This window comes from Equus caballus, chromosome 13 (assembly GCF_041296265.1).
Source record: "Equus caballus isolate H_3958 breed thoroughbred chromosome 13, TB-T2T, whole genome shotgun sequence".
NCBI lineage: Eukaryota > Metazoa > Chordata > Mammalia > Perissodactyla > Equidae > Equus > Equus caballus.
The window spans coordinates 42579789-42865220 of NC_091696.1; the positions used below are offsets into that span (position 1 = coordinate 42579789).

General features: G+C 41.7%; 3 long non-coding RNA genes across 3 annotated transcripts; all 3 read left to right on the forward strand.

Moving 5' to 3' along the window:
- Positions 1 to 2911: 2911 nt before the first annotated feature.
- LOC111767643 (uncharacterized) lies at positions 2912 to 7487 on the forward strand. The gene is made up of 3 exons (XR_002799455.2): positions 2912 to 3116; positions 4134 to 4193; positions 4696 to 7487. It is a non-coding gene; the product is annotated as an uncharacterized lncRNA (long non-coding RNA).
- Positions 7488 to 14306: 6819 nt separating this feature from the next.
- Positions 14307 to 107796, forward strand: LOC111767558 (uncharacterized). Its single transcript, XR_002799333.2, has 5 exons — positions 14307 to 14534; positions 29997 to 30135; positions 45589 to 45679; positions 106685 to 106852; positions 107208 to 107796. It is a non-coding gene; the product is annotated as an uncharacterized lncRNA (long non-coding RNA).
- Positions 107797 to 240763: 132967 nt separating this feature from the next.
- On the forward strand, positions 240764 to 283689 carry LOC111767644 (uncharacterized). The gene is made up of 4 exons (XR_002799457.2): positions 240764 to 240884; positions 267822 to 267992; positions 282033 to 282244; positions 283162 to 283689. It is a non-coding gene; the product is annotated as an uncharacterized lncRNA (long non-coding RNA).
- The last annotated feature ends 1743 nt before the right edge of the window (positions 283690 to 285432 follow it).

Below are 285432 nucleotides of genomic sequence, written 5' to 3' on the forward strand. Positions count from 1 at the left end.
CAAAGATAGCCACAGCAATATTTCTCATCCCACATGCTCCTCTTTCAATGTGATCTTCACACTTCTCCCATAACATGGCAAGGTCTATGTCCCTTAAACTGGGCATTCTTTTGTGATTGCCTTGACCATTAGCATATGGCAGATGTGATGCCATGTGAGTTCTGAGGTTGCATCGTAAAATTCCACATATTTCTCTGTCTTGCTTTCTTGGGATGCTCACTCTTGATACCCAGCCACCATGCCGTGAACATGTCAAGCACAGGTATGGAGAGATACCCTTGGAGAGGAACTGAAGTCCTGGTCCACATCCTCAGCTGAATTTCAAGCTCATAGCCAGCATCCACTTGCCAGCCCTCTTGGAAGTGGATTCTCCAGCCCCCAGCCAAGCTATTCTAACTAATGCCATGTGGAACAGAAATGACCATCCCATTATGCCCTGCCCAATTTGCAGATTCATGAGCCAAGTCAATGACCATTGTTGTTTTAAGCTACTGTGTTTTGGAGTGTGTTATGCAGGAATAGATAATCAGAACAGATGGGCAAATAAAATCCTCAGGTGATTGAAAATAAGACTCGTGAGTTATCTTACCTTCTTTTCTATTTTGTGCCACAAGTCTTCTGACGCTGGAGTTTCTTACAATGAGTGGGAATTGACTGAAAGGGACAGAGCCACATTTGGAAGCGAGTAACCACAAGGATCTTAAAAATTATAGTTCAATTAATGTATTAATCAATCAATTAACTAATTCAGCAATTATTTGAGTACCTGTTGTGGTCTAAGCTCCTGGCTAAGTGGTGGGATATGTTGGTGAATGAGCTAGACATGGTGCTCTTTCTTCATGTAGTTTAACATTCTAGTGAGAACACTAAATAAACCATCTCATAATTATTTTAAATTAAGAATTCAATCTAAGTGGTTGAAAGAACTGAAGGATACTTATTCTAGAGAAGAGCTTCCTGAAGTATCTAAGGTTTATGCCACAGTTCATTCACATGGCTTGGGCTTCCTCATAGTATGGTGGCTGGGAGGCTGCTCAGTCCACAATTTGCTCTTCTGTGGGATGCTTTTCTACTCCCCAATACATGGACGGGTTCCCAGCACCAAGATCTGCAGCGGGTGACTCTGCCCCCTGGCCAGAGTTGATTGATCCAGGGATAGGCACCTGACTCAGGCTGAGCCAATCACTTTCTTGGAACTGTGAGTAAGGCTTGTTAATGATAGTGCTGGAGGTGAAAGTTTGCTGACTCCTGATGCGGTTGGTCATCAACTTGCACTGGTCTCTCTATTCCCTGTGGCTGATATCCTCTTCCTTTTCCTTCTCTTGTCCCCTCCTCTTCCTCTTCCTCCTCCTCCTCCTCCTTCTCCTCTTTCCTCTTCCTGTTCTCTCTCTTCTCCTTCTTCTTCCTGATTAATCAGATGTCTCAGGATCTTTCAAATTAATTTCCTTTAATGCTAAAGCTTTCTAGAGTTGATTTTCATTACTTACAATCAAACCAAACCTTCACTAATACAAAGTACAAGAGGGATTACCCCTGCCCTTCAAGACTCCCAAGGGAGAGAACTATGACTAAGGAGCAGCAGCCACAGGGGGAGAAATTTCAGCTGAATACATGAAAGAACTTTCTAAGAGCCAGAGATATTCATTGATGTAGATAATGAGCTTTCCATCCATGGAGGTTTTCAAAGACTGGTCAACCACTTACATGTGATGTCCTCAAGAGGATTGAAGCATTAACTCCAGGATTGGGCTGGATAATAATAATAACAATAATGGCAGCTAACAGTTTTGTGCCCTTACTGTTTTCCAAGCACCAGGATAAGTGCTGTCTCATTGAATCCTCACAATAACCCCATGGGGACATACTATTACTCTCATCACATGGCGAGTGAGGAAGTTAGGTAACTCACGCAAGGTCATTTATCTGATGAGCCAGATTTCAAGTCAGACTGTGTGAACCTGGGAACGATGCTCTTTAGCCTTAGGTGAAACTCAAAGTCCTCAAAGCTCATATGATTTCACCTCCTTTTCCTCATTCCACATTACGGAAACGGCCCCAAAATAAAAAAGATAAAGCAAAAATCTTGGGTAGTTGGACTCTGAATAATAGAGAATACTTTATACGAAAATATTCAGGCATACCAGACACAGTAGGTTCAGAAGATGCTGAAAAAAAAAAATGGTCCTCAGAGCACAGTGAGTCCTCCACAGGTGGAGCAGCTCACTAAATATACCTGCCCGTGTTGCTGGGTGTGTGTTTTTCTTCTTTGTTCCAATTTGTACACTTACCTTAATCATTTCACTCTCTTTTTCTGGGCTAAATTAGCTTTATAATAATAATTATCATTGTTGTTTTGTTTATCTTTGAAATGCAGAGCCTGCCTCCCAGTTCTGAATGATTCATTCCGTGATGGATATTGCCGCTGACAAAGAGTGTGTTTATGTGGGGGAGACGATTTGAATTGCCAATAGTGTGTTTGATGACTATTTCCCAGAAGCAGGCATGATTAAATTCAGCAGAAGTTCCTTTTAGAAATGTGCCTTAAAAAAACCCCCAAACTCTACCTGATCATTTACCATTATTTTAAATCATAGAGCAAATTGAAGGTTCCTATTATTTCCTTAATTGAATAAGGGAGACAGAGGTGGAATGATCCTACTGAAGGCTGAACAGACTCCGAGCTCCTAATTAGAGTGTTTCCCACAGAGTTCCCTTTGCAGAGGCGACTCGGAGCCCTGCTTCTCTCCCCACCTGTTTCTGATGTGTTTCTGCATGCCTAGCAGGTTAATGCCAGGGCCAACCTGATGCATGCTTCTGTAATAGAATACTTAAGCCATTCCTGTTGTGGAGTGAACAGTCCATCTTCTGAGAATCTTCCGAGCTTTTGTTAAGCCTATTATGATGTTTCCAAGGAGATGGAGTCCAGCAGAAGGCAAAGGGTGGTTGTGTGTGGTTGGGAGCTTGTTTACAGAACTGGGTTTGGAAGCTCATTTCTTGATTATTCATCTCCAGTTCCCAGACCAGGTGATGCTTGCATTTAAGCAGGAATTGTGTGCCTGCCATGTACCATATATCTCAAACTCCCAGCTTCATGGTCCTCAAAAATGCTATTTCAGGTAAATAAAGAGAAGCGTGTTAAATTGTCCAGACTTGAGAGTTCTGCTGCCTTGACATAGCGGACACTGGCCTCTTAAACCTGGGGTGGAATTTGAGTCCCATGCAGGGGATGGTGAATATAACTGGGGGCCCCTGGCTGATCTGGCAATAACAGCTAAAGTTCATTGAGAGCTTAATTGTATGCCTGGCACTGTGTTGGGAAGGGGGAGCACAGGTTAATATCGTGCTTCTTTTGTTAACAGAGAAAGCAAAACTTGGGGGTCTCTCCATCCCTGGGCCATCAGGAATCTGCCTTAACTACAGAGAATAAAGCCGTGAATACCATAAGCCAGTAACATTTCCTGCAACCACAAGGCAGCTGTTTTTAGGAATGTGGGAAAGCTGTAGGCAAAAAATGACAAATTTCATGACACTGTGGATGTATCTTTTCTGCTTTGGCTCACTGTTGATTTCTATTAGCTAACCTAGAGCCTCTCACACAGCACAGGAGTTAGCAAACTTTCTCTGGCTCAGACATATAGCAAATACATTAGACTTTGTGGGCCATGTGGTCTCTCTTGCAACCATCCAGTTCTGCTCTTGTAGTGCAAAAGCAGTCATGGGCAATAAGGGAAACCAAGGGACATTGCTGTGTTTCAAGAAAACTTTATTTATAAAAGGAGGGTGTGGCCCGAGAACTATAGTTTGCTGACCCAGACATAGTGGATGCTTCATAAATATTTGTTGAAAAAATAAATTTAAAATAGAAAGATCAGATCAATGGAATTTAAAACACAAAACCAAGCTTTATAAAAAATATGTAACACTAAATACCTGCTTATTGTAGAAATTTTGAAAAAAATTAAAAAGTATGTTAGGAAGAAAGCAAAATTCATGACCGAAAGATAACCCCAGTTGATAGTTTGGTGTCTTTATTTCCTTTGAGTCCTTTTTCTATCAGTGTTTTTTTAAAAAACAAGGTAAACAACTAGAATTTTTGAATATTGTAATATGTGTTTGTTCTATTTTTATGGAAGGTGATGGATGAAACCAGCTTCCTTCGGACCATATCAGAAGGAGTACGTCTTCTGTCCAAGGTGATGAAAAGGTCCGCCCCAAGTCAGCCCCAGCACCTCTATTCTTTGACATCCCAAATCAGATTTCTGCCCATGACCCAAATTCTGAAAAACCTTGAAGTGCCTTTTAGATCCCAAAGGAGAATTTTCTCAGTGAGTGCTGCATTGCTTGTGTGTGGGGTAACTCATTTAACCAAAATGTGGCATTTCCTCTCTAGTTCTGGATGTTTTGGAATGCCTGGAATGCTGCTTGCCAGGGCCAGGACATTTCAAGAATGTGTTACCCTAAAGTAAACCAAGAAGGGCCAAGAAGGGCTGTGATGAATGGTCGAGCCATCAGAGTTGATAACCTGGTATGAGAGAGAGAGCCATCAGGAGTTTTTTATTTCTTTGACACGGAGAGCAATAATACTTCAGTCCTCCTCTGTTGTCTTATGCAACCATTTGCCCTCCTCACCCATCTCTTTCCACCACTTTCCTTCCCCTGCACACACATAACGAGCCCTGTATTGCTCATTTTTAGAAACCAGCAAGTGCATGGTCATCTGAAACAATTCCAAAGGATGCTGAGAAGCATCTAGTGCTCAGAAGACCTCTAAAGCTGCCGGACAAGCGATGACTACCTGTTCCCAAATTTGGGAATGGAAAATCAGCAGCCAACTTTTATATTTTAAAGCTTTTAAGTGATGGCTATTTGGCTTGGTGAGAAGGAAGGTGGCCGAATCACGTGCATGAGGAACATTTGATATGCGTCCATCTGGGTTCTTGCTATTCTTGAAGATGCCTGCACAGAATTCCACCCCCTACCCCGAACACCTCCTCTGTTCTCCTCAAAGGCCCATGATGGCCATTTACCAAATATATTGTACCGTGTCCCCTTTGAGTGGCTGGATGCTCAATATGGAAGACGTCCTTCCACACTAGGAGAGATGAGCACAGTGGGAAAAAGGGGAAGGGGTGATGGGCCCATCCTGTGCCTGGTACTTTCTGTTCACGCTTTGATTTATTCCACCCAACAATGCTGTTCATACGTGGAGTATCTATATTTTACAGACAGGGATAGACTCTTTTTGTTGATGAGGACCACATTTCCCCCTCTTTCATCTGCCCCTTTTAAAGCACTTAAAACAGTGCCTGGTACAAAGTAAGTGCGATATACTTGTTAGCTACTATTATTCTTGTTGCTGCAGTTGTTTCTTTGCTCAGCCGGGCTGTGGGAGCAGCAGAGTGATGATGAGCATCTGCTTGGGCCTGGGACAGACTTACATTTGAGTCTCAGCTCTGTCTTTTGCAAGTTGAGTTCTTTGGGCATGTTATTTTCTGATTCTTAGTTTCTTTACCTGAGAAGTGGGATGATGATAGAATTTCTATCATGGAGCTGTTGTGAGTGTGGCCATGGGAGTGTGGAATAACTGGTAGGTCATTCTACAAGATCCTGGGCTGGCATGGAGACCTTTCACCAGCCAGAGGTGTTTGCCAGCTAGCTCTGCCAACTGTGGAAAACGTCTGGTCCATCATCCTTGACATAAATGTCCATGGAGTGTCTACAGTGTCCCTGCTTGTGTTCTAGGCACTGGGGAAGAAATTGAGAACTTACATCCCCATTAGGAAGAGAGTAACAATAAACAAGCAAGAAAGCAAATAGATAATTTTAGATAGATATGAGCATTATGAAGAAAATAAAACACAATGATATGATTGTGATAGGAGGCAGGCAGAGGAGGGCATCATTGACAGGGTAACCAGGAAAGAGATCTATGAGCGATGTCATTTGAGCTGAGGGTGATGAGAAGCAGCCAACCGAGGAAAGGTTCGGGACATGAGGACAGACGGAACAGCAGGTGCCGATCTTAAAGGATTTTCTGGCCAAAATTCCAATTAACTTCTGATCCACACATTTCCTCTCTAAAGAATAACAACCTATTAATTCTGGGTTGCCTAACAGCACAACACTATGCATCAGGTCGGTCTAGGGACACCCAAGATCTAACCAAGGACTTGGGAGCAAATCCAACTTGAGGACAAACAGAATGGTGACCTTCACGATGACTGTTTGGGAGTGTTGTTTGGCTTGCTGCTCAATTTTGGAAAATCTCTAAGCCCTTGATGGGCTTCTATTGAAAACCAGAGCCTCGTGTCTCCCCCGGAAACAGTCCCAGACCTGTATGAGCACAGATAGGTCTGGGGGCTGCTGGCTTCCTGCAGGCGAGATGAAAGATCTGTTAAATCCTTCTGCAGGCTCAACCCGGGGAGGGTCCAAGCCCCTGGGCCTGGTGTGGTGTGGTTAGTCATCCAGGAATAGATGACAGAGGCATTTATTCACTTGATAAGCATTTGTTGAGCACCCACTATGTGTTAGGCGATCTTCTGGGTAATGAGAATGGAAAGATGAATAAGACATATTGTCTGTTCTCCAGGAGCTCGTTGTCTTATGTGGAATTGAGTCGTGGCTTTGTAGCTACTGACTGTTTGCTTTTGGCTACACTGCTTCTTGTCTCTGGGCCTTATTTTTCACATCTACAAATTGGCAGGACTTAACCCAGTGACTGGTGGGGTCTTTCCAGTACTGCAGGATCCCAAGTTTAGCAAGGGAAGCCAAAACAGGGCTGCGTGACCGGAGCAAGAAGATAATGCTAATGGAGAAAGGCAAGTCCTTCAGGAATGGGATTCAGCAGAATCTTATGTTGTTTATGCACCTGCCTGTGTGTTGAAATAGGTTTGATTTCTTAATTAAGAAAAAAGCCTTCGGTAATGCTGCCTGAGATGAATTCTAGGGTATTTATTATTTTCTTTTAAAAAAGACATATCCTTAGAACTAGTGACTACAAAACTCATGAGTCAGTTTCTAGTCAAGTTTAAGATGGATGGGGCCGGCCCGTGGTTAAGTTAGTGGTTAAGTTCGTGCACTCTGCTTCAGTGGCCCGGGTTTGCAGGTTCAGATCCCAGGCATGGATGTACACACCACCATCAAGCCATGCTGTGGTGGTGTCCCACATACAAAATAGAGGAAGACTGACACCATGTAAGCTCGGGGACAATCTTCCTCAAGCTAAAAAAAGAGGGAGTTTGGCAACACATGCTAGCTCAGGGCCAATCTTCCTCACTCCAAAAAACAAAAATTTCAGACGATATTTGGAAACATGGTTTTTAAGTAAATGGAAAGAAAAGTGGTGATCCTTAGGAACCAGTGTGGATCCACCAATTCCTGAAAAAGCTATTCACTAATTCAGTCAACAAAGATTTATTTTTTTGAGCATGTTTTATGTATATGTTCTGGGTACCATTTTAGGCAGTGAATAAAACAGTTAAAACTTTTTTTCTTCTCTCATGGTATTCATATTCTAGAGGGGACAGGAAAGTATAAGATAATACCAAGATAAAGAAGTAAAACTATATAGTGTGCAAGATGACAATAATTCATAGGGAGAAAAATAGAGCAGGGAAGGGAATGGGGTGCTGTGGTTTCTTATTTTTATTTTTGTCAAGGGGCATCATGTGGGAATGAGGGGTGACTGCTTAATGATTATGGAGTCTCCTTTTGGGAGGATGACAATGTTTTGGAACAAAGTAGAAGTGATGGTTGTACGACACTGTGAATATACTAAATGCCAATGAACTGTACAAATAAAATGGGTAATTTTATGTTATGTGAATTTTGCCTTGATAATCATAAAAGGGTCATTAGGGAAGCACTCTTTGAAAAAGTGACATTTGATAAGGAACTGAAAAGTGAAGGAGTGAGTCTTTTTTTTTTTAAGATTCCATATATAAGTGAGATCATATTTTTGTTGGAAATATCTGGTGATCCACATCTGATGGGTTACCCATGTCTCAGGACCAGTGTTACCTGGCCAGGGCTATTTCCACCTGGCTCCACTGTCATGGTCAAGATTGAGATAATCCCTAAGGGGAAGGAGGTGGTGGACTGCCAGACAGAGACTCAGAGGGGTCTTCCAGGTAGAAGCTGAGAAATCTGAGAGGAAGTAATCACCGGAAGGAACGATTTAAATTGTTGCATCCAAGTGGACTAAAATTTACTTTTTTGTGTTGTTTTACCTAGAAGGCAAGGCCTCATGAGAAAGACCACATCAGTCATAAAATTAACTGCATTTTATCTGCTTACCTGAGGGGTAATGTGTGTGAACCTGAGACCCCAAATTTGCTGTATGTTCATTTTTTCAGAGTGGCTGGGGAGCAATGAGAGTCCTCAGCTCTTACAAGGTTCTCTAGCAGGTATACGATCTCAAAAAATTAAGAATCTCCAAGCTACCAACAAGTGCAAATAAAATTTTTTGCTTGTCATAAATGGCAATAGGCATGTTGGGACTATGACAATCAAAGTTGGCTCCTTCGAGAGTTGTAGGGAGAAGACTGGAGGGAAAAGATTCAAGAAGTAATTGAAAATTACTTAATCTTCATCTACCACTGATAGAGATGTTTCTTTTGGAAGGATTTATACTCACTGAACTTCTGGAATGTACCAACATGCTGTACTGTTTGAGCCAGGACCACTGCCAGCAAGTTAAGGTGCATAGGAACCGTCTAGTATGAGGGTGTTTTTACTCTACTATACTATTGTGGAACGTATTAACTCACGGGGCAATAACAAATCATCCTGTACTCTAAATGTGAACTGTAAAAAAATCTTTGCACAAAGACCCATATGCAGGTATATTGATATAACATGGTTTGTAATGGGAAAATATTAAATACAATCTCTTTGACCATCAGTAGAAGACTGCTGAAAAAATTATGGTTCATCCAAATAGTGAAATAATAATACATATAATAATAAAACAGAAATTAAAAGGATGAAACAGGTCCATGCAAACTGAAACAAAATAATCTTTAGGATAGAGCATGAAGAACTCTGTAGATAGTGTGCTTCCGTTAGTGTAAAAACGAGTCTATACATCTATATTTATATCTATATCTATATTTGTATCTGCATCTATATCTATACCTATATCTACACCTATACCTGTCTAAAACCATGTTTTATATCTGTTTTGTTTACTTTTCTATAAATAGAATATTTCTGGCAGACTTTATTGGAATCTAATACCCTTTGTTACCTTGACGGGGAAGAAGTGGGGGTTGGGGTGGGCGGGAAGTCAGAAACAAGAGGAAAATTACTCTTCATTTGAAATCAGTTCATTCTATTTGATTTAAAAATAAATAACGATTTGCTTATATGACTTAAATTTTTTTTAAATTAGAAACTATTGGATCAAAACATGTATTTTCCTGATTGGAAATAAAAGCCAGCCACACGCAAACATATAGCACCTGTGGCTGGAAGTTAAAGCTAATTTGCCAGGCAAAATCTAGTTTTCACTAAAGCGCAGATTAAAAGTTTTAATCTTCTTTTCTAAGCCTCCAGATCAAAACAGCGACCCCAAATGGTTCAGTCTAAATTCAGTTATTCTGGACTGAACCAAAATGGCGGGGAGGGGTCCCAGGGGAGGGGGAGGGGCTAGTCTTCTGATTCCTCTGCCAGGTTAATTGGGCAGTGGGCCATTTTCCCATGGTGTAGACCAAAGCTTGCTGAGAAAGCTTGAAGTAGCCTGGAGGATGTGAAAGGTGGGGAAAGGGAGCAGCATTTATTACTTTTTAGGTCTTGGGAACTTTACAAAGGTATTTTCCTTAGTTCTTACAACACCCCATTTTGCGTGTGAGGAAACTGAGGCTCAAAGAGGTAAAGGAATTTGCTCAAGGTCCTCCAGCTAGTGAGCGGGAGAGCTGGGATGTAAGCCTGGGTCTGTATGGCGCATTCATCTTATGATCTTTTCATTCCACCATGTTTTGCAGGTTGAGGTTTGTCTAGGGTAGAAGGGATGAGAACAGCTTCCAGGCAGAATGAGAAACCACAAGATAAATGAGACCCATCATCCTAGAGCATCGTTTGCTCCTGATGAAAAGTAATAAAAAAAAAATCAGGCTTCTATTAAAGTAAAGACAGATGTAACATAAGTCATATGCAAAAGTCACATGAGTTTTAAAGATGAAATGGAACATGTCAGAGGAATTCTTTGCTTGTTTAAAAATCGTTTCCCCACAACCTCTAAGCATTTGTTTTTTGTGGGCAAAAAGCGTCAGAGCACCACATAGTACCATGTTCTGAAAATCGGTGGAGTGTATTTGGCAACATGTCCATTCTTCCAAATGGTACTGTGGATCATTAGTCCACCTTGAGAGCAGTCTAGGAAAGCCAGGGGTGTTGGCATGGGGACACACCTGAGTGGTTTAGGTATAGAAGTCAAGGGGGCAGGGAGGGTGGGACAGCGCTTTCTATGTGCAAATATGCCATGTGAATTCCTGGGTAGAGCTTCTGTAAAGGCATATATTTTATCCAACCTGGAAACCTGGAGGGGGCTCCTTTTAGAATCAGACAGTACCTGGAAGCAATGTGGTGAAGATAAGACAGAGAAGCAAGCCATGAGCTGTAACCAGGCCACCGCTCCTAAGCCCAGTACCATGGCAGACACTGCTAATCCATCACAGCACCCTTTCTCCACTGATCATGGACTCAGTCTCACAGTTTCTCTCAGCGTAATCTCTCAGATCTCTACTCTTGGGCAGATGGAATTGGCATTGCAATGAAACCTATATGCCATGCAAAAATTAAATGAGGTGGCTAGAGCACAACTTTAGGAGCAGACTCTCTAGGTATGAATCCTGGCTTTCACGCTTAGTAGCTGGGGGCCATGGTCAATGTATTGAGCCTCTAGGAACCTCAGTTTTCTGCTGTATAAAATAAGGATAAAAATAGAACCTAGTTCACAAAGCCCTAGACCCATTTCTGACACAATAAGCACTCTCTGCATGTTTATATCATTGGCATAATTTAGTAAGGCAGCTCGATGTTACAGATAAAGAGACTGAGGTTCAGGAAGATTGGCTAACTTGCCCAAGTCCTTCAGGTAGGAAGCAGAGTAGCTGAGGAATTGAATTCAGGTCTGTGGGCATCACTGCTACACTCTCTACCCTGTGTGATCGTCTGCATCATGAATTCCCTCCCACTGTGGTCAGTTTTCTTTGCATTTCCAGTCATCTGTGTGTGTTGGGCTGACATGTAGAAGGTGGGACAAGCTGCACTGCCAGGAAAGCCAGAATGTGAGGTTGGATGAGGGGTGTGTTGTGAGAGGGGGAGGTTGAGGGAAGACTGGGGAGCTGTGGGCCTGGCCTTTGATGAAAGAAGGGGGTTGCTTCTTACTCTTATGGGGGGTGGCAGGAAGCAGATGAGGCAGAGGTCTGTGCTGTGCTTCATATGGGGTGTGTTGGGAGGGAAGGGAGGCTTGGGAACCCAGTTCCATAATCTTCCAGACCTTGCCCATGGATAACAGATAAGTCATTAGCCCACCATGCAACTGGAACTTCCAAAATAAACTCCTTTCCTTCCCACCGCATCTGGCAAGGGTCTCTGTGTCTCTGCAGTAGGTTGTAACACTGCCCAGATGCTCCTCTCATCCAGCAGTGGAGCCTGTCTACCCTCTGAATCAGGGATGTCTGTGCAATTTGTTTTGACCAGTAGAAAGTGGTATAAGTGACAGACCCAGTGCTGAGCCTCCTTGCAGCTTCCTTGTGATGTTTTTAGAAACCCCCACCATGTGAACAAGCCCGGGATAGCATAATGGATGAGGAGAGACATATGGTCAGAGACCCCTGCTGCCCCTCCTACAGCCTGTCAACTACCAGCCACGTGGGCGAAGCCATCCCCAGGCAACCCCAAGCAATCATCAGCTGATCGCAGACACACACAGGAACCTCACTCAAGATCAGCTGAGCCAGCCCAGGCCAGAAGAACCTCCCAGCTGAGCCCAGCCCAAATTGCTGGTCCCCAGAATGGTGAAAATAAAGGATTGCCTCGAACCACTAAATTTTGGGGTGATTTGTTATGCAGCAATGGATAACCAATACACTGAACATGTAGGGATGGGTGGCAAAGCTCAATGAGTCAAGACAGCCAGGAGATCCAGGGCCTAGTTTTGAAAATTGTGATTTTGCATCTCTGACGTTGTCAAGATTTTTCTGGATAAGGAGCACTTTTATTTTAGACTCCTATCATCTCTCATCATTGATTCTTCAAATATGGGAGACTTTAGATGCAGGAAAATCCTGGACCCAAGCCTCTTCCAGCATGGCAGGAAAGGGAGCAGGGTGGATGGTTTGGCTCAGCTCAGTGTTTTCAATCTATGATTGGCTGCTTATAAGAGGTGACAGAGCTGGGGCAAGGACCTGGAGTTCTGGAACCCACCTCCATGCTGACTTTAATCAGACCAGCTCTACTTTTGTTTATATATACATTCACTTAAAAAATACATTTCTGTGTACTCACTTTGTTCCAGTCAAATACTTTTTAGGAACTCTGATTGCAGACCCTTAAATGATGCTCCTGTTTGATCATTGACAGAAAGATTTGTCTGCTTTAAAAGAGTTTGAAATCCTCTGCCTTGTACACTATTTTCTCAGTGTCCTTTTCAGAAGGTGGAAGCATTTTCCTGGAAAGGTAATTTTGGCTGTAAAGTCAGGGCCATATCTGCACGTCTGCCAGGATGTGCCGGAGGAAGGGTGACGGCTGGCTTTCTTGAGGTCTGGGTGGGTGGGGGAGTGGAGGACAGAGATTTGAGGGGTCTGACTGGCTTATACGGTCACTCTGGGGCTCCCTCCTCAAGCGCCCTCCTGGGTGGCGGGGGGAGTCCTGAGCCCCGGCTCCTGGGCACCCCTCAGCTGCCTCCTGGCACTGCTCCTCCTTCCCCTCCTCCCACACACCCAGAGCATTCCTGCTGCCAGTGGCTTCAGCCAGAGCTGAGCAGGCTTCCCTGCCAGCAGGCAGTTTGACTGCTTCATTTTTCCTTCTGCTCCCTCACATTCTTCTGAATTCTCTCCAAGGCCTGGGGCTCAGCAGCCTGGCCAGAGAAGGAAACATCCATCTCCTGCCCCTTTCACTTTCTCTTCTCTCGTCCTTTTAGTGATGGATGGTCTGTTTTCTCCCCTGTTATTTCTTGGGCACTTTCACACACATGAGGCAGACGCTGGAGTAGGGCTCAGGAGATGGGGTTCGGGAGACCAGCTCTCTGGGCCTCTGTTTCCTCAACTGGGAAGAGAGGGAGTTGGCCCCAGTCTCCCCAAATCAGTCATCTGGAGGCCCCTGCATTGTTTGGCCACAAACATCCCATCTAGATGGACTCCGCCCAAGATCTAGCCTGAGGTCTGCTCTCTGCTTGTTAAAAAGGAGATCAGCAAGTGTTAGCCAGGTGTTAAAGACAGACCAACACGAAGCAGAGACTGTGTTTTCCATAATAAGAAGAATTGCAGAGAACCGAAAGGGAGACGAGCTCCCCATTTTGTGAATCTGTTTTAACGCCCTGTTTGTGTCCCACCTAAAATAATTACCGTCGTAGGGACCCAAGGGGAAACTGGAATAGAGACCCTATAAGACCTGTTTAAGCTCTAAACTTCTGTAATTACCTAACGTCTGCGCTCCATACTTCTTCTAAATCATTTAAATCCCCTTTATCTTCTTGGCGCTGTGTCCATCCCAGGCAGATGCCACTGCAAGTGCTACATGAACTTGGGAGTTGGTTGTTGGAGGGTTCTAAAGGTTCCACATGAAATTTCTCTTCCCCCTCCTGTCGACCTTTGCTCATCTGACTTCTATCTGGTCCTGAGTACATGCGCGTCAAAATACTAGCACATTTATGTTATACGAAAAGGATTTCTTGAGATGAATCGCTCCTAGACCCTGCAGCGAATATGCAGAAGATGTCCATTAGCATCACAGCAATACTTGTTGGGTACTTACTTTGAAAGCAGCACTGCTCTTGATGCTGGGGAAAGAGCTTGGGGAGGGGCAAACGGTTTCTGCCCTCACGGAGCCAATGGGGAGGCAGACCTTAAGAAAATGAATCAGTTCTGGGGCAGTTGGCAGAATAATGGCCCCTAAAGATGTCCATGTCCCAATCATCAGAACCTGTGTTTATGTTACGTTACATGACAGTTGGGAATTATGGTAGCAGATGGAATGAAGGTGGCTAACCACTGACCTTGAAACAGGAGATTGTCCTGGATTATGCAAATGAGGCCAATGTCATCATAAAGACCCTTAAATGAGGCAAAGGGAGGCAGAAATTCAGAATCAGAGAGACAGCACAATGAGAAATACTCGACCCTCGACCGGCCACTACTGACTTTGAAGATGAAGGGGAATCATGGGCTGGGGAGCGCAGGCAGCTTCTAAAAGCTGGAAAGCAAGAAAAGGGAATCTCCTCCAGAGGCCCTGGAAAGGAACACAGCCTTGCTGACACCTTGGTCTTAGCCCATTTGGACACATTTTGGACTTCTGACCTCCAGGACTGTAAGGTAATAAATTTGTGTTGTTTAAGCCACTAAGTTTGCGGCACTAAGTTTAAGCCACTAAGTTTGCGGTTTCTTACAGCAGCCACAGGAAACTCAGGCAGATCATGGCTCTTCCTTCTCCAATTCAGTTTTCTCTTTTTCTGCTTGTAAGAGCAGTGTCCTGGGGTCTTTAGAAGTCCCCTCCATTCCTGGGGAGAGACTGGTGGACGGGTCACTAAAGGAAACAGGAAGCAAACCTTGCCGTGGCTTCTAAAAATCAAAAGAAGCCCAAAGCCCCCCAAACCAAAAATGGATGCGATCTTAAGTGGCACTTGAATCTCATTTTCTTTCTCAGCGCCTCAGGCTCCCCCACTTAAGAGTCTTGCCATATGGCAGTGTTTTTCTGGGCTCCTGTGATGCACACAGCCGTTTGACAAAAGCCATCCCACTGAGGATGCAGGAGGCTGGGGTGTGCTTCGAGCTCTGACTGAAAAGGTCTGGAACTATAGCATCCATAGCTTTGCCTGGTGCCTGCAGCTTGCGGAGCGGCGTGGAACTGCTGAGTGACCCGTGGGACTGGCCATGGCACGGTACCAGCTGAAAAGGAAGAGCTGAAATTCCTTTAAAAATGTTTAGATGTCCCTCCTGCTTTTGCTTATTTGTAAAGTAACATTTTAGTGCATTTTTATTGTGACGTATAATACACATTCAGAAAAGTCAAAATAACCAGACATGCACAGCTTAATGAAATACCACACAGCAAACGTGTGTGAAGCCATGACCCTGGCTAATGAAACAGAACATGTCTGGTATCCAGAAGCCCCCTCGTGCTCCTTCCCAACAGCCACTCCCCCCTTCCTTCCCAGACATGACCACTATTCTGCCCTCTTACGTCTTTTTTTTAAAAATTTCAAAAGTAACATTGTGAAAATTCAGACAATATCAAAGCTAAAGAAGAACGATTGATTACATATAAGCATTTCTTATTAGTAATTCCTCTCTATATTAAAATTGTTATGAAATAGTCCAAGCATAATAGTGTATTTAATAATACAAGGGACGCTGGTACCCACCACAGTGTTTAAGAAATAAATTATAATCAATAAGATTGAATCTTCATCTGTTCCTTGTCTTGATCCATCCCTTCTTTTCCAAGTTTGGTATTTATTAACTCTACGCATTTTGTGATATTTTTGCTCTCTCTGTGTACCTAAATAATATATTTGTACCTAAATATATTGTACCTAAATAATATATTTGTGTACCTAAATAACATATCATCTGGTTTTGCATATTTTCACACCATATCATCCTGTGCATATTCTGTTTTGCTCAACACTATTTGAGATTCACCCAGGTTGATACGTGGAGTTCTTGCTCATCCATTTTAAAACGTCCTCAGCCTTTTGGATCTAAGAAGAAAGATTACAAGCTCTCTCCCATCTCTGCCCTTTTCCCAGTCACTGTCGTCAGAGGTAAAGGTGGATAGGGGTTAGGCACACATGACACCCAGCTTTCTCCATGCATGCATGCCCGTATGCACATACGCACATACATATGGAGTTTTAAAAAGTTAATTAGAAAAAATTGGATCCTTAGAGCAGATGTGAGTCCAAGCTCTGCATGTGAATGCCAGCTCCATCACTTAGCAGCTCTGTGGCAAGTTATTTCATCTCTCCACGTCCCATTTTACTCATCTATAAACTGTAATAATAAAAACACTACGTCAAAGTGTTGGTGAGTGGATCCAGTGAGATGATATATATAAAGTGCTTAACTTAGTTTTCGGCCTGTAGCAACTGTTCAACAAATGTCAGCTACTATTGTTGCACGTTGTTCTGTAAAGTGCTTTTTCCATTTAATAATTTATCATGCAGTCTTTCCATGTCTAAATACAGGAATATCTTATAATGGGACAACACACATACACATGCATGCACACATGTACACATATGTATGCACATGCATATGCACACACATGCGCGCAATACCTATTTACAAGCCAGACCATTCGTGATCAGTTTCCACCTATTTTATGGGTCACTATGTGCACCCCCACTTTTCCATCCTATAACCAGAGGGCTGGGCAGGTTGGAATATTCATCATATACTTCCAGAATTCTTAGCCAGGGATGACAATCTCAGTTCCTGCAGGTCTGTGGGCAGAATATAAAGGATTACTTTAGTTGGAAAGGAAATTTTTTTTTCGCTAAACTCTCACTGATTTTTAGCATTTCTTCCATTATGAAGGTAGGCAACAAACCACGGTGGAATTAACAATTCCTGTGACTTTGTCATCATTGGAAATCACAGATATTTTCATATCTCTTTACAATTGTTACAGAATCCTCAAGTATCCTTTAGGCTCATCACTTCTTTGAAATTGTAGTAGTTGTTAGACCCACTGCTCGATTTTTTTCCTAATGTGCTAATAAAGAATAATGTGTATTGCGTATGTATTGCTATATCACTAGTTTGTTTTACTGTTTCTGTAAGTACATTTCAATGTAACTAGTTTCCTTTGTAATCCAATGCATTCTATTTTATTCACTTCAAAATTGTTATCCTGAGAAAGAGTCCACAGTCTTCATCAAATTGCCAAAGTGATCCACACCACTAAGGAGATTAAGAACCCCTTGGCAGTAAAGGGGAGTCTGGAGCCAAGAGGAAAAGTCTTGCCTTTGTTATTTACTTCTTATGTCACCTTAGGCAATTCCGTTCACTTCTCAGGACCTCAATTTCCTCGTCTGTAAAATGAGGGCTTTGCACTTCCTAGACGTTGTCTTAAGACCTTTTCCAGTTTAGGGAGACATGCTCTGTTTTCTAACTGACCAAATTTTGTAGCTGTAGTTAATATTTGCCATACTTTTTGACTGCTCAGAATCTGAAGTCCTTATGTTTGGGAGAATCTTCCAAATGGTGAGGCATGGATTGCCTCCTTGCATAGAAGCTAAAAATGGTGGGCACCTGCTTTCCTAGTGCCCCTGGCAGCTGGGGCACAGACCCATCAAACGAACCATCAGATCATCTGCCAGTCAAATGTACCTGCCCTAGACTTTGAATCAGAAACAGGTAAAGAAGGAGGACCATGCCGGAATTTACTCTGGCAAGGAGGAGCAGCCACTTCCTCATCCTAGAGGCACCGGTAACTGCAGATCTAGTGGCTGCGTTGGTGTCCAGCATTGGCAGTGCTGGGCATACAAGCTGTGATGTCTTCACTCCCCGTCGAACATTCTCTGAGCTACCCAACATCTTTTAAATGAAACCTCTTCCTTCTTAAAAGAACCAGAGGCTTTCTTTTGCTTGTTATATGAATCTTGGGCTTATGGGGTATCAGAAGGCATAAACCCCATAGTTTTGGGAATCCATCTCTGAGATTTCAGACTCTGAGTTTCTCTCTCCTTTTCAAAAGTACCATTCAGTATGGGTGCATTTCCATAGCAAGCGAATAGTGGAGAATCATAATGGCAAGACCCACAGTGTAGTACCCATTTTCCAAAATGGCATCCGATGGTCCCCACCTCCTGGTATTCACACCCTTGGGTAATACTCTCCCACATTGTACCAGGGTTGGTCTGTGTGACCAGGAGCAAATAGCAGAAGCAATGGGACGTCGTTTCTGATATTAGGTTATAAAAGTTGTGGCTTCCGTCTTGGATGCTCTCACTCTCACTCTCTCGGATCACTCACTCAAAGGGGAGCCAGCTGCCCTTTTATGAGCAACCCTATGGAACAGCCCATGTAACGAAAAACTGAAGACTGTGGCCAAAATCCAGTGAAAAACTGAGGGCTGCCAACAAACGTGAGTGAGCTTGGAAGTGGATTTTCTACCTCATTCGAGTCTTGAGACAACTGCAGCCTGGCTCACAGTTTGACTCACACCTCATGAGAGATCTTAAGCCAGAACTGCCCATCTAAGCTTCTCTTAAATCCCTTACCCTTAGAATAAGTGTGACATAACAGATGTTTGAGATTTAAGGTGTTAATTTTTTTTGTGGGGAGAGAGGGATAATTTGTTACATAGTAATAGATAACTAAGACACAGGTTAAATAAAATATTCTTGCTAGTTCGTATGTGTAGCTCAGTAGATAGAAAGCATGATACAAGGATAGTTGGAGGCAACATGGCAAGTGTTTCCTCTGTTAGGCAGACAGTAGAATATATATCATGCAAGTGGATAATAGCCATTAGATATAAAGAGTTCCTACAAATCAATATGCTAAAGATCTACTATCCAACAGAAAAAAGGGTGTGTGATCTTGGATAAGCCACTTAATCAGTTTCCTCATTTGTTAAATTGAGATAAGCAAGTGCCTCTTTCACAGAGTTGTTGGAGTCGTGCTTGGCACAGAGTAAGTACTGTGTAAGTGTTTGTTACATAAAACAAATAGGCAATTTCCATAAAGAAATACTGCATGATGTCACTTATATGTGGAATCTAAAATAGTCAAACTCGGAAGTAGAGTTACCTGGGGTGGGGTGAGGAGGTGAGGGAAATGGGAAATGTTGGTTAAAGGGTACAAAGTTTCAGTTACATAGGATGAATAAGTTCTGGAGATCTAACGTCACAGCATGGTGATGATAGTTAACAATACTGTAGTGTATACTTGAAATTTGCAAAAAGGATAGATCTTAAATTAAATGTTCTTAATACACACACACACACACACACACACAATGGTAACTACATAGAGGTAGTGGATATGTTAATTAGCTCAATTATGATATGTGTATACACAATGTGTATATATGTCAAAATATCAAGTTGTACATTTTAAATATGGACAATTTTATATATAAAAGATAGCTCAATGAAGCTGTTAAAAAAAGATTAAATTGTTCTGTTGTAAATAAAAAAGCCAAAAATATTCAAAAAATAGCTATAAAATAGCCAATAAGTTTATGAAAAGATGCTCCATCTCAGGAATGATCAGAGAAATACTGTGTCCAACCATTTGTGCCTAGGACAGTGTCTGGCACATCATAGGTGCTCAATAAATGTTCGTTGAATGACTAAGACTTCAAGGATGTGAGGGAGAGCATCCACAGGGTGTACAAGTGGTGAAAGAGATTCCAGGCAGAGGGAAGGGCAAGGCAAATACCACAAGGAAGGAATATGCCTGGCTTGTCTGAGGATAGTTGGGAATGCTGTGTGGCTGGGGTGGAATGAGCGAGGGAGAGAGTCAAAGATAAGCCTGGGGATGTGAGCTGACTTGTCAGTCATTTAAGGATTTTGGCTTCTACTCTGGGGAGAATGAAGTGCCAGTGGAGGGCTTTGAGCAGAGGAGGGACGTCATCTGACTTGCTCTGTCTGTTAAGCTGCACATCAACTAAAGCGACAAAGGGAAGAGTCAGGCCAGGTGGTTAGCAGTGGAGATGGTGACAAGTGGTCAGATTTTAGATATGTTTTTGCAGGTAGAACCAGGGCTGGCTTCATGGGCATGTGACCTGCGATGTCACACAGGGTCCCTTGCCCAGAAAGACCCCATGCCTGGTTTTATGTTCCGCTGTCGCCATCTTGAAATTCTTAAGAACCTTCGGACAGGGGCCCTGCATTTCCATTTTGCACGGTACCCAGTCCTGGATAGAATGGACAGGATTTGTTGACAGATTGGATGTTGGGTACAAGAAAGAGAGAGAACGAGAGAGAGAGGTGTTAGAGATAACGCCAAGGCTTTTGGCCTCAGCAATTGATGCTGGAGTTGCCTTGTGTGAGGTGAGGAAAAATGCAGGACTAAGGAAATGAGGGGCTTTCAGAGAGAGGGACTTTTCTAGAACCTGGGGTCGCTTGGGAACTATACTGGGGCCCTCTTTGGGGAGAATTTTGTCCCCTCAGGTTTCCAGCAGGGAGATGTCGCCATCCCAGTCTGACTCTGGCATAACAGCAGCAGCCACAACAGCTGTGTCCTCCTTGGGGACAATGGTCTGACCTCAGAGGGACCGCGCATGCAAACTGACTTATTTTTAGAATTTCCCATTTCTCCTCAACAGCAACTGGAATGTCTGGATGAAAAATTCTGCGGCTGGAAGTGAAGGGCTGAATAAAAACCTTTAATTAAGAGTTAAAGACTTTAATCTGCCTCTAACTTGGTTTTCTTCCTAAATCCTACAATTTTCAAAAGAAAGAGAAATCCAGAGAACACAAAATGCCATCCAACACAAAGCCACGAAGATGTTGAGCCAAAACAATTGTGGTCTCTTTGGCGATGAAACGCTCTACTCTTCAGATCGTTGCAGAGAAAACGTGTTTCTTCTCCCCATCTGAACCGCGAGTTTTTCTCCAAGCTTGCCAGTTTTGCCGAGTCAGCACGAACATAGTCCTTCTCTCTCTCCACCAACACTCCCACGGGCTGCTCCCTCATCCACTTCTATCCTCCTCTGCCCCCTTCCTCCCGGGTGTCCCGGATGACCGTCTGACTAAAATGAGGCTTCACTTCTTTTTTCGGCCAGTGAAAAACAAAGAGGAAAAAAAAAAAAAAAAGCGCGCGCACACTTCTTTTTTAAAGATGCAAATTTCCTACAATTTTTTGCAAGGAGGCGGGCCCTCCTGACAGGAAGGAAGAGGGTTGCGCTGGAGACGCCCGAAGCCCGCCGTGATTGAAAGGGAGAAAAAGCCCTTGAGTTTCTCAGATGTAAATAATTTAAGGTTTGGAAGTGCTCACCTTTGGATCCATTGGAGCTTTGGGGAACTTGTGCAGTGGGGGAAAAAAATTGCTGAGACAAGCGGGAGTGAAGCGAGCTGACTGGCCTGGACTGGATTCAGCCGGGGGAGCAGCTGAGGAGCGCTTGGGGAGGAAACCAGCCAATGGAGGGGAGGATTGGGGCCCCCCAGGCACACAGAGCTGCCTGTGGATGGGGACATCCTCTCTCACGTGAGCTGAAAATTCTCCTTGCTACAAAAAGGATTGCAGAGGTAGATAACTTCTACCATGCTAAAAGATAAGGAAAAAAATATAGTAATAAGCAATATTAATATAGTTCTTACTACATAGTAGGTAACCTAGGTTGGTAGTTGGCAAATGTTTTCTGTAAAGGGCCAGACAGTAGATATTTCAGGCCTTGTGCCCATATGGTCTCTGTAGGAACTGCAACCACTCCACTGCTCCTGGAGTGTAAAAATAACCAGAGACAGGATGTAAATGGATGGGCGTGGCTGAGTTCCAATAAAACTTTATTTACGGACCCGGAAATTCGAATTTAAATTTTTTTTGTGTCATAGAATCTTCTTCTTTTGATTTTTTTCAACTCTTTAAAAATATAGAAACTATTCTTAGCTTTCTGGTGGTGCAAAAACAGGTGGCAGGCTGTATCTGGCCCTTGGGTGATGGTTCGCTGACCCCTGTTCTAGATACTTTGTATACCTTAATTCTTTTACTCTTTCCAACCCTGTAAGAGTCAGTTTGACAGATGAATAAGCACAGAGAGGAAAAGGAATTGCCAATGGTTGCTGTTATGGGTTGAATTGTGTCCGTCCCCGCCCCCACCCCCCCCCACCCCCTCCTCCCGCCAAATTCATACATTGAAGTCCTAAAATCGAGTACTTCAGAACGTGACTTTCTTTGGAAATAGAGTTGTTGTGGATATAATTAGTTAAGATGAGGTCATTAGGGTGGGTCCTAATCCAATATGCTGATGTCCTTATAAAAAGGGGAAATTTGGACCCAGAGATGCATGCTGGGGAAACTGCATGTGGCGGAGATCAGAGTGAAGCAACAATCAGCTGAGGAATGCCAAAGACTGCCAGGTATCACTAGAAATTAGGCAAGACATGGAACAGATTTGTCCCTCACAGCCCCCAGAATGAACCAGCTCAGCCATCACATCTTCATTTTGCAACTTTAGAACAGTGAGACATTAAATGTCTGTTGTTTATAATCCACCCAGTCTGCGGTACTTTGTTATGGCCGCCCCAGCAAACTAATACAGTTGCACAGCCAATATGTGGCATGAGTGGGGTTTGAAGACAGCATGACTTCAGAGGCTGGGTGCTTAAGCACTGAGCTATTCACTCTGTCTATAACTTTATAATAAAAATTAAATAAAGTGTGGCTTTAGAGCCTGACAGAACCGGGTCCGACTCTTGACTACAATTTCTATATGCTGTGTGACCTTGGGCAAGTTACCCCATCTCTCTGCGCCTTGCTTTCCTTGTCTGTAAAGTGGGCGTTACAAGATACCCATTTCATAAGGCTTTGTGAGGATGAGTATGATGTATAAGTAAAAGATGATCTCCATACAAATGATGAAAAAGCACATGGCATACAGTGGGTGCTCAATGGCTGCTGGTTGTTTTTGTTCCTTGCTGACACGTTCTCAGACTGTTTTATGACAACTTTTCCAGTCTCACAAGTTGCCATTTTGCGACTATTCTCCAGGCAGGCTCTTAGAGCCTCTCCTCTACCTTGCCCTTCCTGTCCCCAGCACAGCACGGTGGGCTCGACACTCTGGCCTTATATATATGAGGACACTAGTCACATTGGATTAGGACCCACCCTAATGACCTCATCTTAACTAATTATATCGCTTGGCTCTTCGGTTCTTGATGATATTGTTGGAGGAGGTCATCCAGAGGATGGCACCGCCACTTGACCCTGAGCTGGCGGCTCCTCATCCCCTCCCCTGTCCTTGGGATGTGTGTCCCACACACTGTTCCCATAGCCAGAGCCTTGAGAGAGCAACGTGTTGTTGAGCGCCTCTGGACAGAACATGTGACTGAACCCCCTTAAGCCCTCTCTGGAAAGTTCTAAGATCCTGGCAGGCAGGCACGGAGATCCACTCGTCTTGCGGTACCCCAGACAAGCCTCGTAGGCGAGTTCCCTTGCTGGTTACACCTGCCACCTCCCAATCTGGAGCGCTCTGCCTCTTCCTTTGGTCTCTCCTTGCCCTCTGGGTACGGGACCAGGTTCTTATTTCACCTGGGAACCTCCCTGTTCCCAACCAACAGATACCCCTGGGGCCATGTCCAGTAGAAGATTCTCAGCTGCTCACACGTAAGGCACAATGAAAACTTCTCACTGATGTGGTCTGCTCTGTTCATTGCTTAGGGTTTGTCATCCAGAGAGGAGGTGAGGGGACTCCAGTGGAGAACTTTAGAGACCCTCCTTCTGGTTGTGTGTAGGGAGGCCCCAGAGAGAGAGAGAGAAGATGACTCTTTGAAGAATTGGATGAGCGAACGCTTTGGTTGCAGAGAGAACTCTTGGCTGTTCCATAAAAGCTCTTTCAGGAGAGAGCACTCTCTTCCATGCCTTGTCTGTTGTTTATGGTCAAATCAGGGTTCTCGAATATTCCAGTTTCCACTGAGGTTCTAATTTGGATTCTTGGGACTAGATAGAAATCCATTCGTTTGGGTTAAGACAAAGTTCTATCCCCCATCCCCAATCACTAATTCCTGGCTGCAATTCTATCAATGAAGTCTTTTCCAACTGGACAACCAGCAGAGAGCAGGGCATTGGCAGGACCACGCCTGGGACCCAGGAGGGCGAGCTTGGATAGGGGCCCAGAGTGTGGACAGAGGAAACTGCTAATGGAATTACGGCCATATGCATCGGCAGCAGGAAGAACCTTGGTACCTAATGGCGGGAATGTGCCAGAGAAAAGGAAGAGAGATGCATAGAGGAAGAAAAACAAACAGCAACAAACTTGGCAGAGGCCAGATAGACCCTGGTTCAAATCCCACTTAATGGCGGTGTGATCTTGAGGAAGTTACTTAACCTCTCTGAGCCTTAGTGTTCTAATCTTTAAAATGGAATTAGTAATAGCTACCTCATAGAATTGTCAGGGTTAAACAAGAACATGGGAGTAACAGAACAGCCTTTCAGGGTTGTAGAGCTTAGCATGACATCGGGTTTAAAGCAGAGGCTCAGTAAATAGGAATGAGGAATGTGGTTGGTACTCTGCCCAGATCCACTTGGGTCACATTTCTGCGTGACCTCTGGCTTTGGTTTGCTTCACTTTGGCAATTCACTCCTCCAGCTCCCTTTTGGAGGACCACTCTTGGGTTATTGGAGGTTGGGAATGTACATCCCTGTAGGGTTTGGTATTAGTATAATGCCTGCTTCAAGAATAAGTTGAAGTCTTTCTTTCTGTCCTATTTTCTGGAAAAGTCTGTGTAAAGCAGTACGTAGAAGAATATGGTCTATCTTGGGGAACGTTCCATGTGCGCTTGGAGAAAGAGGTGTATTCTGCTGTTGGATGAAGTGTTTTATAAACGTCGGTTAGGTCAGCTTGGTTGATAGGATTGTCTGAATCTTCTATATCTCTGCTTGTTTTCTTCCTACTTGTTCCATCAAGCAGCGCCAAGAGAGGAGGGCTTCCGTCTCTACCTGTGTTTGTGAATTTATCTATTTCTCCTTTCAGTTTTATCAGGTTTTCCTTCATAGGTTTTGAAACTCTTTTTAATGTGTATACACATTTGCGATTGTTGTGTCTTATTGGTAAATGGATCCCTTTATTATTCTAGAACTGTTATACGCCCCGCCCCTGAGGGTTGAGGATACCTTTTTTCACCCTTGCTCCTGCTGCAGTGGGTCTCCCCTGGTGCCCTGGATTTGCTGCCTCGTTCCCATTGTCTTGAGGTTTTAGTTCTGTTGGGGACAAGGATCTGAGTGAGGGCTTTTCCATTTACCCAGAAACGCTGTGGGATGTACCACCAAGGAAGGCTCTTTCCAGTACCCCACCTTGCTTCTGGTCTTTCTCCCAAGCACCCATTGGAGGGCTATGGAGAAGAGATGTTGGATGGATGCAAGCTTCCCTTACGTCAGGGGTTCTCTAATCTCATGCTAGCCCACGCTTGGCCTTTAGCAATTTGTTAAAAATTTTAGCTGCATTCTTCTTACCCACTTGTCTCTTCATCTCCTGTGCCGCCACAGATGATCCTGGGAGGAGCCTGTGTTTCATTGGAGTTGAGGCTTCTTGGTTGCTCTGTGGCCTCAGCTTCTGGGTGCATTTAAAAAAAGTTAAGATTTTGATGCTTATTTGCATTTTTCTTGTGCTTATGGTGGGAGCGAAGCTCCTTCCAGCTTTCTACATCCTAGGTGGAAGTGAAACTCTACATGATTGATAATTTAATATCATTTTTTTCCTAACAGTGTTCTTGCAAATTCCCAATATGGAAGAGGTCACTTCAGTATTATATGAAAAGTAAAGTTACTTTAATTAAAAATGGAAAGGATTTTAGTTTGGTGAATGCTAGGAAGGATTGACTGGTGCTCTTAAAGGATGCATAATTTAAAGACAATATTTTGCAAACCAGGTTTTAATTCAAAGAAAAATTTTTTGAGCTAACTTCATAAGCCACTGGAAAGCAGGTTTATGCAAAAAAGTGCTGATGTATCATTCCCTGGCACGGTATAATTTGCAATTTTGCCATAATCCTATAGCTTTAGCAAAAGGTATTGTCCTCCTAGGTGGTATCTGTCTGTCCTTTGCTTTGGCAAATCCTCAGGGGTAACTTTTTACCTAGCACGCTCTCTTTCAATAATTAAACCTCATGCTCGGTGTGTTGTAATTTCTAAGGGCACAAAGATCACAGGGAAAGAAAATTACCACTCAGGCAAGGCTCAGGACCTGGAGACATAGGAGTTACAGAGAAGTGCGTATTGCTTAACAAGGATAAAAAAGAAGCCTCTACTTTATCCAGAATTGTTAACTAGAGTCAAGAGACATGGAGAGCAGACAGTGTTTCTAGGAAAGGGTTTCTATTTCTGAGACTTCCTGCCCACCCAGGTCTCAGTGGTGGCACCAATGCCACTGATTAGTTAATTTAATTTTTCTTAAAGAACTCTGGCTCTGGGAGAGTTAAGTGGGGTATACTGGAAGGAGCTTGTGGGCCATCTCCAGGGTCACCAGTTCCATCATAGACTAGGTGAATGGTGTCCCTGAGATGGTTCCGGATTTTAATGCCAATTTTTCTTCTGAGTGACCTTGGACAAGTCACTTAACGTCTCTGATTCTCAGTTTACTCACCTGTGAAGTGGGGCTCATAATCCTTATGTCTTAGTGTTATTTGGTGGATGAAGTGATAAGATCTGTAAACCGTGTGACACAAGGCCTGACAGTAGGTGCTCCATCAGTGGGAGTTCACTTCCCCTTGTCACCTTCTTCAGAGCTGTGCAATGAAGGGGATGTGAATGTGGCAGTCCACCAAACCCCATCTCCTAGGATCTTGATTTTGTGGAAAATACACAACTTTACATTTGCAATTTTAGGAATCTGGAGGCCTTTTTGTTGAGTGGGTTGAATTTTGTACTTGTGTCCTACGTGATTTGGTTGTATGGGGTGTGATTTTATTAATTTTTAATCGTTGTCTCTGGTTTGCAACTTGGAGGTCCGTGTACTTCTTCCTTTGACTCAGTGGTGTGGCTGAATCTCTCCCTTGGTGAGGATGGTGTAACTGGGGTCAGGGATTACAAAGGGCTTGGGTCTTTTGCATTGACAGTTTATTAAATTCACTAAGGTCGTCTGGGTCAGACTGACCTCCATTTGAATCATGGCTTTTCCAATTCCCAGCTGTAGGATCCAAAGCAAATTCCCTGTCCTCTCTAAGTCTCAGTCTACTTGCTGACAAAATGGAGGAGGGATGCAATACTTACTTCATAAGATTGTGATATTCAATGAGATGGTGCATATCATGCACCCAAAAATGTTTATGTAAATAATTTATTGAATACTTATATAAGGACTAAGCACCTTATATGGGTTATATAGTTTAATGCTCATTAAAACTCTGTAAGGTGGGTGATATTATTATTCCCATTTTTTAGGGGAGGGGGCTGAGCTTTGGAGAAGTAAGAAATTCAACATAGCCAGGATGTGGTGGCGATGGGATGTGAACTCAGGTCCATGATCTTAACCCCCTTACTATACTCCCTTCCATTAAAATTTGGTTTCTGCTTCTCCCCAAACCACAGTGGAACTTTAGAAATAAGTTTTGGTATTTGGTGACATATTGGTAGATTTCATTCCTAGTATTGCCTTCTAAGAACATGCTTCTTTTTAGCTGCTTTCAAAGCGGTGAAATGAGAAGAAGATATTTTGGGGGAAAACTTCCTGATATGGTCACTCTTAACTTCCTGTTGTCTTAGGCATTTGAAACCTTAGGTCTGTAAGTTCTACTCATGCATGGGGCAAGGACTCTGGGAGCTAAGCAGACTGTGGGCAGCTAATGGTGCCATGTTTCCCATAGGTCAGAGGAAAGGTTGATCCTTCAGGGGAGCAGAATGACCAGCAGGAACTCTGTCTGAGGCCTATCTCTTTAAAAACATGTCTGAAGTTCATCCTTTAGATCAAGCTTGATAAATGGAGGGGTGTGCCCTAGATGGGAAAATATCACCATGTGCTGAGTCAGAAGCTTCTGCTCTTGGTATATAGTCTACCATGAAGAGAGGATGTTTTGTCCTAGTTTTTCTTACCCTTTTCCATCAGGTCCTAATTAACACATAGCTGGAACTATGAAGTGCAATGGATGGTTATTCCTTCAGGCTCCAAAGGACTGTTTCTTAGAGAAGTTACCCCGGGAGGGATTTATATGCACGGGAATATTTCCAGGAGTTGTAATCTACAAATGTATTTTTGACAGTCTCCAGATTTTCTCCAAAACTGTGTTAATGAACAGGAGTACTTGAAGTCAATGAGCTGAGCATTGAATACGATGATAGTACCTGATCCATAATTAGAAAGATTTTTTTTTTCCCAGACAGAATCATTGATAGTCTTTCTTGAATCACACTTTGGTAACCCTATGTTACCCACATTACACAGCCATATTAATGATGTAGAGGTAACATCAGAATTTCTCTAGATGAAATTCCCTTCTTTGTAAGAAAATTGAGTTGATGACTAAGACTGTAAGATCTTACATAATTGATCCACCATACAAAGGAATGTCATAGAGTCCTCTCAGAGAACTGGGCCTCCCAAGATAAAGCACTAAGTCCTTACTGCTTGTTATCAATATACACTCATGACTCTTACAGATTGTTGGTGATAGATGAGCAGAAATAATAACATCTGCTTGCAGTCCTCTCAGATTCATAGCCATAAACATGATGATCTGTTTATTGCACATATATTTTAATCCAGCCATCTATATACATCCTCTAGAATATTTACAACTCTGAAAAATTGAAATCGTTTACTGCATTTTTTAAATTAGGCAAAGGAGGCTCAGAAGGGTTAAGTAAATCGCTTAATATCGTGCAGGTAGTGTGTTGTGGAAGCAGGATTTGGACTCAGTCTCCATTACTTCAAAGCTTCTGCCCATCCTATTACTCTGTAGCCAATAGAGGGTATCATGAAGGAAACAATTCAGTTCCTTTGTTCCAATACCTTACATATGGTTAAGGATCCAAGACACAACCATCATAATAAAAGGCTAAATTTGCTGAGACCTTTCTATGTGTCAGGAACTCTGCTAAGCTCTTATATATTTTTTCTCATTTAATTCTCTCAACAACCGCATGAAGTACCTAGTAGTACTTTCCAAAATTGACAGGTGACATTAAGTAGCTTCCTTCATATGGTGAATCTGAGCTTCAAACCCAAACAGTCTGACTCTAGAGTCCATTCTTTTAACTACCTTTGCTTGTCAAGACTGCTGATCTGGGACACAGATTGTTCAGAAGACATTTTAGCTGAAGTCAGGCTAAATAAGGGGTCAGGCCACGTGAACAGAATCAATGGTAGTTGCAGTTAGGGAGTTAAGGGTGAAAGCAATGTAGGTGATAAGTTGCCCATGGCAGCAGAACTTTCAGAACCATGGACAGCTACCCTGAGACTTGTTTTTATGGCTTATCGGGTAAAGCTGTTATCCTCACGCAAGGTTAATGACATCTATTCACTGTCTTTATTATTAATTGGCCTTCATTCCTTTTCTGCTTGGCTTGGCTCCTCAAAATTCATGGAATTATTTTCAATATCCTCAAGAGCTCTTGATGTCTGTAGTTGATGTGAGCAATTATTTGGAGCTTCCATAGATACATAGCATATCCAACAGTGTGGTTGAGGAATGAGTGGTGGTTGGAGGGAGTGGCAGGGGAGGAAAAGAGAATTCCCAGCCTTCTTAATTAATTGGTTTGCCCACTAACAACCCATTTTCCTTTAGGTCAGAGTAAGGTTAAAACGAGGAGCAGAGTCCTGACAATAAACGTGAACAGTTAAAGCAGTTTAGTTGAAGAATACAGGCCATACCACAAGGAAGCTCATGATTAATTGCCACATGGAAGGTACATTCAAATGCTACTGGAGGGTGAAATCATTGCAAGCTAGAGTGGTCTCAGAAGACAATTGAAGGATGTATTTGGATACATGGAGATAAAGAGAGGGGTATTTCAGAAAAAAATAAAGAGCACATAAAAATTACAGAGATAAGAAGCTATAAAATGTCTGGTGGAGAATAAATAGGCTGATTTTTTCTTTTCTGGAAATTCACATTTTTGTGTGATCAAATTTTATTCTTATTTTTATGTATGTATGCAAAATGTCATCAGAATGAAGAAACACCAGATATGATTTCAAGCCATTGGGGTGCTGATGTGGATACCGATGGGCTCCTGCACCTCTTTAGCCAGACAGATCTGTTAACACCGGATTTCTGCTACAATTATAAAACATCATTGGAGACAAGCTGTGAGTAACATTTCTTCCCAAGCAACTAGGGGGCCCGGAGAAGCTGAACTGTCATTTGCAGGAGACAAATGACAATGATCCCCTGAGATGTAACATGCAGAAAAAATACAATCCTATTAGGAGACTGTCATTGTAAAGGTTTCTTCTGGTTCCCAGCTCAGACAGAGGAGGGAGACAAGGTACCATGTTAACAACAGGACTGAGCTTTCACCCAGAGTACAGAAAGATCAGCCGATCCCTGCCATTTCTGAAAAACAAACCTTTGGGGTTGAATCAAATTAAATGCTTTAGGGGAAAATGTTTTGATGTTCAAAAAAAAAAAAAAAAAAAGATTACAGGTTAACAATGGAAGTTCCACTTCTGCTGGACCTGGGGAGCTATGATAATGACATCTAATTTCCACATTCTTTGAAGAGACCACAGTTTCCATTGTGCAGTGGAGAGGGTTCTCAAGTGGAATTCTGGAGTTCTGACCATTTTTAGAGATCCATTGGCTAATAAGGGACATAGTCTTTAATTTTAATGAGGAAAAAGAAGAATACATTCTACTTTGGCTGTGTGTCCTGTGTGATGGGAGATAGAGGGTTATGTCCATTCACTTCATGCCATTGGGAAATGTGTGTGAGTATATCTGTGCACATGAATGTGCAGATTTGGTACCCAGCATGGTGACAATTAAGACACCCACCAAGTGGTCATCCAGATTTTTTCATGCCTGATGCCTTCTACTCAGTAAGCGCCAGCATGGTATACAGGGAAGGATAGGAGCTTTGGTGCTGGAGAGATTTAGGTTCAAGTCCCAGCTCAACCACTTTCTAACAGTGTGACCTTGGGCCAGGTACTTAACCTGTCTAAGCCTCATTTTTCTCATCTGTGCAATGGGGATACTAACACTTTTTTCAAAAACACTTAGAATAGGGGCCGGCCTGGTGGTGCAACGGTTAAGTTTGCATGTTCCACTTTGGTGGCCTGGGAATCGCTGGCTCCGATCCCAGGTGTGGACCTACGCACTGCTTGTCAAACTATGTGGCAGGCGTCCCACATACAAAGTAGAGGAAGATGGGCACGGATGTTAGCTCAGGGCCAGTCTTCCTCAGCAAAAATAAGAGAAGAGGATTGGCGGCAGATGTTAACTCAGGGCTAATCTTCCTCAAAAAAACAAAAACAAAATCAAAACACTTAGACTAGTACCTGACATATATTAAGTGCTCAAAAAGTGTTCATCACATATTCCCACAGTACAATCAAAAGAAGTTATTCCATTGCTTCTTTGGTAAGGTGGACACTTCTTGTTTTTGCCTTCCAGTATCTTTTCCCTCCTTTTCCGTTAACACCACTTTAATTTTCCTTTGAAAAAACCACCTATTCCCCATCTTCGGTCCATGTGCTTTGGGTAGAGAGCTTTCCTTACTGCAGAAGGAGACACATCTTCATCGATCATGGTATCCATTTTCCTGCCCACAATGATCTGTTCAGGGATGGCCATGTGATCCAAGATGGGCCAATGAGACTTGATCCCAGTGACTTTTCTGGATCCTTCTGGAAGGAGAAACTCTGTTCCTCTGGTTGTTAAGAATGTATTAAGTGGTTCCTCAAACAGTTAAACATAGGATGACAACATGACCCCATCACTTTCATTCCAAGGTAAATGCCAAAAAGAATTAAACAGATGTTCAAAGAAAAACTTATACAAGAATGTTCATAGCAGCATTGCTCATAACAGCCAAAAGGGGGAAAAACTCAAATGTCCATTAACTGATGAATGGAAAAACAAAATGGGTAAAAACTCCATATGGTAGAATGTTGTTCAACCATAAAAAGGAATGAGGTACTGATGCAAGCTATACTGTGGATAAACCTTGAAAATATTATTTAGTGACAGCTTTGGAGGTACCCACCTCCTGATGAGAGAAAAAATCTGATAATACTCTTAACACAAATGGAAGGGAAATAATTCCAGGGCCAGGCAGCTCCCCTGTGCCCACAAAAGGAAAGGCAGGGTACTCTGGATCCCAGCCTCCATCGTTCTCATCTCACGAGCTTGTGGAACAACACGAGCTCAATGCTGCTTTCTCCAGGAAGACTTCGAAGTTGAACTTAGTCATTCCTTGCCTTCTGGAGAAATATTTTTATTTTTGCACATGTCTGTTTCCCCCATAGAATAGGGGGCTTTTGGAGGTAGCAACTGTGTCTTGTTCTTATTTCTATCCCTCCCCTCTAGTGCGTACTCCTGTGCCCAGGACATAGTGTTTGCTCAGGGAACACTTAATCTGAAGTGAGAGTTGGTCATAATTGTGCATGAGAGGTACACGTAACTGTACTCTAGATCTAGTTTTGTTTAGCATTTGGTGTGATTCTTTAAAGTATGCACTTTATGTCAAGTGTAGCCATATGTATATCTGCCTACACCTACATGTACACCTACATTTACGTCTACACCTACGCTTACATCTATACCTACGCTTACATCTACACCTACGCCTGTACCTATATCTACATCTACACCTACACCTATGTCTACACGTACACCTATATCTACACCTACATCTACACCTCTACTTACACCTACATCTACACCTACACCTATATCTACATCTACGCCTACGCCTGTACCTATATCTACATCTACACCTACACCTACGTCTACACGTACACCTATATCTACACCTACATCTACACCTCTACTTACACCTACATCTACACCTACACCTATATCTACATCTACACCTACGCCTGTACCTATATCTACATCTACACCTACACCTACGTCTACACGTACACCTATATCTACACCTACATCTACACCTCTACTTACACCTACATCTACACCTACACCTATATCTACATCTACGCCTACACCTGTACCTATATCTACATCTACACCTACACCTACGTCTACACGTACACCTATATCTACACCTACATCTACACCTCTACTTACACCTACATCTACACCTACACCTATATCTACATCTACACCTACGCCTGTACCTATATCTACATCTACGTCTACACCTACACCTATACCTACATCTACACGTATATCTACACTTACATCTACACCTCTACTTACATCTACATCTACACCTACATGTACATCTACACCTATCTCTACACCTACACCTACATCTATACCTATGTCTGCATCTACTCCTCCATCCATGTCCACATCCATATCTATGTCTATGTCTGTGTCTTTGTCTGAGTGATACCACCTGAGGGAAACTGAAATCTTTCCTTATTGATGAAACCCACTATACCACTGAACTTGGGCCATGAGTTCAAAAATCACTGAATACACTATCCTGCATATCCCTGAGGCCACTAAACTATTGTAATACCTCCTGTAGTATAAACCTTCATCTTTGTCTTCAATTCTAACAACAACAACAACAATAATAAAGCTAGTATCAGTTGCCAGTTATGGAGTATTTGGTCTGAGCCAGGATCTCTAAGTTCTTCACGTACGTAATTTTGTTCAATTCGCACAACCGCCCTTTGAGCCAGGTTCCGTGATTACCCTCATTCTGCTGATGCACCATGGCTGAGGGAGGTTCAGCCGCTTGCCCAAGGTCACACATTCTAGCTGAGGGCAGAACCAAGATTCAAACCTGTCTGACCTCCATCCGCACATTCCTGACCAGTGCTCTCCACGTTGCACCCATTTCCAATTTTACTTTTTCTCCTCCCCACTTGTATCCCACCCTGGTTCCCTGATCCTGTGGCAACTGCCAGATGGGAAATTCTGCTCTAGCTGGATAATTCCCTTCTCTCCAACTTCCTGCCCCTCACCACCTTTCTGATAACTGAGGGTCCTGAGAACAAGCATCCAAGAAGTCTGCATCCTCTCGGCACATCTTCTCTTCACGCATATGTCTCTGCAGTTTCCTATAGTTCTAAAAGGATCTCCATTTTGGGCAGTTCTGAGGTAACTTCATGAACCCTGAAAGACTGGGAGTGGTCATATATTCTTGTCCTTGTCACTACCCATTATGCCTGGAGATGTACATGCAGCACCCCCACCCCCATTATGTGGAGAATGACGTAGGAGATGACATAGGTGGAACAAAATCTTGCTTCCTTTGGAATCCATTGCCCAGCATCACCATCCGTCATCATCTTGGTGGTAGTCTCAAATACATAAGGCCATTTTCCTCTAGTAGTCAGGCTCAGGCAGACATCGTTCTCACATTTCTGAGCCTTTAGGTGGGAGAGGAACTGAGTGAAGTGCCTGGGCCATCTTGGGCCTATTTGGCCTCAGATCCATCCCTTGCCTTCTTCTTGTAGACCATGGCTTCCAGGCTCCCATATCAGCAGAATGACAGCTGAGTTTGGCCAATGGGAGGCACTGATGGGAGACTGGAAGGCGGGAGGAAGGGATAAGCCAAGGTATTTCTTCCTCTCTTTGTCTCCTGTGGCATCTCTGCAGCAGCTTTGTCTCCTGTATGATTCTAGATCCTGTGGGATAGCCCCAGCTTTTGTTCTGGGCTCCAGTAACACCCCTCTTCCCTTTGTCCCTTGTCCTAGGGGTTGTAGTAGATTCCTGCTGTTTATTCATCCCTGGCAGGGCCAGGATTATAAAAAGAAAAGGGAGGCTGAGTTATACAAGTGTGGGGTCCTATCCTGTCTTTAAGATTTTGATGTTTTCTTCATCATGGATTTTTTTTCCTGCATCAGTTCAGACTTTTAAAAGTATTACATTAAAGTAGGACTTTTTCATTGTCCCATTTAGCACCTTGATCCTTCATCACCCATACAGCTAATTCCCTGTATAAAATCCTGTTTGAAATACTCAAGTGGTTTCTCTCCCCTAGTTAGCCATTGATGTATAGAATGCCTCACACAGATTTCGACTTACACATCTCTATGAGGTACGGATTATTATTATATTCATTTAACATATGAGGAAAGATGCTCAGAAACCTTCATAAACTGCCAAGTATCTCTGAGCTGTGATGGAGCAGAAATGGACCTCGAACTCAGGTCTTTGGGACTACAGAATCCTCACTCTTTAAGCTTAACCATTAACCTCTGTGGTTTTGTTACATGTATTTTCAAAGGACTCAACTAAGAGCAGAAATCCCTTTTGACAAGGAGGAAACCTTTTGATTGTGGAGAAGTCTCTTAAAAGGGTCTGTATCGGGGCTCTTTCAAACTTGACATTTATATACAGAGCAAACAACTATGTCAGGATGGGTGATATTGGGATGAACCTAGGCAGGTTCATCTTCTTCTCTGAGCTGATTTGTTTCAGTAAATCCTCAGAAAATATCACTTGTCTCATTTTCCTTCAATCCTTTTGTCTGAGTTGGAGCTGAGAATGGTTTTTTTTCTTTCTTTGTAAATTCTCTTGATTTTGGTTATGTAACAGGGCCAGACAATTTCCTTTGCTGAACAAAAGTCTCAAATGAATAGATATCGATGGTAATACCAGTAATTAACAGTTTCTCTCAGTGGTGCATGTCTGAAACTGCTTTTATTGATTTATTTTGACTCTGTTCCATATAGGATATTTTTTCAGCTCGCACAAACATGTGCTTATTTCCTTTTGGTCCTGACCATTCTGAGCTCTGTTTTTTAAAGATTGTAATTCCTCAGGACAGCTCTGACAGGGCAGCAGATGAAACGGGACTAAGATGCCTTCAGCAAATTGTAACCTTGAAGGGTTATCAATGAGTGTGAAGGATGGAGAACCTCTTAGTTTTGGGTTTGATGTTCTGGGTTTCCTTTTGGGTTTGATTGGACTGGAACTTGGAGTTGCATGGAATTGTGTGTGGGGAAAGGAAAGGAGGATGTGAGAGGGGTCATCCAGGCAAAGATAGAAGTCAAGGAGGAGAAAATTGGGAGAGACAGAACCAGTTGCCCAGTGTCCCCTGACTCAGGCAGCTCTGCTTCCCTGTGAATCCCAGTTATGCTTTTTTCTTTCCCTCAATCAAGGGAAAAATGCAGAGTGTTAAAAGGGCAATTTGTTTGGATGGTTAGGTATGTCAAAATTATTATTTTTTCCCCAGAATTGAGACCTTTTGTTAAGTTTGTTATAGAAAACTTAGATGATACCGAAGCAAAGGAGGAAGAGGAGGAGAGGAGAGGAAACTAGTTTTAAATATTTCCAAACATTTTGTGGTCCTACATGCAGACACATTCTACACCCCCACCTCCCTCTCTCTCTCCCTCTCTCTCTCACACACACAATACATTTGAGATCCCACTGAACATACCTTCAGAACATAATTATACTGAACATACTATTCTGTGACCTGTGTTTCAAATTAGTGATATGTCATGAACCCATTATCATGTCAATAATTATACCTATGTATCATCATTTTTAATGGCTGAATCGTATTCCATTTGATGGACATACAACATGTTTAACCGATCACCTAGTGTTGGATATTTAGTTTGTTTCTTTTCTTTCTTTGTCTCTTTCACTTTTCCTCCCTCCTTCCCTCCCTCACTCTACCTTCCCTATATAACTATTCTAAAATATATACCCTTGATCTTTTTGCGTGAATCTGAAGCATTTGCTTAGAACAAATTCTTAGCTGCAGAGTGTTGGGTCAAAGAGTGTCCCCATTTCTCAGGCTTCTGATGCATTCTCTACTCTGTCCTCTGAGAAGATTGTACTGATGTCTATAGAGAATATGGCAATTCTAACCGCAGAATTACACCATCTAGTAAGGCTTCTCTGAAGGTGGAATGTTTGCACTGAGAAATCTAGGATGGAGATGAGTTAAGGCAAGGGAGAGGGATGGTGATAATGGTGGCGGTGGTCATGGCAAACATTCCTGGCAGAGGAACACACATGTGCAAAGAACACTTGGCAGGAGGGAATAAGGGACCCTCAAAGAGGCAGATTGAGCACAAAGAATAAGGGAGGCTATTTTATTCAGGGTTCTTTAGTTATAGGAATTGGCTCATATGAATAAGGAGGCTGGCAAGTCCCAAGATTGCAGCCAGCAGGCTGGAGACCCAGGAAGAGCCAATGTTTCCGTTTGAGTCCAAAGGTAGGAAAAATCCCCAGCTCAAGGCAGTGAGGCAGGAGGAGTTCACTCTTCCTTGAGAGAGGATCAGCCTTTCGGTTCTATTCAGGCCTTTAACTGATTAGATGAGGCCCACCCACACTAGAGAAGGCAATCTGCTTTACTCAGTCTACTGATTCAAAAATTAATCTCATCTAAAAACTTCTTCACAGACACACCCAGAATAACATTTGACCAAATATTTGCACATCTGGTGGCCCAGTCAAATTGACACATAACATTAACTATCACAGGAGAAACAGGAGAGGAGGTTCAAGGAGTGGACAATGGGAGAGGGAATGAGGATGGAAAGAGAATGAGACCATACAGGGCCTTATGGACCACACAAAGGCTTTTGGTTTTACTATTAAGAGATATTGGAAGTCACTAAGTAGTTTCAGCAAGGCTGGAGGTGCGGTGGCGTAACCACATTCATGGTAACCCTATGAAATGTGTAGGGAGGGCATTGCTTTCCCTTTTCACAGATGAAAAGACTGGGCTAGAACATTTAGGTAGCTGCCCTAGGTCCTCTCTTTTTCCACAGTGCAAATTAAGGTTCTTTTGGCCATACTAAACCACTATTTGTGGGTCAACATATGCATAGAGAACTTTGACAAAGGATTCCCCAAATACACTGATGGGGGCTATAGTACACGCTCTCAGTACTCCACCAACATGCTCTTGTTTCAACTTGGAAGCACCAAGCAGTTAACGTCCCCAGAAGCCACCCAACGGCAGATGGAGAGCTAGTGGATAAATACCACTTCCTGGAAGTCCCGGGTTGTGGAATAATTGTGAGGCATTGTGCTCCACAGCGCTCTCCCAGTGGGACTGGAGCTCCCAACGGGACTCTGCTCCAGTTGCCCTGGGCAATTGTCTTTTTGATAACACCATCTGTATTGACTGCCTTCCCATTCCTGTCTTGCTTCCCTGCTACCCTGATGGGGTGTTTCCCGAGACCACTTTCCCAAATAAATAACTTACGCTTAAGCCATTGTCTCAGGATCTGCTTCTAGGGTTGCCGAGCCAAAGGCAAAGATGCGCCTTCCATCAGATTCCTGCTTCTGTGCAGTTTTACTGTGGTCCCTTGGAGCTTGACAGGCACTTGGGCTCTGTAGCTGGAGGTTTTAGTGATAAGCATGGGGCCAAGACTCTCAACATTCATTCCTTTCTTCCTCTCATGACTACAGAGCTGGTGTCAGGAAGGGACCTCCGTGGGCAGTATGCGTAAATCTTGGCTGCAATGCATTTCTGCTTAAGGCAGGATTTGACAGTGTGTACCCGCCAGCATGCCAGCAACGGTGTTGACACCATACACGAGGCTGAAGGATTAATCATCGGCCCTTGCCAATTCCAGGATAACACTCCTGCCATCTTCTCACCTCTCACACCTCTGCTATCCAATGGGTCCCTGAGGCTGCATCAGTAATTTATATGAGAACCCACAATATCAGGACTCTGGCATGCTTTCCAACAGTCCACCAGATTTTGGCTTTTATCCTCCCTTCTGGGTCAGGGTTGGCACTTTGTTTTCCCAAACCGCAAGTGGCATCAGGTGAAGCATTATCTCCAGGCTGGACACTTGCCGTCATTTTCTAAGGACACCGGTCCTGGGGATGTGAATTAAATGCTCATAATTAGAAGGTGCCTTTCTGCCAGGCTTCTTTAGGGAAAATTTCCTCCTCACTCTATCTGATACTCCCATGGAGATGAGGGGGGAAAATTCATATCTGGCAGCAGGCAGTGGTATCAGAAATAATGGCTTGAGGCACCCGAAAAATGTAATCAATATTTACCTGCTGAGAGGTCCCTTGATGGGAAGGAAATTGACTCTCTTCCCCACTGCATATGTCGCATTTTGATATCCTCCCTCCTTTGTGTCTTTGGCAGAGGGGGAAGTGCATAATCTTGGTTCTTCAACAGGAAAAAACTCTAGGAAACCATTATATGGTCAGTCTGTATAAGATAATCCATTACTGAGGGAGGAGCTGCTTAAAATATTCAAGCTGTTCCCCTGGTTCTCTGCCTGGTTTCTGTTTCTTTGTGCCCAAACTGTTGCAGTCAGGGATATAAATTTCCTTTCTCTCCTTCACCCCTTGCCTAGAACAAATAATAATTGATGACAGTTGTTTCATTTTCTGTGTCACCTCCTAAGAGAAGTCTCCTGGAGAAAAAAAAAAACTGATGTGGGTTGATAATGTTTCTTTGGGCTGTTTTATCATGGGTCTGGAGGTGTGAGTACAGAATATCCCTATAAGACTCCAATGCATATCATCTAGATGATTTTTTCCCCAGCAGAAGTGTACTGGTCTGAGTTTCTGGTTGCAAACAAAACAACAGAACGGATGCTAGTGAAATTAAATAGAAAAGGATCTATGGTTTGGAAAATAAGTAGGAAGTAAGGGAGGCAAAACCTGGCCAGGACTTGTCCTCAGGACCAGCCAGCCTGGAGTGTCCCTGCTGGTGTGGTCGCCCCTGGAGACTTGCCATTCTGCAACTGCTCTATAAACCAGCCTCAGACACATAAGTGTCTCTGAAGATTGCTGTCTTTGCACTCTCTGTTCATATTCCAAGTCCTGGAGAGAGGCATCTCCCGGCTGAGCTTCAGTCACAGCTAGCTACCTAGCTTCCAGGTGTCAGGGACAAGACCCCATCCCTTCTGCCTCTGTAGAGGAGTCTTTGAAAATCCAGCCTTTTCCATTACTCACCCATTCTCTTCCCTCCAGGCACGCCCTGTCTTTCTTCCCTCTTAATTTTCTCCCATCGCTCTTGTATCATCCAACATATAATTTACTTATCTATAGTGTTTATGGTCTACATTCCTCCACTAGAATCAGAGTGCCATGAGAGCAGGGATTTTGGTCTTCTTGGTTCATGCCTAAATCCACAGTCCCTAGAATAGTGCCTGACACATGGCAGGCACTTAATAAATGTAAGTTGCGTAAATTAATTAATCAAGTAGGAGGGATGGTGTGGATGCCGGGCTGCTCCAAAGGATAAATATCTATTGCAAGAAATATTTCTCATTCTTGATCAAAGAAATGGTCACTTTCAGAAAGAGCTCTTTGTTTTTAGCAAGATGAGATGGTCAGCAACTCATGCACTACAGAGAAAAATACTGCCTTGTGAGATTTTTTTCCTTCAGATTTTCTTCTACACAAAGTTGACATTTTTGGTTAGTATCCATTGGTGTCTGTTTGTCTCTAAAATGAATCATAGAGGCCTCAGCAAGGATCCTGGAACATGGCAGAGTTATGGACAGGCTCATCTCTTCCTACTTTGGGCAGAGAATAAAGGGAGAGTCTGGTTCCTCTGCTCAAGTCTTTGGACAAATGGTGCCACTTGGCATGGGCATTCAGGGTGGCAGCTTTGTGGGAGAGGAAATGTAGACCTCATTGTTTAAGTTCCCCAACCCTGATCACATGCTTAAAGACCAGCATTTATTGAGCACCCACTGTATGCCAGGCACTCTTCTAAGCACATTGTATGTTCTGGATTCTTTAGTCCACCACACTATTATCCCCACATTGCAGCTGGAATGCTGGGACACACTTGGGATTTATGTGAGCCATGCCAAGTTGCATGAGGACTTTCCCTCTTCCAGAGTCATGGAGAGGAACCTGGCTGCAACACCAAGCCAGGCGAGCCTCTTCTGAGAATGAGAGAGGAGAGTGCCTACCTGAGAGGCCCAATTTTTCTCAACACCCATTTCCTCTAAGGGGATTATGTTAACTGAGATTTGGCCCAAAGGGCTATCTGCGTTTGATGGTATGGAGCCATGCAAGAATAAGACGTATAGAAGAAAGTTGTGAAAACAAAGTGTTAGAACATTCTAGGAATACCTATAGCTACCCTATAAAGAGAATTTTTTGCTGCATTGGGGTAAGGTTATTGAAATTCACATCCTACTTCTGACCCTTATTCATGGACACAAAGGAAGCACGTTAGCTATCATTATCCTTAACACGCGGGATTTGGGGAAATCCATTTTTTCTTATGACATAATGCTAATGAACCACAACTGACTTTCTCCACAGCAATGTAGTCACTGCAATCAAATGAACACAAACTCAAAATGTGCTTTTCTTTATTCTGGGGCCAGGGAATTAATTAGGTGTGAGTTGGAGAAGGATTAAGATACAAGATGCCAGATAAGACATAAGATATCCAATTAAATTTGAATTTTAGATAGATAATGAATATTTTTAAAAATATAAGTATGTCTCATGCAACATTTGGAATATACTTACACTAAAAAATTATTCATTGTTTGTCTGAAATTCAAATTTCACTGGGCATCCTATAATTTTGTTTGGTAAATCTTGCAATCCTAAGAAGAACATGGGTATTGCTTCATCTATGGCCATTCCTGGCCTCACATTCGTCTCCTGCTCCCCACCTTCCTGCTTAAATGTGAAATCAAAAGTCATAGAAGGCTTGACAAAATGACAAGAATTTTAATGGCCTAAGGCATTAATTCATCCTTAACAGGAGACATGTCCAATCCATTTAGGTTTAGTGACTTGAAATGGCAGCATTTTCATATTTCCCATCCTTACTCCATGTCTCATCAAGAACCAGGATGGACTGGGGAGCAATTATTTCCATTCTGGGGGTGTTTGAGGGAAAATTTCTTCTTACGTAGAGGGTGAAGATTCAAGGCTTACAGGTAGATGTCAGAGGCCCTTGGGCAGGTGTTAATTCCACTCTCCTTTTACTCTGATGCTAATTTCTTAACAGTCACGAGCATACAGGTGCAGCTAGCAATGTTGAGGAGAGCTGCGTCCCAAATCTGGGTGATTAAGTCACGCTTTCTCATTTCCACGCTGTAATTTGAGATGTTCTTGATTTTCATTTCTTCTGATCATCAACTAGCGGTGGTACCAAACATTTTAATGTTTAAAACCTCTGCCCCCCACCTCCCAGACTGGTGTCAGGATATGTGCTTGATCATCCAAAAGGAGATATCTGTTAAGAGAGCCCTGTAGTGTATCCTTACACACAAGTGAAAATTCCTTTTATAATGCAAATTTCCCATCTTCCCTGTTTTACCGGTTCTGTAAATTTTGAGGCTTTTGAACATTGAGTTTTTTAAAAAACAAGGTATTCTTCTATGCCTCTGGTGTCTTGACCTCAATTCCTCTTCCTTCCTTTCTTCCTTCCCTGTCATTCTCATCTTCATCCTCCTCATCTTTTTTTTTTTTGTGTGTTAAACCCACAATTAAACATTACAGCTCAGAAAACCGGTCTTCAACCTTGGCTACATTTTAGAATTGTAGGAGTAATTACAAAATATATGGATGCTCCGGGCATACCCCCAGAGAAACTGACTTAAATGGTCCGAGGTGGGGTACTGTCATCGATATTATTTACAGGCTCCTCGAGTGATTCTAATTGCAGCCAGGGTTGAGGACCACCAGCCTAGAGGTAAGCATCAGAGAAACTGAACTGAGGGAGTCTGGATTCTCATCCCAGCTCTGCCATTTATGATGTGTCCTTTGGCAAGTTACCACTTTTCTGAGGCTCGGTTTCCTCATCAGTAGAATAGGGATATTAATATGTGCCATGGAGGAGGTTGTGGTGAGGATTAAATGAGATATTCCGAATCAAGTTCTTAGCATATGGTGATCCCTTATTAGCGTTGGTTGTTATCTATCCCAGGGGTCAGCAAACTGTGGTCCATAGTCCAAATGTAGCCCACTCCCTATTCTTGTTAATGATGCTTTATTGGGCCATAGCCACACCCGTTGACTTACATATTGTTTATGACTGCTTTTGTGTGACAGCAGCAGGGTTGAGTGGTTGTGATGAGACTCTGTGGCCAACAAATTCTAAAATATTTATTCTGAACCTTGACAGAAAATGTTTGCTGTAAGTTAAAACTGTAACATCAACCTCATTTATGCCCCATGGAGCGCCCAGTCTATTAGGGGTAGCCACCTCAAATATCTCCCATACATTGCAGCAGGGAGGCAGTGTGGTGTCCCGAAGACAGTCTGGGATTGGGTTCTTTCCTCAAGTCCTCCCTAAACCATGCATTTGACCTTAAGTAACCTGCTTTTCCTCTCTGAGCCTCAGTTTTCTCGTTTCTAAGGTAGAAGGGTGGGGCTAGATGATCTCCAAAAGTTCTTTCAGCTCTAGAATTTTCTGATTCTGTCCCTGGCATTCTGTGGAGCTCTCAAAGCACAGATCCATCTATTCTATGGGAACTGGGCCAGGAGAACTTTTAAATTGGGGATGATGAAATAGCAGGCTTTCTCTTGTCCGCACTACAGCTGTTTAACAGCAAGTCCATGCAATTCACAGTTGCTCTTCCTTCTTCAGAGGTTCAGAGAAAGGTTTATAAATCCTCTGTTGTGGGATGAATAATGACCCCCCAAGATATCCAGGTCTGAATCCCTGGAACTGGTGAATGTCATCTTGTATGGCAAAAGAAATGTGCAGGTATAGTTAAGAATTTCGAAATAGGGAGATAATTCTGGATAACCTGAGTGTGCCCTAAATGCTATCACCGGTATCCTTATAAGAGGGAGGCAGAAGGCAGAGGGTGATTTTACTACAGAGAAGGCGATATGACAACCTCACCTGAGAGAGATTTGAAGATGCTAAGCTGCTGGCTTTGAAGATGGAAGAGGCCGTGAGCCAAGGAATGCAGCTCCAGAAGCTGGAAAAGGCGACAGTGGATTCTCCACTCTGTAGCTGCTCTGGAGGGAGCATGTCTCTTTCACATTTTGATTTCACTCCAGTGAAACTGATTTGAGACTTCTGACCTCTGGAACTATACGAGGGTAAACATGTGTTATTTTAAGCCCCCAAGTTTGTGGTAATTTTTGTGTGGAAGCCATAGGAAACTATGATACCCTCCTTACATTGGTAGGTAACCTATGGATCCCAAGGGGAATTAGCAGTGGGCATGTAGAGGAAGTCTCATAGAGAGAGAATTAATAGAGAGATTTGTGGCAGTTAGCCATGTGGAAAGACTGGAATGGAGTAGAGAGGGAGGGAAAAATAGAGGAAGAGTTGAATGGATTGAGAGAGAAAATATGGAAGGCTTGAGGTCTTCCCTACTTCTTCATTTCCATTCTTTGCTGTAGTGGACAGAATTCTAAGATAGCCTCCATGACCTCCACTCCCTGCTGTTACACCTTGGTGTAATCCCCTCCCTTGAGTGGCGTTAGGATCTGTGACTGGCTTCTAACAAACAGAATATGGCAGAGGTGATGGGATGTCACTCACATGATTGCATTTTATTATATAAGACTAGATAACGCTATGTATAACATTATATAACTAGAGAGAGACTTTCCTGTTGGCCTTGAAGAAGCCAACAGCCATGTTATGAACTATCTATGGAGGGAGCCATGTGTCAGAGAACTGTGACCAGGTCTCTAGGATTGGGGGCAGCCTCTATAGCTAGTGAGAAACAGGGCCTTCAGTCATACAGCAACAAGAAAATGAATTCTGCCAACAACCAAAATGAGCTTGGAAGCAGATCCTTCTCCAGCCAACATTCAAGATGAGAACACAGCCCACCCAAGAACCTGAATGGAGCCTTGCGAGATCTGCAGCTGAAGACCCAGTTAAGCTGTTCCTGAATGCCTGACACACAGAAACTGGGAGATAATAATTGTATATCCTTTAGCTGCTAAGTTTGTGGTAATTTGTTCCCCACCAATAGAAAATGAATATAATCACTGCCAATAAAATACATTCCAGAATGGATGGAGTAGATGGCCATCTAGGAAGTGTGGTTTTGGGGTAACTCAAATCTTTAGCTTTCACAAGGATTTCCCCCTCTGTGAGTACCCACGATGCCCAACCTAGCGACTCTTTATAATTGAAGATGTCTAAGATCTATTTAAAATAAAAATGTTACCAAGGAGGTTTAGAATATGGAATAACTATTAGTTTTAAACTTAGATCAGTTCAAGTATTTGATAAATTCAATAGTCAGTAGCATAGAGGGGGTACACAGGATAGACAAGTTTTGATTGGGGCAAAATGGAGGACCAGGAGCGATCCAGCATAAGAATGTTGTTTAATGTTTACCATTATGTAACTTGGTCAAAGTCACACAGCTAATAAGTGGTGATAGCTAGGAGGGACCATGTGTTGGGATTCTTGAATAGACAGGGGATTGAAGAATGACTGTGGGTCTGCAAGAAATGGGATGGGGTCCTGAGGAAGGAGGAAGGTTCTCCAAAGAGGAATGTAATCCAAGGCAGCTCCAACTGAAGGCAAACTAAGAAGAGACTTGTGAAAAAGATGTTAACCGGGTTTATTGGTAAGGAATGCCTGAGGGACTTGCCTGAGAGCGACTCTGAGACCATGTCCAGGTTCAGTGGGGAAGATTTATTAGTGATGTCTACCTTGGGCTTAGTGGGGAGGGAGTGAAGACACATGTGCTATTGATTTGTCATCTTTAACTTAGGGATGGGAAAGAACCTCTCCAAATCATTCCTGAGTGATAATATGAGAACATCCAGCCCGAAAGAAAAATTTGGACCACTCAGTAATTGCAGGTAAAGACATTTCTGTTTCACTTATAAAAGTTTGTACAAATGAAACAACAAAAAATTGCATAAATTTGTGGCTGCTCCGGTGGCGCAACGGTTAAGTTCATACACTCCGCTTCAGTGTCCTGGGGTTCGCCAGTTCAGATCCCAGGTGTGGATCTATGGACTGCTTGTCAAGCCATACTGTGGTAGACATCCCACATATAAAGTAGAGGAAGATGGGCATGGATGTTAGCTCAGGGCCAGTCTTCCTCAGCAAAAAAGAGGAAGATCAGCAGCAGATGTTAACTCAGGGCTAACCTTCCTCAAAAAAGAAAATGCATAAATTTAAATACATATATTTTAGCCCTTTTAATGAGGATGGAATAAACAAAAGTTGGAATATCTTCTTGACTCTCAATGATTCCTTTTCTTGGCTGTGCTCAAGCCTTGATCCCTTCTGGAAACAGACCCAACTCCTGACTCCAGGGGTGAGTGATGTCTCAAACTGGGCCAACCATCTCTCTCCTTCCGCTGGCCCCAGTGATTGGTCTGAGGGATGAGCACATGACAAGAGCTGACCATTCAGAGTCTTTCTTTGGCCTTTTTCAAATTAGAGCTGGGAAAGGGAAGACATTTTTCTTCTTTGATAACTGGGCTCTAGGTTATCGCAAAGCTGCCATCCATTGTGTGCAGTAAGTTGGAAGCCAGCTTGTAGGGACACCCAGATGTGAGAGGAGAGTTGAGAAAGTATGTTGGTTTTAGAATCTCTGGTTCTACTTATCACTGATTTTGCCTGCTCTTTGAAATAAAGTGTATGGTTCTGTGATCTGCATTGTTTTTCCCCCCAGCTTTAATTTACATATAATAACCTGTACATATTTTAATTGTACTATTTGGTGAATGGATACATATATATACACCCATCAAGTCATCACCGCAATCAAGATAATGAACATATCCATCACACTCCAAAGTTTCCTCAAGCATCTTTGTAATCCTTCCCTTTACCCCCAACCTCAGGCAACCACTGATCTGCTCATGTCACTATAGGTTAGTGTATATTTTCTAGAATTTTATGTAAATGCAGTCATACAGTATGTACTCTTTTTTTTTGGTCTAGATTCTTTCACTCAGCATGATTATTTGGGGATCCTTTCATGGAGTTGCATGTATTAATAGTTCATTCTTTTTTTCTTGCTGAGTAAATATTCCATTGTTTATCCATTTATCTGTTGATGGACATTTTCTTTTCAGTTTTTGACTATTATGAGTGATCATGCTATGAATATTTGAGTTCAAGTCTTTGGACATACGCTTATACTTCTCTTGGGTAAATACTCAGAAGTGGAAAAATGAGCTTGTATCATAAGTATATGCTTAACTTTTAGAGAAACTGCCAGAAGCTTTCCTGCTTTCAGTAATGGTGTACCATTTATTGATGAGGGTTCCAGTTGCTCCACATCCTCACCAACTTTTGGTATGGTCAGTCTTTCCCTCCTCTGCTTTGGCCTAAGTTAGTTCTTGCTGAGTTTCTGTCACTTGCGACCAAAGAATCTTGATTAATACGGGCGAGGTACTCTGTTTCAGAGAACTTTATCTATAGGACTTGTGAATTTGGATATTGAAAAATATTTACTGAGAACAAATAACCCCCAGTAGAATCTATGTGAAAGCTTAAAACATGCAAAGCATGACTTAATTGCATTAACTCAAGACTGGGCATGACTGAATGATATTGATCCTTCAGACTGGGAGAAATTCCACACCATAAGTAGTAGTGTTCATTGTCCTGATCACATGGCTTATTATTTCAGCCAGCAGACAGAGCTCAGAGACTGAAGGAGTAAGGGTTGATGTGGTTAATTTAAGCAATATAGTTTTTAAAAATCCCATAATGAATTAATAAGAATTTGATAATAGGCTTCTAATGGTTGCCAACGTGCCTGTGATGGGGATGAATGTTCTAACAATGGCAGAGCACTTGAATCCAGTGATGTAAAAAGACAAAAGTGGCAGCTTGCCAATGTTTGCTGGGAGGCTTGCCAAGTCGAGAGCCACCTCTGGCCGGAGAGTGGATGAAGGAAAATAGCAGAGTGACTAAGAGTGATGGCTCTTAACTCAGACAGCTTTTTGCATCCGGACTCAGTCACATACCAGCTATGTAACCTTGGGTAAGTTATTACACTTGCTCTGTGTCTCGTTTCCTCATCTATAAAATGGACCTATAGGATGTATCTACTTATAGGGTTGTTATGAAGATAAATTGAGTTAATCTATGTGAAGTGCTTAGAACACTGACACTCAGTACACACTCAACAGATGTTATTATCAATACTGTTATGTTGATGGATAGATCTGGGTTTTTTTTTGCCACATTCTTGATGAAGCAAACTGATTTTTCATGTTATTCTACCTACATGTTCCAGGCACTCTGCTTTATAACACTGATCTCATTTCTCCCCGGAATTTATCATTGTTCCTGTTTTCTGTGTGAGAATCCTGGAGCTCAGCAAGATTAAGAAGCAGTTACTGGTGGAGCCGGCATTCCAACCAGAATGCTGAGACCCTAACACAGATGCTCATTCTGTTATTTTAAGGTGCTCTCATGAGAAGAGGCGATCCTCCCTAAAGTTTAATGGGCATGGTTAGCCTTCCTAATCAGGCACTTTGTGATTCAAAGAAAACCACAGAGGCACAGGGAGTCCAAAAGACATTTAGCAAAGCCATCTCCGTAAACACGGGGAATGAGATCTTTGGGAAAATGAGAAAGGAAGAGAACGAAGCAAATTGTTGAGGAGGGACAAAAATCCCAAATAAAACAAGAAGAAAACTTGTGTCTTGCTAAATAGGTCCGAAGTAAATGACACGTATTAGGAACAAGACAGCCATGAAGGTTAAACTCCGTGAGAGACCAGGAGTGGGAAGGTGGCGAATACTGCTGTGTGTTTGCTGGAGCAAGATGGATGACAGCTGTGAAGGCAGCCAAATGGGAAATATGATAAACTCTTAAGTGCAAGCGGGAGAGACTCAAGTAACGAGAACCTCAGATAAACACAAGACATAAAACCCATTTCAGACCAAGCCTGATGGGCCGCACGGAATGGACAGCCAATGAGGGCCCAGTGAGGGGATATGAAGCATGAAGGAGACAAATCCAAAGAGAAAGACAATGTCTCAGCTGCTCTGGCTGTCAAATGGCTTTCACAAGGGAGGCAAAGAGGGACAATGAGGGGCTGAGGCTGACAGACAAATCCCCCAGCCCCGAGTCACATAGCATTAGAAGGATTTGCTTTGTGGTCCGTGACCATCGCCACTCTGGGATGCACACGAGCGCGCATTCAGAACCGATGACGCTGGTTCTTTTTCTGTTTGGGATTAGCTCTGAGGTGGAAAAATCTAGAAAGCAGCTGTAAAGTCTCAGAAGTCACGCTGTGTTTCCAAACTCATAGTGTCCAAAAGGAAGGCTCTCTATTTTAACAATGAAGCCTATGGCGTTTTTCTGCTAAGGGCTGTCCGTTTGATTTTAAGTCATAGTTTTTTGATTTTGTCCCAAACCCTCGCTGAATATAGCTTGCTGGATAGGGATGCAAATCTTGGCTGTCAGTAGACTGGGTTAGAATCTTAGCTCCAACACTTACTGGCCTCAGCTTTCTTGCATAGGATAGAGATGGCCATGGGCTGGCTGTGGGGACCAACTGAGATAAACTGAGTTAAGTTCTCAGCATCGTGACAAGACTGTGCTAGATGCTGGGATATGGAACAAGACATGGCCCAGATCTGTGTGGCCTCTAGGCTACGAAGCGAGGTCAGCATGCTACGTATGCCTTAATAAAGTATGAGAAATGCAGCCCTGGAATCATACTCAAGGCCTGGAGGAGGGCTGTGCTCAACTCATGCAGTGTGTGTTTGAAGCCATGGAGGAGCTTTGAACTTGTAACCCAGAGTTTACTGGTAGGAGAAGGACACTTCAGGAGCAGAGAACATTATAAAAAAAGGCATGGACGTAGGGGTGCATATATGTTTTCGAATTAGTGTTTTTATGTTCTTTGGATAAATACCCAGAAATTATATAGCTGGATCACACACTATAGCATTATTTACAATAGCCAAGACTTGGGAGCAACACAAGTGCCCGTCAGTGGATGAATGGATAAAGAAGATGTGTATTTATACAATGGAATACCACTCAACCATAAAAAGAAGAAATCGTGCCATTTGTGACAACATGGATGGACCTTGAGGGTATTATGCTAAGCAGAATAAGTCAGACAGAGAAAGACAAACATGGCGTGATTTCACTCATATGTGGAAGATAAACGAACTCATGGGTAAGGAGAACCAATTAGTGGTTACCAGAGGGGAAGGGGATGGTGGGAGGGAGAAAAGGGTAAAGGGGCACGTATGTATGGTGACAGATAAAAACTAGACTACTGGCGGTGAACACAATGCAGTCTGTACAGAAGCCAAAATATAACGATGTACACCTGAAATTACACAATGTTGTAAACCAATGTGACTTCAATAAAATAAAAAAAGAGAAAAGAAAAGGCAAGGAGTGGTGAAATAGTATGGTAGGTTTGGGAACCCACACATAGTTTTGTTTTTAAAAGCGCTTTTCACAGGAGGTTATAGATTAGGTTAATAGGTATAAAGAAAAGAGAAGGCTCTACGTTTAAATGAATTTTAGAAATTTTAGGTTAGAAAAACAAACTGGTTTCTTTCTTGGAAGCCTTAAAAAAGTCTTGCATCTCCCTATATATAGAATGGATCTCCAAGAGGGACATTTAGAACACAGTATCTTCTAAACTTATTAGAGCACAGAAACTCTTTTTAAGAGCATCTTGCAGATCTGGTATTCCACCCCTCCTCCCCCCATAAATAACAAGAAGAAATAAATTATAAAAAAAAGAACATTTCATGAGACGCTGACCTCAAGAGCGAGGAACACCATTGAGATGACTGGGGGTAGCTTATTTACTTACTTGAAAAGCAGTGTTGAAGTAATGTTAGACATCTAAGATAAAAAGCATCGCCACCTTTGGATAACATTAAGCATATGAAGTTGCTCCTCTCCAATCCAGGTTGGCGGGTAGCCCTGGACTCCACTGCCTCATGGGACGGATGTGGCAGCACACAAAACGGGAGTCATCAGCAAGTCTTCCTGGGTTTTGTTTTCAAAAAGTCTAAGTCGTGGAGAATTTAGACTTGTGGTGGAGGATGTTTGAGGCAGGGAGAAGGAGATTCATAGGTATAGAGAAAAGTATCTTAGCCATGCGAGGAGATAGTGGAGCTCCCTCCATCCCCAGAGAGAGACTGCTAGCAAGACAGAAGTCAGTCTTTTGTAATCAAATCTTGCAAGTGACATCCTATCACTTTTGCCACATTTTATTTATTAGAGCAAGTCACTAGGTTGAGTCAACACTCGAGGGGAGAGGATTATACAAGGGTGTGAATACCCTTGTATAATCCTAGTGGGGTCTAGGAGGTGGGGTCTAGGAGGTGGGGACCATTGGGGGCCATGTCAAAAGCTGCCTACCACAAAGGGCTACAATCATTCTTACAAGAGCCCTATATAAGCCTGGCTTGGAGGCAGCAGAGAGCAAGTTAACCGAGGGTAAGACAATGGGGAAGTCACTGGTTGTCTGTGTGGATAGGTGGCCAATCACAGAGGAGGTCTACCCTCTCTCGTGACACTACGTCAGATTCTAGAATCATGATACAGATACAAGAGAGTTATGGAGAAAGTCTCAAGAAAGTGTTGAGGGGAGACATAATTTACAATTTCAGTAGATACTGGCAAATTGCCATCCAAAAAGGATGTGCCAATTTTCATATACAGAAATCGCAATCCTTCGGTATTTTCTTTCTTTTTACTGGAAACATGGTATTCAGCTAACTCCTGAGTATGGTAGCGTAGAAGAGAGAAGAGTAAAATGCTCGTGTGCAGTCCAAGTCAATGAAAGATGAATCACAGACGTTATTGTACAATAAAAGAACAGTTCTGAGATGAGATTTAGTGAAGCTCAAGGAGGGAGAGTGGCTTGTCAAATAGTAAATGAAAGTCAGGCTGGGAACTGTTGAAGAAGAGAAAGGAGCAAAATTGACTAGAGGAAGGACTTTGAGTCCAGTATGGAGAAAAATTCCAACTTGGCAGCCCAACCTCATCCAAACATTAGCCTAAACTGACTGTGAGGTCATTCATGCATTTATTGGTTCACCCAGTGACTATTTGGTTCACTTGCTGTGTGACAGGTGTTGTGCAAGACTCTGAGGATCTGACAATGGTCTACACTAGTGGTCAGAAAGCTACAGCCAGTGGGCCAAATCCCGCCTGTCACATGATCTTGTAAATAGGTTTTATTAGAACACAGCCACACTCATTAACTTATGAATGGTCCATGACTGGTTTTTGCACTATGGAAGTAGAGTCGAGCCATTGTGGCAGACACTGTATAGCCTGCAAAGCCTAAAATATTTATTATTTGATCCCATACAGAAAAAATTTGCCAATGCCTAGGCTAGAAATTCACAGCCCCTACTCTTACGGAGATTACCATCTATCAGGGAAGATGGACATTAATCAAATCATTTTCCTAAATGTAGAATCACAAACTATGAATAGTGTTCTAGAAAAGTACACGATGCTGTGATAGAACACAGATGGGGCACTGTTGATGCGGTGGTCAGGCGATATTTCCCGAGGACGTGGGTTTTTTAAGAGACTCGATGGATGAGAAGGAGCCAGCCTGCAAAGAATTGGGAAAGAGATTTTCAAGCAGGGGAAAGAGAATGTGTCAAAAATCTGTGTTGGGAAAGAGCTTATCCCTCCAGGGAAGAAAGAGGGGACCAGCATGGCAGGAGCATGGAGAGTGAGATAAGACTGAATTGAGATCAGATCCTCAAGGCCCCCTAGGCTGTGGTCAGACACCTGGATTTTGCTTAAAGTACAATGTGAAGATGCTGAAGACTTTTATGATTGGTTTTGCAAATCTGAGACCACTCTTTCTTATTTAATGAGCTGATTTGAAGAGAGTTGAGACTGGAGAAATATTTAGTACCCAGACCCTCTGTCTTCCCTGCCTTGATGTAACGGTTCAGGACACGTGTACAGAAGCAGAATGGTTTATTCACTGATTGGAGAGGCACGTCAGATTAACCACAGGGGCTAGAAGCCCACAGAAGCTGCCAGAGAAGTGGCGCCGTGCAGCCTGGCTCTGGTGGCAGTTTTGACAAGTGTACCTTCTAGTGGAGAAGTCACATTTTTGGGGTCACACAGTCCATAGAAAGGTCTGAACCACAGAATGGTCCCAGGACATACTCATCGTAGGACTTTTGCAGTGAAGGAAGAGACTGACGATCTTTAAAACCACTAAGGCTATACTTTTTATCACATACAAATGAACTAAGCGTCACAGACAACTCATAATCTCCATGATAAACCCTCTTCCTCCAACTCTTGCCATCCTTTCTGGTGCAGTGACCTCTCATGGGTGCTCAAGGTGGCCCTAGTTTGGCTTTACAGTTATTGCTGAAATTGTTCAGGCTCGGAAAGAAACAGCTCAACAAAACAACTCCATACACCTCTCCCTGACATTGAGAAAGGAATTCATTCACTTTTTCCAGATTTTGCCTTATCTTTATGCCTTCTTAATCTCCAAGAAGAAACATACTACGGTGCGGAGTTTGGAAACTCTAACTAACAATTTCCTTCAGTAGATAGCTGTGTTAGCGAATAAGTTCTCAAGATATTGTCTAGTTTTATTAAAAAGCCAATATTTAAACCACTTAAAATGGTGTCACTTTTTAAAAACATCACCCCATTGAGCAATGAGAAGACCAAGGGGCAAGCTGCTTAGGACCAACTGTTATTAACGAATAATGTAGTCGTTGCGGATGTCTTCAAGGTGTGTGATTATAAAAATGAAGCCGTGGATCTCCAAATGCAAACTTTTTTTTCCCCATGGGTTATCATGTATCATGTTTGATAAAAAAATAATAACATATAAGCAAATGTTGTGGAAAAATTCTGTACAGTTGTTTTATGATCAAGAACAATATAAATTAACACCTAATATAATTAAAGACCTATAAGACAATAGCATTATAATTAGAGAAAGTAAAGACAAATAAAATGACCAGACCATTAGTGGACATTTTTCATTTATCTGTGGGTTGGGGATCTGGTTTCATCCCTGAGGAGCTGAAAAGTCAGAGGTGGGATTCCCAGGGTCTAGAAGCTCAGGCAGGAAGGGCTGCAGGGCTGGTGTTGGGAGTGTTGAAAGAAACTGAAGATTGAAGCTGGAAGGATCCTGATAGCAGAAGGAAAACAGAAGGAAACTCTCTTATCCCTTCCTCATCTACTATCTCTTATATGCAAAACCTAATGGGAAGCCAGCTGGCAAGGGACTCTGTGAAATTTTGTTTGCAGCGTGCCAATTAGCATCACATATAGAATACAAAAGGATGGACTTTTAGAGTTGAGAGGTAATAGATAAATAACTGGCACAATAATCCCCTTTTGTGTGAATAAAGCATCTTAGACCAATAGGAGCCCCTTCACACTGGGCTAGCCTCTGGATCCTCTTGAATTGATCCTGTTAAATTCTGATAGCTTTCTTTCTTTCTGGTATAAAACATCCCAGGCATATCTTATACGTTTCATGCCCTAGAATTCAAGTCAGCTATTTCTGCAAAAAGCCTGGGTTCTTTTGTGCAGGGGATGGTATTTAGAGACCAAAATCTAGGAATTGGTGGTGCTCATCTAAAACCCCTCATTTTAAGGAGGCATTTGGCTACAATCCATATTGTCTAGGTTTATAATTGTAAGCTACCGCCGCCTCAGGAGTTTTGACAAGGAGGACTGTGTTTGTTTTTGCTGTCAACCTTTTGTGGAAAGAGATAATTAAATGGTAGAAGCCTATTTTAAATTTCTCTCATCACTGTGCTTGTTTTCACTGGTTTCATGCTTAGTCTTCAAGCTTCTGTTTTTAAGCCCTAAGGCACATTTCAAGCTGACAATATAATTTATAAGTTATTATTCTGTAAGAAGGTAAATGAGGAGTGACACTAAAATCAATCAAACAGACAAAAAAGTAAGTTTTGGTACATTTGTGTTATCAGGAAGGATCTCACTATTGTGGGAAATGTATGAAAGCTGAGGAGGTAAAATATTAAGCAAAATTGTGGCAGGAATCTGAAGTGTTGAAGAGCTGTGGATTTTCTGGATAATTAAATGGTAGAAAAACTGGTGCATACAGTGGAAACCTCCTTAAAAATCTAGGTGTGCAAAGATCCTCAGAATCACTCAGAGAAATCCTTGCCCAAGCTCATCAACTCTTTTGGACACCACCGGCCATGCTGAAACCAGTAACGTTATCATAATCTTTGCTCCCACTTGGACCCCTATTCACTTTAATGCATCTTCAGAATATACCGTAATTGTCCAATTGCTTCCCTGCATATAAAATTATATGCTTTATAATTTCAAATGGGAAAAACTCCATGAGATTGGTTAACCTTGAAAAATGATATTTTGATAATTGTTCTTAGGTGTTCCTGTGACAGAACCTTTTAAGAGCTCGAAAATTTGAAAATATAATTCCCGAATATTTGAGTAAAGGGAATGCTTCAGGAAGATGCGCCATATTTATTTGTGGCTTTAAGAAGCCCCCAACCTCACTAAGAAACCTATTTTGAGACCTACTGGAGGATAGAGAATCTGAATCTTGCTCCCTGCTACCGGCTTGGTTCTAATCGGAGGGGAGCTAGGTAGAGAAATGAAGTATCATATTTATTACTAAGGCCTCTGAAATCCCCAAGAGTGGGGTTCCCTGGTAAAATCAGACTTGCAAACACAGCTTGGATCTGATGTCTTCTGTTACCTTCAATATCTAGATCTCAAGCCATCCACTGACAGCATTGGGCAGCAAGACAGCTTCTGAATATTCTCACTCAGTCAGTTCAGTGGAGGAGCCCTGTCTGCTTCAGCGTCTCCAAGTCTTCACAGGAGGAGGCCAGAGAGGACCCTGGGGCCTGATCCGAGGATTCTGACTGCTAGGCAGCAGAGAGGAATCTTGGCTTTCTTACCACAGAGATCTGCGGAGGCCATTGAATAAGAGACTGACTGGAGCCTTTTCCTTGCTTTTGAGGCAAACTGAGTCCACCCATTGGAAGGCAAATCCTCAGGAATCTGGCCAATCAGATTAGTTACTCTTGTTTTGTAGGGAGGAGCAAGGAAAAGTTAGAGGTTGAAACTGTCTCTTTGGGGGCCTCCCCAAGAGGGTGGACATTTTGGTAGACACTCTCTTCTTTGGAAATCCGAGGACAGGAGAATAAGGAATCTTCTCCTTTGAGAAGCAGCGATTCAAATTCAAATGCCTTCAGGGCCTGAGAAGGGGTTATAAATAAGTGAATGGAGCCGGGTAGGAAATAAGGGAGCTGGAGACACATAACTTGTCCAAAACCCACGGGGCCCATTCAGGTCCGGCTGATGTTGGCATAAGAGAATATTGGTTTGTTGGTGCCAGACCTTGTAATTTTTGAAGGGAAGCTAGAAATTAGGTTTTTTTTTAATATGATATTTTCCAATTTAAAAATTTTGGCAAGTAATTCAACTTTTTAAAAAATGCCGTGCAGGCCAAACACAACATATCCATGTGTTGGACTTCCCCCAGGAGTCACCAGTCTGTGATGTCTGGTTTGCACCTTCATCACTTGAAACAATGAAGCATCATTTTTTTTTTTTTTTTTTTTACCCCTAGTTAGGCTGGGGAAATGAGCCACACTGCCAAGCATTAGAATAAGAAAAAGGAAAATCTGGAACATATTGTGTTTGGTATTTGCATTTTCTGGAATCTTCTTTCATCTCCCTGCCCTCCCTCTGACTCAAGATGAACAGTCTTGGCCTTTTTCTCTTGCTCTGCTGCTCCCCTTGGCAGCTCCTTCTTTTGTAAGTCGTGTGGTCTTGGCACCACAGCATCAACACACTGACTCTGGCTGAAGTTTGCTGTCAGTCCGATTAGCAGATGGAGGAGCCAGGAGCTGCCGTCCTCGACAGATGAGACATGGAGCCCCATTTTCAGACCAAAAGGCCAAGCCTTCATCCTGCGTCAGTCCCGATGTCACTCTGCATTCTGCAAGGGCTAGAGTCAAGTGCCTGGGACAGCTTTGGACAGAGCCCATCTTTAGAGTGTCAGTGCCTCTGTGTGGCTGGTGATGGCCTTGAAATGCTAAGTGCCATTAGAGGTCTCCTCCTTAAATTCGGCTGACAGTTCGCATCCGGCTCAGATGCTTTCTGGGCAGAGAAACGTCAGGCATTTATTCACCTTTCAACAAACATTTATGGAATAGTTCCTGCGTTTAGCCAGGGAGTGTTAAGGCATTGGGAATCCAGCATTAAACAAGATAAACTTGATCCCTGTCTTCACGAAGCTTTACATTTTAGTCAGGGGAGACAGGTAGGCAAACACACAAATAAAAGATGCTTCAGCTGGTGATGATGCCAGGAAGAAACCAAAGCAAGGTGATATAGTAGTGACTGAGGATAAGCCCTCCTTTGATTGGTGGGGCTGAGGGGTCCTCTCTAGGGAGATGATGTCTGAGCTGATACTTGAATAATATGTACTTTTTTTTTTTTGGTGAGGAAGATTTGCGCTGAGCTAACATCCGTTGCCAGTCCTCCTCTTTTTTTGCTTGAGGAAGATTAGCCCTGAGCTAACATCTGTGCCAGTCTTCCTCTACTTTGTATGTGGGATGCCTCCATAGCATGGCTGATGGGTGGAGCAGGTCCACACCCGGGATCCAGACCCGCGAACCCCAGGCCACTGAAGTGGAGCATGTGAAACTTTAGCTACACAGCCACAAGGCTGCCCTCTCATATGTACTTTTTAAGTGTCCATGTACTTTTATTTTTACTAGGTCTTTAGTCCCAGAGTTAATGAAGGAACAAGATTATTACAATTAAATATGACTAAGATCTAGAAATGGCATACACCGAAGTATTAACAATGATTGTCTCTTAGTGGTGGGGTTCATGTATCCATTTAACTTAAGAAGCATTTACTGTATCTAATATGACCCTGTACTGTACTAAGTGCAGGGAATGTAGTTCTGAACAAAACGGGTGATGTTATTTGGTTAAAATGTGAAGAGTTTTATGAGGGAAATAGTGTGCTGTGGTAAATTATAAAAAAGGGAAGCACCTGATTTATAATGGTGGGTCAGGTCACCTTAAACTGAGACTGAGAAATGAGATGGTTCAGTCATGTGAAGCATATTGATGGTGGGGGCTTGGAGGAGTATTCCAGGTAATGAGAGCAGCATGTGCAAAGGTCCTGGGGCTGGACAGAATTTGTGATATTTGGGTAACTGAAAGAAAATTTGCTAGGGTGGAGCAGAGAGGTCAAGAGATAAGATTGGAGAGATTTAGAGGAGCCAGATCAGGCAAACCCTGGAGTCAAGGAGAGGAGTGCAGATTTTATGTCAAGAGCAGTGAGACACCATTGAATGGTTTTAAGATGGAGAGTGATATGATTTGACACACATCTTTAAAAAAGGTCACTCTTGTTTGTTGGGTGGAGAATGAGTTGTTAGGGACAGAGTGGAAGCAGGGAACCTGTTAGGAAGTTGTTGCATTTATTCTGGCTTGGACTAGGGAATCAGCACGAATGTCCTGTAATCGGTTGCTAATGTCCTGTAAATTAATCATTGCACAACTCTGGGAGGTACCATTCACTTGTGCAGCAATGTAAACGATGCTTCCTGGAGTGTAGCCCCAAGTCTGGGGCAGTAGTAGCAGCAGAGAGAGATAGAGAGAAGCTGTAGATTTAGAATGTGCTAATAGATTAGATTGGGGAGAAGGGAAGGAAGGACAGGACACTTAAGGATGACTCCTAGGTTTAGGAGTTGGATAGCTTCAGGGATGTTGGTGGTGTTTTCTTAAATGGGGAAAGACTGGATTTGAAACAATTTGGGGGAGAAAAAGCAAGAGATTTTTCTTAAATTTGTTAAATGTAAGATGTTGGGAGACATCCAAGGGAAGATGTCAAGTAAATAGATGGATCTACAAATCTGGAATTCAGAGTGGAAGTCTAGACCAGATAGGAAATGTTGGAGTCGTCAGGGTCAAGGTGGTATTTAAAGCCGTGGGTGAAGAGAGAGAAAAGATGAGGTCGTGAGTCTGTGACTTGAGCAACTTGATAAGTGGGGTAAGAAGAAGAGGAAGAGATGGCTAAGAAGATGGAGGAGGAGCTGCCACAAACCAGGAGGAAATCAACCGAGTGCAGCATCAGAGAAGGAACGTGGACGGTTTCTGCCCTAAGGAGTTGTTTCTAATGAAAATAATAAATACAAACACATGCATTTTTGTCTCTAGTGATGCAATTGCATGTCCATTATTTTTTTACGTGTGGTGAGGGTTGAGCTGATTTCCCTCCGCAAGGTGACCAGTTGTCCCCGTGAATGGTGATGGGTGTGAGGGAGATGTGATTCGGGGTGCCAGGAATTCTACTAAACATCCTGCAATGCAGAGGACAGCCTCTCACAACAAATGATTGTCCAGCCCAAAATGTCAGTAGTGCTGAGGTTGAGAAATGCCATGTATTGAGTGCAGAGTCAAGTTACTCGTTGAGATTTCATTGTTCCTTCCTCAAAGACTTCTTTGAGGGGAAAAAAAAAACTCCTTCCAAGCCAAAGGTTTAGTTGCCCCATTTCCTAGGAGCATCTATGCCCAGACACAGGGAGCTGACTGAAAGATTTCTTGGCTGATGCTTCACACATAGGCATCCCCAGGCTGTCAGGGATGTAATTCGTAGAATAATTTCTGTGGCTTAGATATGCAGAATATTTTTTGGTTTTTGTTTTTTTTCTGGAGAGAGAAAGGGATGGAATCTTTGTTTTGGGAGAGTCAAAAGCACCAATATTGCATTTTATTTCAATTATTCACTTATGTTAAAAAGGGTTTGGTGTCTGATGGGAAAGAAGGTGACCAGACTAATCTTGGTCTCACAAATGGATTCAAAACAATATGGCATTTCTATGTGGCCCAAGATTTTCCCTTAATGGGAAGTGTGTCTGTGGGTGGAAGGTGAAGGGCTTTTGGAGAAGGGAGAGAATTATGTAGAACTCTGAATTTCAGATCCTTAAGGAACTTTAGAAATCATCTAACCTGACCTCTTATTACCAAATACTTTAAACTTTAAGGGAGCCACATCTAGCCTCATACTGTCCTTCCTTAACTTTGGGAGAGTACAAAAGACTGCATGGAAATCTTGAGCAGTGATATAAAATTGGCCTGACATTTCCAGGTCTGGAGGAGGTCAACTTATAGGTGTTTATTATGGAGGCAGGAGGAGGAGGAAGAATGTATGACTTAAGAAAGACTAGTGTAGATTATTAAAGACTATATTAGCATCTAGATTCATATAAAAACTAAGGTAAGGGTACACGGGGGAATTTTGGTCACCAGTGAAAACTTAATCCTTTAACAATTCTGCACATAATAGGCACTCTCTGTGGCATAGTAGGCAAGGAAAATGGTGCAAAGGCAATTTGATTTGTAGGGGTGGGGCAGGGTAGCTCACTGAGGAAGATGACATTACCTTTCATGTTTTTTGTCTAATAACGTGATCCCGAGAAATAGATGGTTAAGAGGGATAGTAATAAAAAATATCAGATAAGATTTATATTCAGTTTCATGGAACAAGTTACATAAATACAGTGGCTTAAATAAGGGAAAGGTTTATTTTCTTCATGGAATGAAAAGTTTGGAGAGTTGCAGGAAGTCCAGAGCTGGCGTGGGGATGCAGAGATGTTATCAGGGACCTGGGCTCCTTCTGTGTTTATTCTTCACCCAGCCTTCTTTGCACACATCGCTGTCAAAATGGACACAAGATAGCTCTTCTGTGTTCAGGCATTGTGACCTCCTTCCAGCAAGAAAGAAAATGGACAGCAACAGTCAACGAGTCAATTCCAAATTTATAAAGAAAATGATAGCTTTTAGAAGCCCCACCCAGTAGACTTCTACTTATGTCTCATTGGCCAGAACCGGGTCATGTGCTCATTCCTAACTGCAAGGGACTCTGGGAAAGATGTTTGTCAGCCATCCTGGACAAAATATGGGTTCTGTTGGTAAAGAAGAGGTTCTGTGAGTAAAGAGGAGCATGGAACACATTCCTGATTCCACAAGTGAAGGGAGAAAGGCCCTCGTTAGGGAGTTGACTAGCTGGGCCTTTCTAGTGAATTCAAGTCAATGTGGAAGCCTCGTTCCAGTCGTACGACTTGGCTCAAATTAGGATGCAGAGCAGCAAGGAGCTTTAGTAAGACAACATCTGTTTATCACCACCTGCGAACTGGGCTTTGGTCTCTGCTAAAGGTCACATGGTAGGGGGCACTGAGTCCTCAGGAGTCTGGGAGATATTAGTGCCAACTGAGACAAAATCAATACAGCAATGGCTGCTTTTTGTCACTGTGAGCCCAGTACTGACCGCAGGCATCACATTTGGCCAAAGGAAAATAAACCTGAGCATCATGCTGAGCCCAGTGGAGCAATTCCAAACATGACTGAATTTTCCTAAGTTCTCGAATGCAGCCGACCAAGTAAGAGAAATGGTTTGCACACCCTAAACACTCAGCAAATGGCAAGTGTGGTTATTATCATTTAATGGGTAATATTGACCAAAAGGGAAATCCAATGCATTGTAGGATGGAATTACATTAAGGCCACTAATCAGGACATAAAATATGTGTGGTTAGGAGGTTGGCGAAAGTATAATTACAATTTTGTGTGCAACTGGAGAGAGTGAAAGGGAAGAACTGTGATTGGAGAGGATTTAGGATTCGTTCTCTAAGTGTGAAGGGAAGCCATTGGGGCGAGGAGAGGAGGATGCTGAGCAGGGGAGTGACATGATCAGATTTATGTTTTGGAAAGATCGCTGTGTGGTACTGAGAATAGATGGTAGGGTGCAAGGGTGAGTGCAGGGAGACAGGGGCTGTGTCAGTACTGCAGGTGAGAAATGATGGTGGCTAGGATCACAGTGCTTGTAGTGGAAGGAGTAAAGAGTCGTCAGATTCAGGACGTACATTTTGAGGGTAGAACAGACAGGACCAACTGATGTATTTTATTTGGGACTCAAGACAGAGAGGAGGCAAAGATTACTTTTGAACAAATAGAATGATGGAGTTGCCATCGACTGAAGGCAAGGGGCACCTCCAAGAGGAACAGGTTTGAGGGTAAATGGTGAGATCAATAGTTTTTGGTGTGTTAAATCTGAGATGCCTGTTAGACACCCAAGGAAAGACTTAATTAGGTAATTGGAAATTTGAGTCTGAAGTTCAGGATTGAAGTTAGGGCTGAAAAATCACATTTTAAAGTCATTATTGTATAGATGGGATTTAAAGCCACAGTGCTGGATGGGCTCCTTGAGGGAATAAGTGTAAATAGACATGAGAAGAGATTCAGGATTGCATCCTGGAATGGAGAGAAGGAGCAGCCCGTGAGCAAGGGGGATATGAGATGTGGCATCTGGGAACCAAAGCGGAGAAAAAGCCCAACAAAGAAAGGATGATCAGCTGTGTCAAATGACCCTGAAAGTTTGAGTGCAGTGAGAACAAGAGTTGACCATGGTGTTGGCGTTGTGGAGTCACTGGGGACATTGACAAGAGCAGTTCCATTGGTGTGCAGGGGATGACAGCCTGATTGAAGAATAGAGTTCTAGTGACTTCTCCAAGGTTCAGTGGGAAGATTCATGACATGATTTGTTTGCTGTGTGAAGGAATTTGAACTTCGTCATAATGGCAGCAGGGTTTTAGCAAGAAGAGTGACATAGTCGGATTTGCATTATAGAAAGATCATCCTGGCTGGAGTACGGTAGAAGGGAGGTCAATGCGAAAACTGTTGTTGGATGATGATGGCCAGAGCCAGGCTGGTGGCAGTGGAAATGGAGAGAATAACTCAATCTGAAAGAAATTAAAGAGATAGAACCCATAGAACTTGAGGATGGGTTGGAGGTGGGAGGTGGGAGAGAAGGAGGTGGGATCAAATCCTGGTTCTGCCACTTGGTAGCTCTGTGACCTTGAGCAAGTCTCTTGATGTCTCTGTGCCTCAGTTCCCTCATCTGTAAAATGAGGCTAATAACCATATCTACTTCATAAGGCTGTTCTAGGATTAAATGAGATAATGCATGACAGGGTCTGACATACGGCAGCTATTGAGAACCATGAATAGAACCTTTGAACATTTTAGATATGTGTAACCCTTTGTTAGGCATCCTCTTCCTGGGGGCTGATAGCTCCTTCTTTAGCGATAAGAGCTGACTTATCCCCTTTGAGGAAGGCAGTATTAACCATTGGTAAGAATCCACAGCTCAGGAAGCTCTCATTTTGGCCAGGAAGATGACATGATTCATATTTAATACTGAGTATCATGTGAGCTATACATTATTATTTTGTATCATTAGAGAGACCCAAATATCAAGAGTCACTTTGGCTAAAAGGATTCACTTGGAAAAAGGTGGATGTGATTTGTTGTCCCTGTGATTGTCATGCAGTGACAGTTAGATTTAATGGGACAAAAATTACACATGCAGCTTGATTTGTATATATCATGCCTTCAATTTGCCTATACAAATTGGGCACTTAGGTACACAATTACCCAATTAGTGGGTGTCATTTCCTAATTGCAGGGGCGAACCTGATAATTGAGCCCTCAAATGGCTAAGCACTCACGATTTGCTTCCTTTTAGGAAAGGTGGCACTTTTGAGTTTCATAGTAGAATTAAAAGCCTCTGAAGCTAAGCATTCCTTTCCTAACTGGATGATGGTGTCGTTTCTGCAGGGCTGGGCATGGTGGTTAAGAAAATTAAGGAGCTATTAGATCTAGAGTTTCTACATGGACGTTGCTGATGTTTTACTGGACATGATGTTGGAATTCCTTTTCTGGGATGCACCACTGGAGCATAAAGGAATTTTGGCTGTAGATGCTGATGTCTCTGCCTACTTTGGGAATCACCTTTGCCTGGGTGAGGGTAGTAACACCTTCCCTCCAGCTTATGCTTCTCCATTAATTGGGATGCTCTTGCCTCAAAGGCAGGGGTGTTCTCTTTGTCCATCTGGAATGCCCTTGTATATCACTCCACTGTTCCTGGCATTAAGATAGACCTAGGAAGGTTTCTATTTCTGTCCAACATAAAAGGTGCTCCTTGATGGACCAGGATGTAATACTGAACTTGGGAGTTTGAATCTGTCCCAGATCCCAGTTGGGTGGGAAGTCACTGGAGATCCTTGTGGAGTTGCTTGATGAAAGAATTCTTCTTCTTTCTTTCCTTCCTTCTCTCCTTTCTCCCTCCCTCCCTTCCTTCTTTCCTTCCTTCCTTTTTATTACAAGAAACCCAATAAGATTGAGCATAAGACTTAACAGATACTACACAAAGGAAGATACACAAATGGCCAACAAACATAGGAAAAAATTCTGAGCATCACTAACCGTCAGGTAAATGTAAATCAAAATCACAGTGAGATACCACTATACCCTCTAGAATGATCAACAACCCCAAATGCTGGTGAGAATGTGAGGTAACCTGGAATTCTCTTGCATTGCTAGTGTGAGTGTACTAAGGTATATCTACTTTAAAAAATGGTTTGACAGTTTCTCAAAATTTGAACATATACCTAGCTTATGACCTGGCAGTTCCATTTCTAGGTTTTACCTGAGACGATGAAAACATATATGGACAAAAAGGCATGTACAAGAATGTTCATAGAAGCTTTATTCATAATAGGCCCAAACTGGGACCAACCCAAATGTCCATCAACAGGTAGACAGATAAACAAAATAAGGTATATCCATATATTGGGATACTATGCAGCAACAAAAAGAAATGAACAACTGCTCCATGCAACAACATAGAAATACTGAATGGTTCTATTTCTCTGAAATTCTAAAAGAGGGAAAACTAGCCAATTGTGAAAAATCAGAACAATAGCTGCTTCTAGGGGAGGGGATGGAATTGAAAGTGAGGGAGCACAAGGAAGCTTTACGGGGTGTGTGTACCTTCTCCACCTCTTTTCCCCCTCAGCCAACAGAAGAGAGAATTCTGAGGCCCAAGAAGAGAGCAGAGCTACGAGATGGAAGGAGTCTGGGTCCCAGAGTAACTTCATGGAATGCTGTCCATTTACAAAGGTCTTTTCATGAGCAAGAAATAAATTTCTAGTGAGTGAAGCCTCTGCTCCACTCTGGGGTGCTCCAGTGGTGCATCCCAGAACAAGGAATCCCAACATGATGTCCAGTAAAACATCAGCAATCTCCATATAGTAAATATTCTATATCTTGCTAGAGGTGTGGGTTACATGGGTGTAGACATTTGTTAAAACTGATTAAAATGTTAAGATCTTTGCATTTCATTGTAAGCAAATTATGCCTTAATAAAAACAAACACACACAAAAGGGAGTTTATTGAGCGTATAGAAATGATACATATGAATTGTTTAAAAATAAACACTATTGAGAGATGAGATAAAAAATATTTCTATGCATGTTCATACACATGGAGAGGTCTTGACACAGACAGATTTGGGTTCGAATTTCAGTTCTACTCCTTGTAAGCTATACGTCCTTGGGTATTGTATTTAACTTCTCAGAACCTCAGTTTCTTTATATCTGGAATGATGATAGTAATAGTGACCTTACAGGGTCTTGGGGGAGGGAGTAAATAAGAGAATGTAAAGTGCTTGGAATATAGTAAGCATTCAATAATTTTTAGTATGATTTATCCATTTATTAGTATTTACTGAATGCTAAATATATGTTAGGCATCGGTGAGAAAATGGTGAGCAAAACCTAGGCACAGTTCTGCCTTCATCTAGAGTTGGAGAGATGAAATTAATCAAATAATCACACAAATAAAAATAAAATTATTTTTGTGACAAGTGCTAACTAGAAAAACCTAGAGCTATGAAAGCTTATAATGATGGGATCTGACTTCATCTGGATAGTCAAGAAAGGGTTCCCTGAAGAAGTGAGGTTGAGCTGAGATCATAATATGGGTGAAGGATCATGCAATTCAGCTGGGATTTTGAAGGCACTAAGGAAGACAGCAGAAGATGAGGTGAAGGGGACGTGGTTAGCTATATGCAGAACATGTTAGAAATGATGAAGCAGCATCCTGGGAACACGAGGATAAAGAAGACGGTGATTTTAAAAATGTGAAAAGGATACAGGTTTGTCCTGAATTACCATGGCCAAGCCAGGATCATTATAATGCCTTCTAGTTTTCACCTCCTTTCTTTCAAAGTGCTTTGATTTGTGTACTAATCAAGGTAACATTAGCTCCTAAAGCTGATAGTCCCTGAAACCCCAGAGGCTTCACTCAGTAGAAGTTTATTTCTTGCTCATGAAAAGGCCTTTGTAAATGGACTACCTTCCATGAAGTTACTCAGGGACCCAGGCTCCTTCCATCTTGTAGCTCTGCTCTCTTCTTGGGCCTCAGAATTCTCTCTTCTGTTGGCTGATGGGGAAAAAGAGGTGGAGAATGTACACATGCTTCTTACCCACTTTGTTTTGGAGGAAGTGCATGTCCCTTCTACTCACATTCAATTGGTGAGAACAAGTCACATGACCTTACCCAGAGGCAAGGGATGCTGGGATATGTAGTCTTTAGATGGGCAGATACTTCTCAGCAGTAATTCTGCACTCTGCAAGGGAAGAATTGATCTTTGGTGGTCAGCTAGCATTTATGTCACAATTCACATCTTTCAGTGAGCATCACCCTCCTTGCCCAATTTCCTATTCAACTGGAGCTCACTGCATTATGCTTTATCCAGAGCCTTGTGTGCCCAGAAGTTTTGCCAACTGAAACAGAAGTGCTGAGTTTTCTGGCCAGACAGGCTCACCGTGGGAACTCTGAGGTTCATAAATCATAATGCAGAGGCAGTTCACCATTTGAAAAATGAGGAGGAAGGGCTGCCAGAGCGCAGCTCATAAAACAGATGTTCTTTTGGTGAAGAAGAGCAAAGGGACGCAAGGCTACAGAAATGGAAAACCCAGGAGACTAGCCATCCTATTTTAAATAAAGCAAGCACATCATTCCTAAAGTAATTCACTTTCTTTCTCTTACTATACCTGCCACTCTAGGAAAAAAAAAAAAGTCATTTTTTCCTTGTTCAATTATGTTCCACTGTAAGCTGAGATGGTAGCTGTTTTTCCTGTGTTTCCAAACCCAGAAAGGACGGGTGTTAATTTTTCCCAGTGCATGACAAATGCAATGATGCTCCGCTAACGATCACAGGTGTGATAGATTTCACGCTACACGCTGCTTTGCCATCCTTCTCATTAAATCCCACTCAGGGTAAACAAGCCTCGTTTCAGCTGTAGCTATTTGTGCTTGTTAGGAAGCCACCAGGATGGCATGAAATATTAAATGACAAGGGTTAATTCTGTTCTCAGCGAAGAGCTCCTGTCTAATTTCCCATAAGATTGCATGGTAGGTCAGTGTGTCAGGCTTGAAATGATAGCCTGTGCTGGCCTTCCCCAGGAAAGTTTTGTACCATGGCTGTATTGATGATTCTGGATTTTGCAATGGGAAAACAAAGATGATTTCTGCTGTTGCCAGGAGGAAGGAGGGGCATGGTTGTTCCCAGGCTATGCTGCGATGGCTTTGAGAATTTGCGTCCATTGACTGATCCTTTGTCATTTTCTGCTGGCTCCCTTGCGACTAGTGGGGATTTCTGGGATCTCTATACTTTGGACATTGGTCTCTCATGCTTACTTACTGTTTCTTATCCAGAGATTATTTGTGTCAAGTGAAAGGGTTGTTGCTTTAAGTTACGTTGATGCTTTATTAATATATTAAATGATCATACTCAAACTATATTCACTTATTACAGTGTATTACGCAATGTATTAGTAATGAAGGGCTGCACTTTACTTAAAGATCTGCCTATAAATCAGTTGAACATGGGGAAAAAGCGTCATTGTTTATTTATGAGGTCTGGGAAAGGAATTATAGAGAGCGGAGCTTACATAGCCTCCTATTCTAAAAACATTATGAAACATTGATTATATGTTCGCCATCAAGTTTACGCTCCTGTTGCCTTCATGTTCCTGATATATTATTAATCTTTCTTAAGAATTAAGCCTCTGAAATCTGCTTTAGATATAAGAGTAGAAAGCTTTGGAGGTTGGCAGTGAAGTTTGCTTTGGCAGGAATTGGGTGTTCTTTCTCTTGCTGTGTTGAAGGTGTGCAGGAAGTGTCTTCAAAATGTGTTGTCCTCATGGGAGTGTGTTAACACTATCCAGGGTCCACTAAAGGTCTGCTTTATAGTAAACGCAAATTAATAGACATTCATTGGGTGTCTAGGCTTAGAGCCAATGATGAGACCAGGGTCCTGTTAGAACACAAAAGATAAAAGGCGTTACAACCAGCCATTCTGGAAATTCTTCCTCACACCATGATAGTCCCTTTTCACAAGATTTCTGGAGTGAAATACAAAAAATTTTAGCAAACAGGAAACAAGGCACCATCTCATTGTTTGGCTGAGATTCTAAAATTTGCTAGTAAAGTGGGCTGAAGTATGTGGCCTTATATAAGAATCTGTTGGGACCTCTATTAACTTCTAAACCCCAAAATGTCACTATAACAATCAGAGGAAGTGATGGCATGTCCTAGGATTGTATGAGGAGAAAGGAAAAGGGCTCAAGATGACCTGACTTGCTGCTCTGTAGGATCTGGATGCTTGGATAGACCAGGGGAAGAGTGACCCTGCCCACTGGTAACCGTGGCCCAATCATTGACCTGCAACCCAGACTACTATAAGGTTAATAGTCCCTTCTCTTGAGGATGAGGAAGGAGGGATTGAATAAAGAGCCGTTCTGAACCTTCCGTTCTTGCTATACCTACTCTCTGCTGGATTTTGTACTAAGGTGATGAACATGCAGAGGTAAATAATAATCAGTTCCCACTTTTTTTTTTGCTGGGAAAGATTCACCTTGAGCTAATGTCTGTCGCCAATCTTCCTCTTTTTCGTTTGAGGAAGATTCGCCCTGAGCTAACATCTGTGACCAACCTTCCTCTATTTTGTATGTGGGTCACCACCACAGCATGGCTGATGAGGGTGTAGATCTGAATTTGGGAACTGAACCCAGGGTGTCAAAGCAGAGCACGCTCAACTTAACCACTATGCCACTGGGCCAGCCCCAGTCCCCACTTTTAAAGTACTCAGTGTTGCAGTAGAGGTGAACTTGTAAACAAATATGTTACAACACTCTACAATGAAATAATAATAATGCTAACAAATGATTCAGTACTTAGGATGCAATGGGCACTATGATAAGTACTTTATAAGTTTATACAAGTTGTGAAGGAAGTACAGAGAGGGGAATGATTACTTTTGGCAGGACAGTCTTTCTGGAGGAGGTGACGTTTATGCTGCAGTGTAAGAAGGAATAGAAGCTCTCCAGGTGGAAAGGAAGTGAACAACGTTCCAGACAAGACAAACAGTGTGCGTGTGGAATGACATAGGCCTGAAACACCCATTGTGTTGGAGAGAACCGTATGTTTCTAGAGAGTTCTAGAACAGATAGGACAAGAGCTCCGTCCTCCCAAGGACAGAGCTGGTGAGAAAAGAATTTGAAAATGGAGGCAGAATGAAATTATATTTTTTATGCTGGGACAGGAAACTTGAATTTTGTTGTATAGATAGTAGTCAGTCCTTTAAGGGATATATAAATAAAGGGGAGAAAGGATTGAACTGGGTCTTCGTAAAGGTCATTTTGGCCACAGTTGGGAAGATGGTTTGGAGGAAATAATAAGTGAGATGGGAGCCAGACAAGAGTCATGAAGGGTCTGAATTAAGTAGAAGTGATTATTTAGAGTGGAGAACGATTTGAAAAATATGTGAGAAGTAGAACTGACGACATGGTGGCTAATTGGATGTGAGGACTGAGGGACATGAAAGAGTCAAGGATGACTTCATGTTTTATTCATTAGGTGGCAGACAGTGCAAAGAGCTGGTGTCAAAAGTAAATTGCACACCTGATGCTAGTTTCTACTAGTTAGAGTTCTTTGGTTGAAATCAAAACCAATTCATTTTCTGAATTATTTTTATTGTGGTAAAATACACCTAACATAAAATTTATTATCTTAACTACTGTAACTGTACTGTTCGGTGATATTGTGTGTTCATATTGTTGTGCAACCGTCACCACCATCCATCTCCGTAACTCTTTCCATCTTGTAAAACTGGAACTTGGTACCCATTAAACAATTACTCTGCATTTCTCCCTCCCCCCAGCCCCTGGCAACCACCATTCTATTTTCTGTCCTTCTGAATCTGACAATGCTAAGTGTCTCATGTAAGTGGAATCATATATTATTTGTCTTTTTGTAACTGGCTTATTTCACTTAGCATAATGACCTCAAGGTTCATCCATGTTGTAGCATGTGTCAGAATTTCCTCCCTTTTTAAGGCTGAATAATATCCCATTGCATGGATATAACACATTTTGCTTATCCAGTCATTCATACATGGACACTTGGGTTTCTTCCATGGTTTAGCTATTGTGAATAATGCTGCAATGAACATGGGTGTACAAATATCTCTTTGAAATTCTGCTTTTAATTCTTTTGGGTATATGCTCAGAAGTGGAATTACTGGATCATATGGTAGTTCTATTTTTAATTTTTGAGGAACCATCATACTGTTTTCCACGGTACCACCAACAGTGCACAAGGGTTCCAATTTCTCTACATCCTCGCCTACACTTGTTATTTTCTATTTTTTTTGATAGTAGTCATCCTAATGGGTGTGAGGCAGGGACAATTTTTTTTTTTTTTCAAAGATTTTATTTTTTTCCTTTTTCTCCCCAAAGCCCCCCAGTACATAGTTGTATATTCTTCATTGTGGGTCCTCCTAGTTGTGGCATGTGGGACGCTGCCTCAGCGTGGTCTGATGAGCAGTGCCATGTCCGCGCCCAGGATTCGAACCAACGAAACACTGGGCTGCCTGCAGCGGAGCGCACGACCTTAACCACTCGGCCACGGGGCCAGCCCCTAGGCAGGGACAATTTTTACATGCCTGCATTTCCCCCTGTGCTACTATGAGGCCATTCATTCACGGTCTCTGGAAGTTGCATGCAGGAGTTGTCTTTATTCCCATCCTCCATTCTCCTGTGCCACCATGTGGGATCTCAGTTTTTTTCTTGAAAAAGATTGGACTTCCACTCTTTTATCCTAGGGTGAACATTAATGATAACACTTAATAGTTCACAACCCAATGAGAACTGTGTGTTTACGGGGCCCAAAGTGTGGAGTTTGGGTTCTTGGTTCAAATCCTGGTTCAGCCGTTTACTATCTATGTAGCTTTGAGCAAATCAGATCACCTGAACTTCCTCATTTTGCAAAATGGGGATTAAAAGTACCCATTGCTGAGTGGTTTTAAGAATTAGAGGAACGTCGGACATGTAATAAAAGTTGAACTAGCATTCACTTTTGTTCTACTAAGTAAATAAAGTTCTTAGTGGTGGGCCTTCAGAAAGGGAGATGGGCGAAGATTGTTGTGGTTTTAAGATCTGACCACTGGCTCTGAGATTTGATATTCTATGGTGGTCACAACTCAGTTTATACGATGGTGTCTTAGTTCAGGTTGCTATTAAAAAAATACCATAGACTGAGTGGATTAAACAATAAGCATTTACTTCTCATAGTTCTGGAGGCTGGAAGTCCAAGTTCAAGTGCCCCAGATCTGGTGTCAGGTGAGGGCCCATTTCCCGATTTATAGACAACATTCCCACTGTGTCCTCATAAGCCAGAGAGAACTCTGGGCTCTTTGTCTCCTTATAAGGTCACAAATCTCATTACGGCGCCTCCATCCCCATGACCTCATCTAAACCTAATTACTTCCCAAAGGCGTCACCTCCAAATACCATCATGTCGGAGGTGAGGCTTCAGCATATGAATTTGAGAGGGATGTAAACATTCGGCCCATAGCAGATGCCCTGTGCTGACTCTTCTCTTTCACCGAAACTTCTGCTAAGAACAAGTGCAAATTCTGACCTTGTATGCCCTGAACACATTGGGCATGAGTTTTTACTTCACCTTTTCGACAGGAGATTTCATAAAGGACAGTTCTTAGTCAATTGCAAGATGGAGAGATTAGGTTGCAGCCAAAGAGGCCGTGACAAGAGCAGAATCACCTGGCCCAGGCGGCCAGAAGCACCTGGAAAAAGAGAACAATCAGCGTTGTGTTAACCCCGAGGTGCTCCGAGTGATTATCCTTCTGAAACACTTGCAAGGCACGTAATGAAATGAGTGTTGCAGATACCGACAAATTTCCCAGGAAGAGGAGACAGAAAATCTTTCTGGCACAGAGGTTTTCATTTACTTCCACGGAAGGGGAGATGATATAGGTTCACTTTGTGATTTTTTTCTGACCCCATATAAGGCAGGGCTCAGAAATCAAATCAGGAAATCTGGATAATTCCTATTCTTTGTGTAATGACAGGGGAAGATGTTACGGTGGTCTGCCATAAATGGTTTGAAAATTGAATGATGGACAGCAAAGATGCTTAAGCATGATCTTCCTTTGGATGTCCAGTGGATTCTGAGAAGCTTAGCTTTTGAAACTGGCATGATAAGTCCATGAGACGGCTCCTTTTAGTTGTGTTCTCTGACAATAACGCTTAATACAGTACTCACTCACTCCAGGAATTAAGGTTATCTTTTATTTTTAGCAGTGATAGGAAGGTCATGGTTTGGCCTTTAGTAGGTTTTCCATGTATTTCTATATAATAGAAATTCCCATTGGTTCCTGCAGTAACCTGAGAGATTTCAATCTTTCTAAACTTACTTGGGCTTTGGAGTCAGACAAACTGGGTTCATATCTCAGCTTTATCACTTATTGGCCATGTAACCTTTGTCAATAATCTGAGCCACAGTTTTCCTACCTATAAAGTGGGGATAATATCTAGCTCATAAAGCTTACATAGGATAATGTAAATTGCTTGGTATGGTACATAGCACATAGTACATACTCAATAGATGTTAACTATTATAAACCTGACTTTGACACTGGGATCTTTAAAAAAGAAGATAGACATCTATGTTGGATGTAGGGGTTAAAGAAGACATAGTGAAAGAAGGATACAGTGGTGTCTACTTTCCGTCCCCACCTCAATCTTCATCCTTGGGCCCAGGTCAGGATACTGCAATGGTCTGAGTAGTCTTCCTTGAGATGGATAGGAACTGTGTTGGACCATGGCTTTGAATACTACAAGGCTCCCATCTTCAAGTATCTCCCCAAAAATGGAGAATCAAGGCATCAAGAATCAACTTGGATCTCAATGGATTATCTGAACAAGAGGCACACCCTTGTGGCCCCATCCAAGACTATGACTCAATCCAAAGCACCCCTCTCAGGCTCCTCCTATCAGAATCCATTCTTCTCACCTGCCCATGTCCCCCAAAGCCATTACTGAAGAGCTAGAGGTTATTTTGTATGAGCTTAATCCCTCCTAAGACCACTCATTATAAGCTCAATGTCCAATTTTCTGTTGGTTCAACTGTTTTTTTCTTGTTTAGGGACCAAGTTCATTAGCATCTGGAACTAAAGCCATACAGACTGTGGCCAGTATAGCATTGTTACTTTTCCTTTATTGCCATAGGGCTTGTAATTGATAATGAAACTTAACTCTTGCTCTTCTATCTCCGTCTTCCATGGGACAATAATTACAAACAGAACTTTAAGAAATTCTTTCTTTGGGAGCTGTTCACACAAAGTTAGAGGACTGTGCAGATGAACCTGGACCTGTTCTTCTTTTAAAGGCTCTTCTCCTTCCCTTCCTACTGTAACGGCTGAATTGTGGGACTCTGGGGTCGGCGGTGGACTTTGAAAATGAATGAGACTAAAGCTGCATTTGTTCAATTTAAATTTGATTTTAACTTCTATGAAACTATCATGACATGACTATTTAAATAACATTGGAAGTCATGAAAATTCAATCCAGCAAATATTTATTGAGAACTACAATGTGTAAGACTCCACAGAAGACACAATTGAGGATAGAAAGTTGAATGAGACAGAGTCTCTGACCTCAAGTATATTAAAAGGTATTGGGAGAAGAGATGTAATTAAGAAACAGATCCAAGTCTAGGGTTTAGAGCAATGAAATCCCAAGCAGAGTTGGACACCCTTTGACTCTAGTATGCAGTGGAATTCTAAGAAAGCTTGTAAACTGGCTCAGAGTTCTAATTGGAGGCATATTTGCTTCTGTAAAGAGCTCATTGAGATATCATTTACGTAGAATAAAATGCGCAAATCTTAAATGTATAACTTGGTTAATTTTTACATATGTACATATCTGTACAAGCGCCATATAGATATAATCTTTATCTTCAGATCAAGATGTAGTATATTTCCCTCATTCCAGAAAGTTCCTTTATGCACCTTTCCTATCAATTTCCCTCCCCAGAGGTAATCCCCATTCTGACTTCTATCATTACAGATTAGACTATTCCTCAACTTTATATAAACGGAATATTACAGTACATCCTCTTTTGTGTAAGACTTCTTTTTTTTCACTCAGCATAATGTTTTTGAAACTCATCCATGTTGTTGCCTGTGTCCGTAGCTGGTTCCTTTTTATTACTGAGTAGTATTCTATTTGTTTATCCGGTTACCCTTTGGAGGACATTTAAATTGTTTGCAGTTTCTGTCTATCATGGATTTAGCTACTACAGACATTGTGTACAAGTCTTTGGGTGGACATATCCACTCATTTCTCTTGAGTAGGGTGTGCAACTGCTGAGTCATAGGGTATGCATGTGTATATCTTTAGCAAATAGTCGAATTGCGTTCCAAAGTGGTTGTTCTGTCTTATACCATCGCCACCAATGGTAGATGAGAATCCCAGCTGTTCCTCTTTAGACTTTCTAATATTCTTGGAAGCCAGAGAGAACCTGTTTTAGATTCAGGATCTGCCACTTAGTGACGTTGTAATCTTGAGACTAAATTTCTACCTCAGTTTTCTCATCTATAAAATGGGGATGACAATCACCTTTTGCAGTGTTTGTGAAGACTGTAGTATTTGTGAAGATTAGAGACCGTGTATATAAAACTGCTATAGTAAATACCTCAATATATGGTAACTGCTATTATTATTATTATCTACATATCTTATGCAGCGACTTTAAGGCAATGTTTCCAAGATGTGCAAGATGGTGGTACTTGACATTTATTTTACTTTAAGTATTACATAGACACAGATTACATTATAAAATACTGAATCACAGAGTGAAAATTTATTTCTATTTCAATTTTCTTTAATCCCAATTATATCAAATGAAGTGTCTCAGTATGATGTTCGTCTGATTTAACACCTCTCCACCACATGCTAATCTTCCTTTTTAATAAAGAGAGACCAGGCCACAGACGCTTAGACTTTAGCAGGCAACAGTATCTAGAAAAAGAATTCAATGTTGTTTTGTCTTCATTGTTTTTAAATTTTTACTGTTGGTAGAATTAATGGCAAGTGATACTAGTAGTATTTATGGTATTTTAATATTTTAGTATTTTAATAAATTATTTAAATCTAAAAATTGAGTTATCTGAAAGTAAAAAATGTTAAGAAAATAATATTACAGGAAGAACACAGATGTGGCCACAAATGCTGTCCTCGTCAGCCCAGCAGCACAGGTGGCCAGGAGCAGTTGGAGCAGGAGCTGCTCTGGGCTAAGCTGATCCCCTCCTGTGGGTCCCATGTTCAGTTTCATACTCACCTCCCCAACACACAGAGACACAAGCATAGCAGTGTGCAGGGACAGCATTCTTCGTCCTTGGGGTCCAGGTCACACAAAAGACACACTACGCGTGGGTTACTGGGGATAGAGTTTTGGTGAACTAGATTGGGGCTAGCCAAGCAAGACCAGAGTGGGGACAACTTCTACATTCTGGAGAAAGGATAAAGGGATGCTTGAATAAACTTCCATGTTGTACACTGCATTCACCAAGAGATGTTAGAGACACTGTCAAAGGGTTTTAGAGTCAAGTAGAGTTGGGTTCAGATTGTGGTTTTGCGAATTACTAGCTGTGTGACATTGGGAAAATTACCTCTCATGGCTGAACCTTCCTTTTCTGTAAAATATGGATTCTAATGCCCACCCATTTGAGTTGTGGGCATTAATTGAGGGAACACATGTGAACAGGCTTTATAAATACTTCCTATTGTTTTGGAGATCCGGGGCAGAAATTTGAGGTAGGATAGCGTCTTCCTTTGCCTTCTCTCTACTGGGAATCAAGTATGACAAACTCTCCTTGGCTGATTAGGATCTGCTGCCTTGAAAGCTTCTTGTACTCCCAGTGCTACCAATGTTTTCCCCTGAAATTTATCCCCAAAACTTGTGGGTGCTGTGTCCCATCCCCTCAGGCCTCTGCTTTCCTACTAGACAGAGTTATGAATTAATCCTTGTGAATGGAATAGCATATCAGAGTCCAGAGTGTTGATCTAGATGTTTCTGTTTGAGCTCTGAGAGGTATTTGGTACTTACATCTATCACAGCTCCTATCACATTGTGCACAGAAGTCAGCTAAACTAGATATGGTCAGCTTCTTGAAGAAAGGGACCATGTCTTGTTCATCTCTGAATGTGGAGCACCCAGCACAATATGGCTGCTCAGTGAACACCAAACCCAGTGATGCCCTGTGCTTTATTTATTTTCTTAGTAGAATGTAAGGTCCTGGAAGGCAGGACTGTGTCTGCTGGTTTGGTGTTGGATCTCTAGTGCTTGTAGGCTCTCAATGGCTACAGGTTGAATGAATGAATGAGAAAAGGAGGGAGAGATGGTTTCACATTCCGGTGTTTGAGAACAGGAGATGAGCAGGTGGCCAGATCCACACAAAGGAGGCACTAGTCACTGGCCAGATCTGTTAGCAGCCTGTCTGATCTTCTCCTTTTGTTGTCAAACACTCTGCAACAGGTCCCACTCGAGTGCTCCTGCCTTAATTGATCGTCTTCTTTGCGATAAACAGGAAGGAAAATCATTATGGCACAAGCGCCTTGTCATTCCACATGCCTCTCCCCATGATGGATGCTCTCCATTTACGAAGTCGTCAGTGGAAACCCAGAGGAAATGATTGCTATCCGGGCTCAACCTGGAGCAAGTTCATCATTAAACAACTCCCGTGATTTCCACTGCTCGGCATTCATCTTTTTCTCGCGGGGCTGAGAAAGAAGAGGGTTTTGACTTCAAGACAGAGAAAGCTGCCACCTAATTGCTCTTTTTGTCGTCTGTACCTTGTTGTGAAGAGGTAGACAAGAGGGATCACCATTAAATGGACAGGCACTTGTAGCTACAGGAACTTTTAAACGCTCTGGCTGGGAGCATTTGGCATGATCCAGCAAAGTGGGTAATATATATATTTAAAACCCCGGCAATTGGAGTCCTAAGTATTTACCCTGGAGAGTTGAGTGCATTTGTGCGTTGGGATACACATAGAGGAAAAGGTCAGAATAGCGTTGTTTGTAATAGCCCAAACTATAAACAAGATTAATATCCATCAACCTAATGGTATATTTTTACAATGTGGTATATTTATACAGGAGAATATTATACAAAAATGAATGTGAACGAGCCACAGCATGAATTACATATATAACGTTGAGTAAAGAATCAATACACAAAAGGGAATCCGTAGTATGATCCCATCCATATAAAATAAAAAACAGGCAAAAGTGAGTACATTGTTTAGGTAGGCATACGAAAGGAGATGAGCATATAAAGACAAGCAAATAAATGTTGACCATAAAGGTTAAGATCAAGGTTACTTCTAGCGGGAGAGACACTGATAGGAGAGGGACCCAGGGATGGCTTTTGTGATGTTGTCCACATTCTATTTCTTCTCCTGGGTGATTGTTTCAAAGATGTTCACTTTACAAGTATTTGCTAAACTGTGCCTTTGTGCGATTTTCTGCACATGTGTTATATTTTACAATAAAGTACATTTAAAAAGTTCAGCTTCCTAAAGACAACCCATAGATATTGAGCTGTAATTTATCCTAGTGTTTAGGCCAGTGCTTCCCATTCTTTCAAGATCTTAAAAACGACCTAGGGCTTTTGTTAAATGTGCAGGTTCTTAGGTCTCTGGCGATTCTGATTTTGTAGGCGTGGGACTGATGTCATTGTTTGGGGAGAGGAATTTTTGAGAAATTGGTTTAGAGCAAATTTTTTTGCATTAGAATCACCTGAGGAACTTCAAAGATGGCTAATGTCTAGATTCTATCCCAGAGCATCTGATTTACTGGGCCTGGGCATCCAGACTTTTTAAAGCTCTCCAGCTGATTCAAACGTCTGACACAGTGGAGATTAAACTTAAGCTGTCGTGCATTTGGGTTACTTGAGGATTCTATTAAAATGCAGGTTCTGGTTCAATGGGTCTGGAGTGGGCCTGAGAGTCTGCATTTTTCATAGGTTTCCAGGTGATGCAGATGCTGCGGGCATACAGACCACACTTGGAGCAGCAAAAATTTAGAGCCTTGGGAGTCAGACTGGAGTTTGAGTCCCAGCCCTGACACTAAGTTGCTGTGTTACCTGGGGCAAGGATGGAACCATATTGAGCCTCAGTTTATTCATCTATAAAATGGGGGCAATAATAATAATCCCCACCTTCTGGGGTGGCTTTGTGGATCAAGGGAAGCAAGCCAGGCAATGCTCTAGGAGAGCATCAGGCATAGAGCAAGTGCCCAGTAAAGGCTGCTTTGCTGGTCCTAGTGTGATCCCTACCACTTCAAAGGGCTCCTGGAGGCTGTTGAGGTGGGCATGGCATCCTAGCATTTTCTCTGCTTCTTCATTGCCCTGCACCCTGAAGCCTGATACAGAGTCCACCCAAAGAAGGCCAGATAGAGCATCAGCTGCACGGTCCCACCAGTTTAGGAGAAAACCGTAGTGAAGGCTGCTGCAGAGGAGAGGGTTGGAGGATGATGTGGAGACTTTGACCAACCCTGCTGGGAACTGAAGAAAACAGAAGACAAGCCAGGAACCCTGAGGACAGAACCCCTGATAGTGGGTTTCTTTGGATCTGCCAATTATTTTATATGTGTGTGGGTACGCACGTATATATGTGTACACATATACACACATATATGGTAGGTGCTCAGCAAAGATTGGTTGAATCGTGAGTGAATTATAGTTGGGGAGACAGACAACAAATAGGTGAATATATATGTTTATGTGTATGTATGTGTGTGTATCTATATGTTTGCCTGTGTGTGTATACGTATCCATATGCATATACATATATATACAAATATTTGCCCATTTGTTTTCTGTCTCCCCAGCTATGAATACCTGCACTTATAATATCTTTATAATATATGCATATATAATACATAATATTTTGCAGTATATATGTGTATATATGTACATATTTGCTGTTTGTCTGTCTCCCTAGCTATGAATCAATACACACACACGTATGTATATGGTGTGTGTATATATATGTGTTTGTGTATATATGTTTGCCTCTTCTTGTGTGTGTTACATATACATGCACGTGCACACACACACACACACACACACACACATATTTGCTTGTTTGTTGTCTGTCTCCCCAACTATGAATGAATATATGCACATAGGGTACATTTATAATATATGTATATCTGGTCTATAATGTGTTGTAATATATATGTGTATACACACATATTTGCTTGTTTGTTGTTTGTCTCCCCAGCTCTCATCCATCCATTAATTCAGCTAATCTTTGCTGAGCACCTGCCATACATCTAGCACTCCTCTAGGCCCTGGGGACTCATCAGGGGACAGACAGACAACAATCCTTGCCCCTGGGGAGCTGACATTGGGCACTGGGGCAGGGGCAGGGGCCAGACAGTAAACAAATAACATCATATAGAAATCATGTGGTCTGTAAGTGCTAGGAAAACACCAGAGCAGGGTACGGGGCATGGGGCAGGGCTGTGTGTGCAGTCTTAAATAGGATAGCTGGGGAGGCCTCACTGAGAAGATGACATCTCAGCAAGGACTTGAATGGGCGAGGGAGGGGGTCTGGTATCTTGGGAAGGGGCACTTCTGGCAGAGGGAAGAGGGAAGAGGGCCCGAGGCAGGACAATGCTTGGCAAGGAGATGGGGTGGCTGGAGGAGGGCGGCTTGGGGGGGTGAAGGGGTGGGGTGGGGGAGCAGGAGATGAAGTCAAGACTTTTTCTTGGAGCTAGTTGGTGCGACTGGAGGGTATGAGCAGAGGTGTGACAGGCTCTAACTTATGCTTTTAACAGAATGGATCTGCTGTGTTGAGAAGACTTTCAGGGCGCAGGGTAGGATTAGGGATGCCAGTTAGGAAAGTCCAACAACCATTCCCGCTGGGAAATGACAATGGTTTTGCAAGGATAGGAGCAGCGCAGGAGACTCAGGGCCGCTGTGTACAACTGAGCAAGTTGGGCACTGCACATCTTGGGGACCCATTCCCATGGCTGTGATGGGAAGGGCAGCCCTAGAATTTTGCCGCGAAGGCAAGGATTTTCCTTTGCTCCGTCTTCTATCCCTCGTGCTTAGACAGTATCTGGCACAGAGGAGGTGCTCGATAAAAATGTGTTGCATAAATGAGCTGTATGCTTCCATCTCCTGCGTTCTTGGAAACACAGCAGCTGCAGGTGAATCAGTGCAGGCTGAAGCGAATTCGGGCAGATTTTGTAAACAACTCCATTTTACTTTGATGGCCACTTTGAGTGCCCTGGTATGAAAGCTCCTTTGCACTTCAAAACCATCTCATTTGATGTCATCAGGTGCAAACTAGCTTTTAACGGCATTATTTGCAGAGAAGAAGGAAAAAATAAACTTTATTATACTTTGTCCCCCGCCTCTCCCGGGCATCGTGTCTGCGTCACCTCTCACTCGCCGATCTGTTCTGGCTGCAATTAAAGTTAAATCACCTTTGGGACCTCAGCAGTCTCATCTTTATTTACAGCACCTGCAAATCAAGCAGTTCCTGCTCATTTTAACAGCTCCTTCAGTGGCAAACATCTCTTTTCCAAAGGAGCAGGTGGGGAAGCGATAAAGAAAGGTTCCCTAACATTTTCCCCTGCGGGTGGAATGGAGACGGGGCCAGGGAAGGAGACCCGATTGTGCTGGGGCAGTAGATGCCCCATATGCTCTGGGTTCAAGTGTGGGTGCTGCCTTTTCTCAGCTGAATGGCCTTGAACAGGTCAGGGAAGCCTGCTGAACCTCCATCACCTTATCAACAACGTGAGGGAGGAGAACGACGCCTGTCAACCCGTCCAAAGGACTGTGCGAACCCAAGGAGATCACATTATGGGGAAGTCCTTATATTCTGAGAAGCAGCGAGAGGGAGCGTAGGGTGGGAAATCTGGAATAAATCTATTATTTTATTTATTAGGTGCATTGCATCGTTTGTTTGAAACTCTTCTCATTATATATCATTGTGCTAAAGCATCCTTATTTCCATGTCTGTCTCCCTATGCCTTTTTCTTTCCCTCCCATCAAATTCGTTCAGCAATTATTTATTAAACACCGTGTGCTAGGCCCTGAGTGTCCAGCAAGGAACAAGACAGATGTGGTTCCTGCCTGTCAGTAGCTTACAAGCTAGTGGAAGAGAAGCCTGGAAGAAAAAGATGGTGTACATCACCTTGTGATTACCATTGTGCTACATTCTAGAAAGGGCAAATGTTGGGAGTTGTGAGAACACAAAACAGGGGGACTAAATTAGACTAGAACATAAAACAGGGGGACTAAATTAAATTAGACTAAATTAGAGTCAGGGAGGCCTCTCCGTAGAAGTGGTATATAGGCAGAGACATGAAGGATGGCGGGGAGTTAGCCAGATGGAAGGAGGGAATAGTCTTCTAGGCAGATGGAACAGCATGTGCAAAGATCTGGTGACGGGGTGAAAGAGAAGGCTGGTGTGGCTGGAATAAAGAAAGTGAAAGGAGAGGGGAGTCGTGAGGGTGGAGAGGTAGGCAGGTTAATTTGTCGGCGCAGTGGTGTATTAACATAGCTCTTCAGCAGAGACGCTGGTGCAGTGTCCTGGCAGTGATGATGCAGAACCAAACCAAACCAAAAGAAAACAAGCAAGCAGACAAAATGATGATAAACAACTCTGGTTCCGCTTCACCTGGATCCTTTGCAACATTTTCTCTAAAAGGTGCTGGCTGGTACGTTTCTTCAATCAAATCATCAACTTGGCACTTTGAGTATGTGCAAGCGGCTCCTTCGTAGAGGCTAGCGAACGGAGTCATTCCTTGACTTCTGGCTCCAGAAGAAGGTTGCGGGGAATAGAAGAGGCAAAGACAGTTTCCAATTCGGTACCCTGTTAAGCTCTTCATGTGGGTGAACAGAACTCCCAGGCCCAGAACCTGGCGCTGTAGTTCCCCCATTTAATAAGATTCCTTGGATGACAGTGCTCTTTGGAAGTTTGTATCAATCACCCTGTGACATTGTTCTAATAAACAACATCCCCCTTGCTGGAAGCCAGCAGACAGACAGCTTATCCTCCCAGGGGGCCAATGGCCTCCCCACGTTACCATGAAAACCTGCTTATCAAGCCGAGGCAATCACATTTACATTTCTAATTGAAGAAGAAAGCTACAGTGAGCTGGAGAGGGAGAATTATTGGGGAATATCAAGGAAAACTTCCTGACTTCCCCCGGGGGTGTCAGTGTCAGCAACCACTACAGGCCAATGTGCCTGATGCTCATAAAAGAAGCTTACAATGGACACCGAAGAAAATCAGCTGACTCCAGAGATTCTCAAGGGTTGCCTCTGATGCGGCATTTTGAGATATTTCAAAGCAATGGGACTTACTTGAAGTGGAGCACGGTGACAAACAGGACTCATTTCTTGGGTGGGTTCTCATAGGACCAACGGGGATATCTAACTTGGCTGGTTCCACCATTATTCAAATGGCTGGTTTGGCTTAGGAAAATACCTCTGTTCCCCGTTAGCTGATCCTACACTTTCACTATGGCCATCACTCGACCTGTGACTCTGTGGGAGGGTCTAATTCTTCACTTACACGACATGAAGGATAAAAGAAGATAACACGAAGGAACAACAGGTTCTCCCTTCCACTATGGAGGGTACAACGAAAGGGAAAGCTACCCCTCTTTCCCCAAATGACCTGACCACAAACTCTGACCCTCTGAATATAGGGGATGTGTGTGACACATGCTCTTTGCACTCACTGATGGGCCCGAAACAGTCTTCAATATGGAGGTGGCTGAAAAATATTAGTTGGTTGTCATCGTGGGAGTGTGGCCAAATAGAACCAATCTTGCTGTCAGAACCAGGCTTTTATGTTTTCAGCAAGATAGGTTTTGATGACCTTTTCCTTAATTATTTAAATTAAGTTGTGCTTCAGAGGGCTAGGGGTGAGTTGGAATAGCCCAGATGGGACTACTGGAGAGAGGGGAACACTTGAGTAGACCTGTGGCCTTCCAGCTCCATTTTAACTTGAGGGATCTCTTTTCATTCTTTTTGAAAAAGGCTTTAATTATGGAAAATCTCAAACATAAACAAAAATATCAAGAAAGTATCATGAAGGCAAGTGATACCTGCAAGATGGCGGAATAAGAGTTTGTACGTCATCCCCCTGACAGAACATTGATCCTGACCGTCACCCCTGGACCAGAGGACCTGTGTGGGAATCTGGGAGTCCAGTGGAGAAGTTCCAGCACATCACTGAAGCAAAAAACCCAAGAACAGACACACTGAAGAGGATAAGAACAATTTCACTTTACCCATGTCATCTTCCGCTCCGTGGCGGCACAGCTCAGTGTCAACAGAGACCCCTTCAGTTCATAATTTCTCCAGTGGGGGAAAGTCAGAGAATGTGATTGAGGGCCTGGCTTCCACAACCACATTGCCCAAAGGCCCACTTCTATCTCACCCCATCCAGAACACTGAGATGAGCTGTGCGACTAAAGGGCTGGGAGAGGCTGGGAGCACAGCAACCAGGGCTCTGAACTTATCAGAGGGATGCAGATCCTGCTAACATCTTCATGGACTCCATCAGGAAGCCTGCCCATGAGCTACTGGGGATGCTTCACTTGTAGACACCCTCAAGTGGACCAGGGGCACCCCCAAAGTTCTCATAACCCCAACGCCCCTCCTCTTGTGGCCAGGTCCCAGCATGTGCTCGCATGGATGGTGAGTGTGAACCTTTGCAGACAGCCAGCGAGCATATGCAGAAAGCCTGCCGGCCTCTGCAGGATGGGGACAAAGCACAGAAAGGAGCATTTCAGGGCACCGCCCCGGGGAGAACAAATGAGAGGCTCTCAGCACCTGGCCTGGCTTTGTGAGATCAAGAGAGGCAAACAATCTCAAGAATTCTCTTCTCTACGATGTCCCTAATGCTTTCCGGCTCCCATAGCCCTCTTCTGCCCTTCCTGGCTCTTCTGACCAGAAATCCAATCCGGGGCTGTGTTTTCCCCTCTTGTCTGTACTTCCCATGACTGTGTTTGAGTCTGGGGCCAAGAAGTGGGAGGAGAGAGAGAGTAAGAAAACAATGGAGCTCTTCTCTTCTCTCAAGTTTTACGTAATACCCAGCTGCTGCTGCCCCCACCATTGCCACTGCTGTCTGTCATCAGATTGCTTGGGGGCTGGGACAGAGGATAATAGGAAAAGCATAAATATGGGAAATTACCCCCCTCCCCGGACCCTTAGGGGCATCCTTTCTCATTAGACTGAAATGAAGGTTCTCTTGCAGCTTTTACTGTCTGCACCCTGTGCCTAATTCTGGGTTTCGGCATTCCTTGGGGTCCAGGCTGGGGATACTAGTGGAAAAAAAAATTCCAGAAAGTCACTGCTGGATGGTCTTGCTTTGAGTCCTGATTTTTTTTTTTTCCAATCAGCCTGCTACAATTTCTTTTTCAGAGTCCCCAGATGCTGTCCCATGCATTCTCAGCAAGGTTGTTAGTTGCATTCTGTGGGAGAAACAAGATGGGCCATATTTCCTCCATCTTACCCAGAACTGGAACTCGATGATTTGCTTTTTAAAAATCTATTTTATTTTTTGGGCTTAAGTTCTGCTTTATAACAAGTCAGTTTTATTGAAGCGCAATTTACATACCATCAAAAGCATACATATTAAGTATACATTCATTGGATTTTGACAAATCCTTATGCCCATACAGACAGCACCCCAGTGGAGATATAGAGCATCTCCATTCCCTTGGGAAATTCTCTCATCTCGCTGCTGCTTAAAAAAAAAAATTTGAAAACTTCTGGAATTGAAGATGTTATTTGCTCTTGATTTTTGAAGGAGAGTCAAATCCCCTGCTCCTTCCGATTTCCTCAAATCCACATGAGAGGCAAAGGGCCCGGTGCACCCCCAAATGAGGCAGCACCAAGGGTGATTCTGGACAGAGGGCAGGGAAGGCGAGAAGACAAGAAAGCAGCCCATTGTGGGAAGAAATGTGCTTCTCTTGGCTCGGGCAGGCGGGTCTCCCGGCGGAACCCCGCGGCCACTCATCCAGACTGCAGCTCGCCGGGAGCCTTGGCATTCTCCGGGCCTGCCAACAAAACAAACACAGTCAGAGACAGCAAGCATATTTCTTAAAAGTCAGCTTGATCTGCCTCCTGGAGGGGAGGCTGCATGTCCATGTGCCAGTCACGTTAGAGCAGTCAATTTCCTGCCAGCAGTCGGTGGGGAATGGAACCCACGTGGGTCACGAGGGCACCCTACCTGCAGGCATGACAAGGGAAAAGCATGCTACCCTGCCTAAAATGCACATAGCCCGAATCTTCCTTGAAAACAACCCCTCTCTTACTTGCCCAAGACAAAGTGAATTCAGGAGAATGTGCTATTGGCGTAATTCATCTTTAGATGGCTGGAACTTCTCCAGGTGCCATCAGGTTGGGAATACATATGTGGGCTGGTGGATCTTTGAGATGCATAGCTGGTCTCATGTCTCTTGGCCAGTTTAGAAGCAAATTGTTGCCCCTGGAAACAGCTATCAGATTGAAAATAGTAAGTTATGAATATCCTCAATCCTTCTTTGTGTTTGAGTTCGTGGAAACTCTCACTTGCCTTTAATAATGGTAGATAATTCATGGCTGCTAGGGCTGTAGGGTGTTAATAAAACCCCATAACTACATCCTTAAGGGTGGAAGGAATTGATGGTACAGTCCGTTGTTAAACAATCTCAGTATTAACCTGTTACACACATATAGTCCAGAAGAATGTAAAAAACACATACCGTTTTCAGGTCAAGTTCTATTTCAAACCATACAGAGGCCACTGACAACTGGTGTTGGTGGTGGGTAGCTCCTCTCTCCCACTCAGCTTGTCCCCACCAGTGCCTTCTCTTCATGATCGCTGTAGAGCCTAATGCCTCACTTTTAACTCTTTCATCTTCAGGATCTTACACACCCCCAACTCTGCTCCCCTCATGACCCTGTCTCTTCTGTTTAGTATTTAAAAATAGGATGTCAGTTACTCAGTCAAGTCTGGATCCACTGAGGATAAGTGCAGGGATGGGAGTCTAGGTTAAAGGTAGATGGTGACTTTGGCCCTTGTGGGTAAGACATCGACTATATTGGACAATTACACTACCAAGGTGGCCCTCTTCCTGGCTCAGTGCTTGGCATTATTATGTTAGAAGATTTTTAATCTATGTTTTCCCCCACTTTAGTTCCATTATTAAATGGGCCCTGCCTCCATTTGTTAAATTACCTTTGGAATGTTCAGGCCTCAGGAGAAAGGGGAGAAGGAAGGAAAACTTACCCTTGCAAGCTATGTTAACATCAGTCAAAAATAGGAAATCAACTTTTTGGCAAGTGTATCCTTTTGAACATATCAAAACCACAAGAAGGTTTAAATGCAGCAGTTTCTTCAACAACCTCATCTTTAAGAAAATTTGGATTTGGGTCTCTTCCCTCAGTCTGCCACATTAGGGTGTCTGGGAGCAAGGCCCGGGTACTACATGTCTAATGAGTTCACCAGGTGATTGTTATAGGATTCAGGAGCCGCAGTTTTAGAGAGCTTATCTGCTTCCCACATGGGAAAAAAGAAATCAAACAACTCCAGCTAAGGAATGGGTAGGTAAGAAGGCGTGTGCCGCTTGAGCTATGGATGGAAGTAATTCTGTCTCCCATAGACTTGGTGGGAACAGAGAAGCGGGTTATAATGGGTGAAGTGAGGAATGTCGCATTAGTAACAAAGTGTGGATAATTAATTAGTTATTTAGGAAAATGGGATTGTTTAATGTTGGATTAAGAATTTTTAGAGGCAAGGGAAGCCACATGGATTTACAAAATGAAAAGCTACGGAAACAAGATGTATTCATAGCATTGAAGATTTCCCAAAGGGGCACAAATAACAAAGCGTTTTCTAGTGAGCTGAAGCAGGACATAATATATATTGTTTCTAGTAGCAGGGACACTTTTCTGCTGATTTGGAGCCTTAATTCTTCCAAAGTTTAGGCTCTGTGCAGACTGAAATCTTGGTGATTATTGCAAGATAGACAGACTTCTAGTACTCTCTCGTGCACTAGAAAAGGGAAAACTCTTTCATTGCTCCAAAGTCGGAGATGATCATTTAGTCAATCAATCATTCATTTACTCCACAAATATTTGTTGAATATCTACCACATGTTAGGTATAATGCTAGGCCCTAGTGACACACTGATGGACAATCCTAATTATGTGGCGTCTGTATTCGAAGACTGGCCCCTGTATTTGTTATCTATTTCTATGTCACAAGTTATCCACAAACTTAGCTTAAAACACTGAATGTTTTTTATCTCATAGTTTCTGTGGGTCGGGAATTCAGGAATATCTTAGCTGGGTGGTTCAGACTCAGGTTCTTACAAGAGATTGAGGCCAAAATGTTGGCTGAGAATGTGGTCATCTGAAGGCTTGACCGGGTTTGGGGAATCCACCTTCAAGATGGCATGCTTACATGGTTGTTGGCAGGAGGCCTCAGTTTCTTGCCACATGGGCCTCTCCATAGGGCAGCTTGAGTGTCCTTACAGCATGGTAGCTGGCTTTCTCCAGAGTGGGTGATCCAAGAGAGAGCAAGGAGGAAGCTGCAATGTTTTTTATGACCTAATCTTGGAAATTACATACTGTGACTTCTGCCACATTCTGTTCCTTAGAAATGAGTCACTAAGTCTATCCCACACCCAAGAGGAGGAGAATTAGGCTCCATTCTTTTAATGGAAGAGTATCAAAGAACTTGTGGACATCTTTTTATATCATACCCCACTTTATCTAAAAGACTTTGTTACTTGTATTTTTGCTAGGTTCAAATGTAGGCTTGATGGGGCCGGCCCTGTGGCCTAGTGGTTAAGTTCGTGCACTCCACTTTGGCAGCCCAGGGGTTCGATGGTTTGAATCCTGGGCATGGGCATGGCACCACTCCTCTTGCCATACTGAGGCGGCTTCACACATGGGACAACCAGGGGCACTCACAACTAGAATACACAACGATGTACTGGGGGGCTTTGGGGAGAAAAAGAAGAAAAAAAGAGAGAAGATTGGCAGTAGTTATTAGCTCAGGTGCCAATCTTTAAAAAAAAAATATCGACTTGAAGGTCATGTATAAGCAAGCTGACTTAACCATCTAACCACTCTCAGATACTAACTATGTACTGATTGTTGACCATGACCACACATTAGAATAACTGGGGAGTGTAGCTTTTCAAAAATATTGATACTTGGGTTCCACCACCAGAAATTCTGACTCAAATGATATGGAATGGGGTCTGGGTATTGGTGATTTTTGAAAGCTCCCCAGGTGATAAATCTCTGCCCAAATAAACTGAAAAATTACTAATTAATAAACCTTTAAGCCACTAGCTATTCAATGCCATCTTCGTCTTTGTGTAATTGCATGATTTGGTGAGCTTTCTAAATGTTTTCATGGCCTTTGTTACTATTTATCCACTTGTATTCATTTTATCCACGTTCTGATTTGGTTTTCTTGTTTATTTTGGATCCATTTCCCAATTATATTAGAGTTCGACATAATGATTTTTCCTTACAGCTTCATCATGCATTCGCACATTTAAAGGAAAAATCTTAACTCCAGCAAAATTGGCTTGAAGCATGTGTGTACTATGTAAAAATGTCAGGAATGCTATAATTATATTTTATCAGGTGAAGCTTAACATTTTAATGGGCGATATCTAAGACTGATCTGACAGGGTGTTTTTGGATGGTGAAATGGATGCTCAAAATAAGAAAACACCACTCAGAAACTAAATGAATCACTTCTGCCAGACAAGTAGAATCAGAGTTTATTCTGAAGGGCCTGTATAATTTTTCTGAAGTGCTGTCCTCTTTTAATGTCTGTTCATTAAATCTGATTTGGAAGGTTGGGAAAATAACCCCTCTGTGACTTGTTAATCATTAACAAAGAGGAGTGAACATTGGCAAAGTTCCAGGAGAAGCCCTTAGCTGGGTATTTATTTCATCTCACCCTGGGTATAATTCACCAAAATATCAAGAGTTTAAGCAACTTCATCAGCTCCACAGCTCCATCCATTCCTTTGTGTGTCAAGACATAATATCAACCAAATTGGACGAATGGGCTCATTATAGCTACACTATTTATTATCATTATTCTCTCCTGGGAGTGAGTTTAATTTACTTGGGTTATTCTGCTGATGTGTGTGTTGTCTTTGTTTTGTTTATCAACAGGACAGTCATGAGTCCCTTGGCTTGAGTTATGTCCCTGATTAGAAGCATAATTTTGCACATTAGCTGGAAAATGGATGAGCTCTGCATATTGCATATGAGTGAAGCACTGCCAACTCTTTTAGGAAATGTTGATTTTTATCTCTAAGAAAGATCGCTCTTTTCCCTGGAGTGTCAAAAAATCCCCCTTTCAATAGGAGGGTGATCAGGTTGCAGCATCTACCATCCCAGGACTGCCAGGTTTGACTCAGATGATCTGACTGCCAGCTTCCTTCCTTCTTTACAAGGCTTTCTGTAGGGAATATGGGTTAAGGATGTGAAACTGGAAGTTAGATCTGGATTTGAGTCCCATCTTGACTGCTCACTGTATGACCTTGAGCAAACTATTTTTCTGTCTTCCACAGAAAGTTGTTATGAGGATTGAATCAGTGCATGGCTCAATCACTCTTGTTTATGTTTGCCTTGCATTTTTCTGCCCTGTCCCACTGACTGGTTACAGCCTCTCTTTCCTGTGGAAAACTTTTGGTTCAGGGTGCCCAACCCTCCAGAGGGCTGGGCATTTGGTCAAAGAAAATTCAAACAGAATTTTATCAATGGAAATTCATTCTGAGCACTTTGAAGGTATTATTCCATTGTCTTCTGGCATCCATTGTTACAGCTGAGAAGTCATCTATAACTCTTATTATTGCTCTTTTGAAGGTACTTTCTTTTTCCTCTAGCTGCTTTTAAAACTTTCTCATTGCCATTAGATTTTAGAAGTTTTACTATGGTGTGACTAGGTTTTTAAAATTGTTATTATATGTATTCTCTCTTCTTGTGATTCATAGAGTTTCTTGAACCTGTGGCTTGATGTTTTAAGTCATTTTTGGAAAATGCTCTTCAAAAATTGCTTCTTCTACCTCCCACCAGTCTCTGTCTCCTCCCCTACTGGGCATCCAATTACATGAATGTTAGAGCTTTTCAAGATGTCTCATATATCTCTAGTGCATTTTAATGCATTTCCTATCATTTTATTGATCTCTGTTCCATTCTTAATATGTTCTACTGATATACCTTCAGATAGACTAATTCTTTGTTATTTTGTGTCTAATCTGATGTGAAACTATCAAATTCTTAAAGTCAGTTTTGTATTTTTTTAACTCTAGAACTTCCGTTTGATTCTTTGATGTAGATTACAGTTCTCTGGTTAAATTTTCCATCTCACCATCTACTTTCTTGAATATTAAAGTTATTTTAAATTCTCTATCTGATAAGCTAGTATTCTGTTTTTTTCTCTTTGTCTCATCTCTTGATGTGCCTGGTAACTATTTATTAAATGCCACATAAATGTATGAAACATGTTAGAAACTCTGGATCATGTTATTGTCCTCTAGAAAGGGGATAGTTTTGATTTTGGAAGGCAGTTAAAGTAGAAGCATATTACCCCTATCCATTATAAGATATATCTGATAGGAAGCTAGGTTTGTCTTTGTAAGTGATGGTCTAAATTTACCCTTAATTCTAAGGTGGAGCCCTTCAGGGCCCCCAGTCAAAACCTTGTGATGTTTACCAGCACCTCTTATTTTTGGCTATCTTGAACTCCAGTTTTTGTCTCCCCACCATTATGTGACTACTGTAACCTCTGCTTAGCTTCCCAGGATTTTAGTTTATGTTTTCTGCTCAGCTTCTCAGCCTCTCAGCCACTGCTTACAAATTTATAAATGCCTCAAGGGGAAATGCAAAAGCCAAACATGAAGCTTACTTCCATCTTCTCCATGACGTTGACCCCTCAAGTTATGGCTACTTTAGTAGCCATGAACTTTACTCTTCCCCAGCCCCCTGGGACTTCTGAAAGAGCTGTTCATCTTTTGAACACTTTAGTCCTTACTTTCTGCCTGGCTTCTCTCCTTTAAGTTGCTTCCAAATTAGCAAATGCCTCAAGGGGAACTTGGAACAGAAGATTGGGTTCGCCCCACAGCCTGGCTACCTTGGTAGCTCCTCAAAGACTTCTAACATATTTTTAAATATTTCCAGCTTTTCTAGCAGTTCTTGTTGGAACTCTTGGTCTGATATAAACTAGACCATTATAGCTGGAAGTAGTGCTCTTTCCTGGAAATTTTAATTTTGCTTTGAGACGCAGAAGCAGAAAGGCCACTGGTTGTTTTCTAGGGAACCAATTCTGAGACCTCTACTGGTAAGATCTCCTGTGATATCCTAATTATGGGATATCCCTGAGATTGAGTGCCCCCCTCTTTTTTAATATGTTACCCACCTAGTGTATTTCCAGTAAAAACCCTCTTTTTATTAACCAGTCTGAGTTTCTGTATTTTCAAATAAACCATAAACATAAAACACATCTGTGAGTTGGCTACTGAGAATTAGAGGACCAATTTGAATTGTAAGCACATAGTCGTGTAATGTTTTTTGGGGAGACTAAGTGGCCTGGTTTTACTAGGTTTCAAAAGCAGCACTGTCACTGGACTGCTTAGTGACCTTGGAGAATTCATCCCCTTGGGTCTCAGTTTTCTCATCTGTAAAATTTGATGTTTGTACAAGATTATCTATGAAATTCTTTCAAGCTGAAAATCCTATGATTCTTATTTGGAGCTAATTGGCCCACGCAGGAATTGAATCCACAAACTTGTCCTTTTAAGCCCTTGGTCTTACCAGTTGATCAGGCTAATATTCTGCATACAATGTTCCTTGTTAAAAAAAATTAAAAAGCTAGCTATAAAACTTCCTGCACATATAAAGTAAGGCACACCTGAATAGGAATAATCCTTGTTTGGATAATATTGTGCACGGGGTAGAGTTTGTTGGATAGGCCACTTTGATAGTGAATGCCAATGGTTCTACCTAAGTTAGATGCCATTCTGTAACAACACCGCAAGATATTCTTTTAACCTGAGAAGTTTACAAAGATATAAAAAAAAACAACTGGGGAGATTTATCCTCACATTTTGGAATAACTATATATAGTTATTTATGATTAACCTAAGCACATACATCCGTAACTTTATGCTTATATAAATGTGTGCAATATATACAGCAGCATCTTTGACCTTTCTAGGAGGATGTCGTTAACTGTGCTTCCAGCTCAGTGTGCACTTGTGCATGTCACTACTGGCTCCATGGATGTCAGTATCTCAGTTCTTGGTAGACTGTTTAAATTTGAATTCTAGACCTCCTCAAAAGCTCAATAATGAGACACGTTTATGAAGTACTACCAATCCGGTTTTAAGATTCTCTAAAATTTAGACTTTATTGAAACCAATTTATCAGAGAGCTGTGTAGCTGGCACACACTCTTTTGTCCTTTGGGGAAAATTGTTTTGGCTCTCTGATGCCCAACTATGTCAAATATGCTCACTTCCTTCCATCTTTCTATCATTATCTTCGGCCAAAATGCCATCATTTGTCATCTGGATTATTACAACACCTAGCCTCATTCCTTGCTCACTGGGCCTCCCATATTCTCTGTGGATCCCATACAATCTGTTCTCCCTCAGATACCAAGTGGTCTTTCCAAAATGGAAGTCTTATTGTGTCACCCACTTGCTGAAAATCCTTCAGTAGCTTCCAATGGTCTTTGGACAAATTGCTCCATTGTCTGACTCTTGCCTATGTCTTCAGCCTCTTCTTTCACCAGACACCACTCCTCCATTTCAGCCACAGTGGTTTAAACTCACCATAACAACCTTCTTCCATGGGGCAGTTTCATGTGTTGTACCTTCTGCTTGGGACACCCTTCTCTCCTCTCTTTGCCCAGGGAAAACCTACTCAAACTTCAGATCTTAAATCAATCAACCCCTTGGTTAGATCAACCCCTAGGTTAAATCATCAATCATAGTCTTTTTCGCATGCATTTCTGCTTCACTGCACTTGCATTTTCCTGTGCTTTGTTGACTTTTGTCTGAATCTCTGTTTAGACATTAAGCTCCACAAGAACAGGAATTTTATATCTTTCTATTTGCCATTGTTTTTGCTCCCCAGAGTACAGCACAGCACCTGGAAAACAGTAGGTGCTTAATAAATATGTTCTGAATAAATGAAGGAAACAGTTTGCTTAAATTCATCATTTCATTTAACATGGGGATAGTTTTGAGGATGTTTCTATTAAAATCTTCTTTCACTGAGCACATAGCCAAGAATATTTTCTCTAGTTTCAGCACCAGAGACAAATTGTCTCATGAATAATTGATTTATCTTATTTTGTCTATAGATACTGAGAATTAAGTTACTGGTTGTTTTTTCCTTTTTGTTTGGCTCCTAAGCAGGCCTGAGTGAAATGTAGCATTGAATTCCAGCTAGTTATGTTCATTAATCAAGATCTATTTATTCAGCAAACACTTATTGAGCACTTGCAGTGTGGAAAACACTGTCCCAGGTACTAGAGATACAGGAGTGAGCAAAACCAGATAAGACTGTTTCCTAAAGGGGCTTAAAATATTTATTTAGGTAGCTGTTAATTAAAGAATCATACAAATAAGTCTCACAATTACAATTCTGAGTTGTGCTATAGAAAGTAAGTCTGTAGGACTATGAGAACTTAGAACATGAGGATTTGTTCTGGTCAAAGTAATGTTTGAGGGGATATCTGAAGAAGAGTAGCAGTTAATCACGCAAAGAATGGAGGGAAGAACATTCCAGGCAAAAGCATGAGCAAATGTCCTCCAGCAGAAGGAAGCATTTAACCAGAACAGATCAAAATTAGGCCAATGTAGAGGAATGGAAAGGGTAAGGAAGAATATGGGAAAGATGAGTTTGGAGGGCTATGCAAAGGCCAGATTGTGCAGTCTCTTGTAAAACTTGTTAAAGAATTCTGTCTTTATTTGGAGGACAATGGAAAATCACAAAAGATTTTTAAGGGTAGGGGCATTTTTATTTTCAAAGAAAAAAATCTTCATTGACTATAATGGGGACATAGCATATACATGAGTTTATAGCCTTAATATTTTGTACAACCTAATTTTTACTTCTATAATACTGTCTGTGGCTGGATTCCCTAGAAATAGAGCCTAAGACAGGGATTCTTTTGCAAGTGGTTTCTTGAAAAAGGGCTCTCAGGAGGAGAGTGAAAGGATAGGGGAAAACAGTTCATTGAGGATGGGTCCCGGGTGGAGATTAGCTTCAGCCTGATCCCAGTGGGAGCTCTGGAGCATGCCGTGCATCACAGAGTTGATTCCACCTTGAGGCCAGGGAACCAGCAGGGCTCAACTGTGAGCCATCAGGAGCCAACACTCCTGTTAGCTGTGAAAGGAGATCTGAGTGGGGTTTCAAAAGTGTCTATCACTCATGCTTTATTTACTTTTTCTTGATTTGGAAAAGATTTAATTTTAAAGTATTTATTTATTCCGCTAATAATAAATGCATGTGATTAACAAAGAAAAAACTAAAAAGATGTGTAAAATGTCTCCAGTTTTCTTCCCCAGAGGCAACCACTGTTAAGAATTTCTGGTATATCCTTTCAAAAGTAGTCTGTAGGTACTTGTCTCTACCTTTCTATAAAACAAATCATGGCATGTACGCCTGTTACTCTGCACCTTGTTCTCTTCACTTGACAATAAAACTCACAGAGTATTCTGTATCAAGTCACAGAGAGCTGCATCATCATTTTTAATGGCTGTAGAGGGTTGCATTGTATGTCTGTACCACAGTATATTCACCTTGACTTTTTCACTGAGTATTCCTTATACAGCTGTACTATGCATATATCTATAAGCCACCTCAAATACTTGGAACAAAGTAGAAGGTAAATAACTAAAACTAAGATATGGGATCTTATGTCCAAGAGTTCCCCTGGGAGACTAATCATAGGACCTGGAAATGTCACATTCAGAGAGGGAAGCATATTTTTTCCTGTATGACCCTGCAGAGTCCAATCAGCAGTGGATAGTCAATCATTTCATTATGGCTGGAGGACCTTGGCTGAAACTCCTGTCATTTCATCTGAACATGGCAGAAGTCCCAATTTCAAGCCAATTTCAGAGCCTATTTCATTGGTTCCCAAGGAATCTGTTATGATTACATCCAGAGCTCTCCAAACTTTGCTCTAGACTTTATTGATTTAATGTAAAGCCTAATAAAATTCTACGGCTTTATAATAAACTGGCCTGATCTAGATTTGGGCTCAAAAGCAACAGTGATGGTGCCTTTTTCTATATCTTTATCTTTGGAGATTTAATTGTCTTATCTAAGTCCTGGTTTAATGGAGTCGAAGGTCTGAAGCTGTTCCTGCCTGGTTCTGTTGCAAAGTGAACAGCTGACATTCTTACAAGATGAAGAGCTGCTTTGAAAGCTAAAGACAGAATCTTGGCTTCTCTCCTGAGACAGCCTGCACAGCCATGATTCACACACTGCAGGCACCACCGTGGAGCTGGGTTGAGGTAGGGTTGCTGGTGTTTCCTCAAGCGGGACCTCCCCGGTTTCCTTCTTTCATCCTTTCCAAAGGACAGATGCTCCATGGCCAGATGTCGTGATTAAAACACATGACCCCAAATTGAACGTAGCTCTGTAATTCCTGTTTGATTCTGTAAGAAGTGACGTGGATAGAACTTAGATGTCTGTTTTTTCTCAGATAAGTGTGTTTCACCAAGAGACAACTAACATTAAAGAGTCGCAATCAGACACAGTATTTTATACTGTCCAGTGTCTAGGTTAAAATGAAGGCACTATTGTAAGTCTGGGAATAAGCCCTTTGTTGTCTGAGGATCAGTAGGTTGAGGTCAGATGTTTTGTACCTTGTACCAAAATTGACCATGACTCCGGTTTGTATCCCTTCACTCTCTCTTTGAAAGAGATAGAAGTGAGGAGCAATTGCCAACTACTTTATCCAACCCTGCTCAGTGAAGGTGTTGAAACCAATATTCATTATTAGCAAATCTGATATTTTCAGTTGGTACAATGTGACACTGATGGATTATATATGTAGATGGTCATTTCTTCTTTCCACTTTGTATTATTGACAGCCTACTGGGTGCTGGAATCTACCTAAGACATAATGCTTCATAATTCTCCACTAAGCCCCAGATTCCTCATATATAAAACAATCAGGAGATTGTTGTAACTATTCTGTAAGGGACAACTATTCATTGTCCCTTAGCACAATGCTTGGGACATAGTAATTGCTCATTCAGTATATTTTCAATAAATATTTAATGAATGCCATGAGTGAGGCACTGTTCAAGGTACTGGAGACATATACATAATAAGGGATATGATGCTTACATCCTAATTTTGGAAGATAAATAAACAAATAATCAACATAAGTTTAGACAGTAATAAGTGCTATGAAAATAGCTAAACAAGATAATGTGATCAAAATTGAACAAGAGAGGAGAGATTGTAAGATGAAATGAAGTGGTAAACTGGTCTTAGGCTGTTTGCCCTAAGATCCATCTTTTTCACTTCTTTATTGTGATCTTAGGCTCAGAGGGCTGTAGGATGTGTTTCTCAGCTGGATTCTAGATGAGTTCAGCCAATGGGAGACACTGGTGGGATATTAGAGGGATGGAGGAAGGAAGAAGCCAGGGTATTTTTCTCCCCCATCCTTCTGTGCTAACTGGGTCCCCAGCAGTGGTTGTGTTTCTCCTGTGGCTTTAGCTTTTGCTGGGCAGGTCTAAAGCTTTTTCCAGCTTTCACCTGGTGCCACTGACTCATGAAATCCAGTAATACTACTTCCTTCCTTTGGTTTTCCAGCTTGAGTGGACTTAGTTTTCCTGCTGTAGCAAATCTTTGAGTTGTCATTTCTTGTTTGGCTTCAGAGCTTATCCATCACATGCATAACTAACTGCCTACATTAAATTCCCTCTGTTTCACATACTTGGGAAAGTTTCTGCTTTCCTGTTTGGATCCTGACTTGCACAAGGGGTTAGAGAAAGTCTTTCTCAGAAGGTGCCATTTGAGACAAAACTTGAAAGACTGAAAGGTAATTGTGTGATCTGGAGGAAGAACATTCTAGGCAGAGGGAAGAGCAAAGAAAAAAAGCATTGAGATTATGATGACCTTAGAGTATTTGAGGAACATAGAGAAGCCAAGTACAATTGGAGCATGGTGAGTGGGCAGGAGAGGGTGGAAGACAAGTATAGAGAAGAAGGTGGTGGCTAGTTGGTGGAGGATCTCATAGACCAAAGTAAGGATTTTGGATTTTATTCTAATTGTGCTTGGAAACCGTTGGAACATTTTAAGGTGAAAGAAGGGGCATGCAAGTAATATGATTTATATTTGCAAGAGATTGTTCTGACTGCTCTGTAAAGAATATTATAGGGTTATAAGACTAGAACAAAGACCAGTTATGTGCCTGTTGCTTATGACACAAGCAAGAAATGACGTCAACTTAGGCTAGGGTGGAAGCAAAGGAAATAGAGAGAAGTGGGAAGATTCCTAATATGTTTTGGAGAAAAAGTCCACAGAGCTTATTGATGAGAGGATTGAGGAAAACAGAGGAATCAAGAGTGACTCCTGGAATTTTGACCTTGGAGTTTTTATTGATCTTATAATTTACCCAGATGAAGAAGACAGTGTGTTACAGGTTTTCAGGGGCAAGAGAATATTTGATTTTGGATATGTTAAAGTAGAGATGCTTGTTTGACAGCTAAATAAAGTTAACATGTAGGGAGCTGTAGATCATGTCTGGAGCTCAAGGGAGAAGTCCTAGTTAGAAGGATAGATATGGAAGTCAACAGCACAAATCCATGGGAATGGATAAATTACCAAGAGAAAGAATATAGATATATAGCAACCATTATTATTATTACGATTGTCTTTATTGTTGTTATTATTAACCTACAACAAGGTTTCATGCTTCCTCAAAATAAAAGTTTCACCAAAGCTTGAGACTTTCTAAGTTGATAGAAGGGAATGATGGAAATGGGTATAGTGAGCAGCCAAGTGACCAATTTGCCTAGATGTTTGTTAGAATATTCTTATTCTTTTATCTGTAGACCAGATGGCTAGCTGGGTAAGTAGTGAGTGTGATGGATGGTCTGGGACTGTGAACATCACCTCCAAGTGCAAGTTTTCTGGAGAGAAGCCCAGGCCAGTTTATTATAGAGTAGTGAATAAATCTGATTCATATTCACATTTGGAATGAATAATTGAGTCACCCATACCAAATTGCCTCCTATAAAATGTTTCATCAAGAATAAGACAAGGTGTGATGAGTAGATATGGGTGTGTAAAGACTTAGCCTATTTGATTTTAAAAAAGAAATTTGAAACAATGGTTTTTAAGGCCAAACCAGTTCTTTCCAGAAAATTCTCCAGAATAAGACTAAGGAAATATTCATGTATTTCAAAGCAAAAGAGTTAAGTAAGGCATAGTAAGCTCATCTATGACCTCCTTATTCTTAGGTCATTGCCTAGTGAGTCTCCAGAAACCTAATTTACCTGCTGCTGTTGTTAAGCAATACCTCTTAGGCATGTATGGGGAAGCTCTGATAAGAGAAAATGTATTGAATAATCACAGAAGATGGAATGAGGAGTGACCTAGGTGTCACCATATGAAAGTCAAATATACCCAAGAATAACACCAACAGCAGGGTCTACAGTGTTGTTAGTTCACTCTTCAAGCCTTATTTTAATGCATCTTAGAGATGAGCGTGCATGTTTGAAAAAGTCACTTCTTTGGCTGTCCATTTCTTAAATTGATAGAGCATCCTTGGCTCTGTTAATTAGAAGCAGGAGCACATAGTGCTGCCTGATGAATAGCAACAGGAAGATGATCCAGGATGATATTTTATCTTCTCCAGTGCCAAATTCAGAGCATGCCAGCGTTGAGGACGGTTTGGAAGTCTTCGTAATATTGGTGCTAAACCAATTTTTTCACATGCCTAAATTAGGCTAATCAAATCTGTCAGAATTCTGAACATCGAGATGTCACTGCTGTCAGGAAGTCCCTCTTGCCTTGGATGGTGTCAGATAGAAGCCTTAATAATGGCTTCATTCTGTTATTTTACCTATGAATGCTGTTTATCTTCAACTTTCTCGTTTTCTCTCCTGTTTTTACCCCAGTGGACCTGGTATGTGATAAATCTATGAATCCATACTGGTTGCACATTCATGTGGCAGTGGTGGGATGGTGGAAAGACGACAAATAAATAAATAGAAGGCAAACCAAATCTAACAATAGGGCACAAATATCTACTAGTTTTGGTTTTTAGTTGTTGTTTATATTTTTGGATATTGGAATTTCCAAAGTGAATTCTCTAGCCGGTTCTCAACATGGCACTTCTTTTAAAATTTTAGTGCTGCTCTCGTATCTCAAGACATTGTAAATCTATGCTAATTAAATTGGTGTGGTATTCGCATAGCTATAGACAAAGAGACTGATGGAACAGAATAGAGAGCCCTATGATAGAGGTGGCATTGCATATCAGTGGAGAAAAGGTGGATATTTTAATTAATGGTGCTGAGACATTCATTATCTATGTGGAAAAACATGGAATTGGACCTCTAATTCACGCTATGCACAAAAATGAATTCCAAGTGTATTAAGCACCTAAATATACAAGGGAAAAATATAAAGGTTTTTAGAAGAGAATATAGGTGGATGATTTCATGAACTTAAAATGTGGAGGGATTTCTTAAACAAGACACAGAAGGCACAATCCATAAAGAACATGATTGATAATTTTAACTATGTGAAAACTAAGCATATGATGTAATCAAAAGACATCATATAAAGAGCGAAAATGGAAAATTTGGTGCTGACTTCCTTTGATTTGGGAATGTTGGGGTATCAAGACCATCCCAAACTATAAGAATGTCGAAAAATGTGAGGGCTGCTCAGACGTGACAACTTAATGCTGACCTCGTCTCCGTTATCCGTGACCCTGTCCTTCCCATCACAGTAATGGAGAGGATAAATTTAGCATAATTGCTATTTCATGCTTATTCTGCAGAGTGTTAAAGTGCTTTTGAACTACTCTAGTTAGAAATATGTGCTGTGGCTTCTCTCACTCTTGCCAAAATTACAATTTCTTCAAAGAACTGGAGTTTATAATTCAGAAGCATTTGTGTGTGTGCACACACATGTGTGTTTGAGAAGCTCAAGAAGAAGTAAAAGTAGATTTCTTCCCCAGAATTTAAATGTAACACATGCTCATTATAGAGAAAATTTGCAATATAGAAAAATAAAAAGGAAAACTTAAGTCATTCAAAATCTTCCTACGATCTATAGGCAACTATTACTAACATTTTTGGGTTTTTTGGTGAGGAAGATTTGCCCTGAGCTAACATCTGTGCCCATCTTCCTCCACTTTATATGTGGGATGCTGCCATAGCATGGCTTGCTGAGTGGTGTGTAGGTATGTGCCTGGGATCCGAGCCCTTGAACCCCCGGACCACCAAAGCAGAATGAGCAAGCTTAACCACTATGCCACTGGGTCGGCCTCTCTTATTAACATTTTGGTATTTGTTTTCTCTATGTGTATTACATTGTAGTACAGTATTGTAGTACAGTATTGAATTCTGATCAATCCACTTAAGATAATACAAGCTTCTTCTGTGTTGTTACAAACTTGGTAGAAACATTTTTAACAGGAGCCCACGAGAAGCAGCATACCATCGCCTTTAGGATGACAGGCTCCAAGTTACTGCCAAGTTTGAATACTGAATCCACCACTTATTAGCTGTTGGTCATGGGCAAATTGCTGAACATCTCTCTCCTCAGTTTCCCCATCTGTAAAATATGCTTATAACAGTATCTACCTCATAGGAAGGACTGTTGTAAAGATGGAATTTGATACCTATCAATTGTGCTCCGCAGGTAGTAAATGACAGTTGATGTTATTAATATTGTATGTGTAAAAGGATTGGTGGGTTTCACCACCCTCCAGGCCCACTCAAGTATTAGTGCTAGAGCTTTCCTTGGTATTTCTCATTGCTCTCGGTACATAGAGGACCCTACAGTTGAGGGGCTTACGAGTATCCTGAAAGGCATCAAGCCATGTGGGGTAGTTTGGAGGTCTTCAAAGGCTCAGGGCATAGGTGGATATCCTTTGCCTGAAGACCACTGGAGACCTGCGGGTAGCCATTGCTGGAAGGCCCTCATTGACAGCAGTGAGAACTGCTCAGTGAGGTTCTCAGCATCTGCCCCAAGATGGGCTTCTGCTAATGGGGATGTTTGGTCTGTCTCTTGATGCTGACTTCTCTTCATGTGGTCCCTCTAGGTCCACTCCCCATTTCCTTAATCTTAGGCAGCATCCGCACTCCAAGATCATGCCTTATCTCTTCTTTCAACCAGGAACAGAGATAGGAAGTAGAATTGCTTAGCCTTTTCTCTCCAGTCAATTATTTGTGCATAAACTTCATCAGCGAGCTTTTCCGAAAGGCCACTCCTTGTGATTATCAAGGCTTATTTTGGAAGTTGAAAAAACTGGATATGGACTGTTTCTTTCTTTCCCTTCTTACCATAAGAACCCCAATTTCATTTGAATGCCTCTGATTAACTAGGAGAAGGGTCATGTATAATGGAGTACAGAAAAGAAAACCACAGAAATTAATATTTTAAGGTATTATCTCATCATAAATGAATGTATCATAATTTACTTAATCACTCTCCTATTGCTGGACATTTAGATTATTTCCAATTTTTAGCTATTAAAATGGCACTGTGATTAACATTGCTGAAAACTCTTTCATATTTTGGATGGCTTAGGATGAATTACCAGAAGTTGAAATTCTGGGTCAAATAATACAAAAAATAATAAATGCTTTAAGAATTTCCTTTCTTGTGTTAAGGGTAGATTGCATTGCTTTATGAGGTAGTAGAAAATTAAGCATAAGAACAGGGTCAGATTTTTTAAAATATTGCCATTTAACTGTCTGCATGCCTGTAATATCTGTTTATATTGACTAAAAAGACCCTTGGCAACTTTTTGATGTCTAAATTTCTTTGACTAATGGTTTTGTTCTCTTGCTAAACTATTAGTATCTTTGGGAATAGTACAAGTTTAAAACTATGCACTAAAAGAAAGCCTTCATTTTATCAGATCTTTAACCAAGAATCGATTGATGGAGGCAGCATGGCCAGTGGGACAAAGAGGTAGTCAGGGCCAGTGGTGTCACATGTGGCACTGAAATGGGTTCTTGGAGGTGCCAATAGCCAACCTTCCATCTGCCCAGTCTTTAAAGGGAAATGAATGGGAGAATGGACTGCGTGGGGCATCAAGATCACTATTATTCCCCGTTCCCTTTGCAATATTTTCAAACAGAGGATAGCATATCAAAATAAACACCAAGAACAAAGACATCTCTGATGTGCTTTTGTGCTGGCAGGAGAGTGTTGTCTGCTCTCACAGATGGACTTAGCTTTGTCCAATGAAGAATTCTGCAAGGGGTGTTATCACCTGAGCTTACCATAGACACCAGAATCTTGAATGAGATGGGTGTCTATCCATTTATAACACAAAACTTTATAAGGGCAAAAAAGCGTTCATTGAGAATAAACAAATGATGTTAGGGAACATTATGTACAGCTTCATTGTGTACTTGAAACAAGCATAATTATATAGAACTAAAAATGCTGTACAATAGGGCTTGTGATTAATATCCAGTTGATCCTTGCTAGGAATTGCTGAAAGCTTTAGCCAATGACTCTATTCTCATTTGATCTGGATTTTTCTTTCTTTTATAAAACCTCTCAAATCTGTGAATTTTTTTCTGCATATCTCATGTTCTTCTTGCCTTATGTGGACCTCTGCTGGAATGCTTGCTTCCCTGAGTTAAAGAACTTATTATCAAAAATTACAGGAAATCCTCAGTCTCTGAAAGTGTAAAGCCTCAACATTTAGTTTAAATGTGGAGCCATCATCAACTGTGTTGCCATGGAGATTCTTCCTCCCATGTGCTCTGAAACATGTCTGCTGCCAATTATCCAGAAATAACTTCTCTATTTCTATAGAATCTTCTGTGTCTCACCTACTGCTGCCTCTGTAGTCTGTTTGAGCTTTGGTGGAAGGGGGAGGGCTTTTCATTTCTATTCCTTGCAGGCAGAAAAGATAATTTTCAATGTCTCCAAGCTGAAAAAGATCCCCCACTGTGTCACTTCCTGTGTAACACTATTAAGCATCCCCCTTAGCTGCAGTGGATGAAGGCTAATTTTTTTTATCCATTTCATATAGTAGAATAGACTATGACCTTGGTGGCCATGGTGGGAAAGGTGATTATGGGCCCCTTTTATATCCTTGGTCTATTTTACATTATAGACTCTCAGGGCTTATTTTTCCCCCAATAGATATTATTTTCCATATGAGCTACCACTCAGAGTCACTCCATGAGCAGTCAAGAGTTGAGGATGAATTTGTCTACTTCCCTATCTTGATTTGGACTCTCCATCCCTGGGAACTAAAGAGTCTTCCTTGAACTGATTGAACATCATGTGGGCAGGTTTGAAAGCACTCAGTCTACAAGCCCTGAGCTAGACTCAGTTGTGGCTTTAAACAGAAGCAGGATGTCAACTGTGCAAATCCCTATCTTGATTCTCCCTGTGGGCCAGCAGCCTCTCATGCTCTAGGAGCCTGTTTTATCTGTTTCTTCATGCTGGAAGCTGATGACATTTTTGGGGTTGGTCATTCCTTCTCATAGGCTCAATCAAGTGGTGTACCAAGACTATTCCAGCTTCACAGAAGAGCTCCATTGTGTTTTATAGATTCACTTTTTTTTGTGCTGGGGAAGACTCACCCTGAGCTAACATCTGTGCCAATCTTCCTCTATTTTGTATGTGAGTCACCGCCACAGCATGGCTGCTGATGAGTGGCGTAGTTTCATGTCCAGGAACTGAACCCAGACTGCTGAAATGGAGCACAGCAAACTTAACCACTAGGCAATGGGGCCAGCCCCTAGATTCACTTTTAGAGAGTAGTTTAATAAACACAGATCTGTTCTGAAGTGCAAAGTTCCCTGAATTTATAACAGGCATGAGGAAACTGGGAAAGTTCTTGGAACACTTTGCCCAACTTGGAGGCCTGTGCATGAAAGGAAATGAAAGGTTTGTCTGCCACCCCTCTCATTTTTACTGCCCACTGGGAGGCTATAATCCAAAAGGCTTGGAGAATACTATGGAACGGATCCCAAAGTATCACTGGCTGGGTCTGAGATAAAGATGATGGATAGTGGAGGAGGGGCAATGAACGATTGCCCAATCTCACAATATTTGCAGGTCAATTTCTGAGTTTCAAGCAAGCAGGTTCCAAATCCTTCAAACTGTTGAGTCTTCCCTAGATCAGAATCCCTAGAGAAGCTGCACATAGTGGACTGATAAGTATGATCACTGAGTTTTGATTCTCTATCTTTGGTAGATACAGTGACTGCCTACTGGTCATCTGACACAATAGAAATCACCATTCCTCTTGATAGCATCAATTGAACAGTTTTCTTCTTCCTTTCCAAAGTTTTGTACCTCAAGCTGTTGTAGAAGAATAGGGGTTGTAGGGAGGGAGCACTGTGCAGTGCTCAGAAGATGACAATCTGTCAAAGAGTAGCCAAAAAGTGGCATTGCAGGGTCAGAAGGGAGGTACGCTTCAGATTTAGATATTACCAATGAACATTTTAAGGAATCTCTCCTCCAAAAACAGTCACATCAGTGCACAAAACTGGTACAAGAATGTTCATTGCAGCATTATTTGTATTAATAAAAAATGGAAACAACCTAAGTGTCCAACAAACAAGGACTGGCTGAATAAATGACAGAGCATCTATACAGTGGAATACTATGTCTGCCTTATACAGAATAGGGTAGAGCTTTAAAGTACGACTCCACATCGGAATGTAACAATGAATATATGGGCGTAGAAAAAAATCTGGAAGGCCGTGCACAAACTTGTTAATGATGGTTAGCTATGGACAATCAGTTTAGAGAGAAGAGATATTTACTCTCTGCTCTCTTATATTACTTATAAAACATTTTTATATATTTATTTATTTTTATTGTGATAACATTGTTTACAACACTATATAAATTTCCTATGTACATCATTACATTTCAGTTTCTGTGTAGATCACATCCTGTTCACTACCCAAAGACTGATTACAATCGATCACCACACACGTGTGCTTAATCACCTCTTTCACCCTCCTCCCTTTCCCCTTCCTCTCGTGTAACCACCAATCCAATCTCTGTCTCTTTGTGTTTGTTTGTTGTTGTTTTTATCTTCTATTTGTGAGTGAGATCATACAGTATTTCACTTTCTCTCTCTGACTTATTTTGCTTAGTATAATACCCTCAAGGTCTATCCATGGTGTCACAAATGGCCAGATTTTATCCTTTTTTATGGCTGAGTAATATTCCATTGTGTATATATACCACGTCTTCTTTATCAATTCATTGTTAGATGGGAACCTAGGTTGCTTCCAAGTCTTTGCTATTGTTGATAATGCTGCAATGAACATAGGGATGCATATATCTTCATGCATTTGTGTTTTCATGTTCTTTGGATAAATACACAGCAGCGGAATAGCTGGATCGTATGGTAGTTCTATTCTGAATTTTTTGAGGGATCTCCATACTGTTTTCTGTAGTGGATATACCAATTTGCACTCCCACCGGCAGTGTATGAGAGTTCTCTTTTCTCCACATCCTCTCCAACATTTCTTATTTCTCACCTTGTTAATTATAACCATTCTGATGGGGGTGAGGTGATAGCTCATTGTGGTTTTGATTTGCATTTCCTTGATAGTTAGTGAGGTTGAACATCTTTTCGTGTGCCTGTTGGCCATCTGTATATCTTCTTTGGAGAAATGTCTGTCCAGATCTTTTGCCCATTTTTTAATTGGGTTGTTTGTTTTTTTGTTGTTGAGATGTATGAATTCTTTATAGATTTTGGATATTAACCCCTTATCAGATATATGATTGGCAAATACCTTCTCCCAATTGTTAAGTTGTCTTTTCCTTTTGTTAATGGTTTTCTTTGCTGTGCAGAAGATTTTTAATTTGATGTTTACTCTCTGCTCTCTTATATTGCTTATAAAATATTTTTAAATGTCTTGAAAAAATCAACTCTCCATATTTTTTCATTTTATTTGTTTGGTTAGACAATCTGAATCAAGGGCAAGGATCATGTCTATGGCAAAGTCCCATGGATGTCCTCAGGTCATGCATAATTACCAGCTGCCCAGTGATAACTCCATCTCTCCCTCTTCCACTCAAGAGAGCACTCAAAATGACTTGAGTCAGGGCAATAAGATTATAGGGGTAACCTTTCCATATGCTCTAATTTACTTTTAAAAGTAAAGGGATCCATAAACTGTATATTTATATGCCATATATATCAAATTATATGAGACACAATGTGTTGAAAAAACAAGGTTGACAACCACTAATATTGATGGGCAGTCATTGCGTTCGGGTGAGATGTGCAGTGTTGTGTGTAATACCAAGATCAAAGTGACCTCTTTACCTTACAGCTGCTTGAAGTAGAGAAGGAAAGTATGTATCACGAGACAGCTGATGATGAGTTCCTACCTCAATTTGAGTGCCTGGATATTCTGAGGACAACTTCCAGCTGGGGAGACTGAGGGAGGTCTTCATGAAGGAGGTGTCTCAACAAAGTGGTAGGATGAAAAAATTTGGAGGTATGTGTAGATGAGTTGATGTCCGGGGAGGGGTGCGGGAGGCGAAGCTTGTCTTCAGAGGACACTGCATCCTCCATGAAGACAAGGGACTTGTTTCATTTGCCACTCTATACCTAATGTTTACAGCCAGACATAGACAAGGCATTCAATAATACTCATTGTGTAAATAACAAGTCAAAGTTAGCATCAGCAATGCAAACTAATCTTGTCTGCAAAACAGCCTATGGATCCCAGTGCCTTGTTGGTAAACAATAGCTGTTCTGCATTTTTCTGATGTGCTGGTTCCCTGGGAGTGCTGGTGGGATAAATTCTTCAACAACAGCCTTGGACGCCTGCTTATTTCTTGTGTCCACAGCTTTTTATTGATTGCTGAGCAGAATACAAAGAAAGAAGACAAGATCTCTGCCAGTTCACTGATTCCTCTGTGGGACTGGCTCTTAGTAAGCTGCACGTTTGCATGGCTCCAGATACTTACCTCTGTGTTCGTGTGACCCTCACCCTAATTCCCTAGTGGTGATGGATAGCTGGAATTGCGATTCCCCTCTTACAACTGCCTGACCAGAAGTGAGGAGACTTGTTACAGGTCTCACAGCTCACGATTGCAGAGCCAGAGAGAAAATCTGTGTCTCCCAACCTTGCTGCAATTCATTCTAAGTGCACAGGCTGGGACCCTGTGAGGCCTCCGTGAACAGCTTGGTAAATCTTAGGAGGGACGGCTTGCTGCTGTAATTAAGGTGTGGATTATAGGTTTCCACTCCTCTGGGAAGGAGGAAAAAGACAAAGCAAAACAAAACAAACTAACAGAAACGCCTCTAAGGCTCTTCTGCTTTGTGTATTGACTTGAAGGTTTCAAAGTGTACTGAGGTTTCCATGAGATATGGATGGTCTCTGCCTTGTTTGAGTTTCTGGGAATATCAGGAATAAATTTGCTTTTTTTCCCACCATTGTTGGAATTCTTGTTGAATTTCTTGTGTTTAGTTCTTCTGAATACAACCCTCTTTAATTTGCAGTGAGTAAAATCCATCCTTCCATGTCAATTTCCCCAATATTTCCTTCTCCAAATAGTCCTAGACATTTGGGCAAATAAGTAATGGATTATATATTCTGAGCTGTGTGGTCAGGGCTCATCCTTGGAATGACCATGAAGCATTTGCCCACATTTGGTTTCTTCCTTTCCTTTTTCATCTTCCCCTTCAAATGCTCACTTCCTTTGTGTTTTCCTTCTTTTCCATATGTGAATCGATCTTTTAGCTCCAGGAAAGCATTTAAAAGTAAAATTGGATATTCATTCATTCAATGGTATTTACTGCAGGCCTGCCATGTGCCAGGCACTTTGCTGTTTGTATCAGCTTTCTAGTGGTGTGTAACAAATTACCATAAGCTTAGTGGCTTAAACAAACACACTTGTTATTTCACATGCTCTGGGGGTCAGGAATCCAGGCACGGCTTAGCTGTGTCCTCCACGCAAGGTCTCATCAGGCTGAAATTTAGGTGTCTGGGGATGCTATCTCATGTGATGCTTGGTGTGCTCTTCCAAGCTCACTGGTTGGTGGCAGAATTCATTTCTTTGTGGTTGTGTGACTGAAATCCTCTTTGGTAGTTGGCTGGGGACCATTCTCAACTCCCAGAGGCCACCCTCAAGTCCTTGCCGTGTGGCCTCTTTCTCTCAGAACATGAGAGCTAACTTCTTCAAGACACTGGGCAAGAATCTGCTGCTGCTGCTTATCTCTCTGACTTCATTTAAGGACTCACCTGATTAGGCCAGCCCACCCAGGATAATCTCCCTTTTGATTAAGACAAAGTCTACTGAATAAGAACTTTAATTATATCTACAAAATGTCTTCATCTTTCCCATATTTGTAACCTTATCATATTATACAGGGTGTGTATCCCAGGGGTCAGGAATCTTGGGGGCCATCCTAGAATTCTACCTACTAAAGTTATGCAATAGAGATACAACTGTGAGTAAAACATGCCTGTTCCCAGCCCTATAACATTTATATTAAGTGGGAGAGCCAGTAAATAATAAATATATATTTTTAATTTGTGATAAGTTCTATGAAAGAAATAAACAGATTGATATGAAAAGTACTATGCACAGATGACATTTAGATGGGATAACGTTGATACAAAGCAATATGAAGGCTGAAAAGGAACAGTCATATAGAGATGTGGAGAAAGAGCATTCCATCCAGGCTGACCAGCAAGTTCAAAAGCATGGGGGTCAGAAAGACCTGTTCGTTTTTGAAGAGCAGAAAGGAGGCTGGTGTGCTGGGAGGAGAGTGAAGGAGGAAATGAGGTCTGAGCGGTAGGCAGGGGCCAGATTAAGCAGGCACTCAGAAGCCATGGTAAAAAGTTTTGGAGATGGGAAGCCAAAAGTAATTTTAATCAGTGGAGAAATATGATCTGATTTGTTTTAAGATCTGGGACATTGTGATTTATAAGAAGAAATATTTATTTGGTCCTCGTCCCATTTTTGGCACAAAGCTCCTAAAATCCTTGGAATTTCCTAAATAATGAGAGAGATAAAGCTGTCTTTTGTTATGATAATGAGGTGGCTTTTGGAAACAGAAAAGGATATGACTGGTTGCCAGTGGAGCGAACCTTATGATTAGAAGGTTGGAACTTTCAGTCCTACCCCTCGACCTCTGCGGAGGGGAGAAGGGCTGGACATGATCACCAATCACCAATGGTCAATGGTCTAATCAACCATGCCTCTGTGATGAAGCCTCCACACGCCCGAAAGGAGAGGGTTTGGAGAGCTTCCAGGTTGGTGAACACGTGGAGATTTGTGGACAGTGTTGAAGAGAGCTTGGAGAGAGCTTGGAAGCTCTGTGCTCCTTCCCACGTAACTTGCCCTATGTATCTCTTCCATCTGGCTGTTCCTGAGTTATATCCTTTTATAATAAACCAGTGATCCAGTAAGTGAAATGTTTCTCTGAGTTCTGTGAGCTGCTCTAGGAAATTAATCAAACCCACGGAGGTATTTGTGGGAACCTTCAATCTACAGCCAGCTGGTCAGAAGCCCAGGTGACGACCTGGACTTACGGTTGGCTTCTGAGGGAGTAGGGAGCCATCTTGTAGGACTAAGCCCTTAACCTGTGGAATCTGACAATATTTTCATGTAGATAGTGTCAGAATTGAGTTGAATTGTAAGACACCCAGCTGGTGTTGAAGAATTGCTTGGTGGCGGGGTTAAAACCTCCACATGTTGGAATTGTGTGCAGAGTTATAAGATCACTCTGTGTGGAAATTGGATCACAGAAGTTCAGGAGAGGAAGCAGGGAGACCAGTTTGGAAACTTCTAAGAGAGTCCAGTAAAGAGGTGATGGAAGGCTGCACTACCGTGGTGTCCGTGGAGATGGAAAGAAGGAAATGGAGTTGAGACATATTTTGGAGCCATTAAGAAGGACAGGAGTTGGTGATGGATGGGATGTGGCACCTAGCAAGGGCAATTCAATTTTAGAAGGTTAATCGCTTTGCTTAAGGTCACACAGTTAACAAGCATCCGCAGGCAGGTCGTGGATGCGGATGGTCCAACTCTAAATCTGTGGCTTTCTCTCCATCTCTCTAATTCTTTAGTGAAAGAACAATGTGAACCACGCGCTCAATATCATTAATTGAGGTTGCTGACAATATGCTGCAAGTCCACATTGTTTTTCTCTTAAAAAATGCAAGTAGAGTTGGTGGGAGGTTGCTCAATGTACTCGGCATGTCCATCTCTTTATTGCAAGCTGGAGTAGGATGATGCTAGAAGCCCTGAGTGGAATTGTCTGCCAGTGGAAGTGTCAGTGGATGACAAGACTGCAAGGAGAAGATCATCTTTCCCTGGAAATTTTCCAAGGAAACGCATCGTGGGGTTCTGGATACTAATTGGTCATTATCGTGTTGTAAAAACACCTTTGTATAATGAGCAAGGGAAGAAGGCAAAGAGGGAGCCATTGCACTAGATTTGGGGTGATTTATGACTTTGATTTTTTCAGTTTGTGAATCATGTTTGAGGGCTATGTTGACCTACAGAACCACTTGAATTATTATCAAAACAAGCTCTCTCTCACTGCCCGCCCTCCTGAGCACCCTGTCCGGAGGAAGACAAAAGCATTTGCATAAGCGCCAGACTAAATGATTTGGTGTCTATTAATCTACATGCTGGAGATAATAGTTTTCTTTTTAAAATGACTGTAAATTGTATTAACACAGACAGGGCTGGTGAGAAATTAAGGGTCTTAGAATGCTGGTGCTAAATCAACAAACTTAAATGACTACTTGCACCACAGATTTTGTCTCAGGATCTCCTCAAAGCCTCTTGGTTTCCAGTGGAAAACAATGAGATATATCTTTAAAGATGAAGCGCACAGAGAGAAGTGCTGCCCTTTTCTGAGCAATACCTGGGAAGAGGCCACTCAGTATGAGTGTCACTGAGACTGTGTTTCAAAGTCCTCCAGCTTCCTAGAGCGGCCAAGAAACAGCTAGGTCTAGGAAATTTGATGATAGCATCGGTGTTTTAGAGGTTATGTTATGAATCTGTCAAATCAACACTTGTTAAGTGGAGCACAGGGTGCTAGATGGTGGGCTGAGTTTTAACAGCAGACCACAGGAGAAACTGAAATAGAGAAATTTATTACTCACAGGTCCTGGAGGAAGTAACTCACATGCCTCAAAGGGCCACCTGGGGAGGTCAAGGCAGAGTATAGACAGACAGAGAGGAGCTGGAGCACATGCCTTTATTAGGGTCTGTGGGTGGAGTGCTTTGGGGTTCCCAGGTAAAGGTTAGACTGGTCAATTCAAACCAAAAGAGCAGGATTTTGGTAAGTCCCTTGGGGGAGTTATCTAGGAGGTGCACAAGGGCAGACTACTGATCACAAGAGCTTTTGGGGAAGTCATATCAGGATGTTACTGCTTGTGACTCTGCAGGTTGTTATCTAGGGCGTGTGCATGCATGAAGTGGCTGGGGTCAGTTTAAGGACCCTGCGGACCACTTAGCCAAACAAAATGGTTGCCAAGGCAGCAATACCATGGAGTAGCTTAGCTAAACCCTCACCAGCTTATTACTACCTCTGTTACAGTTTGTAATAATAATATAATATATAAGAGCTAACTGTTATTGAAGACTAATCTTAGGCTAGGCATTATGTTAATTGTTTTACATTAATTATGTCATTTAATTCTTATAATAATCTTGTCTTGCAGATAATAGCATCATCTCGTTTAAAGGAAATAGAGGCTTAGAGAGATTAAAGAATTTTTCTAAGGACTCTTAGATAATGAATGGCAGAACTAGTATTAGAATCCAAAGGTATTTCACTCTGCGTTTAGTACTTTTAAATATAAAATATAAACATAAAATGAGTGCCTTAGATAGTGGAGGTGACTTTATTCAGACATGCAGAAATTCTGGTTTGGTTGAAGTAAATGTCTTATTGAAATATGAGAAAAAAATAGGGTTAAATGAAGCAGTGATTTAAAATCAATAGAAAATTATTTTTTTTAGAATTACTTAGTTACGCCTAGGAGTTTCTCATTCTATAAGATTGTAAAATATAATTACAATAGAAGCTTGTCTGTTCTTTTTTTTTTTTTTTTTTAGGAAAAAAGATGTTAATTTACAAATGACCCAGACTTGCAAATGACGCCAAGTCAATTTTTTTTCTCATAAAACTTCTAAGTTGTGGCTAAATGTTATCATTTCCTTATTCTTCTTCACATTGCTTGCTTCCAAACCAGCATTAGCAGTTGGATTTCTTGAGAGAAGGCATTTTTTTGGGCAAAGTAACACTTTTTATAACTCTCAGGAATTACTGCATCTTTGATGACTAGTGGACTGCAGTGTTTGGTGGTCAGCTAGGTCCACTCACTAGTTACAACTCACAGAGGCACGATGATTTTACAGTTATTCCTTCAAAACGTAAATGGATCATTTCCAATGATAGACGCTCAGCACCACTCATAAATTATTAGAATCGAGAAAGATAAATGTCAACAGTTCACTGTATTAGCAAAAGTAATTGGCATTTATGCTTTAATTAAGCACAGCTTTTAAAATTAAAACCACGACTGAAAAGAGAAATGTTCTCTTTAGCTTAGGTAATCGCAGGCGTGGGAAACCTTTTTTTCTAGAGTATGTACTCGTAACTCAGTCACCATCCCTCTTTAGTTTGTTGGGAAATCCTAGTTATAGACCAAGTTCTATGAAAGAAACTGTTTAGAGATGTCTGGGCTTGCAAATCCATACATACTGTTTCACGTACAGACTTCTGTGATAATGGTGTACTTGTTAAGAATAGAGATTACCTGATTTTTTTTCCCCTGGGAATTCTGATTCAGTAGGACTAGGTTGGAGCTTAGGAATCTGTGCTTTTAGCAAGCACTCCAAGCCATTCTTATCATTGAAGAAATTTGAGAAATACTGCAACGTGAGAGGAAAGACCTCTCCTTGCCCAAAGGATATTGATTTCAAGAAGAGAAAGTTCCCAGCAGAAATCTGAAATATCCTCAAAGAAGTTCCTCATTGGAGGTCCTGTGTGTCATTCTTCCCCACGGTGAACCTGGTTGGTTTTTGAAAGTGACCATAGTGGTTTACCCCCATTGTAGGTGACACAGTTAGTACCACCTCATTCTTCCTAATACATTATTAGAGATATGGAAGAGATATTAAAAATCCCCAGTTGGGCTTCTAGAAATAAATATTATAACGTCTGAAATGAAAAATACACTGGATGGTATTAATAGCAGATTAGATGTTGCAGAAGAAAAGAGTAGTAAACTGGAAGATGTAGTAGTAGAAACTACTTAAAATAAAATGCACGTGGGAAAAACACCAGAAGAAAATGAACATCATGAGTGAGTTGTGAGAAAACTTTAAGAGGCTCAATATATTTGTAATTGCAATTTAGAAGAATGAGTGGGCAGAAAAAATATTTGAGGAAATAATGGCTGAGTGAATTTAAAATTTGATGGAAAGTGTAAACCCATAGATCTAAGAAGGTCAGCAAACTACAAGCACAAGAAAGATGAAGAAAATTTATCCGAGGCATATCATATCAAACTGATACCAGTGGTGAAAAGAAAATCTTAAAGCAGCCAGAGAAAAAACACACATCATGTGCAGAGGAACAATGTTAAGGATGACAGTGATTTTTTAGACACAACGCAAGAAGACAGTGGAACGACCTGGAAGTATCCAAAGAAAAAACCTGTCAACCTTGATTCTATACCTTGTGAAAATATCTTTCAAAAAAAAGAAGGTGAGGGGCCAGCCCGGTGGCGCAGCAGTTAAATTCACACATTCCTCTTTGGTGACCCAGAGTTTGCCGGTTCGGATCCTGGGTGTGGCCATGGCACCACTTGGCAAGCCATGCTGTGGTAGGTGTCTCACACATAAAGTAGAGGAAGATGGGCATGGATGTTAGCTCAGGGCCACTCTTCCTCAGCGAAAAGAGGAGGATTGGCAGCAGATGTTAGCTCAGGGCTAATCTTCCTCAAAAAAAAATCAAGAGAATAAAGGAGGTGATTTAAAGACTTTCAAGACATTTGTAATGGCTGATTTTCTTTTTTAAAATGAGAACATATTGGTTTTTCGTGGAATCAATTTTTTTTAATGGAGAACCTAGTCTGGCCTTTAGGTAGTTTTTATTTTTCCGTTTTGGATGTTGCTTTTGCATCTCATTTTTGTAAGTGAGAGGGAGAAAAAACATTTTGGTAGAGCTAAAAGAAAAATAAATTTTTGATATCAGTACCAGTGTCAGCAGGAAACAGAAGACATTTTCCATATCCTGCTCAGATCTCTGGTAAGAACATGGATTGCAGGATAAGTGATCAAAAAGCCAATCTGGGGGCTGGCCCAGTGGCACAGTGGTTAAGTTTGTGTGCTCTGCTTTGGCGGCCCATGGTTTGCAGGTTCGGATCCCGGGCGTGGACTGAGCACTGCTCGTCAAGCTGCACTGTGGTGGCATCCCACATAAAATAGAGGAAGATTGGAACAGATGTTAGCTCAGCAACAATCTTCCTCACACACACACACACACACACACGTCAATCTGCTATTCCCTACAGGGAACCTGAAAAGAGGAAGGTAATTTCAACCTCAGTACCATTGTTGAGCTGCAATTCTCCACTAGTTACACATTCTTAGGGAAGTGATGGATTCTAGGTTATACAACACAGATGCTGAATAATTCCTAAAGAGATCTGTTAACTGCAATGGGTATTAATGATATTCATCTTGCAACCAGCCAGAAAAAGTCACAAGCTAAGGAAGCCAGGTCCAGGGCATTTTGTGACTCACACTTTGGGTGTAAAATTTTAACATCACAGAGAGAAGTGATTATCTCTAACACAATGAATACATCGATCCATACATAATTTCAGCTAGCATTTATTAAGCACCTGCAATGTGGCAGCTACTACGTTAGGCATTCAGTTTGCAAAAAAGCAGCACAGAGTCTCCTTGAGAAGGTTACAGACAATGTAAGAGGTAGACCAGGAAAGCAATTACAATACAGTGAGATTAGTATTAATAGAGTTCATCAAAGAGTTATTACCTTATTTGAGCACTAACTATATGCTAGGAACTCTGATAGGCAGTAGAGAACAAGACAAAACTCTATAAAGCTTATAATATAGCTTAGTGGGTGCTCTGGTAACAGAGAGAAAGGAGTTTATCTGCTTTGCCTTGGGTCTTTTGAACTACCATAATTTATTTTGTGGGTCTGGCTTCTAATATTTCTTGGACAAAAAAACTTTACTGCTTTTGGATTTCTTATCTTGAGAAGGAACCCTTTTTATGGCCTCAAAGAAAGTCATAATAAGATATGCATGACTTATCTGATACTTAATTCATTGCTGTAATGGCAATTCAATTATTTAAGTGACAGAAACACATACACTTGTGCCTGGAAGAAATATTAGAGGTTATTTAACCTATTTGCCCCCCACATTAAAGATGAGGAGAGTGAGAACCAAAAACTGCTCCAATGTCATTTAGTTGATGACAGAGTTGGGATTAGGGTCCCTTGGCTCTTCCTGCAACATCTTCTAGCCTCCAGTAGAGTGGGTATGAAGTAGGGGGCATGAGAAATAAGTATGGAAGCCATCAGGACCTTTAAAATTCTGAGTCGAAGAAGCATAGAGATGAAAAGAACAGACGTTCAGGGATGAATTCTACAGAGGGGGGTACTAGATCAAGAATGATGATCAGAACCACAGAGAACACCAATGAGAGTCTTCAGGGGGAGTTTTTGGTTGCCAAAAAAGGAACCAAGAATACTTAACCCTAAAGGTTACACCATGTCTTCCTCAAACTGGGGATTTGTGTTTTTTACTTTAGAAATTTTACAGCATTGGGAGTTAGAAAGCCTGGAGTCAACCCCCAGCTTTTACTGACCATGATATCCTGAGCGGTCATTTGGTATCTCTGAACCTCAATTTCCTCATGCATAACACGCTAATAAAACTAAAATCTATCTTTAAGAGACTCTGTAAATATCGAATGAGATAATTTACTTGAAATGTATATTTTTTAAGTAGTAAATTTGTAGGCAGAATCTTTGTTTTTATTATCACATGTGTGCTTTCTGGCATGAGTTTTTTCGTGGTATATTAGGGCCTAGTACTGGATCTTAGTCCTCCTTTGGTTCTGGGTCCCCAGTAGAGAATAGTGATATCTGTTATTTTGAAACGAATCTCGGGAGGCTTGAATTCAATGTGGTGGATTGAACACATTCCTTTATGTCTGCCCTCCTGTGGCCGAGTGTTTAGGTCCGTGCACTCCGCTTTGGCGGCCCAGGGTTTTTGCTGTTGAGATCCTGGGCGCAGAAATGGCACCGTTCATCAAGCCATGTTGAGGTGGTGTCCCATATAGCACAACCAGAAGGACCTGCAACTAGAATATATAACTATGTACTTGGGGGCTTTGGGGAGAAGAGGAAGAAAAAAAAAAGAACATTGGCAACAGATGTTAGCTCAGGTGCCAATCTTTTTTTTAAAAAAACAGAAAGGTCATTGGGTGTCCGCACAATGAATGAAGAAAAATTCTGCACACTAAGCCGCCTCATTGTGAATTTTCACAGCAGCAGTGATAAAGAGACAGTCATGAAAGCTTCACAAGATTAACAAGTGCCCTAAACAATGTGGAATTGGAATGGCATTGGGCTTTTCGAGAGTAACACCATAATCTGAACACTGGAATCTAGAAGACAATGGCAGGTTGCCTTCAGAATTCTGAGGGAAAAATCATTTCCAATCCAAAATTTTACACTCACCCAAATGATCTACAAGTTTGATGATGGAAAACATCTTCAGACAGACAAGGTCTCATTGAATTTATCTTTGAGGACTTTTGTCTTGAAAACTACTGAGAATGTGCTCTCCTCAAATGAAAGAGTAAGCCAAGAAAAAGAAAGACATGGAATTCAACTTCTGGGCATTTATCCAAAGGAAATGAAATCAATATCTTGAAGAGATATCTGAACTCCTAGACATGGAAACAATCTAAAATGTCCATTGATAGATGAGTGGATAAAGAAAATATGGTATAAACATGCAATGGAATATTATTCAGCCTTAAAAAATAAGGAAATCCTGCCATTTGCAACAACATGGATGAGGCTTGAAGACATTATGCTAAGTGAAATAAGCCAGACATTGAAAGACAAATATTGTATAATCTCATTTATATGTGAATCTAAAATAGTCAAACTCATAGAAGCAAAGAGTAGAAGGGTGGTTGACAAGGGCTGGAAGAGGGGAAAATGGGGAGGTGAAAGTGTTCGGATTTTCAATTATGGGAGACAAATGACTTCTGGAGACTCTCTATACAGCATAGTGCCTACAGCTAACAATACCATACACTTAAAATTTGCTCAGAGGGTAGATCTTATGTTAAGTGTTCTTACCACAAATAATAATAAAGGGGGCAGGAGGAAACTTTGGGAGGTGATGGACATGTTTATGGCTTTGATGAAGGTGTTGGTTTCACAAGTATATACCTATCCCCAAACACATTGAGTTGTATACACTGCATATACTCAGCTTTTAATATATCAATTATTCCTCAATTTAAAAAAAATGATATATAAGGAATTCAGCAAACAGGGTGCAACTTAGGAGAGGGGCAAAGGAAATTTCCAAGTTAACGAAAGGGATTTCCAGGATGCTCAAGACCTGTGCAACAGGTCTCGACAACTGCAGATTATACCTAGAGAAAGAAGGACTCCTAGTGGATTGTCTTCAATAAAAATAATAAAATGAGAAATCTGTCTAAATGTTTCTGTTTTACACCCTTGCTCACCCTTTCCCCTCCCCCACTGGAGGTGACTAAATTTGTGCAGTTCAGGAATTCGGAACTTGGCTGACATATTTTCCTCCATATTATAGATTTCAAAACCCAGACATAGGAGACTAAAAATGATCTGTGGACTCCAGGTGAGCTGCCCACTCCTGAGATCTATAATTAAAACGTTAAAATAACTCTTCACTGCTAAATGCACAGGAATTAGAAACATCCCCTATTCACTTAAAGATATTATAGAAGATCAAAAAGTCACACTCTTGAGGATAAAATGAGTAGATTTTGATTGTCCTGGATTTCAATCTGAAGATGTAACTCTAACAGAGTTAAAAAAAAAATCAATCTAGTAAAACCCACTAATATTGAGGAATGGAAGAGAAGAAACCTGAGATATATCGGTGACCTACTACGTGCCAAGTCTTGTGCTCGCCATGTAAACTCTATGCAACCTTATGAGGATGTTTTTGTAGAAGTGAGGAAAGGATTTCGAACTCCTCCCCAAATCCTTGTGTTATTTGGTTGGTTTTCCCAACTCTGGGGATACTGAGTGACTCCTTGTTGGGAATTCTGAAACCGTGGTAGGAAAGAGGCAGGGTGGGAAAGAAGGGATGTGGTCAAGGGGGAGAGGCAAGTCAGAGAGATGGCCAGCCAGAGAGATCATAATTTTCCCTGCAAAGTTGTGGGACATGTGCCTTTCCTTCACCCATGATGTTGCCATGTTCATCCATGAGGAGGAGGGGGAGGAGGAGGAGGACGACGAGGAGGAGTTCTCTCCTCCTCCTCTCCTTTCCTTCTCCTTCTCTTCCTTTCCTTTCTCCTTCTTCCTCTTCCCCTCCCTCTCCTCTATACAGCTGAGAAAATAGACTCAGAGAAGTTCAGCCACTTGCCCAAGTTCACACATGTAGTACATTTAGGAGCCTAGATTTGATCCTGTCGGACTAAAAGACCTGTACTTTGCTTACTGTAGTATGTAATTACATAGTACTTACAACTTCTAAAAAGAGTGGCTTTTCCACAGTTTCTTTCTTGATTTGCTCTATTTTCTTATGAAGCAGAACCACTGTGTGAGCCTTGAACTGCAAACCTCTAGACATTTATATGAGAGAGAAATAAATTTGAGTTAGTTTAAACCACTGATATTTTGAATTTCTGTTACTCACAGTCAAACCTAATTTAAGTCCTTTAATTCACATAATGTTCTATTATTTTATTCTTTCTGTAAATATTTATTGAGAACCTACAAGATGCCTGGAACTATGCTAGTTTCTGGGGAAGGAATGATGAGGAAAAATAAACACAAATTCAATGGAACACCCATTGGGAAATGTCAAAGAAAGAGCAATTTATTATTCAAGGTAGTTAGGTCATTAACTAACATTAGTTCATTAACTAACATGTGAATGTGTATTTTTCTTATCAGACTAGCAAAATGAAAGCTGGGGCACTGTGGAGTGAGATATAGGGCAATGAAAGGAGATTTCAAGATTGGGAGCCCTACACATTTGGAGATCAATAAAGGCTGAAGCTATAACACAAGGTGGAGTGGGTAGTGGGTAAAGACAAATTGTTTCCTGTCTAATTTTGCCTCAGTCTTTGGGTCCACTGACATGGGGTTCCATTGCCAAGTGTGGACTGAGCTTTCCCATTCCACCTGGGCACTGTTGCCTTTTCTCTCTGATCTCATCTCACACCTTTTGGGAAGAAAGAGAAAGCTCATTACCTAGTGCTCCTTGAACAGCCAGCCTATTATACGGTCTGGGAGGGGCCGTCGAGCTCATTTTTGATTGCTAAACAGATGAGATATCACAGATTTAAAATAACTTCATACTACCAGGGTCACTTCAGAAGATGTTCTCAGTCAAGAGCTGCCATTCATCCTATGGGGAAAAAATCCACAAAGCTATTAGTAGAACAGGAACAAAGGCAGATGGCGAGACAGAAAGAGTTCAATACCCGGCACCTTTATCCAAAAATATCTACTGTGAGGATATTGTTCAGATGGTGATAACTTCAGGATGGGAAGAAAATGGAGTCAGGAGGAAGGTGGGACCAAGGAAGGTGGGACAGGGTTCCTCATGTTCTTCAGGAAGCTGGTGCTTAGTCAATCATTCATTCATTTTACAGATATTTATTGAGTATCTCTTATGTGCCACACACTGAGCTATGCACTGGGGATACAATGATGAAAAAAAACTTGGTCCCTGCCCCTGTGGATCTCACCAACAAGCAGAATGTGAAACAGTCCAGAAAGAGCCTGGGAGGTTGCAAGAAAAAGCAAAGAGGACATTTTTGGAGTGTCTAAACTCCTCAATCTCCACAAAGACTATGAAAGATATTATTATTATCATCATCCCCATTGTAAAGAAGACCAGGGCTCAGAAGGTTTAGGTAGTTGCCCAAAATTGTTTGCTAAGTAATAAAGAAACAGAAACAGAATTCTAACCTGGGTCAGTCTGACTCCATTACTTAAGTAAGTGGCAGTTGGATGAATGTCATGTATCATTTCTTGGCTTATCATTAGTAATGGTCTATCCTGGGCTGGCTTCCCTCTGAAGCTCAGCACAAAAATAAGCCGCACAGGCATCCTTGGGGAAGAAAAACTCATTTTAATATTAACTACAGTGAATATTATTAAGAGGGTAAATCTGCCACTATATATAAAACCCTTAAAAATCAAAGTCATATAGAAATGGCATTAGAAATGTTTGGGTTATGCTCCTGGTAATTAAATTTGGATGCATTTTATGACTGTGGCTTTGGAGTAGGCCAATGGCTGCTAAGAACCGTTACTACTCATAGTCCATGGTTTGGATCGCTGGATTTTTTTCCTGACTACAAAGTAATGGAATGAATTTTAATAATTCAATCAAATCAGACATATCTATACTAATAGATCAAACTGTGTGTTAAGTTCTAGTCTCTGTTCTAAATGCTTTACACTGATAACCTCATTTAATCATCTCAACATCCCTCTAAAATACTCTCCTTAGCATCATTGCTGTCTTACAGATGAAGAAAGTCTGGCTCAGTGAGGTTCAGTAACTTTCTCCCGACTACACAGCTGGCAAACGACAGAGCCAGGATTTGAACCTAAGAATTTGTTTACCCCAGAGCTTAGTGTACATTCTTCTGCCTTCCTCCCATGGAAAGAGGACGTCCTCTGCCTTTAACCTGATTATGCCAATCAGGAATTAAATAGTACTTACAAAAGACTGTTCTGGGAAATAGATTAAAGTAATAAAAGATCAATTTCTCGGGGGCTGGCCCCGTGGCTGAGTGGTTAAGTTCGCGCGCTCCGCTGCAGGCGGCCCAGTGTTTCGTTGGTTTGAATCCTGAGCGCGGACATGGCACTGCTCATCAAACCACGCTGAGGCAGCATCCCACATGCCGCAACTAGAAGGACCCACAATGAAGAATATACAACTATGTACTTGGGGGTTTTGGGGAGAAAAAGGAAAAAAATAAAATCTTAAAAAAAAAAGATCAATTTCTCTCTGGTCCTATTATTCACATCTTCAGATTGGAGCACCTCAGTGGCAATTGAGGTGACAATCCGGTCAAATTTGGGAAACCTTCAGTTCAGGGGTTTAGAGGGGCTCTTTGTGGGGCACCAGTTGCTTAGATATTTGCTTCAGGGTCAGCAGAGTGGAGACTTCCAGAGAAGGACATCTTGGTTCTACCCTTTGCCATTGCCTGCCAGTCAATGCACAGAGTGGGAACCTGACTGATGGCTCCTCACTCAGGCTGCTAGAATCCACTGGTTTTTCTGCTCCTCTTTCCAAATCCCCGAAATGATTTTCCCAAACAGGTCAAAGCAAAGCTAAGGCATTTCACTTCAACTTGACCTCCCCCCCCAACATACTTCCCTCTTGATTCGAGGATATGCCCCAGATCAAGGAAACCCCCTGTTTGACAGACAAGGGGCAGGGTTTCACAAGCCTCATGCGCGGGCTGCTTGTTAAGTAGATCAGATTTGCTTCCCCTAGGGCCTGGTCACTCTTAGATGTTTTCTGGAGGAAGATTAAGAAAATGAATCTGGACTGAATGAAGAATGAGGGGAGCCACTGCTGGGAAGGAGAAGCTGTTATTCTGAACAAAGGTGTCACTGAAAGAAAGGAAAAATCTGACCCCTTTTAGGCAGTGAATAAGAAATCTGAGCTTTCTGCAGACACAAAGCAAAAGGGTGTCTTTGTACTGTGCTGGGAATATATCTGAAAAAAGTGCAGAAGGTATACCGAGAACAAAAAAGAGAGAAAGAAAAAGATGAAAGATTCAAGTGGAGGAGAAAGAGAGAGACTATGTATATGAGTAAATATAAGAAAACCAGGTCTTCCAAAATATATCGGAAGCAATTATTTAATTTCCCCTTTTTCTGCCTCTCAGGTTTCCTCCTGGGCTGCTCAGGGCCGTTCACGCAAGCATCCCACCCAAACTTACCCTACTTGGCTATCTCCCAGAGTTCTCAATTGCTTCTGCCTCTGTACCTTTCACACCAACTGGTACTTGCTGGTCCTGAAGATGTTAAAAGAGAGCAAAGTGCCTTGGGGATCAGGAAATGTTGGTTCAAATTCTAAATCTGCTATACCTAGGCTGTGCAGCCACGGGCAAGTCACGTCCCCTTGTTGGGACTCAGTTTTCCCATCAGTAAAGTGAAAGGATGAGATTAAACAAGGTCCACCACCCTTTCATGCTGTAAGATTCTATGGTGCTATTTGAATGGCCATTTAATTCCCACAGGTCTCTTCTCCCTGTTGGCTCTGGAGAACATGTCAGTTTCCCTAGCCTCCCCGAGCATCAGAATCACCTGAAATGCTGTTAAAAATAAAAAATTTCAGCCCTTTTATCCCAATTCACTGCCTCAGAATCTCCAGGGCAGAGTCTTGGGAAGTGGGGAGAGACATCAAGAGTCCCAGGTGAATTTCGTCTTCAGGGGAGTTTGGATAACAAGATGCTAAGCTAATTGGATTTCATGGCTGGTATGGTTTGATGTGCTATTTGTCCTAGTTAAAATATTTACATTTTAAAGGGGCCTCAGCTGCCTAAACCCAAAGTTTATTAGTGTTAGTGAGAATAACATGGGGGGAGGAGGAAGCATTTACGGAGAGCCTCGCTAATGCCTGGAAACAGCTGAATGTCACATATTCTCTCATCCACCTCTCACTAGCTCTGTGAACTTGGTCAGGTAAGTTGCTTAGCTTCTCTGTGACTCAGTTTCCTAGACTGTAATATGGGGTAAAAATAGTACGCATGTCACTGGTTGTTGTGAAGGTTGTATAAGTTTAGCGCAAGACCTGCCACTTGAGAAGCATTCAACATGTATTCTTTCCAATGGATCCCAAGGAGAAATGTGTTAGTATCTCCATTTTACAGATTTGGAAAGTAGATTCATGTGGGTCAAGTTCATTTCCAAATTGGTTACATAGGTCATTTGTAAGTAATGCAAGTGGAATTCAAACCCAGGTCTACACTGACCCTAAAACTTTGGTTTGTTTGTCTATACCATTCAATCACCTGATGTAGCTGGGTGGTGAGCCAGTCCTGGTTTAGTCAGATAACTGGCCAATTCAGAAATCTATTTGATCCAGGTGGTTGTTGAACTTAGTGGCGTGATCCATTCCTGTTGGCAGGACAGCCTCTGGGCAGCACATTGTTTAGGCTCCCCGGTGGTGAAGGTTCTTCCTTCGTCGTCATGGTTTTGCTTGAGAGAGTTGTGCAGACTTTTTTCTTCTCTTGGAGGATTTATAATTCACCACATTCCCTTCCTGGCTGGCTCAGCTCAGGCTGCATCAGGTTTGATCTCTTATTCATGAAAGACAGTTTTCACAAACAAATCAAGGAGCAGAGTTTTCCATCCCAGATGCAAATGTTTGATTTACTTCCTGGGTCTGCGACAGGGGTGATGGTTTGGCTTCTCTGTATCCATATGCGTGTCCAGATGCAGAATTTGCACACTGTGTGGACATTTTACTCATCCCAATGTTTCACATTGATGCCAGTGGGTTTGCAACCTGCCAGGCTCAGCTGTGGCAACTCACATTTGTAGAGTGCTATAGACTAAATGTTTGTGTCCCTCCAAAATTCCTTTTAAAGTCTTAATATGCTAGTAGTTGGAGATGGGAGCTCTAAGGAAGTAATTAAGGTTAAAGTAGGTCGTAAGGGCAGAGTCCTGACCCCTTATAAGGATTATTGTTTTTATAAGAAAAGGAAGAGAATAGACATTGCCCAAGAAATGTGTATTTCCAAGCACATGTTGACAATCCCTTATTATGTGAAGAATAGAATGGAACTGGGTTGCATTCCATGCTCTAGAACCCAGGGCTCTAGAACTCTTAACCTTTTAACTTGGGAATGAGAAAAATGCCTCAGTAAGAGGCGTGTTTGGCAATAGCATGGCACAGAGCAGAGGTCTCTAACTGGGAACAAGGGGGCTGAACTAGCCCACAGGTGTATGCTTTGTTTGGCCTGCATATTGTTTTTAAATTTTTTGGTTGATTAAAAACAAAACAAACCCTAAACGCTGTTTGACCTTGGGTAATTTATTTCACTTCTCTGAGTCTCAATTTTCTTATGTGTTAAAATACTTGTAAGTTTGTTATGAGCGCTAAATGTGGTCACATATACAAAGCACATAGCGCAAAATGGGGCGCATCTAGGTATTTAGGAAATGGTAGCTTCTATTATGAACATAGTAAGTGCACGAATGAGTGTGAGTTTCCACCATGGAGCGGGTCAGAGCCTCTCACTTGGCTGATTTACAGTGAATCATTTTCCAAGTTGATCAGTTGAGAAGTATTGCTGATGGCTTATCCAATTCACCTCATAGTCAAGACCCAGCTCAGTATGCCCACCCACCAGCTGCCATTAAGGCTTCATGTTCTCCAAACATGAGGAGCTGCTTGTCCTTTGAGTGACAGCCCAGAAGCTGTGATAACTCACGGTGGGGAGGGTTGGCTTGCCCACCACTCACTGCCGTGATCCATACTTGGCCTCCAAGACTTGGCTACCTTTGGATTTCAGACAGTATTTCCGAGAATGGTGGGTGGGTGCCTTGCGGCAGAAATTCTTTGAGGATGGGAAGGATGACCATAAGTGGGCCATCAGAAGGAATGGACAGCTAGCCAAAGTCCTCTCTGTGGAACTGTCACTGGCATGCACCTGTATGGCAATTACCTCTTTGATCCTTGCACGCCTGTACTCCAATGTAAGGTCCTGGAGGTTAGAATCCAACGGCTACTCATCTTTGTATGCCTACTTCTAGCACAGGACCTGGCACAGAGGTGGGCCCAGTTAAGGGTTAGTTGAATCTATGACTAATTGTTATTTTTCAATTTTTAAAATCTTTTTATGGAAAATATCAAACATATACGACTATAGAGCTACTGTACAATGAACCTCCAAGTACTCATCACCTGGCTTCAACACTTACTAACATTTGCCACTCTTGGTTCAGTTATTCTCCTCAGTTTTTTTTTTAAAAGATTGGCACCTGAGCTAACAACTGTTGCCAATCTTCTTCTTTTTTTCCTGCTTTTTCTCCTCAAATTCCACCAGTACATAATTGTATATTTTAGTTTATATTTAGTTGTGGGTCTTTCTAGTTATGGCATGTGGGACGCCGCCTCAGCGTGGCCTGATGAGCAGTGCCATGTCTGTGCCCAGGATCTGAACTGGTGAAACCCTGGGCCGCCGAAGAGGAGCGTGCAAACTTAACCACTTGGCCACGGGGCCAGCCTCTCCTCAATTTTTTTTCTGGAATATTTTAAAGCAAATAAGATTTTATAGCATTTCACCTGCAAATACCTTAGGATGCAATGGTAACAGATGAATCTTTTAAAAGCATAACTACAATATTGTTATTAAATACAAGTTTAATAATAATTTCTTATAATTGCCTAGTACTTGACTTGTATTCAAGATTGTACATTTGTCTTGAAATGTCTTATATTTTAGGATCAGGATCCAAACAATCTTTACATTTTAACTATAACAGTTGTATTTAAGAATACAACTTCGATAATTAATCTCTCCTTCTTTTTGGTCATGCCATTTAATTGTGGAAAAAAATGAGTCATTTATAGAATTTCCCATATTCTGGATTTAGCTGATTGTAATCTGTGGCTGTTTAACATCTCCCTCTACTCTATTTCCTATAAACTTGTAGTTAGGGTTAGAAGCTTTATTATTTTCATATTCAATTTTTCTGGAAAAAATACCTCTTGGAAAATACTGTGTGCATCATATTGCACCACATCTGAAGGCACAGATTGCCCCACTTTTACTGGTTGAAAAATAGTGATTTTAAAGTTACATAATTTCTTTTGTATTTATTAATTGTAGTTTTCTTTTATAAATCTATTTGTTGACTTCGAACTATAGTCTATTTATAAGACGTAGGCTAGATGTTTGACTTCTTTTTCTTTAATTATCAATTAGAATAATAAGTTAGTGCCCTAGCAACTAGCAAAGGCGAGACTAGTTGCTTTTTAGGTTTAATATAATTATGAACTTATGAATTTTTCTACATTTAATGTGCTTCAATCTTCTGTGGCCATTTTTTTAATGCTCAAGTTGTCCCCCCTTTGGCCAGTGGAAGACCCTTCAGATTAATTTTTGTGTCATTTTGACACCAACACTTGTTTTTGATAGCTTCCTCACTTTTAGACACAGAATGCTGCCCCAGGTTCCTCTTGCTTATTTGCCGTCTTATACCTGGAGTTAACCATTTCCCCAAATTCCTTTTCAAAGGAAACGGTATGTAGAGACCACAGTTTGGGCCTGAGGGTGGCAATTGTTAATGGACTGGCAGTGTCTCTTGGCCTTTTTAGTGTTCAGAGCTAGGAAGTAAATAATTTTTTAGAAAGAAAAAAATAAATCCTGAATTTATACTGATATTCTTAATTTTAAAATAAAAATTATTTGTTTTTTTGCTTAATTGTTTTTTTAGGTACAAAATGACATTAACATTATATTTTTAATATATTATATTTTTGTGTGTATATGTATAATTTTAAAATAAGAATAACAAGAGTATTGTTAATGCTAAGACTACTGGAGACAGGATAAGTTCTTTTTGCTTTTAGGATATATGCCACTTGGAATGGAAAGTCAAAATATCTTGTGCCCATAAAATAATTCTCCGTGTGATTATGCCAACAACCTGACATACTGTTAGGTTTGTTTGTTTCAGTTTGCATTCTGCAGGCAATTCTCTGACACCAATTTGAGGTCCTGTAATTCAATTCAGTCTGACCCTAACTACCCAGAGTTAACGTCAGATCCCACAAATTAAAGAGTAAGCGCCCCAATACGACTGACCGCACTTCAGACACCAGCTTTAAGTTGGGTTCCCAGGCTACCTTCACTTCTGCCCAGCCAACTACAGTTTTGGGGTTCCCAACAACTCCCTCATGTTCAATCCTTTGCTAGACCCATTCACAGAACTCAGGAAAGTGCTTTATTTACAATTACCATTTTAATATAAGGGATACGAATAAACGGCCAGAGGAGGAGATACATAGGCTGGCAAGGTTTTGAAGGGCCCTTAGTGCAGGAGCTTCTGTCCTATGCACTCGGAATGTGCCTCCTTCCTGGTCCATTGACATGTTCATCAACCAGGAAGCTCCCTCCATCCTTGGTGTTCAGAGTTTTTATCAAGGTTTCCTTACGCAGACACGATTGATTAAATCATTGGCTATGTGATTGAATCTATCTCCAGGCCTCTTCTCCTCCCTAGAAGTCAGGCAGCTGGGATTTCCAACCCTCTAACCGTGTGGTTGGTTTTTCTGGTGGGCATCCCCCATCCTGAAGCTATCTGGGGGCCCTGCCAGAAGTCATCTCATTAGCATACAATGACATGCTTATCACTCAAGAAATTTCAGGGGATTTTGAAGCTCTGTATCGGGAATCAGAGATTTTTAAAAAATTTTGCCACACAGTTTATTCTCAATTTAATGCTATTTTTAAAGGTCAATGTTGCTATTATGACACTGTCTTAATATAGTTGCCAGGAATAGTGTTTTTTATGTCAAAGGTGCTCCACTGTCTATTTGTGCTTGGGTGTCTCCCAATCTCCTTGGTTTTATGCATAAAATGATGCCCATGTTCTTTGTATGTGGGTTTCATACATGTGAGTCTTTTCTCCCATTTTGGTTCTTTCCAAGATTAGGACAACTCCATTTTTGCTCAGATATAAAAATATCAGTGTTGGTTCGGCTGGGTTTGATAAATGAATATTGAATCAAATAGAAAAGTTTAGGAAAACTCTGAGGATGTAAAAGTACGAGGTATTAGGAAAATACTCTAATTCTTCCATCTGTTAGTAATTTTAATATGTTGTCTCCCAGAAAGAAAAAATCACATTGCCTCTACATCTGCTATTTTGTTTCGATCAGTGATTCTCAAGGCTGTGGCATCTTTCAGTCACCTGGGGAGCTTTCCGAAAATTACCTAGGCCTGGGCAAAACATCTTCCCCCAACCTGCCTGAAGTCAAATTTAACTGATTCTAATTCAGTTGATCTGGGCTGGCCTTTTGGCACTGGTATTTTAAAAAATATGCCCAGGCTTTAGTATGAATTCATGTTTAATTTAATATTAGATGCAGATGGTTACATATAGAAATATTTATAGATAAATGTGTATATACACAGTTAGCATACCTACGTTTATTTCCTTCTGTTAGTTGAGAGGACCTAGGAGCACAATTTTCCAATAAATGCTATTCTCCAATAAAATGTACCAGTGCTCCTTGGAACAATGGTAGATTCTAAGACTGGGGCAAAAAATACACAAGATAAGCCCAGATAAGTAGGGAAGTGCTCAAAAAAATCTCACAATGATAGGGATATGTTAAAGGCACACAGAAGTCCATTGAAAGAGCTCCTGATAGCCAAAGCTGGAACAATTTGTTACAAAATACTAAAGTACTATTATTGGAATATAACCCAAAGTATAAAATAAAGATCCACCTGTCAATACTGATATAAATAAAGAAAGAAAGAGATAAGGAGAACGGACACATTTCCCATGCAGAAGAATTCCAAGCAATTGATGTTGATATCCCCTCTTCAAGGAGGGGGAGCCTCAGACCTCTCCCTTGAAGTGTGGGCTCCATATAGTGACTTCCTTCCAAGAGGACAGTATGGAAAGGGAGATGAGAGTGACTTTACCATGGAGAAATCTGGAGAATACTACTCAGCCAGGTGATTCAAGGCTCACCTCAGTGGTGATAAAAGTCACCTTGAAAGCATGTACCCTTGAAATTATGGCACTTCACCTGTGTGTCTTCCTCCTGTAAACCACAACCCCAGTCTAATCATGAGAAAAACATCTGAGAAATACGAATAGAGGGACATTCTATAAAATTCTTCACCAGCACTCCTCAAACTGTCAAGGTCATCTAAAACAAGATAAGTCTGAGAAACTGTCACAGCCCAGAGGAGCTTAAGAACATGATGACTAAATGTCATGTGGTATCCCCGATGGGATGTTGGAACAGAAAAAGGACAGTAGATAAAAATCAAAGAAATCTGAATAAACGATGGGCTCTAGTCAATAAAAATGTATGAGTATTGGTTCATTGACAATGACAAATGTGCCGTATTAATGTAAGATGTTAATAATAGAGAGACCTGGATGTGTGGTATATTGGTACTGTGTACTATCTTCATAATTCTCCTGTTAATCCAAAACTATGCTAAAATAGAAAACTTATTTAAAAAAACCAAAACTACCCAGCTATTTTCTTCCCTCCTCTTCTTTGCAATGTCTCAGACTAAAGGAAAAGAAGAAAATGATCCATTCTACCATAGTTACAATACCCATTCAGTATGCTACTCAAGTATAAATTGGATTATCTAACTATTAAAACTAAGGTGCAACTTCCTAATAGGCTTAACATTTTCAGGTGGTATTTACATTTTAAAGGAGGCCCTTATTTACTCAAATCTCAAAATATAATACCCAGGAGATATTTCTGAGCTGAGCCTTTTTGATGTTCTGTATCTGTGATTTCCACAAGCGATCCACACAAAGAACAACACAAAAATAGGTTCCCAAACATCCCAACAGACTTCTCAAGTCTGCAGAGACAAAGATGAGGGCTTTTGACACGAATATTAAATAAAACTTTAAATAAAATTTCAGTAGAGATTTCCATGGTGCAATGGAAAGGTCTTGGCCACCAATATCAGATGGACCTGGGTTCTAATTATGATGTCAGCACTTATAACTTTGTGACTTAGGCCATGCTACTTATTTTCTCTGAGTCACCCCCTTTAATAGGGATTCCTCACTTTAAATAGGGATAATTAAAGATTTACTGTGGTGCCTATGTGACATAGTACATATAAAATTCCAAGTATGGTGCGTAGCACATAGGAAATTTTTTTTCAAAGAGTTATTATTGTGGTGTTGTCATCATTATCATCATCATGATTATCATCATCATGATTATCACCGATGGCCCCTCCATTTCCAAACTGAGTAACCTGGAGCAAATTACTCAACGTTCCTCAGCTTTAGTCTGCTTGCATAAAGTGGTGATAAAAACCATATATTCTACATATATTGCTACAGAGATTGAATGATTGACTGTGTTTTCTCTTGTGCTGTGACACAGTTGTTTGTGTCTATCTGTCTCTCTCCATCCATCCATCTATCTATCCATCCATCCATCCATCGCTCTATCTGTCTTCACATCTATCTTTCTTTAACATTTAAGTGAACAGACTCTAGATCCCTCTAAACTTGGTTAACAAAACAGAGCTAGAAAATTTCCTGTACAGGAACTAGTAATTGTTTCGAACAGTGGAAAGGAAGGAGTTTTGAAAAAGCTCAAAGGTCTTCTTTGATATTCATGTGTTCCAGATAAAATTCTCAAATAATGCATATAAATGAAGGAAGCTTTCAACCTGCAATAATTAAAGAAAAAACTATTGGTTTTGAATGATATCGAAACCGTGGGTTTATTACATTTCCACTGCCTTGAATTTTAAAGTATAATATAAAGCCAAGGCCAGAGAGGCTGCCTCTACTTAGAGGTTACTCCTAATTAACAATTTTTTGAATTAAACAATTGTTGATGTTTTCTTGCTGGTGGCAATCAGGCCAGCTGAGAAATCGTTAATAATTCTGGATGCTTTGAAACCTGAAGCCAGGAATATTTCTCTTATTTTTCAACACAGCTGCCCATATTGCAACATGTTGCAAACAGTCCATCAATAAATATTCAAAATTTTATGGTCACACCATGATAAGCAACACAGCGGTTAAACATTCTTTGTTATTCTGGTCATCCCACTCCCCACTGGCACCTGCCTAAGACCACACACTGCTTCCTCCCTTAGGTGACACAGACGCCCAGTTTCCTCTCATATTCCAGCCAGTAAACAGGCAGACATAATGGTCAAATCGCCTGGTTGAGTCCGAACCCTGAGATCTTTTGGAGGAACTGGGAATCTAGCATGGAAAATGAAGGGAAAGGAAAGAACTGGAAGGGTGCCCAGGACTGAATCCTGAGCAACTCTGACCTTTGGAGTCAAGTAGAGGAAGAAGAGCAACAGATAGAGGTAAAGGCATGGTCAGGGAGATAGGAGGATAACCGAATGTTCTAGAAGCCAAGAGAGCCCAGTGCTTCAAGCAGGCCTTGACAAGTGCTGTTGAAAGACTGAGTAAAATAAAGACCAAAATACAGGCACTGGGTCTGACAACATGGAGGTCATTAGTAATACTGGCAAGAGAAGTTTCCATGGAGGGAGATGGGGAGGGGGTTAAGGTGGAGAAGCGAGTGGGAAGTGAGGACATGGGGGAAACCCATGCCTTTCTTTATGTTTGAAAAATTTTTAAATTAACTAAGGAAGCATATCAAGTATTCACATACACACACAAACACACACACACACTCTGCACTTCATGGAGTGGATGACGTGGGCCATGAATTCAGGTCCTTAGGATCTCAATGCTGTCCCCACCCCACCCTGCCCCACCTTTCCATGGCTCTACCCTAAGGACCTCCTTTATAACTTTTCTTTTCAGATGCCTTAGTAATTAGATTCCTTGCTACTCTCCCTCTGGGACACCATTTTGATGTCAAAACTATCTACTCTTCTTCCCAGGAGCAACTGGCTCTCAAGACTCATTGCATGGTAGAGCAAAGTCTTCCTTTCCTTCCTTCAATGCCCTTTTACTGACCATATGGTAAGAGCAAATGACCCAAGGTCTTCCTGTGGTCTACAGGTCTCTCCATGACCACCTGGCTCTTGGCCCCTCTCCAAACCTCTCTCACCACTTTCCACCTTGTCGCAGTCCTCCAGCTGTGTTGGTTTCCTTGCAGATCATCAAATATATATGTATCTTCCCCAGGACCCTTGCACCTGTTCTACCCTCTGCCTTGGACACTCTCCCCAATAGTTACATGGTTTACTCTCTGACTTCATTGGGGACTCTGTCCAAATGTCACCTTCTCAAATGTCACCGTCCTTAACATGCCTAGCAAAAAGATCAACTCTTCTCTCTCTACCCCTTGCTCTGAATTATTATATTTTTCATAGTACTTGTCTCTCTCTGATTATATTGTTGATTTGGTATTTATTTATTGACTGTTTCTGAACCTCTCTTCCCACACCCAAAAGTGAGCTTCATGTATTAGTCACGATAGTGAACAGATTCCTGGTACAAAGTGGGTATTCAATAAATAGTCCTTGAGTGAGTAAAAGAATATGGCTGATTTTTTATAATTTTAAAAGGATTTTATATCCTTTTCTTATTTTTTAAAATTATCCCTGTTCCTAGTTATAAAGTAAGGAAACACAGAGTCAGTCGAGGAGTCTTAGAGTTGAAGGCTCCATGGCTTCCAGCTGTGTAACTTCCTGCAAGTTATTTAATCCTTCTGTGACTCAGTTTCCTCATGTGCAAATGAAGATGATAATAGTAGGACCCACCTCATCCCCTTGTAATGAGGATTAAATGGGTTAATGCATATTAAGTACTTTAAAAAATGCCTGTTTATAATAAGCACCCACTAGCTGTTGGCTATTAGTACATGTATATATTTTTCATTTAAAAACATAAGTGAAAGAATACAATGTTGGTGTTCAAACTCTTTAAGCTCTGTGTCTCAGTCTTTTCAGTCTGCTATACCAAAATATCACAGACTAAGTAGCCTATAAATGACAGAAATTTATTTTTCACAGTTCTGGAGGCTGGAAGACTGAGATCAAGGCAGCAACATAGTGGCATCCTGGTGAGGGCCCTCTTCCTGGCTCAGAGATGGCCATCTCTGACCTCTCCTGGTGGAAGGAGCTAGGGACCTCTCTCTTTTTTTAATTAAACAACTAGGTTTTATTGTGCATTTGCCATTTGCCCAAACCAAACTGGGGGGTTAGATGACAGAGAACTGTGAGCCACAGCCCTGCCCTCAAGGGATTATCAAAGGAGTTGGGAGGTGTAACTGAAAACACTTGCGTTATTTGGACATAAGCTGGCCTGTTGCACTTTTTTTTTTAAATTGGGGTTGTATTGGCTTATAACGTGTAAATTTCATGTGTACATTATTATATTTCAGTTTCCGTATAGACTGCATCGTGTTCACCACCGGTAGTCTAACTTTTATCCGTCACCATGCGTATGTGTCCCTATATCCCTTGCACTCTCCCCCCACTCTCTTCCACTCTGGTTACCACTAATCCATTCTCCTTATCTATGTGTTTGTTTATCTTCCACATATGAGTGAAATCATATGGTATTTGTCTTTGTCTGGCTTATTTTGCTTAGCATAATACCCTCAAGGTCCATCTGTGTTGTCAAAATGGCACAATTTTGTCTTTTTTATGGCTGAGTAGTATTCCATTGTAATACTGCATCTCTTTTTATCCTTTAATCCGTTAATGGGCATTTGGGTTGCTTCCAGGTCTTGGCTATTGTGAATACTGCTGCACTGAACATAGGATTGCATAGATCTCTTTGTATTGTTGATTTCATGTTCTTTGGATAAATACCCAGTAGTGGGGTAGCTAGATCATATGGTGTTTCTATTTTAAAATTTATGAGAAGTCTCCATGCTATTTTCCATAGTGGCTGCACCAGTTTGTGTTCCCACCAGTAGTATATGAGGGTTCCCTTTTCTCCATGTGCTCTTCAACATTTGTCATTTCTTGTCTTGTTAATTATAGACATTCTCATGGGTGTGAGGTGATATCTCATTGTGTAGTTTTGCTTTGCATTTTGGGTGTTGAGCGTCTTTTCATGTGCCCGTTGGCCATCTGTATGTCTTCTTTGGAAAAGTGTCTGTTCATATCCTCTTCTCGTTTTTTTGATCGGGTTGTTCACTTTTGTTGTTGAGTTGCATGAATTCTTTATATATTTTGGAAATTAACCTTTTGTTGGATATATGATTTGCAAGTATTTTCTCCCAGTTGGTGGGTTGCCTTTTCATTTTGTTGACAGCTTCCTTTTCTGTGTGGAAGCTTTTTTATCTGATGTTGTCCTATTTGTTTATTTTTTCTTTTGTTTCCCTTGCCTGGGTAGACATGGTATTCAAAAAGACTGCTGAGACCATTGTCAAAGAGTGTACTACCTATACTTTCTTCCGAGAGTTTTATGGTCTCAGGTCTTACATTCAAGGATTTTTGTGGGATCTCTTTTACAAGAGCACTAACCACATTTGTGAGGGCTACATCCTCTTGACCTAAGCACCTCCCAAAGGCCCCACCTCCTAATACCATCACCTTGGGGGTTAGGATGACAACATATGAATTTTGGTGGGGACACAAACATTCAGACCGTAGCACCCTGGAAACTATAAAAAGCAAAGGCGTTTCAACCTCATTAGCCAAGACATGGAAGCAACCCAAATGCCCATTAATGGAATGGATTAAAGGAGTGACAAGGAATTCTAACCTCCTGTCTAGGAACTGTCTTGGGCAATTTGAAAGCTTCTCTGGCTCATTTCTCTGCAAGCTTCATGATCTCACATGACCTCTTGATTTCTTCATTTCTCGCTGCTAAGCTCTACTCAAACTTAGAAAATATGCAAAATAATAGCGACGCCCTGGTTATGCAGATATGCAATTGTCTTTCATGACTATTGTTTCTCTCTCCTCTGTCTGTCTCTGGCCTCTGTCTGTCTATCTCTGTCTTTATTTCTGCCTCTGTCTTTACCTGCCTTTCTATCTTTCTTTGACTCTCTTTTTCACTGTCTCTGTTGCACACACACTAAAACAATGCACATGGTATGTCCGTTCATCTGTGTGTGCATCTGCGTTTATGTGTGTGTCTGTGTGTGTCTCTGTATGCTTGTGTGTGTGCACGAGTGTTTTCCCAGCATGACTCTGCTGCTTCTTCTTTCATCTCATGCCAACTCTTCTCTCCCTTTATCATGAGGGGGTGGGATTCCATAAGACACCCATTGACATAAGATACCCATCATCCTCTTGACTTGAGCCCTTTGGAGTTGGGCTAAGTAGAAGATGAGGACTCCTCTACATGGTACCTTTTCTCTAAATCAGCATTGTAAACACACTAGTGTTTATTTGGCAAAGTGTTCCATTTGGGATGATTTTTTCTCCCCCTTGAAATCCCATTTAAAACTACTCATTTGTGGTTCAGTCTTTGTCTCTTTTTGCAACTCATCCCCACTCGAGGTCAAACACCTTTCTTCTCCGCTTTTCAATTATCTTTGGTGCTTTTATTCCCATCCACAACTTTAGTTGCTACCTAGCAATTTGAATCAGGGTATTCAGCCTCCGAGATTTGTGAGAGAATAGCACCCCTGATAATAATCATTGGTTAACAGGCCCCATCTTCTGTCTGCATTGTTTAGTGGTGGTGAGAATGAAAGAGAAACAGCAAGCCAAATCCTAGTATCTTTTTTTTGGTAATTCTCCCATTAATTTCACCGTGAGCAGAAAACCTGTGGTCTTCATTTGAAGCAAGATCATTTGACACCAGGCTTTTTATGGAATTTGTCCAGAGTCGATTGGAAGCTGATTTTCAAGACATCAGAACAATACCTAGGAGAACCTGTCATGGTGGGGTTTGTTTTTGTGGGTTAAAAAAAAATATCCCAACAACTTTTTGACCTATACAATCTGTGTTAGGAAAGTAGTTTCCACATGTGTGACATATTTAGACTGCCTTGTAAAAACACAATTTTTATTTGACAGTTTTAATATTTTGAACACTCCCTGTTGACATTTTCTATCAGATGGGTTGTTTTGTTGGCAGTGGGAGTTTGCAAACTAATGAGGAAAATAAGAGAGGAAATTAGCTTGAAGCTGCTGAGTATTTGCAACCAGAAGGTAAACGAAGGAGGTACCAATGTCTAGAAATAATTACCGTCACTGCCACAGTCCTCCATTAGCACTGGCAAAAGACCCAGGGTCTGACAGTTAAATTAAAGCTTGCAACCCCGTGAAAAATTAGCAGCAGAAAGCTTGAATTCTGGTAACATCACACTACATGCCATTTCCTGTAGATGCTGACAACTGTGCTCCATTCATAAGATTCATTGGGGAGCAAGACCGCTTAGAAGATGTAGAAAACAAATTCATCTGTGGCAGGCAGTGTTTACAAAGCAATGACCCAACCAGTTTGCCATTAAAGTAGAAGCTTGCTCAATAAAATTCTTCTATTATGATGCGGCATTGGATGATGACTGGAGTCTGGCCTTGAAATCAGAGACTTGAGTATAAAGCTTAGTGCCAGCACTTACCGGCTGTGTGTCCTTGGGATAGTGACCACCCCTTTCTGAGCCTTAGTTTCCTCACCTTCAAAATGTAGATAATAGAGCCAGCCCTGATGGCCTAGTGCTTAAAGTTTGGTGCACTCTGCTTCGGTGGCCTGGGTTCGGTTCCTGGGTGGGGAATCATACCATTCGTCTATCAGCAGCTGTGCTGTGGAAGCAACTCACATAGAAGAACTCGAAGGATTTGCAACTAGAATATACAAGTATGTCCTGGGGCTTTGGGGTGGGAGAAACACAAAAGAGGAAGATTGGCAACAGATGTTAGCTCAGGGTGAATCTTTCTCAGAAAAATATAAAATAAGTAAAATGAATTCCCACGGATTTTTAAAAAATGTAGATAATACCGTGACCTACCTAATAAGATTATTGAAGAGTAAATAAGATAATACTTATAAAGTGCACAGCATGATGCCAGGCACATCATAAATGATGACAGTAGTCATCATTCTTGTTGTTCAACAGATGGTAGAGGAGGAGCCTAATTGCAATGGAGACATGTGGGAGATTTCTTGGAAAAGGTGGAAGCTGAGCTTCATCTTGAACCAAGAGTAAGGTCACAAGCCTACTGGTTGGGAGACGGATGACACTGTAGGAGGAGGAGAATGCTCCAGCAAAGATCTGGAGATCGGAGAGTTTATGGCTTATTCAGGGAATGGGAGAAGGGCAGGGAGCAAGGAACGACATTGACTTAAAACAGTCTCAGGACCACTTTCTCTGTGACTCCTCACACACACAAAGTGGCTTTCCTGAGTAGCCAGATGACTTGCTTCTACGTAGGTTCTCTAGTCCAGGTCTGAAGCATCCAGGCCACAAGAAAGATCCAAGGAAGCTCCACCATTCAGATAGCTCACCATTTCTCCCAAGACCCTCAAACACATTAACCCTCTCCCTCTCACGCTGGCCGGCACTTGTCAATCTGATGGATGAAAAATGGTGTCTTCTGGTTGACTCCTCTTTTGGGAAATAGGTACAAATGCTGCAATGCAAATATAGTGCTATAATGTTTTAAGAAATTAATCTGGCAGTGCCTGTTAAAATGAGACGTGCATATCCCTTCCCCCACAAATCCAACTTTGAAGAATCTATCCTATAGAAATAAATGTGCAACAGTCGTGTGCCACATGACATTTCAGTCAATGATGGACCATACATACAACAATGGTCCCATAGGATTAGTACCATAGATGCTAGGGGTGTAGTATGCTCTGCCATCTAGGTTTGTGTGAGTACCCTCTGTGATGTTCGCACCATGACAAAACCATCTAACAATGCATTTCTCAGAATATCCCCATTGTTAAGTGATCCATGACAGTAATACACAAAGATAAATGTGTTAGCATGTTTATTTCAGTATTATTGAGATGACTAAAAAAGGCAGAAGCAGGTAAAATTTTGTCCACTGATAGAGATGGTTGAATTAACAGAAAGGTTTGCTCATTCTGTAGAATATTATCCAGCTTTTATAGGAATTAATTGCATCTCTATGTATCAACCTGAGCAAGTGTTATGCTATAATGAAAAGAGTAGGATCCAATTTTTTGAAAAAGTAGAAAATATTTTAATATGTGACTATATTATTTACAGATGGTTGTATGAACATAGAGACAAATGCGGAAATACACACACCAAACTTAGCCTTGTTTCTGTGACAGAAAGGTGACAGAGATTGAGCAAGGAGGGAGAAACTGTTGCCTTTTTCTTTGTAAATCTCTGTTTTCGACTTGTTGCCACAACCATGCATTTTGCAGCTTGAAAGGAAAATCCAATAAAGTATATAAAAAAAGGCACTTACCTGCTGAATGGGGGACACAGTAAAAGAGAAGTAGAGTCAACGTGAAGGAAAATTGTGGGAGCTGTAAGCATAAAAAAGGAGGATGAAAGCAGCTTTTGTTTATTTACGTGCTGGATTGGCTTAAAGTCTGCTTGAGGGGGAATTTTTCTCCTTCTTGAATAGTGTAAAGGGGAGCTACAGAGTCAACCCACTTGTCTTAGCTTGGCCTGGAAACTTCCTTGCATGTGGGCCCTGTTCACCTGCCCAGGCTCGTCTCCCAGCTGATCCTTACTAATTGGTAATATTGAGCTGCTTGTCTGGCAGCCCACGCTCTATCATGAACATGTGAGGTAGGTTTTGATAATAATTATTTGTGTGTGAATGAAGGAACTGAGGCTCAGAGAGGTGAAGTAATTTGCCGATAGTCACACAGCCTGTCAGTGCTGTAGTCAGATCTGGAACCTTCTCAATCAGGATCTAGAGCCATTGAGCTACATTGCCATGTGAGGTCCTATAGGCTGGGAAGACTTTATCCTAGGAGCAGGAGGACATTACTGAAGGGTTCTGAGCAGAGGTTGACTTACTCATTCTGAAAAGGGCATTTGGGTAAGAGAGTTCCAAATTGCCCTAAGTAGGCTTGACCAGACTACCACTGCAGTGTCTTTGAGAACTGAATGCACCCTTGACTCAATCGAAGAAGCACCCCCTGATCTCTTTCACATCTTGGATTCCACGTAACATTTCATTTGAATGAGACACTTCACTCTTTCTAGAAGAGAAAATTAGAAATCCGTTAATTGAGATGAAGGTGGGAAAACTACAGCCAAGGGGCCAAATCTGGGAAGTTGCTTGTTTTGTAAATAAAGTCATATTAGAACACAGCCATGTCCATTCACTTATGTATTATCTATGGTTGTTGTTGCTGTAAACGGGCAAAGCCTAGAATGTTTATTATCTGATCCTTTCCAGAAAACCTTTGTGGAGCTCTGACCTAGATCAGGGTTGCTTAACTTTGGCACTATTGACATTTTGGGCCAAATCATTCCTTTTGTGGGGTTCGCATCTGTACATTGTAGGACATTTAACAGCATCCCTGGCCTTTACCCACTAGATACCAGCAGCATCCTCCCCACAGTTGTCAACCAACACCCCCAGTTGAGAACCTCTGATCCACATAATATTCATGTTCTTTGCAGATTTGGCATTCGAGACATTAATGATTTTTTATACTCATTCTAATGAAAGTGATCAATAGATTTTGACTACGATGGTTATAGGATTTACTCCCAGTTTCGTTTGAGAATGTACTATGTATCATTGTGACATTATCTTTTTCTGGATACATCTTTTTTGTTACTCAAACAACTCCAAATGTATCATTTCATTAATATGTTTTAAAAATGACTCCCCTTTCCTTTCTAGAGAAGTGTATGCTCATTGCAGCACATGTTTTTGGTCTGATTTAAGGTGACAGATGGCAACCTGGGGCAAGGAGGTGGCTTGGCGTTGAGGTTCCAGCTTAACCACATTCACAAAGAGGTATTGATTAGAAAAGTCAATTAAGTTTCTCTGATCTTCAGCTTTCTCCTTTCTGAAATGGGGACAATAATAAAATACCTTAGTGAGTGATTGTGAGAATCGGATAAGATGATGCTATAGCAATAAGGAAAATATAAAACATTACTTGGATATTATTTGTATTCGTGTCTCCAAAGTGTTCAGCGACATTGAGCGAAAACATCATCCTGGTACAAATTTGAATTTCCTGCAGAATGAGAGAGAGAGCTCTCTGAAGCACTAACGTTTTGAGGAAGTTTATGAACAAAAGGATTCAATTTTCTCAAGTCTCTTTTGCTGGAAAAGAAATATCCCTATGTAACTAATACGGGGGTATGGAGTAAAAGAAACTCGGGAAGATGCTACATTTTGTGACTTAGTGATTACAAACTTTGGGGAGCTGGAATATCATTGTAGCATTAGACAAGAAAATGATGCTTGATTATAATATTTCCAGGTCTCTAGTGTCAGTACCATAATTTAAAAAAAAAAAAAATCAAGTTTGGGACTGTGATGCTTTCCATTTTCAAAATTTCTCTTGCTTTTGTGAATTCTAAGAATTCAGAGATCCTCTGTGCCTGTGCCATTATTGAACACTGAAATCACTGTCTCAAAATCTGTTCCATTGTACTAATAGCAATAGAGTTGTCTACAGTTTCGACATTTCCTTGCGGCCAAAAGATGACACAATGGTGTAATCACGGAGGCATGTAAGCTAATTATCTGTGGTTGAATTTTGATTCAGATTCAGCTTTTCTAATAAGAGATTTCACAATTCGGCTTTGTGTCACTAAGCGGGTGGAAATTTTTCTTGTATGTATGTGTGTGTGTGTGCATACATAGGAATGTGACCGAGGTGATATGTAAAAAGCTGTCGAGGGAAAATGAATGGTCTGAAGCTCTCCATTCAAATGCTGACACTATTGAAAACCTTTCTAACCAGAGTGCAGATCCTGGGCTGAAAGTCAAAAAACCTGGGTTTCATTTTGCTTCTGCCAACTACCCACTCTGTGTCCTTGGGAGAGTAACCTTTTTCTGGGCCTCGGTTTTCTCATCTGTAAAATGAGCGTGTCAGATGGAACAGAGCTTCTGCCATTAAGGGTCCTGCTCCTCCTCTCCGTCTAGTCCTTCCTTCTCCTCTGACCTCCAGCCCCACTTTTAGGCCAATTCAACATATTCAACTCCAAATACCTTCTCTTTTGCCTCTTCCATCCGAATCCATCACTTCCTGCTGACTTTACTTTTAATGGCATCACCACTGTTATAGGTTAACTTTCTAAAAAATGTAAAATCTTGACTTTCATACTGATATAAAATAAACGTGTGTGTACTAAGTAGAAGAGTATCCCCCCAAAAATTCATGTCTACCCACAACCTGTGAGTATGGCCTTAGTTGGGAGTGGGGTCTTTGCAGATGTAGTTGAATTAAGATGAGGTCATACTGGATTGGAGTGGGCTCTAAATCCAAGACTGGTGCCTTATAAAAAGTGGAAAGTTTGGAGGCAGACACACAAGGAGAATGCTGTGTGAAGATGGAGGCAGACAATCCAGTGATGTGTCTGCAAACCAAGGATTGCCAGCAACCAAAAGAAGCTGGGAAAAAGCCAGAAAGGATCCTCTCCCAGAGCCTTCAGAGGGCGCACGACCCTGAGGACACCTTGATTTAAGACCTCTATCCTCTAGAACTGTAAGACAATAAATTGGTATTGTCTTAAGCCACCCAGTTTGTGGGAATTTGTTACAGCAGCCTTGGCAAACTAATACACATATGTTGTAGATTTTATTTAGCGGTAACAGTTCAAAGAAGCGTAAATTTCTAAGGAGTAGAGGGAGGTTGAAATGCATGTGCAATGGATACAAAATTGACTTTCTCATGGAGTGGAGGTGGGGTGGAGGAGCTATCCCCCTACTGGGTGTAATTCATTTGCAAGTCTATAAACTAGAATTATTTTTATTGCTAACAGTTATCTACAACTTACAACGCTGTAAAGTAGTTCCTGTAGAATCAGAGAACCTAGAAGGTGCGCCTAGTTGTTCCTTGGCACGTGTTCCCTTCTTCGCTTCCTTGCTCACTCAGGCTTAGCAGCTCAGGGTCATCTTGGGTTTCCCTTCTCTGTAGTGCTTCTTTTTTTTTTTTAAAGATTTTAATTGTTTTCCTTTTTCTCCCCAAAGCCCCCTGGTACATAGTTGTATTTTCTTCGTTGTGGGTCCTTCTAGTTGTGGCATGTGGGACGCTGCCTCAGCGTGGTTTGATGAGCAGTGCCATGTCCGCGCCCAGGATTCGAACCAACGAAACACTGGGCCGCCTGCAGCGGAGCACATGAACTTAACCACTTGGCCACGGGGCCAGCCCTCTGTAGTGCTTCTTGAAACACTCCTCTTGCTTGTTTTCCGTCTTCTGCCTCTCACCCAGGTTAGATACCTCTTCCTGGATCATTCCTTGAGTTTCCCTGATCCCAACCTTCCTTTTGAGGCTCACCCACAACTGACCCCGGATTCCTGTCACTTCAAGGATCATAAGAGCGGAGTGGGTTGAAAAGCATCTTCCCAAAGTTCATGTCTACCTGGAACCTCAGAATGTGACCTTACTTGGAAATAAGGTCTTTAAAGATGCAATTGGCTAAGGATCTTGAGAAGAAATGGTCCTGGATTTGGGGTGGGCCTAAATCCAATGGCTTATGTCCTTATAAGGAGAGGATGCATAGAGACACACAGACAGGCAGGGGAGAAGGCCATGTGAAGACACAGGCAGAGATTGGAATGATGCTACCACAAGCCAGGAGCCACCAGACACTAGAAGAGACAAAGAAGAACTCACCCGTAGAGACGCCGGAGGGCACATGGCCCTGCCAACCCCTTGATTTTGGCCCAGGGAAGTTGATTTCTGACTCTGGCCTTCAGAACTGGGAGAAAATCAATTTCCGTTGTTTTCAGCCACGAACTTTGAGCTAATTTATTACAGAAGCCCTTGGAAACTAATACGCGGGAGACGGCAGTGGAAAATAATTCAATTCAATGTTACAAACTTTTGCTGAGGACCTACTATGTGGCTTCCGGCCTTGTGCCAGGCACTGAGGATTTGGAAACTGATGACCAGGAGCTCCGGTCACCATGGATAACACATGGTAGTGACCACACATGACGGGCTGGTTTGCCTTTTTTTTTTCTTTCTTTTTTGTTGCTTCCAAATGGATCCTCCTTTGCATTCTATCATTCGGGTTTTGTCCATGTATTGGATTCCTCTTGTAGACCACTGCAAACCCTGTCAGCCCCACCTCTTATCCCAAATGCTCCTGTGGCAACTATTTGAGAGCAGGTGTCAACAGTCTCCGACTGGCCAGCCCTTACCTCGGACCCTCAGGGCTTCTCTGACACCATGGTGGTAACTGCAGTGGCCTGCAGGAACTCACTGGCATTTAGCTGGGACCCAGGAGTGTGTGAATGTGTGTGTGTATGTGTGTGTGGGTGCGTGTGTGTGTGTGTTTAATGCCCACGGGACCATTATGAACAACGGGCTGGGCAGGTGAATGCCTCCAGACAGAGGGTTCTGGCCGCATTTCATTAGCCTCTGCAAAGTGAGCACCCTCAGTAGGGGCGACCTCATAGTGCCTTTTTGCACTGCTTTCCCTTTCCTCTTATTCCTCTTCCCCGGACCCTCAGTCCAGCTCCTACAATCACTTCCCAAATAAACAACCTGCATGCAGGCCCTTGTCACTGTTACCACTCTCAGGAGATCCAGGCCAAGACATTGTTCCACTTGCGCTGCAGGGCCTTCTATCAGATCTTCCTTCCCTACGCGACCTCAGGCTTGACTCAATGGTGCAAGTCATTCTCCTCTTTGCCTTGGGTCTGCCATATTGGATCACTTACCTCCGGGCCAGGTCATATTTTCATTCTTCTGATCATAATGGAATAAAAATATGAAATATGAGGAGTCTCCAGCCAGTTGAAGGATTCCACCAGATGTTGATGTCACAGTTTTGAAATGCCGGTGGTTGCTCTGGAGAGCAGAATGAGGGCTTCGTTGGCTGCAGCTCACATCATTCAGGTGCCTCTAGGGGGCCTGCAGCAGGAGCCCCTGTGGAAATGGGGGGCTATTCCCGTGGCTTTCTTGTTTCCTTTGGGCAGAATTTGAGAGTTCTTAGTGCCTCCAATTATAGTGTTGTATTAGTTTTCTATTGTTGCTGCAATAAATTACACAAACTACTGGCTCAGAACAACATAAATTTATTACCTCGTAGTTCCGGAATCAGAGGTCCTAAAATCAAAGTGTTGGCTGGGCTACATTCCTTTCAGAGGTTTTAGAGGAGGATCTGTTTCCTTGTCTTTTTCAGCATCTAGAGGCCTCCTGCGCTCCTTGGCTTGTGGCCACTTCTTCCATCTTCAAAGTACCTCACTCCAACCTCTAATTCCATCATCACATCTCTTTCTCTGACTCTGACCTCCTGCCTCCCTCTTATAAGGACCATTGTGGTTATACTGGGCTCAGCCAGATAATCTAGGATAATTTCCCCATCTCGGTGTTCTTAACTTAATCCCATCTGCAAAGTCCCTCTTGCCATGTGTTACTTCTAACATATTCATTGTTCTGGGGATTAGCACATGGGAATTTTTGGAGGGCAACATTATTCAGCCAACAGGAAGTGTTCTTTTATCTTCTTATTTGTGACATTGGTGAAAAGCTCCTATCTACCTGTCTATCTATCTATCTATCCATCCATCCATCCATCTATCATCTGTCTATTGTCAATCTATGACATTGGTGGAAAGCTCTTTATTTATCTATCATCTATACACTATCTACTTACTTACATACCTACCCATTTTACTCACCGTGATTCTTAAATAATGAGGGACTTTTATACCTGGCAGTATCTTTATGAAATGAGAACCACGATTATTTCCCTCCTACAAAGGCCAATTTACTAGAAGAATTATTGCAGGCACATCATCCTAGGACTTAGAGAGCAGGTGCTAAGGGTTTGTGTCTTTGTACGTACACGCCAACTAAGCATTTGAAAAAGGCAATAATTTTGGACAGAAATTTTGACCTCTTAGTAATTGCCCTTGGCAATGACAAGCTACTTCACAACCCTAGGTGGTCTTTGTGGCTAATCCTCTTCACCCTGGCTACCTACAGATAATGGCCCTCCCTCCTCCAGTCCTTCTATCTTCACTCTAGATGGATCTACTTTTTCATGTTATCGCCTGGATCAGACACATTCAATAGCTCCCCACTTCGTATGTTTCCTATTGAATAGGGCTCAGCCTTCTTCTTCAGGTCCAAGGCTACATTTCTTGTTTTACCTCCTACTTTTGCCCTGAAAGTTGCAGCTGTTGAAGACGCCTTGCCTTTTCCTGTGTCCATGACATTGGTCAACATTTATTTTAACTTAGAATTTGCTCTCCCATCTTTTGTCTGCAAATTCTCACCTGTTCTTCAATGGACAGTTCAAGTGCTTTCTGCTTCCAAAAGTGTCCCAGGATTTTCTCAACTAGATGAAGCCTTTTCCTCCTTGAAACTTTTCTTCTCAGCTATTGTTTCTGAGTATTGTTGGGCGCATCACTGACTCTGATTTGAAAAAAAAAATATTGGTTCACATGTCATAATTCCCTTAAAAGATTGATGTACTATGCATAACTTCAATTTAATATTATCTAAATCGGTAATCCCCTGTCCACTTAGAGTGACTCAGTTAGCTAGAATGACATATTTTGCAAAAAAAAATACTGTAGCTCTTCCTAAGCATTATTTATTTTTTAAAGAACTTATTTAAACCATGGGCTCTCATTCCCCAAAAGGTTCACGAGGCAAAATTCCAGAGTGTTTTGCAGAACATTTCAGAATGTTCTCAGACCCCTTGAAGCCCATCCCTGGACTACCACCTTCCTTTGCCCAAGATTAAGAACTTGTGCTTCACTAGGTTAATGCTCTTGCATCTTATATTAGCTGAAGCAGAAGGAACCATGTGTGGTATTGCCAATAGACTACTTCCAACGAGAGTAATATTAAACTTGATTCAATAACTGTATTTTTTATGGATCTACGGTCAGAAGGAAAAGGGACTAGAAGTGGGCCCTGAAAGCGTCAGGATATTATAACCGCTATTTTGCTTTGATGTAAGTGCAATACGCATTTTGGCTCCGTCCTGATCAGAAACGCTTAAATCTAATTCGCCCAGGGCTTGGACTACTCACTCTTTACAGCATAAAACTAACCTCCCCAGATCAGTAGTGAACCATGTAGTGCATCAGACTCAATGCGCTGATAAAATAATAACGCCCTCTCGTCTCAACGGGTCTCTATCTTGTTAAACAAGACTGAAGCTATCACTACTCAATATCAAATCAACTGTTTGGGGGTTTCTTTTTGGTTGTTCTATAAAGCTGTTAAAACAGCTGTGGGCCAAGTAATTAATTAATTGACAAAATTAATCGATCTAATTTGGTTGTTATTATGCTAGAGAAAGCAGCCCATATGAAAGCAGTGGAGTTTTGGATGACAGCTGTTCTTAGAGCGTGGGTGTCAGTATGTATGAGTGGACTTGCTTTCTCTGTCTCTCTCTATCTCTCTCTGTCTGTCTCTCTCTCTCTGTTCCAAGTCTGTGGCTTCTCTCTCAGAGAGCCACTCACCCTTTTTCTGCCTCTCTGCTGTATTCTCTTGATTCGTACTGTGTAATTTTCCTTGTCATTCCCATCGCAACTATCTATCTCCTCAAACCCAGACACGGCAATGCCTTCCAAAAAAGCTTCCAGCTTCTCTTCTCTTCTCCTTGCAAACGTGTCTTTAAAAATTATTACTTTTTATTTACATAAATAATTTGTGAGTACATTCTTCTTATTTAAAGACACGGAGGATGTGAGTGAAATCCTTTTGACAACCTTCTTATCCCCCAAATTGTGTTTCTCTTTCCAGACTCCTCATATGCATCCATTTGGTATGTGAACTTCCAGACATCAGTCTTTGTATTTGCAAACATATGCGCCAATAGAAAATACGTAGAAATATGTGTGTGTTAGTAGTATCATAATTTATTATTGTTTGGAAATATGCTTTTTTTCACTCAACAATGGGACTTGGAGATCCTTCTAAATTCTTAACATAGATTGACTTCATTCTTTTTAACTGCTGCATAGTATTCTATAGTATAACTATACTAAAGTTTATTAGGCCATTTTGCTGTTGATATTTTTACAATTAAAAGCAATGCAATTTATTTCTGCATCTTCTGAAACACCCCTCAATGAGTGCTCCGTCATAAAACTTTCAGGTGCCTGCACCGTGAAGTCCTGACAGCATTTGGGGCAATCTCTAGCCTGGTCCTCATATTCTTTTATGTAGTTTCTTTTCTCTCTTTCCCTCCCACGTGCCCACCACCAGGCTGGTGTTTCCATTCCCTGAACACTCTTGTGCTTTGGCTCATTCAACATGAATCTCGATCTTTTCAGCATGTTCATAATCATCACCATTATCATCATCACTATTACGACTTATCCATATATAAGACTTATTATATTCTAGTCATTTTGTAAGTGCTTTGTATCCAGTCTTTCCCACCATGCTATGATGTAGGTACCATAATTGTCCCCATTTTACAGATAAAGAAACTAAGACACAGAGAGGTTAAATAATTTGACCAAAGTCCCCTAGCTTGTAAGTGGTGTGGTCAGGATTCGAATCCAGGCAGCCTGGCTTCAGAATCTATGTTCATTCATCTGCACATTCTCTCTATTACAAATTGTATGTCTATGTCTCCTATAAGCCTTCCTTGCTCATTGCTCCAGATCTCTACCTTTATTGTCCTGTTCAATAAACATCTTTGAGCCCCCTACTGTGTGCATGTTCTATGCAGTTTCCTGGGATATATTGGTGAACAAAATGGTGCAGTCTATGTCCTGAACTTGTCAGGCTAATAAACACCACCTTCAGATGCATTGCTGTCCACACCACACAGAGAAAATCGATGCATGCTACTATTTATTTTCTTATGTATGTGTTTTCCATCCTATATGTTCCTTTAGGGGATCAGTTGTGTTTTTACTATGGGGAATCTCTCTTAATACTTAGCTCATCGTAATTGCTTAATTAGCATTTAATGATGCTGATGCTGTAATAGACATTGTCCCATACAGATTAAGTCTTACCTACAAAAAGTTGAGACATGGTGCCAGATAAATCATGAGACTTGCTAATAAGTCTAACTCCCGCCTCTATGTCCAGAGAACCACTTGGCATACTGCTGAAAGCCACTTGTTGAGGACTTTGATGTTCCCACTGAGGAAGTAGGACGTCAGCATCTAAAGATCATCTGAACGACCTCATCTGAAGCCCCAAATTCTTTCAAGGCAGATGAATGAATCCTGGGGGTTGAACTGATGTGGTTTCAGGGAGCTTGGGGGCTTAGAGAAGTGTGTAGGGCCAATCCTGGCTCCTGGGCCCTGAGCATCTCACACGAAGGGAGAGAGAGATGAAAAAAGTGCCTGTTTATCAGAGTGGCCCCATGTCTGTCCTCTTCGCCTTCTGTAAGACTGTTTCTGTTAAACTCATGCCTCTAGTGCCCACACTTAAAATTTAATACCCTCACATGACCTGGTGGAAGTAAAAACATTTGAAAGTATCTTTAGGATGCATGGATTAAAAGAGGATTGTCCTACTTTGCAACACACCCGGTAAAAATACCAGGTGTTGTCTTTCATTCTCTCTCTTTTGCATGATAACAGAGATTGAGACAAGGATCAGAGAGGAGCAGGTCGAAACAACAGCAACAAAAACAACCAAAGAAGTGGAAAGGATTGAGCTAGAGGTTCAGAGTTGTATGTTCCACACCATTATGCCGGCAAAGGACAAGGAAAAAACCACTGGACTGAATTTGTTAAAATTGTGTCTTGTTTGTTTACACGCCAGATAGTATGTTTGGAGATTTTTTCAAAGGTATTTTTTGTTCATTTTGCCTTGATTCAGTTCCAACACTGGAAATTAAACTCAGCCCATTTACTTGTTCTGAGCGTGTTTAGCAAAATACTTCCCTTTCACAAACTCGTCCTACATCCTTGCTCAGAGAAGGTGAAAGTCTTCCCTGATCCCAAGATCTTGTATTCGCACAGTGTTCTGAGGGGATAAACACAGCCTTGTAAGTTTTCATTGTTTCTACTTCCTGGATGAAGGAAAGCTGATTGCTTAAGTTAGTGATTGAATATTAGATTATGGGTCTTCAATCCTTGTCCAATCACCAGTTTCCCACCACAATGCTTTCTTTCTCTGTACTGGATATATCTTTTAAGATTAATACCAATATTGGCCAGAGAGGTCTGGTTGCTATTGTGGGGGACTGGAATTGGTCACCCCAAGATATGTCTCTTTGGCAGGAGGATTATTTTGGGCTGGTTACTTTTAAAAACTGCAGACATGAGAGAAACTCTGAAAAGTAGAATTTACTTACCCTTTGTAAGAGACATCTGCATTTGTAAAGGAAATCTCCATTTCTAAAGGTGTCTCCTTCTCTATACCAGGAAGAAGGGGGGATGACCTTATCTCTAGAAACTCTTATCAATGCAGAAGGCAAGGACTTAAATCTGCTTAATATCCTTACTCTTGTTTACTGTTCTTTTCTGGGAACCTCCCATAACTGACTCCTCCCACTCCCAACATCCTCCTTTGTCTTCAGCTGAGGATGGTATTTAAGAGGAGAGCTTCCACCATTTTGGTGAGTTGCTCAGTTTTCCTGAATCTCTCCCATGTATACATGTTATAAAGCTTTGATTGTCTCATGCCAATTTAATTTGTTGTCTGGCCAGAAGGAGCTAGAGTGGGTAGAGGAAATGTCTTCCTCCCCTACACTATTCAAAATCATATCCCACCACTTCTACATAGGCTGAGCTTTAATAATACCAACCAGTTCTTGGTTCTCCCAAACATTCATTGGCCTTTTATGCCTCTCTGCTTTTGTACATACGGTTCTCTCTTCTCTTCCTATTAGTCCCTTTTGTGTGGAGAGATCCACTTTTCCTTCCAGACTCAGTTCAAATGTCACTTCCTCTGGGAAGCTCTCCATGCTCTCATTTGTTTCCTCAGCTTTTTGAGAGGGTGCTGTCCTTTAATATTCATCTCAAAGGTAGAGCGCTCCAACCAAAGAGAAGGCAGGAAATCAGATATCTTTGTCCTGTATCTCCAGGGGTTCTTGGCAGAACCTGGAGTGGGGGGCTTACACTCTCCTGGTCATCTCTTGCTCTGAGTCTCTGACTGTTGAATTTCTCACCTCTTACTCCTTACCTCCTGCAACTGCTCTCTTTTTATCTATTCCCCTCGTCCATACTGACACAGTCTTCAAAGGTATTCAAAGTACCACTGACACAGGGTGCCCTGTCTAGCAGATATTTATTGAATGCAAGATTTTTTGCTCATACCGGGAGATTATATCATGGAACAGAATAGACAATAACTTGAGATAAAATATTAGGTGCCACAATTACAGAGTTCATCAAACCTTTCCTGGCACTGGGAAGTTCTCACTGGCTTTGTTTTAGGTGAAGATTTTACTTTCTGCACCTTCCCCTCCCCATATTCTCTCCCCCACCTTCCTTTACCAGCCTTGAACCCCTAACATTCTTGTGACTTTCCAATGCAGAGCATTCTAGCTCTCCTTCCTCTTACTCCAAACTAATCTCTGACCTACTTTACATATTCAAGAATTTCATTAAGGTGGTCCCACTGAATGAAGTGCCCTCTACTGATCTTTCCCTCAGCAACACAAAGCACATGGTTTGTGGACATTATTGTTTTTTGTTAGTAGCATTTCCAATGGGTGAGAAAATGGAATTGATAAAAGAGAGGCAGTCGAAGACTCTGTTTTCTTTCTTTCCGTATTTTTTTTTATGGTTTTCATTTTACTTTTACAATGAGTCTGTATTGGTTTATTGGTGTATTTGTAATAAAATTGTGAATGCAGAAAAGTTTAAAATGCACTTTGAAAAGAAATTATAGCTTTTTTTCAATGCTTTGGACAATACTCAATTCTCACACAGGAGTTTCTTTCGCAGGGGCCTTGTAAACAAAAGAGGGGGAATATAAGGATTTATTCTCCTCCTGTTCAGAGCAAAGCAAGCTCTTTATTTAGGACAGTCTTCCCAGATACCACATGAGAAGTCAGAGACTATATCTTAATCATCTTTGTAGCGTAGGGAAAAATTGTGCTGCAATGGAAAATTACCCATTGTCTAGAGTGTACTCTTCCAGCTTATTGAATGCTGGCCTTTCATTGTTGTCCTTCTTTGACAACTCTGTTAGCTGTGGATAACTGATAGCAATGCAAAATAATTCCTGCCTGTAGACATGCAAAAACTCTGACAGTGGAGATTCCCAACTGTGGAAGAGGCCAGTTTTGCCCCTGTTTGCAGATTCATTTCAATATTTCTGACCTATACGTGTGTCTAGTCTTTGCATTCTCCTTTGAACTGATAGTAATATACTACTAGTTCACTCATCAATGACTTAAAAAAATTCTCTAACACGTTTTCACTTTACATCTGTATGCGAGTCATAACTTTACCTTTTCTGAAAACTTGAAAATCGTCCTTTATCAATTTCTCCATTGCCTAGGTCAAGGTCTGATCCATGGTAGCCCACAATAAATGTTTGTTGAATGAATAAATAAGTGAAAAACAGGAATGTTTATCCTCATTGCTATTAATACAACATTCATTCAAGTGTGTGTGTTATTAGCAAGAACTGACTCACTGCTTCCTAGCTAATGTCAATGTTGGTGATAACTTGGGTTTTACCCAAGCCTTTATTCATTCCACTTTTTCCTAATTATAAAAATATTTTTATAGCAATTTGCATCTTAATTCTCCAGGTATTCTGGAGGTTAGCATTTGATAATTTTTAAAATTATTTTATTGAGGTCATATTGGTTTATCACATTGTGTAATTTCAGGTGTACATTATTATATTTTAGTTTATTTATAGACTGCATCACTTTCACCACCAATAGTCTAGTTTTTATCTGGCACCATACACATGTGCCTCTTTACCCCTTTTGCCTTCCCCCACCACCCCATTCCCCTCTGGTAGCCACTAATCTGTTATCCTTATCTATGTGTTGGTTTGTTTGTTTTTTTATCTTCTACCACATATGAGTAAAACCATATTGTATTTGTCTTTTTCTGTCTGGCTTATTTCGCTTAGCATAGTACCCTCAACGTCCATCCATGTTGTTGCAAATGGCATGATTTCGTCTCTTTTATGGATGAGTAGCATTCCACTGTACATTCTTACCACATCTTCTTTATCCATTCATCTGTTGATGAACACTTAGGTTGCTTCCATGTCTTGGCGATTGTGAATAATGCTGCAATGAACATAGGGGTGCATATTATCTTTTTGAATTAGTGTTTTCATGTTCTTTGGATATATACCCAGAAGTGGAATAGCTGGATCATATGGTATTTCTATTTTTAATTTTTTGAGGAATCTCCATAGTCTTTTCCATAATGGCTATGCCAGTTTGCATTCCCACCAGCAGTGTATGAGGATTCTCTTTTTTCAACATCCTCCCCAACATTTGTTATTTCTTGTCTTTTTAATAATAGCCATTCTGACGGGTGTGAGGTGATATCTCATTGTAGTTTTGATTTGCATTTCCCTAATAATTAGTGACGTTGAACATTTTTTCATGTGCCCATTAGCTGTCTGTATATCTTCTTTGGAAAAATATCTGTTCATATCCTCTGCTCATTTTTTTGATTGGGTCATTCTTTTTTCTGTTGTTGAGTTGTATAAATTCTTTATATATTGTGGAAATTAACATGTTGTCAGATAAATGATTTGCAAATATTTTCTCCCAGTTGATGGGTTATCTTTTCGTTTTGTTGATGGTTTCTTTTCCCATGAGGAAGCTTTTTAATCTGAGATAATCCCATTTATTTATTTAGAAAAATATTATTTTTTAGAAAATTGGAAAAGATAGAATGTATAAAGAATAATAGTAACCACCCCATAATCTCTCTTCCCAGAGTAATCACTATTATTTCTTGGTTTATTTCCATCTAGTCTTTTCTCTGCATCTATTCATTCAGCAAGAACTTACTACGTACTTACTACATGCCAGGCACTGTGGCTGTACCAGCGAAGAAAATAGACAAGGCCTTCTCTCTTAGAGATGACATTTTAAGTGGGTGGAAGGGGAGAAAAATATAAACAAATAAATGAATAAGAAAATCCCAGTCAATAAAGAACACATGCATGCTTCTCAATGCATATCAATTTGTGTGAGTTGCAAAATTAAAGTCATGTACCCTTTATTGACAGTCCACACTCACATGCATCAGTATGGAATTTGGTGTTTGAATTGCCTTCCAACTCTCTGCTCTGTGCAGCCTCTCTCTTCCACTCCCAGAACATGCTACAACCATGTGTATGAAACTGAAGGTGGTCATCCCTCCAAGGACAATGGCTCTGCTGCTCCTCAATGCCTCTGAGACTCAAGTCCGGCTTTCAGCTTAAACATCCTCCCCAGGTGGGAGTTGTCGGGGGACATGGGAACAGAGTAATTTTTGTCGTAGAGTTGCAAACAAGGAAGACACTCCCAAAGTGCTGGGAACTTGAACTTCCCTTTGATCTGTCCTTGGAGGAGGGGAGGGGCTGCCACGTGGAGACAGAGAAGCAATAGTGGCAGAGAAGAAGGTCGGAGATGAGGCAGGTAAGTTTGACATTTTCCTCTCGGAAAGGAGATGCTCCCGTGGGCACACGTATTTGGTGAGAAATCACAGTTTACTGGCATCCAGATTTTGTAGTTTTCTTTTCTTGTCAGGATGCTTCATTTAAAATTAAAGATTCCTCAAATTTGAAACCTCTTATTAAAGTTGAGAACCTTGTCTGAGAAGACCTATCTTGGAGATGAAAGAATGTGTATGTGTGTGTATATAAATTTCAGGCTGGCTCCCACACAGGAACTTTGCTCTAAGGTTGGGAAGACAGGGAGACTGTCTGAAGAGCTTACATTTAATTGATTCCAAGTCATAGTTTAATATCGATTTATAATAAATTTCCTGTGAGGCAGATTTATGAGTTTCTTCTTTCTGTGATCTGGGAGATGAGGTCCCTGGTATTATACTCTATTATAATGCCTTTTCATATGGTTAGAGACAAGAGTAGCGTCATCTGTTAACCTCTCTCTCTCTCTCTGGTTCTCATGTCTCAGAATTTTTGGCCCCAGTTAGTGGCAAATAGAACAATGTCTCATTTCAGCCATCCGAAAAAGATGCAAAAGGGCTTCCCAATCATAGGCGTTTGAGAGATTTCTATGTTCGTTTTAGAGCATGTCTTTCTCTTTCTCCATGTATATATTTTAATATTCCTTCTGTGATACTTCTAGGCATGAGCCTCGGTTCCCCTCATCCAAATGTTGATTCTGATCTTTAATATGTTTTAGACTCTTGACTCAACATGTTAGATTATTGGGTTAAGATTGCCAAGACCCCTGCCCACTCCCATCCCACTCACTTGCTGTGGCCACAGGGCCCTGGAGTAACACGAGTTACAAAAGAGACCAATTGCCTGGCAAAATTTTAGCAGGTATTATTGGACCAGGCATGATTGTGAGTGGCTTCCACAAATCCTCTCCTGCTCTTGATTCTCTTCCCAAGACATCTTCTTAACTGCCCAAGTGAACATCATCAGGAGACCTGGGTAAATTTATTTTCAGCCTTCCCTCCATGACCCAAGAGGTTCTTGCCCATTGTCACGTGGGGCAGGAGGCGAGGTTTCTAATTCAGACTTGTTTGGTGGCTGGATTCATTCAAATAAACTCTCACCTTGGCATCCCTATTCCAAACCTCTTGGGTTTTATACACCTGAAAGGAGAAACACCTGTCTTTCATCTTTCCCACCTTGTTCTTTGAAGCCTACGACAGTATTCAAGATCTGCAGGTAGGCTATTAAACAGGTGATTAACATGGTGGTCCAGGGATGGAAGAAAATGAAGAGGAGGCGTAGACCACTTCTTCCAATGGGAATGGTGGGAGGTTTGAACTTTCTTGTCCAAATTAGCTGACCATTTTATTTGATGGCTAAGCCTGGTGCAGGATTAATGTCCCTCTTCGGTGGGTTTCAAAGTTTACCCTAACCAACTGCAAAGCCCTTGTGGATAGGGATTGTCTGTGACGTCTTTGCCCAAGCCACTGATACTTCTCATTCGAGTTATTGCAACAGCCTCCTGAATGGTCTCTCTACATCAACACCGGCCACTAAAACGTGTTCTTCACACAGCAGCCAGGGTGATTTTTTTAAAAAAACATAAATCACATCATATTACTCCCCTTGCTTAAAACCATCCAGTGGCTTCTCATGTCACTTAGAATAAAATGGAGACTCTTTACCGTGGCTTATGTGGCCGATCTCTACACCCCTGACTGTTTCTACTTCCTCTTCCAGTCACTTACTAAGTTTCCAAAATCTAAAGTTCCCACCCCAGGGCCTCTGTATTACCCATTCTTTCTTCCTAGAATGCCTTCTTTTTTTTTCTTTTTTCTTTTTTTTTTTAAAGATTTTATTTTTTCCTTTTTCTCCCCAAAGCCCCCCGGTACATAGTTGTGTATTCTTCACTGTGGGTTCTTCTAGTTGTGGCATGTGGGACACTGCCTCAGCGTGGTCTGATGAGCAGTGCCATGTCTGCGTCCAGGATTCGAACTGACGAAACACTGGGCCGCCTGCAGCAGAGCGCGCGAACTTAACCACTCGGCCACGGGGCCAGCCCCTAGAATACCTTCTTTAAGACTTTTGTGTAGCTGGCGACAAACAGAGATGGCAAGCAATAGGATATATTGGAGTATATGAGGAAGCCATTTGGTATAAACCTAATTTGGCCTGACTTTGTTTTTCCAGAAGGGCCTGACATGGCCATTGAGCATGCATTGTGTATCTGCTTTAAACATTTCCTATGGCAAGAACAAAGGCCCTTAAGATAAAGGTGCAGCTTCTCCCCACATTGGCATTTCCTTAAGGATAAGCATCTTTCCTCAGGCTAGGAACTGATTGCTGCACTCACCTATGACCACCCAGCTTGAGACAATAGACCTGCTACCCTGCTGTGTCCACCAAGACAGCAGACCCACCTTCTGTGTGCGTCAGTTGCTGTGCCGACAACAGTCTTGTAAAAGGGACATTTCAATCATATGTGAAACATCCTCTTTGGGGGTATATAATCACTCTGTACACCCCACTTCTTCAGTGCCCTTCCTTCCTTTGAGAAGAAAGGCCTCGGGCCATGGTCTTCACATTTTAGCTCAGAATAAACTCACCCCAATTTTCATTTATAGATTGGTTATGGATTATTTTCGTTGACACTGGTTTCTTCTTGTCGTTCAGATCTCAGATTAAATTTCTTTTTCTCATCCAGTATCAAATAGCCACTCTCTCATTCTCTATTACTTTGCTCTATTTTAACTTGTCTGAAAAAACACTCATCTCTGTGTGGTCTTTTTCTTCATTTTCTTCCTTTTTTGTTTGTTTGTCTTCTGTCTCCTCCCAGGAAGATGTAAGCTCCTTGAGAGCAGGAATCTTGTCTTGTTTACTCTTATCTCCTTACTTAGCACCTAATACATAGCTTGGCATGTAGTAGATGGTCAATAAATGTTTGTGGAATGAAAGGATACATTGTATCCCATTGCCTCCCCTCTAGATTAGAAGCCAGATTTTCTTTGGAAAACGAAGGGTGTTTTTGCATTGGCTATTGCTTGTATAAAATATTGCAAATGGGATTGGGGGGGGGACCACTGACTTACAGAGACATTGGTTCCTGGGGTTACTAGCATTCAGCCCATCATGCCTGACTGACGTGTATTTCCTCCCAGTCTCATCAAAGCTATTGATCTCTGAGTGTGGCTCAGGTTCCACCGCCCCGGAGGCAGCTATAATTCACTGCCAGAGCCTTGAAAAGGTTTTCTGAGCTAAACCAGAGCAATCAAGGTTTATAAACAGTAGTTAGCTAGAAGAACAGATAAAATTGCGTGTGTCATCCTGTTTTCTATCATATGCATTTTGAGGTTCAAAGGGATTATATTAAAATGAACATCCCAGTGTTCTCATTTGTACCTGCCTTCAAAAGAGCAAAGAAAAAGCTTTTCAGTAAAGTAGGGCGGTGGGTACCTCTCTTTATAGACTAAAGCCAGAGATGTTTGAGGAGCAAAACAACCATGCCAGTGGGAACCATTTCTCACCTGTCAACAACACCCAGTGAGATTTCTACACAAGCGAGTGCATTTAGTCTCCTATTTTGTAGAGGAGGGGAAACTGGAGCCCAGAGGTAAGTAACACACTTAAGTGGTTCATTTTTCCATTCATTCATTCATTCATTTATTCAAAAAGACTTACTAGGCATTTACATACATCCGGGTCTGTGCCAGATGCTGTATACTCAACAATGAGCAAAACAGATGCAGTCCCACCCTGTTCTCATGGAACTCAGCGTCCTCAGCAAGGAGGTTTATTCGACAAAGAAACAACGCGCAGATAAATATTTAATTATTGCAGTAGAGCGAAGGCCGTGAAGGGAACGATCAGGGTTCTAGGAGAGGCGATAAGAAGAGATCTTCTCCAAATCTGGGAATCAGGAAAGCCTTTCAGAGGAAGTGACATTCAGCTTAGACCCAAAGAATGAGGATCAGCTGAGGACGAATATGCCAGGCGTGGGGGGTGGTCTACGTGGGGAACCTGGGCCCGGAAGGAGCTTGCTGTGAGACAGAGTTGGACAAGATCACGTGACCTGATGGCAGTGAGCTGAGGAGAACAGGAGCAGTGGCTGGCGGGAGGCTAGACCATGAGGGCTATATGGAAATTTGGATTTTATTCCACAGATAGCTGGGAGCCAAGAGAGGTGATGTCTGAGACTGTGCTTCCCTACAAAGCTAAAAAAGGGCAGGTCCCCAAACCTCCCAGAATATTCCCTAACACATTGTCTTGCAAAAATGAGTTTACACTGGGGCTACCTTGGAAGAATATAATTAATCCCCCTATTTGCAGAGGGCAATCACTTCCAACTCCTGGAGTCCCCCCAGAGTAATTCTGGCAAGGCTGCCATCAAACCGTCCTCAACAGCCAAGGATGTTGACTCTTGTAAAGCTCAGAGGAGAGTCACTCATATGATGGAATAGTATGCAGCCACTAAAATAAGGAAGAAAGGAATTTAAAGGACGAGCAAAGATGTGGCAATCATATCTGGTTACAAAATGGTGTGTATTGCATGATCCTATTTTTAAAAATGCCATTTAAAGCTCCATGTTTTTTGGGGGCCAGCCCAGTGGCATAGGGGTTAAGTTTGTGTGCTCTGCTTTGGTGGCCTGGAGTTGGCGGGTTCAGATCCCAGATGCTGACCTACACCCCACTTATCAAGCCATGCTGAGGCAGCATCCCACACACACAATAGAGGAAGACTGGCACAGATGTTAGTTCAGTGACAATCTTCCTCAAGCAGAAAGAGGAAAGTTGGCAACAGATGTTAGCTCAGGGCCGATCTTCCTCACCAAGAGAAAAAAAATCCATGTTTTAGAAAAACAAAAATCCTGGACAGTATTTTTCAAAATGGTTCTGAGTGGTGGGATCCCAGGTACATTTAACTTCCATCATAATTTTGAGAGTAGACATTGCCAACCCTAATTTCTAGATGAGGGGAAACTAAAGATCAGAGGCAATAGACAGTTACTCACTCATTCATTCATTCATCCATTCATTTGTTCATTCCAGAAATATCTATTAAGTATTTATTATGTGGCAGAGGCTATGTTAGGCACTGAATTTTCAATGATGAACCTAACAGGTGACTTTAAAAAATTTATTCTGGGGGGATGCTCCCGTGGCCTAGTGGTTAAGTTTGGCATGTTCTGCCGTGGTGGCATGGGTTTGGTTCCTGGGTGAGGACCTATACCTCTCATCAGTGGCCATGCTGTGGCAGCAACCCACATGCAAAATAGAGGAGACTGGCACAGATGTTAGCTCAGGGAGAATCCTCCTTAGCAAAAAACAAAATAAAACAAAACAGGAGCTGGCCCTGTGGCTGAGTGGTTAAGTTCGTGTGCTCTGCTTCAGCAGCCCGGGGTTTTGCCGGTTCATATCCTGGGCATGGACATGGCACTCCTCATCAGGCCATGCTGAGGCGGTGACCCACATGCCACAACTAGAAGGACCCAGAACTAAAAATATACAACTGTGCACCAGGAGGCTTTGGGGAGAAAAAGGAAAAATAAAATCTTAAAAACAAAACAAAACAAAAAACAAAACAAAATTTATTCTGAATTATTTCAGATATACTAAAAAAGTATCAAAGAAAAAGTATAACTAATATCCAAGTATCTGACACTTAGCCAAAGAAATAAAATGTTATGAGTATAATTGACGGTTTCCATGTGCGATTCCTTTCCCATTACACTCCACCCCTTTCCCTTACGCATAAACACTACTGTAACTTGGCTGTTTATCATTCTCAGGTATTTCATGGGTTACAGTGAACTTTTATCTCCTTTTTGCATACTCACATCTTTGAAATTTCCTGCAGTGAATTTGTATCCTTTCAAGAAAAAAAAAGTAGGAGTTATTATTTTTTAAAAATCCAATGGAGATGATGGAAATCAGGCCTGAAAAACACAGTCCCTTCAGGAAACTGCAGTCAATGGCCTTCCTTCCTCCTGGTGGGTCCTTTGACCCCTTCTGTCCTTGCTCTCCCTCCTGGCCCCTCTCCTGAGGTCTAGATAACCATTAGCCAGAAAGGACTCCTTCCCAGGTCCTCCTGCCTCCTAAAAGTATTTAAAGGACAGTGTTTGTTGATGCCCGGAGCTGAGATTCTCAGGCTCCTGATGGGAATGCATCCCTGATCTCTTGCTCTTCCATGGACTCCCAGGTCCTTCTGGACAACACTGACCAAGGGCAAAGAAGATCAAATGTTCAACCTCAGCAGCAGGGAAGAAAGACATCCAGATGCATTTCCAATACGAAAGCTGAAATTAAAGTGAAACTTTACCTTGCATTTTTTATGATGTGTGTCTTAGTCAACTTCTGTATTTGCAAAGACAAAATGAATTAATATTTAATACAGGTACAGTGGAAGGAGCGTGGGAAGAATCCATTCTCTGCTGTGTTTTTGAATCTTCAATGTCCTTAAAATATCAGCCTTTAATCTCTTGATTCTGAGATAGACATCGCCCCTTTCTGTTTCTCATTGAGGTTGGGTAAGAACTCCTTTCTCTTTGGACTCACACAGACCTGAGCGTTGGCTCCAGTTTTGTCATATATGTACAATGTGACCCTGGGCTTCAGTTTCCTCTTTTGAAAAGTGGGATAATACCTACCTCACAGGGGTGCAGTGAAGACGCACTGAGACAACTAGGTGTACCAGATGAAAAAAATATTAGGAGCCCTATGGACCCAAATGGACTGTTGCCAATTTGCCTCCAGGGCGATGAGGACGAGGTGGCTATATATGTCACAGGAAGGGTAAGAGAAGTCTCTTTCATTTAGATAGACTGGTGTAAAAGAGGAAAGGGGGAGTCTGAAATTTTAAAGCTCCTACCCAATCTTTTGTGCTGTTTAAAGGCCAAGTCTCAAAATATTTGACACGATTTTGACAGATGTATGTTTTGTCTTTGTGAATACGAAGAGAGGTTCAAGGCTAAATTGCTCTGCACAGTATGGATGGTGAAAGGACCTGAGAAAGCAGAGAATGGAGGGGATCGTCTTGAGGAGGATAGAGAGCTGATCAATAAGGCAATATGAAACCCAGCCGATAAGAGGAGAGCTGAGCTGGCATCTTAAACCCAGTCCATCAGACCCCAGGCCATCTGTTTTTTCCACTACAGCCTTATTTATTCCTTATACACACACACAAACACACCCTGCCTTGCATCCTTTGTCCCACTGCTTGCAGTTCTCTTGAACACATTGAATTTTGTGTGCTTTGTCCTTCCTGATCCCTCTGTCTGGGAGGGCTCATCTCTCCCGCTCCTGTCTCCCTCTGCCAAAATTTCAATCATCCTCAAGCCCAACTCAAAAGCCAGCTGCCCTCTGAAGCTTTCCCTGGCTCCTGGGCTGAGTCGGCTGCTCTTTCCTTGGGTGCCTCTGCACATGTGTCCCTTGCACACACCTTGCACCCACCTTGACTATGTCGACCTCTCACTTCCCAGCTTCACATATTTGTGCCTTGGTCCTTTTCTTACAGTGGACTGTGGGCTCCCTGAGGGCCAGAGATGGGTCTCATTCATTCAACCACCATTTATTGGGCATCTACTCTGCCAGGCATTGGGCTTGGTGTTGCAGATAATGTGGTGAGCAGAGACAAGAATCCTTGTCCTCATAGAGCTTGCATTTGTAGGGGAGGAAGAAATTTTCCTCTACTCTCTAGGGTCTTCTGGCTGGTCTAAGTATTAAACTGACATGAGACAGATTAAGAGGAGAAAATAAAATTTAATCAATTCCGTATGTACAGGAACCTCACATACATGAGAGGTTCAGAGACAGAAAAGTAAAGTGAGGTACTTATGCCATCTTGAGCTAAGGATTGGGATAGGAGCCTGAGGCTTCGGAGGAGAGGAGGGTGATTCATCGGGTGAGAAGAAGAGCAGATGTTCAGTAATTAGAGCTTTGCCATGCCATACAGATAGGTCATAAAATGTTATTTCTGGTAATAACTCTTATTGTGGGCAAGGCCCCCAGTTTAAATTCTTTAAGGGAGAGGTAAAAGTTTCTCAAGCCAGCAGAGTTTTGATTGCCTTTAGCTCGAAATAGTCCACAGGCCAAAGTGGCCCATCCTGGGGAGGCCTGTTCTGAGAACTTCCACATTCTAGTGGCCAGGAGATGGACAAACAGAATAAATGGGTTAAATTACTTGGTATGTTAGAAGATGGTGATTTGGGAAAATGCGTTGTTGTGGGTAAGGGAGTTTGGGACAGCTGGGAGTAGGGGCTGCAATTTACAATAGGGTGGTCGGGGAAGGCCTCACGAAAAAGATGTCATTTTGAATCAAAACTTGAAGGAAGCGAGCGAGGGAGCCATGTGGATATGTGGGGAACAGCATTCCAGTCAGAGGGGACAGCCAGTGCAAAAGCCCTGAGGCAGGCCTAGTATGTCTGAGAAACAACCAGGGGGCTGCTGTGGCTGGAGCAGAGTGAACAAGGCAAAACTAGCAGAGGTCTTAGGGGTCATGGGGGTGGGGACAAGAGAAGGGCGAAGGTCATGTGAGACCTTATTGGCTATTGTGTGGGACCAGGCTTTTATCTTGAGTGAAATGGGAAGGCCATGAGGAATTTTGAGGAGAGGCATTGCCTGGTGTGACATATTTTCCCAGGATCATGCTGGCTCCTGCGTGGAGAACTGACTGTCTGTGAAAGCAAAGAAAGGACAAGGGACCAAAGGAACAACTAAATAAATGAATACCTTAAGGGGGTGGGGGGGGGGTGGGGCCAGATTATTTTTCTTTCCCTTTGACATGAAAAAGCAAGATTTAAAAAAATAGTCGTGGGGGCAGCCCAGTGGTGCAATGGTTAAGTTCACATGTTCTGCTTCGGCGGCCTGGGGTTGGTGGGTTCGGATCCCGGGTGAGGACATGGCACTGCTTGGCACGCCATGCTGTGGAAGGCATCCCACATATAAAGTAGATGAAGATGGGCACGGATGTTAGCTCAGGGCCAGTCTTCCTCAGCAGAAAAGAGGAGGAGTGGCAGCAGATGTTAGGTCAGGGCTAATCTTCCTCAAAAAAAAAAAAAGTCTTGACTAGAGACCACCAAGGAAGGCTTTCTTAAGGTTATGCTGGCTTCTGAAAGATGTTGGTACTTCTCTTGGCTTAAAGGAAAAAGCTGTTTCCCACCATACAATTTTATGTTCAAATCTAGATGAGATGTGGAAATTTTACTCCCTTTGGTATTCTCATTCTCCCTTCCTCTCTCTCTCTCTCACACACACACACGCACACACACCATGGTGTAGTGGAACTATAACAGAGTTTTCTCTTTGAAGACTAGGTTTTAATTCCAGCTTTTGTCCTTACCAGCTTTGATCAAACCTCTCTGGATCAGTTTCCTCATTCACAAAATGCAGCTAAAGATGCCTACCTCACCTCATGGGTCTGTATGAGAATCAAATAGTTTACTAAAAGTCTTCCAGAATTTTCTTGACCGTGAAGACTTGTTTTCAAAAAGCTCATTCAAAATGCAGATTCCTGGCTCTCCTCCCAGGACTGCTCATTTGACATCTTCAGGAGAGGAGCCCAGGAATATGGATTTTTTTTCTTTTTGAGGAAGATTAGCCCTGAGCTAACTGCTGCCACTCCTCCTCTTCCTTTTTTTTTTTCGCTGAGGAAGACTGGCCCTGAGCTAACATCCATGCCCATCTTCCTCTACTTTATGTGTGGGATGCCTGCCACAGCATGGCTCGACAAGCGGTACCATGTCCGCACCCGGGATCCGAACCAGCGAACCCCGGGCCGCTGAAGCAGAATGGCAAACTTAACCGCTGCACCACCGGGCAGGCCTGAGGACTATGAATGTTTAACAAGCTCCCCAGGTGATTCTGGTAACCAAGCCAGTTTGAGACACATGGAGCCATTGATTATGGAAGAGCTTTGGAAACTATGAAGCGCTTCTCAAATGCTCAGTTCCTCTTACTGATGTCGTTTTCCCTTCCTGTCTTTAACCTCACGTACTTGGCAAGCTTGATTTCTAGACTCTGATAGAAGCAGGGCCAGCCTCATGAGTATGTGACCTGTACACAAGGCCCCAACCTCAGAAGGGTGCCAAGCTTGGTTTAATGCTCTGCTGTCCCCATCTTTCATTCTTAATAAATTTTTCATAAGGAGCCCCCATTTTCATTCAACACTGGATCTTGCAAATTATTTAATTTTTCCTAGATATAAATAAAGAGACATTACTGTGAAACCAGTTGAAAATTGGAATTCCTTATCCCTGTGTATAGCACTTGATAGAATGAACAGCTATGTCCCCATAGATTAACTCGCCAGCCTTTTACCTCAACCTTGTGAAATAGATGTTTGTATACTCAGTGTTCAGATGAAGTTAAGCCTCAAAGTACTGCAGTGACATGCTCAAGGAGCACAAAACCAGCTGATGGTGAAGCTCAGAGCCTTTTCTGCTGCAGGAAGTAACAGTTGGTTCAGCGGTTTACAGATTCTTGGGGCCCCTGAATTAGACTCTAGGAGAGGAGTCTGGGAATTGGCGTTTTAAAATAATGTTCCATGTGATTAAAAACATCATCAATTAAGTTTAGAAATTTCTGTTTTACAGTAATTAGCAAGTTTATTGGTTCCCAACCTGACTGTGGAACTTGTTTAAAAATTCGGATTCTGGGGCCGGCCCGGTGGCGCAGTGGTTAAGTTCACATGTTCTGCTTCTGCGGCCAGGGTTCGCCGGTTTGGATCCCAGGTGCGGACATGGCACCGTTTGGCATGCCATGCTGTGGCAGGTGTCCCACGTATAAAGTAGAGGAAGATGGGCACGGATGCTAGCTCAGGGCCAGTCTTCTTCAGCAAAAAGAGGGAGACTGGCAGCAGATGTTAGCTCAGGGCTAATTGTCCTCAAAAAAAAAAAAAAAAGAAAATTCGGATTCCTAGGCTCTGCTCCAGGATGCTAAATAGCCTCCCTTTGGTAGGGGAACTTTTAAATCCCCAGTACAGGCTATTTAGATCCTCTACCTGAGTTTGGAAGTACTGACATTGATGATTGATTTAGATGACATTTCCTTCAGTCACTCAACAGCCATCCATTCTTTTCTTTCCGATCATAGAGACTTACAATCTACCCCTGGCCAACTGGCTTCTGGAGGGCCTCTAGGTCACCTGAAAAAGATGAAAACAGAATCAGTCCACGTGCTCATGGAGAATTTTCTCTGAAGCTCAAGACAAGAGAGCAGGGGGAGGTGATGACGTCTGTTGGTCTGGGGTTTGGGGAATAAATACTTTGAAACACAAAGGAAAGCCTGTAGGTACATATGGAGGGAGGTAGCAGAGAATAGGGAGAAAGGCTGACAGTAAAGGCTAGAGTGAAGTTTGCCCTTGTGATTTATTTCTCCCCAGGCCATCTGGGTAATTGGCTCTCAGATGGACAATCTTGGTTCTGAGCCTGGAAAGAACTCAGACTGGACAGTCTTATCTCCCAGAGAGACTAAGGATTAGCTTGGTAGAGTAAGTGAAGCATCTTAACTTTTTAATTCGTTCTTTGAACATTCAACTGATATTTACTGAGTGCTTATTACGCCTTAAGTGGTGACACTCAGTGAATAACGCAGATGACATCCTTGCCCTTGTGGAGCTTAAAGTCTAGCAGGGTAGACAGACAGGAATGAATTAAAATAATAAATGAGCAGATGTTGCCGATGCTGTTGGTGTGCTGCTCAGAGCCTCTTGCTTGGTGCCTCCGTCGCCTCAGCTGTTGCCTGCCTAGCTCATACCTACAACCTTGTGCAAAGGCTTGCCATTGGGCAATTGGGGTGGCCTCAAAGTTTACGTCCCCCACTCTAGGACAGTCTTCAGTCACTGACTGGCTCACATGGGGACACAAAAGCCCAGCTCCCTTGCCTCAGGGCAGGACAAACTCAGTGGTGTGGTTCATGCTCCAGAGCACCCGGAGGGCTGAGGCTATGTGTCACCTGAACATCTTTGCTCAGCTTTTTTCGAGTCCTACTCTACTTCTTGCACTCCCTTACAAGTTGCTCCCGAGAGCGTTCTTTTAGTGAGCCAGTCAATTGCACAAAAATCCCCAGGCTCTGCTTTGAGAGAAGCCGACGTGAAACACAAGGTGAGTCTAGGGAGCAATTAGGACTATGAAGAAATAGAACGGGAGAGTGTGACAGAGGGTGACCAGGGAAGGTCTTACTTTAGATCAGATATCAAGGAAGACCTTTTCGAGGAGGGGACATTTGAACTGAGACCTTAATGATAAAGGAGAGCTGTCTCTGTACTAACCTGGGGGAGAAGCATTTCAGTGAGTAGCTAGTATAGAGACATCAGGAGCAAATGAACTGCGCATGGTTGAAAGGCTGGAAGACAGCCAGAGGGTGGAGTGTAAAAGATGACGGAGAGCAGAAGGACATGTGGTCAGAGAAGCAGCCAGGGGCCCCCTCTTGGTAAGCTAGAGAAAGGATGTGGATTGTATTCCAGATGTGACGGGAAGCCATTGGAGGGGGTGAGACCTGATTCAGGTTTCAAAAACATCACTCCAGATGCTGTCTGGGAAACAGATTATAACTCAGAGCCTGGACATAGTTGCCAAGTAAATAGTAGCTCACTCAGCAGTTCAAAGGCCATCCTTAGGAGGTGTCTTAGAAAACGTTCCTGCACGACGAGGGAAATTGACATGACCACCCTCCAAGGGCTATTTGAAATAAATTACAATTCAGCGACCTCTTATGCTAGAACACCTGGGGATGCATGACTCACCTGCTAAGACTTTTTGTATTATTGTTTCATTTATTGAAAAAACTGAAAAGACTGAGTTTCAAGCACATAGTCACCAGATTCTTTTATGGGCAGATTCTTTTATTGACTTTTTTAAAAAATTGACTTTTAAATGTAGAAAGATGAAACATAGTCTTTCAGAAATTGGGAAGTACAAGTCTTCTTAGAATGAGAGGTGGGGAACCCACCCAGCAGAGAGTATCTTTGGAAGTAAGAATGCCCTGATGGTGAGGTGTCATAGAAAGGGCCCTGGCATATGGGGACAGAGGCTTGAATTCTATCTTCACTCTTGACCTGGGGAAAAGAACTTGTCTTCTCTGGGCTTTAATGGAAGTTTTGTAATGCTCATTTCTCTCCTGGACACCTTGTGACTACGCTGTTTGCAGAAATGGGCTTTTTACTTTATTTGGTCTATCTCACTTCCCATCCTTGGTAACAGGCTCTTTCTGTGATTCAGCTTCAGAAGTAAAATTTGCAAAGTGCCAGTATCTGAGAGAGTCAGACTGTGACCTGTATGATCTTCCCTTTCTCCTCTTCAAGCATTTAATCTCCAGGCAGCTGGCCTTCACTGTTCTCCACTAAGAATTGTTATTTTTTATTTCATTTTATTTTTTTGGTGAGGAAGATTTGCCCTGAGCTAACATCTGTGTCAATCTTCCTCCATTTTGCATGTAGGATGCCTCCACAGCATGGCTGATGAGTGGGGTAGTTCTGTGCCTGGGATCTGAACCCATGAACCTGGGCTGCCAAAGTGGAGTGCGCACAACTTTAACCACTCGACCATGGAGCCGGCCCCTAAGAATTATTATTTTAAACAATTTTTGTTATGTTTTCTAATTACAAAAGAAATGTACCCATATTACAGAAAAAATTATAAAATCTGAGTAAGCTAAACAATTACTAAAAATAATGGCTGAGTTAGGCATATACTTGGATTATATCATTTTATTCTCACTACAACACTACAAGGTAGGGATAGTATTATCTCTGTTTTCAAGAAGAGAAAACAGGTTGAGTGGGGTCAAGTAGCTTGTTCAGCTAGGCAGCTAGTAGGTAGCAAAAATAAGTTGAACTTGGTTTACCTGACCCCAAAACTTGGGCTGTTAAGAATTCAGATACTGTCTCACCACTTGGGTGGGTCATCGTTAATATCGTCTGCCATATTTTGTCATATAAGCAATATATATATGCATAAATATGATTTTGTCCAATTTATCCATCCATCACATATATCTCGTTTCTACGAAAGGTCCAGATATGTATGTGTGTATGTGTTTATGTATGTGTGTGTATATATACACACAATCTCACATAAACACATGCACAGTAGGATATAAGCACCCTGAGATGCCTGTCTTATTCACACCCATACCTCCAGCATTTTGAAGAGTGCTTAGCATGTAGCAGGCACTCGGTGAATATTTGTTGAATGGATGAGCTGGTAAAAGAATGCTAGCTCGATCAGCAGCTTTTCTCTATAAACATATAAACGTTTTATAATCTGATTCTTTCCTTGAAGCAATATATCACAAACATCTATGACATCTACTATTTCAGTAACACCTCATTTTTAATGGCTGCACATAGTTATAAATGGACATTTTCAGTCATTGTTTTTCATTATCTCTTGGAGCATCTTGAAATCTTCTCTTTCCTTGGCTTCAAGAATTCTACCCTTTCCTGGTTCGCCTGTGATCTCTCTGGCTGTTCCAGGAGCCTCTGCCTTCTCATCTCGCACCTTCCTCTCTAAGGAATGCTGATGCTTCTCCAGTTCTTGACCTTGAGTCCTTGTCCCTTCTCTCTCTTTACACTCTCCGAGCAAGCCCATCGTCATCCTCATCTTCAGTTAGGACCTTGCTGTCTTCTAGATGCTTGCTGGGTGCTCTACCTCCATTACCTTCTCTAGAGTACTCTTCACAATGGTGCTTTGAGGTAGGCGCCATTGAACTTGCAAGCACAGCGAGGCTGCATGACTTTACCAGTGTCACACAGCTGGAAAACAGAAGGGCTAGGATTTTAAGTCAGACCTGTCTGATCAAAACACAGGAGCTCTCTCCTGTGTATTCTCTACAGCACTTAACACAGAGCATCTTTTGCTCGTTAATAACTGCCTGTTGAAGCAGTCAATCCTATTTTTAAATCCCTGAGAACTACTTTTGTGAGACATTTCTTCTGATTAAAGGTATTCTGACTTGTATTCTCCATTTCTCTCCCTCTTCTATTCCTCTTTCCTCCAAGTCTTCCTCTTTCTTTTGTTTTGGCTTTTGAATTCTCTAGCCTGGTAATTGGAGATTTCCACCCAAATAGAATTTAAGTTTTGGTGGAATTTCAGAATCTATCTTGTAACTGAGGAGCAGTTAATACCCCCTAACTGAGTTTTGGCTGCCCGGAAAGATCCTGAACTTTAGCCAGTCAAATCACCGCACTCTGCTGGATCAAATAATTAAAATGGGGGTTGCTGGCTTCAAAGAGGCCGTTTGTTTCTGTTCACTCAGTGCCTGCTATGGAGAATCAGGAGGGACATTAAGAGGCTTCACGGCAACAGCACCATCATACGGCCTCCTTTCCCACCCCTGGCCCCCCTAGTCCCACGTGGATGCAACATCCACCCAAGGAGAGGATCCATGGAGAGGAGGATGACTGTGGAGGCAGAGGCTGGGCTGTGGGGATTCCAGGAACCACATAAAGGTTACACTGCGTGACCAACCAAAACCACCCAAAGCAACGTGTGTAGAGAAATGAGACTTGGTGGTCCTTGTGGGATTCCACCAATGCCTTCCTTTGGCTCACATGGATCTTGCTGGGTGATTCTGAACATTGGGAGAGGCGACACATCCAAGTACATCCTGGGATCAGTATCAGCAATGTCTCAGATGAGGACTCAAATCTCAGAAAACCTACCATGTCCTGAAATGGTCTATTCCAGCTGTCCAGTAGAATTTTCTGTGATGATGGAAATGTTATATGTGGTATATGTCCAATTCAGTTGCCGCTAGCCACATGTGGCTATTGAGACCTTGAAATGTGAATAGTGTAAATAAAGAACTGAATTTGAAATTTTATTTAATTTTAATTAGTTTAAATAGCCGTACGTGCAGTTATTTCAAGGAAATGAAAGGTATGAAGAAGAAGACTTGGAGAGTGAGCAGAAGATAAAAAAAAAAAAGAATGGTGTAAGATGAAGGGCATATAACAAGGAGCAAGACATGCAGGTCCCTGTCCTCATGAAGCTCATGCTGTGAGGGAAGGGGCCATCACAATAGGTGTAGGGACCACAGGAGTGGGATCTTGCAGTGGGGAGAGAGATTGGACTCAGCACTGAATACCGATAGGCAAGTGGGAATTTGTAACCAAAGAGTATGGTAGAGGTCAATGGATGGAAAATTACCAAGAGGAAACATCAAGGGGACAGGGATTCTGGCTAAACCAATGTAACAGGATTCTTGCTGAAGACAGGCCAGGTGATTAGACATCACCTGGGTGATGGCGGAGGATGAGGAGCCCAATGAGATATTGAGGGTGATCAGATATGGATGATGGGAGAGTCTAGCTAAAACACCTTAGCAGGATTCTTGCTAAAACTGAACAACACAGAGACAAACATGGGAGTCCAAAAGTCAGGCCTTGCTGGAAAAGAGTTCAAGTGAGTCTGAGCAGTTTGGTCAATGGGGGAATCTTTGTCACTACTACATCGGCCTCTTTTGCCTCCATTTCTATTATTTCTGCTACATATACTACTACTATTTCTCCTACTTCTCCTACTTTCACTTCTACTATTTCTTCTACTTCTACTTCTATTTATTTTTCCATTTACCACCATCATCACTTTTTCCCCAGTGCTTCCAGGAGTTGAAATTTTGGTCACTGAGCATGGATATAAACCTGACTTGTGCACAAAAGATCTAGATGAGGCATGAATTGTTCTCAAATTGATATGCATTAGAATCAGTGTAAGAAAGCTAAATAAAAGGCATTATCTTAACATGTAATATTGGATTTTCAATACTCTTGTCCTTATTCTAAATACATTCTAAAAACAGTATGGAGGTTCTTTGAAACATTAAAAAAGAACTACCATATGATCCAGCAATTTCACTTCTGGGTATTTATCCAAAGGAAACAAAGTTGCTGTCTTGAAAAGATACCTATATCCCCCATGTTCATTACAGCATTATTCACAATAGCCAAGACATGGAAACAACCTAAGTGTCCATCGACAGATGAATAGAGAAAGAAAATGTGGCATATATATATATATACAATGGAGTATTATTCAGCCATAAAAAAGAAGGAAATCCCACCATTTGCAGCAACCTTGGATGGACCAAGAGAGCATTATGCTAAACAAAATAAACCAGAGAAAGACAAAGACTGTATGGTCTCACTTATATGCGAAATCCAAAAACAAAACCCCAAACTCATAGATACTGAGAACAGATTGGTGGTTGACAGAGGTGGGGGTGGGGAGTGAGTGAAATGGGTGAAGCTGGTCAAAAGGAACAAAAAAACGACATCCTAATTAGAAGCTGTTATTGTACAAAGCATTATCCTCAAGTCTAAAGAGCAAGTTGTTTCTGGACCTGAACTTTTCTGCCTATCTTACTCTTCATTTTCCAGGTAGTTACAAGACTTTTACTTGCATTTTAAAGTCGAGGATAAAAGCTCTCCATGATTTTTCTTTCTCCAAAAGCCAGTGCTGAGGACAGAGCCTGGGGAGAGGGAAATGCCATCATAATGCAATTGTCTTTGTGGTCAGCATGTTGGGTGGTGCCATTGCCTGGACTGAAAGATGTAAGAGGAGGGCTCTTACTGTCATTCATACGTGCAGTTAAGATAGTTAGAAGCAGTGAAAGTTCCCATTTGGGGTGGAGGAGTGGGGAGCCTGTGATCTAACAGGCAATTTCCTACTGATCCTAGGATGTATAACTTTAATACTCAATGCATATTTTGGGGGAAATGATAGTTTTTTAAAAGCATAATTTTTATTAAAAAATAAATATGGAAAACATTTAAATATTTTGAAAACATATAAATGAAATAAATTAAAGTCTCTCTTCCACCTCAGATCTCCTATTACCCTTCCCAGGGGGAACCAATGTTAGTGGTTTCTTGTGTATTTTTCATAAATTTTCTATGCATGTATATGTAAGCATATCATTTTTTTTAACACAAAAAGCATAAAACTAAGCACACTGTTCTGCATCATGCACTTTTCACTATTTCCGTATAAATAATTCAGATCTACCTTAATATTTTTGTTTTTCCAAATAGGTGTGTACTATCATCTATAAAATGGGACAGTCTTGACCTACTCAAAAATTTAACACCACTCATTGATGAATATTTAGGTTGTTTCCAGTCTTTCTGTTTTATGAACAATGTTGCTATAAACTTCCTTGTGCATTGTCTTAATGCATTTCTGCAAGGAGAAGTGCAGGATAAATTCCTGGTAGATCATAGGATATGTGTCTTTCAGTTTGTGTAGTAGTCACTAAATAGCCTTCTTAGAGGCTGCCCTATTTTGCACGCTCACCATTTGTGCAAGCTCTCACTAACATTATGTATTATAAATATCTTTATAGTTTCCAGCCTGTTGGGGGAAAATTAGTGCCTCATTGTTCCTTTAATTTGCATTTCTTTAATTATGAGAAAGTTTAGGCATCTTTTCATATGTTAATGAGCCAGTTGATTTTTTTTTTTTCTTTTCCCCTCCTGTGAACTACTTGTTTGTGTCCTTTGTTGATTTTTCTACTGGGATATTAGCCATTTTTAATTTTTTTGAAAGAGCACATTAAATGAAAGAAATTGATCATTTCTCTGTCATTGGTGTTGCAAAAATATTTTTCCCTCAGCTTATTATTTTTCTTTTGACTTTATTTTGTCTGGGCAGAAATGTATTTATTTTGACTTACTCAAATTCCATAATAATTCCTAAAGGACAGCCAATCATTTGGTTCTTTCACCTAATATCCTCTTAGTTATTTGATTCATTCATTCAATATGTATTTATTGAGCACTTACTCTGTGTCAGGCATTGTTTTAGGTTCCAGAAATAGAGAAGAGAAAAAATAATCACAAATCTTTGCCTTCTAGGAGCTAGTGAGAAATGTGAGATCGCCAAAAATCAAGAAAAGTAAAACATAGTGAATGTTAGGTGATGATAAATGCTAAGGAGAAGATAAAACAGGTAAAAGGAATAGGGTGTTATGGGGTCGGGGGGGTGGGCTGGTGTAGGGGGGATGGTGGTGGGTAGGGTGGTAATTGCAAATTTTGAATTTTCAAAGTCTTATCTTATTGTGAGGGTGACATTTAAGTAAAGATCTGAAGGGGGCAAGGGAATGAGCCACACTGAATGCCTGGAAGAAAAGCATTTTGGCTGGGAAAACAGCAAGTGCAAAGGGACCATGATAAGAACCGGGGGTGACCAGTAGGAATTGAGGTCAGAGATGTAATGGGGAAGAGGGCAGATCATTGGCCATTGTAGGGGATAGAAGCCAGGAGATGAGTGTGGAGCCTATAGTTCTGATCCAAGTGATAAATGATGCTTGCTTGGACCCAAGTGGTAGCTGGTGATGGTTGAGAAGAGGCTGGACTCTGTACGTATCGTGAAGGAGGAGAGGATGGGATCTAATGAAAGACTGATGAAGAATCTGATAGAAAGAGAGGAACCAAGGGTGGCACCAATTTTGGTCTGAGAAATAGAAGAATGGTGTTGGCATTTCCTGAGATTAGTAAGAGACAGGTTTGGAGGCACATGAGCAAAAGTCCAGGTTTGGACATGTTAAGTTTTAAATGCCTATTAGACATCAAGAAGAGACATCGAGTGTGCAGTTGAATATATGGGTCTGAAGTTCAGAGGAAAGTTCTAGGCTTGTAATAAAATTTGGGAGTCGTTAGCTTAGAGATGATGTTTAAAGACATGAGGATGAATGAACAAGGAAATGAAGATGGATAGAAAACAGACATCCAAGGACAGAGCCTTGGGACTCTTCAAAAGGTGGCAAGAAAACCAAGGGTGTGGTGTCATTGATCCTTGCTGTCTGAAGAGTAAGGAAATCGTGTACCAGGTGGAGGGCCCAGCATGTGCAAAGGCCTGGAAAAGCATGGTCTAGGTCAGGATTGTAAATTGCGAGCTGGCAGACCTCATCTGGCCCCCTAATGTATTTTGTTTGGCTCAAACAGGTTTTTTGGTTTGTTTTAGTGGAATTAGTTGCCAACATTGAAAATGAGGAGATTTCACATTTAAAAAAATTTGGATATCTGCCATCTCTTGAATAATCAGTATATTTGGCAACATTGGGCACACATTCCCACAATTGCTAAATAACAGCTGCCCGCTTAGAAAGCACTGTGTGGTTTGCTGCAGGAGCACCCCCATCCCCTCCTTCATTTGTAGCACCCATTGCAAAAAGCTGTGCCCCAAAGCTTATAAATCGGAACTTCTTTCAGCACTGGTTCCTCTTTCCCCCACCTCAGGACAAGGTGTTGGTGAGTGACTCCTGGTGAGGGCACCCTCCAGCTGGATGTCAGGAGGCCTGGGGTTATGTCCTGGTTCTATGACTCACTGTGCGACCTGAGTCAGTCATATAATTAAGGCGACCAACTGTCCTGGTTGGTTGGCCAAGCAGGTTGGCCCAGAATTGTGGAGTTTCTCAGGATATGGGACTTTCTGTGCTAAAACCAGGAAAGACTCAGGCAAACCAAGATGAGCTAGTCACCCATCTCTTCACCTTAAACCACCTGGTCCTCAAAGTTGAATGGCAGGTGTCAAAACTTCTTGTGTTTTACTCTAAGATACTGACACCCTCTTCAAAACTGGTTGAAGATGAAATGTGCAATAGAAAAAAAGACTGGAATTTGAAATCAAAATTTTATAATAGTGAGAAATTACAGACAGGGCTTGATGATGATCATCATCGTTATTATTCCTATTGTTATAATAATAAGAGATAACACTTACTCCATGCCGGGACCTGGACTAAGCATTTTACCCGCATTAACTCACTTCATGCTAGGAGTAGCCCCATGACATAAGGACTGTTATTATCCGCCACTACAGATGAAGAAGCTGAGTCTACTTGTGTTAAGTGTAACTGAGCCCTAAGGGACTGGTGACTCCCAAGTGGGTTCTTTTGCCCAGAGCCGCCTCTCAGGCCAATAGAAAGAGAGTGGGTTCAGCATGGCAGAGCAGAAACTGTATTCATTGATCAGTGAATGGAGGAGGCAGAGCTCCTGCGCTAAAACACCTTCTCCCCTAAGGGAAAATGAGCAAGGTTCTTATGGGGTGTGAAGGGGTGGGGGTCTCCCTGTCATCACTTCGGGAGTGCCTTTGGGGCATGCGCAGATCTTCCCTTCTTGCAAAGGGCTGCTTTTTAACACGTTTCCTTTTGCATGTGACACCCTATTGCCATCCTGGATCTTTCTCGTTTGGACTGGTTCTGCCATTTGACCACCTGGCAGTGTTCTGCCTTGGTTCCTATAAGCAAGCACAGCTTAAAAAACAAAGCATTAGACATGGAAACTGTTTTAGGGACTTCTCCGGGTGACATACGCTCACAGAAGTAGTAAGTGACAGAGCCAGGATACAAACCCAGGTCTGTATGTCTCTGAAGTGCACACTATTCTGATCAGTGTCAAAAATCCAGAGACTTCTTTGTGTGGCCGGCATTGCCTGGATGGTTGCATGCTGAATAAAGCACTTCATTCTAGAATCCTGCAGATCAGACCTTCCTGTGCCTGAGAAGTCGGCGTCCAGCAAGCCTGGATGAAAAGTCACCTCCTTCTACTGCATTAGTTATCTTGTTATCTTGTTTTATGAGGAGTGGCTGAATATCCTGGCAACACACACCACCCCATCTCCACTCCCCGAGTTCTGAAATTTGCAGCCAAATGAGAAGCATGGGGGAGCTGCCTTTTCTGTTGGGCTCATGGGATGGGCTCCCCACTCCCCTCCTGGGTTCCATAACTGGTGAGGAGAAGGAAACTTTGTCCTGCTTTCTGAAGCTGAGCTGTGAATCCCAGGGATGAGCCAAAGCCATGTCAAGCCTGATCACAGATGCAGGACCAGGAGCTCCCCTTCCATTCTCATTTTGGGGATTCTGACATGCTTGGGAGGCCAGGAACTCTGGATCAGATCCCTCTAGTGAAAAGTATGCCCTTTATGGCTTCCACTTGTTGATTCTACCCACCTCCTCTTTTTCCAGCAGGCCCACCACTAGCCCCAAACTTCCTTTCCTTCACTTGATTAATTCCCATTCATGCTTCAAGAAATACCGCTTTTTCGGGAAGGCCATTTCTAGTCCTTTAGACTAGGTTACATCCCGTTACACGGCCCCACAGCACACTGTAGTTGCCTTTCCTCAACACCCTTTCCACTTGTAATTTGCTTAATGTCTCTTTCCCAGTAGTCTAGAAAGCTCTATCAAAACTCTACCTATAATTTTCAAAAAGTTAAAAACATGACTTTCATGCAAATATAAATTGAACACCTGTCAAGATTTTATTTCACTCTTTAATGAAGGAATCAGTAAAAAAGGAAAACTTCTTCAAAGAGCATTTTGAAGAACTGGGTATTTATAGGCATTTTGAAAAGAAGGTAGAATAAAATTACTAGGTTAGATACAAAACTGAGTAATGTCCTATAGGACAATGAAGCTGCAACCTGTATGGCTATCTTTTCCACGGCATAAAAATCTGTAGGATGACATGTCACTTCATAGTATTTGAAAGCTAATCCAAGGACAAATAGCAAAGGCAATACAGACACGTTCTCTAAGAGAATTAAATAAACCTCGAGTGAGCAGAACTCTTAAATAATGCTGTGATATGATATTGAGAGAGTACGCTATGCTATTTTTTGGCCTTATTTCTAAATTTCGGATAATTTTTCCTAACAGCCATGTGGTCAGGATGCTTTTTGTGACGTTGTTCCAGCATCTAACCCAGTACTTTGCATAGGGCTTTTGCTATGGTCAGGATCTAGTGGGCAAGCTGTCAACCACTTACTGAAATCAAAGAATACCACGTAGCAAGTCAACTTGAAGCCTGTATTGGTCAGCTCAGGCTGTCATCACAAAATGCCACAGGCTGGCTGCCTTAAACAACAGAAATTTATTTTCTCGCATTTCTGGAGGCTGGAAGTCCAAGATCAAGGTCCTGTGACTCGGTGCTGGTGAGAACTTTCTTCCGGGCTTGCAGAGAGCTGCCTTCTCACTGTGTCGTCACATGGTCTTTCCTTGGGGTGCACACAGAGAAAGTGAGAGAGAGGGCTCTCTGGTGTCTCTTCCTGTGAGGACAGTCCTATTGTATCAGGGCCCCATCTTTATGACCTCATGTAACCTTAAGTACTTCCTTACTCCATGTACAGTTGCACTGGGGGTTAGAGCCTCAACATATGAATTTGGGGGAGACACATACATTCAGTCCATTACAAAGCCCCATTTTTGTGGGTTGAATTGAATTGAATCAGATGTGACTCAGATTTATTCTTTTTTATACATGACAGATCTTCAAGGTTTCTCCTTGTTCTGGATAAACTATGCAGACTTCCCCATTCAATTGGTGTCCATCCCATTACAATGATCACTCTCTCTTATGGATATCAAACAGTTCATAGAGATCAGTATTAAGCAGTGCAATAATAATGTTTCTCTTATGTGGAATTCTGTAATATCTATTAGGTAAGACAGTATAGCAAACATCTGTCATTTTTATCTACTCAACATGCATTCCTGCTTCTTCTGGTATCAGATGCTCAGTTATCCTCTGGGGAAGCACACCTCCGCGGCTCTCCATCCTTGTGATTTAGGAGGGGCTCACTCCATTCTCCCTTCCAGTAGTAGCCAAGAGATTGAGGCACAGCCAACCAGAGCACGACCTTCTGGACCCGATCGATTTACCACTGGGCATGTGACTTGACCTGGGACAATCAAAGCTTTACCTAGGACTTTTCCTGGAGCTACCAAGAAACAATCTTTGTCTTTTCTTTCAGGAATGCTCAGCCTTTAGAACATAAACCTGAAGGGGCTGGTGGCCCTTTTTACAGCCTCGTGGTGATATCCTGAGACTGAGACTATCGAATGCAGGCTCCCCAAAATATCACCAAAACAAGCTGCTGATAAGACAAAGTCAAGTTGACTTTTACCGCTTTAAGGGAGAGCACTTCCTTGATAGGATCTTAGCATCTCAGAGGAGCAAGGACAAAATTGAGATATTTATTGCAATTTTGAAGTTGATTTCAGGTGGGGCTCTAATGTGGGGACTTCGCTAGAATTAGGAAGGATTGTGATATAATAGTTTAGAACTGGTGGACACAACACAGCAAGATGAGAAATTTGAGATGAGAGGTTCAAAGAATCTTGGGTATAAATTATTGTTTAATGGTCTTTATTGAAGAATTGATGGGTCTCTCACGAAGTTCCTTGAACAACCAATAAAGTTATTTGCAACTTTTATCTTGCTGGGCAAGAGTCTTGTGGAACAGTAAAACTATGTTGGTGAAGACAGTGAAATAGTAAAGTCCTATTGACATAGAAAGTAAGCTGCTGAGTGTAGATGGTTTCAGTACTCAAAATCAACATAGTGAAAAATAGATGAAAGAAATGATTTCTGTTGGCATCATTTGAATTTCTGAATCTGGAATGTGGGAGATTGACTCATTCTCTCTCTTTATTAGAATTACACATTCATGTCCTTTTTTCTTTTTTTTTAATGGTTGGCACCTGAGCTAACAACTGTTGCCAATCTTCTTTTTTCTTTCTTTTTTTTTTCCTTCTTCTTCCCCCCAAAGCCCCCCAGTACCTAACTGTATATTCTAGTTGTGAGTGCCTCTGGTTGTGCTATGTGGGACACCGCCTCAGCATGGCCTGATGAGCAGTGCCATGTCCGTGCCCAGGATCCGAACCTATGAAACCCAGGGCTGCCAAAGCGGAGAGCGTGAACTTAACCACTCAGCCATGGGGCCAGCCCCTCATGTTCTTTATCATGCAACCACAGTATCTCCTAATAAACAGGGTGGATTATATTTCCCAACTGCACTGATGTTGGGCTAGTCACATGACTGGTTTTGGCCAACAGAATGTGGACAGGAGTGATGGTTGCAAGTTCCAAACAGAGACCCTAAAGCATTCATATTTGCACTCACCCCTTTTAAGCTCCTGTGATCAGCCATGAGATGGTTCTGCTCAAATTGCCACTGTCTCTTTGGCTGGGCCCCAGACTGAAGACCCATAGAGCAGTCAGAACCAAGCAGAAGTCCTGAGTCCAGCCTGATCCAGACAAGCCCAACCTTTATCAGCCAAAATGTAGCTGCCCCCTTGGACCTATGAGAAAGACAAATAAATGTTTGTTGTTGAAATCCACTGAGGTTTGGAAGCTGTTTGTTATACATTTAAAAATGACCAACATTCAGAGTTCCCCTCTAGACTTTTAGGTATATGATCCAATAGATTCTCCATGTTGCTTTAATCAGTTTGAGTTGGAGCTTTGTTGTTTATTAACCAGAGGAGTTTTCTCTATTAGCATCTTTTTATGGTGTTGCATCACTTTTGGCTTATGTGAGCCTCTAAGACACCCTGGGACTTTCATGGGAACCACAGCCAAGCCTAATTCTCTCCATTCTCTACTTGAGAAATTGAGTTTTTTAAAGTAATATTTATCCCTGTTAACGCTCATCTTTTGGCTTGTGCCCAATGTTCCAGTCTAGTGAGATCTTTCTCAATTTGATTCTTTCATTCTGGGGATTAGCCATCCCATTCAGCATTTCGTCAAACACAAATTGGACCAGCATGACCATGAGAGTCTCCGCCAAGCCCTTGATTTCAATGTAATGATGTCTCGTGGCATCGCGCTAAAGACTGACCTCTGGGTTGACCCAGAACCACACAGATAATCACTATTTAGGCCGAGTATTCTAGATGAATGCCCGCAAAACAGAATTATCTTTCAGCCCATATTTTTGGCCACCATAATGATCACAGAGGAGTTGAAATCAGGAGATATTACGTAGCAGTGACCCAAAGCAAAATATTCCCTGATAATATTTTCCGTATCAATCAGCAATGGAATGACCCACTTTTCAAGCCAGTAGGTAGGAGTCCATATCTCTCTTGAAAAAATAAAATTGCCCAGCTCCTGAGTTCTAGTCCTGCCCATGATGTAAACCAGTTGACCTTGAGTAAATCATGTATAGCTTTCCTTTGACTTTCTGTTACCATAACTTGGACAGTATATCTAAATACCTCCTTAAGTCCAAAAGACCAAGGCAATTATAAACTTAGAAACTTGTTCAACCTACCTCGGCCTCCTAGACTGACTATGTGCTAGGTCTATTTTAAAAATCTGGGGAACATGCTTCACGTGAGAATTTCCGTAATATATCCCCCAATCCAGCAATTCACTGTATTGCAATTTCCTATCAGCTGATGTATTTGTCCTGCTCATCTCTGGGCTTTTTGAGAGCATGGATCAAGTTGATTTTGTTATCAAAACACTTGACACGGTTTCTGGTACATAGTAGGTACTTGGTAAATATTTGTTTGGTTGAATGACTGGAACTTGTTCTGAAGCTCTGTGTGTGTGTCTGTGTTGGAACAGCTGGATAATGTTCATCATTAGCCTGAAGCATTGGCTAATGTTAAATTTAAATTAAAATACCCTCTTGGGTGACTACCTCTTCAATTTCATGGTTGATTCCTTTGTGATTGACTTTCTAAGCTAAACCAGGAGTTGCAAACTAAAATACCTTGAGGGGACAGGAAGGAAACATAATAAATGAGGATGGTTAAGTGCAACTGAAAAATATCTTATATCTTCACAGGAATGGATACCCAGTGTTGCCAGATACCCTACTTTTTCAGAGTAGGATTTTTTTCTTTTCAGTTTTAAAATATGCTTTTAATAAATGTAAAATTTCCTGATTTTTAGATTTTTTAGAAATTGGAAATGCTAAAACATGATTTCTAAAATATTATATAGGCCAAATAAAATACATCTGCAGCCTAGATCCAACTGAGAGTTAAATGTTTTACACCTGTAATGGTATTTTAGTTTGCAATGAATATTTAATTTTTAATGAACAACCTTGGGTAATATCAAATACTGTGTTTATTGTTGAATAATACAAACCCTATAACATCGATAAGGATTTAATTAAGGCCCAGTTTTGAGGCCTGAAGTTAGATTTTAGTGAGCATGTATCACGGAGGGTTCCCCAGATAGCAATTTACAGGAAAGATTATGGAATTAAAGATCAATCTTTAGCAATGTGCGCTAATATTTTGCTAAATAAGATAGATACCTTGAGTCAGTCCTGTTTTCGGTAACGGAGCTCCATTATGGTTGAAATAATGAAAGTGTTGCATCACAATCAAAAAGCTCCCTACCACACCCCCTGACCTTGTCCCACCGTGTCTCAATGATTAGCCATTAATATTCATGGATGGAGATGGGTCTGTTAATTGCTTATAGCTTTCAGCCCATCGGATCATTGTTCTTGGTTCATCCCACTCAGTTTAGCAACACCAGCCAAGGATGTTGGAATTCTCTGATGTATTTGCCAAGATAGAAAGTGGAATCTCTCCTTGGAAAAATGGCCACATTAATCAAACTCTACAACTTCCAATAAGCAGAAATCCATTTGAGGGTTTCATTTTATTAAACATTAATTGAAAAACATATTTAAAATTCATGCCTAATTGACCCTAGATACCATACTGATAAAACATCACATAGCATTAAAAAAAAAAAGCACAAGATATTCAAATAAGTCTGCAAGTTATGTCTAAAAGGACCCACTGTGTTTCAGATCTTGCCTGCCTATGGGAATCTGAATTTTATTCGGATCTTATTTTATAATAATTAATTTTATTTACTTAATAAATAAAATTTAGTTATTAAAGTAGAATTCTAGATTCCTGAGAATGAGAACTCCAGTGAGGAGCGAAGCAGTGGGAGAATAAAGACAGGGAGGATCTGAAGGGAGTGTAAAAGTAGAGTGCTCGCCCACAGCAGAGATCTGGTTTCTTATGCTAATGCCTGTCAATTTGTAAGAAGGGTGGGGATGCTCTATTGAGAATGATTTTAAGACCACACGCTAGTTCAGAGGGGAGGCGTGCTGTAATCAATTAGTAATGTCTGCTACAGGCATAGGAAGAAGAAATAGCAGTATGCATGCCATACATTTGCCACTTGTTGCTTAAGTAGAAGAAATAAAACTGAAAATTTACATAGGATTATCATTTTTTCCAGTTTGCCTGGGACAGTCTCAATTTATGCCTGTCATAGATCAATTAATCCCTGTTAATTATGCACAGTACATCCTTTATCTTTAAGAGAGTTCTAGTTTGGATAATAAATTATATATAGCCACCTAGCAAAAATTCTTGCATAATTATCATTAGTTCATTTGTTTACTCTTGAAATATTTCTAAATCCCTACTGTTGGGCTCTGATCACTAATTATTAGCCACAATCTTCTTTTCCGTGGCCAGAGTTTTCTCAATGTTCTGCTCAAAACATCTCAACACAACATGGCCTTTATTTCTTTAGACACGTGCATAATTCATACTTCCCATCTAAAGCACTCTCCAATATATTCTAGAATACAGCCACGAGATCACACTCCTCAGCCACTCCTACATCTCTGATAATTCTCTCCTTCCCCTTCCCCATGATAGCTCCTGAAAAGAAAAAATTTAACCTCTCTTCTGAATGGAGCTCCTTTGTATTTTCTGCCATACCAGGTACCCTGTGTATATCAAATAAATGTTGATGTTCAAAAGCCCAGGTCAGCAAAAGACTGAAGAATATATATGTCTCAGATTTTTTTCCACAGCAGATTCTTGGGACTTTAAGATCTTTGATTCTGTCTGAATTTTCCAGTTGGGCTCCCAAGGGTAGAGCCTGGGTCCTCTAACACAAACATCTGCCACAGTTGAAGTTCCCAGCTGTATTTGCTCTAATAGACACACCAGTCAATTTGCTTGCTGTTAGCAGCCTGTGGGATAAGTCAGAATTTCTCAACTTCAGCAACACTAACATTTTGGACTGGAAAATTCTTTGTTGTGTGGAATTGTCTGTGCATTTTGGGATGTTTAGCAGCATCCCTGGCCTCTTCCCACTAGATGCCAGTAGCATTCCGCGCCCCCTGCCCCCGACAGTTGTGACAACAAAAATGTCTCCAGACATTGCCAAATGTCTCCTGGAGGTGAGGTAAAATTGCTGCCAGTTGAAAAATACTGGAATAGGCACTCTGAATATCAAGACAAAGAAAACAGCCTTTCTGTCCTTGAGCAAGTCAGATGAGTAGACACATGGGTAAGCAAGTATGGTACGAGGCTTTAAGTGTCCTGGTAAAGGTCTGGCAAAGGTCTGGGGGGGCCGAAGAAGGAGAGATGAACTTCTTGGACAGTCAAAAAAGGCTTTATAGAGGATGTGCTTTTGGAGCGCTGGATGATAACTCAGTATTCCCCAGATGGGAAAGAAGGGAAGGACATTCCAAGCAGAGGAACAGCGTGTGCAAATGTGCTGAGATATGAAGGAGAATAGTGTGTGTGAAACAGAGTAAGAAGCTTGGAGGGGATGGAGTGATGGGTACCTTGGGGAGAGGGTCAGGGAGTCACGGATAAGATGGGGACCTGGGTTTAAGTCCAATTGGGAAACTTGCTAGGATGTGGAGCTGGACTTCATTAGCTGGTCAGCAGAGAACCACAGAAGACTAATAGATGGAGATGGTCAGATCTGGGCTTTAGAGGGACCACTCAGGCATTGGCTAGAGGCAGGAAAGCCAGGTGGACGGCACTGTCTTTGGCATCAGACTGCCCTGAGCTGGGATCTCACTCTACCATTGACTAGTATGTGGGATCTTGGGCGAGCCATTTCCTTTCCTAACCCTCTGTTTCCTCCTCTGCAAAATGAAGATGATAATCCTACCTATCCCACTGGGTTGTTGTGAGGATTAAACATATTAATCCACGGAATGCGCTTAGAGTATCTGAACGTAGTTGAAGCTCATTAAATAATTATTCCTTTTAGATTGCTGGATGGAGAGGATTGAGGGGTGGGGCTTGAGACTGAAGGCAAGGAGACCCGTTCAGAGGAGATAATGAAACATGATGGGAGCATTAATGAGCCCAGTGATTGGGTGATGGAGAGAAGATGAGTTAATTCCCACCTGAATTGAGTTGACTGAAGGCATTTACATTCTCCAGGCTCCCAGTAGCAAGAGATCTAGTTCTCCAAACAGATGCATCTTCTTTGTGTTTCCTACCACATCCAGCCCTGGACAGTCCCACTCGGGAAGTTTCCACCACCTACAACCTCTCGGACGGTGTGAGCCTGCCATCTGAGGACTCTTCGCTCAGAAACAATTAATTAAATGAGGATCCACAGTTGGAGAGTACATCTTAATCTCATTCTGCCTCGTCTGCGTTCTCCTGTTCTTTTTTGCGGGCTGCCTTCTGTCCTGAGGAAGAGGGCTACAAATGACCTGCTTCAGGACCAAATAACAATTTAGCAGAGTGGAGATTCATTAAGACAGCGCTGATGGCGACTGAAGTCTCTGGAACAGAGAAACAGCCCAGAGGATTTCCATTCTCTACTAGTTTTCTGACCTCAATTTACAAGGCAGAATTAAGTTCTGGAAACTCAGAACAGAACAAAATAATGGAACTACTAGCTTTTAATCACTGGTAGAATCATGAGGATTGCGTGGACCTCTAACCTTGTCATTTAGTTCTCTCTTTTAAAGGGAAGTTTCTAGGGGCTGGCCCCGTGGCCGAGTGGTTAAGTTCGCGCGCTCCGCTGCAGGCGGCCCAGTGTTTCGTCGGTTCGAATCCTGGGCACGGACATGGCACTGCTCGTCAGACCACGCTGAGGCAGCATCCCACATGCCACAACTAGAAGAACCCACAACGAAGAGTACACAACTATGTACCGGGGGGCTTTGGGGAGAAAAAGGAAAAAATAAAATCTTTATAAAAAAAAAAAAATAAAAAAATAAAAAAAAAATAAAGGGAAGTTTCTATATCAGTGACACATCGCCTGATGCGTTTGCTGTTCCCTTTCATTTTCAAAATTAATTTGTTCAAAGATATATTTTAAAAATAAGCTATGTGCCATGGCAGTGCCAGGTATTGGGAAAATAGTGATGAAAAAGAACAACCTAGGCCCTGCTCTTATGGAGCTAACTTGCAAAGAGAGCCAGACAACAAAGTAAGAACTCCTAGGAAAATTGTGGCAATTATGAAAAAGATAATGAGCCAACATCTCTTCATGTAGCTAAAGGAAATGGATCCCAATTTTAACCATGATTCTCAGGGTTTTTTTCTAGATCATAAACATATGAAGCAGACAGACAATTTCATATCCACCTGTGGAAGTTTTTGGAATTGACTGGTTAATGATCCCGGGTTATTATTACTTCCTTACATATCTAGGAAGTCAGGGTTCTGGGGAAGAAAAGAGAAACCTTCCTTGTGTTAGTTTTGCATAGCTAGATGAAGTTTGCTTTCTTAGGGCGTTTTGGAAGCACTTTAATAACAGCATTAAAGTAGAGGATGGGAGTGTGGGCCCTGGAGTCAGATGCTCTGGTCCAGATGTGTGCTCTACTATTTACTAGCTGTGTGACTTTTTTTTTTTTCCTGCTTTTTCTCCCCAAATCCCCCTAGTACATAGTTGTATATTCTAGTTGTAGGTCCTTCTAGTTGTGGCATGTGGGACACCACCTCAGCGTGGCCTGATGAGCAGTGCCATGTCTGCGCCCAGGATCCAAACCAGTGAAACCCTGGGCCACCGAAGCAGAGCACGTGAACTTAACCACTCAGCCATGGGGCCGGCCCCTAGCTGTGTGACTTTGGCAGGCTCGTTCACCTCTCCATGTCTGAGTTCGTAAAATTGGATAATATCCCTCTTCTTAGAGTTGTTGTGAGAATTGAATGCGATGATGCATATAAAGGCTTAGCAAAGTGTCTGACACACACTACACATTTTAGGAAATGAGATAGCAGATAAAGGAGGTGTGTTATATTGCCGGCCGGGATGGAGATGACTGAATTGGTCTCTTAGCAGCAGCAACTGGCAGCAAGGGATATTAAGTTCAAATGTAGCTTTGCCGGCTCCTAGCAGTGTGAGTGCAGGCAATTCAGTTCCCGTCTCTAAAGCCCGGCTTCTTCCGCTGCAAAATAGGGATAATAATGACCATCTTCTGACACTGTAGTGAGGATACGTAAAGCATCTAGCATGGTGACCAGTATATATGGCAGTCCTCAGTACCTGGTAAGGATCACCATCATCAACATCATTATTGGGGTCAATTGTTTTTGCGCAACTGTAATGGAGGAAGGGGGACAGGAGAGGGCAGGGGAGGAAGGGATGCAAAGAAGTGTTTTCAAGCAACGTGGAGCCTTTCAGGATCCCACAGGGAGCTCTGGAGCATGAATTTTAGCACAGAGTTTGCCCTATCCAGAGGCCAGGGAGCTGGGCTTTATCCCCCCACCTTGGTCAGTCATTGGTTGCTGGCCACTCCCAGGGTAAGGACGTAATTCCTCAGGCAGGTCTGGTGAGAAGGCTCCTCTCTATACCAAGGCAATCCTCTAGAGAAGGGAGCAATATAAGCTGTTAGCAGCAAGTGTCACAGGAGCTGGGAGATGGATGCACAGCCCTTGTATTGAGGATCTGGACGGGGCACCAAGAGCGTTGCCTGCACCCTTCTAACGCACTTGGATTTTCCTCTGGGAGCCCCCTCCCATACTCTCAGTCTGACCTCAACTCTAACTGTAGGGTTGTGACCGGCCAAAGAGAGTAGAGTCTGATTTGCCTGGCTATAGTGATTGGTTCAGGGCTGATCATGTGATCTCATGAGAGCCAATGAGACACAAGGAAACTTTTGCTAGGAATGCTGGGAGAGAGCTGCATGGTCTTTTCTGCAAATACCGCTAGCAATGACGGGTTTATAAGCCGGGCCAGTCATTGTCCAAACATGGGGTCTAAGAATGAATATAGCCTAGTGGATAGTAGAGTCAAGTGATGGAAACAAGGGAGAACTCAATTAAGTCCTGGATCAAGACGTGATGGAAGTTGACCTACCCCTGCACTGTCAAATTGTGTGAGCTCATTTTTGCCTCTCTTTTGTATCTTTAGTTCTCTGAGCTAAGAGTTCTGGGTACCTGCAGAGACCTGCCTGATATCATCACCATAGTGGACCCAGAAGCACTATTCAAATTGGAAGCAGTCAATCCACTTAGAGGATTATTGTTGTTATGTAAATAAACTCTTTTGACTGAGTGAGCAGAGACTTCCAAGCCAGAGCTGCTTTCCAAATTAGGTTTCCATTGTCTCAGGAGGAGAAGAGGCACAGAGGCGTCTCCGAGGGCACTAATGCTGCCCCTGTCTCTGAGAAAGAGAGTCTCCCGCCAGCTTTCCCTGACAGCGGAGGACCAGATGCCAGCAAAGTGACCTTCGAACAGAGTGGCCATTGCAAGGCTGATGACCCAACACCAGGCCAGAGGAAGGCATGGAATCACTTCGGAAGGAAAGGCAGGCAAAGGTCGGGGTGGGGGGAGGGGCGCAAATGGGCAATGTCTTGATATTGTTAAAAGATAAACTGAGGCATATGAAAAATTTTAGGAGTTTATTTGATTGAAAACCTATTTGAATTGGGGTAGTGCCAAACCGGAAGTGGTTGCCCGATTTGGGAAAGCCTGGTTGGCTGTTTGTGATTGATTGTCCTAGGGTTTCAATTTCTTAACCTTGAGGCATTACAGGCTTGGGTTTGGGTTCACTTCCAGAGGCATTAAAAGCCACCTCAGTCTAATGACCTCATTGCTTAATTAATTTAAAAATATGGACAGAAGTAGTTCACTCACAAACTGCCCCCCCCCCACCCTTTTTAATTCACACAAAGACACCTACTGATAAGTCAGAACGCATTAACCTTATGGTTATTAGTGTTTTTTAAAAAGTTTATTGTATTTTTATTTCCATTTCTCACTTTTTAAAAAAAAACTTTTCTATATGAATAAAATAAACACTTGTATTGCCCACCTGCCTCAAATCACAAGATCTCAAAACTAGAAGTCAGAAAAAGAGACAAAAATTTGTGGAAGAAAAAATAAAGGTGTTTTAAGAGCCCATCAACACGTTTCCGCTAGACTGAACGTGGTTTTAGCCTTCCCAGGCAAAAAGAACATCTTTTCTGAGTAAATTTTGGAAACTTTGTAATGCCTTTTCTCTTACTTTGGAGATTCTTCCAGTTTAAGGGCAGGGAGAGCTCTGGCAGTTTGGGGGTGTTTAGTGGAATGAGAAGTCTAAAGCCACAAGGCGAAGACTTTTGCGGAGGGCCAGCCAGAACCAGAGGAGTGACAGGAAGTACAAATGAACCTCTGGATGAGCCCGTGAAGAGAGAAAGGGAGGAAAGAAAAAAGCGTGGGTGTAGGCTCCAGTTGGGTGAGTCCTGCCTGCCTGGCCGATTGGGGCAAACTGGCCGACTGTGCCTGGCATATGGTACCCCTGGCTGGGTTGGTACAGCCAAGAGATATATTTTCCTTGAGCAGCATCTTTCAAAGTGCGGTTCAGGGTCCACCTACATCAGCATGTCCTGGAAGGCTTGTTAAACATGCTGATCCTTGTACTTACCTACTGCTACTTCATCGGCATATCTGGGTCTCGGACTGGGGGCTGCGTTTTTTTTTTTTTTACAGCTTTGTTGAGGTATAGTTGACTTACAACTTCACAATTTGATGAGTTTGGACATTATAATGCATCTGTGAAATCATCACCACAATCAAGATCATGAACATAGCCATCACCCCCAAGTTTCCTCCTGCCCCTTTCTAACGCCTTTCTCATCTCCATACCTCCCCCCTTCTCTCATCTCTTGGATCTGCTGTCTCTGTAGAATAGCTTGTAATTTTCTAAAATTTTATGTAAATGGATTCATGGAATACATACTTTTTGTCTCATATCTTTCACTCCTTGATTTATCCATCTGATAATAGACTTTGCAGGTGTTTCTGTTTTTTAGCTATTGTGTATAAAGCTACTTTGACCATATGTGTACGAGTCTTTGTATGGACATAGGTTTCAATTTCTTCTTGGTACATACCTAGAAATAGAACAATTAGATCGTACATTAGTTAAATGTTTAAATGTTTAAGAAATTGCCAGACCGTGTTCCAAAGTGGTTGTAACTTATTACGTTCTTAGCAGTAGTGTATGAGAGTTCTAATTCCTCCACACATTCACAAAAACTTGGTGTCATCCATCTTTTTAATTTTAGCCATTCTAGTATGAGTGTAGTGGGATCTCAGTGTGGTTTATTTTACATGTCCTCAGTGACTAATAATATTGAGCAATTTTTCACGTGCTTATTTACTTTCTGTATATCTTCTTTGGTGAAGTGTTTGTTCAAATATTTATATTGGGTTATTTGCCTTCTTATTATTGAGTGGTAGAAGTTCTTTCTGTATTCTAGATAGAAGTCCTTTGTCATATATATGTTTTGTGAGTATTTTCTCCCAGACCATGGCTTTCTTTTCGTTTTCTTTGACTTGCTTTGGTATTGTTGTCAAAAATCAATTGACCATGGGGAACAGGGGAAATGTTGGTCACAGAGGACAAACTTTCAGCTATAAGATAAATAAATTCTGCTGATCTAATGTACAGCATGGTGATTTTAGTTAATAATACTGTATTATATATTTGAAAGTTGCTAAGAGAGTAGATTTTAAGTGTTCTCACCACAAAAAAGAAATGGTAATTATGTGATGTGATGAGTGTTAGCCAATGCCATGGTGGTAATCATTTTGCAATATATAAGTGTATCAAATCAGCATGTTGTACACCTTAAGCTTACACAATGTTATATGCCAATAATATCTCTATAAAGCTGGAAAAAAATTAATTGACCATATATATGTGTGGGTCTGTTTCTGGACTCCATTCTGTTCTGTTGATCTTTGTGCTTATCCTTTGGCCAATACCATGTTGTCTTGATTACTGTAGCTTTATAACAAGTGTTGAAATCTGGTAGTGCAAGTTCTCCAACTTGGTTCTTTTCCAGTGATTTTAGCAATTTAGGTCCTTTGCATTTCCGTATGACTTTCAGAATTGATTATCCAATTTTATACAAATAAAGCCTGCTGGGATTTTGAATGAGTTTGTATGGACTCTATAGATCCTTCGGGAAATGATGCCTTACCAATATTGTCCCTTAATCCATAATCACCACATATCTCTCCATTTCTTTGGATGTTTTTTAATTTCTCTCAGCAATGTCTGGTGATTTTTAGTGTACAGGTCTTGCACAATTTTGGTCATAATTATCCTTAAGTGTTTCATATTTTTAGTGCTCTTGTAAAGAGTATTTTTACAAATCTCAACTTCCATTTGTTCATTACCAGTATATAGAAACAAAATTGATTTCCAAAATATATTGACCTATATCGAAAAACCCTGTTAAACTCACCTTTTAGTTCTAGTAACTTTTTGGTAGATTCTGTAAAGTTTTCCTTATAAATGATTCATATGTCTGTGATTAAAGACGGTTTTACTTTTTCCTTTCCAATATGGCTGCTTTTTATGTCTTTTTCTTGCCTTACTGCACTGCTAGAACTTTCTGGAACAATGCTGAACAGAAGTAGTTCAACAAGTAGAATCAACTTACCTGATTCCTGATCTTGCTGGGAAAGCATAGAATCTTTTACATTAAGGATGGCGCTAGTTGTACGTTTTTCATGAGATGCCTTTTATCAGGTTGATGAAGTTCCATTCTATCCTGGTTTTCATAGTTTCTATAATGAATGGATGTTTGTCTGTATAAAAGGTTTTTCTGCATCTGTTTTTGAAATGATCGTACTTTTTTTCTGGTAGGCTGTTTTCAAATGTTAAACCAAGCTTATATTCCCAAGGTAAACTCCACATAGATATGATTATTATCTCTTTAAAAAACGTTAGCTTTGAAAAACAAACACATAGATACAGAGGACAGATTGGTGGTTACCAGAAGGGAAGGGGGATGCGGGGAAGGTGAAATGGGTAAAGGAGGTCAATTGTATGGTGATGGATGGAAAGTAGACTTTTGGTAATGAACACCCTGTATTATACATGGAAGTTAAATTAAAATGTTGTACACCTGAAACTTTTTAATGTTATAAACCAATGTTACCTCGATAGAAAAGAATGTTAAGTTTGATTTGCTCAAATTTTGCACCTTTGTACATTAGGGATATTGGTCTGTAGTTTTCTTTTCTTCTAATGTCTTTTTCTGGTTTTAGAATTAGGGTAGTGTTGACCTTATAGAAGGAATTGGGAAGTACTCCTTCCTCTTCAAGTTTTTAGAAGAGTTTTCGTGGAATTGGTATTATTTCTTCCTTAAACGTATGGTAGAATTCACCATTGAATTCATCTGGGCAAGGAGTTTTTTTTGTGCTGAGGTTTTTAAACTATAAATTCAATTTCTTTAATAGATTAGGGCTATTCAGATCTTCTACTTCTTTTTGAGTGAGCTTTGGTAGTTTGTAGTTTTCAAGGATTTTGCCCATACCATCTAAGTTGTTGACTGTATTGGCATAAAAGTGTTCATAATATTTGCTTGTTATACCTTTAATGTTTGTAAGATCAATAGCGATGTCCCATCTCTCATTCCTGATATTGGTAATTTATATCTTCTCTTTTTTTCCTGATCAAGTTGACTAAAAGCTTGTTGATTATATTGCTCTTCTCAAAGAACGAGCTTTTAGTAGTAATATTTTTTTTATTTCATTGATTTCTATTCTTTCTTTATTATGCTTCTTCTGCTGCTTATGGGTTTATTTTGATCTTCCCTTTCTAGTTTACTCAGGTGAAAGCTGAAGTCATTGATTTGAGATCTTTCTTCTTTTCTAATATAGGTGTGTAGTGTTATAAATTTCTCTCTGAGCTCTGCTTTAACTGCATCCCACAAATTTACATATTTTATGTTTTAATTTTTATTCACTTCAAAGTATTATCTAATTTCTTTGACCAATTTGTTTAGAAGGTTGCTTTTTAGTTTCCAAATATATATGAATTTTCCAGATATCTTTCTGTTATTTATTTCTAACTTAGTTTCATTGTGGTCAGAGAATATACTTTGTGTCAAAGTTATTGAGACTGTTTTTAGGGCAAAGAGTAGGGTCTATCATGGTAAATTTTCTGTGTGTACTTGAAAAGAACGTGTATTCTGCTGTTGTTGGCTGGAACGTTCTATGAATGCCAATTTCGTCAAGTTGGTTGAAAGCCTTATTCTAGTTAATCTGTTCTATGTTTTTACTGATTTCCTGTCTACCCAGTCAATCAATTATAGAGTGAGAGGTTTTGAAATCTTTCACTATATTTGAGTACTTTGTTTACCCTTTTTGTTCTATCAGTTTTTACTTCATGTATTTTGAAGCTCTGTTATCAGCTTTAGGATTTTTATGACGTCTGGAAGAAATGACCCCTTTATCACTATGAAATTATCCTCCTTTTTCCTTGGTAATATTCTTTGTTCAATATTATTGTAGCTACTCAAGCTTTCTTTTGATCAGTGTTAGTTGTGTATATGTTTTCCGTCCTTTTGCTTTTGTCCTACTTGTGTATTTATATTCAAACTGGCTTTGTGTAGTTATGCTTTAGTGAGATTTTGCTTGTTCATCCAATCCATCAATCTCTGCTTTTTAATTGGAGTCCTTAACCCGTTTATATTTAATGTGATTGCACACATAGCTGGATTCAAATCTTCCATATTGCTATTGGTTTTCTCTTTTTTTTCATTTTTTCCTATTATTCTGCCTTATTTTGGTTTAGTTGAGTTTTACTTATGATTCCATTTTGTCTCTTTGTTGGCTTGTTAGCTATAACAATTGGGATTTTCTTCTTAGTGGTTGCTTTCAGTTTATAGTATACATCTTTAGCTTATCATAGCTTATTTTCAAGTAATATTATACCATGCCCATACAATATAAGAATCTAACCATATTTTCATTTCCTTGTTACTTTTGCCTTTGTGCTGCCTTTGTCATATATCGTACTTCTACATAAGTTATGAATCCCATGATATGTTCTTATTTTTGCTTCAAACAGTCAATTGTTTTATAAGGAGATTTTTTTTAAATAAGAAAAAGTCTTATTTATTTACCTACACATTTATTGTTTCTGAAGCTCTTAATTCTTTTCTATAGATCCAAAGTTTTCTGGTATCACTTTCATTTTGCCTGAAGGAAATTCTTTAACAATTTTTGTAGTATAAACCTTCTGGTAATGGATTCTTTCAGCCTTTGTATTTGTGAAAAAAATCTTTATTTTACCTTTTAAAAAAATGTGTCTTCATTTTTTAAGTATATTTCCACTGTGTATAGAATTCAAGGTTGACGATTTGTTTTTAAGTACTTAAGGATGTTGCTGAACTGTCTTCTGGCTTGCATTGTTTCTGTTGAGAAGTCTCCTTCATTCGTATCTGAATTACTCTGTGCATTTTGATTCTCTGATTGCTTTAAAATTTTTACTTTCTTATTGGTTTTCAGCAATTTGATTATGACAAGCATTTACATTATTGTCTTCATGATTCTTGTATTTAGGTTTCATCATGCTTCTTGGATCTCTTGGTTTATAGTTTTCATCGCATTTAGAAATATTTGCATTATTTATTCAAATATTTTTTTCTTACTACTAACTTCCTTTTGGAATTACAGTTGCATATATTTTAAGCCATTTGAAATTGTCCCACAGCTACTAATCTGGGTTTTTATCCTTCTGTCTTTTTTCTCTCTCATTTCTATTGCTATGTCTTCAAGTTCACTAATCTTTTCCTCTGTAGTGTCTAATTTACTGTTAATCTCATCTGGTGTATTTTTTTTTTACCTTAGAGATTGTATCTTTTTCTTTCTAGAGGTATGATTTCGGTCTTTTAAAATATCTTCCCTGCCTAACACATTCATTTTCTCTATCTTCTTAATCATGTGGAATATAGTAATAATAGCTGTTTTATTTCCCTTGTCTACTTATTCTCTAATCTGTGTCATTTCTGGGTCTCTTTCTATCGATTAATTGTTCTCCTCATTGTGAGTGATTTTTTCCTACTTCCTTGCCTGCCTGGAAGTTTTTATTTTAATCAGCCATTTTGAATTTTACCTTATTGGGTGCTGAGTATTTTTGTAATGCTATAAATGTTTCTGGGCTTTGTTCTGGGTCATAGTTAAGTTTGATGATTTCTAGGCTAGCTTTTAAAGTTTTGCTACATAGGTCTTTTAGTCTATGGCTAACATTTCCCCAGGAATAAGATGATACAATTTTTAGTAATCTTTATGTCCCATGAGTTATGAGGCTTTTGCTCTCCAGCTGGTAGAAATGCAAACTATTTCTGGCCCTTGGTCAACTTTGGGGATGATTCTGGGGTTGAATTTTTGACAAGTCTTCAGGGGACTTACTCCTAAGTTGTGAGTTTTGTCCTAGGAAATTTGAGGATGCTGATAGAAACCAGCAGTGACTGGGATTACAAGATTAGCCAGGAAAGGGGCACCTACAGACTCATAGGCTACTTTCTGATCTGAGGAACCTCAAGTCTGTGGAAGTATTTAGATAAATTTTTTTATCATTTAACCAGAAGACAAAGGGATTATATGCCATGTTGTTTCCAATAGGCTTCTGCTTTAAGCCTGGGTGTTATATAGCCTTCATGAGCATAGCACGTAAGGTGGCTTAGATAAGACTGGAATAAGCTATTCTTATTGTTTCTGCAGCCAGTCTTTCCTGTTAAGCTCTTAAGGACCTATATTTAGATGCTCTGGGAGGTTGGAGACACTGGACACTAAGAGGCCAATGGTAAGACTGCAGACTCAGAAATGCCACTATTAATGCATAGCATATCCTATTGATATGTTATGCTGACACACGGAAAGACTCCTGGTTATCTGGTAGACAGCAACAGCAACCTTTTGGGAAATGGCTTATGTCCACTTAACTTGCATTTGAACCACATACCATCCAGGCCAGGGGGTCGCTTCAAGTCCCTCGTTTAGTCGCTAAACTCAGAGATCACTCCAGACAGGCATTTTTCTCCCCATCACTCCACTGTTTCCCTGGGTCTTAATCCACACAAAGACAACAGCTGACAGGGCGTCATGTATTATCCCAAATCTGAGTATTAGTATTTACAAATTTATTGGAATTTTATTAACAACTTATGAAAATTTTATTTGATTCCACTAGAATGTAAGCTCCACCAAGGTAGGGATTTTGTCTGTTTTTCCTATTGCTATATCCTTAGAAGCTAGAGTAGTGCCTGATACATAGTAGAGGCTTAATTAATTTTTGTTGAGTGATTGAATTTTAGAAGTTACACGATAGCTCATGTTTGTCATTGCAAGTCACATTACACAGAATAATATAAAAGGAAATCCAGTGATTAACCTCTTTGTACTCCAAACTCCTCTCCCTCCAAATTAGATCACCAATGTCTACCTTTGGTGAGACACATCTTTTTTCATTTTTCACAATCTCAGACACAGATATAAAAATTATACACATTTGTATTGTTTATTCTTTTATTTGTTTATTTCTTTTACTTTTCTTTCTTTCTCCCCCTCTTTCTTGCTTTCTTACTTAATGTAGCAATGATGTCTCGCTAAGCTAGTAGGTCTCAACTCTAATTGCACATTGGAATCACCTTGGGAGTTTCAAACAATCCCAAAGATTGGGCTCATCTAAGATCAACCAAAGCACTTTGGACATTGGCGCTTTTTTATTTTGGTGAGGAAGATTGGCCTTGAGATAACATTGTGCCAGTCTTCCTCTATTTTGTATGTGGGATGTTGCCACAGCATGGCTTGATGAGTGGTGTGCAGGTCCATGCCTGGGATCCAAAGCCGTGAAGCCTGGGCTGCTTAAGTAGAGCATGCAAACTTAACCACTATGCCACCCGGCAGGCCCTGACATTGGCATTTTTAAAACCTCTCTAGATGATTCTAATGTGCAGCCAGGATTGAGAGCCCCTGATCTAGTCCAGTACATGCAGATGTAACTCAACTATTTTAATATCTATCTGACTTTTTCAAAATCTATTCATCTGCTTCTCTATTCATGTTCATTCAGGTTGTACCTGATTTCTTTCCCTTATGCTCTGTTGTTATACCTTTTATCACTTTATAATCTCTCATTTTGGCAATTTTAGGCTTTTGGTCTTGAATTGTAGTCTATCTGATGCTATTATTACCACTGATGCTTTTGATCATTTTTGTGTTTGCTTAGCGTATCTGTACCTGTTGATTTATTCACAAGCTTTCATGTCGCTTGTCTTAGGTGTAAACAGCAGATAGCTGGAATTAAACAAAAAATCTTTATCTGAAAGTCTTTACCTTTTTATAGCGATATTAGCATTTTAAATAAGAATCCAGAAAGACTATAAAGTCTTCAAGCCTCAGATTAATGGACATCAGAGTGGAGTGTCAGGAACCACGTCAGCCTGATAGATCAGCAGGATGGCCATTCCCTCCCTACCCTCCCCGCCCTCTCATTTCCTGCCTATGCAACTGTCACACCAGACACTTGTTGTAAATATAGACTGTTTCTTTCTTAATTTTATCACTTTTTCCCTCCTAATTTTCAAGAGGCTTAAATTATTAGCACTTGTCTAAACAATGCAGTTTCGCATGGCATCTCTGAGGAAGTGTTGCTGATAACTTCCAAATGATGTCACCCTTGAAAGCACAGCTCCAAAGCACCCATTCCATCATGGGCATTGTTCGGAAAGTGCCTGAATAATTCAGAGTGACCCACATCCCTGACACATTTATAAAAGTGAAAATTAAAAAGTAAATCAGAAACTTCATTTCCATGTCTAGGGCTCTCAAAGCTCTGTTATTCCCTTATGTACCAACTCATCTCATCACTGGGGGCGGGGAGAGGCAGAAATGGTCTCCTATGGGAGCTGAAGGATCAAATTCCCTCCAGGATCTCTTTTCCTCCTATCCTCAGCAGCAAATTAAGCATTTTTGGGAATTATGACTTCCTGCCTCACCTTTTGGGAGCTCTCCACGGTAACATTTATTAAACAAGTACGCAGTGCCAGGCATTGTGTTAAGCATCTGAATAGATTATTTTGTTTAATCACCACCACAATTCTATGCAGTAAGTGCTACTAGTTTCCCATTCTTCAGATGAGAAAACTGAAGCTCAGAGAAGGGATGTCACCTGCTTCAGTTCACCCAGCACGTTAGACAAGGGGGAGGGGTTGACCTCAGGTCTGTGTGGTGCCCGAGTTATGACTTTACCCTCTATGATAACCTGATTCAATACAGTGTGAAGGGCCCATCGTGATGTGGCCCCTGCCAAGCTCTCTGGTCTGATCTGTCTAATCTGGACGCCCACTTCCTGTCACAACGTATGCTCCAGACATACCTAATGTCCCCTTAATGTGCTTCCTTATCTTGTCTCTCACCGCTTTTGCTTACACTTTTCACACTGCCCGGAACTGACCACTGTCCTCCACGCAGACTTCTGTGACAGCTGTTGTACACTTTACAGCATCCCATGCCTTCACTTCTCCCCACTCCACCCCCTTCCAGAGTGTGAGCTCTCTGAGGGCAGGACTGTGACTTGCTCATCCCTGTATCCTGAACACCTACCACAGTGCCTAGCACAAAGCAGATGCTCAGTAATAAATTGGACATTCTCTCCCACAACTTTTTCTTTCTCCCCACTATGAAAAGTAGAAGGTACCTTTGTTTCTATCACTTCACTGGTTTCCCCTTATATTGTTGAGCTTGAACCCTGGATTGTCCATAGCACCTACAAGGCCTTGGGCACGCTTAGGTTTCCTCTCCAGAAATGAAAGAGACCAGCGAGGCATATGTTTCCCAAAGCTGATTCTATCTGACCACTCTGCTTCCATGAGGTTTAGTCATATGCAAATCTCAGGGTGAACGGGTCTAGAGATTTATTGTACGGCATGATGACTATAGTTAATAATACTATATTGAATACTGAGAATTTGCTACGAGGGTAGATTTCAGGTGCTCTAACCACACACACTAAAAGAGGCAACTATATAAGGAGATGGAGATGTTAATTAGCTTGACTGTAGTAATCATTTCACTATGTATGTGTACATAAAAACATCATGTTGTACACCTTCAATATATACAATTTTTATTTTTTCACAAAAAGATGCCACCAGTGCCATCTTGGGCAAAGTTTCTTTTCCTCATCTCACTTCTCATGTAGTAGAGTGATCCAACAGCGATTCTGGGCTAGGCGCTAAGTACCGGGGGTGTGGCAATGACAAAGGCAAATAGGGGGATGGACTCACCAACTCAAATACCCACAGGGTCTAAGAAGGAAACTTAGATGAGAGGGATGGTCGAGATGGAGACTGATGCAAACTGGAGATTGCAGCCACACTTCAAGGGGCAGCCTCTTCTCACTCCAGCCAAATGTTGCCACGTGGGAATTCTAGTCTACTGCTCTCAGAAATTTCATCTTCTCAAGACTGCTTAGAAATCTGGGTGTGTGTATAAAATGTGAAATTTTTTTTTTTTGAGGAAGATTAGCCCTGAGCTAACTGCTGCCAATCCTCCTCTTTTCGCTGAGGAACACTGGCCCTGAGCTAACATCCATGCCCATCTTCCTCTACTTTATTTGTGGGATGCCTACCACAGCATGGCGTGCCAAGCAGTGCCATGTCCACACCTGGGATCTGAACCGGCAAACCCTGGGCCGCTGAAGCGGAACATGCGTGCTTGACCACTGTGCCACTGGGCCGGCCCCAAAATGTGAATTTTAATGATAGCTAATACTTGTAAATTTAAAAAGTCTTCACGGTCCAACAAAACACATCTTTTGGCATGATCTAGCCTGACTTTGCCAACTTTCCAATTCTGGCTTGGATTTTCACACAGGGCTAAGCAGGAAAACTGATCTGGGTTTGAATTCCCATTCCATCACGTGTTTCCTGGGTGACCTTGCGCAGGTTGTTGAATGTCTCACAGCGCTGGTTTCTTCATCTGTAAAATGGGACCTCTCCCCAAGCTTTCTGAATCCAAGCCCATGGAAGTTCAGCAAGAGCAGGCGTTTGGTCCATTTAGTTTGCTGGGCTATCCTGGGTACCTACAACAGTGCCTGGCATGTATTCGGGGCTCAATGATATTACTAGAAAGAGTATATGTTGTGCTCTTCTGTCTTCATTGCAGGGGATATGATGAATAGAACCCCAGGTGATGTCATGACATGATCTGAGCAAAACAGTCCATTGTTGTTAGGACGCATTTGGTTGCAAGTGATAGAAACCTAACTCCAATGGTTTAAACAAAATGGCAAACCCATTAGTTCATGTCTCTATAAGGCTCAAGGCTTCAGGAATAGGCAGATCCAGGGGCACAAAATTGTTTCTTTCCATCTTTTGGCTCCACTTTCCTTTGTGTTGACTTTAGTCTCAGACAGGATCTCGTTATGTGGTGGTAAGCTGACTGCTGGCAACCCAGTTTTAGATCCTCCCGAGTGAAAACACTCACTTTTCTCTGCAACAATCCCAGCCAAATTCTCATGGACTCTGATTGGGTCCTGTGTGCAATTCCTGACCCATTCCCTGTGGCTGGGAGAATGAGATGCTCTGATTGGCTGGACCGGAGTCACACACCCATTGTTGGTCCAGTCAGTCCTCTCCAAACCATGCAAATTATGAACTGGGGTGAGCTGGTAACAAAAACAGTGTCTCATCCAGAGGCCACATCTGGATGATTTGGGTCTACAAACCACCCTACCTAACCTCGCCTTTAGAGAGCCCCTGCATCCCTCTGTTCCTGTTCCTAAAGATAGAGATGGCTACAGAGTGGTAGGCATCAGCTGTATACCTCCCAGGATGCAGTAAGCACAGGGCTGCTTTGGCCCAAGGCTAACGAGGCAAACCCCTCTCCAGAGAGGTTACAAAACAGAAGGCATTTAATAGTATCATCAAGGAATGACACCACACACTGGTCTCTTTCAAATGCATACCTGCTTCCCTTTGATCTCGTTCTAATGGATAACGTCTATGGTACTTCTGTGACCTAAATCCCTCACAAGATTGCTGGAGAGGAAAACCTCACCAGAAAAGAACAGCAGCCAGAGTATCAAGTTTAAGGAGCCAATTATTCCTGCTCCTTGAGACCCCATCTACCCAGGTTGCATATTCATGGGATCTCAAATGCAGATGAGATGGCAGCTGCTGATTAAAATCCACTCACTTTGTTGTGGGAGAATCTGGGGACTCCGAGGAGGCCCTTGAAGTTGATCGGTGGTGAAATGTCCTCTTCAGGGGTTGTTATGTTCCCGCTCAGTGTGGTCCTTTGGAATAACAAGAAATCTGGATCTCCCAGCTTCGAGGAACAGTTGCTTGTCCTCCAGGTGGGTTGTGTAGGGGGTCGAAAGTCTGGATATAGATTGGGAAGGACAGAGCCCTAGTCTACCTGCTGCAGAATTGTCCTGAATTAGATTTCCCCCTTTTTCAAGGGGATGGGAATAGAGGTAGGGTAGAGATGGGACTCTGGAAATTTGACTTGGAAGAGTGCTGGAGACTTGGTGTTTCCTGTCTGGGATGGTCTGGGGCAGTGCTTCTCAAACTTTAATAGACACAGAAACTGCCTGAGTATCTTGTTAATATTGCAGGTTCTGTTTCAGTGGGCCTGGGGTGGGGACTGAGATTCTGCCTTTCCTGCAGGCTCCCAGGCGGTGCCTATACTGCTGGTCCATGGGCCACTCTTTAAGTAGAAGGGTGTAGAGAGATGGTTCCCAAACTTGGTTGCGTATTAGAGTCAACTGGAGAGCTTTTAAAAATCGGGATGCCCAGACCGCACCCCAGACCACTTAGATCAGAATCTCAGGGTGGCACCCAGGAATCAGTATTTTTATAAAACCTCCCAGGTAATTCCGATGTGCAGCCAAGTTTGAGATTCAGTGGTGCAGCGGTTCTAAACCCTGACTACTGCCCATTATAATCACCCAAGGAGTCTAAAAAGTACCAATGCCTGGCCCCACCCTAGGCTGAATCTCGTGAGGGGTATGGGTTGGGGGGATGAACCTCAGCATTTCTATGTTTTAAAAGCTTCAGAGCTGATTATCTGCAACCAAGTTTGGTAATCAGACATGTAGAGGACATCAACCTACATCAGGATTGTTCTCTCCCACTCTGAGACCTTGTGAATTACTTTTGCAATTATTGTCGTTAGGGATATTGTCATCACTCTGTGACTCAGCTCTCTGTCTCCCAAGGCTGATCTGCAGAACCGTCACTTGTACACTCCCGTTCCTTTCTCCACCCTTTTTGCCTCTCCCCCCTAATTTCATGATTACAAAAGTAATATATGTTAATTGTTGGAAATTTGGAAATATGGAAAAGTGCACGAGATAAAATGTACCCCAATGTACCCCAACTGTACCTCCAAATATAACTTCTGTTCCAATAGTATTCCCTGAATATAACCACTGCTTCCATTTTGGTTTCTCCTTTTTTTGTCTTAATTTCATTTTATTGTGGTAAGAACACTTAATATGAGATCTACTCTCTTGAATTTTTAAGTGTACAATACAGTAGTATTGTTGACTATAGTTGCATTGTTGTACAGATGATCTCAAGAGTTTATTCATCTTGCTTAATTGAAACTTTATGCCCATTGATTAGTAACTCGCCATTTCCCCTTTGCTCCAACCCCTGGCAACCATCATTCTATCTTTTCATTCTATGAATTTGACTATTTTAGATACCCCAAATAAGTGGAATCTTGTAGTATTTGTCTTTCTTTGACTGGCTGATGTCACTTAGCATCATGTTCTCAAGGTTCATCCATGTTGTAGCATATTGCAGAACTTCCTTCTTTTTTAAGGCTAAATAATATTCCATTGTATGTATGTGCCACATTTTCCTTATCCTTTCATCTGTGGATGAACATTCAGGTTGTTTCCACATCTTGGCTGCTGTGAATAGTGCTGCAATGAACACCGGAGTGCTAATATCTCTTAGAGGTCCTGATTTCAATTCTTTTGAGTAAATTCCCAGTAGTGGGACTGCTGGATAATATGGTGGTTCTAATTTTTGGCTTATATTCTTCTAGTCTTTTTTATTTTGCCAGTTTGGGGTTACTTCATAACCACACTTTTCTTCTTTTTAATATATTACTTTCCCATAGCATATATTCTTCTATAAGATATTTCTTAATGACTGCAGATTATCATGATTCCTGTAACCATTCTTCTATTCTTGATAAATATCTAGATTGCACCTCACTTAAATATAATTTCTTTAAGAAAATTTCTTACCTGTGGAATTGTGGGCTCAAAGGGCAGGAATATTTCTTCAGGAAAATAGATTCATACTGTCAAATTAAGGCTTCAAAATTATAATTCATCTTTGAATATCCAGTGCCTTGATTTAGTAATCACCTAATTGTTGAATGAATGCGTGAATGGATAAAGTGAGTCATTGCATCTCCAGCATTTAACAAGGTACCTAGCCCATTGGAGTCATTCGACAAGTGTTCCTAGAATGAATGAATGAGTGAATGAGTAAACTCTGAACAAAACATTAAAAAAAAAAGTTATCCATGGCTTGGATATGTCAGGAGGCTGACTCTAGAATATAATTTACTTTCCCCCTCATAAGCAGCCAAACCCAATTACCGACAAATGCTTCCCACAGTGAGAGCTAACATCGTACTTTGCTCTTGGTAAGGTATTAGGAAATTAATTGTTCCATTTCTCAAAGACCTTTACCGTGGAATAAAAAAAAAAAAAAAAAACCCTCCACCATAGCAATTATCTGTAATTACTAATGAAAACAGGTGTCTGAAATGCCTTTTCAAATTGAGACATGAATGGTTCATTATCATAGCAGGCAACTACCAATACCCAATTTTCAATGGGATGTTGAGATCAAACAAAATGTAGGGGATAGTGGGGGCACACAAAGGGAACAGGCGCTTCCTGGATGCCGCTCATTAGAAGAAATTTGGCGGAGGGGCAGAGGTTGACAAGTATTGAAATGAGAAGCAGAGAACTCCTTAGGGCTGTGGAGCATTGTGTGGCTGAGAGAAGTATAAAATAGCAACGATGTAGGGAAATAAAAATCTCTTACTCCAAAAGCCTTTCCATGAAGTGAAATTAGCTCAATCAAGCCATTGTCTCTGACCTCAGTTTCTGCATCTGTTGAGTGGCCCTGAGAAAACCTAAACTTACTTGGCCACAGAACTCCTTTTATATAGATATAAGGGTGTTGTGGGCAAGTAACTGAGCGAATGGATGAAAAGGGAATAGCATAGTGGCTGGTATGTGGCTGGAGGTCAAGATGTGATTCCATTTTCCTATTTCTCCTTTAAAGTTCTCTTTAATTCCCAATTACGGTGAACTTGTGATAATAAAGGTGGGCCAGGTATGACAGGGTATCTAAGCATTGCCGAAATTAGAACTCTGCATTCCTGTCCCTATACTTCCGGTTGCATTGCATGTGGGGAGTTATAACTCATGAGCAGATGCATAAAGCAGGGAGTCGACAGGAGAGAAGTTGAGAGGAACTTGGCCTGGCTGGCTCAGGACACAGTCTCCATACATTTGAGGGGTGGGCACATTTGTTTGGGGGCCTTTGCAGTCCCAGCATCCTAGTTTTAGTTGGAAATAGTGAAGTGGGATCAGTATTTCGTCTAATTTCATTCTTCGGGGACACCCTGTGGTAATCCAGAGACGGAACTGGTGGTATCCATCCCATTGACAATACAGCTAGCAGAATGGTTCCCTGGACTTTGTACTTTCCACAAAATGCAAGCCCCAGGGGCTGTTCTGCTCTGAAAGGTTTCCACCGCCTAATGTGTGGCAAGAAAACCCAATAGTCCCTTTCCCTCCTGGGAAATTGGCGATGGAAATTGACATATTACTGCAATGAGAGTCCTACAGCAGAGAAACCCGATTACCTGCGCTTACCCAGTCTTTCCTACAGCTATTCGGCCACAGAACTTTTTATATGTAAGAACTATTAACACCCTACTGAACTAGTGTTTAAGAAACATTAGTTTTTAGTCTTTTCTGTTTCTCTGTCAAGTCTTGGACTCTTATGTATCTTTATGAGTATGTTAATGAAAAACGGAGCTGCAGAGGGCAATTTTGTTTTTATCCATCCAACAGTCTGTGTTTTGTCCTTCCTCCTCTCTAGCAGGTGACTGTGGGAGTTTCCAATTATAGAATCCTCATCCTGACTCCATTACAGGGTTGCCAGATAAAGTATAAGACACCCAGTTGAATTGGAATTTCAGATAAACAACTAATAATTTTTAAGTACATACTTATATTGTCTTTTATATTTGCTAAATCTGGCAACCCTACCATTAGGGTAGATGGGCACCCCAAGGCTGGCCAGTCATGGAACCCTTTCCTCTAGTTCATGAAGCCTGTTCCAGGAGTTGAGATCCTACCTAAGCCAGGTTATTCAGAGAACTTTTCTTGCAATTCCTCGTTTGCTGCTGGAGGAAAAGGACTTTGCCTCTCACATCACAAAGCTGAAAGAATGGTAGAGAGTGACTGGGGACAATTGCCTTCTTCTCCATATGGAGAAAGGCTGTCTGTGGGAGGTAAAGAGGAAGCCACCACCTACAGAGAAGCAAGCTAAGAGATGGAGAGAGACAGAGCTCTCACAGCCTCAATGATGTCCCTTGATATATATACTCCTGTCTGAAACTAGTGCCATCTTCCCCTTGCTAGCACACAAGCCAATACATCTGTCTTTTCCTTTATTTTTTCTTTTCTTTTCTTAAGCTAATTTGAATTGCATCCAACAGAGAAGCACACCTGGGGATTCTTTTCCGCTGTCACAGTCCTATGTGTTATTTAACGCTTATTTAGCATCTACTATATTCCAGAGTTTGTGCTAGGTGATTCTCTTTGCCTATCTCCTGACATTTAAGACTACTCACGCCACCAACTTGACCTTCATCGCACAATCAAACTCATGGAACCAGCACTTCCTCTAGGGGCTTTCCTCCCACTCCTAGCTTTCCACATCTGACCACTGCTGGATTGCTAGTGTCTGGGTTTGAACGGAGTCCTGAAGGATCAGCCTACTTTAGCACAAAACCCAAGCAAAAATGTCAGACGCAACTTTGCTGCAAACCTTCTCCCTCTGAATAGCTGTCAATGAGGTTCCTGTCCACAATTTGCTTTCTCACTTGGGATGCTCAACAGTGGGGCGGATGTTCGATGTCAGCGTGAGGATGAAGTCATGGGAATCTCTCTGGTATGTTGTAGGGGATGTGAGGCCAAATCCTCCTTGTTCACGCCCGGGGGATATATAGGGAATGCAGTGACTGACGGAAGGAGGCAGCTGTTTCTCTCAAAGACATTCATGAGTCACGCTTTTCTAATATTCTGGGAATAATAGGACTAATAGCTGCCAAAGAGTTCGCTTGACTTTCCAAATTTCTGACCCTCGTGTATCTATCATATTCAAAAAGATGTTAAGTAAAATAAATAACATGGAAACAATTTTCGTCGTTGTTCAAGGACGGGATGGCCCTGTCATTTCTCCAGCTACCTCTCTCCTTTTTGCGTATAGGGTATGATCCAGCTGTTGTGAATTACCAGCAATTCTTTGGGTGGTCCGTGTCCTCTCAAACCTGTGTCTTTGCACACATTCTTCTGTCTATTGGAATAGCTTTTCCATCCTGATTCTTACTGTGAAACCCACCTGGGTAACTCCTAGCCCTCTGTGGGCATCTAGCTCCGTCATCATCTCTCCTATGAGCTGTCTTTAGCTTGCACGTGGTGCTTCACTTCTTTGGTTCCACAATATCCTGAATTTACCTCTATGATTGAACTTAACACACTGTGTTGTAATTATTGGTATATTTCTTCACTTCATCTCTGGACTGTGAGCTTCTTTATGGGTGGAGATTGGGAATTTTTCATCTCCATATCCCCAGAACCTAGCATGGGACCGGGCACAATAATATTTGTGGATCAATGAATTTTTTTTAAAAGATAGCAATTTCTGAAATCCCTGTTCTTACTTTTCTGAGTCCCTTGAGGGTGTTTGGCCTCATGTGTGTGTCATAGTGTAATGGAAAACTATCGCTTTCCTTGTATCCATTCTTCTTTCTCCTCTTTCCACCACCTTGAATTTTGGTAGATTCTTCAGGTCTGGGAAAGCTGACACCAAGCTCTGGCTCTATGGTTAGAGCATGTGACCCGGCCCAACCAATCAGCAGTGTCCATCTCACTGTCTATGGGGATTGGTTCCCGGGTGGCCATGTGACCTAAACTGATCCAATCAGAGTGAACCTTGGGTCTTTGACTGGAAACTCTGGACCACAGAAGTGCTTTTCTTTTAGATGCTGTGTCAGGTAGATACTAAGTCTGAGACTCTTGCAGACATTTTGCTACTGTGAGGGAAGCCATCCTGAGGACACAGCTAAGAGAAGTGCAGAGAAACTGGGCTGCAAAATCGCAAACCCAATGATATTTCCAATCTCTGGAGCAACCCACATTGAAAAAGCCATCCTAACTGTGGGACTTTTCTGCTGCACAAGTCAGTAAATTCTCCTTATTGCTCATTTTAAAGCCAATTTGAATTGTTGTCTATTATTCGCAACAGAAAGTCTTGACTGATCCTCAGAGCCCCTCTTTCTTCCCCTTGAACTTTTTCTAGCAAGAGTTACTGCTCAAAATCAAGTCAGTCATTCCAATTGGTGTGATTGACTTTAGCAGAAGGTGTAGGCTACGTTTTGATCTTCTGGGAATACCCTCCACCTTTTCTGTAATCCTCTTTGTCAGCATTTATTGAACATCCGCTCTGTTCTGAGCACTGGGCCAGAAGCTCTGTGACATCCCAGTAATAGCAAAGATACCATCTGCAAGATGCTGGCAGTATAGCGAAACAGAAGGAGCCCTGAACCATGGCTTAAGAAATACATGCTTGCTTTGCCCCCCATTTGCTTTGTGACCTTGGGCTGATCACTACCCCTCCCTGGACTTTAGCTTCTCATCTATCATGTGAGAGCATTGGTTGATAGTTCTTCAAAATCCTTTCCAGTATTAACACGCCACTCTCTGATTACAAATAATGTAAATATATTTGATGTTGTGTCTGGTCAACATTTATTTACCAAACCAATATTTGTTAAGGCTACTACCTTCTAGGTGCTGAGGACGCGGCTTTGAACAAAACAGACAAAAAGCACCTGTTCTCCTGGAGATTACATTCTGATGAGGGAGGCAGACAATAAATAAATCCCTAAGTGAGATGTACAGTGGATCCTCAATAGTCGTGGATTCTTTATTTGCGAATTTGCCCACTTGCTAAAATTTATTTGTAACCCCTAAATCAATACTCAAAGCACTTTCACAGTCATTGGCTGACATGTGCAGAGTGATGAAAAATTTGAGTCACTTAATGCACACAGTCCCAGCTGAGGTCAAACCAGGCGATGTGTTGCCTTCTTGTTTCAGCCCTGACTCTAAACAAATGTCCTTTTAGTAGTCTATTTAATGCCAAGTTTTCCACGTTTTTGTGCTTTTTGGTAGTGATTTCGCCATTTACAATGGCCTCCACATATAGTTCTAAAGTGCTGTATAGTGTTACAGAGAAAACACTTGGGTTGGCTAGGTAAGTGTCATGCAGGTGTGAGCTTTAGTGCTGTCGGTCGTGAGTTCAATATTAATGAATCAATATATATGAAATAAACTACCCTTACATTAAAACACAAAAAACAAGGTTATATATTGATTGGTTGAAAAAGATGTTGTGGCCAGAGGCTTTTAAGAACCTAATCCTGCATTTTCCCACGAGCAAATGGTTCCCTGATTGCTAATTCAGACTTTGCTGCAACTTCATGGAACATAACTACGGTGAATAACAAGAAGCAACAGGGTACTATGTCAGATTGTGGTAAGAACTACGGGGATGAGGAAAGCAGGGAAGCAGGAAAGGGAGTCCATATTTTAAAAGGGTGTCAAAAAGTGTGTTTCAGGCAGAAGCAATGGCAAGAATGAGAACTCTGCAGTGGGAGTGGGCTTTGCATGTGGGAGGAGCAGCCCAGAGGCTGGCGTGGCTGGAGAAGAGTGAGCCGGGGGACAGTGGGAGGAGATGGGGTTGAGGGAGTAGCAGAGACCGTGTCATATAGGTCTTTGTGGGCAGCTGTATGGACTTTGACTTCACTCTGAGCCAAATGGGAAACCATTGGAGGGTTTTGACAGGGGAGCGATATAATCTGAGTTAGTTTTAATGGGGTCCCTCTGGCTGCAGCATTGAGAACGGACTGAAGCAGGACAGGGAAGAGGGGAGGAGACCAGCTGGCTGTTGCAGTAACTCGGGCAAGAGCTGATGGTGAATTTTGGATGGCAGACCTGCACCATCCCCATTAGCCTCCTCCCTGGGCAGAGGTGGCTGGGAGTTTGAGAGGCTCTCTCCTGTTGCAAAAGTCCTTGAACTTGAGTAGTAAATTATCCTCAAAGTTCCATTAGCGCACCTTGGCATGGTTCTCTCCTCAGACGCCCTGTGCCATGTTCCTCCTGAGCAGTAGCTATAAATAACCTGCGATTCTGCTCTCCTCAGGGAAAAGGGACCAGGAGTCGCCTTCCGGACACATTAATAACCAGCCTCTCCTCGCCCCCAGATTAATCTTGTTACGAGGCAGCTTTGCCATGGGTACCTTCTAATCATCGTTTAATCCCAGCACGCATCCATCCTGTTATTCACCAGGCTGTGCTTCTCCCTAGTGGCCTCAGAGGAGCACTGAGTTGGGTTGAATTTCCAGCCAAATCCACTGCATTGCAGTATGGAGCTTACATTTTTGATCTAATTAACTAAATTCGTCTTTATGACTGATCCGTGATTACATGTAATTTTGGACAAATTTTGTGTAAGATCGAAGGATTCAAGAAGAAGACACAAGATTTGAATTCAAATTTCATGAAGGGACAGCAGGGGAGAGGAAGGAAGAGTGAACTGGTGTTTGTTGGGTACTTACTCTGTTCATTCATTCATCAGTATTTATTGAACACCTACTATGTGCTAGGCATTGTTCTAGGTGCTGAGGCAGAGCAGAGAGGCAAGAAGTATATTAATCAATTAGATGGGAAGTAGAATGGTGCACCGGCTGAGAGCATGGACTCTGAAGCCAGATTGAGCTCAAACCTTAACCTTGGTTAAGTGTGTGACCTTGGGCAAGTCACTTAGCCTCCCTGTGCCTTGGTTTCCTCATCTATAAAGCAAGAGATAATAAAAATACCTGGGTCACAGCTCATTAACTTAAATGAGCTCATGTTTAATGTGTTTAGTAGTCTGGCTGATAGTGCTTTGTAAGTGGAGCAAATAAGCACGTCTCCTAAAGGAGGAATTTAGGGAGATCTAACAGAAAAAGTGTTTTCTTGACCTTCTGTGGGGGTGGAGAGCTCACTACCTCTCCAGGCAGTTCGTCTTATTCCCAGACCTCTTGGTTGGTCTGAGATGCCTGTTGTACGAGTTCACAAATTCTCTCTCTTGCTCATTTTTTAAGCAATTTGACTTCTTGTTCATTCAAAAACTGTTTGTTCTCATTCAGCCCACATATGCCCTTTGTTTTGCCTGCATTTAAAGGAGCTACCCAACCCTTTTGGGTTTAGGTGAAAGAATTTGTTTTCTTCCTCACAGCAATTTTTTAGGAAGGCTCTGAGGCCGATTAAACCATCTTCATTCACCATAAAAATGGCCTCTGTTTGGGGGACAGGGCTAAAGTTTTCTAAGCCCAGACTAGGTGCTGGGGTCTGTGATACAAGTATTGTGCAGGTAGAATATTCTAGAGATAATAATAGCTAACATTTATTTAGTGCTTAGTATGACCAAGCACTGTGCTAACAGTACATGGATTGTTTGCTCACTTAATCCTCACAATAACCCTATGACATTCTTATTAGCCCTGTTTAGTGGATGTGTAAATTGAGGGTCAGAGGACTCAAGTTACTTGTCTAATGACATGTAATAAGTAGTAGGGTCATTTTTTAAACTAATGTCATTGACCCCAGAGCCCACTTTCTGAACCATGAGACCACAGTTTCCTGGGTTAATAAACGTTCTAGTGATGTAATGTAAAATACTGTTTACACTCTAAATTACTACTTGGCTGCAAAGTTGACCCTGTGTCTCTGTGCCTACTGGCGTACTTAGCATATAGTAACTACTCAGTAAACACTGAATGGATGAATGAATTTACGACTTCATGCATAGGATTGGTACAGCTTCTGAGTAGCTTTTTAAACTTGCTGTAAAAAAAAATCAATTTTCCTTCATTGACCATCAAAGTTGATATTGAATATGGAAAGCCTAATTTCTTGGAATTGGAGTTTTGGAAGCATTCTTGTTTGGGGAGTTGGGAGCATTTTTTGGACCCAGAATCTTGCATTGACTACCACCCCTGCTTTTGTCAACTTAAGGCTTAACTTTTGTCATTCCAAGGTCTCCTCTTAGGTTCAACCTGGGGCATTAAGAAAACAAAGCTGAGAGCTCCAGTGCCAAAGAGATTTTATTGCTATTTATTTTTTCATGAATTTATTATAAATAGGGCACTTGAAGGAACCAATGAGCTGTGGATCATTGGCATACTCATGTAGCCCATTCACTTGTTCATTGGCCCAGCTATGGAATGGAATGAAGGGGATGGCATTCATTTTGCTAGAAGCAGCTGGAGAGCACCTGCCACTTCATGCTCCAGACTAATGTGTCTACAGGAGCTGATGATTCAGAGGTGGGAGGTCTGCGGGGAGGTGCAGCTGGAATTTGGATCCGGTGAGTATGTATCTGCTCATAGTCAGCAATGTCCGTCCCCAGGCATCACAGTCACGGGGCCATGATAAGGTCAGGGGCGCAAGCTCCATAAAAAGCTATATTCACAAGTCACCAATCCCATTGAAACAGTTTGTTTGGAGTAGTTGTACCATGAGCTGAAGAAGTCTCCAAAAGCAGGTTTCCCGAGCAGGAGAATATGGTGTTTTGAAGTTAGGGAGTCCTTGAGTCCCAGTTCCACTGCTTCTTAGTTCTTTGAATTGCTTGTCAGTGAGGATGTCAGTCTGTGTGGAATCTGGGTGAGGCAAGAGGTTTAAAACAAATGACAAGCTTTTTTAGAATTGGTCAAACCGGGGTTCAAATCCTGGTTCCACCACTTACCAGCCTCTTGGCCTTCCCAAGCCTCAATTTCTACATCTGTAAAATGGCAATGAGCATATTTAGTCATTCAGAATTGTTTGAAGACTAATGCAATAACACATGTAGAGTTTCTGGCATAGACGTGATTTTCAAGCTCAGGTCTTATTGTCTTCCCAAGTTCCTATGCAAAAGCATATATGCGACCAATGCAGAAGGATAAATCTTGTTCTTAGCTAATACTAATTGTATATCAGAAGTCTGATGCTTGAAGTTAATAGAAATTCCAACTCAAGTTGCCTTGAATAGCAAAAGAGACTTACTGATTTGGGTAAATCAACATCCCAGAAGATGATCTGTCTTCAGGCAGGATTTGATCCAGCTTACATGGATATTCTCCATCTCTCCTCTCAGAATACCTTTTTTCTGCCTCATCCTAAGAGCGACTCCCCTCATAATTCAAAAGGGCTGCCAGGATCCTGCAGGAACCGTATGCTTCCTTGTCCTAACGCTGCAGGAACCAAGAATGCCTCTCCCTATAGCTCTCTCTGGTAGGCAGGGAAGATTTTTCCCTCCAGCAAATAGAGTTTTTATCTCATTGGCTCAAAATGTACCAGATGCCCTGAGCCCATCAGAGTGGCTTCCTGGAGACTATGGATTGTTTTAAGCCAATCAGAGCCCATCCTTGGGGGAGAGGATGGGGCTGACTGTGTAGGAGCTGGGCTGATATCCAGCCCAAAACTGTGGCTTCATTACCAAGAGGAAAGGGGAGTGGATGCCAGTTGCTTTTTTTAATTTTTACTTTCCCCCAGAATAGAATAAGAGTCTTGCACCATTTTAGAGGAACTCACAGGATGGTAGATTTTAATAGGATGTTATTTTTAATCTTTCACAGCCCTGACTCATTTATTTTGTGTCACAAAGAGATGAGAATCATCATTTGGGTTGGACTCTAAGGTCTCTGGGCTTTCCCAGCTGGAAGATTTCATGCAGCCCCTGTAACAGTGGAAAACATGCTCAGTGGTAAGGGAGTTAATTCGTACTAACTAAAGCACAGTGTTACAATTTGGTAGCAATTCAGAGGGAAATGATGGTCAAGGCTTAACAACGACTCCACAAGAAATTTGCGTTAGAATTCCGTCATTCCGTCGCACAATTTGTTTTTTTGTAAATAGTGGCTCAGATACTCAAAATCGCTATGCCAGCTCACAAGCCAGGAAATGCTCAAATGAGAGCATGTGCTCTCTGGTCCAGGAGTTTCAATCTAATCTTTTCTCTCTGCTATGGCAGCGATATATTAAACCTGGTGATATTTTAGACTGCAAGTCACATGCCACAAGTCTGAAGCTCTGCTCCACCTTTCACTAGGTGGCCCTCTGTTTTCTCACGTGTAAAATGGAGATGTTTGTGGTATCTCCTGAAAAGAGTTGTGGTGAAACTTAACATGGATAATGTAAAGCACAATGGCTGGCATGGAGTGAGTCCTCCATAGCCGTTATTGGAAGGAGAAGAAAACCATAGAAGAATAACTATAGTATCAGTCAATTATAATCTACCCTCTCTGTGCTCAAGTTTCCCCGTCTGGGGGTATTGATGGTACCTATCTTATAGAGTTGTTGGGAAGAGCAAGTGAATTAAACCATCACTCAGTGCCTGGCACATAGTAGGTCTTCAGGAAGGATATAGTCCATTGGCTCTCAACCAGGGATGATTTTGTCCCCCAGGGGCCATTTGGCAATGTCTGAAGACTTTTAGGTTGTTACAACTGATGGAGGGGAGCTACTGGCGTCTAGTGTGGAGAGGTCAGGGATATGGCTAAATACCCACAATGCACAGGATAGACGCCCCCCAACAAAAAATTATCAGACTCAAAGTATCAGTAAGGCCCTAGGTTGAGAGACCTATCCTCAAAACCCTGAACATGGTTATCTTTTGCTCCTTTTGTGATTTTTATGACTTCTGCCTCCCGTGGAAAGTTGTTCCCATGGAACAAAGGTCCAACCGTCAGAAGAGAAGAGAGCCAGATTAGCCCTGGAAGTGGGTTTTGGTTATGCTCATTTAAAAGGTCTGTTTAAAAATAGATCTTTAAAAAAAACTCATTGTTCTAAAACTCCCCAGGCTCTCCCCCTCCTGGGTCTGCCTTTCCAAATCAACCAGGGTTCAAATACCAGCCTCATCAGTTGTGACCTTGAGCAAGTGATTGCCTCTCTTATCCTCACTTTACTCAACTGCACAATGGTGATGATAATGAATTTACCCCCTAGGGTCATTGCAGGGATTCTGTGAGTTAAGGTAGCAAAAGCATTTCGCAAGCACGAGGCCAGGCACCGCAGAATGTGTGCCATCGCTGCTGCGGTCTCGGTGGTTGTTAACTCTTAAATGGCATCATGACACCAGCCCTTCCCACCTTTTATTGAGGCTTAAGAATAAAAAGAGGATATAGATGTGAAAGCGTTTCCCCCTGGACAGTCAAAAGGAATGATAAACATAAGGCTGTTGTTAATATTAATTTATGGGATGGTGAGGCACAGCCAGGGAGACTCCCTCTGGTGAGGATTTCATGAATTTCAAGAGCTCAGATTCAGCTCCCTGCAGAGCCTAACCTCCTCATCCTCAGTTTCTTTGCAGAGATGAATACTGGACCTCTTGTTCCCCAGAAACCTGCATCTTATTTTCTGACTGCTTCACGGATTCCACTACAATTGATTTTCCATTCGTAAGAAGAAAAAAACACAAAGTGGGAGCAAAAATCCACCCTCCATCCTCTACCAATCGTATTTCTTTTGACCTGATCATTTAGGAAAACAGTGTGAAGCCCCTTAACGTGTGTGCCTGCGCTCAGTGATTGTGTGTTTGCATGCTGGGGGTGGGGGAAGTGATCACATGCATGTCGTGTGAGTAATCCTAAGTACTTATGTACACGAGTGCATGTTCATGTGTGTACCCACAGTTGCATATGTATTACTGTGTGTGGTCCTGTGTTCCTATGGCTTGATATGTATGTATGTATGCATATCTCAGAATTCATATGTACTCTATGTGTACCTGCGTATTTGTGCTGTACGTGCATGTGTTAGCGTGTGAGTTCACTAGATTTGTCTTTGTGTTTGTAAGTACATAAGTGGGTGAATGTGTTTGCTTATGTGACTGTTATCATAAATGTGTCAGGTGCATGTGAATCTTCATACATCTAGGCACACATGCGTGTGGATATCTTCCCGTGCACTGAAGGCTGTGAATATAAGTCCATGTTTGTGCTTGTGCGTATTTTAGTGAATATTATCAATGGCTGTGCATCTGATACATTTGTGTGTGCTTGTAGGGGTATATGTGTGTGTGTGTGCACATGTGTATGTGGGTGTGTGTGCGTGTCAAAGAGAGAAAGAGGAGCCAAGATCTCCAGTGGATTTTCATCTCTGTGTCCATCACTCCTTGGACTGAATATGTTCTCCTCACTTAGTCAACTTGGGAAAGAAACAGCAGCAGAGACCATGTCAAAAAGTTATTAATCCATTAGTTCCTCCTCCTCTCACAGTGACTGCTTACTGATATTTTAAAAAATGAGAGTGTATTAAAAATCTACGGAGGAAGCAATTTTAAAAAGCTTCATTGTGTATCTGACATTCCCAGAAAGGCATGGAGTCAGAAAGGCCAGACTCTCACCCACGAATCTGGTGTCATTTCTGTTCCAGTGACCTGCACACTTGAGAGAATGTGCTGGAAATTCCTAGCTTAGCTGTGTGTGTGCTGATCCGTGTTTACCACCTGCCACATGGACAGTTTTCAAAATGATCAGGAGACGTTTTGCTGGTGCGGGAAGGGGAAGCCAGTGGATTTTAACTGTATGATCTCAAAAAGTTCAAATCATATAGAGAAGGTTTGAGCTGGCGGGGCACTTACACATTATTTAGTTTAACTCGCTTGTTCATGGGTGAGGAAACTGAGGCCTGAGGTAGGAGAGTTTCTAGGGCCTGGTGAGACAGCAGTGAACAAGGTGGATGAAGTCTCTTTGGTGCTTAAAACCTGGTGAGGGAGTGTGGATGCTTCATCCCTGCTCACTCTGCTCCAGCCATTCTGCTTTCTTTCTGCTCCTCCAAGCTCTCTCCTGCCCCAGGGACTTTGCACTTGCTCTTCCCACTTCCTGGAATATTCTCAACTTCACATGGTTCACTCCTTCTTGTCATTCAGCTCTCAGCTCCACTATTAACACCTCAGTGTACTCTATATGAAATACTCCCCATCCCCATCATCACTTCCTAGAAGCTCACCCTGTTTATTGTCTTCATACCTTTCTCAATAAGTAAAATGATCCTATTTGTGCATGTTAATATGTTTATTTTTTGTTTCTCCCAATAAGAACATGAGCTTTAAAAAGACAAGAATCATTTCTGTCTTGTCCACTGGAAAATACCAATTGCCTAGCATGTCATAGGCACTCAATAAGTATTTGTTGAATGAATAATTTAAGCAAAGGGATAAACATAGAATTTCCCAAAGAAACAAGTTTTATGAAGAAAATGAAACAGCATAATGGTCTCTCTGAGGTATTTGAGGTAAGAGCTTGGTGATGAAGGCTCCACCATGAAGACAGAAGAGAAGGGAGATCTCGTCAAGATGGCAGCATAGGCAGACTCTGAACTCACCTCCTCCCATGAACACAACCAGGTTACAACTATTCTTGGAAAAATCACCCTGGAGAGAAAGTGAAAACTGGATAAAAAGAATCCCCACAACAAGGAACAGTCCTGGCTGAGGCATAAGAGGCAGAAATTCCTTCTGGAGAGGAAAAAAGCCACCTCCACAAGCAGCAGAGCTTCACAGCTGGCTGAGTGGGAGCCACCCTAAGGTATGCTGCCCTCCCTGGAGAAGTGGGGACCTTAGCAGGGGCACATTACCACTATAAGCATCCTTCAGACTTAGCACACTGAGCCAAGTGTCCTACTATGTGGCTTCACTGGCTATTAACTGCAATGGGGAATAACCCCAGAATATCCCCCCAGAAAAGCTGTTGGAGGAAAACCAAAAAGCCCGGCTCTTAAAGGGCCCATGCACAAATTCACCCATCTCAGAGAGCAACCTAAAGTCACCTAAAAGACAGTTTCATAGTCCTTTGGTGAAAAGAGACTCACCTGGTGGGCTCTGGTTGCATCTTGGTGAGAGGTGAGACATCTCCAGAGACTGAGACTTTGGTGGCAGCCATTGTCGTGACCTAGTACAGGCGTGCTGACACAGATGCTGGAGACACCATTGAAGTTCTTCCCCTGACCTGTTAGCCCAGGGGTCTGCCACACCCACTAGAGTGCAGATTTAATCCAGTTCAGCCAGGGCAGGCAGCCCACCCCAGGGCCTGGCACCACCCAACAGCAAGCCCTCAGGCTATTTGTTGGCCTGCATAGACTGGGTGCCTTGGTCCTCTACAGGCAGGTGAGTGTGTCCACCTCTGTGGGGCAGGGCCTGTGTGAGGACCAGGTGAACTGTGGGGGGTGTTGGTGGAGAGGTGGTGTCCTCTGCACTGGGGCAGCTGGGTACACTCCAGGGGGTTGGGCAGTGTGCATGGACCATGGCTGTGTTGATGGTGTGTCTGGACCTGTGGGGGTGGGGCTTATCAGTGGCAGAAGACCTGTACTTCACAATCAGCCACAAAGAGGATTGATTCTACCTTCCAAAGCCTGAAACAATTGGATGCTTCCATGCCTAGGGCCAGCCCCACTCAGCTGTAATCCTAAGAAAGCTGAGAACAACCTTGCAGGCCTGAGGCCTACAGCAACTGTAAGCCCCTGAGCCTAGCAACCAGCTACACTGGGTATATAATCAATTAACAGGAAAACTGCAACAGGAGTGTGCTATTAGACCTTGTAGCCAATGGTGCTGGGGCTCCCCAAACCCAATTTACAAACAGCTGGCCAGGGAGGGAAAGACTAGACTCCCTGGATACCTGCAGTAAGAGCAACCCTGCCACAGCAGAAGGACACAAGTGGCCCAAACAGGGGTCACTCCTGGATCATTTGGACTGGTGACAAGAGGGAAGCACACTGCTGGGCCTCAAAAGGCATCTCATACATAAGGCCACTTCTCCAAGCTCAGAAGACATAGCTGACTCACCTAATACATAGATATAAGCACAGAGAAAGAGGCATAGTAAGGAGGCGAAGGAATACATTCCAAGCGAGGGAACAGGACAAAACCCCAGAAAAAGAATTAAGTGAAACAGAAATAAGCAATTTACCTGACAAAGAGTTCAAATAAAAACTCATAAGGATGTTCAATGATATTGGGAGAAGACAGGATGAACAAGCTGAGAATGTCAACAAAGATTTGGAAAATATAAAAAAGAACCAATCAGAAATGAAGAATTCAACAGTGGAAATGAAAAATTCACTAGAGGGGCTCAATAGCAGAGTAGACGATACAGAAGAACAGATCAGTGAGCTGGGATAAAGACTAGAGGAAATCACCCAAGCTGAACGGATAAAAGAAAAAAGAATTAGACAGAATGAGAACAGTCTAAGGGAACTCTGGTTCCCTTAGTGCACAATATCAAGTGCACTAACATATGTATTATATGTGTCCCAGAAGGAGAAGAGAAAGACAAAGGGGCAGAGGATCTATTTGAAGAAATAATAGCTGAAAACCTTCCTAACCTGATGAAGGAAACAGACATCCAAGTACAGCAACACAGAGAGCACCAAACAAGATGAACACCAAGAGGCCCACACCAAGATACATTATAATTAAAATGTCCAAAATTAAAGAGAGAATCCTAAAAGTGGCAAGAGAAAGGCAACAAGTGACATACAAAGGAAAGCCCATAAGGCTATCAGCAGACTTCTCAGCCAAAACCCTACAGGCTAGAAGACAGTGGCAAGACATATTTAAAGTGCTGAAAGTAAAAGACCTACAGCCAAGAATACTCTATCCAGCAAGGTTATCATTCAGAATGGAAGGGGAGATAAAGAGCTTCCTAGACAAGCAAAAATTAAAGGAGTTAATCACCAAGAATCCAGTTCTACAAGAAATGCTGAAGGGACTTATTTAAGTGGGAAAGAGAAAACCATAAATAGGGTTAATAAAATTATCAAAAAAACACCCCACCAGGCAATAAAATCACTGGTAAAGGCAAAAATACAGTAAAGGTAGAAGATCAACCACCTATGAAGATGATATATAGGTTAAAAGACAAAAGTACTAAAATTACCTATTACAATGATAAGAGGGTAATGGATAGACACACACAAAACAAGAGATTAGATATGATTTCAAAAACATAAAATGTGGGAGGAGGGGAGTAAAGCAGTAGAGCTTTTAGAAAGAGGTCAAGCTAAAGAGACTATCTACTCAATATAGATTGCTATATACACAGAATATTATGTACATGGTAATCTCAAACCAGAAACCCATAATAAGTAAACAAATAAGAGGAAAGAAATCAAGCATATTACTAAAGAAAGCCATCAAACCACAAGGGAAGAGAGCAAGAGAAGAAGAAAGGTACAGAGAAGAACTACTAAAACACCCAGAAAAAAAGGTAACAAAATGGCAAGAAATACATTTTTATCAGTAGCTACTGTAAATATCAATGGACAAAATGCTCCAGTCAAAAGACATAGGGTGGCCAAGTGGATAAAAAACAAGACCCATATATATGCTGCATACAAGAGACATACTTCAGAACTAAAGACACTCGCAAACTGAAAGTGAAAGGATGCAAAAAGATACTCCATATGAATGGCAAAGGAAAGAAAGCAGGGGTAGCAATACTTATATCAGACAAAATAGACATTAAAGCAAAAACTGTAACAAGATATAAAGAAGGGAATTATCTAATGATAAAGGGAACAACCCAACAAGAGGATATAAGACTTGTAAATATCTATGCACCCAACATAGGAGCACATAAACATATAAAGCAACTATTAACAGACATAAAAGGAGAAATAGATAGTAATGCAATAATAGCAGGGGACTTTAACACTCCACTTGTACCTATCTCAACACACAAGGAAAATCCCAAATAAGCAATCTAACAGTGAACCTAAAGGAACTGGAAAAAGAAGAACAAGCAAAGCCCCAAATCAGCAGAAGGAAGGAAATAATAAAAATCAGAGCAGAAATAAACGAAATAGAGACTAAAAAACAGTGGAAAAAATTAATGAAACCAAGAGATGGTTCTTTGAAAAGATAAACAAAATTGACAAACCTTTAGCGAGACTTACCCAGAAAAAAAGTGAGAATACTCAGATAAAATCAGAAATGAAAGAGGAGAAGTTACAATGGATACTTCGGAAATACAAAGGATCATAAGAGAATACTATCAAAAGCTATATGCCAACAAATTGGATAACATAGAAGAAATCGATAAATTCTTAGAATTATACAACTTTCCAAAACTGGATCAAGAAGAAGTAGAGAATTTGAATAGACCAATTATCAGTAAGGAGATCAAAGCAGTAATCAAAAACCTCCCCCAAAATAAAAATCCAGGACCAGATGGCTTCCCCGGTGAATTCTACCAAACATTCAAAGAAGACTTAATACCTGCCCTTCTCAAACTGTTCCAAAAAATTGAAGAGGAGGGGAGGCTTCCTAACTCCTTCTACGAAGCCAACGTTATCGTGATACCAAAACCAGACAAGGACAACACGAAAAAAGAAAATTACAGGCCAATATCACTGACGAACGTTGAGTTCCTCAACAAAATACTAGCAAATCGAATACAACAATACATTAAACAGAGCATACACCATGATCAAGCGGGTTTTATTCCAGGGAGGCAGGGATGGTTCAACATCCGCAAATCAATCAATGTGATACACCACATTAACAAAATGAGGAATAAAAATCACGTGATCATCTCATAGATGCAGAGAAAGCATTTGACAAGATACAGCATCCATTTATGATAAAAACTCTAAGTAAAATGGGTAAAGAAGGAAAATATCTCAACATAATAAAGGCCATATATGACAAATCCACAGCTAATATCATTCTCAATGGAGAAAAACTGAAAGCTATCCCTCTGAGAACAGGAACCAGATGAGGATGCCCACTTTTACCACTCTTATTTAACATAGTATTGGAGGTCCTAGCCAGAGCAATCAGGCAAGAAAAAGAAACAAAAGGGATCCAAATTAGAAAGGAAGAAGTGAAACTGTTACTGTTTGCAGATGACATAATGTTATATAGAGAAAACCCTAAAGAATCCAGTAAAAAACTTTTAGAAATAATAAATGAATACAGTCAAATCGCAGGATACAAAATCGACACACAAAAATCAGTTGCATTTCTATATAGTAACAGTGAACTAGCAGAAAGAGAAATTAAGAATACAATCCTATTTACAATTGCAACAAAAAGAATAAAATACCTAGGAATAAACTTAACCAAAGAGGTGAAAGACCTGTACACCAAAAACTATAAAACGTTGTTGAAAGAAATGGAAGAAGACACAAAGAAGTGGAAAAATATTCCGTGCTCTTGGATTGGAAGAATTAACATCATTAAAATGTCCATACTTCCTGAAGCAATCTATAGACTCAATGCAATCCCTATCAAAGTTCCAATGACATTTTTCACAGAAATAGAACAAAGAATCCCAAAATTTATATGGAACGACAAAAGATCTCGAATAGCCAAAGGAATCCTGAGGAAAAAGAACAAAGCTGGAGGTATCACACTCCCTGAATTCAAAATATATTACAAAACTATAGTAACCAAAACAGAATGGTACTGGCACAAAAACAGACACACAGATCAATGGAACACAATTGAGAGCCCAGAAATAAACCCACACATCTATGGACGACTAATTGTCGACAAGGGAGCCAAGACCACACAATGGAGAAAGGAGAGTCTCTTCAACAAATGGTGATGGGAAAACTGGACAGCCACATGCAAAAGAATGAAAGTAGACCATTGTCTTACACCATGCACAAAAATCAACTCAAAATGGATTAAAGACTTGAATGTAAGACCTGAAACTGTGAAACTTCCAGAAGAAAACTTAGGCAGCACACTCTTTGACATTGGTCCTAGCAGCATATTTTCAAGTGCAATGTCTGACCAGGCAAGGGAAACAAAAGAAAAAATAACCAAGTGGGACTACATCAAACTAAAAAGCTTCTGCACAGCAAAGGAGACCATCAACAAAACGAAAAGACAACCTAACAATTGGGAGAAGATATTTGCAAACCATATATCGGATAAGGGGTTAATATCCAAAATATGCAAAGAACTCATACCGCACAGAGATTTCTCCAAAGAAGATATACGGATAGCTGATAGGAACATGGAAACATGTTCAACATCATTAACTATCAGGGAAATGCAAATCAAAACTATAGTGTGATATCACTTCACTCTGGTCAGAATGGCTATAATTAACAAGACAGGAAACAGGTGTTGGAGAGGATGTGGGGAGAAGGAAATCCTCATACGCTGTTAGAGGGAGTATAAACTGGTGCAGCCACTATGGAAAGCAGTATGGAGTTTCCTCAGAAAATTAAGGATAGATCTACCATATGATCCAGCTATTCCAGTGCTGGGTATTTATCCAAAGAACTTGAACACAAAAATGCATAAAGATACTTGCACCCCTATGTTCATCGCAGCATTTTTGACAATAGCTAAGACTTGGAAGCAACTTAGGTGCCCATCAAGGGGCGAATGGATAAAGAAGATGTGGTATATGTACACATTGGAATACTACTCAGCCATAAGAAATGATGAAATCTGGCCATCTGTGACAACATGGATGGAAGAATTGAGGGTGTTATGCTAAGTGAAATAAGTCAGAGGGAGAAAGTCAAATACCGTATGATCTCACTCATAAGTATAAGATAAAAACAACGACAAACAAACACATAAAAACAGAGATTGGATTGTTCGTTGCCAGAGGGGAAGGGGGGAGGGAGGAGGGTGAAAGGGGTGATTAGGCTCACATGTGTGGTGATGGATTATAGTTAGCCTTTGGGTGGTGAACATGATGTAATCTACACAGAATTCCAAATATATTATGATGTACATCCACAAGCCATATAATGTTATCATCCAATGTTACTGCTATAAAAATTAAAATTAAAATTAAAAAAAGAAGCTAACAAATATCACATGCATAAAAAGTAACATAGTATTTGTATTAATTAACTGTCTGACAAAATTCTGTAGCTACTTATCTCATTATTTTTAGTTGCATATTCTGGATTGTCTCTTCATTTAACAGTGATTTTATAATATAATCTTTTGTGGGGAAAACAGAACAATTAATTGAGAAAAAAGAAGGGAAGGACGTTGGCCCAGGGTAGACAGGAGCTTTACGGAGGCCGGTGTGGCTGTGGCAGAGCAGGAAGGTGGAGAGTCACACAGGTGAGCCAGAGACAAGAACCAGATGATGTCAGATAGAGGTCGGCAAATTTTTCTAGTAAAGGGCCGCATAGTAAATAGTTCAGGGTTTGCAAACTATACGGTTTTGTTGCAATCACTCAACTCTGCCCCTTACAGAAAAAGCAGCTGCAAACAATACAAATTTGAATGGGTGTGGCTGTGTGTCAATGAAACTGTCTTGACAAAAGCAACCATTGGGCTGAATTTGGCCCGAGGGCCACAGTTTGTAGACCACTGATGTAGGGCAGCGTAGGACGTGGGAAAGGGTTTGTGTTTCATCCTCAGGGTGTCAGGAAATCTTATGATTGATGTTTTTAAAGTCCATGACTCTGTAGGCTGAGGAGAATGGAATGCAGGGAGCAGGAAGAAGACGGGAGAATGAGGATCTTATCACCATTGTTCAGGTGAAAGAGGTGGTCGCTTGGACTAAGGTCGCAGCACACACAAGTTAGTGGAGAGCTGGACAGAGCTGCAGATTCCTACTCTTCTCTTCGGTTCCTCATTTCCTTTCTTAGGGGCCAAAGGCAGCGCTGACAGTGTTCAGATGTACCTGAACTTGTCTTTCTCCTTCATCTCCCTCCAGTCCCCTAAACTTACAACAGACCCATCTGTAAAACGGGCCGCTTGGACTTTCCCCAGCCTGGAAGGCTGAAGGGGGAGCTCTGACGGGATGGTGCTGGGGCAGCAGAGGTGGGCCCTGCTCACCCAGTCAACCACAGCCCAAGGCTTCATCCTCCAAGCCGCAGAGGCTGAGGAGTGAGTGAGTTTACCCAGGCTCAGGAGGAAATGGAAACATACACCACACACCATGCACACATAACACAAATACGCACATGTATTTATGCCCGCCCCATACCCCCCCACATACACGCACATAACATAAACATACATAAATACACACAGCACATACACATCACACACACACGTGCACACACATGGGCCTAGAACTTAGAGTGAGACAAACTTAGGTTCAAATCCCATGTAGACTTGGACAGGCAACTCAGTTTCTCTGAGTCTTCTCTTCTTCAAAAGGGATTCATAGAATCTTGGTGAGGATCCAAAAAGTAGGAGTATCTTTTTCTTTTTTTGCAGGAAAAGATTCACACTAAGCTAATATCTGTGCCAATCCTCCTCCTCTTTTCTTCCTTTGCCCCTCTAAAGCCCTAGTACATAGTTGGGTATACTCGTAAGTTCTTCTACGTGAGCCACTGCCACAGCATGGCTACTGACAAATGAGCGGTGTGGTTCCACACCCGGAAACCAAACCCAGGCCACTGAAGTGGTGAGAGCACCAAATTTAACCTCTAGGCCATCAAGGCTGCCTCCAAAAACCAGAAGTATCTTAGGCTTAAACTCCTACATTCCCATCACAGTTAACATCCTGTTTTTATTAATATCTAATAATAATAACTATTAATTTATGATGATATAGTATAATAATAATAGTACATATTATAATTATTGTATTTTTTCTCCTCAAAGCCCCAGTACACAGCTGTATATCCTCATTGTAGGTCATTCTAGTTCTTCTATGTGGGATGCTGCCACAGCATGGTTTGATGAGATGTGTGTAGGTCCATGTTCAGGATCCGAACAGGTGAACCCTGGGCCACCAAAGCAGAGTGCGTGAATTCAACCACCACACCACTAGGCTGGCCCCCATATTATAATTATTAAATTATGTAATATATGTAAAGGGCTTGGAATAGTGCCTGGTGCATAGTAAACACTCAATAGTCAGTTATTATCAATTGTTTATTATGCGCTTTATTGTATTAACAAACGTAACCATCACAACAACCATATGAGATAGGCATTATTATTAATAAAGCAAAACAGTACAGGCAAGATCTTCCAACTGTATTTCTGCTGGTAGGATCATGCTGACAAACACTAGTGTGAGGCCCATGGGCATGTGTGTGCATGAGTGTGTGTCCTTGTGCACATGTGCTTCACAAGCCATAAGAGGCCCTATAGATGGAAGAGTTTATTGCACTATCAAATTTGGAAAGAAACATATTTGGGACCAATTTGTGAACAAGCCCTGTATATGTAATCTTTTTTTTTTTTTAATAAACAAGAGAAATTTATTGCTCACAGTTCTGGAGGCTGGAAGTCTGAGATCCGGGTGCCAGCATGTCTGGTGAGGACCCTCTTCTGGGTTGTAGACTTCTTGCTGTGTCCTCACATGGCAGAATGGGGCTAGGGAACTTTGTGGGATCTCTTTTATAAGGGCACTGATCCCATTCATAGATGACCTAGTTACCTCCCGAAGGGCCCCAACTCCTAACACCATGACCTTGGGCACTAGCTTTTCAACATATGAATTTAGAGGGTGCACAAACATTCAAAGGATATGATGAATATTTAAAACAAAATAAATTCTTACAGTCTGTTCTGATACACTATGTAATCTTAATGATCAGAAAATACAACCAAGGTGAAGTTAGGACTGGACCAAGAAGCAGGATGTGGCCTGTGATTCATAGCATCCATTTTCTCTAGAGTTCAGTGGGGTGGCTTGTAGACTGCATCAAAATGGGTCACTCTGAGATTATGGCTGCAGTGGGAGACAGTGTGGAATAGCACTAGGAGGTCCAGGCTTGTATTCAAATCCAGACTCCCCCACTTGCTAGTTGTGTCATCTTCAGCAAATCCCTCAATCTTTTTGAGCCTCAGTTGTTTCCACATCTGTAAAGTGGGCACAATAGTAGTCTTTAATGCAAGACAATTGGGTAGAGTAAATGAATTAATCCATGTATAAAGTGTTTAGCTGTGTCTAGCATAACGAAAGTGCTCAATGAATTTTAGTTATTCTTTTTTTTTCTCCTCAAAGCCCCAGTACGCAGTTGTGTATCTTAATTGTAGTCTTTCTAGCTCTTCTATGTTGGGTGCTGCCACAGCATGGCTTGATGAGCAGGGTGTGGGTCTACACCCAGGATCCAAACTGGTGAACCACGGGATGCTGAATCAGAGTGCATGAACTTAACCACTCGGCCACGGGGCTGGCCCCAATTTTAGTTATTCTTAGTGCTCACTTTATACTTTGAGATGCTATGATTTAGTACCAGCACAATCTTTACCTAAGTCTGGAAAATAAGCCCCCATCAATGTCGTGCTCTGAGAGCTTTAGTTCTCAGCCTCGACCATTCTGGCTTTGTTCATCATCTTCTGAGCATATACTGTCCTTGAAGGTAAGGGCCAGTTCCATTTATTTCTCTCCCCCCATGGACTGAGCACAGTGCTCAGCTGGATCCCATATTGTGGGTGTTGTCTCCCACCCCAAATCTTACTTCTTACCCTCCTTCCTTGAACCACAGCCGTTACTACTGAAACCAACCCAAGTCTAACTCCATGACATTTCCTGGCGATGGTGTTTTTCTCAAAATGGCCTCTCTGACTTCCTGCCCATCATCATGCTATGGCGCTTTGAGGCTAGAAATGGCCTCAGGAAGCCGTAAGCCACGTTTGTTGTTAGTCACTGACTCAGCACCAGAGCTTGGAGTCAGTCTGACACCCACACACTCCATCCCACGAAGCGAAACATCAACGACCTTGTTGTGCAGTGATTCACCCAGATCTTTTCACCCATGCCAAGCTTCCTCTTTCCTAGATCAAATCACTCTTCAGTTCTTGACTCACGGCTCTGGTTCCATTTTTTTTCCTGCAGTTCCAGCCTCTTGGGATTTTGCCCCACCATTTCTAAACTCTGCTCAGATTATCCTCACAGGCTCCTTACATACTCCATGGTTTCATCTTCCTTTGCTGTTCATTAGCTCTGGCCTGTGGTGGATTGACTCCTAGGATATTCAATCATTCAGTCCTATTGATGCAGCATCCGCCATATTGAGATAAACACTCTCCTATCCCGTTAAAGTTTATATCATAATGTGGTTTCATTTTCTTTCTAGCTCTTATCACCATTTAACATTATACCATATTGCATTGTATATAATTGTCTCCTTTTGTCTGAATCCCCCACCCCACCCATCCCCAGGAAATGCCCTCACTGAAGGCAGAGGTCTGGCCTGTCTTTCTCACTGCCATATCCCCAGCACTTTGCAAAGCACTTGGCACAGAGTAGATACTTGATAAATATTTGTGGGATAAATGAATGGGCAAAATGTTGAAGTTAGTATGCTGCAGTGAAAGGGCAAAGGCAAAAGCTTTGAAATCAGGCAGACCTAGGTTCAAACCACCATTGGAATTGCTAAGCTGGTAGGGTGCAAATCCCCTCCTGTTGGTGGCCATTGCTTAGCGGAACCTGCCCGACACTAATGCCAACACAGGGGAAACTTACGGAATGAGGAGATAGAGACGTTTCTAATGACATCACTTGAGTCCCAGATCCATCATGCTTAAAGCTAGGCTACTCTTTGAATTTTCTTTATGTCAGACAATGAATCCCCCTTTTGAGTTCAGTTGTTTATTTTAAATAAGTTAATTTATACTACTTGAAGCCCAAAGAGGCCTGATTGATACACCTGTGCATTTTGCTGTCCTTGGGGGCAGGGAGGTGGGTGGGGAAGCAGAGCAGAAAGGATGGAACACACTGTGTAGAGTGTGAAGGGGCATACTCATTCTTGGTGAGTCCCACAACCATACTTCATCTCAGTTTTGGCTCAGAGGCAGTGGAAAGACTGCCTGAGATCAAATCCCTGCTTTGCTACCTAGGAGCTGTGTGATCTTAGGTGAATCACTTACCCTCTCTGAGACAGTTTCCTCACCTACATAATGAGGATAATGTTATCTATCTTATAGGTGCTTTGTGATGGTTAAGTGACAGGATGGTTGTGAAAGTTCATCCCCTGTTCCTGGGAAATCACCCCATGTAATAGTTTCCTAGGGCTGCTGCAAGAAACTACCACAAACCTGGTGGCTTCAAACAACAGAAATCTATTCTCTTACAGTTCTGGAGGCCAAAAGTCTGAAATCAAGGTTTTGGTAAGGCCATGCTCCCTCTGAAGGCTCTGGGGGGGTGGGGGGTGGGGGGGATCCTTTCTTGATTCTTCCAGCTTGTAGTGGCCCCAGAGTTCCTTGGCTTGTGGAAGCATCACTCCAATCTTTGCCTTGACTTCACGTGTCCTTCGCTGTGTGTCTCTGAACACTTTTTGATCTCTTATAAGGACACTCATTGTATTTAGGGTCCACTCTAATCCAGTATGATTTCATCTCAATCCTTACCTTAGTTACACCTGCAAAGACTCTTATTTCCAAATAAAGTCACATTCTGAGATTCTGGGTGGACATGAATTTTGAGAAGGACATTAGTCAATCCACTATACCCCATAATCTGAAAATTCTACTCTTTGTGTTGAATGCCCCCTTGTCCGTCATTCTGTGAGTTCATCATCCTTTCTTAGTGATTGATCCACTCAAGGATATGAGCTCCCAAGAATCATCCTCACTCTCTTGAGCAGTCCCCCCTTTCAATCAGTGTGGTTGAATTTTTGATGGTGGTTTAGCTCTTAATGACTTTGTGAAGGAGATGCTGTCCCTGAAGACCTAAACTGGAAACTACCCACGTGGCCATCAGCAGAGAATGGATAAACCGTGATACATCCATACAATGGAAAACTCCTCAGCAAAAAAAATGATCAAACAATTGTTATATACAACAAGGTGTATGAATCTCAGAAGTATTATGCTGAGAGAAAAAAGACACAAAAGAGGACATATTGTATGATTTCATTCATATGAAAATTTAGAAAAGACAAAGCTAAGCGATATTGACAGAAAACATAAAGTGATTGCTTCTGGGGTTGGGTGGGAGAGGTATTGAATGGACAGTCAGGAAGGAACTTTCTAGGGTGATAGATATCTTCTAAATAAGTTGAAAATAATAATGACGGTTACTTGGTGTATGTATCCCAACTCTTCAACCTTCACTTACATGGGTGCATATTATTGTGTATAAATTACATCTTCAATAGAGTTGATTAAAAAATAGAGAGGGAAAATATGGGGTCAGTAAGAGTGTCTTCATAAGGGGTTTAACATGTGTGCATACATGCATATTTGTGTATATACAACTGAATGTCGAGTTGAGGAAAGGATGTAAATGTTGGGTTGGAAGTTAGACTAAAAATCCTAAAGGTCCTTCCGTCCCTAATGTTACATGATACTCCAGCACTGAAAGGATATGTTGATTGCTGGGCCTTATCCTCCATGGATCATCTCTCCTGACCCCCGAGGTGACATCAAAAATTCTCAGAGAGCATTAGAACTCACATTCGGAGCAGGCTCCTTGAGTGATCAACTTCCAACTGTCAAAGTTCTGGCTTTGCAGTTAACTCATTGAAGCTGTTTCCTTTCTCAATATGAATCAACAGCCTTTTCTTATCATCCCTGTACACATTTTACATCCAATGGCATTTTTTAATCCAAAAAGATTGTGTTATTAAAGTTTTGTGTGAAGCTGTGATTGCCATCCTTGGAACTGAAGATGCAATCAGGGGAGAGAATTGATGCCTTATAATTCAATGAATGGATGTGCTTCTGTGGTAATTTCTTCAGTAATTACTTGTGTAAACTGTGTTTCTGTAATTGAAACTCAACAGTGAGCGGTAATTTATCAAAATCTATAATTTATTATAGCTTTTCCATCTTGTTTCTTGGTTTCTCTGCTTGTCCTCATTAGAATGTTGTCCCCTCACCAGTCCATCATAACCATTTAGACGAGGAAGCAAAAACACACATTGCTTTTGGGGAAAAAGGTTCTGATGGTCTTGGGTGGAAGTTTAAAATCCATTTTCCAAAGGACACAATTCTTATTGTTGTTTGCAATATGTATTTTCTGAAAGGCTCTAAGATGTGATTTATGAAATGGCTTTGAAGAGATTGTCTACTTCAAGTGTCTAGATAATAACACCATTTTTCTCTTGTGGGTCACCAAGTATTCTGAGTGTGTCTCATGTTAGTTCACAAACGGCTGGAGAGGGAGGCAGAGACAGGCATGTGTGTTTTGCTAGCAGAGGACATTCAATCACAGAGCCTTCTAAGAAAAAAGCTGTATCTCCTGACCTGAGGAGTTGCCATGGGGCAACGGGAGGAGGCAGCTATTTGACTTCCATTCCAAGTCCATGCAAAAACAGCCCCCCCAAGCCCAGGAGCTGTCCATGGTGCTTACCACCATTTCCTCTCCAGTAGATCACTGCTATCAAGAAAGGTGCGTGGTGTTTCAAGGATCCTAAACTCGAAGACCATTTAAAGAAACTTTAGAGAAAGTCTCATAATCTAACACATTTTAAAGCAAAATTTATTTGTTTCATTATCAGAATGAAACACAGAAAAGAAGAAAAAGAGTAGAAAGCATTTTTTCTCCTACCACCAAAAGATACCCTATTGTTAGTATTTTGACATAGTTTCTTTCAGTATTTGTTTCTCTGCATCGCTTATATTTGACTTGATATTGTTTTATATTGCATTTATAATACCTCTGTAGCATTCAAAATAATCAAAAGTATAGTTTTAAGGTTTTCTTCAGGATTTTTGAGGTATAATTTACACACAGTAAAATTTACCTATTTTAGTGCACAGTTCTCTGAATTTTGACAATTGTCTACCACCACCATAATCAAGATATAGAACAGCCCCATTGCCACCAAAAATTTCCTCATAAACCTTTGAAATCAGCCTTTCTCCCCACCTCCAGACCCTGGTAACCACTGATCTTTTTTTCTGTCCATCCAGAAATACATTATTTTAATAACTGTATAATAATACATTGAGTAGATATACCATATTTTTCTAAAAAATTTTGTTTCTGTAAAATATTTAGTTTATTATAATTTTTCCTCTTATAAATAATACTGTGATGAACATTTTTTTGCATATGGCTCTTCCATGATTTTAGGTAATTACCTTATTATAGAATTCCAGAAATGGGATTGATGCATGAGAGATAATTTTTAAGTTTGTCTCTAGAACCTGACCCCAAATTAATACCCTTGATACTGAAAATCCAGAGGAACTATTAATAAAAGCTTCACAGTAGAGGCGGGAGAATGTGGAATTTAGAGGAGAACAACACTAATGTTGGGTCCAGCATTTCTGATCATGCCACTATTCTATTTAGTCTTCAATACCTTCTCAATGACCTCAGGAAAAAATATAAATATCTTAGCTTGGTATTCAAAGTCTTTTATCATTTATGCCCATTTCCACCTCCAAATCCTGCTCTATATCTATGGTATACTCTATATGTGCCTACTACTTGTGCTTTCCTAAGTGTGCAACCTTCTCTCATGGTTCCTGTTTTTGCACACGTTTGCCCCTCTTTCTGAAAAACCTCCTTCCCCCTCCACTATCCCCTTCTTTTCTAGTCCTCAATGCTAGGATGGGCTGAGTGCCCTTGCTTTGTGCTCCCACAGTCTCTTCTGCTTATCTCTATGTTTGAATGAATATTCATTCATTTAATCAAGAGTTATATATTGAGGGTCTACAATGTACTGGGTGCCATGGACATGCCAGTGAATGAGAGGGACAGAATCCCTGTCAAATGGGAAATGACATTCTTACAGGGCAGGAGATGATATTGGGGTAGAGATCTGAATGATGAAAAGAAGCAGCCCTAGGAATAGGTGGATGAAAGTGCTTTAGGAAGATGGCAAGCAAGTGCAGAGACCCTGAAGAGTGAAAGTGTTGGTCCATTTGAGGAACAGTAAAATAGCTTTGTGGCTGGAGTCTGATGAGTAAACAGAAAAGTTGCAGGAAATAAAGTTGGAGAAGAAAGTAGGTCAAGATAATCTAAGGTCTTATAGGTTATGACACAGAGTGTGGATTTTATTGCAAATATGATGGAACAATCAGAGATTTTTAAGTAGGAGAGTGACAAGATGTGATATGTGTTTTAGAACATTATTTTGACTTCTGAGTGAAGAAGAAGGAAAATAATGGAAGGAAGATGACCAAGTAGGAGGTCATGGTGGTCACATAGGCATGAAACAATGGTGGCTTAGGCCAGTGGCCAGCAAACTTTTTCTGTAAAGGGCCAAATGGTAAAAATTTTAGATTTTGTGGGCCAAATAGTTTCTGTCACAACCACTCAATTCTGCCATTGTAGCCTGAAAACAGCCATAGACAATATGTAAATGAATGAGGGTGGCTGTTTTTCAGTAAGACTTTATTAAAAAAAACAGATGGTGGGTTGGATTTGGCCCACGGGCCATACGTTGTTGACCCCTGCCTCATACTAAGAGTTATGATGAAGGTAGTGATAAAGGAATAGATTAAGTGTACATTTTTGGATATGGAGTAGGTTTTGTCAGATAAATCAAAAGTTCTATTTTTGACCTACAGAATTTAAGATGCCCATTAGATGTCTACATGAAGTTTGCTTTTTTCTTTTTCTGGTGAGGAAGTTTTGCCCTCAACTAACATCCATTGCCAATCTTCCTCTTTTTTTGCTTGAGGAAGACTAGCCCTGAGCTAATATCCACGCCAATCTTCCTGTTTTTTCGCTTGAGGAAGACTACCCTTGAGCTAACATCCATGCCAATCTTCCTCTATTTTGTGTGTGGGACACCTCCACAGCTTGGCTGATGAGTGGAATAGGTCCATGCCCGAGATCTTAACCCATGAACCTGGGCCCCTGAAGTGGAGTGTACAGAACTTTAACCACTTAGCCACGGAGCTGTCCCCTCCATGAAGATTTTTAATCAGTAATTTGAGAGTTGAATGAAGAGTAGAATAATGTGGAAAGATTGGCTAGCAATATTAATTCTGGGATTATCAACATACAGGTGATATTTAAAATAATAAGAATGGGTGTGGCCCTCTAGGGAAAGAGTTTAGATGGAGAAGAGAGGAGAGGAGAAAGGAGAGAAAGAAGAGGTTAAGGACTGAGCTCTGGAGCATTTCAGCATTTAGAAGTCAGTATATGAAGACAAGCCAGCAAAAGAGACTGCAGAGAAGTTCCAGTGAAGAAGAGTATGGTATCTCCAAATTCAGGTGAAGATGGGGTGTTTTAAGAAGGAAGAGTGGCCAAATGTGTCAAAGATTGCTGAGAATTCTTGTAAGAGGAGGACTGAGAATTGACTGTTAATTTTGACAACATAGAAGTTATTGGCAAGCTTGATAAATGAAATGGTGTAGATAAGAGTCATATGGGTATGGTCAGAATAAGCCTGGAATACGGGGTAGTTTGCTATAAATAGGAAAGAGAAATAGGATGATGAATGGAAGAAGACGTTGTATCAAGAGAAGTGTTCTTAAAAATGACAGTTAGCATATCTTGTCTGTATGCTTATGGGAATGATCCTCAAAGAGGGGAGAATTAATGTCGGGGAGAGAAGGGACAATTGAAGAAACAAAGTCTTTGAGGAGGACAGAGTCATTGTGGAGGGTTTGGCCTACCATAGACAGTCCATCTAGCATAACAGGGAAGTCAGAATTAGCCTGTACAGATGCTTGTAAGTTTAGTGGTGGTGGTGGGATAATGAAGAAGTTCTTTTGAATGCTTCTAGTTTGCCAGTGAAATAAGAGAAACGTCATCAGTTTTCCAAGGATGGAAGAAGAGGCATTGGAGGTTGGGGGAGAAGATGTTAAATAGTCATTCTGGAAAAATACATAGAAAGGCAAACTTTCCAAGGAAAGGTACTAAGATTTTTCTGGGAGGACTCTGGTCATAAGGGTAAAGTGAGTTTGGTCAGCTCGATGTGTGTTTCTCCAACCATGTTGAGCTGCTGGGCTGGAGGAAGAGAGGAGAGGAAGTACTGGGTTTAAGCTGGGCTTGACTGGGCTGGGAAAACAAAATAGAGGGAAGGAGAGGTAAAAGAGTTAATGGTGTCCCCAAGTGGTTTGGTTTAGTGCTTGATCATGAACATAAACTGTGTGAAGAAGACAGTAAAAGTGGACAAGAGATGATCAATAGTGAGGTAGTGATGGAGGACCATGGATTAGAGGCCTCAATGGTGGAGAAGAATTATTGGATTAAAGGGTCCCACAAGGAGTGAGCTGGAAAGATAAGAGGGTGAGAATGGAATAAGATAGGAAGAAAAGATAAGACTCAGAGAATGGAACACTTAAGTTTGAGATCTTAGATCTGGTGCACTCCAAATTCTAGGGTGTAATCTTGCAAATTGGCTACTGAGGTGAAGCAGAAGAATTGATTTGTAGCTTCCTCCTTCAAAAGTCATCCACTGAGATTACTCAGAAGGTTCTTGGCATTTGCAGCCTTGTCCAGGGCCGGGCTTGGCCAAGAATTCTTGAATGTTGCCCTCAGGGTTAATGACCTGTCCAGGAAATTCACCCTTGACTTCTCCCCCATCCCCCTGCCCCCCGCCCAGATTCTATTCAGAGCAGGAACGAGTTGGTAATGACAGCTGGTTTTCATTCTCTTGGTGCTGACAGGGAGATAATGAGTCAAATTGGCCTCGGTTATGAAATGAAGCCCTGGAAGGGAATTATCATCAGACTCCTTAGTGGGGAGAACAGAGAAAGGGATTCAAAATAAAGTGGTATCTGCTGACTTGGTTGGCATTCAGATCATCTCCTTAAGTCTTTCTTTCTCTTCATGTCATCATTAAATGATACAAAGCATGCAACTGATAAGTGGGAGAAAAGTAGGAAAATGCTCAAATACCATAATAGTCAATCTTTAACAGCTCTCCTTTAGGCTCTGAGCCACACGCTGAGCATGGAGCATTCTACTCAGTCCTCACAGCAATCCTACAAGGTGGGTATTTCCCCTCGCCTTGCCCCTTTTGCAGATAGGCAATTGAGTCACAGTATGATCTTACCTGAGGTCATTCATATATCTCTGACCCCTAAATCAGCCCTGTCTCCACCTCATCATGGTCCCTCCCCAGGGACCCCACCCATCTGCCTTGACTTTGCTTAGAAGCTGGAGGGCAGAAGAGAGGTCAGATCAGGAGGTCAAATCAAATTTCGTTGTGGTCTTCCTCTCTTCCGAATCATGGACTCTAGTGCTTGGCTGCCCGGGTTTACATAATGCCTCGATCACTTACCAGCTGTGTGACCTTAGGGAAATGACTTAATCTCTCTTAATCTCATTTTATCTGTCTGTAAAATTTGGATAATTATGACAACCATCCAATGGAGTTGTTGTGAGGATTAAATAATTTAAGTATGGTAAACATTTAAAACTGTGTCTGGCACAGGAAGTGTTAGCAATTATTTTTATGGTTGCTGCTCTTGTTTTTATTATTGTTAGCTAGTAATGATGATAATGATGATGGTGGCATCAATGATAAGAGCTAATTGTCTGTTGTTCCCTTACTGGGGTGCCAGAGTTGACTGTAACAAGTAGCTTACGTTTAGTATCTTGATTAACTTTCATCAGTTAGGATACTTTTTGGTGCAAATAATAGCAATTGCACTTCCAGCTGGCTGATAGGATAGGTCACTAATTACTGCTTGTAACAGGAAACTCAAAAGTAAGGCAGGTTTCAATGTAGGTTGATTCAGAGGATCAACCTGATACAAGGAGCCAGGTTCTTTTTATCTCTCGTCTGCTTTCCTCAGTGTTGGCTTCACCCATAGGCTCATCACAAGATGTTTGAAGTAGTGACAGGCATCCTGTCTAGACCAGACAACAGCCAGAAATGGAAGAGACTCTTGGAGAAAGGGAATTCTTCCCAGGAGTCCCCAGAGATCTTCTGCTCTTGTCTCATTGACCAAAGTTGTGTCACATGCCCGTTCCTGAACCAACTGAGAGAATAGGATTTCCTCCAGACCAGTCAGGTCGACGTTGGATCTGGGGGGGTGGGGGGGGGGGTGATCAGCATTGCAGAAGCATATGGCTGCCCGGGAAAATTATGCTCTGTGAGGAAGAAAGACAGGGAGATGCATCTGGGCAAAAATTAGGGTCTGCTATAGGTAGGTGTTATTATTCTCTTCTAATAGAAAAAGAAACTGAGGGTCTGAAAGATTAAGTAATTTTACATGGTCATCAAATCAAAAGTGGAACTCAAACCCATCTGTGTATGACGCTAAAATATGTGTTCTTTACAGCCACACTAAACCGTCATGGGGTATGGAGAGGAGACGTGACCATTTTTATTGAGCACATACCATGTACTGCGCTCTATGGAGAGACTTTTCAAGAATCTTATTGAATTCCTTTAATCAACACAATGAATTAGGCATTTTAGTTCCATTTAATTGGGAGGGAGGGTAAACTGAGCTTAAAACTGGGGATGTGGCTTGCTACAGGTCACTAATCTCATAAGTGACAAAGCCCAAATTCAAACCTTGTTCTGTCTGGCTTCAAAGCCCAAACTCTTCCTAGGACCCCAAAGTAATCAAATGTCATTCTCACATTCCTCTATTATTGGGGATTCATATGAAGAAAAATCAAACTTTTAATGAGGCTCCTGATGAATTTCAATTCAGTGACCCAGATTTTCTAATTTTTTATTTTAGAATAAGACATTTTCAGAGCACATGCTCCAGTGAACTTTTTCTTTTTCTTTTTTCTTTTTTTTTTTTTTTTGCACTCTGAGCTCTGTGACCTCTTCTTTCCCCCTGCTTCACTGAGAACTTCTGGATAAAACATCTTAATTGGCTGCTCTGATGCCCTCTGGGCTGCATGGAGTCGGGAGTGTGGGAATGACCTCCGTGGATTATGAGATGGGTTGCTTCCTCTTCTCCCTTAGCCATGAGCAAGGGGAGAGGTGAGGCGATTATGATAACATGAAACCCAGGTCACACTCAGATCTTGGCTGGCCAGCCCTCAGCAGTTTCTCTTTGTTCCCTGAGATCTCTTCTAGTTCTAAGACTGAGAAAGAAATTCTGGTTGGTTGAGGCCCCAGTAAATTGCCAGGTAGTATACTAGTGTTTAACTTTTACAACATCCACATGAAATATTGGTACCCTTTGTAGAGAGGAGAAAGACCAGTTCACAGAGGTAAAATAAATACCCCAAATAACACAGCAGGTGAACAAGGGTTTGAACTGACCTGTGTCTGACTCCAAATCTTCCATTTTTCTATTGTGTTTCCTGGACTGTAAATTCCTATAGGGTATCTGCCATGGTCCTGTACTTCTTTACACCCCTTCTCTATATCCTTCGCATAGTCATATTAATTTGTTATTTTGGTTGCAAGTAACAGAAATCCACTTAGACTAGCTTAAGCAAAAAGAGGAATTAATTTTAGGAATAATAATGTCTCGGGGAGCCCCAGAGCAGGTCTGAGACTGGCGAGCAAATGGGAATAATCAGGGTCTTCAATGCCACATAGACTTTCCCCCATTATATGAGCTTCTTTGAGTATTTGCTACACTCTTCTTATTCATTGTATAACAGCTTCCTTCACTTCCCACAAAATTACCAAAAAAATGACTGCTGGAACCTCAAGTTTACATGTGACTAGATTTTCATGCAGAAGACATTTCTTCTTTTTTTCCCCCCTCTCTCTCATCGTCTCAACCCCCTCCAAATTCTGTGTTCTCAAGGAATGGATTATTTGGGCTGGCCAAGGCTTGTACTAACTCCTGTCCAATTATCTGTGTCTGAAGACTGGGAGTAATGTTTCAAAATGGTGGCCCCCCTTGGAACTTCGTGGATGAGGGAGGGGCACATGATCTCAGAAAAATGTGAAGGGGAGATTGGAGAAGTCGTGGTTGTGCTGGGTAGAAAACCTAATTTCTCCTTTACAATAAAGATGATAATAGTACTTACTCATTAAGAAGATCTGGTGAGTCACATGTAAAGCATATAGAGGAGTGTCTGTTGAAGCAAATCCTCCATAAATGCAGTGAGTTATAGCATTGGTCGTTCAATGGTGTTTCTTTATGCTCTTCTTTCAGTCTTGAGGTGGAAACACTGAGTTACATTTGGAGAGGAGGAAAAAGTCAGTGTATGAGCTCAGAGGGACATGGATAAAAGGCCATGGAGTTCTTAGAACTGACATTGTTTCATGCTTATCTCTAAGACAGAGGTCCTTCGGTTACAGGGAGACTCAAAGTATTTGCAGATTTTTTTCCTCCTTCATTTAAAACGATGTTCTTAACCATGGATGCACATATGGAATTTTAATGCAGAAATTATTATCTCAACTACGTCTGCTTTAAAAATCCAGATGCTCAGGTCCCACCTCCAGGGATTCTGATTCAATTGGCCTGACGTGGGGCACGTGCATCAATTTTTCAAAAGGCTTCTAAGGTGAGTCTAATACATGCAGAAGGGAGAGTCGCTGTTTTTAATGTAAGAAGCAGTTGCCTGAGGACCTGAGCCTGTTCAAGAAGACACTAAGACCAAAAAGCCACAGGATCACAGACAGGCAGGGAAGGTGCGGTTTGCCACAGGCAGATTGGCAAGGCTCTGAAGTGGTGTCCTCTCCAGGAGGTGCTGGGCTGAAGCCATTGACAGGTCTCTTCCAGAGTAAGACCTGCTTTTGATAATTGCAAGAGAAATAACTGAAACTCAGGTGGATCTTGTTAGTGTCAAGCACACTGCTACTAGGCTCTAATTTGCTCTGCCCTCTTAATTCATCATCTCCCATTTGAAACAGTATTACAGCATATTAGGAAGACCTCTTGAAGACCTAATGTGATGGGATAACAGGTTCAAGTGGCCATTTCTGATAGACAGCCAAACTTGAAGAGCAGAAGGAGAACATACCCAGGCTCGATTAGCTCACACCAGGGAAGGCCACTCCAGTCTTGCTGTTTGCTCACTTTCTAGACAGTTACAACTGCCCTGCCTAGACAAAGCTGATAACGGCACCTTGTGATGAGGATCAAGGATGCCCCAGGGAGAGGAGAAGCCTAAGGTGACCTGCCCTACATACTGATCTATATCATCCTTTGGGAAGCATAGGATGTCCTGACCTGATCCGATCTGATTCTTATCTAAAGTTATAGGACCACCCAATAACCAGACCTCACCTACACTGATACCATTCTAATGACTTTTTTTTAAACATAATCTTTCCTTTGTCTTGTAAAGAGATAACTCACATACCCATGTCTTAAATTTAGCCCTACCCTCAACCCATGTCTGCAGCTCTAACTGCCCATGGGTCCTGTCCCCATGCTACTCCATGCTTTTCTCTGAATAAAGGAGCACTACTGCCAGACATTGAGAGTCCAAGAAATCTTTCTTTTGACTCCTTGACTCACCGAGCCCACATCATTTCAATCTGTACAACACTTTGAAACCTACAAAGCTCCCTCACAAATATCTCAGTGTTCCCCAAAGTGTAGTAATACGAACCATAGGAGGAATATAAGATGATTTTAAGTGGTACATGGAGATTTTTAGCAGTTATCTTAATGCATATTAGGGAAAACGTAATTATCAAGTGAAAAGATGATTTCACATTATTTTTTATGATAAAGTAGATGATTAAAGTTTTTCTCTCTTTTTTAGTGAGTTGATTTAAAGAGAAGTATTAATTTCAGGTGGTAGGTAGATAGGGTAAGACATTGTGATGGGTTTTAAGGATGATCAAAGTTTGGGGAACACTGTGTTATTTCATTGAGCCACAACAGTCTGGAGGAACCAGGTTGTCACGTGTTCTTAGCTTCATTTTATGGGTTAGGAAATTGGGGCTTTGAGAGTTTAAATAACTCATCCAGGTTTTTTTACAGGCTTTAATTTATGTCTTCTGAATCTAACTCCAGGCTTCTTTCTAGGACCTGACTCTTCTACAGAGTCAATGCCTAAGCCAGAGCCTGTTTTTCTAGCATGTGCGGAAGGGCTTCCCAGAGTCATCCACATGCCCTCTGTTGTACCTATTCAGGACTGGTGATAGTGTGGCTCTGGATATCGTCGACAAACATAATCCATAACCAATCTACAAATGAAAATTTGGGAGAGTTTATTCTGAGCTGAAATCTGAGGACCATGGCCCGGGGCCTTTCTTCCCGAAGGTAGAAAGGGCACCAAAGAAGTGAGGTATAGAGAGTGGTTATATACCCCCATACAGGACGTTTCACATATGATTGAAATGTCCCTCCCACAATAGGCACAAGATTGCCTTGTCGGCACAGCGCTTGATGGACACAGCAGATAGTGGGTCTGCTATCTTGCGGGTGTAGCAGGAGGCAAGTCTATTGTCTCGAGCTGGGTGGTCACAGGTGAGCACAGCAATCAGTTCCTAGCCTAAGGAAAGATGCTTAATCCTTAAGGGAATGCCAATGTTGGGAGGGGGAGGGAAGTTGCACCTTTATCTCAAGGGCCTTTGTTCTTCCCATAGGGAATCTCTAAAGCAGATATACAATGCATGCTCAATGCCATGGTCAGGCCCTTTTGGAAAGACAAGGTCAGGCCGAATTAGGTTTACGCCAAATGGCTTCCTCATATTCTCCAATATATCCTATTACTTGCCGTTTTTATTTGTCAATATGTAATAGAGTGGACTAATTCAGAGGCTCTGTAAGGGTGGTTCCTGGCCCAGCAGCTTAAGCATCACCTTGTCCCAACTGTGGCTAGATGGACACCTAGCAAATAGAGGCCAGGGATACTGCTAAGCATCCCACAATGCACAGGACAGCCCCCCACAACAAAGAATTATCTATCCCAAATGGTCAATAGTGCTGAGGTTGAGAAACTCTACACCAGACTAATTGATCTTGGCTTGATTAGCATTGTGGTTAGGCCAATGGAGCTATACTTGAGAGCAAAAGTCATCTGAAAATCGTGGCTTATTTTGGCCTCTGGTTGACTGAGTAGTGTGATTTCCATTTTCCTGTGCTTAGAGATGAATAGCCAGTGGGCAAGGGTCTTCTCCAGGTGGTCTGTGGCCATATTCATGACACCTGAAATTGACATCAAATTGTGGTCAGAGAGAGCCAGCCCCAATGGCCTAGTGGTTAAAGTTTGGCACGTTCCACTTCGGCAGCCGGTGTTCAATTCCTGAGTGCAGAACCATACCACTTGTCTGTCAGTAGCCATGTCATGGTGGCAGCTCACGTAGAAGAACTAGAAGGACCTACAACTAGAATATACAACTATGTACTGAGGCTTTGTGTGGGGGAAAGAAGGAGAAAGGAGGAAGATTGGCAACAGATGTTAGCTTAGGGTGAATCTTCTCCTGCAAATAAATTAAAAAGAAAAACATTTGTGATCAGAGTTGGCGGTGGAGTCCAGCCTAGGAAACCAGGGCAGCCCGAGACAAATGTGTGGGGCTTGAGTTTGGTGAAGCCTACCTTGTCTCTCTCAGCACACAAAACTCCAAACTATCCCCTGGATGCTAAGAGTCTACCCCTCCAGAAAAGAATGCATATTCAGTTCCCTGTCAATGAGGCAGTATTGCCTAATGGTCAGTAGCATCATTTGGGAAGTCAAATTATTTGGACTCAAATTTTAGCTTCACCGTTTCTTGGCTTTGTGACTCTAGGCAAATTCCTCACTTTCCTGAGCCTCAGTTTCCCCTTCTATAAAATAAAGGTAATAATAATAGGATTATTATTATTAATCAGTATTATTGTGAAGATCAAATGGGACAAGGCAGGTAAAACTCTTGGGACAGTGCCAGACCCATAGAATATGCTTGCCATATGCTAAGTATAACTATTATTAATTCTCTGTACTGTCTCTTTAGGTCTTGCATCTTTAAAATGGCAAATCTGTCCCCTTTGTGATCCGTAAGAATGCTTGATCCCCACCTCTTTGGGCTCATTCCAACTCTGGTCTCTTCCCTCCACGCCAGATCTGACAGTGGATGCTGCTTATCCAGGACCAACTTTTTCTCTCTTCTCACCTCTGATACGCCACCCAATGGGTTGCATCACGTGTCCCCTGCTTCTTGGACTTCACCCTGGCTCTAGAAGGTTGGTGTGTATTATTACAAATGGGGATGGGGCAGGAGTCCGGCACTATAGTAGCTGCCCTAAATCTCAGTGCATTTTCAATGATCGGTTATCAGCATCAGGGAAGATATTTTTAGGCAAGGGATGGCTGTGCCCCACGTAGACAAGCTCTCATTGCGGCTTTCATAAGGTCAGCCTAGCCCAGGTTAACGTGGCTTTCAAAATCACAAAGGGGAAGAATCAAAGTCTGTCTGCTTTCATTAAGTCCAACCCTTGCCTGCATATTAGAATATGTATAAATCAACCCTCTCTAGAAGGATGGCCGGCCTCCAGGTCAAGCAAGGTACAAGGGATGCGGGGCAGGGCTCCTCATTAATGGTGGAAACAAATGAGGTCAACATCATTAATAGCAGAGCATCCCCAGTTTATCTTCAGACAATCAAACCACTGAGGGAGGGGCTGATGAGGGAAGCCGAGCATGTCATTAGGATGAGAACTGTTCAAGCTTCTTTTGCTTCTATGTAACCTCAGAAATATGCCAAAGGTCTCCCAAAAGGCTCCCAGATCAGACCATCATCCACCTGATGCAAAAGCCTTTTTCTGTCTTTGCATCTGAGCATCATGGTGGGAAATCGTCAAACCAAAACATAAAAAACACAGGGAAATTTCACACAGATGTCTATGCAGCCCTCTTGATAACAATGTCCCCATCTTATACGGAATTATTGGAAAGCAGGTTGAACAGTCTTTAGATTCCAAGGGTGGGGGATGAGAGAAGGCAAGGGATTCAGACTTTATGGGAGTTCCTGTCGGATTTGTTGTTGCTGTTTTGGAGTTCTGTTTCTGGGCCACAAAGTATCTCTCAGGGTATGTGTGGGCTTCACACAAAAATAATAGAGTCAACAGCCAGCCTTGTTCCTTCAGAGGGAGTTATTTCTTGACTGTTTTTACGAGCCACCCTAGGAGAAGAATACTGATGGATGGAGACTTCTATTTCTATTGTTAGCTTTTGAGGGAAAAGAGATATTTTGGTGATTCATCCAACAGTTGGAGGGGAAATCTGCTGAAGGTTAAGAGCATTAAATGTAAGAAACATGAAACAATTAAATGGCAGAGGATAACAGACCAAGCCCTATGCTGGGCATCAGGGCGGTGGCTCTCCGCCTTGGCTGTCCATTAGGATTGTCCTTGGCATTCAGAAACAATCCAATAAAAAAGTGCAATCCTGTGCCAAACCCCAGACTAATTAAACCAGGACCTCTGGGGATTCTCCCAGGCATCCGGATTTTTTAAAGCTCCCAGGGTGATTTCAATGTGAAGTCAGGGTGGAGAAACACTGACCTAAATCGACAGAGTTGAATAGGACATAACTCCCTCCCTTGAGAAAGTAAATGGAGGCAATCACGTAAATAAATACATGCGACTCAGGATATTAGATGCACTGATGGTTAATGTGTATAACGTATAGGGGTTTTGGAGAGAATGGAATGACTCATTTTCCTTCAGAGGATCAGAGAGCACTTCATGGAAGAGAAGATGTCAGAATAATTTTGAAGATACGATTTTACCAAGCTGGCAAGCGGGGAAGAAGATTGGAGGGAGAAGGAAGCAGACATGCTGTGCATGCAGGTAGAGAAAAGCCAAGAAGATGCAGGAGATTTCCGACCCATAGCTATCAGATATGGAACAATTTGTGCAGAATGATCACACTCAACCTGAAAGCTGCTCTTGATTGATGAGGAAACAGTGGCTGGAAAAATCCCCTCTTCCCTTCAGTGGAGCTCACAGAGTCAGAGCTAGGAGCTGGAGGGCAGTGCACATGCAGAGATGTCCTTCCCAGATTAAGAGGTGACAGAGAGGGCACTGGATGACGTCTAACCTTTAGTGCTATTAACAATTTTTAAAGCATTTGTTGGTATTTAATAAACTCCATGTGGCTTCAAACTAGGACATCAGACCTCTACCCCGTCCTTATTCTTCTTGGCTCTTCCGCTGAAGAAATCGACCTTCATGATAACAGGTGGCTTTCGGAGCTTTCTCTTCCCTAGACCGTTTTCCTAGCTCCATTACACTACATCCATGTTGGGGGCACCTCCAGTCATGTTTTTTGGTAGCATTTACCCAAGTCTTCTCACTGAACAAGGCCTGTAATTCATCGAAATTGACAGTTGGGCAGAAGCTCTGACTCCTCCTTAAGTGGTAACGCCTTATGCTAACCTCGCCAAAGTAACCTGGGTGGCATTTATCTAAGATGCTCCTATGGTGATGCCTGCCACCAGCATTGCCCCTGCTACCTGGGTGCTTCTGGTGCTTGCTGATGTGGCTGTCGCCATGGCTCACCTGGCCCTGAAGTTTCTAGGGCTCCCTCAGTCTGGGTGACATGTCAGTGATGGAGATAAATGAGAAATTACTGTTTTTCAAGTTGCAACATTTTCACGAGTGGGTGCTCTAGCTAATGGAAACAAAGACAACTGTGGCTCAGACGCACAACTTATGAAGATCTGGTGCTTGTTGCCATTTTTGTTTTTTTTTTTTTGAGGAGGAGGAATAACCTTGAGCTAACATCCACTGCCAATCCTCCTATTTTTGCTGAGGAAGATTGGCCCTGAGCTAACATCTGTGCCCATCTTCCTCTACTTTATATGTGGGATGCCTGCCACAGCATGGCTTGATAAGTGGTATGCAGGTCTGTGCCCGGGATCCCAACCGGTGAACCCCAGGCTGCTGAAGCAGAGAACACAAACTTAACCACTATGCCACTAGGTTGGCCCCTTGGTATTTGGTGCAAATTTGGAAGACATGATGTGAATTTTGGCAATGACATTCATGTTTGGAAATACTGCTTGAGGTCAACACCAGTCCAGCTGTATCCCCATTGCCAGCTGAGCTGTGAACAGGCTTATCCATCATCTGATGTCTCATCAGTTACCACAGTTATTAGTGGAATTACCTAGAAGGATGCTGCAATGAATACTATGATTACAATAATTTTTAAGAAATTATTGAGGGCTTGCTATACCCTAAATGTGTTGACTATTTTAAGAAAACTTGATTATTTTCTGCCACTTACACTCCGCCTATTTTATTCTTAATACTTATCAAATGTGTCACTCACATCTTGGTTTACTCATGTAATGAGGGTAATATTTTGAAAAATTTAAAGAGATGCTTTTTCTCCTTTTTGTGGTCCATCGTGTTCTTCCAATGCAGCTTTAGAGTCTGAGGGAAGAAAGATGCCACCTTGGGAAAGAGAAGGGTGCAGAACATCCTTGTGAGAGAGGAAGAAGTAGTGGGAGGCCCCTTCCTGCTGTGTCAGGTGGGTGGGAAGGATCAAGTTAGCAGCTCGATGAAGCAGGTGGCGATAGACATGCATCTTTATCCACCACTCCAGACTGAGGAGCAGGGAGGGGAGACCAGCTAGACAGGTGGAGGGGGAAGACAAGAGCAAAAGAGGATTTGCTTTTCCTGCTTCCTATTTGGGATCTGATAGGAGAGGGATTTATAAGATGCCCCCCACATCAACATGGGGTGGCTCCTTCAGAGCCAAGTCAGAAGCATGCTGTGGTTAGGGTAAGAGTCTGAGATAGCATCTTAAGCCTCCCTTGGCTCTTGTGGGGACTGGAAAGAGTCAGAAATTTTTTGAGTTGTTGAGGGACCTGGATGTTAGCTGAGGATGACTAGTGAGCCTGCCTTAGGGGTTGCTGTTCCAGAGGGGAAGAGATCAATAGTAGGATGCCTACAGGGTGGGCCACCAGGCCTGGGGGCTGAGAGGGAGTGGCCATCCTCAGAGGGATATGCAGCTTGAGGAGAAGCAGGGAGGGACCTGTCATAGGCCCTGTCTGGACTGGGAGACCACAGATCTCAAGTTCACTAGTCACTGGCTTCTACTTGGTACACTGCCAGGCAGGGTGCCCAGAAACCAGACAGCAAGGGACATCGCCATGGAGACCAGAGGAGCCTGGATTCAGTGGACGGTCTGGGTGGATGGCTCTGAGCCCCCTCCCTTTCCTGCCACCCCAGTGCTATGTACTCCGGCATCTTGATCCCCATTCAATACCCAATGGAGAGGATGACTAAGGCGGGGGGAGGAGATTGGGAACACGGGGAAGAAGCTGACTTACCTTGAGAGATTGTCTGAAGTATTATATCCGACTGAGATAACTTTTTTTTTTTTTTAAAGATTTTATTTTTTCCTTTTTCTCCCGAAAGCCCCCCGGTACATAGTTGTGTATTCTTCGTTGTGGGTTCTTCTAGTTGTGGCATGTGGGACGCTGCCTCAGCGTGGTCTGATGAGCAGTGCCATGTCCGCGCCCAGGATTCGAACTAACGAAACACTGGGCCGCCTGCAGCGGAGCGCGCGAACTTAACCACTCGGCCACGGGGCCAGCCCCCAGACTGAGATAACTTGATTAAACTAAATTTGGGTTTCCCCCACTACCCCGGGATGAGGATTTGTGAGGGTTATCAGGTTAATTTAGGAAATACCAAGTGACGCATTTTCTTTGAAATCCCAGTCTAATGTGCAAATTTGTGACCGAACTGTGTTAGCTTCCTAGGGCTGCCACACACAAACCACCACAAATTACGTGGCTTTAAATAACAGAAATTTATACTCATGGTTCAGGAGGCCAGAAGTTCAAAATCAAGTTTTTGGGAAGGTTGGTTCCTTCCAGTGCCTCTGAGGGAGCTTCTGGGAATGGCTGCCGGCAATTCCGGGTGTTCCTTGGTGTGTAGACATCACTCCAAACTCTGCTTCCGTCTTCACATGGCATTCTCTGTGTGTCTCTGGGTCTCCTCTTCTTGTCTTAGAAAGATGCCAGTTATTGGATTTAGGCCCCACCCTAATCAAGTCTGACCTCATCTTAACTATATCTGCAAAGACCTTCTTTCTGAACATCCTGAGGGTAGATGTGAATATTTGGGGACACCATTCAACCCACTACACCAACAATATTTATTTATTTCTCCCTCACTACCTGTAAGCCCAATGAGTCAGTTTTATTTACCATATTTGACAGCCCCCACGGAGTGTGTTCCCAGCGTGTATTTACTGACTAAATGAAAGAACAGATGCACTCGATCTGCCATGACTTTGGCTCCTTCCTTATAACCCTTCCACCCATCCCAGTACTACATCTTTAGTCCACCTTGGTTCAGACTACTATCCGTCTTCATTACCCAGGTCCTACATCCCCAACTTCTGACCCTCTGGCCTGCCCACTGCCCCACCGCAGGATCTGTCTCCAACAATATGGCTTCAATCTTATCTGCAAGTCCCCAAACTTGCTCCCCTCTGCTCCTGAGGAGGACGTGGTTACTGAACCTTCATTCTGCCTCCCCTAGCATTTGTTGAGAGAGAGGGTTCCTGCTTCTGTGCAAACACGGAGGACATTTATTCCTCGCTTCACATGGCTGGAAGAGGCCAAGCTCTGTCCATCCTTCCTGACCCTCCATTAACTCTGCTGTTTATCTGAGTTGAGGATTAACCTGGGCAAGACACCTCCTCTGCAGGAGGGAATGACTCCATGCAGAATTTTGGAAGGCTTTTGATCAGCCTGCTGTGTAATTAGGAGATAAAATAAGTCATAGGCAACTGATGGAAAATGCAAAAAAATAGGTTATTCTGTCAGTGAGAGGCATTGTGCGTCAGCTACAGTATAACGATGGTTACTTCTTATGGTTCATTTTGCTGTGTGCTTGCCACAAAAGAGATTACTTAGCCAATCTTGCTCAAATGTTTAGAACCTGAAGACTAAATTCAATATGGTGCCCAGGTGCCTAAACTACTCTCAATCCCTAGGCACCTGCATTTTCCAGGTAACAATTGCGTCAACCCTAAATCTAAGAGTGGTCAAAATCAGATCTCTTCCATCCTCAACTCTGCCAGCCTTACTCTAACCCATCTCTCCTCTAAAATGCTCCTGCCTTTGCTTGCAGACAGTGAAACTCAAGGTTAAAGCCTGGGCTGTGGAGTCAGATAGACCCAGCTATATGCTTAGTTGTGTGTCCTTGACCAGTGCTCTCAGACCCGGCTGCACTTTAGAATTACCTGGGGAGCCAAAAAATCCTGATACCCAAGCCCCACCCTAGACCAATGAAATCACAATCTTTGGGGGTGGGACCCAGGCATCAATATTTCTCAAGACTCCCCAGGCAATGACAATGTGCATCTGCATTTTAGAACCAGTGACTTGGGACAAGACATTCATCTCTCTTAAGCCTAATTTTGCTCTTCTGTAAATGGAGGCAACTTCTATTCTCATAGAGTTTTTGCGAGGAGTAAGTGACAATCTGTGAAACGTGCTTAGGACAGTGCCTGGCATTTCATAATCTTAGTAATCTGATAGCTATTTTTGTTATTTTTCATCTTGTATTTTTCTCAAATGGTTTCTTACATCTTGTTTCCAAAATAAGATGATAAATTCTTCTCTAGAGACTATCTAATACATTTTGTTCTTAATTAACTAATTAAACAAGTATTTATTATGGTTCATCTCTGTATTAAGTACAATAGGGAAGAGGGTTTAAAAATAGATAAGACAGGCTTCTTATCTCCAAGAGCTCAACACATAATGGGGAAAGATGGTGTAATGTACGTGGCTCTAATACAAAGTGCGCTCCACGATGAGCACGTTAGTGTAAGTGCACATGACGTGCAATCGAGGAGAGCACAGTTAATTGTGGTTGGCGTACTTGGAAGACTTCTTGGAGAAAGTAGAGCCTGAACTAACTGGCTCTGTAGAATGAGTAAGTCCGAGATGGACATCTCAGTGCGGGGCAAAGAGCATGAAGGGAGAAAGAATAGCTTTTACAAAGACAAAGGGGACGAAGAACATTGAGTTTTTTTCCCAGAAAAACAAGCAATTTGTGTCTCAAGAATGCATTCTGCAAGGCACTATAATGGTAGAAAAGAACATAAGTGTAGGTAGAGGAAATTATGGATGCCCTGGAAACCCAAGGTAAAGAGTTTGGACTTTTTTGTCTGTTTTACAAGTTGGGGGCACAGGTTGTGGGTTGTCATGATCTTCTTGCTTCTAGGGGTTGAGTTGTGCAAATAAAGAACAGTCCTGCTTTCAGCATCCCATGGTGCCCAACCACATCAGGACCATTAGCATAGAGCCTAGTTTAGAGGAGTACACATTTCCCAAAATGTGTGTAAGAGAGACACTGGTCAAAATGCAGTGCATTGACCAGCAGCATTAGCATCACCTGGGGGCTTGTTAGCAATGCATAATCTTAGACCCAACCCCAGATCTATTAAATCTAAATCTGAATTTTAACAAGATCCCCAGTGATTCCTACGCACGTTAACAATTGAGAGACATCAGGCTAGCCTCTTCTCTTTGCGACATCTTTCCCAATCTCCATCCAGTTGAGCATTTCTCTCATCACCATAACAACTTGTATCCCAGGATAATCACTAAGGATGTTAGCAGAAAGGACAAAAGGAGCAAGTTGGCAAATATAACCTTTACCCCCAATTAAGAAATGTTTTGTTTCCAGGAGTCTCTTGTGGTGATACCAATTTCTTCTTTTGGGCACTCCTCATGTTTTAACATACAATATTTACTTACTAATACTGGAAAAGTCACCAGTAGATCTGGGCATTCTTGCCACCAGTGACCTCATTCAGATGCATATGTGCATTTTCCAAAGTTCAGCAAAAATAGTAAATGTACATAAATCTTAAGAATTTTATGCTTCTCTAATTGCCTAATATCTTGATTGCCAACAGAGAATATTTAAGTTATGCTCTATTAGTAAGAGTTGCACAAATATAAGGGCAAAATTAGTATGGGAAATGCCATGTGTTTTCTTTCCTTTCTTAGAGATTTATAATGTATACTAACATATTTAAGATTCTACAGTGTCCTATAGGAAATAAGCCTGCTTAATTTACTGTTCCCAGTGTGTTTCACAACAGAACACCCTTCATGGATGCACTAATCTCTCATGGAGCACAGTTAGAGAAATTCTGCTCTAGGAAAGACATGGATGAACAATGTCAGGAGGCATAAAACGAGCCACTAGAAATGCACTATTCATAGAGAAATAAAGGGAGGGAGGAAATTGTGCAAAGATAGATTCGAAATCCACTGGTCTCAGACTTCTGTCTTGTAAGAAGGTACTCAGTTTAGTCCAGATCAATTCTAATTGATTGCATACCTTTTTAAGCCTCTCCAAATTTCTGAATACATTGTTGGTAAATGGAAAAAATATTAACCAATTTCACAGTCAGAGCCATATACAACTTTTGTGAGGGGGGCAAGGGCTTGGTGTCAGACTATCTATGACCCTGGGTGAGTTCTTCATTTGTATGAGTCTTAGTTTTCTCATTTCTAAAATGGGGATAATGATTTCCATATAACAGACCTTTGTGAGCATTATTATTTTTTGTTTAAGTATTCGATTATGTTTTAAAGAAATTTAAAATATAAGAAAAAAATTCTATATATGCCCATGTAGTTATCATTTCTAGTGCTCTTCATTCTTTTGTGTAGCTTCAGATTTCCATCTGAAATTGTTTTTCTTCTGCCCAAAGGAATCCCTTTAACATTTCTCCTAGTGTCAATCTGCTGAATTATTTGGATTTTGTGTCTAGAAAGTTCTTTATTTCACCTTCATTTTTGAAAGATATTTTCATCGGGTATAGACCTAGAGGGTCGACAGGTCTTTTTTCTTTCATTACTTTAAAGATATTGCTCCACTGTCTTCTTGCTTGCATTGTTTCTTATGAAAATTACTGTCGTTCTTATCTTCATTCCTTTGTGTGTAATATCTTTTTTATCTAGCTATTTTTATGATTTTTCTCTTTATCACTGGTTTTAAGCAATTTGATTGTGATGTGTCTTAGTGCAGTTTTCTTCATGTTTCTTGTGCTTAGGTTTGTTGAGTTTCATGAGATTTATAAAATTTTTGGTCATTATTTCTTCAAATATTTTTTGTGTTCCCCACTCTTTGGAATCTCTAATTACACATACATTAGGCCAAATGAAGTTAGTCACAGCTCATTGATGCTCTGGTTGTTTCATTTTTATTCTTTCTCTTTTTCTTTGCATGCCACTTTGGAAGGTTTCTATTGCTATGTCTTCAAATTCACGAATCTTCTCTTCCAATGTCTAATCTTCTGCTGATTTCCTCCAGTGTAATTTTCATCTCTGGAAGTTCAGTTAGGTTTTTTATATGTCTTCATGTCTCTACTTAACATGCTCAATCTTTCTTCTGCAGTCTTGAACATAGGGGATATATTTATAATAACTGTTGAATATTCTTATCTAATTGATTCTATCATAAGTGTCACTTCTTGCTCTGTTTTAATTTGTTTTTCTCCTCATTATGGATCATAATTTCCTGCTTCTTTGAATGCCTGGTAGTTTTTCTTTGAATACCAGACATTGTAATTTTAGCTTCTTGGGTGTTGGATTATTTTGTATTTCTATGAATAATCTTGAGCTCTGTTTTGGGATGCTGTTAAGTTACCTGGGAACACTTTGACCCTTTTGAGGCTTGCTCTTAAGCTTTGTTAAGGGGGATCAGAGCAGCCTTTAGTCTGTGGCTAATTTTGCCCCACTACTGAGCCAATGTCCTTCTGAGTACTTTACCTAATGCCTCTCAAATTGTGAGGCTTTCCACTTTGGCTGACAGGAATAGGAACTTGTCCTGGCTCTTCGTGAGCTCTGGAGATGGAGGTTTCAGGTGGTTCTTTCCCTAAACTTTGGTAGTTTTCTCACACTAGTGTGCTGACCAGTAGTCAGCCTAAGATTGGGGAGGGGTCTTCTTCCGCTCTCTCTCTCTCTCTGTCTGTCTCTCCTCTCCAGTACTCTTCCCAGTGAATTCTAGCCACTTTGGTCTCTCTGATTTTCCAGCTCCATCTCAACTCCACAGATCATTGGACTTTGGCTGAGTTCCCCATGCCTACATTGTGGCCTGGAAACTCTCGCTAGCCGTAAGTTGGGACAATTTGTGGGACTTATCTGATTGGGTTCCTCTCTTTCAGGGATCACTGCCTTGTGCTGCCTGATGTTCAATATCTGAAAACAGATGCTTCATTTAATACCCCCAGTTTTCTAGTTGTCTCAGGTAGGAAGATAAATCTGGTCCCTATTACTTCACCTTGGTTGCAAGCTAAAGATTCTATCAAGAGGGCTCAATTTTAAAACATATGTGAAAAATGCCAAATGCGAGCAGACAATAGTAAACAATATCCATTTATTTCTCCTTGTAATTTGTGATTTTAAACCGAGGTCTCCTTCATTTATTCTAGACACTTTCACTTCTTTGTTCAAAATAGTGTTTTGAATATCACAACTATGTGTGAATTCCCATGTTTAGCAATAGGGTCTCATATCAGTGGTGAATTTCCCCAAATGATTTACAGAGAAGTGCAAAGGTCTGATTTCATGTTATAAATGACTTTTTATTTCGGTACAACTACAATCTGGGCTGTCCTTAATTGACTTATTAGTAGTTACTCTCAATTTATGAACATTAGCCAAAGTTTTGTCTTTAGCCAAGATATATGGCTAATGTAGTGATGTACCCAAAAAGTGAACCATGTGCTAAATTTTGCTTTCTCTAGGTAACCATGCTGGGAGAAAATCCAATTGGCCTATAAGGGCAGAAACAGATGCCACCTAGTGGCTGCTACACAAATTGCAGGCATAGTTCTGATATGCATTAACAGATTCAGTACAGTAGTTCCTAGGCTAGAATACCTAGATGACAGAGGCCCTTGATCACAGAGAAGATTAACTCCTAAACTAATTTTTTTTTTTTTTTTTTTTTGCTGAGGAGGATTCGTCCTGAGCTACATCAGTTGCCAATCTTCCTCTTTTTTTGCTAAGAAAGATCCGCCCTGAGCTAACATCTGTCACCAATCTTCTTCTATCTTGCATGTGAGCTGCCGTCACAGCATGGCCACTGATGAGTGGTGTAGGTCTGTGCCCGGAACCAAACCCAGGCCACTGAAGCAGAGTGTGCTGAACTTAACCACTAGGCCACCAGGGCTGCTCCTAAATTAACTTTTTATACTACAAAAACTCGAGAGGAAATTTACATTTCTCAACAATGAATTTGCACAGAGTAGCTACAGTGTCATTGATCATTGTTGTTTCTTTGGGCTGAATTATAAATATGTAAAAATAATGACTACTACTTAATAACAAATATGATGTTCAAGTCATCATAGCTAGGCCTCAACACAGGTGTGCAAGAAAATCACAAGTCAGGAAACAGAGGTACTGTTGTCAACATGATGTGCTTATGTGCTTGTCCTGAACTGATAAGAAAGTCTGTTTGGAATTATAATTTTGTTTGACTAAGATTATGAGAATGAATGAATGATTACCACACTGGAACAGGTTGTAACAGGATACAGTAAAATGGACACTGTCTTTGGAATCAGACAGATATGGATTCAAATCTCAGCTCACTAATTCATTTTGTGACCCTGGGAATATTACTTGTCTGAATGAGCCTCAGCTTCTTTACTATTAGTAAGGTAAATAATTAGTAAATAATAATAAGATCCAGCGTTATTTGAGCACTTACTATGTGCCAGCCATTATGGTAAGGTGAAGTAGGGGTGATTATCCTCCCCATTTTACAGGCTAGGAAAGTGAGGTTTAGAGAGGTCACTTTCCCTAAATCACATGGATGATAAACGGAGAACCAGGATCTGAAGCCTGATTTACTATAGTATTATGCAAAAATAAGGCAAAAGGACACCTATCTTAAAAAGCAGTTTGGTAAGAAGGAAATGTCATGACACATGTTCTTGATACACAGTCTTCAATAAATGGTACTCCCCTTTTCCTCACTGTAATTTCTTAAAACAAGGAGTCATAGGGGAGATTGAATAATTAAAAAAAAATAGTACTTGGTGGTGAGAACACTTGTGGTCAATGGGCAAATTCAAATGCAGAAAGCAAAGGCCTTTCAGGATATCTTAGGAATAACGTCGATCTACTCTATGTGGGCCCCATGCCTGGGGCTTTATGTGGATACTCTCAGATCATCTTTGCCGCAGTCCTAGGAGGCAGGCACTGTCAGCACCATTTCTATTGCAAATTGTGGGGGACATGTCTACTTTATCCAGGTTCACGCAGTAAGGCCAGAGGAACAGAGACAATCTTTGAGTCTAGCCAATCCGAGTCCAGAGTTCTAACTCTGACCGCTGAAATGTCCTGCCTCCTCATAGTTCTTACACATTGTTTTCAACCAGCATTTTTGCATTTCTGACTGAAACCAGCTACGGGCTGGCCGCCAGGATTGTTGTAATCATTCAAGAAGATTCCACCCCACTCGTGGCTGCAGCATTCTGCTTAAAGTTAACACCACAAGTTCAAGGCAGGTTATGCAAATATTTCCACTGCACTTTCCATTTTGAAATTACCCTCCTGTCACAGTCTGATTTCAAATTCCCATTCCTGAAAGCCCATTTGGAGCCAACGAGGGTCGAAGGCACAAAATCCTGGAAATCATGGGAGAAATCCCTTTTCCTCGCAGGTTTACAGCAATTAAATCCTTGCTAATGAATGGCTCATCAGTTCTGCAGGCAATGGAAGTGATTGCCTTTGCAGGTAGCAATCATTTCCTGCAATTGCCCCAATTATCAATCTCCTTCAGGATGATTGGAATTTAGCAATAGGCACCCCAAGAGTGGAAGGTTTTTCAAGAGATGGACTAATATTAGAAACTTGCCAATGAGAAATTATGTCTTTCCTCTGATGAAGGTCTCTTAGAAAGTGAAAAGTGGTTAGAAAGACCAGCATTTCTAAGTCTCTTCCCTTATAGAGTTTAATGCACAGTATACACCCAAAAGACTTGATGCTTTTTAAAATCTATCACTGATTTTCTTTCATCTTCACTGCTCCCACCAATTATTATGCTGACATACATTCATTTTTTGACATGTGTTAAATTCTAGGTAATTTTTAATGCTGGTGATGGTATTGGAAGTATACACTCCCCTCCCCCCCCGGAAAAAATCATTTGGCAGCATGCATAAAAAGCCTTAAAATGTTTATACTCCGTCCTTGTCATTTCTCTTCCAGAAGTCTATCCAAAGGAAAGCAGAAAGGTAGGAAAACGTTTAAACGCTCAGTGTTATTTCTAACAGAAAAATATTAGAAAACACTTCAAAGCTCAATAATGAGACTAGTTAAATAAATTATAGTTCATTAAATGATAGCATGTTATGCAGCCATTAAAAGTCATGTTTTTGAAGAGTAGTTAATGACACATGGAAAATGTTCATTATAGAATGTCAAGTGGAAAAAATAAACACAATCAAAGTTAAATAGTGGTAGATGTAATATAATTTATTAAGCATCCATTATATGATCCTGAAAAGTAGGTATTCTTATCATTAGAATATTCTGGGCGCCTAAGAAACCAACAGCTCTGGACAAGAACTCCTTGAGCCAGGCTACGTGAAGCAGGAAGTGCAGCTTGGTCTTCAGACACCCAGACTTGCATACACTCTTTCTTGTTGCTCTGGTCCCTGGTTAGGGGTGATTCAGACACGGGAATATGCCCCACCTGGCTCAGGGCTGGCAGTCGCCCTGCAGCTGTCTCCTCTCATGATATATGGTTCCCTGTCCCAGAAAGAAACATCTGGCAAGCTCACCCACACTCAGGTTTTTGGCGCTAATAGTGGTGTTTCTCAAAAGCCTGATCCTGGAACCCCTGACATAGGAATTTAATAAGAAGCTCAGGCTCCTTATTAAAAACATGGATTCCTGGGTCTTTCAGAACTCCTGGGTCGGGATGAGGCTGGGCGTTCCACATCTTCAAGAAGAGCTCCAGGTGATTCTTACGTACGCTATTGTTAGGGGGCCATTGCTCCCGAGGAAGCTACTGCCAAAAGGAGGAGAATGAAGAGAGAAATGTTTAACCCACTGAGAGGTTCTGCAAAGAAGATATCTGGGGCAGAAAATCCCTTTAATCACATCAGGTCAGCAGCCTCCTACTAGGATCCTAGCTCTGTTCATCCCACTTGGGTGACCTTGACCTTGGGAAAGTCACTTCCCCTCTCTGAGCCTCATTGTTTTCATCTCTGAAATAGGAATGGCAACAACAACAATAATAATGAGAATAAATATTATTATTATGGCTGGACCTATCTTATAGAACAGCAGCCAGAGTAATCCCTGCCTGAAACGTAAGTGTTCAGTGATTCCTCAAGCCAGATCTTTAAAATGGCCTGCGAGGTCCCATGTGATCCACTCTCCACCCCCATCCGCTCTCTGACCCCACTGTGCTCTCTGTGTTTGTTTAATCAAACAAGCATGCTCCCACCATAAGGCTTGTGCACCGGCTGTTCCCTCTGCCTGGCTATCCACACGTCTAATTCCATTGAATCTTGTGCTCAGTTACCTCTTCCAGGAGAGCATCCTATTTAAAATTTCAACCTGTTCCTCCTCATCACACTCTCAATCTCCCCTCCCTTGCTTTCCTTTTTATTGTGCACTGCACTTGTCACCTTCATTCTGTGTAATTGGCCTTTCTGTGATCCCTATTGTGCTTTGCATGCCTTCTCCCCCGCATACCTGTTGGGATGTAAACCACCCCAACCATGGATCTTTGTCTTGTTGTTGTCAATCGACAACACCCACACCCCAAACACCTTGAACAGTGCCTGGCACATGGTGGGTGCTCATAGATAGTTGCTGAGTGAATGCATGGGCAAATGAATGAATGAACGAATAAAAAAAGAACTTGATGTATCTCCATTCTCTCCTTCACCAAGTAGATTGATAGTTGCTTAAGACAGAATGGCTTTAATGTTCCAGTATGTACTTATTTACGTCTTGTTTTATGTGAGTTTTAGCTAAGTCTCTGGAAGTCTCTGTTAATCCACTATGTCCTTCTTGCCAGAAGCCTTTGCGTCTCTGAGAGGGACCAAGATCTGTGTACAGATGACTCGGAATCTTTAACAGCTGGCCAGTGGGCAAGGGTCTGGAGGTGCTGTTTGCCACGGGTGTTGTTAAAAAAAAACCCAATGTCTCTGAAAAAGATGGGTTAAATGCCTCCCCCTCGGAGACATAGGGGACACTTTCTGCAGTGGATGCAGACTTGGGCGGGCTGTGGTGTGCTCCGTTAAGACAAGCTTGTGCTGTCAAGTGGATCTCACCGAGGAACCTCTTGACATCATGAATTTATTAAAATTTCCCAAGTTACTAAAACCAGTTCTGACTTCTCTGCATTCCACTTGAGACCCTCAGAAGAAAACAGGACTACTGGCTCAAAAATCAAAATGTGTTTAGCGGGGACATATTGTAGAGTGTAAAACGCATAACATTTTAGTGTGAGTGGTGTTATTATTATAATTATTGTCATCGTTATTATTTATTTGCTCTCCACCATATGCATGAAGACTCCTGGGAACTGTTGCTGCTTCCTTGCTCTAAAAGCCTTCAAATTTGCCCCAAATTGGACTGAGTGATGTAATTAGCCCAGAAGAGCCATTCATTGTTATCCTGATAAAAGCAAGTTTTCTCCAGGCCAGCTTGCTTTCTCCATTATCCCAGGCCTCCATAGAGGTGATCGATAAGGATATATAAAGCACCTGGAAGGGCTTCATTCCTGGGAGAGGGGACCAGGGGACAAAACCACTAAAAGCTTCCCAGTGCTGTTCGGACCCCCTTATGCCAGGCCCACTTGACTTTAATGATTGTTTTTGTCCTTCTGCACTGCAAGATGCAATTTATCCTTTCTGAGATTTCAGAACAGGATGTTCTTTTCTTGTGCTTGGGTCTTTTTCGGATAGCTGTACTGGAATTCTTTAGCAATTGCTCGCAGTGGCGCAAACTAGAGAGCAGAAAGAGAAACAATGAGCAACGCACAGAACAGTCAAACTCCATCTAGCAGCCTTTCTCTGATTCCTAGCATGGAGGGTGCAGAGCAAGAGGAAGGCTGAGGAGTCAGATTAATCTTATCTGATCATCTCAAATGTCATGTGAAACAACAGGGCAGTGGGATGGGCGGAGGTCTCAGTTGAGGAAGACCCTGATTCCAGTTTTGGTTCTGCCACTTTTCACCAACATGAACTTGGGTAATTTATGGAAATTTTCTGTGACTCAGTTTCTCTATCTGTAAGAACAGTAATGCCTCTTACAGAGTTGATGTTAGAACTAGGGGTGATTACTTAAAGATCTTGGCACATAGTAGGTACAGAATTCATTAGTATGATGTGGAGAAATGCCCATTTTGAAACCCCTAGTGCTGGTGGCCATATGTTGTGAACAGTGGGTTTCATCACAGCACAATTAAAGTCCCTCTATTTCTCAATTCTTCTGTAGTACTGGTTATTTTCCCCCCTTAGGCAAAGATCTCTGGTGATTGCGATGATTTCCATAATCTTGTCACCTTAATTGCTGCTGTCACTGTAAGTATTGAAATTAATTTTGATTTCTTTTTGTTTCTGCTGAGCACTTCAGATGTGACTAATGGGATTATTTTTGGATTTGGCTTAGAGCAGTGTTCCCAGCAGCTTGAAGAGCAACGCTGGCCTGAGTTTTCCATGTGGGGCCACTTTCTGCCCAGGGACTGCAGGGGCACTGGAAATCTTAGGAAAGAGAATCAGGCAGCTGTGGTCATTTCAGCCAAATGGCACATAAATGGTCTCTGCTTTCTGATGGTCTGTTCCCTCTTGTACATCTCAATGAAACCTTATGTGTTGATCTTACCACAATTTGGGTACTGGAAGGAAGGAAGAAAAAGAAAATTGAGGGCCTAGGCATTATGTTGCTTTATATGAATTATACGACTCCTCATAAAAACTCCAGGAGCAAGGAGTGGCCGCCTGACTTATGCTAAGCCCTTCAAATGCTCCCTCCCTGGATTTAGTCCTGAGTGAAACAGCGGATTCATCGTGATCAAGCCAGTTGTAGCATCCAGAAGAGACCAGGCTAGCATCCTATAGCTTCCCAAAGCTGCACTTTCTGAGCCTGGTTTTTCAACTTTCTTGGTGATTCTTGGAGCGACCCTACATTCATCCAGCGAGCTCCCTTTCTCCCTTAGTGAGTGAGCATCAGTTTCTGTGATCTATGACCCAGGAACCCAACTGGTACATCTTCCTATGCACTTTACGCTTTTTAGGATACCAGTAGTCACATACTCTCTTTCTCTCTTTCACTCTCTCTCTCTGTCTCTCAATCCCGTTGCTTTGCCTGGAATGCCCTGCTCACCTGGCCCATCCAGGGTACTTCATCCTTCAAGACCCACATTGAATATTATTTCCTTCCCTGAACATCCCAGGAAGACTTAACCCTGATCCTCCATTTCCCCCACAGGGCTGTGTCACGCCTCAAGGGCGGCATCTATTACACCACACAGCTATGTTTGTTTATGTGTCTGCCTTCCTGCCATGTAACTCTCCTTTGGGGTGAGAATGGAACCTCTGAAGGCTGCATGTGTGACGCCAAGCACAATGCCAGGCACAGGGTCCCTGCTCAGTCATTGTTCTCGGCACATGTCAGCAGATGGATGGATGCACTGACCTTGTGTGGGGACAAAAGGTCTGAGAGTTGCCAGCTGCCAGACTGAGAGCAGTGGCACTGAATTGTCTCAGAATAAACCTTTAGTGGGTTTGTAATCATATGTTCAAAGTGCCTTGGGCCCAAATCAAAGAGTTCATTCTTCCTGACGTGCAGAGGACAAATAGTGCAAAGTCACTGTGACCTCTAAGGTTCTGCTTTCTTCAAAAATAGCATGGATTTTTTTTTCTGATTCTAAAAGCTGTACAAACATATTGTGGAGAATTTATATAATACAAAAAGGCATAAAGGAGAAAATAAGAATCACCCATGAGCCCAGCACCCAGGGCTAAATGCCAGCTTTTTGAAGTACTTTCTTCTGGTCGTTTCCTCCCATTATGTATCACAATTTGTAGATGTAGTTTTTTATGCGTTATTTTTATTGGGAGCTTTCTCCAATTTGATGTTAAATACTGCCCATGTTTGTTTGTGGACCTCTTTTAGAGTCGGTGTTATATCCTACCCTATTGAGTTATCCATCCCCTCGCTTGCCCTAACTATGTTGTCCTGCTCTGGGGGCATGGTTAGAAGTAACACTGAGTTGGGGGTTGAAGGGAGATTAAGAAATAGCACCTTCTCGTTCCTACCCAACTTTGGAGCCAATTGAGTGTTCGGCATCAAGGGAGTTAGGACAGTGGGGCCCAAGCTGTCAACTTGCTTACTGATTGGTTACTAATTTAGGGGATGTGGCTTGGGTGGGGCAACAAGGAGCTCCCTGATACTGCACCCCAGAGTATTTTTTCCAGCTTTATTGAGGTATAATTGACATATAACATTGTATAAGTTTAAGGGGTACCACGTGATGGTTTGATATATGGACACATTGTGAAACGATTACCACAATAAGCTTAGTTAACACATCCACCACCTCGCATTGTTACAATTTTTTGTGTATCTTGAGAACTTTTAAGATCTGTTCTATAGTAGTTTCAGATAGACGGTACAGTGTCGTTAGCTGTAGTCACCATGCTACACATTACATCTCAGCACTAACTCGTCTGCTAACTGGAAGTTTGCGTCCCTTGACAGCCATCTCCCCATTTCCTCCACCCTCCAGTCTCTGGCAAACACAATCTGTTCTCTGTATCTGTGAGTTCCGTTTTTTCAGATTCCACCTGTCAGTGAAATCACATAGTATTTGTCTGCCTCTGTCTGACTTCTTTCACTGAGCATAACGCCCTCGGGTTTATCTATGTCGTTGCAAGGGGCAGAATTTTTTTCTCTTCTATGGCTGAATAATATTCTGTGATATATATATATGAATATTATATATTCGGGTATGCCTGAATTTATCTATGTTTTTAATTTGCTGTTTTACTTTTATTTGGTTTATCATTTAAATAAGTTACGTATTGTTGAATTTATTGAGTGCTTACTTTGTGATTCTTCCATTGTTTATAAATGTCCTTCTTGTCAGATTTAAAATAAATATTTATCTACACATGTTTATGATTTTATTCATAGATTTGCATTTAACATTTTAATCTGGTTAGAATTTATTTTGGTGTGTGTTGTCGGGTTAAGGTTTCTTTTCCTCCAGAACCAATAGATAATTGTCCCAGCACCATTTATCTTTTACTCCTCTTTTATGTAGTATCTTATTAGAATTTTAATATTGAGCAGGACAAGACACCCATCATTTTGCACCTCTCCCCTTTCCTCCCAAATTTCTTGGTCAGCCCCATCCATTTATATTTTCAAATGAACTTTAGAACAATTTTATTAAGTTCTAAAACAATCCTTTTTAGAATTCTGATTTGCATTGAATTGAATGCATTAATTATTTTTAGAAGAAGTGATAATTTAATCGTGTTAATTTTTCCTATTCGGGTAAATGGCCATGGAGGTCTTCAGATCTTCATGTGTACTCCCCGGCCAAGATTGCTTGTGTGTGGGTGTGTTTCATCTATTAGATCTGGGTGTTTTCTTTTTCTTTTTTATTATTGCTACTGTAAATTGATATTTTTTTGTATTTTCTAATTCCTGTATTTCAAAAATATAGGAAAGTGTAGACATTGATTTTGCAACTTGTCACCATCAGAACATACTTATTATTTCCATTTGTTTTTTCCAGCTCACTTTTTCTCTAAGTAGGCAAACATATCTTATGGAAGTAGTAATGAATTTACTTACTGCTTTATTTCTCATGACCTGTTGGATAGCCTACAATATTCAGCACGTTAGTAAATAATAGTGGGCTTTCTTGTCTTATTATTAATGTCAGTGGAAATATCTCCTCATATGATATTGATCATTGACTTAAGACAATTAAAAAATTGTTTTGAGGACTTTCATTTTATTCTAGTTGCCGTAAGCTTTTGTTATTAATGTAATGAGTGTTGACTTTATCAAAAGCCTATGTTACGTATTAGGATGCTTTTCTCATTGCCTCATACACTAATAACATCTTGGGGGGTTGGTGGAGCTTCTTGGGTCGTAATCTTTCCTCCTCAAATTTTGATGTTATGGAAGAAAAGTCTGAGACCAGGTTGATGTTTAATCTTTCTAGATAAACCGTTTTTTAAGTTGTTTTGTTTTCTGTCTAGTTGCATGTAGGACTTTTAAAATTTATCCTTAAAACTCTGAAACTTTATCAGGTTATTTCCAGATAGTGCCATTCACTGTATCTATCTGAATTACAATTTCAAGTCACCCCTAAATCTAGAAGATGTTTTGCTCTTTTCTCTCTCCGATTATTGCTTTTGTCTTATTATGATTGCTTTTTTTAGAAACATCAGTTAGTGATGTGCTAAATCTCTTGTTTTGTCCTACACACCTGTCATTGTATATCTTACTATTTCATGTCTTTGTTCTTTTACACTTCATTCTGGGCAAAATATGTTTGTTCTTGTTGCACATTGTTGGTTAGTTTCTATAGTATTCTGCACTGCTTTTAATGTATGATTTAATTTTGTGGTTACATTTTGTATTTCTTTACAATGTTCCTACGTCTTATCGGGATACTTTCTTCTCGGTCCTTCTTTTGCCCAATTCCCTTTTGTAATACTATTACGTATATTTTTCCTTGAATATTCTTCATGGATCAAATATTTTATTTCAGTCACTAAACTTTGAAGTAATAAATTCTTTTCAGATTCTAAAAGTAATATATATTTACTGCAGAGAGTTTAAGAAATACTGAAAAGTACCCAGAAGAATATAAAAATGACCATTATCCCATTAGCCAGGAAAAAAAATCACTGCTAGTGTAATGGAGTATCTTTTGTAGTCAAAATTTGTCATTCTTTGGTATACATTGGTATACGTTTGGTACACATTGGTATACATTTGGTACACATTGGTATACATTATTTTGAAATAATTACAGTCTCACAGGAAGTTGCAAAAATAGCACAGAGCCCCATGAGCCCTTCACCCTGCTCCTGATGGTGCCATCTCATAGAATTTAGCATAGTATTAAAACCAGGAAGTTGACATTGGTAAAATACTGTTTTCTGGCCACAGATCCTATTAAGACTTATTTTCACATGTGTTTATTTGTGTCTGTATGTGTGTCGTTCTGTGCAGTGTGATCGCATGTATAGATTCATGGAACCACTACTACAATCAAGATAAAGAACTGTTCCATCCTCACAAAGGAGCTCCCTCATCCCCCTACAACCCCTCTTATATTCACACCCTCTATTCAATCCTTGTACCTCGGCAACTGCTAATCTGTTTCCATCTCTACAGTTTTGTCATTTCAAGAATGCTATGTAAATGGAATCATACAGCATATAACCTTTGGGGATTGACTTCTTTGGCTATGCATAATGCCCTTGAGAGCCATCCAGGATGTTGCATGTATCAATGCATGGGTGGACCAGAGTTTGTGTAACCATTCACCCATTGAAGAACATTTGTGCTGTTTCTGGCTTTTTCCTATTATGAATAAAGCTGCTATGCACATTCATGCACAGATTGGGATCCTTTGGCGTTCATTGTTTTCAACTCCCACTTTTAAAATATAGCATTCTATTGCAAGCATTTCTCTGTGTCATTATTTAGTCTTTGCAAACATGGTTCTTAATGGCTGCATAATATTTCTACCATATGGATGGACCTCAATTTACTTAACCATTTCTCTCTAAGTTCCTGTTTCCTTGAATTTTATCAAGAGCATACCAGATGCTTTTTTAACATTTTCTTCTCTTTCTCAGTAAATCTTTTAAAAATGTGTGCATTTTCTATGCATTTTGAGTGCACTCTTCCATGTTTTTTATCATAGGAAGTTGTTTCATAGACCGCGGGTTATTGGTTTTTTTATTCTTCTTCTATTTTCTCAGAAATAAAGAGAGGCTTAGGCAGGCTTGGTATTTGCTGAGAGACGGGTTGCGTGTGGATTTTCCTCTGCATCTCCAATTGTCCTCTGGGGTCCAGTTGGACCTCCATCCCTCAGACCTTTTGATGGATTGCTGATTAATGTCCCCCACTGCTGACCATATTTCTGAAGCCTGTGGCTATATTTTGAGTGTAGCAGAAGAATGATCTCTGCCCCAGTGATGTTGCAGTGGGTATTCAAGGATTATTTATCATAGTGTGTAGTCCTTCCTTTGTCAAAAGCAGTGCATCAAACACTACCCAGAGTACATCCTTTCTACTTCTCCTTCTCTCTCCCTGACTCCTCCCACTTTAGTGCTTACCTCTTGCATCCCAGATGGCAATAAGCAACTGCTCTTCACTCTTTCTCTTTGCACTCTCCACCATGTCACAATTCCGGGCATCAGGTGAATATAACAAGAAAGGCAGTATTGGGGGGGGGATGGGAGTCAATGAAGGAGTCATGACCTCATCAAAATGTACCTCCTCCATATCAGGGCCCCATGTGTCTCAGATATCAGGGGTCAGGCAAAATCCATTACCTATTTCCTTCTTGATCTTGCTGTTCCACCTCGGGGGCCAAGAGTGAATTCTTCATGGAAATTTCTTCTGGAGTCTGGCCAGTGCTATTGCAACCAGGCGTCTTGAGGTAGTTTGAAGTTATTTGAACAGAAAAGAGGTGCTGTAAAAATCAAGCGTCTCTAGATTTCCACCCTCATTCCCCAGAAGTCTGTTATAGCTTTGTGAGTTAAGAGGATGATACTGGGGGCAGTGTCTTTTTCTCCTCCAAATGATGATGACTGTCAATTCTGAAATATTCCATTGTTTAAAAAGCACTTTATATGCATTATCTCAGCTCATTCATCCCATTTCTGAGCACCTGTTATATGCCAAGCATTGGGGATACTGAGTGAATGACACATCCTTTTTTTTTCTCTCTTTTTTTTTGCTTAAAACCCTTCAATGGCTTCACATAACACTCAGAATAAAATTTCAATTCCACACCCTCACGACAGGAGCTGGCTCTTTTTGTCTCTCCAGCCTCATCTCTTACTCTCTCTGTTCTTCATTTCTCTCTAGCCACAGAAGCCTCTGGCTGTTTCTCAAATATACGTCTTCCCACCTCAGAATCTGTTATTCCTTTTGCCCAAAATTCTCTTCTTCATAGTCATATAACTTGCTGCTTCTTGTCATTCAAATTTCAGCTTAAATGTCACCTCCTAGAGAGGTTAAAACACTCTACTTTGAATTTTCTAATATTGGAAACAAAAGCCTTCTGCCCCAACCAAATCATTGCTTGTGCTCTCTGCGATCAATCGATTAATTTATCAATAATTATCTATCAGTGATTAGTAAGTGCCCCCTAGGAGTGCACTGTGTTAGGCACTGTGCGCACAGGGGTGAAGAGCTGAACATGGCTTCTGACTTTTTGGCGTCTACATTCTTTTGGGGTTTGACAGTCTTCAAATAGACCAGACCTTGGCAGAGGATGGGTAGGAGAGATGAGATGAGATGATGTCAGCCTAAGAAGAAAGCTGTGATGCTCTAAAATTCCTGCCAGGAACTCTCATTTGTTTCTCCCCTCTGATTTCTAATCTGATCATTTATGAGCTCAGGTTCTGAAGGAAAAAGGATTAATTTTCAAAGTGACCCAAAGGCTCTCCGAGAGCACCATTAACCTTACCTATTTAGGAACCTGGCCCGTCTCCCAGCTCCAATGCCAGGAGTGATTCACCCTATTTGATCGAGGACAGAGAGGCCCAAGCACACTGGCCCCGGTGTTTGCCCACAGAATGTTCCACAGAAGCTTTGTTTGACTTTTGCTTTTCCCCTCCTTGTGAGCAAATTGACTAGAGCTCGTTGTCATGGTGACACAGGATGCTGAGAACCTTGCAAATGGGAGGTTTCCTTTGTTCTTCCTTCTTGGTGGAGGAGGAGTGAGATGGGTAAGGCCAAGAGTGGGTTCTGGAATCTAAAATCGGCAGATACCTCGATTCCAGAGGCCACTAGCTCTTATTTAAAGCCCTGACCCTGCCATGAATAAGCTATTTAATCCCAGCAGTTTGCTTAATCCTTGTTAGCCTCAGTTTCCCCAAACTGAGGATCATGAGCTTTGTTTGAGAAGGTTTCTGAAAAATAAACAAAGTTATTTCTGCTTAGGATAATAGCTGGCACATAGCAAGGCAACCAGTGTTTGCAATGATCACTTCTGTGTCTACCACCATCAACATCATTGCTGCCATCATCATCATCACCAATGGATCCCAGTAGCATCTTTGTAGAGGAAAGAGTCACAGCAAAGAACAAAGAGACCCAAGTTCAAGTTCAAATCTTGATTCCACCGTTCATGAGCAAATCTATTCATGTATTTGTCTCAGTTTCCTTATTTATAAAATGGTGACAATAAAATTATTTTTCAGGGTTATTTTAAGATTTCTGTGAATTTGCTTAAGTGAAAATATCTGGCACATAAGTGCTTAATACAAACGGGTTGAACCTGAATTTGAATATAGATCTTGCAGCAATATAGCCTTCGGGTTTAGGCTGTCTTTCACTGCTAAAACTTGAAAGGGGCTTAATAATTAAAGAAAAAAATAAAAACAACGTTCTCCTTCTCCAGATAGTGAAAACCAAAGAATATCTTACGACCTGTTTGAAATAACAGTTAAAACTACGTTAACTTCTCTGACAGTCTGATATTATCATTGCCACAATATAGTGTTGGACAGACGACTGACTGATCAACAGACATTTGTGGAGCAACTCCTGTGTGTTAAGTGTTGTGCTGGCACTCTGCAGAAGGAAAGAAGACACAGAAAGAGCTTGAGTCAATCAACACATATATTGCCCCAGGAAGAAATAGGACGAGGAAAGGGAAGATCCTGCAGTGCCCAGAGGAAAGGTTCAGACTCAGTTTTCCCCAAGAACCCCAGGTTCTGGTCTCTATGTTTTCCTAGCCTTATTTCCTACCGTTCTTCACAAACACCCAAAGCCCCGATTGGTGTGATTGTGTTTGCTCTTAAATGTCCCAGTAACTCTGCTCCTCCTTAGGCTTCTGCCTGGATCACCCTGTCCAAAACCTTCTCTGCCTCTTCATCTCCGCAAACTCAGCAAAGCTCAACATTCCCCAAGGGTACCCTCTTGGACCTTCCATCCTGTGTGCCTACCATACTTGTATTTTCTCTTTAGGTGAATCATATGAAATTGCCATTTTGTAGGTTAAAGGTGGTTGAATATACTCATTTTCATCTGGCTTGATCAAATTCCTAGCATTCCATGTACAACTCTGTGCACTGGTTCCAACCCCAGCTCTATCACTTCCCTGCACTGTGATCTTGGTAAAGTTACTTAACCACTCTGTGCCTCATTTTCCCCATTTGTGAAGTGGAGACAATATAACCTATCTCATAGCATTAGTGGGGGGGATTAAATGAGACTATATCTGTAAAATTTAACAGAATCTCAGGCATATAATCAATGATAAATAATGATAAATAAGAGTTAACTGTTATGTTATAATCATTGATTTATTTTACCGGGCTCCTCTTTTAGATATAAGCTCATTGAGGGTATTTACTGAATATTATTTGACCTTACTCTTCTATTGCCAATAGAAGCATCAATGATAAGTGACTAAGAGATGTTTATGGAATGAATAAAGACCTAGATTTGAGTTCCAGTTCAGGTACATACTAGCTGTGTAATCTTGAGGAAGGCACTCAACCTCTCTGAACCTCTTTTTGTTTTTCATCTTAAAGTGAGAATGATCATTTTAAAATGCCATTTCTATTTCTTAACATTTCTGTAGCTACCAAACGGCACTCGTTAATTCTGCAAATATTTTTTAGTGCCTGCTGTGCATGTGCCCGGAAGTATGTATACTGCCAGAACATTTTGGAGGTGCCTTGTCAGCTGTAAAATTCTAAGCATATGTAAGGGGTTACTTATAGAAAGAGTCAGCCATTGGATATGAGAAAAAAGATGTCTTACTATGAAAGCTTCCCAGATGATAGAAAAAAATGATTCCCAGACTTGAGGTCTGACAATAGGTCAACAACAGTCCATAATTAGATTTTTAAAAATTATCCTCAAATACATATTTCACACTCTTTGACATAAAATTAGAAATAATTTCTTTTTTCTACAATTTGAGGAAGTTTGATGTCCTTAGGCCATGTACATTTAATGCAGAGGGAAGAAAGGTAGAGTGACAAAGCCATTAGGAGTTTAAGTGGGAAGAGAGGGGAGACATGGCTGCTGGGGTCAAGTTCGCCGGCTAACAAGCTTCCCTGGTGGCCCATCCTCTTTCTAAAACACCAGATGGAACAGTTGGAGTGGACACTATGGTTTGTTACTTTGGATATGAGTCAAGTTCAAGTACTGACCTTGTTTGAAGGTCTCTGACTTCATTGAGTAAGATCAGTTGCTTTAAAAGGGATTCTCTTCCCTCATTCCAGACTATCGCCACCATCTCAAGCTCCCAAGAGCATCTCCATTGCCCCAACCCAACTGTCCCAGCCCAAATGTATATGCAAGCAGTGGGGAAGGAGAGAGGAGCCATTCACTCAGAAACGGGACCAGAAAGATGGGCAAGCAACCCTTTAGCCTGGTGCAGAACCAGGAAGCAAACATCTCCAGGAGAAAGGGGGTGAGGAGAGAGTTCTTGTGTGTCCCCATGGAGTGCCTACTATGTGCTTAGCACTGGAGTAGATGATTTACACACAACCTGCTAAAAAAGGATTGTTCCAGAAAAATCACTCTTCTCATTTTATAAATGGGCAAATTCAAAGCAGAAATGATGTGGAGTAAAAATATGTTGGCAATAAGTCTAAAATTTTTCAAAATAATAATTAAAAAAACTCCAAGTCGACAGATGTTAATCTGCTCCCTGTGTGTTGACTCTTGGTTGCAAGTGATAGAAATCCAATGAGTCTTAAAAAAAATAGAATACTGGGGTGACTGACAGAAGCCAAAAGGGCAATGTGACTGAGGCTCAGATCTAATTGGAACCAGGCGCTTGAATACTCCCAAGGTGATCTCTTCTCCCAATCACCTCTTCTCTGAGTGCTTATTCCATTTTCTTTCTCTCTCTCCCCAGGCTGGCTTCCTCCACATCTTACCAACAGCTCTCAAGCTTTACCCTTTTACAGTCCTGAAGACAGATAGGGTTTCTTTCTCGGTTCCAGATCCTCAGTTCTCAGGGAAGGAATCTGATTGGATTAGATGCTGATCCATGGACCATCTGGAATCAACTCTATCCAGGAGTCAGGTAATATAGTTCTAACATGGAAGCTTCTAGGATAACCCTCTGGGTGGAGTGGAGAGGGGTGACAAAGGATGTCTGGGCAGACAGCACAGGAGTGAAGAGGCTGTATGGCATGAGAACAAGGAGTTAAGTATGTCACTGCAGCATAACTTGACTGATACACCATACCACCAAAGAGGCAACATTTACCAATTAACAATTGCTAGTCTCTGAGGCCTGGCTGTAAGTGTGCTGGGCATCTGATTTGGCTGTGGACTGGAGCAACGTGAGAGGGAGAAGGAAGGAAGTCAACAGTTATGCGTGTATAATCTATGTCTTGTTCTGGTGCTTTATACACATACATCTCATTCAGTTCGTCCCCCCTTTTTGGTGACATGGAAACTTAGGCTCAGAGAGTTGAGGGGACTTACTCAAAACCACAATTGTAATAAGTGGTAAAAACAAATCCTAAAAGCTGTGAAATTTCCCCAAACCTTTACCACGCTGAAATAAGCTCATCCGTGACTGGTTTTCCCTCCTCGCTGGTACCTTGTCCGACTTAGAGAAAGTTCTCAGAATAAAGTTAGGCAACAAATATCTGGTTTCCTTCCAATTTCTGTAAAGCCTTTGGTTCCACTCTGGCCTCAGGGGTGCTTGCCAACATCTCTGAGTCAGTCAAACCATCCCTTAAAAAATAAAAAATGCAACCAACCCAGCCCGAAATGATTCATGGGACCCAACATGCATATTTATAGGCTGTATCCAAGAGGGAAATCCACTCGAGGCTCTCTTGTACACACCCCCACACATCTGCATGCCTGTCTCAGGCACTTGGAAGAACCAAAGACCCTGCCACTTATTCACCCACACGTGTCTGTGATGGGGTTTGAACTCTCGATGAACCACCGCTAACCTGCGGAGCCAAACTCTAAGTGGCCATCTGTGGAAGTGGAGCTCTGGAATGCAAAATCTACTCTTGGCCCCAACTAAACATTCTTCTAGTCAGTTTTTCTGCGAGTTATATCCACACTTGAAGCACCACCCCACTCCTCTCTTGGAGATAGGGGAGTGAGGTCATTGGCATTAGAGTCACACAGATCTAGGTTTGAGGATGTGCTCCTGCTGACTCTGATCTTGGACATTCTCTTAATCTCCTTGAGAACTTAATGTCCTCTGTTTAAAATGGAGCTATTCGTAACCTGCACCACGGAACTGTTGTCTTGAGAAAAATGTGGACAGGGGTTAAGGAAACCCACAAAGCATAACAAATGCCCCTGGGATAGTAACAGAAGGCAACTGATACTATCCCAAAGCCTGAAAGGGTAAGAGGAAGAGGTGGTTACCGCCACCTGGGAAAGTTAGTCATATGGAGAGGGCTGCAAGATAGGAACTGTGGTCTCCAACAGTTGATGCAGCCAGCTCACCCATGGTGACGGGTAGAGAGGGAGCCAGGGGAATAAATACCTTGACCGTACTCTATGCATTCCCTCTGACTTCTGCTGGTGCCTCCCGTTTGTTGAATCCATCTAGAAGCTGGAGGTTGAGAGAACCCACGCAGTCTATATATAAAGTTAACATCCCAGCACCCAGAGCGTGATGGAGAGGGGTAGAGGGTGAACCTGGAGGGGCCAATGGAAGACATCCAACTCAGGTACCAAAAAGAGGGAGGGAGGCACATAGAGTGCTTCATCACAGTGTGATATGTGTTTAATAAATAGTGGCCCTGATTACTTAATCAAAGCATGTAGAATTGGAGAACTGCCATTTTGTAATTCTTTGCTGCTTCAGTTTTGACGTTCAGTTTTCTAGAAATTTGGGGGAAGACAGTTTCCATTCTCAGTGTCATTTGCCTTGCAGATTTGCAGATTCTCATCATCCCAGCAATAATCTCTGGCACTTTCTACCTTTCCTCTTAGGGAAGGCATTCATTCATTCATTGGTTTATTCAACAATGATTTACTCAGCGCCTTCTGTGTGCCAGGCACAGTGCAGGGCACTGAGCCCACGGTGGTGGACACACACCTGGTCTCAGTGTTTCCTGGCTGGCAGAAGACAGGGCCACATAAGCCATCAATTACAAAACAGTGTGTGAGATATGAGATGGGGGAAGGACCGGCGGCTGTGGTGGAAGCACAAGAGGAAGTTTGAGCATGACACTGTCGCTGCTAACCCTTTGAAAAATGAACATTCAGGGATTAGCAGAAGAGAAGCTTTTCAGAAAGGAAGATCAGTCTTTAAATGCAAAGGTTTGAGGATTAGCAAAGGCAGTCATCAGCCCTGATTTTGGTGTCTTTCCAACTTTGTGGTGGGGCGTGTGTTTAAATGAATAAGATTAGGGTCGTTTCTAATTGCTTTTAGAAAAAAGGCTCTTGTTTATGTGCTGAGCACATTCTTTTCCAACTAATTAGCTTGACAAAGCAGAACAAAAAGTAGTTTCTGACCCTCCCTAGGCAATTAAACATAAGTGTTTTATCCTATCTATGACCCTTCCACCACCTTCTGAGTTTCTGCTGCCAAAGGGCTGTCTGCAAGGGATGGACACACGTATAACTCCTTTTCTAGCAAAGAAATCATGGTGGCATCAGGAGCTCTGGTCACAATGGCTACCTTGAACCATTCTCAGCCTCTTATCTCTGCCTATCTACAAAAGAAAGCAACTAGGATGAGAGTCTGACATAGTTTGCTCCAGAAGATGCTTGGCATAGATGCTTGGAAAGAGTACAGCTCAAAAATAGCAGGACTCTAGAATGCCCCGTCCTGGGAGTGCCTGGGAGTAGCAGAGGATAAATGGAAGTGGCCAACTGTCCTGATAGATGCACTGAGATTCCCCAGACTCGGAGGGACAGGCATAGTGCAGAGACCAGGGGGTTGCTTACGGAGTGAGAAGTGTCTTGGGCATCCTTCTCTCCCTGTTCCTCAAGCCTGAGAAAGAGAAATCAAATGTTTCTCAGGTTCAGGAGAGGCTGAGAGTGACTGAGACCTGGAGTGGCCATGGCTCCGTCTAGATGGGATAGAATGCTTCTCAGGGGGTGCTAGCACACACAGAAAGACAGAAAAATAGACATCCTTTAGCTCAACGTCACTCTAGAAGCCCCAGAACTTAGCCAAAACCCTTCAAGAAAGGAGGGAAGAAGAACCCCGAAATAGTCCAAGATTTAGTTTCCTCTGCTTGGTGGAATTGAGACTCAAAATAAAAATTAAGGCATATTATAGAAAATGAAAGAAAGTCTCTCTTCTGGTCATCATTCCTTCTCTGCCACACACACACCAAGCAAAGCGCAGGTCCAGGAGTCAGATGAGCTAGGCAGAGGACTCTAGTCTTAACTGCCAGTTAATGGCTGTGAGAACCCACTTTGCAGATGAGGAAACTGAGAGGCAGAGAGGTTAAGCAACATGTGGCTTGCAAGATGGAGGCAGATGCTAATTCAGGTCAGTCTGGTCCTTAAACCGTCTTGTTTTAATAGACATGACTCTGTCCTCTGGGAAGAATATATTTGCATTTATGAAATGGAAGGTTCTAAGTGATGTATGATGCAGGCAATTGCTGATTACCTGGTGGGATATAGATTAATATTAGCAAGTGTTTTAGTGACATCTCCTAGAGTCAGTTCATTGGCTCTTACAAGAGAAAAATTCCAGCGACGAATTCTGAGGCCCTTATATCAGCCCCAGTAAAACCAGGGGGGCATGTGATTGGATAAATAATGGCCCCCCCAAAATGTTCACATCCTCATAACCAAAACTTGTGAATATGTTACCTTACATGGCAAAAGGGACTTTGCAGATGTGGTTGAATTAAGGATCTCGAGATGGGGAGATTATCTTGGGTTATCCAAGTGGACCCTGTGTAACCCCAAGGGTCCTTGAAAAAGAGAGGCAGGAGGGTCAGAGTCTGAGTCTGAGACGGAGATGTGACAAAGGAAACAGAAATAGGAGTGACTCAGGGCCATGAGCCAAAGAATTTGAGCAGCTGCTAGAAGCCGGGATAAGCAAGGAACTGAATTCTTTCAGAAGGAGGCCCTGCTGACACCTTGATTTCAGCCCGCTGAAACTAACTTAGCACCTCTAAACCTCCAGAGCCATAAAAGCATAAACTTGTGTTGTTTTAAGCCACTAAGTTTGTGGGAATTTGTCACAGTGGCAATAGGAAGCTAATACAGAGCGTTACCTATGGAAACAACAGAAGCCCTGATGGTCCATGAGAGTCACCCAGACAGCTTGTTAAGTTCACAGCCCCAAGCACCACCCCAGACGTTAGGATTCAATGGATCTGAGTCCAGCCTTTGAGTCTGCATTTTTAACGCCTTCCTCCCCCTAAATCCCCTGGTGGTGCCGGTTCACGAGGACTAAGAAATGCTCAAGTAGAGAGACGAAAACTGAGAGGATCTGGAAGGTTGTTTTGCAGAAAGCAGGTGATGATTTTGGGAATACGTTTGGCAGAATCACTAAACCACGACTAAGTCATTTATAAAATCCTAGACTATTAGAACTGGAATGGACCTTTCAGGGGTGATATAGTTCAACGCCTGCATTTTGCAGATCTAGGAATGGATGCAACAGGAGGTCCAGGGTTTCTGGGGAGTAAAATACAGTCTGAGACTGGACCAGACTCCAGTGCTGCAGGATAATTCCTTCTGACCAAAGCAAGAGGGCAACATTGGTTCTTTCTAGAGTGTGGTTTCTTATTTTGGGAAGAAAACATTGATTTGAAAGTGTATGTTTTTTCTTAGGTTGACAGACAGCTCAAAGCCAAATGGAAAACCCATATGGGCATATGTAATTTTGTGGACCTATATATTTACATATAATCTTTTCCTTTTTCTTACCTTCTTATCTATCTATCTATCTATCTATCTATCTATCTATCTATTTATCTCCCTGGCTTTTAAAAACGTTTTCTATTAGTTAAATTTTACAAATTCTTATAGGTCACGTTGGGTTCCTAGTGAAATGAAAAGAGGGGTGTATTTTTTAAATTCCTTCAGCAGTTTCTCCAAAAATGGGATAAAAGACATTAAAATCAACCGTGAACATAAAATAACGGTAGGGGGTCCTCCCTGAAATGCTTTGCCATGGGATCAGGAGCTGACAAAATTCCCAAGTTACAGCGCAAGCCCTGGTCGACCAGAACCGTAAACTGGGGCACTGTTCTCAGAGATTCCTGCAAGAGTTTATATTTCGGTTAAAAAAAAGATAATTAAAGAACTAGAGAATGTGTGTGTGTGTGTGCATGTGTGTCTGTGTGCATGCATGTGTTGTACATGTGTGCTTGTGTGTTCATGTGTGTTGGAGAGCTGAAAGGATAATTGAGAGCTCTCAGGAGAAGAATTACATATATTTGTCCCTACAAGGTAAAAACTTTCAAGGGCTTAACCCAGGAGAGTTCCCTAAATATTTCTCTCTGACTCTAGGAAGAAGCCCAAAACTCTCAGCATTGAGAGGCGAACTTTGGTGACAGTCCTTAGAACAGAAATGCAAGGAACAGGAAATGCCCCTAAGTGACTCAGAGTCCCTTTCATGTGTTTTAAAATATATACAGACAGTAGATTCTGTCAAGATCCTGACATGTTCCCCCTGGCAGGTTCCCTTTTTAGTTAAAGAAACAGCCGGATGGAAGAGGGACGGAAAGAATTTCAGATGAAAACCCTGAGACTGAGATGCCCCCCAAACAAAAGACGATCCATGATCAGATACAGCAGGTCCCCAGATGGCAAGATGGGGAGAAAAGCAAGGAAGTCTAGTCTTTTAAATGCAGATTCCAGTTTGCATTGGGAAGTCCTTCCTGTTCTTTTTCTTTCTTTCTTTCTTTCTTTTTTTTTTTTTTGGAAGAAGGAAAGGGGGAAGGGAGAAAGAAAGGGAGGAGGGATTGTGGGAAAAAGAGGCTTCGTGATGAATTTCATGTGAGGACGGGCTAGGACCCCTTCTCCAACCTCCTCTCCTTCCATCACCTCCTTCTCTTTATGGTCCGAGCACATCATAGTCCCCTGAACTTGCGTGTTATTTCAAAAACCTATGATTTTACTTGGACTGCTCTGTCTGTCTTAGAATTCTTTTTCTCTCCTTTTTGTGTGGCAAAATCCTTCTTCTCTTAAATCGCTCCCTCTAAGAAAGTCTTTCTAATTACTTTTTTCCAGTCTGTGTAGGGTGCTCTCCTCTGTGGTCTGATGGCATCCTGTGCTTATCAGTCATGACACTAATCATACTGGGTTGAAATAATTGCTTTTGATTCTGTTTTCCAATTGGACTGTGGATCCTTTGAGGACAGGAGGATCTCTTACTCATTTTTGATTCTCCAGTGACTAGCCTGGTGCCTGACACATAGTAGGTATTCAGTAATTGTTTGCCAAGAGTCCTGAAGTGGATTTCCACGAGTGGAAAATATGAGGAGAAAGATTAAAAGAAAAAATCCAGAGGTGCTTGTGGCTGAGTGACAAGAACCCAAGCAAACAATAAGGTGGCTACGTGGAATGGCAGGGAGGGTCTGTGCAGTCCAGACTCCTGGGTTTCTCCTTTCAAACCCTGGGAAATTCAATCAACTATTACATGAGGTATAGCATGAGCTTTGAGTTATAAAGACTGAGTTTGAATTTCAGATTCTTTGAAGCACCTTAATAATGAATAAATATTCTCTGTGCGTCTGGGCTTGTGTGTGTAATTATTTATACATTCTTTTCTCCTCTACACCTGTGAATTCTATGAGAGACTATGACTATCTTGACTATTCATGTTTCTGCTGTACCTCACACATATTTGTTGAATGAATAAATAAACACATTATAAATGAATGTTATGGGCTAGCTGTGTGACCTTTAGAAAGTCGTATAATCTCTCCAAAATATAATCTCTTCATATATGCCTCTATTTCCTCACATAGAAAATGAGGATGAAAATTCCTTAGCCAAAATCCTAAGAGCAATTCTTGATCCTCCTGTCTCACAGCTCAGAGCCAAATTAGGAGTGAGCTCTGAAAACTCCACCCCCAAAACATATACCAGTTTCATCTTCATCCCTCCATCTTTAGTCTCACCATAGCCAAGCGGAGTCCTGTCATCCTGAGGACAACTGTAAAGCTTCCTAATTCATTTCCTTACTTCCATTCTTGCCCCTCATAAACTATTCACTGAAGCGCAGCCAGATTGATTTTGCAAACAAAAAAAATAGGATCATAGCACTACCTTGCTTAAGATCCTCCAATGACCTACCATTGTATTTGGGATGGAATGAAAACCCCTGGCCTTGGTTTACTGAGTCCAACATGACTGTCATGACTCTGCTCCTACCAATACCCAGAACCCTATCTCTTCTTACTCTTCACTCTCCAGTGACACTGGCTATTTTTGGTGCTATTCTTTGGACCCACCATGCTTGTTCTTAACTTAAGGGCTTTGAACCAGCTGTAACCTCTTCCTGGATTATCCTGATATTCCTGTCATTGTTTCACTCTTGTCATTTAGACATCACCTTAAATGGCACCTCAGAGCACCCTCCACAGTGACCTGACCTAAAGTGACACATGTTCTATCTTTATCACATTTTAGTGATCTTCAGTGATCTGTTCATAGCCTTGTATTTTTATTTTATTTATTCGATGTTGTCTGTCTCCCTCACCAGAATGTAACTCCATGGATGGAAAGTACCTTGTATTAATTCATGGCAATGTCCACAGTACCAAGAACTGTTCAAATAATCCAGAAACATTTGTTGAATAAATATATAAATCCCTACATCTTAACGTAATTTGGAAGATTAAATGAGGTAATTTATGTAAAGTGCTTAGCCCAGTGTCTGACACATAAATAGCAATAAATGTAGCTATAAATGTGCAATACATGTAGCTATTCTAATCATGTTTTACCTTGCTTTAAAGAAAAAATTCCCACCTCTAAGTTTCTATTTCCACATCAATTCTATCAGATCCACTGGGAATTGGGGTCGGGGAGGTCCTCCAAGCAGAATTGACTTGTTTCTGTTTTCTGTGTTGGGGTAATGGTACAGACCCAAATTGTTCTCTACGGAGGAAAGGGGCAGAGGGGCAAATTCAAGAATATGCTCAGCTGCAAGTAACAGAAACCAAGAAAAGCAGTGATTTAAGTAGATCGGGGGGATTTTTTCCTCAAGGCTGAAGAGGGTACCTCTTGAATGTTTGACTGAATACTGATTAGCACATGCAGGTGAGGAAACTACTTGATGTGAGGGAAAGAATCACCCCAAAATATTAGAGGTAGCAGGGCTCAGTGCTCCCACAGGGCTGGGAGTCATGCCTGTTCCACCAGCCAGACTAGAAAACCTCTGATTTATGAGGCATTGGGGTGAGTACATAGAAGGATCATGCCTCACAATGGGGAATAATTAGACCAAGACTGAGCAATGCTCTGGTCCTGCCTAACAAATATTAAAAGCAAGATCTGAAAGGATAAAACTTTTCCAAGGAATAAAACTGTGTCCCATAACACGCTCAAGAATATTTATAGGAATACAAAGATGGTCAGCACCCAACAAGGCATAATTCACAATGTCTGGCATCCAATCAAGAATTAATTGGCAAGAAAATATGACCCATAATGAGCAGACTAATTAATCAAAATTGACCTAGAACTGACACAGATATTTGAATTAGCATACAAGGATATTAAAGTAGCTGTAATAATTGTATTCACAATATCAGAAGTTAAGTAGATATATGGAAGATATAAAAAAGACTCACATTGACTTTTTTTTCTTTTTGTGAGGAAGATTGGCCCTGAGCTAACATCTGTTGCCAATCTTCCTCTTTTTGCTTGAGGAAGATTGTCGCTGAGCTAACATCTGTGCCAATATTCCTCTATTTTATATGGGATGCCACCACAGCATGGCTTGATGACTGGTGGCAGGTCCACACCTGGGATCCAAACATGTGAACCCTAGGCTGCTGAAGTGGAATGCGTGAACTTAACCATTACACCACCAGGCTGGCCCCACACATTGACATTTTTGAAATGAAAACTACAATGTGTGTGATTAAAACAACACTAGATGAGATTAACAGGAGATTAGATGTGGCAGAAGAAAAGATTAGTGAACTTGAAGACATAGCAATAGGAACTATCCAAATTTAAATAAAGCGATAAAACAGAATTTTAAACATTAACAGAGCATCAGTGAGCTGTGGGATGGATTCAAACAGTCAAATATAAGTATAATTGGATTCCCCAAAGTTTGGGAGCAGAAAAATGCTTGAATAAAGGTTACAGAGCCAAGATTTCAGAGCTAGTTTAAATAGGAAAAATGTACTGAAAGGAAATTGGAATGAGCAATGGCAGGAGACATTACTTTAATCATTCATATGTATAGGCCAGCAAGTATATGTTTTATAGATCAATGAGCTCATTTAAAGAGTTAAGAGCAAGGCATAGAAGCACAACACTCAGATCCCTTTTACTTTTTAGGAAGAGTTGGATCCATATGTGCTCCCATCAAATTGGACACCTCCCTCTTGAGGATCTCATTCTGCAGAAATAGGACATGCCCATTCAGTGCTTGGGTCACTCACCCGATCCTTCCTCTACTTGTCTTTACGATTCTCTGTTACTTACACTAAGAGGCACAGACAAGTTCAGTCCTTCTTTATCCTCCCCTGGTTTTTTGATATAACACCAGCTGGCCCATATCAGATATCCTGTGTAAGGAATATCCTAGAAGTTACAATGACCTTTTGCTCTTCTGTGGCTGTAATCTCTAAGGCTGTTGTGTGATTCAGGGTAGGCCAGGCTTTACTGTGATAAACACAAAGCTCTAAATTCCAATGGATTGACACATAAAAGCTGATTTATTGTTCACTCAAGATCCGTGGCAGGTCTGTCAACTCACTGGGGTAGTCCCTTCCAAGGTCACTCAGGGATCCAGTCTGCTTCCTTCTTGTGGCCATCTCACTAGGTGCATTCAGGGTTGCCACTGCAGGAGAAGAGAAAGATGGAGTGTTGGACAGAAACTGTTACTCCCTCAGCTTGGAGTACACCATTCTACTCTTAGATGACCAGGATTAGTCACTTCAAGGGGGCTGGAGAACCAGATATAGATGAGCACTAATAATTTCAAACAGAGCAGTGTTTCCTAAATTATATACATAGAATACAAGTATTTTGGATGTTAATAACCTAGAATTCTAAAGTTTTTAAAGATTATATGGTATAGTAGGTGCTTGTGATTTCCATGCCACGTCCCTTTAGTCCTCCAGATTTCAGCACTGCTGTGGTAGACAGTTCCCCGTCCCCTTGTCAGTGTCCCATGTTAAGAGTCATGAAGTCTTTCCATTCTGCTTTCCCCAAAGCTGGAGGAGGCTTAGCAACTGATCAACTCAGAAGTACATGAAGGTTAAAGTCCCCTTAGGGTAACTTCCCAATAATGAGGGATATGAGTCAGTGGATAAATGCCTAAGCTTTTCTATCCTCCAGCAGCACAATTCTGTGATGCATTCTACATGAATCTTTAGGGGGTCCTCAGCAAGACTAAACCCCGATTGTCCTTAGCAGTAATGAGTTCGTTAATACACTCTTGATTGGTTTTCTTCTCTGTCCTGCCTCTCTTTTCGCACTCCTTCACTTCTGTTTTCTGAAATAAACTAACTATAATCCAGTCCTTATCTTAGGGTCAACTTTTGGGGGAAACAAAATTAAAATCTATGGTAAAATAAATTTGGGTAAATATTGGGTTAACCATAGTTAAACATGTTTTCTTACGGGAGTTTCAGAGCTTGAAAATGCTAATGTTCATTTTGACTCTTCCAGAGGGGAATATAGAAATTTGAACTTCCCAAATTTGGATTATAAACTTTTATCCCCAAGGCAACTTGCAGAATTAGCACTCCATGAAATACATGTTAAGGATGCTTGATCTAAAGTTTTAACAACTTTTCTTATTTTTTACTTTTTGAGGAAGATTATCCCTGAGCTAACCTCTGCTGCCAATCCTCTTTTTGCTGAGGAAGATGGGTCCTGAGCTAACATCCATGCCCATCTTCCTCCACTTTACATGTGGGACACCTGCCAAAGCATGGCTTGACAAGTGGTGTGTAGGTCCACACCCAGGATCTGAACCGGTAAACCCTAGGCTGCCAGAGTGAAACATGTGAGCTTAACCGCTGCACCACCGGGCTGGCCCCACAACTTTTCTTATTTTTGAATAAAGAAAAATATTGAAAATTTTGAAAGGTGTCAAAGAATAGATAGGGGAAGGAAACAGATTTTAAAATGTATCAAAATACGAATACCTCATTTTATAACACCAACAAGAAAAAAAAATTAGCTACAATGCTGGTACCCAGCCTCAAGATGGAGATGTCCAGTGGCAGGTCCCAAGAGGGGCATTAAGTGGCCAGATATCCCCTGGAAAGCTTCCTACAACTTCCATTAAAGGATGGAACCATGTGCCCTTTGGTTGCAAAGAGCAAACTCTTCTCTCCCACCCCCCTTAATTACCGTGCTGGATGGTGAAATTAAACTCAGCAGGTAAGAGGCTTCTATACAGATTTCTGGAGCTATCTCATGCTCTGGTTAATTGTGTCAGCCTGTAGAGGCTGATTAGCATAATTAATCTTACCCTGTGATTACCCTGAGGAGGAAGAAGTTCTGAATGCATAGGTGGGATATGGTGAATGAGCCACTGTGCCTATCTCCAAATGACAAAGAAGCATGGGCTGGAGAAAGTGTGAGAACCAGAACTAGAGTCATTTGGGTGAGCACAGAACGGGGCTTCATGAGACAGGAGAAAAGAGGAGAGGAGAGGCAGTTTGCAGACATTGAGACCCAAGGGCCAAGATGTGTCCACATATCTTTATATAGTTGCTGAGTTCCAGATCTCCTCTCTGCTAGGAGCTCCCTGAGGAGCTTCATCTTTGTCTTATACATTTCCTAGAGTTCTCTCATCACTTGGTGTGGGTCAAGTAAAATATTTAGGATAAGATGGGAAAAGCAAATAAATGCGAGTAAACAATTAGAGGAAGAAAGGAAAATAGTATATTGGAAAAGATGGAGAAAGATAGACAATTAGGTAGATGGATGGGTAAGTAGATGGAAAGACAGAGTGATGTGCGACACTGATCATGTGCCAGTCTCTGTGGTATAAAGCAACTCCAAATCTGCTTTATATATAAGATCTTCTTTAATCATCACAACAACTCACTGCGCCCATTGGTTCCCATCTTGAAGGTGCATATGAATCATCAATAATGCTTGTTAAAATGCATATTGATGAGTTGCACCTAAAGAGGTTTTGGTTCTAAAATCTTCAAATAGTCAGTAGGAACCTGCATCATTAATAACTGGTCCAGGTAGTTCCCATGTGGTTAGTCCTGGGACATCACTTTGAGAATTGCTCTTTACTGAGTGGATGAATGATTGTGCCCTTTGGGGCAGTTATTCGATGAATCATTTTAGAAGGCAGAGACTGAGGAGCAGAGCAAGTGAGTAGCTTGTTCAAGCTCTCACGAGTAGGAATTGAGGGTGTATATGCCTCATATTTGCCCTCCCTATTGTAGGAGACATTCAGGGGAAGTCATAAAAGACATCGTCCATGCTCTTAGTGTGGAAATGGAGGAAGAGGCTCAAGGAGGATTACCCAATTTGAATAATTTCTTCTTTCACTCATTTAACCAAAATTTTAAGCACATACTCTGTGCCAGACATTGAGATTGTGATAATGAACAAAAAAAGACATGATTCCAGCCTTTTTGGAGTTTACAGTCTAGAACACATAGACATCAATGAGAATACTCTCATTAATACAACCTTCTAAAGTGCTCCAAGTATTTTCTACAAATACAGCGTTTATGATGTTAAGAGAAGATATAGCAGGAGAGCCTGACCTGCCTTGAGAGTCAGAGAAGGACTCCTATTTGAGTCGGTGTCTTCAGCATGAGTATGAGTTAACCAAGTGAACAGGGTTGGAGGGAGAACACTCCAGACAGCGGAAAAAGCAGGTGCAGAACTCTGTGGGGGAGGGAGCAGAAGGCTTGAAAAACTGAGAGGATGCGAATTAGGCTGGAGCATCCTTGGCGCTGCATTTCTCAGGAACCAGAGTAAGCTCTGGCCTATGGGACAAGGCACATCTCCAGCTAGGAAGGATGGAGCCCCAATCATGGTTTGGGGGTGGGGAAAGGCAGATCTATCTGAAGACAGGTCTATATGCTAGAGAAATTAAATCAGAAGGAGAATCTGAGAGGTCAGAAGCTGGTCTGGATCGTAAGGAGGGTTAGGAGAGGAGGTTCAGGAATAAGCTCGTGAATGAAGTGAGGGTCTCAGAGACCTGCTTTATTCGACGGCAGGTGCAAAATCTAGGGGCTTACAGGAGCCCTGTGGGATTAAACAAGGCTTTTGAAAGGCACATCATAAAGGAATGTGGAAAGACAAATGCCCGCCAGTCCCATCGTCCATTACAATGCAAGCATCTGCTACTCTCCTCCACCCCAGAGCCTGAAGTCCATTTTGGCTGGTTAGTCAACACATGAAGAGTGAGCACCCACAATTTGTCAGGCATTATGCCGGGCACTGCTTATAAGGCAGTGAACAGAACAACTAGCTCAGTTCCCGCCTCCATGAAGTTTACAGAGAAATGGGAGAGACTCTCATTAAGTAAATAATTACAAATGTGATCAGTGTGATGAATAAATAGAACAAGAAAATGAGAATTTCACCAGGAACCTCACCTAGTCAGAAAAGTCAGTGGTTGGGGCAGGAGCCATGGGAGTGCTTTGAAGGCATGACATTTAAACTGAGACCTAAAGAATTAGGGATGATTAGATGGGTGAAAAGTGGCTGGTGGGAGGGGGTAGGATGAGTGCATGTGGGGACTGCATAAACGCATAGCCTCTGTGATGGCAGGTACTGTGAACAGTACAAGCAACAGACGGAGGGTGTGTGTGGCTGCAGAGAAAAGGTCTGTTGAGAGAATAAACCACCAGGTCATGAAGGCTTGGACTATGTGGGGGCTGGCAGCCATGGCCCACTGCGTGACTTTCTTCCAAGAGAAATGGGTAAATATTGAGCTATTCACACCAGAAAATGGCAAGAGCTGGCATTTTTTATTCTCTAGGGTGCTATATCTCAGCAGAGCATAGGACATCACTTCTTGTTCCAACCAGAGTCCAAGCCTCACCTCAAGGGTATGGAAAGTATCCAACAGCTATAAGAAGGAAGCGCACAGATGTCCTGACTCTAACACGGCTGTGTGATGCTGAGCAACTCACATCCCCCTTCTGAACCTCATCTCCTCCTCCAGCCAGCAAGCCACTGGGCCCAGCATCAGTAAGTATTTCTTGAATCACTGGAGATAAAGGTACTTTCTTTTCCACCATGAGCTTTCTCTAGAGTGGAGCTATGTTTCTCCCTTTAAAATGCCTCTTGAAATACTAGAACATCATTTAAAAATGTGATCTTGCTGTAGATTGATATGTTCCAATATTAGATGAGAAGGGGAATAAAACCATATCCTTTTAAAATCTGACAGAGGAACACGGAGAATAAAACCCTTTCAGTCTAATGGAGAGACTGAGCTGAGTTTTGTTGTGATATTAGTGGCTGTTAAGTTTCTCAGTTCTCTCGAAGTGAAATAAAACACCTTCCAGATTAGCGATGTGTGTAACTGGCGAATTTCTGGAGCATTCACACACGCGATGTGTGTTGCAAGTCTTCCTTCCTGAATTGTTTTCGCTTTTCAATTGAGGGATTCTTCTGGGGGAGATAAATGAACCTGGTATTAGGTGGATAGGGAAGAAAGCAGGAAACACAGCTGGTGACCCACGATTCCACGTGGGAGTAGAAGAAGGAGGGAAATGAGAGAAGCCTCACGTCACGCTGGCTCCATCCGCAAGGGCAACCGCCGGAATCTATCAAGAGAGAACCATTCTCTGAATAAAGCCGTGGTAAACTTTTTCAGTTAAGGGTCAAATAGCAAATCATTTAGGCTTTGGGGACCATGCAGTCTCTGTGGTTGTAGCGCAAAAGCAGCCATGGATAATACACACGTGAATGGGTTTGCCTGTGTTTCAATAAAACTGCTTATAAAAACAGGCGGTGGGCTGCGTTTGATTCATGAGCTGTAGTTTGCTGATTCTTCCTCTAAATCGCCTCAGTGGTTTCTTCTTCTTTCCCAAGAGGCGGAGGGAAAACAAAAAGGGCTGTGGAGGCAGACAGATGTGATGAACCTGGCTCTATCTTTACAGGCTTCTGACCTTGAGATAAATGATTTCACCTTCCTGAGACTCTGGAGTGGACGTCTGTCGTATCTGCTGCCTAGCATCGCCTCCTCCTTCTTTAGATAACAAGATAACAGGTTTTTATGAGTGCAGGATCTACCTTCTACCTCTCTCAACCCAGGCGGTTCTGGTGAACGGGACTCCATTCCTGGATCCGGAGGTGGATCATGTGACCTGGGCCGTACCAGCCAGTTCACCTCATCCTCGTGGCTTCAGCGATTGGTTCAAGATGGTCACATGACCAACCCAGGCCAATCAGCGTCAAGGGGATCTATTCCAAGACTTTTGCTTGAGTTGAAATGACCAAGTGTCAATAACCTGGGAGCAATGACTCAAGATCTGCAGGTGACGACAACACAGAGGACAGCAGAGCCAATAGAGAGAGACTGGGTCCTGATGTTACCATTTGAACCCTGGCTGCAACTGGACTTGAAGCCAAATCTATGGGTGGATGTTTCAGTTTCGAAAGCAAATAAATTAATTTCTTTTGCTTAAGCTAGTTTGAATTGGATTTTTAGTCACTTGTCTCCAAAAATATTCTAACCCGTAATATCCTAATCCACCTCAATTTCCTCATCTGTGAAATGGGAAGAATGATGCCTACACCGTACAGTGTGTTCTGATGAGGAAATACATGAGAAGCTGTAGGTAAAACATCTACCACAGAGCCCTAAAGGTAATTTGGTGCTTGCAGTGACTGCTGTGGTTTGCCATGAGATGTTTCTTAGGACCAAGGCATTTATTCTCCAAGTTGTCAAGAGTTTTGGCTTCTGGGGACTCATAGCTTAGTCTCTTCCCTGGACTTGCCCTTGTTTATACCTCCCCCAGGGGCAGCCCACCCCCAATAAGTGGTCAATAGAGGGATGCAAATGCCCATTCCCCGTGTGTCAATTTGGGACAATTCTGAAGGGGTCTCCCAGCTCCACACCTCCCCACGGTACCACCAGAGGCCTCTGTTACTCTGCCCAATCCTGCATCTCTCGCTCTTTTCTGGATGTCGTTCCCAAGATCACCTCCTCAGTCAACCTGGCCAAAGATGGTGGTTTTTCACATTCATGCCCCACATCCTACTAGAGATGCCATCCTTGCTGAACAAAATCTTGTGCCCTGGACTTTTCCTTTGGCCTCCAGATCTACCAAAAATGATCTACCCCTTGTTGAACTCCATTCGAGAGACGTTCCTTGGGATTGTTCTATGCTTTAGAGCAGTGGTCCTCAACCAAGGGCAGTTGTGCCTCCCAGAAGACATCAGGCAATGTCTGGAAACATTTTTGGTCATCACAGCTCAGGGAAGGAGATGCTACTGGCATCTAATGGGTGGAAGCCAGGGATGCTGCTAAATATCCTACAGTGCACAGGACAGCACCCCACAACAGATAATTAGCTCTGTGTCTGCAAATGTTAATAGTACTGAGGCATAGAAACCCTACTATAAAGTTAATAGCTAATGGTAACATTCTGTGTGGTAAAAGGTTATGTTTTAGAATGGGGCCCCATCAACCTTTATAACGAAATCTTTGATCACTCTAGATCCCTAAATAGCAACATTAGAAGGAGACTACCCACTTGTTGAGAGTTTAGGAAAGTCTTTATCTGCATAGAGGACTTAATAAATTTCTCAGGTCCTTATTTTTCTCAGCTGTAAAGTGGGGATAGGAACAGAACCTCAGGGCTTTTGTGAAAAAGGTATAAAGAATGTTATACATGTATAATATCCTGAGCAGGGTGCCCAGGACCTAGAAGCCACTCCATTTCAGCCACCATTATTATTTTATTATTATTAGTTACTGTGAAATTTTTCCAGTTGCTCTACTCAGGGGAAATGGATTGGCGGTTTGGGGAATAAAGGAGTTCACCTTGAACCAAAACAAAATATAAATGAAGTCCCAAGAAGGAGGCATTAGCTGGAGACAAGGAATCTGGTTCAGACTCCAGTTGCAAAGTTGAACTGTATATCCAAGGCATCGAAGCACTTAGGCCGAGATGGAGAGACCAGAGTGGGGAAAATACAGCCTGTCCTGGTTTTGTGGGGTCGTGAGTTTTGGACTAATCTTAGATGAAGCTTAGCAGCCATCAATAAAGAAGCCACGGTGAGATACACCACTGCAGGAATGATGAAATCTACCAAGTGAGATTCTAAAATTTTGGAGTCCTCTAACAGATCAGAGGGGCTTTGGTAAATTCCTCCTGAAAATAGTGATTGTTATTTATAGCTCCCTTTTATGAAACCCTCACTAA